The 288,358-nt window shown below is 45.1% G+C and overlaps 3 protein-coding genes and 1 pseudogene across 13 annotated transcripts; 3 read left to right on the forward strand and 1 right to left on the reverse strand.

Moving 5' to 3' along the window:
- Positions 1-658: 658 nt before the first annotated feature.
- KIF12 (kinesin family member 12) lies at positions 659-15,736 on the forward strand. 2 transcript variants are annotated; one of them, XM_055269931.2, is made up of 19 exons: positions 8,182-8,207; positions 8,289-8,354; positions 8,445-8,523; positions 9,025-9,152; positions 9,264-9,339; positions 9,718-9,852; positions 10,019-10,154; positions 10,983-11,074; positions 11,254-11,410; positions 12,115-12,233; positions 12,320-12,424; positions 12,992-13,094; positions 13,176-13,266; positions 13,475-13,561; positions 13,951-14,041; positions 14,115-14,219; positions 14,807-14,907; positions 14,999-15,117; positions 15,451-15,736. In XM_055269931.2, the coding sequence occupies exons 1-19, from the start codon at positions 8,182-8,184 to the stop codon at positions 15,588-15,590; spliced, it is 1,956 nt and encodes a 651-aa protein (XP_055125906.1). In that variant the 3' UTR covers positions 15,591-15,736. The 2 variants fall into 2 exon arrangements, with proteins under 2 accessions (XP_055125907.1, XP_055125906.1); XM_055269932.2 differs by lacking the exons at positions 8,182-8,207; positions 9,025-9,152 and adding an exon at positions 659-771.
- A 12,452-nt stretch (positions 15,737-28,188) lies between these two features.
- Positions 28,189-45,292, forward strand: AMBP (alpha-1-microglobulin/bikunin precursor). The gene is made up of 10 exons (XM_055271373.2): positions 28,189-28,580; positions 29,962-30,104; positions 31,663-31,739; positions 32,562-32,678; positions 33,678-33,779; positions 35,693-35,739; positions 42,676-42,757; positions 43,833-44,000; positions 44,326-44,499; positions 45,152-45,292. Exons 1-10 carry the CDS (start codon positions 28,464-28,466, stop codon positions 45,178-45,180), a joined length of 1,056 nt encoding a protein of 351 aa, XP_055127348.1. The 5' UTR covers positions 28,189-28,463; the 3' UTR covers positions 45,181-45,292.
- A 3,343-nt stretch (positions 45,293-48,635) lies between these two features.
- On the reverse strand, positions 48,636-231,027 carry ZNF618 (zinc finger protein 618). 10 transcript variants are annotated; one of them, XM_055271363.2, is made up of 17 exons: positions 230,907-231,027; positions 136,331-136,374; positions 116,798-117,057; positions 106,964-107,059; positions 103,338-103,415; positions 102,751-102,789; positions 97,470-97,559; positions 96,537-96,572; positions 96,362-96,439; positions 89,113-89,172; positions 88,501-88,590; positions 76,364-76,603; positions 72,628-72,711; positions 70,088-70,132; positions 68,965-69,042; positions 57,392-57,493; positions 51,956-56,734 (listed from the first exon to the last, which is right to left on the reverse strand). In XM_055271363.2, the coding sequence occupies exons 1-17, from the start codon at positions 230,937-230,939 to the stop codon at positions 55,218-55,220; spliced, it is 2,970 nt and encodes a 989-aa protein (XP_055127338.1). In that variant the 5' UTR covers positions 230,940-231,027; the 3' UTR covers positions 51,956-55,217. The 10 variants fall into 10 exon arrangements, with proteins under 10 accessions (XP_055127339.1, XP_055127341.1, XP_055127340.1 ...); XM_055271368.2 differs by lacking the exon at positions 76,364-76,603 and having other exon boundaries at positions 72,628-72,708; XM_055271367.2 differs by lacking the exon at positions 76,364-76,603.
- A 3,928-nt stretch (positions 231,028-234,955) lies between these two features.
- Positions 234,956-256,381, forward strand: LOC129478466 (programmed cell death protein 2-like; annotated as a pseudogene).
- Positions 256,382-288,358: the final 31,977 nt, after the last annotated feature.

The raw sequence follows: 288,358 nt of genomic DNA on the forward strand, positions 1-288,358 counted from the left end.
CGGTGCTGCAACGGAGGGGAGCCCGGGAGACTGTGGGGACTCAGAGGTGGGCTCTGACCTGTCCTGGTGGGTAGGGGGTGGCAGGGAAGGCGTTCTAGGGACAGCTTGCAGGGCGAGTCCACCCAGTGGAAGACAGCACTCCTGAAAGAGAGAGAACCACCCGCACAAGCAGAGGATGGAAGCAAAGCTTTGGGGACTGGAGCTCGGGAGGCAGGGGTGCAGGGTGGTGGAGACCACAGCTGGAGGGATGAGCAGGAGCTGGAGCCCAAATGGCCTCGAGTCCCAAGCTGGGAGCTCAGACACTCTTCAGGGGCCCGAGAGAGCCAGGACAGGGTTTTTCCAGGAAAGGATGGCTGGGCTAACTGGAGGAGAGTGGATTGAAGAAGATGGACCCGGGGGGCAGGGGGTTGGTGGGAGGGCCCCCTGATTACTCGTGTTGCTTTCTTCACTCTCTCGGAGAGTGCATCTTGAGGGCCTGCTCGTCTCTCACCACGCATCAGCTGGTCAGCCCCCCCTGGGGCTGGGCACTGGCTCAGGAGCGAGCTGCAAAGCGCAGGCCCGCACTCCACAAAGCTTCCTTTGTGATGAACCTGGGCCGCGGGGGCGTGGTGCTCTGCTGCCCTCTAGCGAGGGCTGGGGATGCGCCCTGCGGGGCCCAGCCGGCTGCTAAGGTCCCCGCAGGCCTTCCATCTGTCCTGTCCTCAATCGCGTCAGGGGAAGCGGAGACTCACTGCTCCTGAGGAAGGGGTGCAGTCTGCAGACAAAAACAGGGTGAAGAGGAGAGGGGGTACACAGAGGAACTCAGCCCTAGCTGTGGGAACAGGGAGCACCGTGGTCAATGGGGGTGCCGCTGGCTGGGAGCCCTGCTTAGTAGCTTTAGTTTCCTGGTATGAGTAAGCCCAGACTCCGAAGTATGGAAGCGTGGTAATAGTGATGATGGTGGTGGTCACGGTAGAGATTTTGATGATGGTGGTGACGGTGGTTGCAGTGACTAAATGACTATGGCACCTGCTGGTTACGTAGGTATTGGTGGTGATGGTTGAGTTTTGGTGATGGTGGTGATGGGGTTATGGTGATAGTGGTGGTAACGATGAGGATGATGGAAGTAGAAATAGTGGTGGTGGTGATGAAGGAGGTGGCTAAACAGCTACTGTGAACAGTCTCATGTATGTCTCTTTTCTTTTCTTTTTTCTTTTTTTAGACTGGATCTCACTCTGTTGCCTAGGCTGGAAAGCAGTGCTACCATCTCGGCTCATGGCAGCCTCAACATCTGGGCTCAAGTGGTCCTCCCACTTCAGCCTCCTCACCCGGCTAATTTTTGTAATTTATATAGAGATGGGGTTTCACCATGTTGCCCAGGCTGGTCTTGAACTCCTGGCTCAAGCGATCCTCCTGCCTCAGCCTCCCAAAGTGGGGGGATTACAGGTGAGAAGCACCATGGCCAGTCTCATATATGTCTTTTGTTGGATATTTGAACTCATTTCTCTTAGGCAGAGACCTAAGTGGAATTGCTAGATCATGGGATAGGGATATGTTTAGCTTTAGTAGATATTGCAAAATTGTTTTCTGAAAATGGTTCACAAACAGTACTGCCTGTCTTTTTAATTGTATTCATTCTGGTATGTGTGTAATTGTATCTCACTATGGTTTTCATTTAATTTCCCTGGTGACTAATTATGTTGGGCAATTTTCATATGTTTATTAAATATTTGGATATCGTATTTTGCAAAATGCCAGTTCAAATCTTTTGGTCAGCTTTAAGTTGAGTTGTTAGTCTTTTTCTTACTGGCTTGTAGAAGCTCTGTATATATTCTGGATAGAAGTCCTTTGTCAGATATATGTATTTCAAATAACTTTTCCCAGTCTGTGGTTTGCTTTTTTACCTCTTAAATGCAATCTTCTGGTGAACAGTTTTTCATTTCAATGTGGTCCAATACATCAATAGTTTTTATGGTTAATGCTTTTTTGTGACTTGTTTAGGAAACTTTTGTCTACTCTCAATGTCAGGAAGATATTATCTAGATTTTCTTCTACATTTAGATCCATCATTAATTTTAAATTAATATTGTGAATGATGTAAAGTATGAAATCAAGGATTTTTTTTCTTTCCCTAAATGGATATCCAATTAATCCAGTCCAATTTATTGAAAAGAACAATATTCTCACAACTGAGGGCAGCGCTTCCTTTGTCATAAATCAGGTGATGCATATGGATGGATGTGTTGCTGGAGGCTGTTCTGTTCCATTTGCCGGTCTTTGCACCAATACCACACTGTCTTGATTACTGTAGCTTTACATTAAGTCTTGGTATCTGGTAGTATAAGTCCTCCAACTTTGCTCTTCTGCATTATTATCTTGGCTGTTGTAGTCTTCTGCATTTTCATATAAATTTTAGAAACAGCTTGTCAATTTTCATTTTTAAAAGTCCCTGCTGGGATATTGATTGGGACTGCATTGAATCTACATATGTCAGTTGCAGAAAAGTAACATCTTCACAATACTCTATCTTCTAATTCATAAACATAGTAATTATCTCCTTTTACTCAGGTCTTCCTAAGTAACAGCAATGTTTTGCTATTTTCAACATTTTATTTCAATGCCTTTTATTAAATTTATTTCGAAGACATGGTGTTTTTTGATGCTGCTCTAAATGTTAAAATTTTAATTTCCAATTGTGTATTTTATATGTAATTAGCAAGTAATATATAATATATGCATATTGACATTGTATCAGAGACTTTGGAGATTCTTAAGAATTTTCTATATACATATACATCTGTGTATGTATGTATACTGTGAAAAATGACAGTCTTATTAACTTAATTCTTTCTTTCTAGTTTCTACATACATTGCTGCCTTACTATACTAGGATGATGGTAAGAGAAGAGGAAGTTATTTTTATTATTAAATATGATGTTACCTGTAAGCTTTTTTTGGTAAAGAACCTTTATTCAATTAAGAAATTTCCATTGTATTTCTAGTTTGTTGAAAGCTTTTATTTTTATCATGAGCAAGTGTTAAATTTTACCAAATGTCTTTTCTGTATTTATTGAGATGACCATATGATTTTCTCCTTTATTCTATCAATGTGTTGAATTACACTGATTGACTTCCAAATGTTCAAGCAACTTTTGAGTTACTGGACTAAATCCACATGTATTAAGCATTTTCTGTATTGCTGAATTTGATTGGCCAGTAATTATTTGGAATCTCCTGGGTTCATGCCATTCTCCTGCCGCAGCCTCCCGAGTACCTGGGACTACAGGTGCCCACCACCATGCCCAGCTAATTTTTTGTATGCCTAGTAGAGATGGGGTTTCACCATGTTAGACAGGATGGTCTCGATCTCCTGACCTCATGATCCGCCCGCCTTGGCCTCCCAAAATGCTGTGATTACAGGCATGAGCCACCGCACCCGGCCTCTCTCTTTCTTTCCTTCTTTCTTTCTCTTTCTCTCTTTCTTACTTTCTCTTTCTTTCTTTCTTTCTTTCTTTCTTTCTTTCTTTCTTTCTTTCTTTCTTTCTTTCTTTCTTTCTTCTTTCTTTCTTTCTTTCTTTCTTCTTTCTTTTCTTTCTCTCTCTCTCTCTCTCTGTCTCTCTTTCTTTCTTTCTGAGATGGGGTCTTACTCTGTTGCTCAGGCTAGAGTGCAGTGGCACAATCATGGCTCACTGCAGCCTTGACCTGGGCTCAGGCGATCCTCCCACCTCAGCCTCCCAAGTAGCTGGGACTACAGGCCTGTGCTACCACACTCAGCTAATTTTTGTATTTTTTGTAGAGATAGCTTTTTTCCATGTTGCCCAGGCTGGTCTTGAACTCCTGGGCTCAAGCAATCCACCTGTCTCAGCCTCCCAAAATGCTAGGATTACAGGTGTGAGCTACTGCACCTGACATCTTTGTGACTTTATATCTCATTTTTTGTCTTCTTTTGAATCAATCAAGTAGTTTTAATTCATTTTTCTCTATTAGCTTCTTAGTTTTAACTCTTGTTTTTATAGTAGTTACCTTAAAGATGTCACTATACATCCCTGAACTACTACAATCTACCTTAAGTTAGTACTTTTATCGCTTCCCAAACAATTGAAGAACCAATGCTACAATTCTGTGGTTTAACTCCATTCACTCCACTTATCCTTTATTAGTGTAATGTCTGTTTGCTTCTATATATATTATAATGGTAGCAAAAAGTTAGTGTTACTTTCTTTTAAACAGTCAAAATGATTCTTTTTTTTGAGATGAAGTCTCGCTCTGTCACCCGGACTGGAGTACAGTGGCATGATTTCGGCCCACAGCAAACTCCACCACCTGGGTTCAAGCAATTCTCCTGCCTCAGCCTCCCGAGTAGCTGGGATTACAGCGCCCACCACCATGCCCGGCTAATTTTTGTATTTTTAGTAGAGACAGGGTTTCACCATGTTGGCCAGACTGATCTTGAACTCCTGACCCCAGGTGATCCACCCGCCTCAGCCTCCCAAAGTGCTGCGATTACAGGCGTGAGCCACCGTGCCTGGCCTCAAAATGATTTTATATACATCCTATATTTATTCTTTCTGGTGCTCTTTATTTTTTCCTTGAGTTCTATCTCATTCAACATATAAAAAGTTTCCTTTATATATATTTCTTTTAGTGATGATCAACTGGAGGTGAATTTCTCAGCTTCTGTTTGTTCAAAAATGTCTATTTTACCTACATTTGTGAAGGTTACTTTTGCTAGGCATATAATTCCAGGTTGAGTTTTGTTTTTTCATCTCAGCATTTTAAAGATGCACTGTCTATTGTCTGTTGGCGTCCATAGTTTCTATTCAAAAGTAGTTGTCAGTCTTCTTATTGCTACTTTGAAGGCTATGGTTTTTTCTCTAGGGCTGCTTTTATGGTTTCTTCTTTGTCTTTGGTTTTCAGCAGCTTAAAATGTGCTAGATATTTCTTTATATTTAACCTTTAAAGTGGGCTACAAGGTTGCACATAATCAGGCTCCTATTAACTTTATAATCTTTTTTTTTTTTTTTTTTTTTGAGATGGAGTCTTGCTTTGTCACCCAGGCTGGCTGGAGTGCAGTGGTGCCATCTTGGCTCACTGCAACCTCTGCCTCCCTGGTTCAAGTGATTCTTCTGACTCAGCCTCCCAAGTAGCTGGGATTACAGGTGCTCACCACTACGCCCAGCAAACTTTTGTACTTTTAGTAAAGATGGGGTTTCACCATGTTGGCCAGGCTGGTCTCAAATTCTTGACCTCAGGTGATTTGCCCGCCTTGGCCTCCCAAAGTGTTGGGATTATAGGTGTGAGCCACCACACCCAGCCACCTTTATGATCTTTTGTCTCCCACTCTTCCCTTGCTAACTGTGTTCCAACCACCCTGGCCTTCTTTCATTCCTTGAACACACACTGGTCATACTCCACCTCAGGACCTTTGCATTGGATATTTCTTCTGCCTAGGATAATCTTCCCCCAAATATTTGCATGACTAACACACATTCCTCCTTGAAATCTTTCCTCAAAAGTCACCTTCTCAATGAGATACTCCATGACTATACTATATAAACGACAACCTGTTCGCCATCGCCAACACTGACTGATACTATTTCCATAGCACTTTTCAGCTTTTAACATGCTATGTAAGTTATTTATATGCTTATTTTTATTATCTGCCTTTCCCATCTCACTAGAGGGTAAGCGCCACAAGGGCAAGAATTTTTATCTGTTTTGTTCACTAATGTATGCATCTCAAATGCCTAGAAACCTGCCTGACACCTAGAGGAGGCTTCATAAAAACTTGCTCATGACTGTTCAATTTAAGTGTAGCAGATGTTTGCACTCGCTGTTAGAGAACAGAACTAGGACTTTGCTCCTGCATTTGTGATTCAAAGGACATCAAATCATGTACACATTCTGACCCAGGTTGGGAAGCCTGGTACACAAGCCCCCACTGACCAGCATGCAACATATCCCGTTTCTGCACTTTTATCAAAATCCCTTCAAGGCTGGGCATGGTGGCTCGTGCCTGTAATCCTAGCACTTTGGGAGGTTGAGGTGGGTGGATCACCTGAGGTCAAGAGTTTGAGACCAGCCTGGCCAACATGGTGAAACCCCATCTTTACTAAAAGTACAAAAGTTAGCTGGGCATAGTGGTGAGCACCTGTAATCCCAGCTACTTGGGAGGCTGAGGCAGGAGAATCACTTGAACCCAGAAGGTGGAGGTTGCAGTGAGCCAGGGTTGCAACATTGCATTCCAGCCTGGGTGATGAGAGAGAAACTGCATCTCAAAAAAAAAAAATCCCTTCAGCGTGGCTTATCTCAGTCCAGCCTGAGGAGGGACAGCAATCTGACTAAACCAATGCACACTAAGATGCTAGTGACTGATAGTCTTTAACACTTTCAACGGCCTTTAAAGGAGTACCTTGTTCATTTATTGGATTTACTCCTGACAAAAGCAACTTGCCATAGCAAGCAGCATCAGGATGTACAGCTCATAGTTCTGGGTTTAAACTCTCAGTTCTGCCATTTGTTGCTTTCTCCTTAGATAACCTCCCCTGCCTTTCGCTGTTTTGTTAATTTTTTTTTCCTCTGAAAAACAGGGATAGTAATTTTTGTCTTATCCACCTCAAGGGCTCAAAAAATAGATTAAGGAACTTTGGAGATGAAAGGGAACTTAGAGATCATCCAGGAATTTTTATTTTTGTTTTTAGGTAATTCTTTACAACTTTCACTTTCAATGACACTGTCTCATTGAAATCTCAGAACAACCATTTCAAACAGGAGAGGTCATTAATCTGTTTTTACAGGAAGGAAACAAGTTAAGAGAGGCCAAGACTGTGGCAAGTTAGCGGCAGAGCAGGGGAGCAGTGGTTCTCACTTCTACAGAACTTTCCTGTGGCCCCTGCTAGAGGGTCCTATAACCAAAAGGTCAACCGCCTCTTTCTTATACATCTCCATTGTCTGGGGAGCTCACTGCCATCCAAGACAGCCCATTCTCCAGCAGGGTGGCTTTGATAGTTGGCTGTCATCTGTGATGGTATAGAATGTGTTACATTGAGAAAAAGTGATTTTTAGGGCTTTCACCCTAATGTGTGTTTGGGGGCCAGAGAGTTTGCAGAAATATTCAGAGAACATACAAAGACAGCCAGAATGACAATAATAATAACAATGTCAATCTGATGGTGTCACATCCCTGTTTGTAATGGCTTCCTGGTTCCCTGAAGAGTGAGTCTAGACTCCTTGATGTGCCCGCCATAAGCTAGGTCCAGCCTCAAACTAACTCTCCATGCCACACTCATCTCCCCACCCCACCCTAGCCATCCTGACTCCTGTTTGCTTTGCCTGGAACACCCTCACCTCCTCCCCACCCCCACTGGCTCCTACAGGCCTCCGTACTCCCCCTAAAGGTCCTGCACACTGCTGGGTTGTACTTATCCATCTCCCCAGCCACACTGTGAGCTGGGAAGCATCACGGGCTGCATGGGGTTCCTCTGCCCTGGTGCCCAGCATGGAGACTGGCACAGAATAAGTGATTGCCCCATCCCTGCACATTCACAGACATCTCTGCTGTTCTCATAAGCCAGACTAGGACAGGGTTAAACAATCATGCTGGCCTAGGATTAACTTTGGCATTAGAGAGGCAGGTGCCCCAGTGTTTTACCAGATGCTTGGAAACCTGTTCTCAGGTCAGCTCAGAGACTCAATCCAGCCAGGTCGTCCTTAGAGCTGACTGAGACCTGTGACGCTTCTTGGGCCCTGAGCTGAGCTGCTGGGGGTGGGAGTGGGGGGTATGTGGAGAGGGTGGGAAAAGCTTGGTCCTGTGCAGGCTAGCTCTGTGGCCTTGGTTGAGTCCTTCCTATCTGCTTAGGTATCCCCATCTGGTCACAAAGGAGGCCGGTCTGGGAGGTCCTACGGGTCCCTCTTGTGAGGACTGGCCAAGAGCAAGGGATCCTCAGACTCCAGAACCCCCTAGCTAGGGGTCCCCTAGCTTGGGAGAGACTTTCTCCACTGCAGGGGTGAGGAAGGTAAATCTTTAACGAGCTAGCCCTGGGCAGCTGGAGTCTTTCCGGATGGATGGCTGCCTGGGATGGGGGATGGGGTGGGAATGCAAGATGTGTGTAGACAGTCCCAGTGCTGTGGAGAAGGGAGGGTATTGGGAGGGGGTAAATAAAGGAGACGTGGGCGGAGCTAACTCCGTGTGCAGAGCAGGACATGGAGGAACGCGGGTCACCCGACGGGTAAGCAGATCTTCAGAGAGGTTCGAGGAGTCCTGAACAGCCGCTAGGTGCAGGTATGATAACTCGCATTGCTGCCCACAGGGATCTCGCGCGGAGCCTGGAGCAAGGGCCAGAGGGGCCGGAAACGCCCATCCAGGTGGTACTCAGGTGGGTATAAGTTGGCTAGGAGGCACCTGGGCGAGGCAGGGATCGATGAAGACATCAGGATGTACCATCTGCCCTTCTGTCGGACCCCAGGGTACGTCCCATGAGCGCGGCCGAGCTGCGTCGAGGGCAGCAGAGCGTGCTACACTGCTCAGGGACCCGGACTCTGCAGGTGAGGAACCCATCTCTCTGTCTCCCCAATAAAAAATCCCAGGGACGCCAGGTCCCTTCCCCCAGGCAACTTTGCCCTAGGCCCCGCCCTCCCCCGGAGTGGTCCTCTCCCAGGTGCCCCACCCTCCCCAGAGTGCCCCTCCCTTCCAGGATGCCCAGCCCTCCGCCAGGGTGCGCCGCGCCAACCCCTCCGAGTGCCCCGCCCCTTATGAGTGCCCGCCCACCCAAGGTGCCCGCCCCCCCGAATGCCCCGCCCCTCCAGGGTGTCCCACCCTCCCCAGAATGCCCCGAACCTACTGAGTGTCCTCCCCAACCCCCAACCCAGGGTGCCCGCCCACCGAGTGCCTCACCGAGCGCCCTACCCTCCTCCAGGGTGCCCCGCCCTCCTCCAGGGTGCCCCGCCCTCCTCCACGGTGCCCCGCCCTCCTCCAGAGTGCCCCGCCCCTGCAGGGTGCCCCGCCCTCCTCCAGAGTGCCCCGCTCCTCCGCCCCACCCGCGCCAGGTGAGCCCTCCAGGTGGGGGTCCCGAAGTGGCGTTCCGTTTCGGTGCGGTGCTAGACGCGGCGCGCACGCAGGAGGACGTGTTCCGGGCGTGCGGCGTGCGGCGCCTGGGGGAGCTGGCGCTGCGCGGGTGAGTGAAGCTTTGCCTGCGCTCCGCGCCCGGCCTGACGGGGCCCCGAAGCACCCCCAGCCCCTACCCCGGGTAGCCGCTCGACTCCAGCCACGCCCTTGCCGCCCGCAGCTTCTCCTGCACTGTCTTCACCTTTGGCCAGACGGGCTCCGGGAAGACCTACACCCTGACTGGACCCCCTCCCCAGGTGGGCGAGCGCCAGCGGAGCCCCCGCGGGGCGGGGCTGGGCTGGGTGGGCTGGAAGCCCTGGGGAGCCGCAGGCGGCGCAGACTCCCAGAGGGAAGGGGCTGGGACGATGCAGCCTGACCCATTTGTTTGCAGACGAGGACGCTTAGGACCAAAGAGAAGGGACTTGCCCAATTTGGAGCATTTAGGCTTCAACTTTGGCCCCTTCCTAGTTCTCAGTTTTCTCATCTGTAAAATGGAAGTGACAGTGCCGACTGTGAATTAAATGAGCCATTGTTTGGGAACTTGGCACGTTTCCCGGCGCACGATATCATACATGCGCTACAGAGGGTAGTTATTACTGTGGAGATGACAATGGCTCAGCTGGTTTTGCCCCCAGGGGGAGGGGGTGCCCGTACCCCCGAGCCTGGCTGGCATCATGCAGAGGACCTTCGCCTGGCTGTTAGACCGCGTGCAGCACCTGGGTGCCCCTGTCACCCTTCGCGCCTCTTATCTGGAGATCTACAATGAGCAGGTGAGGGAATGCGAGGAATGGAAAGACAGCCCATGAGGAAACGGAGCGCTTCTTTCCAGGGAGCCTGGATCAAAGGGCAGAAGGGGCGGTGGGGACTGTTGTCAGTAAGATCTGGGGGTGGGTGGACTCAGATCCCCTTCCCTCACCCTCCTCCCTCTCCTCCCAGGTTCGGGACTTGCTGAGCCTGGGGTCTCCCCGGCCCCTCCCTGTTCGCTGGAACAAGACTCAGGGCTTCTATGTGGAGCAGCTGCGGGTGGTGGAATTTGGGAGTCTGGAGGCCCTGATGGAACTTTTGCAAACGGGTGTGTGCTGACAGCGGGGAGTTTTGTGGGTAGGTGTGCCCATTCCTCAATTGTTCATTGAGTGTGGACTTGGGGCCTAGACTGCAGCTGCAGCTTCAGAAATGACTCCTGGGGGAGGTGGGGAAGGACCAGTAAACTACAATTCAAAGGCGCGGCCCAAGGGTACCCCCTCCCCCCACTGCCAACAAGGCCTGCTAATTCTGCCTTCCAAACTCCTTTCACACCCTCTCCTCTCTAGCCCAGGGCCTCGGCCTCAGCCAGGTCTCATTCTTGCTCCCTGGTGGTCTCTGCACCTCAAGGCTCTCCCCTGCCCATCCATTCTCCTCTATGCTGCAAACCCCATCTCTCTTTGCCTCCAGACCCTCCACCCTTCCAGGGCCCTGAGGATCAAGGTCATACCTCTTAGCCTAGCCTAAAGGCCCTTTCAGCCTCATTCTTTTTTTAAAATCAAGTATTTATTGGGCACCCCTCCTTTGGCAGGCACTGGAGACGCTGACTGTGGATTCTGGCCCCAGCACTGTGCCACACCTCTCAGCTGATCTCGCTGCCTCAGTTTCTCCCCCCCCTTTCACGAAGCAGTGGGAGAGATGTTTATAAAATGCAAATCTGACTGTCATTCTTCTGCCCAGTTTTCTGTATCCTCCATCCACCCATCTCTGCTAGAGCAGGACCCAACATCCCATCGTTCCCTGAACAACACCCACTTTGTTGCCTCCCTGCCTTTGCATGAGGCTGGCCCCTCCACCAGGATTCCTTTCCTCCTTTTTCTTCATTGATGATGACCTGTTCTTCCTACCAGGTCCAGCTCCTGAAGTTTTTCCCTTCCAGGTCTCAGCCGTCGAAGGAGCTCAGCCCACACCCTGAACCAGGCCTCCAGCCGAAGCCATGCCCTGCTCACCCTTTACATCAGCCGTCAAACTGTGAGTGCTCCAGCCTGGGAAGGTGCTTACCCAGGGCCACCCAGCAAGGGTCTATGTCTGGACATATAAACCAACTTGGGTGTACATGGGGGGTAATAGTGGAAACCCTTGGTCCCATAACCTTGTGGTTTTGATGGGGACAGTCCCTCCCAAGTCCCCATGAAGCTCTGATCCCTCAGGCCCAGCAGATGCCTTCTGTGGACCCCAGGGAGCCCCCTGTTGGTGGGAAGCTGTGCTTTGTGGACCTGGCAGGCAGCGAGAAGGTAGCAGCCACGGGATCCCGTGGGGAGCTAATGCTTGAGGCTAACAGCATCAACCGAAGCCTGCTGGCCCTGGGTGAGACCTGGGGGCCACCGGTGTGATTTCCTGTCTCTCCTCTGTGCCTGGCTCACAGCTCTCCACAGCGGGGGATACCAGAGGAGTTGTAGTAAATAGAAGAGGGTTAAAGAGCTGCGATCCAGGAACCAGAGGCCCCATTCTGGCTCCAGCTCTGCTGTTGACTCCTCCCTCCGTAAAACACTGCTTATGAATCTATAAACTCTAAGGGTGTATAAAGTTCCATGCTAATTTGGGAAATAGAACCACTCAACTGCAGAAGATGAACCCTCAGAGACATTTGGCATGTCCCTTGTGCAGTTGGGAAGACTGAGGCCCAGTAAGGGGAAGGGACTTGAGCTTTCTCCCTGACCCCACCCTGGAGATCCTCAGGGGCTGGGCCCTCAGTATTCCTCTGTGGCATGCATGCAAGATGCCCGCGAAACTCCTTTGTGTACAATCCATTTGTTAGAGGTTTCCTGCTGAGTGCCTGAGTACCAGGCACTTTGCTGGGCATTGAGGGTCAGGGTATACAGGGCCTTTTCTGCCCTCGAAGAGTCCCAGTCTGGTGGTGGAGACCAATGTGACTGAGTCATGAGATCATGTGGAAAGATGGGTTTTTAGGGCAACACAGGCCTGGCTGGAGAGCCCAGCTCTGCAGCATCCCAGCCTGATGGCCCTGGGCAAGCGATGTAACCTTCCTAACTCTTCCTCTCCCTCCCCAGGTCACTGCATCTCCCTGCTGCTGGACCCACAGCGGAAGCAGAGCCACATCCCTTTCCGGGACAGCAAGCTCACCAAGTTGCTGGCAGACTCACTGGGAGGGCGCGGGGTCACCCTCATGGTACTTAAGCGGGGCCTGGCAGGGAAGGTTGGGTCTTGAGAAAGGGGCCCCCGGAGAGGAGCGCTCAGGGGGAGTGCACTCCCCAGGTGGCCTGCGTGTCCCCCTCAGCCCAGTGCCTTCCTGAGACTCTCAGCACCCTGCGATATGCAAGCCGAGCTCAGCGGGTCACCACCCGGCCGCAGGCCCGCAAGGTGAGTATAGGCAGGCACAAGCTGAGGGACAGGCGTGGAGATGCTGGGGGATCAGGCAGGAGTTGGAGCCTGAGTCCCTTGATTGAAGTCTTGGACTGGGTCAAAGTTGGGATTAGGGTTGGAATCCTGGAAATGGTGTCATGGTTGTATAGGGTGGGGTCAGGGTCCCAGCCAGGGTCATGCCAGGTTTAGGGCAGGTCTAGGATTGGAGTTTGAGTTGGGATATGATTCAGGGTCTAGCTCAGTTGGTATCATGGTTAAGTGGGAGTTGATTTGGGGCCTAATATGGGGCCTCATTTGGAATCATTATCTGGCCCAAGGTTTGGACAGAACTAAGTTTGGGATTGGACTCAGAGCTGAGTCCAGTTCAGAGTGGGGCCCTCCAGGACAGTGCAGTTAGGGCAAGGTGCCCCCTCCAGGCAGATACAGCCTTGTGCCAAGATGCAAGGCTGACGAATGAAGCATGGGCTGGATTTTAGGCCCCAGTTACTTCCCACACCCGGAAGTTCTTGTTCAGTGCATGACTTATACAACCATGAAGGTAGCTCTGGGCCTCTTTCCCTACAGTCTCCTGTGGCAAAGCAGCCCCAGCGTTTGGAGACAGAGATGCTGCAGCTCCAGGAGGAGAACCGTCGCCTGCAGTTCCAGCTGGATCAAATGGACTGCAAGGGTATGAGCTACCTGGAGGAAGAGTAGTATGGGGATAGGGTCTGGGGCTCCTGTGGATTCACCACCTCCTGCTTCCCTGCAGCCTCAGGGCTCAGTGGGGCCCGGGTGGCCTGGGCCCAGCGGAACCTCTATGGAATGCTACAGGAGTTCATGCTGGAGAATGAGAGGCTCAGGTAGGGCCCGGCCCACAGCCAGAGGGATGCTGCCCCCCACCCATCACTGCTAGGCTGCTTCTGCCAAGCTGCCTCCTCTCCCTGTCCCTGGCTCCCCTATGTCCCCACCTGCTTCCTGAGCTGGTGCTATGCTGCAATGAGGAGGAGCTGACTGATGCCCCACCCCAGGCCCATTTCCTACCCCTTCCTGGCTTGTGATCTCCCCTAGGAAAGAAAAGAGCCAGCTGCAGAATAGCCAAGACCTGGCCCGGAATGAGCAGCGCATCCTGGCCCAGCAGGTCCACGCACTAGAGAGGTAAGCAGAGCCACTAGCTTGGAGCCAGGCCTCCGGACAGAGGGCAGCTGGGAAAAGGGATGGCTTAATGAAATGCTTGAGGCTGGCCTCTGGATTCAGACCAACTAGGTTCAGTTTCCACCTCTGCCACCGACTAGCTGTGTCACCTGGGGCAAGTCATTTAACTTCTCACTGCCTGGGTTTCCTCTTCTGTAAAATGGGGGTCATCGTCGTGCCTACTTTATAGGCTTGTTTTAAAGATCAGAGAGAATGAGTTAACATGTAAAACCTTGAGAACAGGGCCCGGTACCTGGTACGGGATCCAGGAGTATTAGCTGGAAAGGGGATTTGAAAGCCAGCTTGGTGGTAGGGTTGGAGGCTGCAGGCACAGACCCTACTGTTCTTTCTAGGCGTCTGCTCTCTGCCTACTACCATCACCAGCGGGGCCCTGGCCTGACCCCTCCATGTCCCTGCTTGATGGCCCCAGCTCCCCCTTGCCACGTGAGTCTCACTGTCCAGCCTGGAGGGGTGACAAGTAGGGATATCATGGAGTCTCTGACACACCCTTTTGCAGGCACTGCCACCCCTCTACTCCTGCCCCTGCTGCCACATCTGCCCACTGTGTCGAGTGCCCCTGGCCCACTGGGCCTGCCTGCCAAGGGAGCACCACCTGCCCCAGGTAGGAAAGGCCATGGTGGGAGTGAGGGAAGGCTGGGAGAACTGGAGACCTTGATCTAGGAGTCATCGATCCAGAGCCCCAGGGATTCCAGGGCTGCAGGCTGGATCATGGGGAGTGAATGGCTGGCTTAGGGCTCCCTCTGCCCTGGTTTGAAATAGCTGTTTGCCTCACCCTCCCTCCTCCTCACCCTGCCCTGTCAGGGCCAGGAATTCATTCTGTCATTCACTTACTCATTCACTCACATATCTACTCACTTAAACGGATTTACTGAATCGTACATTCACTCACTCCTTCAGTAACTCCCCAAGCTCCTTGCTTTATACCAACTCTCTTCTGGGCTCTGAGGAGTCAGAAATAGACCAGACATGGCTCCTGCTCTCAGGAGGCTTCTAGTCTCAGGAGAGAACGGTAGAAGAACCACCTGCTGCACACAGAAGGCGACCAAGACCCCACCCCTTTATGCCATCCTGACATTCTTGGTACCTTGTGGGGTAGACATGGTGGGGTGTCATGGCTAGCACCAGGTAAGTAGGACACAGAGAGGCAGGACTGAGGTTACTCAGAGTGGACTCTGGTCTTTGCTATAGGTGTTGGACCCTGAGGCCTCAGGTGGCAGGCCCCCACCTGCCCGGCCCCCACCCTGGGCACCCCCATGCAGCCCTGGCTCTGCCAAGTGCCCAAGAGAGAGGTGGGTCCCTCCCTGGGGCACTGAGGTCAGAGGGGGGTGGTGTGGGGAACTCAAAGGCTCACCTCCCATCTCCCAACTCACCCTGGCCCAGGAGTCACAGTGACTGGACTCAGACCCGAGTCCTGGCCGAGATGTTGACGGAGGAGGAGGTGGTACCTTCTGCACCTCCTCTGCCCGTGAGGCCCCCGAAGACATCACCAGGGCTCAGAGGTGAAGAAGGGAGAGAGGGAGGGGACCCTAATGTTCTCTGTGATCTTGGGGTAGAACTCACCCTCTCCAGGCCTCAGTCTTATCTCTGAAATGGGGTGGGTGTTGAGAGGTGGCTTCTAAGATCTTTCTACTTCCCAAACTTGGAATTCTCTTTTTAGGAGCATCTGCATGCCCAGATTGTATGTTGGAGCCCATGGCGTATGGGGGTGGGGTGGGGGGAAGGGTGGAGGGTACCTACCCCCTGAGGCTTCTCCAGAGGGTGTTGGGACCCAGATGGACCTGGGTGAGGAAGGGCCCAGGAGAGGGCAGGCCTCGAGTCTCACTGTTCCTTAGGTGGGGCTGGGGTTCCAAAGCTGGCCCAGAGACTGGAGGCCCTCAGAGACCAGATTGGCAGCTCCCTGCGACGTGGCCGCAGCCAGCCACCCTGCAGTGAGGGCTCACGGAGCCCAGGCCAAGTCCTCCCTCCCCGTTGAAGGCCAAGTGGGAACCCAGGAGACTGCTGTGTGACCTCAGACTGGGCTCCGCACTCTTGGGCTTCAGTCTGCCCATCTGCTGAATGGAGACAGCAGCTGCTACTCCACCTGCAGCTGGGCTAGGGGCGGGGACTGGGGGTGCTATTTAGGGGAGCAAGGGGATTCAGGAGAAACCAGGCAGCAGGGGATGAAATACATGAATAAAGAGAGGCATCAGCTCCAAGTCTGGTTGGTTCTATCCTCTGGGGTTGTCAGTCATTTCCCTGTGGGGAATTAGAGAGAGGAAGGGCTAGGACTCTTGGCACAGATTTGTGTCCCCTTCCAGTCTGGAATATCCCAAGCTCCCATCTCCTTTCATGTATTTTTTTTTTTTTTTTTTTTTTTTTTTTTTGAGACGGAGTCCAGCTTTGTCACCAGGCTGGAGTGCAGTGACACGATCTCAGCTCACTGCAACCTCCGCCTCCCGGGTTCAAGCGATTCTCCTGCCTCAGCCGCCCGAGTAGCTGGGATTACAGGTACACGCCATCACACCCAGCTAATTTTTGTATTATTATTATTATTTTTAGTAGAGATGGGATTTCACTGTATTACCCAGGATGGTCTCGATCTCCTGACCTTGTGATCCACCTGCCTTGGCCTCCCAAAGTGCTGGGATTCCAGGCATGAGCCACCTCGCCCAGCCTCCTTTCACGTATTATACAAGTTTTGATTAAGCAACTGCTACATGCCATTGGGTAGGCGGGGGGGAATTGAATGGCAAGCATCTCCATGAAGGCGGCATGAGGGAAACTGATTTGGCCTGGAGCACACGGAGATGGGTGGTCAAGGGGCTTACTCTGTGTCACTATGGGTCCTGGTGCTGGTGGGGATCAGGAGGCCTGGCTTCTTGTGCCACAGATCTGCGCTGCGACTCTGGACAAGCCCTGTTCCCTCTTTGGACCACTCTGGTTTTCAGTCAGTTAAGTGGGGGACACGGCTTCCTTCCCATTGAGTTCTAGTGAGGGTCAAGGCTGTGAGCAATAGCTGATTCATGGCATAAGTGCCCAGTAAAATGCTGTATTAGTCTGTTCTCAGCACTGCTGTAAAGAGCTACCTGAGAGTGGGTCATTTATGAAGAAAAGCGGTTTGACTCACAGCTCTGCAGGCTATATAGGAAGCATGACTGGGAGGCCTCAGGAAACTTACAATCATGGCAGAAGGGCGAAGGGGAAGCAAGCACATCTTACCGTGGCGAAGCAGGAGAGAGAATGAAGGGGGAAGTGCTACACACTTTCAAACAACCAGATCTCGTGAAAACTCACTACCATAAGAATAGCAAGGGGGAAATCTGCCCCCATGATCCAGTCACCTCCCACCAGGTCCCTCCCCCAATATTAGAGATTATAATTCAACATGAGATTTGGGTGGGGACACAGAGCCAAACCATATCAGATACAGTGGGTCTGTGGTTATGGAGAAGTCCAGGTATGACATGAGGAATTACCGGAAGGAGAGAGAGGGCCCATTATAGAAAGAGCTATGAGGCTAATCTAACTCTTCACTTATAGTTAGGGAAACAGACCCACATGGTTCATTCATTTGTTCATTCATTCAACAAACAACTGATGGCTGGGCGCCTGTAATCCCAACACTTTGGGAGGCCAAGGTAGGAGGATTGCTTGAGCCCAGGAGTTTGGGACCAGGCTGGACAACATAGTAAGACCCTGTCTCTACAAAAAACAAAAAATTAGCTGGGCATGGCGGCACACACCTATAGTCCCAGCTACTCAGGGGGCTGAGGCAGATCACTTGAAAACAAGTGGCTGAGACTGCGGTGAGCCATGATCACACCACTGCACTCCAGCCTTGAAAAACAACAAAGCAAAAACACCACTGGCATCAACTGCAAATCAAGCTATAAGGTGACAGTTAAGACAAGGGCCAAGGTGGCTTTTCCAGGGAGCTCAGAGTCTGGTGGGGGACAGACAGGCATTTACAACCTCACATGGGCTGGGGGAAGCCCAAGGGACTGTGGAGGCGCAAAGGAAGGTCACCTGACCAGTGATCATTGAGGGGGTCAGGGAAGGTTTCCCAAGGAGGCCACGACTAAGGCTTATAGGAGGGTAGACAGCATTTGGTTCAAGGGAAGGTGGAGGGGCTGTGGACGCAATGGCTACAGACCCCTGAGGTTCCAAAGCTTGTCAGGGCCAGGAAGTGCAGGGCCTTCCAGGCCACAGCCAGAGTTTGGGCTTGTGCCAAGGGCAGAGGGGAGCCATGGAAGGGTCTTAAGGCATTACCAGCCTAGATTTGTATTTAGGTCACGCTGGCCACCTGTGGGAGGTGGCCTGACTGGCAAGGATGAGCTGGAGATGGGGGACTATAAAGAGACCGGCACAGAGGAGATGAGACACCTCAGTCAGTAGTACCTGAGCTGGGTGTCGGGCTGGGCATCCCCTCAGACCCACACCCTGGACTTAGGCAAGGTCCGGGCAGGCCAGCCTTAGCCACAGGCTTGGGGAGCCCTTGGGAGGCAGCAGGCTGAGGCCAGAGGGTCAGCCAGGGAGCAGCCGGGGTTGCTGGAGGGCGATCACAGCCATCATCTGGAACAGAACTCAGACTGGCCACTGTGCTTCTCAGACCTGGCCTGAGGAAGTCAGGATCCCTTTACCCCACCACACTCCCCGGTGCAGGACCAAGCAAGGAAAGACTCAGTGCTCTCCTACCCATCATTCTGGAAACTAGCTTTGGGAATGTGCCGCCTTTTCCCCAGCGGCGTGAGGACCCAAAGATGAGAGCAAGGTGTCTCAAGGCTGCTTGAGTGTGCTGTGTGACTTGGGGCAGGCTGCTGGGCCTCTCTGGGTCTCCCCCACCGCAGGCCCTTGGCCCCTGAGTGTATGCAGGGCTGGTCCCTGAAGCTGGGACTGGTGGGGTCCATTTGGGTTGGAGCCCCCATGGCCAGGAATTGTTAGACCACACTTGTGACTGGACATTAGAGGTTTTCAACAGTGGTGGCTTCCTGGAAGGCCAGAATCTGTGGAGGCAGAGCCCAGGGACAGAAGGTGACAGCCAGATATCACAGGCAGCCGGACCAGGCAGAGAAGGCTGTGGTTAAGCCACACACGGAGCTACCCAAGCTCAAACCAATGAGCGATCCTGGGCTAGTGACTCAACTGCTTTGAGCCCAAGTCACTTATACCCAGAATGAACACAGTAACAGTACCCCCTCACAAAACTGTCTTGCGAATGAAATTCCCTGACACGTGGAAAGAGTGGAGCATGTAGCTTTGCCAGTTGCAGACAGTTTCGCCAAAAGCAGCCTTTAGTCAACATGACAATTTGATGGAATTGACCATCAGGTTAAAAAAAATTCATTCAATATTTATTGATCAGAACTATTTAGAACAGAGCCTGGCACGTGGTTAGTGCTAAATACATGCTAGTTGTTGTTGCTATTATTATTACTCATGGATGCTTTCAGTGCAAACATTCTATGAGAACCTGCTTTCTATGGGCTAGCACTGAATAAAGCATAGAACTTTTACCCTCATGGAACACAGACAATAAACAAGAAAGAGGGCAAAATACGTGGCATGTCAGTTGGTGATAAATGCTGTGGGGTAAAATAGAGCAGGAGAGTAGAGCTCTGTCAGGGCAGGGGTGCAGTCCTAAGCAGGGAGTTCCGCTGGAGGTGATGTTTGTACAGAGACCTGAACAGGGAGGTTGAGCCTGATGAGTGCCCTAAAGCCTTTATTTTCTAATATTGGTAATTTCAGTGCCACGTTAGCTTGGGTGGATCTGCAGGTTCCTGCCTGGGCTCCTCCCCACTCCCCAGAACCCTTATCTCACTGCCTTGTGGGCCTGCTTGCTGGGAGGTCCTCAGCCACAGGCAGAGGAGGCCCTGGCACCAAGCGTGAGAGTGTGAGAGCTTTCCTTAATCGCCTTGGGAGGATGGAGGGGGACCACCCAGGGGGACCCTGGCCTCACTGGTTCATTCATGTTTGGACGATTCCCGCTGGAACCAGCCACGGTTTTCCAGTTTCCTGGTTCCAGTTCACACTCCAGCTCGGCAAAACCCTTTTCCAGAGAGAGTCGCAGGACTCAAGGAGACTGGCCTTCACTACCCTTGTCTCATAAGTCATGCATCCATCTCTCAGTCAGTGACATAGTTTGGCTGTGTCCCCACCCAAATCTCATCTTGAATTGTAGCTCCCATAATTCCTATGTATTGTGGGAGGGACCTGGTGGGAGGTAACTGAATCATGGGGCTGGGTTTTTCCCGTGTTGTTCTCATGATAGTGAGTAAGTCGCACAAGATCTGATGGTTTTATAAAGGGCAGTTTCCCTGCACATGCTCTCTTGCCTGTCACCACATAAGACGGGCCTTTGCTCCTCATTCACCTTTTGCCATGATTGTGAGACCTCCCCAGCCATGTGGAACTGTGAGTCCATTAAACCTCTTTTTCTTTATAAATCACTCAGTCCTGGGTATGTCTTTATTAGCAGCACGAGAACAGACTAATACAGTCAGCATCCTCCCTCTAGAACTGCCATAATTCTAGGATCCCTAAACCCTGGGGGAATTCTAAAGGATCCCAGTGATGTATCAAGACCCTTCAAATTCGTTTGGTACTTACCTAGAACTTGTGGACTCAGAAGGACACTTCTGGAGCCCTGCAATCTACGGGCCTTCTGCAGATTGCTGGAACTTGGGGGCAGTTCTCTAGACCCCGAAACATGGTAGTAGTTCTTATGAACTGTCAAAAGAAGGTCTCTGCTACTTTGGAACATTAAAATTGGGGGAAGCTCTTGGAAATCCTGAGACACTACAGGAATTTTCCCGGATTCCAAACCCCTAGAAGATCTTTCTGAAATTTTAAAACACCATAGACAAGTCGGGAGGGATTCTCTGGAATCTTTGGCTGGGCGGGTATGTAGTAAGGAAGGGACATTCACCAGAGTTCTGAAGGCCGCCCATGGGTTTCTAGAGTGCTGGCTGCCCAGATCCTTGGTTGAGTTTTCCAGATCCTTGGGGATCCCAACTCTCAGCCCCCTCTCATTGCACAATGAGGAGCATGGCAGAAAGCATTGCAGTTGGATGGCACAAGCTTCTAGAAGAGCACTCCTGTGGACACTTGTACTTGTGATGTCTTGTCTGGGGGGCCAACTCCCAGATAGACCCCAAAACTTGGAGTCATTCTGAGAGTGAAGACGCTTTTGCCAAGAACATCTTGCTGCTTCAGCCATACCAGCCTTCTCTCAGCATCCCAAATGGGCCTGCTTTCCCTCCCTCAAGGTCTTTCTCTTCTTTGCCTAATGACACATTTGCTCCAAATTCATATTCATTTCCGGCCCGTTTCTGATAGGATTCAGCCCCTTCATGGCATATTCTGTGTCCTCTTCAATGTCCTTTTTCCATTTCTATCTTCTTGTTTAGCTTCCAGCGACTCATCTTCCTTTATTTTAGGCAAACAAGCATGGCAGGGCAGGTTGGGCAAGCAGGCGTGGTCTTGTTATGAACCACAGACTGGAAGCTACTGGAACTTGTAGATGGATTAGTGCTGGGGTTGGAGACCAGGACTGGAATCTGGAGACCTGGGTTCAAAGCCTGCCTTGACACAGACTTCCTGTGTATGTCAGACAAATGCCTGGCTATCACTGGCATCTACTCGGGCTGGCAAAGAAGACCTTTGAGAGGACTTTTTTGAAAGTTGGGCAGACGTGTCTTTCTCAAGAACCCTCATCCAGTGTATGGCTCTCCTGATTATCACATGTTTACCAAGCCCCTACTTGGAGACCAGGCCGCCTCTGCTGGATACAAGTGACACCAGCCTGACCCTGGGCCACTACCCTCTTCTCAAGAAGCTTCCAACCAAGTGGGGGAAAGGACAAGCAAAGCAACAATCAGGAGGCAAGGGGATAAATAATAGCAATTAGCAAGTTTATCTGGTGCCAGGCACTGCTCCTAGCGCTTGCCATGTGTTAACTCGCTCATTTCTCACAACTCTGAGAAGTAGCTACTGTCAGTATTGTCATGTTGCAGTGAGGAAACCAAGGCAGGAAGGGGCTCAGAACTTGCCCAAGGTCACGCAGCCAGTAGGTGGCAGAAGCGGGATTTGAACTTGGCTGGCCTCAACCACCATGCCAGGTGCCACCCAGTGGGACCATGGAGGAAGGACAGGTAGAGGATCAGCTTCTGTCCAACTTAGGGACCCCTGAGGATAGTTGGGGTGCCTTCCTAGAGACATTGGTCTCCACCAAAGCCCGGCACAATCCAGCAAGGCCAGACCACGCAGAGGCACTTTGACAAAGCAGAGGAAGGGACTTTCTCAACCTCCCCGCCGGTGGTGGATCCTTCACCACCCCAACCCCAAAGGGATTCTTTAAAAACTACTCGGTGCCTGAGCTGGAATCTAGACAATTAGAAGTGCAGCCCTGCAGCCCAGCCTTTCTCCATGGGGCAGGGCCCTGGGTGGAGCAGGACATCTCCGTGGTCTCCAGGCTACAGAACTTTGGGCAAACCCGCTCCCTTTCTCACCATCTGCCCAACATACCAGCTGTGGGAGGCTGGGCAAACGAGTGAATATCTTTGAACCCCAGTTTCCTCCTCTGTAAAGTGGGGATAAAATTGGTTTACCCTATGAGGAGTTAATACATGCTCACAGGGGATGATGTGACAACTAGAAGTGAATTCGTATAAACTGTTCAGAACAGAGCCTGGCACATCGTTAGTGCTAAATAAATGCTAGTTGTTATTGCTGTTATTATTACTAATGGATGCTTTCAGCACAAACATTCTATCATTACTTGTGGGGGAGGAATTGTGTCAACTTCTGGACTCTCATTATTACAGACTCATGAACTTGTTGACATCCAGCTCGGCTGGCTCCTTCCTCCAGGGAGACCCTCCTAACGCAGATTCTTCCAGGGAAAGAAGTGGAAAGAAGGACTCTGTCGCCCAAGGGCAAGAGCCAGGTAAGGGTTCTCACTGCCCTTCCAAGGCAACTGATTCAGAGAAATCCATTTGTCTTCACTGAAGAAAGGCCGGTGGGAATTTCCAGAGAGCTCAGCTTGCCTCGTGGTTTCAGGAAAGAGCAATTTAGTCCTTGCAGAGATGCTGGGTTGCATCAACTCGGTCAGCCAGGAGTTGGGGCAGGTCCCTGGAGGTCCTGCTTCAATGGACAATAAGATTGGCCTGCAACAAGCAGGAATATGCCTGCGTCCCCTTCCTGGACACAGACAAGGCCTTTGGAAGTTTATTCTTTGGTAACCCTTTCCTCAGGGGTGCAAAAGGAGCTAGATCCTGGGCCACAAGCTCTGTCCCCAGGGCGCTCTGATCTCAAAGACACTCTGAGCTCCAAAGATTATAAGGGCAGGAGTGCTTCTCCAGGCTAAGCCACCCACTCCTGCAATCAGGAACCTGGATTGATAACATCTAAGGGCACCCCGACCCAGGGCCAACGTTTATTATTGACAAAGCTCTCTCCAAGGAGCAAGGACATGACATGCTTCTCATCGTTTAATTCTCATACACCCATATGAGCTCATATTAACCCCATTTAACAGAAGAGAAAGAAAGATGAAATCACTTAGCTAAGATCAAACAGGCAGGAAAGGGTTGCAGTCATGACTGGAACCCAGGTCTGTCTGGATATAAAGTTCAGCAGCTTAATCGTCACAGCATGCCAGACAATGCCTTGGGGGTACTCCAGGCCATAATACACAGACAAACTCAAATTTGATGACTCAAGGACAAGCCACCACAGAGCAAGGGGTCTTTGCTTTATAAATTTTGCCATTGAGAGCCCAGTCATTCCTTCCTTTGCTCGTTCATTGAACATAAGGTTAAGGGGTTTTGGATGTGGTGAGTCCAATTCCCCAGTCTCCCTCAGCTGTCTTCTGCGTGGGTGGTCCTTCTTGGGATCTGAACTAAATCTCTCCCATGGTTCTGAGTAAGTTAGTCAGCACTGTTGGCTGAGCACCTATTATGCACCCAGCACAGTGCTGGGCCTGAGCCACTCCACTCCAAAGGGATTCTTAATAGAGGATTTAGAACGACATGCTCTTGTAGTGCTCTGCGTAGACTTGGCAGACAGTAAGAACTTAGTAAAGTTATAGTAGCCTTCGTGGTCTGCAGCAACTGCACCCAATTCTGGTTCCCCAGCAAAATAATTTTTTTTTTAAGGGCCCCAACCAAGCATCAAGCTCTCTAGCAGGGTAGGGATGGGCAAGGTAGAGGCTAAATGTTTTACACTCACCAGGGGATTTTAAGTAGGCTTGGGGCAATGAAGCCTGGGCGCAAACCCGCGTTGTACCTCTTTGAGCCTTTGCTCCTGGCCTCTGTCTCCATCTGTACAGAACAATCTGTGAGCAAACCCTGGTGGTTCTTTCTGGAAGTTCTCTGCTGCCCCCTGGTGGACAAGGGAAGTTCACACCTTAGTGCAGTTCCAGCAATGTATGGAGTCCTTAGCTGGAGCACGTGCGGTACGAAGTGCCTATGATGACAGGGGTCCTATGAATCTACACACTTGGGGTGCATTTTCACAAGTGACCCTCATTCAGTTATTATGTCAGCTCTGAAGCCTTGGAGGGAAGTGACTGCCCCATTGTCCCCCAGCAAGCCACAAGGACTCAGACTCAAGTCTCTGGGTGGACTTGCTCTTTGGGACGGAGGTGTAGGGATGAGTAACAATGCCTAGAAGTCACAGGGCAGTGAGAACACTCCTCCACATCACCAGTCATGGAGTTATGGGTGCTGTGCACCTCCAGCTACGCCATGGGGACCCTAAGTGGACAGGCTGAGGCACCAGGCCGTGGAAATTGAGCAAGGTCAGACATTGGAGGCAAGGCCTCCTGTCACGGAGAAAGTCATCTTATCGTTCCACCATTGGCAGAGGAGGACTCAAACCTTGACCACACCCTCTGGTCTGAGTCCCAGTCAATGTCCCTGATGTCCCTGCGGGTCCAGTCACTGGGTCCTAGTGCCCTGGCCCGGCCCCTTCCTTCTTCCTGTAAAATCTCCGAAGGAGTTGCTTTCCTGGGTCTCCAGCTTACGTTACCTCCTGATTGATCTCTCCTGATTACTAATCTGGTTGGCCTTGACTTCTGAAAACCCACCAGCGCCCCCTGTGCACTCCCAAGCAACACCCCTTGGCCCAGCAACATGATCCCACCTACTGGACCTCAGCCACCTCCCCAGCCTCACTCTCACCACTCCCTTCTGTCCCCAAGCTCCAGACCTGTGGATTTATTTGTATTTTTTGGATAAAAATTAAAATAATTTTCTATTTTCTTCCTCAAAGCCTTTGCAATTGCTGTTCCCTGTGCCTGGAACCCACTCCCCTCCCCCATGCACCCACCTCCCTGCACTGTTGTCTGGCTCACTCCTACTCTTGGAGTCCGACTCCCCTGTCCTGGCCTCTGCTTCCCCGATCACTGCAGCAACCATCCTGTCTTATCGTCTTCTCACCTCGTCTGTTTCCCAACCCCAGGCCTCGAGGGAGCTCTGGGAGGCCTGTCATATGCCCATCCTGTCCTCAGCACCAAGCATGGAGTGCGTATTTGGCAAAAGAACAAGTAGACACAAGAATAAATGATGAGGGGAGAGCCTGGGTGCCACAGTCAGGCCTATCTGGCCCCAACTCGGCCACACACTGGGTGACCTTGACCAAGTCCCATCCCCTCCCTGAGCCCCAGTATGTGCATCTGAAAATCGAGGCCTCTATTCTGTATTGCACTGGGCACCCCTGAGGCTCTGAGGTCTCCTGTGAGGGGCAAGACCCTCCCCCACAACCAAATGGTTTCAGAACCTAGCAATTCCCATGGACTCTTAGACCCCTGGGCCCCCTAGGAGGGCAGGGACCCCAGAGCCTCCATCCTCCCACCCCCGCAGCCAGAAGGGGAAGAGGGGGCAGCAGCTCTCTGACCACTGTTGGTCTTGCAACCTTGTGTCCCAAGGTTAATTTTTAAAAAGCAGTCAAAAGTCCAAGTGGCCCTTGGCAGCCTTTACTCTCCCTGTTTGCTCTGGTTAATAATCTCAGGAGCACAAACATTCCTGGAGGCAGGAGAAGAGATCAATATCCTGGACTTATCCTCTGGGCCTCTCCCCACCCCCAGGAGAGGCTGTGCGACTGAATGAACAGCCCTGTCCAAGAGAGGCTAAGACTGGGGCTTCTCCACCCCTGCGCGTCTCAGGCTTCCCATCTGGACCATGGGGTTGATAACCGTAGTCATGCAGACCCAACACAAAGGTCAGCGAGCCATCTTGGTGCACTGTAAGTAGGCTTAGTAGGATGATTTTATTCCTATTAATGGTTCATTGTTATTTATTTATTCTTGTACCAGGCCTGCCTCCTCCAAAGGTAGACACCCTGAACCACCACACAGGTAAGACAGTGGACAGTTTACAGAACACCTCCCCACACATCGTCTCTCTTGGCCTCTTGACAGACAGAACAAGAACTGTTTTCTTCCATTCACAGATAAGGAAAGTGATCTTTAGCAAGGGAAAGACACCTCCAATATCATGCAGAACAAGGAGAAGTTGGGGGCTACCACCTCCTCACTACCATCATTAACTAAAACATCAAAGACTGAGAAGCTTTGTGAACACAACGAACACGAAGATAACTGTCCCAGAAAGCTAAACCAAGACAGTAACTGTGCTTAAACTTACATCATGGCTTTGAGCTTCCTAGCAGCCAAAGCAAGAAGGGAATCTAATCACTGGCCAAGGTTAGGGTGACGGAGCAAAGGAAACACATTTATGAATAGAAGCACACTTTTGTTCTGGATACCAGTGAAAGAGGGATGTACTGACTGAATCTTACAGAAGGGACATGATACACCATTTGTTTCTGTACTGACTACACGGGGGAATCCTTTGATTCTCACATAAGCAGCGGTCTTATTTTTGGGATTGCCTGCCCGAAGGGGTCATTCCCAGCTCTAGAAGAGAGGTGGCTGAGAGTCTGGAATGTTCCATGCCAAAAGCAGGGAGGAAGTAAGGACAGTAGCTTTGACCACTGGAGAAGGGAAATTCATAGAGAGGCCTGTGGTATTGCTGGCAAGAGTGTGAGCTCACAGACAACTGACCTGGGTTTTAAAAAGTTCTCATTTAAAATTTTAAATTTGGGCTGGGTGCAGTGGCTCACGCCTGTAATCCCAGCACTTTGGGAGGCTGAGGTGAGAGGATCGCCTGAGGTCAGGAGTTAGAGACCAGCCTGGCCAATGTGGTGAAACGCTGTCTCCACTAAAAATACAAAAATTAGCCAGGCGTGGTGGTGGGCACTTGTAATCTCAGCTACTCGGGAGGCTGAGGCACAAGAATCACTTGAGCCCAGAAGGTGGAGGTTGCAGTGAGCCGAGATCGCACCACTGCACTCCAGCCTGGGCGACAAGAGTGAAAATCCGTCTCAAAATAATAAATAAATAAAACCTTAAGTTTAATAACTACTGTATTAGTTTCCTAGGGCTGCTAGGAAATGTGTTTTCTCTCAGCACTGGAGGTCAGACACCTGAGACCAAGTTTTCAGTAGAGCCATGTTCCTTTTGAAGGCTCTGGGGAAAAGTCCTTCCTTGCCTTTTGCTAGCTTTTGGTGGCTGCCATCAATCCTTGGTGATCTTTGAATTGTCGCTGCGTCCCTCCCATCTCTGCCTCTGGCTTCACGCCACATCTTCCCCATGCTTCTCTCTGTGTCCCTGTATCCCTGTGTCTAAGTTTCCCTCGCCATTCTTTTATAAAGATACTGGTCATTGGATTTAGAACACCTGTCATCCAGTTAAACCTCATCTATCTAATCACACCTGCAAATCAGGTTCATTCTGCGGTTTGGGATGCACATGGATTCTGGAGGGGGCACTGTTCAACCCACCACAAACACTCAGCTCTTACTCTATGCTGTGTACTGTCCTAGCGCATCGCAAGTGCTCACTCAACAATGCTAGGAGCTAGGAACTATTATTATCCTCATTTACAGATGAGGAAACCAAGGCACTGAGAGGTAAAGTGACTTGCCCAAGGTCACACAGCAGTGAGTGCCACTGTAGGCTGCCTGGCTCCCACGTCCGTGGTCTCTACCACGCCTTTCCCAGCTACTCCACTCCCGGCTGAGGGATACTGGGCAAGTCGCTGCACTTCTTGGAGACTCAACTCCTCTGCCTGTAAAGGGGACAAATAGTGCCTACTTCATAAGCTTGTTGTGGGGATTCACCGGACACCTGTGGCACGTGTAAAGTGCCTGGAACACAGCCAGCACATAGCAGGTGCTCAGTGAATAGAAGCTCGTGACATTCATCATTGTTAATGTCTCTATTATTTGCAAAGGCTGGGGCAAGCCTGGGGGCTGGAGAAGGAACTCGGGAGACAGGATACCTGGGTTCTGATCTTGGCTCTGCCCATAGACTTCCCTGAGGTCTCTGGCAAGCCACTTCCTCTCCTTGGGCCTCAGTTTTTTCCTGTGAGAAATGGGCCCAATCAGGCTTGACCTGCTGGCTCACCGGCTGTGAGGTCCAGATGGCATGACTCAGCAGAAAGGCCAGGTCGCTCCCCATCCTCGCATGCCCCCAGTGGCAGGTGGGGAAACTGTCGGGGACTTTTGGGAGGCGGAGCCCAACCCTGGTGCCCCAGAGCCCTATTGTGCTTGGCCAATGCCTCTTCTGAAGCAGCCACCCCGGCCTCTTGGTACTGCTGACCCCAGCCAGGCTACAGGGATCGATCAGAGCTGGCCTTAGGGCTGTAATTGGCCCCAGCTGAGCAGGGCAAACACTGAGGTCAATTACAAGCCACAGGCCCCTTCCCCAGCCTCAGTTCACAGCTACCCTGTTGCAGGGAGGCAGTGGCCCTTCTGTTGCTAGACTGAGCCTGTGGGATACACCAAGGCCGAGGAGCCCAGAGCCATGAGGAGCCTCGGGGCCCTGCTCTTGCTGCTGAGCACCTGCCTGGCAGTGAGCGCTGGCCCTGTGCCGACGCCGCCCGCTGACATCCAAGTGCAGGAAAACTTCAATATCTCTCGGGTAGGGCTGCCGCTCTCTGTGGTGGGGTGGATGTGGTGATGGGGAGTCCAGGCAGATGGGGCCTGCTGGGCAAGTGCTGCCTGTCTCAGGGTCTCAGGCTTCCACTCAGATCATCTGGGATTATGGGATCCTTTGAAGGTACAACTCTATCCCCTGCCATTCCGTGGGCCTCTTGGCTGACATGCTATGAGTCAAACGTCCTCACCTTCTGCACTGTCCTCGTGGGCTCCAAGGGGAACCCTTGTGTTAATGGGAACCCGCTCCGGAGAAGGCTTTGTCCTGCCTGCCGCTGCCCTGCAGCCCCCGGGCAGGCACCTAACTTTGCCCAGACCTCCCAGCCCTTCCTTCTCTAATGACTCCCCTCTCTCTGTGGCATCTTTCCCTTAGTTCTTCTTGTGTCCCCTGCCCACATCCCGGCCTGACTGTGGACAGACACCTGGGGTGGCACAGGGTGGTCATGTGGCCAGCAGCTTTCGGGTTGGGCATGTGGGGCAAGAGGTGAAGCAGGACAGAGATTGGGGTTGGGGGACATTCAGAGGCTTGAGCACAAGGAGAGACCTGAACTGGGGCAGGACACTCTCCTGTGAGTGTGGAGTGCCAGAGCTGCCTTCCAGCCCCCACTCTGCCCTAAATCCCGGGGTGGCTTTAAGCAGACCCTTGCCAACCTGGGGCTGTCTCCATGTCTGTATGAAGGGTCTCAGAACCTTCTAGCTGTGGTGTCATGTGGGTTTTGTTTACTTTTAGGGACAAGGAAAGGTTGTGGCAGAGGGACAATGAGGAGCAGGTCCCTGTGGCAGTCTGGGACACAAAGGGTTTGGGGCACATTGGCCTGTTCCGCAGGAGCCTGAGGGCTCCTTCAGATGTCCCACGCACTTTCAGGAGGAAGAGGAAGCAGGCCCATCCTGAATGACCCCATCACTTTCATTATACTTTTGAAATACTTCCTAACATGGGGCTGTGGGCTGCCTTGAGAGGTGGGGAACACCCCATCATTGGAGGAGTAAAAGACAGGACTCCAGGTCTTGGGGAGCAGTGGTTGATGGAGCTATGGACAGATCCCACATCTCGAGAGAGTTAGCCCTTCTGCAGGGCAGGTTGGGACCCCAGCTGCACACCTGCTTCCTGGGCTCGCTGTGATGCCTGAAACGCCACTGTTAGGGAACTGTCCTCCCTTGAAGATGTGTGGCCTCTGATTAGTCGTAAGACATTATCCCTTAAAAGGATAAGTCATTTCAAGGAGGAGAAGGAGGAGGAGGAGGAGGAGGAAGAGGAGGAAGAGGAGGAGGAAGAGGTGGTGGTGGAAGGCTGGCAGCAGATGTCAGCCAGGTATGCTTTGAGGTCTGAGACTGATGCAGACCCCCAGAGCTCACCTGCCTCCTAGATCTATGGGAAGTGGTACAACCTGGCCATCGGTTCCACCTGCCCCTGGCTGAAGAAGATCATGGACAGGATGACAGTGAGCACGCTGGTGCTCAGAGAGGGCGCTACAGAGGCGGAGATCAGCATGACGAGCACTCGCTGGCGGTGAGCATTGTGGTGGGGCCGGAAAGCTGAGAGAGACCCAGAGACCTACAACCTTCCCAGCCCTGTCCATCCTGGGAAGTTGCAGATCTCTGCTTCCAGCCAGGACCTTCCCGCTGAACCCCAGATCCCTCTACTCTCCTCCACCAGGACGGCCCCTTTCAGGTGTCCTGTTCCTCGAGGGCAGTGTCCCAGCACTGTGCCTGTTCTGCAAACTGCTCCTCCCCCTTGGGCATTCCTTAGCCCAGTGTGGGCACTTCAGCCTCCCAAGGGACCCAACCTGGGAACCGGGCTCCTTTCTCCCCTGTCACCCATCATCAAGTCCTGCCCATTCTCCTCCTAAATCCCCCCAACCTGTTCACTTCTCCCCTTTCCACTGCCACCACCCTGGTCCAAGCCACCTCCCTTTCTTTCCTGGTTGTCTGCCACAACCTCTCTACTTTTTCCCCACCTCTGATCTCCACCCTTCCACCCCATCCACTCTTCACCCAGTAACCAGAAAGACCTTTTGAAAAGTCACATCTGCTTGAGACCCTTCCATGACTCCCCAATGCCCTGGGAGTAAGATTCAAACTCTTGATGTGGCTTTCCAGGACCCTCCCAGTGCCCAGAACTCCCTGCCACACACTCTGCCATGTACTCTGAGTCCTACTCATGTGGACCTTCTTTCGGTTCTGGAACTCTCATGCCTCCAGGTCCTTGCACCTGATGTTCCTTTTACTGGGAGCACCTCTCCTCACTTCCCTGGGCTAATTAGTTCCTGTGGATTCTTCAGAACTCAGGTTTCATGTCACCTCCTCCAGAAAGCCCTCCCAGACACCCAGGTTCAGGTTACATGCCCTTCTTTGTGCCCGAAGAGGACCTCACACTTACCCCCATGTGGTACTTCTCACATTGATTGCATCTGCCTCTCGCCTGCCTGCCTGCCTGACCCACGCAATTGCAAGCTCCAGGAACCCCAGGGGATGGGGTCTGTCTTGCTCTCTCATGTATCCCTGCCATGTAGCACAGGGCTTGCCACATAGGTGCTGCCCAATAAATATCCATTGGATAAATAGTGCTCATTGTAACAATAATAGCTGATTCATATATAGTGCTTCCTCCAAGTTCTTTACATATGTGTCAGTTGATCCTCACACTAACCATGTGAGGTAGAAACCATCATGATCCCCATTTTATAAATGAGAAAACTGGGGCAAGAGAGACCCAGAACAATACATGGATGAGTGCAGGAATTCATCACTCCAGCTCCTCCTGCCTCAGTATAATGTGTAGCTTTGATTAAGGAAGGCGGCTTTAGTGCTGGATTTGCCAGGAGGATGGCATGGATTTGTCTCTTCTTCTGTGTCCCTCCATCATATGGAAAATGGGGGTCTCTCAGGGCTAGTGTGAGGATTAAACAAGACATTTGGAAATGTTCATTTCCGAATTAAAAAGCAAACAAAAACACACAAACAAACTCCCCAAAACCAAGGCATTTGGAAAGAGCCCTGCAGGAGGGTTGAGTCAGGACCAAGATCTCTACCAAGAGTGACCTTCCTTTTGATTTGTTCATTTCTAGGAAAGGTGTCTGTGAGGAGACGTCTGGAGCTTATGAGAAAACAGATACTGATGGAAAGTTTCTCTATCGTAAATCCAGTAAGTGGAGTGGAAAGAGACACGCGCATTCTCTCCTTTGCTTAAAAATACCTTGATGTCCTCAGCTCCCTCTGCCTCTGTAACCTTTCCTCCCATTTAGCTGAGATGTCATCTAGCCTTCCCCCAAACAACTCCTCCTCTTCCTTCTCCTTCTCCTCCTCTCCTCCTCCCCTTCCCTCTCTCCTTCCCTGGCCCCCCCTGGTGCCCATGCCCAGAGTAGGGTGATGGTGCTGATTTCACCAGTCTTCATGTCTTCTTAGGCACCTGCTATCAGCTGATAAAAATTTACTAAGCATCTACCATGTACAGTGTACATGATGCTAAGTGAGAGAGGGATTTGGAAATGAGTTTATTTGTTAGTTCAGAAAATGTTTGTTGAATATGCTCCATGTGCCAAACAATTGTGTTAGGGCTGAATATGTGAATGTTTGGCTAGATAGATGGATGAATGAACAAATGATTGGTAACTGAATATATCTAAGGATAAATGAGTCAATCAGTCAGTTACCTGATGATAAATTGATGGAGTGATAGTGGAAAGAAGAAAGGAAGGAACGAAGGAAGGAAGGGAGATGGATTGATGTATGGAGAGGATAGATGGATTGAGTGATGGTGGATGAATTAATGTGACTACATGGAGGAGATAGATGGGTGGATAGGGAGAGACTGAATATGGATGAATTGATAAATGGAGATATGGAAGGCATGCGTGGATAGACGGATGGATGAGGAGATGTTGTGTGAGTAAACAGGTGACGGACCTCCAGCTAGAAGAGTCTACTGACCACTGATCCCTTTGGTCTGCCTGCACCTCCCATGCAGAATGGAACATAACCATGGAGTCCTATGTGGTCCACACCAACTATGATGAGTATGCCATTTTCCTGACCAAGAAATTCAGCCGCCATCATGGACCCACCATTACTGCCAAGCTCTATGGTAAAGGCTCATTACTAGATGTGCCCATTGGAGTTGAGGGGGGGAGGACATTGACTTATGGACAGTGGAGTGGGTAAGGGCAGGGAGTTTTGCTTTTTCCTTCTGACAAAACTCCAATTTGGAGACAGATACAATCACTGAGTCTCCCTGGAGGCGGTGAAATTCTCTTTTTTTGATCTCTAAAATTCCAGGCCCAGAGAATTACAGAGCCTCCAGGCCCTTAAAAGAACCAGTGGGGGCTGGGTGCTGTGGCTCACACATGTAATCCCAACGCTTTGAGAGGACAAGGCAAGAGGATTGCTTGAGGCCAGGAGTTTGAGACCACCTTGGGCAATATACTGAGACTGCATCTCTACGAAAAATTAAAGAATTAGCTGGGCATAGTGCATGTGCCTGCAGTCCCAGCTACTCAGGAGGCTTAGGCAGGAAGGTCACTTGAGCCCAGGAATTTGAGGCTGCAATGAACCATGATTGTGCCACTGCATTTCAGCCTGGGCAACAGAGCAAGACCCTGTCTCAAAAAAAGAAAAAAAAAGGGCGGGGGGATCAAGACCATCCTGGCTAACATGGTGAAACCCCGTCTCTACTGAAAATACAAAACATTAGCCAGGCATGGTGGCATGGTGCCTGTAGTCCCAGCTACTCGGGAGGCTGAGGCAGGAGAATGGCGTGAACCCAGGAGGCGGAGCTTGCAGTGAGCTGAGATCACGCCACTGCACTCCAGCCTAGGCGACAGAGCGAGATTCCGTCTCAAAAAAAAAAAAAAAAAAAAAAAGGGAGGAGTCCTTTGTGGGGACTCAGGAGACCTGGGGTGGGAACTTGGGAGGGACCCCTCTTCCTCTTGGGAGCCTGTCTTTCCTTCAGTGTATCAAATAGATTAAACTGCATCAATAGTTTTCAAATTTTCCCTAAGTGAAAATCACTGGGCAAAATCATTTCAGGCCCTTCCACTCAAAGCACCTGGTGGTTCTAGGCGTCTCCTCTGCTTCCTCCTTACAGGGCGGGCGCCGCAGCTGAGGGAGACCCTCCTGCAGGACTTCAGAGTGGTTGCCCAGGGTGTCGGCATCCCTGAGGACTCCATCTTCATCATGGCTGACCGAGGTATATAGCACCCCTCCACCTCAAATTCCTGTCCCCTCTTCATCCCTTGTGGGTGCCAGAGACCATCCCAGCCCCCTGGGTCCTTACTACAATCCTCTGAGATAAAGAGGGGCCACAGCCTCCCCTCCATAGTGAATCAGGAAGCCAATGGATTAGCTCCAAGTCTCAGAGCTTATTCCTAGCAGAGCTTAGACTAGAACCCATTCAGTGCTGATCTACTGCCATGTGTCTCAGGGAGGTTGTAGCCAGAATCCACAGATACCTCTTAGGAGGCGAAAGAGTTTTGGGATTAAGAGCATGGGCTCAGGAATCAGAGTGTTACGGAATCTTTGGGGCATTGCTTTTCTGGCTGGAAACCTCTGTGGCCAGTGGTGCCTTTGCCTGAGTTTTGCTTGGGCCTGCTGGGCTTGTTCCACCCACTTGGCCTGGTAGACTGTGCTTGGCTCATGCTACTGGCCTGGATCCCACACCTCCAAGGGAGACGGCAACTCAGGCATGAAGCGGCAAGGGATGTTTGAGTGAGCGTGGGGTCCAGCCACTGCAGTCAAACATGCTGGCTACTGCCATGGGGTGGGCAGCTCCAGGTGCTGGCATGGTGCCAGCACTCTGTAAGGGTGTGGCTGGACCAGGTGCACCACAAGCAGATTTCCCAGCTGGCACCAGGGAATGGAGTGGTGCCTGGAAGCTCGGAGATGCCAGGAACTGCTGGGCCCCAAAGAGGGAGTTCCAGTCCTGGCTTGTGGAGCTCCCAGGTCTGGGCTCCCCAGAGGGCTGTAGCTTTTCCCTCCTTTTCACCTGCAATGTGGTGAGCAAAGGGCATGTTTCAGCCCTGTTTGTGTTACCGTTAGCCTTGCCATTTGGTGGGTCCCAAGTTCTTGTCCTGTGACCAGAAATAATGAGGTAAACAGACAAATGTAGGGTGAGTGAGATGAAGGGGAGGTTTACTGAGCAATAGAACAGTTTGGAGGGGACCTGCAGTGGGCAGCTCCTTTCTGCAGCCAGGTGTTCTGATAAGTGTTCAGCTCCTAGCAGAGAGGAGACCCTGGAATGGGAAGCTCTGCCTCAGGGGCCCTTTCTGCCCAACTGTATTGCTCCTCTGTTGGCAGGTGACTCAGCCCAGCCCCATTGTGAGGGCCCCCAGGGTGGCAGGCTCCAGGGGTCTCCCAGAGGTGGGCTCCGGGGACTGTCAGCCTCCTCCCCACGATCTCTCCGCAGTGACGGTGGGTGAGAATGGCAAGGTGGGGCCAGAGTCTGGAGCAACAGAGGCTCTGGGCCTGGGAGTGGGGTCTACCTGGCTGCATGAGGATGGGGGTGGCACAGTTGCCTGCCCCAGGAATGGGAGCCACAGGGGTCCCAGCTCCACCACTGCCACTTCTGCAGTCACTCCTAACCACCAATGCTCGTGCCTCCCCACTGCAGCCAGTGTGATGGCAGCGGCCACTCCGGATGGCCCACTGCTGCCATCAAGAGCACCTGGATTCAAACTTAGCTGTGTGGCCTCTGGCTAGTCAACCTCTCAGAGCCTCATTTCCCTCATATGTCAACTGGGCATAATAACACCTTCCTTAGAAGTTGCTGTAAAAGGCAATGCAATAAAACCATTAAGTACAATAGCACTGTGCTCATAAATGCTCAGTCAGTGTTAGCTATTGCTATTCTTTCCATGATGCTGATAAAATGATGCTAGTGGGGTGGGGTGGAGTGGACAGATGGTAATGATGGTGCAGCCACCAGTCTGTTGCTTTTCCAGTGAATGGCCATGAGCAAGCCACACAGGCAGGACTATTCATGAAGTGGACTAAGGTACGACAAGTTCCCAGCACGATGCTCACCAAAGAAACAAATCTGGGTCTAGGATGGCCCCTGAGCCTGGTCCTCTTATTCACTCCTCTCTCCTGTTCTGTGACCTATAGGTGAATGCGTCCCTGGGGAGCAGGAACCAGAGCCCATCTTAATCCCGGTGAGTGCCTCATCCCCCGACCCCATCCCACCCCATCCCACCCCATTCTGCCCCAGGCACGCTGCACACTTGATCCTGCTGCAGGGGGAGGCAGAGTCATGGGGAGGGGGTGAGAGAAGGCAGCGATGGCCATGAGTGTTGAAGTCAGACACACTGGGGCTCCATCTTGATTCTGCCACCTGGACTAGTTGCCAATCCATCTGGACCTCACTTTTCTCATCTTCAAAACAGGATAATTACACTTACCTTCCAGGCTTGTGGTAGAATTTAATGACATATAGAGAAGTTCTTAGCACAGTGCCTAAAAGCATCTAAAAGAAGTAAAACACTCAGTAATGAAATAACAATCCTCAATAATGAAATAATGATGCTCAGCATGAAAAGAAATCAATTGATTTCCCTAAAAATCAGCAAACCTGAGAACAAGCAGCTTCTCAAACCTTCTCTTTTCCTATGTTGCCTTCTGATTTTGGGGGCTTTCTTATGCTTCCCTTTTATTTTCTTGCATTTTGCCATATCGATTACGCTTTCTTCATTCTCTTTTCTCTAATTATTTGGAAAATTATATATCCTATTCTACTGATGTATGTATGTACATGGGTAGATATCTGTGTGTGTATATACATGTGTGTATAAATATATATGATTTTTATTTAGAAAAATATTCTTGAAAATCGCAAAACTATAAACCCCACCACAAAAAGACAAAATATCCCTGTTCCTGTGTAGAATTAACAGTTAACACATTAGATATTTGCTCCTATATTTTAAAAGAAAATGACCATTGATCTTAGAAAACTAATAAATCGTCATTAAGAAGAATTAAAGGAATGCAGAAAAGTATAAAGATAAGTTTTTTTTTTTTTTTTAAATCTCACCACCTGAAAACTATCGGCAGTCACACAGTTTCTGGTCTCTTGCCACACATATGGACAAAAGGACTTATAGAAAAAAGGACAAATGGATGATCAAAGTTAGATATACTGTTATTAAGTGGGATTATATTACAAGTGCTATTTCTAATTTTTAAAAGCACTAATTGTGGTTTCACATGAATTTTTTTTTTTTTTTAATTGAGACGGAGTCCCACTCTGTCACCCAGGCTGGAGTGCAGTCGCGTGATCTTGGCTCACTTCAACCTCCGCCTCCCAGGTTCAAGTGATTCTCTTGCCTCAGCCTCCTGAGTAGCTGGGATTACAGGTGCCCACTACCACGCTTGGCTAATTTTTGTATTTTTTTTTTCAGTAGAGACAGAGTTTTGCCATGTTGGCCAGGCTGGTCTTGAACTCCTGACCTCAGGAGATCCATCCACTTTGGTCTCCCGAAGTGCTGGGATTACAGGCGTGAGCCACTGTGCCTGGCCTTTTGGATTTTTTTTTTTTTTTTTTTTTTTTAAGAAACTGAAGTGGACTGCTTGATCTTCAAATGAATATTTATTCACAAGAGGATTTATGTCCTAAAGATTCTTCTAAAGTCAAGGTTGTGAAAAGACATTTAAGAGGCTGCCATCACTGTATCTTTTTAAAGAGTGCATTTATTGTCTCTGTGACTTGAAAGACAGACAGGAGCACTCTCTTTGAGAGTGAAACTCTGTGGCAACTCTTCTTTCTTTTGTCTTTTACGTTGTCTAGATCGATACCATTCCCATCTTCTCTGTCTCCATAATCCCATCTTTTAGGAGTAGTTCTATATTTTAGTGGATTCTGTTCTTACCTGTAGTGAATATAACCACAGCATCTCTGTTTCTGAGTTATTTATTTCTATTATTCTCTTAATTAGTGCCATTTCTTTGCCAGGTGGTGTTTTTGAGGAGGGTTCATGGGTGTTTCAGTCCATGAATTCTCCCATGTTTGAGAAGGTCAGTCAGTTTCCTTCATATTTGATGCTATTTTGCTTGGGTGCGACAGTCTCGGGTTGTGTGTTCCTTCCCTTAGAACTTTGTATATGTTACTCCATTGTTCTCAAGTGCTGGTTATTGCTATGAAAAAGCCCGAGACTCATGTGATATCTCTTCTCTTTGTAGGCAACTGGGAAAACTTTATCATTAAAATCAACATCTTAACAAAACCTGTCTTGATGTTGAAAATTCTACATAAAAATTTATTGGCAGTTGGGTGCAGTGGCTCATTCCTGTAATCTCAGCACTTTGGGAAGCTGAGGCAGGAGGATCACTTGAGACCAGGAGTTTGAGACCAGTCTGGGCAACATAGCTAGATTCCATCTCTACAAAAAGTGTGTTTGTTGGTTTGTTTGTTTTTTAAATTAGCCAGCTCAGTGGGGTGGGTGGCACTTGTAGTCCCAGCAACTCAGGAGTCTGAGGAGGAAGTATTGCTTGAGCCCAGGAGTTCTAGGTTACAGTGAGCTATGATGGTGCCACTGTACTCTAGCCTGGGCAACAGTGAGACCTTGTCTCTATTTAAAATATACATCCTGAGCCAGGCGTGGTGGCTCACGCCTGTAATCCCAGCGCTTTGGGAGATGAGGCGGGCAGATCACGAGGTCAGGAGATTGATACCATCCTGGCCAACATGGTGAAACCCCATCTCTACCAAAAATGCAAAAATTAGCCGGGTGTGGTCGTGCAGGCCTGTAGTCCCAGCTACTTGGAAGGCTGAGGCAGTAGAATCGCTTGAATCCGGGAGGCAGAGGTTGCAGTGAGCCGTGATCGCGCCACTGCACTCCAGCCTGTGTGACAGGGCAAGACTCTGTCTCAAAATAATAATAATAATAATAGTAATAATAATACCACATCCTGGAATTCAATGTTCTCTTTTCATATACAGATTACATTTCTTCTGCGTTTGAGGGAAATCTCTGCTGATATCATTGAGTTTATCTTCCTTCCTTTCGTTGGGTTTTGCTACCTCGGGAACACTTGTTCTCTCATCTGGGAGCATCTTTGCCTTCCACATCTATTAGTTTCTCCCCAGTTGCTTTCATCTCTTTGTCGTTTCCATCTGCATTCACTGGGATCATCACTAGTCTCTCTCCTGTGACATTCATTGCATTTTTAGCAGTCATTCCTTTGTGCAGACCATCATTTCATTCTGTTCTTTGCTATTTCTATTTCTAATTTATTTGCTGGTTCTGAATTGTGTTGTTTTGGTTCTCAATTTGTTTCTGTAGGCTTGGATTTTCTCTTTTCATCTCATTCTGTTGTTTTTGCTCATGCGTATAAGCCCAGCACTCTGGGGGGCCGAGGCAGGAAGACTGCTTGAGGCCAGGAGTTCAAGACCAGCCTGGGCAACATAGCAAGACCCCATCTCTACACACACACACACACACACACACACACACACAGGCGCGCAAATAAATGCATGTTCTAATTAAGTAATTCTATAGCTTGAAGGCACTGAGGAATTTCCTTCTGTTCCTTGAGTTCTGTTTTCTTCTGGTATCACAGGTTGGGTTCCCCAGGACCAACACCTGTAGGGCAGAAGGCATGAAGGCAGGATAGGGCAGAGGAAGCAGTCCAGCTGCGATGCAGTTACAATGCCTCAGCCAACACTATAGGGACCTCTGACATTTCAGAGATGTCCCAAGATGCTGCAAAGGGGCTGAGCCCTAATACCCCTGTGTTGATCAGTTGGGAGGTGGGCATGATCTTGGGTGAGATGGCTCCTTTAGCTGCCACAGTCCCCAAAAGGGGCTGACCCCTGGGGGCTGTCTGACAGTAGGACTGCCGGTGACTGAGAAAGTACATCCATTGCTGAGGGAAATCCAGGTAGTTTATGAAGGTGTCCACCACAGCCAGGCTCTTTCTCTTATTCAGGTTATTTATTTATTCACTTCTGTGGTGGGTTTGGGTAGTTTCTGTACCATTTCTCTTCATCTTGCTTCTTCTTTATCCAGACTTGCATCTTGCTTTATCCAGACTTTCTGTTTGTTCTGGTACAATGGGAGGTGTCATTTACTCCTTGGCCCTCTTCCCATCAAATTTGAGCCCAATCCCACCTCCCCCTAGCCCCATCCTACTTTAGTGTAAGATCTGGGTGTTTTATGTTCATCAACTTTTGTAAAGTCCAAGGGAATGGTGGGGGTGGGGGTGGGGTAATGAGCTGCCCCGAGGTGCACATGTGGGTCTGAATACCGTCTGTGTGTTTCCTGGGGCTGCCGTAACAGAGAACCACAAACTGGGAATTTAAACAACACAGATTTGCTGTCTCACAGTTCTGGAGGCCGGAAGTCCAAGATCAAGTTGATGGTAGGGTTGGTTCCTTCTGCGGGCTTCGAGAAAGAATCTGTGCCGTGCCTCTCCCATGGCCTCTGGTGGTTTGCTGGCAGTCTCTGGTGTTCCTTGCCTTGTTAAAAGCATCATCCCAATTCCTGTCTTTATCTTCACAGGGAGTTCTCTATGTGTGCGAGTCGCCCGTTTATAAAGACACCACTCATATTGGATTAGGGTCCACCCTAATAACTTCATCTTAATTAATTGCATCTGAACAATCTGATTTCCAAATAAGGTCACATTCTGAGGTTCTGGGGGGTTAGGACCCCAGTATATGAATTTTGGGGGTCACAGTTCAATCCATAACATCCTTCCTCTGCTTCTGTTTAGAAGGACTGCTGAATGTTCTGGATGGGGCTCATTATCCCTAGGTGGGCTGGTGTGATATAATCCATCCCACGGCCACGTGTCCTGGAGCACTCAATTGTATAGCCCTGGAACTTTTACTACCATTCCTCCCATTCCGTGAACTCCATTTTTGCTTTTTACTCCTTTCTCTCCAAAAGGCATGTTCATTACTCCTCTGACAGGAAGGGAAGGGGATGGGGTGCCCCTCAGTTTTCTCCTTCTGGATTTAGAAGTATTAGGAAGAATTATAAATCTGATGACATACCAGGCCTGGAGGTTGGAGGGCACAGCTAAGCCATTCTATTCAGTTCCAAAATGTCTTGTGTTTTTTTCCTTGGTTTCCAGTTTTAAAGTTTTTGGCTTTAAGTTGGGATCCTTTCCTTGTTTGAGTGACACTGATGACAATTTGGGGGCTGGGGCTATGCTTTTAAACTCATTTTTTTTTTTTTGCTAAATATTAGGTATTGGGGCGAGAACTCTAGAGGAGAGTTTCAATCTGCTCTTTTAATCCAGATGTCAACTAAATCTGTATTTCTTTATCAATGTCAAGAATAAAACCAAAGCTAATGACTCCCCTTGCAAGAGAGTGAAATACAGCACACTTCGATTTCCCCTGTTTCTCACCATGTTCATCCTTTCAGATTTTTCCCCAAACCTGTTTTTGTGGATATGATCTGAAATTGTTTATATTTTCTACCTTTATTTTTTTTAAAAGAATTGTTTCTAAATATTTCCAGCAAATCACATAACCATGTTAGCAATTATTTATTGTAAAACCCTATATTTTATTGGCTTTATACCTTATCATTATTTCTTTGACATTACATCTTTAATTTCTGGCATTGAGATTCCTTTCTTAATTGGTGGGACTATTTCTACAAGTAATTTTTTCAGGAAAGATACATGGGTGGCAAATGTCTGAATCCTTGCAAGGCTGAGAATGTCTTTCTGTGGTTATATCATATGGCCAGTGGCTTGGATGAGTGAAAGATCCCTGGGTTACAAGCTTTTCCCTCTTAAAACCCTCAGATATTGCTCTGGGGCGTCTGTCGCTAAATGCTGTCATTTACTCTGAGGGCCACCAGGCTCTTTATTCTTTGCCCCTAGGAATGTCCAAGAAGGAGCTCTTCACTAATTTTGCCTGATTCCCTTTTTCCCTATAATTGGGCAACTCGAATCTTTCTTTAACTCAAAAAGTTTGCTTCTATTATTTCTATATTGATTTTCTCTCCTGGAAATCATATTATGTGGATTTATTTCCTGTAGCATGGAAACTGCACTTTATCATCTCTACGGTGTGGTTAAATTCAACGTCACCTTAATGTTCAGCAATTTTCAACTTTCACATATTCATTTCCATCACTGTTGGCTCCTGTTATATGGATGTATGTCATCTTTTTTTTGTTGTTTTTTGGATGCAGGTCATCTTGAATTTCAGGGAAGGTTTAAGTGTTCTTCCGTTTCTTACTGCCATCGACCTGAATTCCAGAAGATCCAGAATATCTCCCATTTAGTAAGGGTATTTCTTCAGCCCAACCCAATTCTGGCAGCTGCAGTATTTAACTTGTCCCACGATTTTTCTCCATTTCTCTATCCTCATCAAGGAAAGCCTATATGCCACCAGCTTAAGACTGGTCTGGAAGACAGTGAAAGTCCCTGACAGTTTTCACAGTGTTTTGTTGCCCCTGAAAAGGAGATGGGAAATTTTGAGATTACTACAGCTACTTTCTCAAGTTCCAGGTCTCACCTGTGGGCAGGGCTGCTCATCTCTTCTATAATTGCCCTGGGATCCTGCCTCAGGGATTCTATACCCAGAGGCCCTCTTGACAGCTTTGGCAGCCTGCCCTGCTCTGCAGTCCCCACCACCACAACAAGGAGTTAGGATCAGTTTCAGGGTCCCTTCTTTCTCTCTGGATTTTTTTTTTTTTTTTTCTGCAAGCAGCTAATGATGATCTGGTCAGCCCTTCCTGTAAACCAGTTGCACCTGTGCTCTGTTGTGCAACAATGCTTTCACATCTTCAGTGTGAGGGTGTTGCTCTCCCCTGATTTCCAACTCTGGGAGGTACCCTTTTTTCATTACTATATTCCTTTAGGCACTTCAGCTGGAAGTTGGATATGGGGCTATTGTCATACCTCATGGTTTTGAATTTCATTTCAGATCAGAAATCTGTCCTCTGATGCCTGTTCAGGAATTCAGGTTGATACTTTTGGGAAAACAGCCCTATAACCAGTCTAAGAGCTGTGTTCCTACATACACCCTGATTCCCAAAGCAAGTTGTTCATCTATATATTCCAGGGGTGCAGGAAAGCAATAGTGGCAAGGAGTCTGCAACTGCTTCTTCTCTTTCTCTCCCCTGCAGAGAGTCCGGAGGGCTGTGCTACCCCAAGAAGAGGAAGGATCAGGGGGTGGGCAACTGGTAACTGAAGTCACCAAGAAAGAAGGTAATGAACACCTGCCTTTTCACCCCCTCTGCAATACTCCAGAAAGGAAGGGCCCACAGTTGGCTCACCCTGGCTGCCCTTAACACTATGAAATCTCTTTATCTGTTAGAGACTCAAGGGCTGGACTGAGAAAAGGCAAATCAAGTACTCTGCACTCTATAGGGGGTTGTGGGGACAGAGACGAGCATGAGGCATCGTCCTGGGCTTGAGAACTGTCAACTCCATGATGAGAAGCTGGTTCTTGCCCTGTCTGTATGACTGTGTGGCCTCCTAGCCTTCGTTTCCTCATCCATATTATGGGATAATAGCCTGTGGGGCTGAACATCAGGGCTCTTGTAGGAGGAAGTCAGGGAGGGACATGTGAATGCTTTGTGTAGTTGACAGTGTCCATGACATAACAACTTCCTCTCCAACTCGATCAGCAAACACTGAACCCTGCTCTGCCCCAGGCCCTGTGCTGGGCACTAGGGTCACATAGACCACTTGCGTCATTTTGGAACTTCTGGTCTAGTGGGGGAGGCATCCAAGGGAGAAGGTGATGGGCCCAAAAGGAAGGGTCAGCTAAAGGGCAGGGGGAGCTGAGAGGTTGGAGGGGTGAGGGGATCAGGAGGACTTCATGGATAAAGAGGAATTCACACTGTGTCCAGGCATCCAGGTAAAGTTTTATGGAGGTGGCATTCCAGGGAGCAAGGAACAATGGGAGCAAAGGCAGGGTGGGTGGGACTTGGTGAAAAGGGCAGGCTGGCCAGTGCGGGTGCTGGTGGATACGTCAACTACTATTACCGAGTTCTGGGGCAGACAAGACTAATACATGGGGACAGTGGGCCTGTGGTTCACTGGGAACTCCCCATGACATGGAGTGGAATGGGCATTGGTTTTGGAGATAGGGTTTTGAATCTTAGCTCTATGTGACCCCGGCCAAGTTACTTTACCTCTCTGAGTCAGTTTGCTTATCTAAAAAGAATTGATAATCCTTTTAGTGAAAATTAAATGAGATGGCGCATATCAAGTGCCCAGCCTGATAATGGGTACACAGTCAACACTTGGTCAGTGCTGCTGGTCTGCCCCTCCCTAGATTCCTGCCAGCTGGGCTACTCAGCCGGTCCCTGCATGGGAATGACCAGCAGGTATTTCTATAATGGCACATCCATGGCCTGTGAGACTTTCCAGTATGGTGGCTGCATGGGCAACGGTAACAACTTCATCACAGAAAAGGAGTGTCTGCAGACCTGCCGAACTGTGGGTGAGTGCGGGCCCCCACCCCTGTGCACTCTGCACCCTCAAGACCCTGTCCCTCCAGTAAACCACCTGAGAATTGAAAAGGTAGCTAACAGAGGACATTCCAATGGTAGAACTCCAGGCGGTTTCCTGAAATCTTAGGAATTCCACCTTTGGATGTGGAGGACCTCGGGCAAATCATTTTCTTTCTGTGGGCCCCAGTTTCCCCATCTGTCAAAGAGGGATGAGGTGTTCTAGATGAGCAGGGCCCTCTGGCTCAGCAGTCTCATGTATGACCGATCAGCAGTCACAAGGGTTTCTCAGGTTCCATGCCTCTCTCCACTCCACAGCGGCCTGCAATCTCCCCATAGTCCGGGGCCCCTGCCGAGCCTTCATCCAGCTCTGGGCATTTGATGCTGTCAAGGGGAAGTGCGTCCTCTTCAGCTACGGTGGCTGCCAGGGCAACGGGAACAAGTTCTACTCAGAGAAGGAGTGCAGAGAGTACTGCGGTGTCCCTGGTGATGGTAGGCAGCCCTGTAGGGTGCCAGGCTGGGCCGAGGGGCTGTTGGAGTTGAGGTGGGCGAGCCCTGGGAAGAGTAGGTGTCTGGAGAGCTGAGTTCTGGACTCTGTACCTGGTAAGAAGCCCATCTACTCTCTGAAATGGGGCTGAGCCTGGGGCATTACCCCAGCTGGAATTGGGTCTTGGGGAGTTCTAGCCAGGCACCGGCAGAGGGTATGCAGGGCTGACTGAGGAGTGGGGCAGAGCTGGGTTCTAATTCTGCGCCTGCAACATTGAGCAAGTGCCAATCTGAGTGTCAGTATTCTCTTGTAAAATGGGACAAAGCACCTGCCTCCCAGCCTTCCCAGTACCGGACACGGAGTTAGTACTCAGCTAACAGCAATTGCTACTAATAATAACAACGATACAATGGTAACAGTAATAGCATTCCAGGGAACAGCAACCATTGAAGATATCTGTGCCTTGATTTTCCCACTGGAAAATGGCACCTGCGGTAAACCAGAAGAGGAAAAAAAAATCTGATCATTTCGTGGAATACCATTTGGAGATAAATCATTCAGCAAGCAGAGGTTCCTGGCCCCAGGTGACAGGTGCCTTCCCTTCCCTGAGTGTCCCTGCCCACAGACCCCCCTCCCTGAGTCTCTCTGTGTCCACAGGGGATGAGGAGCTGCTGCGCTTCAACTGACAACTGGCCGGTCTGCAAGTCAGAGGATGGCCAGTGTCTGTCCCGGGGTCCTGTGGCAGGCAGCACCAAGAAACCTGGGTCCAAATAAAAACTAAATTGTAAACTCCTGAAATTCTGTGTCCTCACTGTTCATTGTCATCACAAGTGTAACAGGGTGGCGGAGGGGAGAAAAAGCCAGGGTGGGGCCATACACAACCCCAGCTTTCCCCAGAAGTGAAAACTGCGTTGGAAACATAATAGAACTATCTTCAGTACATGACATTGGCTATGCAAATTATGAAACAAATCAAAGTTCTATTTACAATAGTGTAAAATGGGATTATTTTGTTTTGTTTTAACAAGGCTAGGAAAGGAGGAAGAAGCTCTGGAGACTTGTCTCTGGGAGAGGTTTGATGGGTCATCAGTGACCCAGGCTCAGAAGAAATAATTGTGCCCTGCTATGCCCACGGAGCTCAGGGCAGACCGCCCACAAAGGCCTGAAATAATTCCCCTGTCCTTTGCTGTACCAAACAAACACCTCCCCAGAGTTTTACTTCAGCTGCAACCACATCCCCAGAACCAGCTGCCCGGAGCTGGAAAGCCTCAGCTGTTTCTCTGCATGGCCCTGGGGAGCCCATCCTCTGGGACCTTCCCCTGGGCCTTTGTCTTGGAAGCAAAGTGCTCACTGGCCTTCACATTGTGCCCAGTGCAACTGCTGGGCCCTGGCCCAGAGCCAGAAGCCCTTGGTCTGAGCTGGCTTCTCCTCACCCTTGGGAAAGGGAGTAGGTGGGCTGTCTAGAGCAGCTCAGGACAAACTTGGCCCAAAAACACAACTCCAGGAGACTCCAGTGTAGACACACGGGCTTTACAAACATCTGATTTATAAATATCTCTTGCTAACTGCATCCACCCAGAGCCCCGATGGCTGCCGTGGCTGTGGAGGGATTGGAGGCCCCAGCTTTGTGTGTTCTGAAGTCGAGAGCTGACCCTGGCAGAAGAAACCCAGACAGGGCCCTACCTCCTCCTCTTTGTGGGTGACCAGCATCCTAAGGGCCGGTGGCTAGTTCAGTCCTGGGTTTGCCCCTTGTGCCCTTAGCTCATTGGCTTGAGGGACCGGGCAGGAAGGAAGGAGGGATTCCATACTTCTGGTTGAGGGGATGAACCTGGAGACAAGGATTTGGGGACTGAAAGCTTTGCAGTCCCCTGGGTCAGACACATCAAGACCCTCCCTTTGTCTCCCCCAACATCCAGTGTGGGGCTTACAGGTTCCAACAGAGAAGACTGCCCTGAGGGACAGCATCTGTGGTCAAGGCCTGGACTTTCTGGGCAGAAGCAGGTGGGGTCAGGTGCAGGGAGACAGGCAATTGTCCAGGAGAAGTGAGAGGCCCTCCGGCCTGGGACTAACAAAGGTCCTCCCATCCTGTGTCCACGTCCTGTTCCTTCCACACGTGCTTCCCATACCAGGGCCAGCCAGCCATGGCAGTTTGAAGGGGCCATGTTGAAGAGTGATATTTTGAAGTGACTTGAACTGAAAGATAAAATGTTTAAAATGGAGGGTATGAGCTGCAGGTGTACAGGCCAGCTTCAGCTGGTGGTTGGACACGTTGCTCACGAGGTATTTTTTTTTATTTTTTTGAGACAAGGTCTCGCTCTGTCACTCAGGCTGCAGTGCAGTGCCATGATCTTGGCTCACTGAATCCTTGACTTCCTGGGCTCAAGCGATCCTCCCACGTCAGCCTCCTGAGTAGCTGGGACTATAGGCGCATGCCACCATGCCTGGCTAATTTTTGTATTTTTGTTGTTGAGACGGGGTTTCACCATGTTGCCCGGACTGGTCTCGAACTCCTGAGCTTAAGCGATCCTCCCACCTTGGCTTGACGAAGTCTTGGGATTACAGACATGAGCCGCCACGCCTGGCCGAGGTATTTTTTCACAACTCTGAATTCGTCACTTGAAAACTGAGTTTCCACATAAAAATCTGGGTTTCTCAGTTCTCTTAAAAATAATTGGCATCCTGATGCCAACGATGAGCTGGGGCTTAGCAGAGATGCCCCCCGGAAGGGCCTCACCTTGTGTAACCAGCTCTGCTCGCCGACCTGCCTGGTCTGGGGGCATTTGACTCTGTGACACTTGCTACAACTTTTCACTAAAAATAAATTTAAAAATCCATGTACCCTAGCTTTTAACCCCCAGGGGTGGGATGGGGGAGCAGCACCTTGTGACCCTGAGTCTGAGGAATTCACAATGCTCATCTCAGAAGGCGCCAGGAATCTTTCTCCGCACAGTGGACACCCTTACCTTGAAGGTTCACTCCATTCTTAAATAGTCTCACCTCAAATTTCTCTTTCAAAGGTGCTGGGCACACTCACTTCCATTACAAAATAAATGTAGCTGCAGCTGCTTAATAAAGAAACATCTTTTCCCCCCCTTTTTAAAGCATTTTTTTTTTCAATCCAGAGGCTGCTTCCTCAGCTGTGAGGGCTCCCGGGCCATGCCCTGGCCTTATTTGACTGCAATGTTCAAGAGTATGGAGGAGGATTCCTTCGGCCACAGCAGGACTCCTGACGTTTCATTGTAGGCTACATAGAAACTCCTCTATTAAACTTCAATCGTCGGCTCAGAACATCCACACAGTTCACTTAGCATGAAACTCCTAAGGCAGGATGGTTTTGAGGGCAGTGCTGGTGCTCCAATAGCCCCTTCGTGCTGTTACACGTGCGGTTTGATGGAATTTTTCCAGGTGATCAAGCAACACATCCTCTACTTTGAAGCAGAGTTGCCCACACCTGGTAAAGATGGTGTCAAGCCAGGGCCTGGGGTGTCTGTCACTCACTCACCTGGATGGCAGGATGGCGGTTTCACCTCTTAAGGGGCTGTTCTAACAGTGGGCCCACTAGGAGGAGTGGTCACCCCTCCTGCTCAGGCCCCAACTTGCCTGCTGGTCTCTTCTCCCTTGACTGGCCTTTGGTATGCTTCTATTCCAGAAGAGCATTGGTGTCTGCACATCTGAACGGCATCAGGCTTGGTGAGCCCACCAGGGCTGGCCTCTAGTAGCTCATGGTGGAGGGCACTGATTCCTAATTTGCTCAGAGTCCCTCATGCCATCAGGAATTTGGCAAAAGCCATGGACACTCTTCCCCAGCATATGGACGATACATACAACAGTTATAACATCACATACACCATTTAGGGGGCCAAAGCCGCTAGGTAAAGGGGCACAGGAGCCTCGCGGATGACGGCAGGGCAGGGCCAACCTGCACATATGCCTGAGGCCTGAGGCATTAGACCTGGAGGATGGAGACTAAATCCATCCCTTCCTCCATGGGACAATGCTCCACAAGCCCAGGAGGGTCACATCTTCCTCGACCATGTCCCTCCCTCATTTATCAAACACTGGCTGAGCCAGGCCTGGTGCAAAACATGAGCTGTGAGCTCACAGGTAAGTCACTGATACCAGCATCACCACAGGTAAGTCAACGATGCTAGCATCACACAGTGTCCCGCTGGGATGGATGTGTGCTGTCACCCCAGGTGCCCTGTCTCTGGCCCATCTCCACTCACCTGGGCCCTGCAGGTGCTCTGCTCCTAACTGGACAGTATGGCCCAACCTCAAACCCAAGAAAAAAAACACCACACGCTGCATCTTTCTAAAGGTTGTTTTATTGTAAAACCATAAATACAACACTGACATGAAATCATTTAAGCAACTGATCCTCTCTAACCGTTAAAAGGTATCTTTTTGCCTTGGCATCAACCAACTGGGAAATAGTGCTGCAAGAATTCAGGGGGCAGGGGAGGTACTGAATCCTGGGCTGGGGCTTTTGGCGACTTAAAGAACCGAGTGGAACCTTCCTCTTCTCCCTGGGAATGTTCCACTTTTGGACAAGAACAGACAGGTAAAAACAGCAACGTTAAACAGCTCAGTTTTAAATTTTATTACTTTGTAAAAATCTTGTTTTCTGTTCCTTTCCTCCATTTGACATCAGTAAATGTTTTGAACATCATGAAACTGATTTGGCTGTAAATGGAGAAACGGCACCAAAACAAAGTGAAACAAAAACCCAAAGGACAAACAGAAAACCCTAAATAAACCCTCAAGTTTGGTCTCGGGGGTTTACATATCACAACAAGAACCGTCAACTCAACCCCCCATGCAATGTGACTCCCTGGAGAGCTGTTGGATCCACACCGATACAGGAGACCGCACACAACGTCTTTTGTTAATTAACACAGCAAGTGTGACACTAGGTAACTTTTTTTTTTTTTTTAAATACAGTACATGGTACACAGGGTCCCCAAGATGGCCCTGCATAAACCCCTCGTGAAGACTTGAGCCAAGCACCGGCTGTTTATAAAAATATTGTGTTGCTACAAAAGTATAAATTAATGCTACCGGTATTAAGAAATATTAAACACATAAAACTTATAAGGATTAAGAAAAATATTCATTAATACCTGTAGAAAACTCTGGCCTAAAAAAGATATTTTTTTTGTGTTTGTTTTTTTGTAAATTTTTTTTTTTTTTTTTTTTTTAAGATGACTTGAGTTTCTTGCACTCGAAGAGAGAGACACAGTCAGATGTGTCTATGGTATTGCCTAGAACGTCTTAACTACTGAGAAAGGATGCGGGCGTGCACGCACGTGGTTACTGAGTAGGGGGTGGGGAGGAGGGCACCAAGGCTTTCTCAAGATTTACCTGATGTGAACGAATCACTGGCGTGAAGTTGTGGGAAAAGAAAAACGTAGGATCAGAAAACAACTGAAAATAATTTACGCTTCTTAAAAAATATCTCTGCTTCGGGTGGTTGTACAAAATGATTTCCTGATGCTTGGGATCTGAATGGCCCTGGACGAGCTGCCCGGGCCAGCCCCACCATGCGGCCCTCGCTCTCTCATGGCTGGCGAGGCCCAGCCCCCGGTCAGTCCACGAGCTCGTTTCACCGCGTGGGATGCCACCCACCCTGGCTGGGCGGGAGGGAAGGTCCTAGGCGGAGACCAGCTGGCACCTGGGTTGTGGGAGGAGCCCCTCCTTCCGGCTGGTCTCAGACCTCCTCATCTGTGCCAACCTGGAATTCAGGAAGTGCCACAGGAATCCCAGGCCCCTGAGGTTGCGGACAAGGCTGGGCTGTGCCCCTTTAAGGAATTTTGGTTTGAAGAGTCAAGGTGCCCCATGGAACGAACGGTTGGGCAGGGCCCTCGTGGGCCGTGATGCTAACGCCCAAATGCAAACCTAGCAAATCCTTCTCTGTACAAGAATTGACTCTTTAAAGCAACACCCGTGGTGGGCGGGGTGGGGGGAGGGGCGGGGCATGAATATGTCAAACAGTGACCGACAATCTTCACCCTCATTAAAGTGGGAGTGGGCGCCTCTTCCACAGAAACCACCGGGCTCCTTTGGTGAAAGCCAGGGCTCCCCCGACCACAATCCTCAAACCCAAATGAGAGAGGAAGAAAAACAACTACTACAACAAACTCCCCCAGAAAACCCTGAAAAGGCAAAACCAGGAGGGGAACGTTAAGAGGGAAAACACTGTATCATTGGTTCACCAAAACTGGCCTAGCAAACATTAGCCACAGTGAAAGGGAGGGGCTGCCTCCTTCCCAGTTCTTCCACTGGCCCAGCTGGACACGGGGGCCGGAGCAGGGCTGGCGGGGACAGGAGCTCCCACCTACTGTCTCCAGGGGATGGCTGGACCTTCCTTAGTCTCTTGTTCTGTCTAAATCATCGGCCTTGTTAGGAGCCCTCCTTAAGATGCATCCCAGAGATAGAGGCATTGCCGCTGCTGCCAAGGCGAAGGCAAAGCTATGAACTTGGGGCAGCTCACCGAGACACCTCCTCTTCCAGCATATCCATCATGATGACAAGATGAGGGGAGTGTCCCCAATGGAGCCATCTTACAGCCTGCTCCAGCCACATCCCATCTTCATTTCAAACCTTCCCGATGACCCTGTGGCCTCCGGAGAGCATGTGCTATTCCTAACGTCTCTCCAGAAGCCCCCTCTTCAAGAAGTCCAGCTCAAGTCCAGGGGAAGCAGGTAGCCTTGTTCAAAAACAGGGGACTCCTAAAGGCAGAGGTTCAGCTTCAGTGGAAACACGCCTTGTAGATTTTTTCTCTGGTGTTTCTTTAAAAGTGCAGGAGATAAAGGTCAAACTGAAAGAGATGTCTCATCCCAGCCTACACACCTGGTGGCTTCCTTGAATCCTGGAGACTCACAGCTTCTCATCTGTGTCACTGCACTGCCCTCCTGTCCTTGCCAGGAAACCCCGGTACCCTTTTTCCAGCCAAAAGCCAATCCCCAGATGTCAAGTGTGAAGCTGCCAAGCAGGATGATGGCAAAGCTTCATCGCTGGTGATGCGGCAGGTGGCCTCTGTGCGGCGAACACCCAGAGACGCAGTGCAGGCAGTTTTGCTCAGGTGGCATGCGTTTTGTTTCCTGGTTACTAAATGCCATTAGAGGGAGGCCTGGCTGGCTGAGCCAGGCATCGGGAAGTGGAGAACTGTGCCAGAACAAGGGCATCCACCTACGGTCCGGATGGTACCACTGCTCTTGGTGGACCTGAGATTCCTCAGGCTACTCCACTCTGAGGGACCACCCTCAACGCTGCGGTTCTTGGCTTGGGCTTTGTTGCTGAAGCAAACTGACCTCAGATAAGGGAGAAAAACTTGCCAGGTGGAGGTGTGTTTTCTTCACCTCCCCTCTTGGGTCCATGTATGTCAAAACAAAGGTCATTTCTGTCCTGGGGACCACATGGCTCAAGGCGAGTTGTCTCCACATCAGCAGGCCACCACCTTAGGCTGTGAGAATATGGTAGAAACGGCCCAAATTCCTGGTCCCAGATCCCCCAAAGGCTTGTGATGGAAAGACCTACAGTGGCCCCAGAACGGGGAGGCAGATGGCAAAATCCTTCCAGATGTGAAGGTCAGGCTGGACACCAGATGAACTGAAAGAGCCTGTCTCAATCCTTTGGCTGAACTAGAATTTGGTGAGGTGGATATTGTTGGAGATAAAGGGGCCAGTAGCTGGACTTGTGAGATCTTTGGGTTTTATTAAGCTGTTAGTTGCAGCAGGATTTGCACTCTGAGAACAGCCTGAGAAGAGGGCACCTTGGTACAGCCTTTCCTGTTGGTGACACCAGTTTCCAGAGGGAACCAGAGGTTGCAAGAAATGATCATCTGCTATCTTGTTATCTGACTGGACAAGGCAGCCCCAGAGGACAGCTTTCTGAGTACCTAGTGGCATTCACATCAAACCTGCAGAAGCCAGCCAACCCCTAAGTATTGAATTGAGGTGGAAAAGAAGGGAAAGGGAGGTAACCTATGATCAAATCTCTTCCTGGAGGACACACATCCCATGCTTCAAAGAGGAGAATGCTGAGTGCTCTAAATGCACATCTGGGCTTAGTCCGATGGCTTTCCAAGAAAGTGAAATGCCTATTTTCTAATCAACTGGCCCAATAATGGGGCATCACCAGCACAACTTTGCTCCAAGTAGAGGGAGGATGGGCTCCCAGACTCTGCTCTCACCTACCACACAAAGTAGGCAGCTCCTATCCTTGTGTGGGTCAAAGTGCCGGTCACTGTCCCTTCCCCAGCAGTCAAGCAATGCTAGAGGGACCTTTTGCTGTAGGCATCTGTCAATCATCAGTGATGCTGAGGCCACCTTCCAGAATGCCTCCAAAGGCCCAACTGAGAAGTATGCTGATGTTTCTTTCCATATTCCCTAGGAAGTGACATGAGGCTCCTGTCTGGATTTCTCCCCGTTGCTGCTCCAGTGTGGATGGCGGCTCTTCTCTGATAAGTGGGCTCGGTCCCCCAGTTGGAAATGTTGTGGAGGAAATACCTAGAACTTCTCCAGGAGAGGAAATGGCATGGTAGTTCCTGAGACCACGGTTTGCTGGAGCAAATGTGGAAATGGCCCACTTTGATCCATTTCAGTGTGTCCAAGACTCGAGGGGAGAGCTGGGTGAGTTCTCATGAGGCAAAGTGTGCACGCGTGGCTCCCAAACACTATGTTCCAGGTCCATGATCCTAAGCCTTCATGAGGTTTGCAATCAACTTTACTCCCTGCTCCCGTCACGGACCCAGGGGGAGAGGGCTGTGGTACAGTGCTTTTTGTAGTCGAGGTATCTCACAGTTGAGTAATGCTTTATTACTGGGAAGGGGTGGAGTTGACTTAGCCAACCCCAGGATGACAGAAGGTGCCTTTGCGAACAGCCCCCCGTCATGATGGCCATTCTCAGCCTGAAGCCTTAGTGTAACCACCCCATCCCATGGCTAAGGGTGGCCAGGGGAGTGAGACCACCAGCACTTTATTCACTGAGAGGTGTGGCGGGGGTGGAGCACTGATTTGTGACAGAACCACCTCTTGTGAAGGGAATGGGGTGTCACCCTTGGCATCTGAACTGTGTGTGTAGAACCTAATTTGCTCACAGCTGGGGGAACAGGAGAGAAAAGCCTGAAGACATCTTTCACAGCATCGAGTCAAACATGGCCGAACACCATCCCACCCTCGGAACATCAACTGCTGGGGCCACAACGCACCATGCTCACTGCCGTCCTGGAAGTCGGACGTGTGAGTGAGGACCCCGAGGGCTGTGGCAGCAGAGCTCCTGGAAGCCTCAGGGTCCTGGGAAGTGAGGAGAGGCTGTGGCAGGTCTGAGGTGTGGTGGATGTGACTATGGGCTGACTTCAGAGTCGCTGTGGACTGCCAGGGTTGGGGAGGGGGTGAGTAGTGTGACAGACACTGGGTACCACGCACAGCGGACCAGGAGGGCAGCTCTGGCGCTTACGTTCAGAACTCCCAAACCACTGCTTTCCCTACAGCCACCAAACCCTGCAGCTGTGGAACCCGTGACTCCTCCCCAACCCCTGGTCTCCAGATAGCACAGCCAAGAACCTGATCTTGGCCATTCGAATATGTGAAAACTGAACTGTACAGGGAAGGCCAAGAAAGACCGTAGGATACTGAGTATACCACTGAGATGAGCTAGTTTACAGTGTGACTTGAGGAACAAAGGGGCAAGTAAAAAAACAAAACTCCAAAACATAAGTTATAGACATTCAGTGCCTCCTAGCAGAGTCTAAATCAAATCTGAAGAAACAAAATGAACCCCCAAACAAAGTAAAATTGCTAAAATGTTCGGGAGAGAAATTATTAGGGAGTGGAGACAGTATCTGTACTTCTCTGAAAAATGTCTTTTTCTCCTCTCTTATATTAAAAAGCAAAATGTCAGCTTTATACTCTTTAAGTCTCCTTTCCTGATTTGGGGAGATAGATAGGTGTGTTTCTAAGGCGGCTGCCCCAGGACACCCAAGGGGTATCTCAAAGGCAGCAGCTCAATGCCCTGAAGGTGAACGAGAAACAAAGTCCAGTGCAGAAACCGTCCATCTGATGCAGTGTGGAGAGTCCACAGCAGAGCAGCCGAGGGTGTGTGGGGGCGGGCGCACAATGGGATCAGGAGGGTGAGAGGGCTGGAAGAGGGTCAAGGCGGGAAAAGGAGGACCGGGGTGAAGGACAGAGAGCGTCAAGTCACTTCAGATCTCAGCTGCCTGAACATTTCACAACATCAGCTTTCTGCCAATCTGCACACCTGAAACCGGAGTCTTCTAAAGCCCCCTTACTGAGAAAAGGAGGTAAAACATCTCCCTCTTTCCCAATCGCTCAGCTTTCCTGACACGCCCAGTTCAATGCACACCCGTCCAAGCACAGGCGTGTGTACACGCACCAGCACGCACCAGGGTCGTGTGTGTGTGTGTGTGTGTGTGTGTGTGTGCGTGTGTGTGCGAAGTTTCTCTGGCCATGGAGATGAGCACAGAGACCCCCCACACCCCCACAACCACAACCACAGCACGTGTTCAGACACGTGCACACACGTGTGGCTGTGTACACACACGCACACACACACATATTAAAAAAAAAGCACTTAAGTTTCCAGGGGGCATTTATAATGAGGTCCACAGTGTTTAGAACTTAAATTCCTTTTCTTTGTTTGTGACAGTGTTGTGTGGTTTTTTTCTAACGTTATCTTCTCTTTTTCTTTTCCCCGAAGCCAAGTCTTAAAGCATGTTGGATTTCAGAAACATGAGTTTATTCATATCTTCTGGACTGAGCAGCCGCCTCCGTTTGATTAGAAGCGCTTGTTCACACATATTTACACACCCGCTTCTGGCGCCCACGGCCGGAACCGCCAGGAGCCAGAAGGCGAGCTTGGCGAGTTTTGTGTGCTTTTGGGTAACGCACGACCAGTACTGGAAGAGATCAGGGGTAGCCTGGAAGAGGGGCTCCTGCAGGTAATCGTACACTTCATTTTTGCCCAGCCGATCATCTTCCTGAGCTGTGGGGTTCTCGCCAGCGGCAGAGCGGGGCTTCTTGGCAGCGGGCTCGAAGTCGGCCTCCTCGGCCCAGGACTCCTTCACCTCGTTGATGAGCTCGCAGACCTTGCCAATGATCTCCTCGTGCTGGTAGGGTGGCACAGGCCGCAGCTTCTGCTGCGGGTCCAGGATCATGGCCACCTTGTGGGCCGGGTGCACCTTGAAGTTCTCCTTGAGCGCCTCCAGGAAGAGGTGGCAGAGCTTGCTGACGGTGCCTGCGTCGTTGGCCTTGGCCGTGAACAGCTTCTCCAGCCTGACGTAGGTGGGCAGCACCAGCTGCAGGGTGGGCTGGCTCTCGTTGCTCAGCTCGATGACTGCCTGCTTCACCGGCGTCAGGATGGCCGCCAGGTTGCTGAGTAGGTGCTTGTTGAGGCTCTGGATGAGGTTCATCTTCTTGGCCCGGCTGTAGAACTCGCAGATCTGCTCGTAGCGCTCATGCACCAGCAACAGTGAGTCCGTCACCGAGTTCCAGCAGGGCGGTGGCGACGTCTCCTCCAGCGACCCGAAGGTCTCCTTGGCCAGGCCCGTGGAGCCCGCCAGGTCCTCGCACACGTTGAGCAGCTCGATTACCTCGTGCATGCTGCGGGCCTGCAGCGTCCGCTTGCTCAGCACGCTCTGCACCACTGAGTTCAAGGCACAGGCTGAGCAGCGAAGGCACATGCCGGCCTTGGAGAAGGCGGACGTGCTCACCCGGCAATCCGTCACATACACTGTCCTGATCTCCGACATCACGAACTCCGACAGCACGTTCTGCACCCAGTGGTGCACAAGGTCGCCGCTGTCGCGAATGTCCGCACCCTTCACACCAAGCACATAGCTCTTGATGTGGTTGCCCTCGGCCTGGTAGGCTGTGAGGATGTAGCAAGAGTCAGGGCCGACACTCTGGGAGTGGCAGGTGACACCGATGCCTAGGCAGGCATTGCTGCCCAAGGCACAGGTCACTTTCACCTTCACCTGGTTGTACATGCGTGGCAGGTGCTTCAGTGCCAGCGTGTTGAAGTTGCCCAGGATTTCAGTGACTGAGAAGGCCCCATAGCGGGCACCACTGTCTACTAAGGTCTGGGCCAACTTCAGGAACTCCTTCCCACTGACCACGCTCAGTGCACCCAGGTCGGTGCACATGACCCTCAACAGCCGCTCTGCAATGTTCTGCCGCTCCTTTTCAGGGATCATGCTGTTGGGTGTTAAACCACTGGTAGTGGCTGGCAGAGGACACAAAGAGAGATGGGATTAATTCTGGCATTCAAGGCTGCTTGCAGTGGCAGTAGCCTAATACTCTTAACATCTAGTATTGGGAATGGCAAATATATTTCCTCTTGCACACACATGGGTGGTGCTGGCTGCCTTTAATATGTGACGGTCTCACAGGGATAAAGTTCTATGATTGATTAGTAAGGCCTGCCATGGGCATGGGAATAGAATGTAGTGGTATGTATGCAACATAATTGTGGTCTATGTCATTCCCCAAGATCTTTGAAGCCAACTAGTCTAATTTCTTCCTCAATATAGGAATCTCCTCTAATATGGGAATCTTCAGGAAATAAGATACATGGGATCATCAAGTCAGGAAACAGCAACCAGCAGAAATTGTGGAGAGGTGGGTTCTAGTTCTGATTCTGCCACAAATTGGTGCTTTCTGACCACAAAAAAAGTCACCTCCTCTCCCTGGGCCTCCTTCTGCCCATCCCCTGAGTTAAGAACTCCTGCAAACAAGGTCTTAGGTGTAAAAGTGCTTTGCAAACTATCATGGGTCATCTTACAACATCACAGGAAGCACAAATGGTGGGAATGGGGGGGCAGAGAGGAACAACTAGAGCATAAGGGGACCCTCAGGTCCAGCCCTGCTTGGGGGGACCTACTGTTATTGGCGCTATTCCTCTGGGCCTGAGGTTTCCACTTCTCTTCTACAACAGCAGGTGGCGATCGGGACTGGTTGGAGGCGATGTTGTTTTCATTGTCAGCTGTGGGCACAAAGGGGACAGTGTGTTACCTAGAAGGGTAACAGCCCTGTTGAGGAACAAGATGAGAACTAGAGTGTGGTAGGTAACAGCAGAATGTGGCCACTGGGACTCAGGCCTGGGTTAAAATCCTGGCTCCTCCTTAGACAACTATCTATGCTTGCAAAGCCTCATTTTCATCATTTGGAAAAACTAAGGTAATCATATGGACATTACACTATTGCTGGTAGGACTAACGAGCTAATCCAGGAAGAGCTGAGCACAGTGTGTGGTATGGAGCAAACTCTCCGGAAATGGGAAGCACTGGATCCCAAGCCTGGCTGGGAACCCCACACCTACTCCCTGCACACAACCACAGAGTTCTAGCTGATATGGAGGGAAGGGAGTACCAGTCACACCCCCCAAGTGGCCAAAAACTCCTCATACTCTCACACTTCCGCAAAGTTTGCATTTTTTAAGTATATTTACTAGAAATTTTATGAAATGAACAAAACAAAACCAAAGCCATGTGTGACACAAAGTACCAAATTATCAAACCCCTCACTGTAAGACATGGAAACTGAAGCTTGGATATAAGAAAAGATTTGCCCAAGATCACAGAGAAAACAGTAGAGGGGCTGGACATAATCCCAGGTTCCCAGTTCCTGGATGTGTCCTCTACATACTTCTCTGGTTTTTTGTTAAGTGCACATATGCAGTTGTATCCAGTTATAAGTAATTGGTATATGCCTATTCTCCTGGATGCATGGTTACTCCTTGACATGTTTATGGGATCATTTCTGAATAGGAAATTGTCCAAGTCACATTCTTGTCACTACCCATGGCCACATCCACTTCTATCATATACGATACACCACAGCTTGCTTAACCACACTCCCGAGTCCTAGGTTTCTGGCTCTGCTGTTTTCAGTATTACTGTTCTGCTATGAACCTGGCTGCCTAATTGTGATCCTGTGATGTAATAATCCGGCAACATAGATAAAGGATTCCAAGTGAGATTTACTCCAGGAATATAGTTGATTAAACATACACAAATAAATGTAATACACCATGCTAATGGAGAAAAGGACAAAAATCACATGGTCATCTCAATAGATACAGAAAAAGCATTTGACAAAATCTAACACCTTTTTCATGATAAAAACACTCAATAAACTAGGAATCGAAGGGAAGTTTTCCAACCTAATAAAGAGCATCTACCAAAACCCCCACAGCTAACATCATGCTTAATGATGAAACACTGAAAGCTTTCTCCCTAAGATCAGGAACAAGGTAAGAACGTTCACTCTCACTCTCATTTCTTCTATTCAACATGTAGAGTCATGTTGGACATATATTCTGAGAAGTGTGTTGTTAGGAGATTTTGTCATTGTGCAAACATCATAAAGTGTACTTACACAAACCTAGATGGTATATCCTATTATACACCTAGGCTATATGGTATAGCCTACTGCTTCTATGCTACAAACCTGTACAGTGTGTTACTGTACTGAATACTTCAGGCAACTGTACCACAATGGTAAATATTTGTGTATCTGAACATAAAAAAGGTATAGTAAAGATAGGATATTATAGTTTTATGGGACCACTGTCATATATGCAGTCCATCATGTACATCATGTAGTGCATGACTGTATTAGAAGTTCTAGCTAGAACAATTAGGTAAAAAAAGAAAAACATCCAGATTGGAATGGAAGAAGTAAAATGATCTCTAACTGCAGATGACATGATTGTGTATATAGAAAATCTTATGGACTCCACATACATACAAAACAATTAGAACTAATAAACAAATTCAGCGAGGGTGCAGGACACAAGATCAATATATAAAACGAAATGGCATTTTTCCCTACTAGTGATAAACATTCCAAAAGTTGAGTTGAGAAAACAATTCCATTTACAATAGCTTTGAAAACAATTACTTATGATGAAATTTTAAAAAGTATAAGAATTGAACACTGAAAACTAAAAACACTGTTGAAAGAACTCAAATAAGACCTAAGTAAATGAAAAGATATTCCATGTTCATGGACTGGAAGACTTACTGTTAAAAATTAAGTCTTTCAGTCCATGAACATGGAATGTCCCCACTCATCTAGATTAAACACAGTCCTTATCAAAATCCATATTGTTGTTGTTTTTCTGCAAAAACTGACAAGCTGATCCCAAAATTCATCTGGAAATGCAAGAGATACAGAATAGCCAAAACAATTTAGAAAAAGGACAAAGTTGGAGGAATATACTTCCTGATTTCCAAATTACTACAAAGCTATAGTAATTAAGACAGTATAATACTGGCAAAGGACGGACATATAGATCAATGGAATACAACTGGAAATAATAGAAATAAACACCTAATAGTCTTTTCAACAAATGGTGCTGGGACAACTAGATACCCACATGTAAAAGAATGAAATTGGACTCCTGCCTCACACACATATAAAAATAAACTCAAAATGGAATACAGACCTAAATGTAAGAGCTAAAAGTATAAAATTCTTAGAGTTTTATAAGGAAACACATGAACTGATTAGGTCTTTGTGACCTTGGGTTAGGCAGTGGTTTCTTGACACCACTGCCTGGATATGACACCAAAAGCACAGAAAAAAATAGATGAATGGACTTCAAAATTAAAAACTTTTATACTTCAAAGGACATCACAAAAGTAAAAAGACAACCCACAGAATGGGAAAGATATTTGCAAATAATCTATCTATAGGGATCTTGTATCTAGAGTATATAAAGAACTCTCACAACTCAATAATAAAAGGATCCAAAAAAAAACCAATTAAAAATAGGCAAAGGCTGTTCACTGATGATACGATCATACACCTAGAAAACCCTAAAGACTCGTCCAAAAAGCTCCTAGAACTGATTAATGAATTCAGTAAAGTTTCAGGACACAAAATCAATGTACACAAATCAGTAGCACTGCTATACATCAACAGTGACCACGCTGAGAACTAAATCAAGAATTCAACCCCTTTTATAAAAGCTGCCAAAAAACCATCCCCCCAAAAAACCAAAAAAAAAACAAAAAACAAAACAAAACAAAAAAAAACCACACCAAACAAAAAAAAACAACTTAGGAATACGCTTAATCAAGGAGGTGAAAGACCTCTACAGGGAAAACTACAAAACACTGCTGAAAGAAATCATAGATGACACAAACAAATGGAAACACATCCTGTGCTCATGGATGGGTAGAATCAATATTGTGAAAATGACCATACTGCCAACAGCATCTACAAATTCAATGAGATTCCCATCAAAACAACATCATTATTCTTCACAGAACTAGAAAAAACAATCCTAAAATTTATATGGTACCAAAAAAGAGCTTGCATAGCCAAAGCAAAGCTAAGAAAAAAGAACGAATCTGGGGGCAACACATTACCGGACTTCAAACTATACTACAAGGCTATATTCACCAAAACAGCATAGTACTGGCATAAAAATAGGCACATAGACCAATAGAACAGAATAGAGAATCCAGAAATAAAGCCAAACACAGCCAACTGATCTTCAACAAAGCAAACAAAAACATAAAGTGGGGAAAGGACACCCTATTCAACAAATGGTGCTGGGATAATTGGCTAGCCACATGTAGAAGAATAAAACTGGATCCTCATCTCTCACCTTACACAAAAAAATCAACTCAAGATGGATCAAACACTTAAATCGAAGACCTGAAACCATAAAAATTCTAGAAGATAACATCAGAAAAACACTTCTAGACATTGGCTTAGGCAAAGAACTCATGACCAAGAACACAAAAGCAAATGCACCAAAAACAAAGAGATAGATGGGACTTAAACATAAAAGCTTCTGCACAGCAAAAGAAATAATCAGCAGAGTAAACAGATAACCCATAGAGTGGGATAAAATCTTTGCAAACTATGCATCTGACGAAAGACTAATATCCAGAATCTATGAAGAACTCAAACAAATCAGCAAGAACAAAATAAACAATCCCATCAAAAAGTGGCCTAAGGACATGAATAGACAATTCACAAAAGAAGATATACAATGACCAATAAACATATGAAAAAATGCTCAGCATCACTAATGATCAGGGAAATGCAAATCAAAGCCACAGTGAGATACCACCTTACTCCTGCAAGAATGGCCATAATTTAAAAATCAAAAAATAATGGATGTTGGCATGGATGTGGTGGAAAGGGAATACTTTTACACTGCCGGTGGAAATGTAAACTAGCACAACCACTATGGAAAACAGTGTGGAGGTTCCTTAAAGACCTAAAAGTAGATCTATCACTTGATCCAGCAATCCCATTACTGGGTATATCTTTCTTTGGAGAAATGTCTATTCAGATCCTTTGCCAATGTGGTCAATAGGCACATGAACAGATGCTCAACATTATTAGCTGTCAGAAAAATGTAAATCAAAACCACAATGAAATGCCATTTCACATGCACTAGGATGGCTATTATCAAGAAGGAAGATGATAAAAGGTGTAGACAGGGATATGGAGAAATTAAAATCCTCATACACTGTTGGTAGAAATGTAAAAATCGTGGAGCCACTTTAGGAAACCATCTGGCAATTCCTCACAGGATTAAACAGAATTACCTTACAGCTCAGTATCTCCACTTCCAGGTATATACCCAAGAGAACATGTGTCTACACATATACATGACTTGTACATGAATGTTCATAGCAGCATTATTCATAATAGCCCCGAACTGGAGATCTAAATGACCATCAGTTGGTGAATGGATAAACAAATTGTGATATATCTGGACAATGAAATACAACTCAGCAAAATAAAGGAATTACTGGTAACACAGAACATGGACAAACCTCAAAAGTATGTTAAGTGAAAGAAGTTAGACAAAAGAGGCTAAATACCGTAGAACTCTACATACAATAAAATCCACTAAAGGCAAAACTACAATGAAAGAAAGCAGGTGTTAGCTGCCAGTGGCGAGGGTAGGAGAAAGGGAATGACTGCAAAGGAGCATGAAGGAACTTTCTGGGTTGATGGTAATATTATTTTTATATTTTAGAGACAGGGTCTTGCTCTGTCGCCCAGGCTGGAGTGCAGTGGCACCATCATAGCTCACTGCAGCCTCAACCTCCCGGGCTCAAGTGATCCTCCCACCTGAGCCTCCTAAGTAGCTGGGACTACAGGGGCATGCTACCATGCATGGCTAATTTTTAAATTTTTTGTAGAAACAGAGTATTGCTATGGTGACCAAGGCTGGTCTCAAACTCCTGGCCTCAAACAATCCTCCTGCCTCAGCTTCCCAAAGTGTTGGGATTATAGGTGTGAACCACTGTACCTGCTCTAAATTTTTTTAATTTTAATTTTATTTTTTTAGACACAAGGTCATGCTGTGTTGTCCCTGTCCAGGGACTGGTCTCAAATTCCTGGCCTCAAGCAATCCTCCCTCCTTAGCTTCCCAGCTTCCCAAAGTGTTGGGATCACAGGCATGAGCCACCATGCCCAGCCACTGTTATGTATTTTTATTGTGATGGTAGTTAAACAACAGCATACATTTGTCCAAACCAATCAAACTGTACTCTTCAAATTGGTAAATTTTATTTGTCTAGTAAATTATATCTCTGTAAATCCGATTGTAAAATAAACTGTAAAGAAACCTATTAAGTTGGTAACAGCGATTAGCTTTGAATAGTGAAATTATGGTTGATTCTTTATTTTCTAACCTCTCTGCATTTTCCCAATGCAGAGAATGCATTTATTTTCATAGACAGACTTTACACTCACAAAGGCAAAACACAATTTCCAATGAAAACAAGTAGCCTTGGTATTTCTAGGAATCCAACTTACAAGGGATGTGAAGGACCTCTACAAGGAGAACTACAAACCACTACTCAACGAAATAAAAGAGGACAAAAACAAATGGAAGAACATTCCATGCTCATGGATAGGAAGAATCAATATCATGAAAATGGCCATACTGCCCAAAGTAATTTACAGATCCAACGCCATCCCCATCAAGCTACCGATGACTTTCTTCACAGAATTGGAAAAAACTACTTTAAAGTTTACATAGAACCAAAAAAGAGCCCACATTGCCAAGTCAATCCTAAGCCAAAAGAACAAAGCTGGAGGCATCACACTACCTGACTTCAAACTATACTACAAGGCTACAGTAACCGAAACAGCATGGTACTGGTAACAAAACAGAGATATAGACCAATGGAACAGAACAGAGCCCTCAGAAATAATATTACACATCTACAACCATATGATCTTTGACAAACCTGACAAAAACAAGAAATGGGGAAAGGATTCCCTATTTAATAAATGGTGCTGGGACAACTGGCTAGCCGTATGTAGAAAGCTGAAACTGGATCCCTTCCTTACACCTTATACAAAAATTAATTCAAGATGGATTAAAGACTTACATGTTAGACCTAAAACCATAAAAACCCTAGAAGAAAACCTAGGCAATACCATTCAGGACATAGGCATGGGCAAGGACTTCATGTCTAGAGCACCAAAAGCAATGGCAACAAAAGCCAAAATTGACAAATGGGATCTAATTAAACTAAAGGGCTTCTGCACAGCAAAAGAAGCTACCACCAGAGTGAACAGGCAACCTACAGAATGGGAGAAAATTTTTGCAATCTACTCATCTGACGAAGGGCTAATATCTAGAATCTACAAAGAACTCAAACAAACTTACAAGAAAAAAAAACCCCATCAAAAAAGGGGTGAAGGATATGAACAGACACTTCTCAAAAGAAGACATTTATGCAACCAACAGACACATGAAAAAATGCTCATCATCACTGGCCATCAGAGAAATGCAAATCAAAACCACAATGAGATTAAAAAGTCAGGAAACAACAGGTGCTGGAGAGGATGTGGAGAAATAGGAACACTTTTACACTGTTGGTGAGACTGTAAACTAGTTCAACCATTGTGGAAAACAGTGTGGCAATTCCTCAAGGATCTAGAACTAGAAATACCATTTGACCCAGCCATCCCATTACTGGGTATATACCCAAAGGATTATAAATCATGCTGCCATAAAGACACATGTACACGTATGTTTATTGCGGCACTATTCACAATAGCAAAGACTTGGAATCAACCCAAATGTCCATCAATGATAGACTGGATTAAGAACATGTGGCAAATATACACCATGGAATACTATGCAGCCATAAAAAAGGATGAGTTCATGTCCTTTGTAGGGACATGGATGAAGCTGGAAACCATCATTCTCAGCAAACTATCGCAAGGACAAAAAACCAAACACCGCATCTTCTCACTCATAGTTGGGAATTGAACAATGAGAACACTTGGACACAGGAAGGGGAACATCACACACCGGGGCCTGTCGTGGGGTGGGGGGAGGGTAGCATTAGGAGATATACCTAATGTAAATGATGAGTTAATGGGTGCAGCACGCCAACACGGCACATGTATACATATGTAACAAACCTGTACGTTGTGCACATGTACCCTAGAACTTAAAGTACAATTTAAAAAAAAAAGAAAACAAGTAGCCTTTCTTACTGACTTTCTCCACTACAGAACAGAGATGTGAAAACCCTGGATTTGAACCCAGTTCTGCGATGGTGTGACACTGAATTAGCTACTTCAACTCTCTGGGTCTCGGTTTTCTCTCTTCCATCCAAAGTGCTAGGGCAGGATAAGATGCAGGAATGATTCTTATTCTCTGCCCTTCCATAGGACTTAGAATTGAGATTCTTCAACTTGTATTAAATAACAATGTATAATATTGGTTGATTTAAGTCTTTTTCGTCTCCATATGCCACAGGTACCACTCCCAATACAAATGAGTTAAAAGCTCTGTGAAAGGCTTGATTTATAGCTTGAGATGAAAATAAGGTTTCCTCAGTGTGGCTATCCTGTGTGTCCTCCCCCTCCCCCACATGTACATTTGTAAAGGGCTGGATGCAAAGCTGGAATAAAGGTTGCTTCCCAGAGAGAGACCACTGCAGGCAGGAGAAAGCAGGTATTTCTGACAGGCATGGAAAAAGAGGCATCTGCTGTTGTCGGGTCTTAGAATGTGCCATGGCCCTTGATACTCCACATCCGTCATCTCTGGAACCCTCAACCCAGCCCTGCTGAGAATACCAATAAACCCACTTCACAGACAGAAAAACTGAAGTCCAGGGAGGTGAAGTGGCTCAAAGGGGTCAGAAACCAGGTGTGGTGCTAGGCACGGTGGCTCAGGCCTGTAATCCCAGCACTTTGGGGGGCTGAGGTGGGCGGATCACTTGAGGCCAGGAGTTCAAGGCCAGCCTGGCCAACGTGGTGAAACCCTGTCTCTACTAAAAGTACAAAACTTAGCTGGGCGTGGTGGTGTATGCCTGTAATCCCAGCTACTAGGGAGGCTGAGGCACAAGAATCGCTTGAGCCCAGAAGGCAGAAGTTGCAGGTATACAGCTGAGATCGTGCCACTGCACTCCAGCCTGGGCGACAGAGCAAGACTCTGTTTAAAAGGAAGAAACAAAAACAAAAACAAAAACAAACAAGAAAGAAAGAAAGAAACCAGGTGTGGTCACCTCCAAAATCCTAAACCCATGAGCTGCCAGCTTGCTTGCTGTCTGGAAAGTCTCCCAGTCTCTCTTAGCTGTGGTCCTCCTGGCTGTACTTTAATGAGGAGGCTGAAAGAGATGGCCTCTGAGAGGGCTTCCATCTCTGCTAACCTTCCATCAGGGTCTACCTGAGGCTGCACAGGGTGGATGTTGAGAACATGGGCTCTGGAGTTCACCGCGAGAGCTGGAATCCTATCCATAGCCTGCCACTGTGCCTGCATAGCCTTGGACAAGTTACTTAACCAATTTGTGCCTCTGTTTCGTTAGCTATGAAGGTGGAGCTGTTATGGGCACTTAACTCTGAGGGTTGTTCTGAGAATTAAATGAGTGAATATATGTAAAAGTCTTAGAACAAGGCCTGGCGCCACGTAAAAGCTCAAATGCTATTAGATGCTTTTTTTTAGGAGCTGTGCAACTTTGGGCCAGTGATTACGTTCTCTGAGCCTCGGTTTCATCATCTGCATAATAGGGATGAAAATGTCAACTACCTAATCAGGAAGATCTGATGAAATAACCTGTGTAAAGCTCTCAGTACCACAAGCGACGCACAGAAAGCACTCACAAAATTTTAGCTATCTGTGGTATTATTACTGCCAAAGCATGCTTCTCCAACGTCACCAAGGCACGCCAGGTTTTCCTACAGCACAGAAAGGAAGTTTATTAGCGGGAATTACCCTGTGCCATTCAGCAGCCCCATAATGAGATTGGTGTTATTCAAGGCTGATCCTCCTTATCGGCGGTGCTGTGAACTGCGCAGCTCATGATGCTTAATTTCTCTCTATGGAGCCAAGCCTTTAATCCCGATTCAGTGTGGCTGGGATTCAGCCTGGCTTTGTGCTGGATTGCCAGCCAGGCATTCTCTGGCTGCGCTGAACCAGAACAAAGCAGCCCACGGCTCCACTCCGAAAACAAGTCAAGATGCTTGGGAGAGGTGGGGCCACCTCAAGGCTCAGTCCTGATTTGCATTTTAATGGCCTCCAGGGATGGGAAAGCACTGGCACCCAGGCTCTTCCCTAATCACAGCTCAGCTTCCAGAAGCTGGCAGAGCGCGGGCAGAGTGCCGAGGATTCAGAGGAGGAGTGCGGAAGGCTGTGCTGTGGGAGTCTCAGGACCAAGCGATATGTTCAGGCAGTGGTTCCCAAGCAGCTTGCCAACTGCTGTCCCTAGCCCGGGGATCCTGCTTCCCCATGGGGTCTAAACACCTTGAGCTGGCATTCAAGGCCTTCCCTGGTGAGGCACGGCTGACAGCAAAGGAAAGCAGGGGGTGGGAAGCGTGGCGTGGGGAAGGCTGCTGGAGACGGGGATTTTCAGGCCCTTGCTTTAGAGATGGAGACACAGCTTCCTGCAGGAGGTCACACAGTACCCAGACACACCAGTTAGAACAGGTCTCCGAGGCAAGTGCCTTGGCTGCCACTCCAGAGCTCTGTCCTGATTTTAAGTTCATTAGAAATAAATAATAGGCTCCCCAAAAAGATCATCTGATTTCATGCCTAATATACAGCAGATAACCAGTTAATATATGCTGGATGAATGAATGAATGATAGAGACTACACTAATAGAACAGCACTCAACCTAAAAGAGATTCTAGTCCTGTAATACTCTATGCTACTCAGCCCAGACCTAGGAGATGATATGAAAGATTTGTACAGTAACAATAACAGGTGAAATAATAGCAGCTACCAATTACTGAGCACCATTATGTCAGGTACTTCTCAATCATTATTTCTAATGCCTCTAGAGAATTCCTCTAGGAAAAGGGGTGGAGGGACAGCTAGCTGGCTCCCCAGACTCACGTTTCCCTTTGCAGAGTGTCCAGCTGTCCCGGGACAGTAGCTCTGGACATGCTTCCGCCCATGGATTCAGGCTGGTCATGTGACTAATTCTCCACACTGGAATTTGAGCATTTACGGGTGTCACTTGCGGTCTGAAATGGTAAAGAAGTGTGCCTGCCCCACAGCCTCTCTCCCCCTCCACAAAGAGAGAGGATGCTGAAGATCTAGAGGAGGATGGAGACAATAGAAAAAAGAGCCTTGATCCCTGAATCACCATGTGGAAGCCACCCAACTAGGTCATGCGCATTGGGCTATAATGTGGGTGAGAAGTAAATGGTCTGTATGTTTAACCACTGAGAATTTGGAATTATTTACTTATTCCAGCACATACTGTCTCCCTGAGACTTGTGTTATGCCGTGGTGAAATGTAATAAAAAGGCTGCCTAGAGAGCAGATAACTGCACCTGTAGCTCCAGAGCAGTGGTTCTCAAAGGGCAGTCCCTGAACCAGTAGCGTCAGCACTGTCTTAAGACTTACCAGAAATGCAAATCCTAGTCCCCACCTCTGCAGACCTACTGAATCAGAAACGCACAATGGAGCCTAGAAATCTGTGCTCAAGCAAGCCCTCCTGGTGATTCTGATGTGTCCTCAGGTTTGGGCGCAACTGCATTTTGGGACATAGGGTGTTAGTGAATGAGACTCTGCTCTGAGGCGGGCCTTAGCCCAGCTCGCCTTGGGCTGCATGGCTCTCCATCCCCACCTTCTGCCTCTGCTCACCTTGATCTCAAACCATGTTCCATTTTCACCTGCACATTTTGCCTCCAGGCTAGCTCCTACTTGGCCTTTAGGCCCAACCAAGAGGCCACCACCTCCAGGAAGTCTTTTCAACTCTGTCCCACCTCTCCGTGTTCCCACAGAGCCTGTGCTGCCTCCCCACTGTCCCCGCCTGCAGAGCACAGACCAGCCTGTGTTAATAACTGACTGACTGGGGCTTCCTGCAAGCAGGTTCCATGTCCTGTGACCGTTTTCCAGGAAAGAGCGGCCTTCCCCAGGGGCCTCAGGTCAGGCCCTAACCATCTCTTCAATTTGCAGGAACTGAGGAAGGAGAAGGGGAGAGAAGCCGTATCCTGCTTACCTGCATGGGACTGCATGTGCTCCAACAGGTTGTTGTAGAACTGGAACTGGATCCCACAGGCGCCGCAGGTGTAGGGTTCTGGAGGGAGAAATGAGGCAGCCACGTGAGGGGTGGAACCAACGCAGACACCTTCTGCTGGGCTGCAGGCAGCTTTGCAAGTGGGAACCCAAACACACACTGGGTCTCTGTGCTCAGGGCTCCGGGCCCAGCCTGCCTGCCTCCCCTGTCACTAGACCCATGAGGGAGAAGCTGGGGGAAGGAACGATGGAGAGGGGAAGCCATGCAGAGAGAGACCATTAGCTCAATTGAGCAGCTATTTCTTGAGTGCTTACTGCGTGCCAGCCACCGTTCGGCGCACTTGAGATGGGGGTAGGGAGGACAACATCAACATCAACAGACCAACGGCCCTCTTGGGGCAGAGACTGAGTCTCATGGTATTACAGCCCAGCTCTCTCTGTGGAACCACATGAGGTCACTATTTGCCAAGTGAACAAATGAATGAACGTATGAATGAACAAAAACCAAGGTAACCGACATAAGGGAAACAAGAAGGAAAAGGGTAAGAAGTGGAAAATCCACAGAGAAGCAGGAGGAAGTGGGGATCTGATGGGGAAAGGGAGGAGGAGAGGGAGGGAGGAGTGAGGGAGGGCACGCATAGGAACAGGCACAAGGGGCGCAGGGGCCTGGATCACTCAGCTCTCTGCTCTTAGCACTCACGTCAGTGCCTGGCAGAGAAGAGGGAGAAGGAGAGAAGGAAGAGGAAAAAGAAAGAGGGGTGGGAAGAAGAGAAAGGAAAAGAAGAAAAAGGAGGGCTGCGATAGGGCTCGGAAGAGGTGTCCTGAGGCTGCCTGATGACCGTGAATGGGAAGGCCTGAGCTCCTGCCAGGGCTGGGGCAGCAGAGCCAAGGCTGCTGCTGGTCAGGGCTCTGCCCCACCCCGTCCAAACTGCTCCACCCACCCAGGGCTGGACCTCCGCCTGCCTCCACCAGCTGCCGGGTCTGCCCAGGAGGGCGGCCCAAGGCCCATCTCACACAGTCTGGAGGCTGCAGGAGCACGTGGCTGGCTGAGTTCCTTCCCTGCCCTGCCTTGCCCTCTCCAGCCCCCCAATGGGACCATCACTTACTCTGTAGGAGAGGGAAAGGGTTGGAAATCAGGGGACTTGCAGTTTCTGCAAAAGAGAAACAGTTTAGCCATCTCTTCTAGTTCTGCTGTTCTGTGCTGATAGTCATAATTTTTACTCTTAATAACCAGTGAGCCAGATGGGGCTTTCAGAGGAGCGGGGAGCATGTGAGAGGGAGGCTCACAATCTGGCGTGGGGTTGCGGGGAGGCTTGACACAGAGGCCATGCCTTTCAGAGGATCAAGGTTTACTGTGGGTGCTGGGGCCACCAGGCAGGCAAGACAAGTCACTGCCATCCCTCCAGGACACCCTTCACTCTGAAAGAGTGAGGACACATGAGTACTGGTGAGAAGACATCCTTGCATGGCAGCTCACTTCGGGACAGGGAGCTGGCAGCTACTTCTAGGTTCTGGCACCAGGGTGGGGATGTTTGGTACCAAACACCAGAGCAGCCACCGAGAGCGGCTGTGCTTTGGAGGGCTCCTGCTGGCTGGCATCTCTCCCTCACTTCCTGGCACTGCCAGAGGTTGGCAAGCCTCAAACGCAGCAGGCAGCACAGCAGGGCCAGATGGACTAGATGGGGAATCCTGGCTCCACCACTTATAATCTGGGGGACCTAGGGCAGCAATCCACCTCTCCTGAGCCTCAGTTTCCCACTCCAAAAAGTGGGGATAACAATAACATTGACCCCCATGGGGCTGTGGAAAGGAGGAAGACAGATAAGACATATAAAGCTCTGAACACATGCCAGGCACACAGTAAGCGCTCAATTAATGGCGGCTGCCAACAGCAGCAGCAGCAGCAGCAGCAGCAGCAGCAGCAGCAGTGCTTGCACTATCGTTCCCAATTGTGAATATTAGCTCTGGGGGCGGGGGATGCACAGGGCGTGCAGCATGGCTTGGCTGGGAGCACAGGGCACACCCGGAGACCTCGGTTCCAGCCCGGCGCTGCTACTTATTCCTGTGTGGCCTTGGGCAAGTCATTCCATCCCTTACAGGCCCACCTCTTGGAAAGGTTGTGTGGATTACATTGTTCAAAACCTCATTCCCTTCCGCAGAGCAGTCATCAAATCACTTGGTTTACTTAAAAAATTAAAATGACCAACTATCACCACCAAAAAAACCCTAACACCTGAGTATGTAATCTGTGCCAGGCACTCACTGAATGTTCACAACCACCACGGGGCTATGTGTGTTCATCAAGCCACTTTACAGTAGAGGAGCGATTCAGAGACTAGCCTAAGTCACCAGCTAGCAAGTGGTGGAGCTGGGGTTCACATGTGAGTAAGAACCCGAAGTGCAGCTCCTGTTACTAGGCAGATACCTCCACACTCAAGTCTGGGCTCCTGGCTGTCTCAGAGGGTCCCTGACGGTTGTGATGTGTTCGTCACCTGTCCACACCCAGGCAGTGCCCAGCTCAGTGCCTGGCACCGGATGACACCTAATATGTAGTGAATTAAACTTCAACTATGCAAGAAAGTGAGTGGGTGCCTTCCCCTAATGTAACCACAATGTGAGAATTCCTCTCCCCTCCTGCCCTGCCTCTCAGGGTACAGACCAGCTTGCTGTGTCCTGCTCGGACAGAGGCTGCTGGTGACCAGCCAGGGCCCCCCCAGGCTGACCCCAGGTCTGGTGGGAGAGGCCCCTTGTCTGCTGCTCTGGACATTCTAGGGCTCTGCCATGGTCCTGCAAGAAGCAGCCATCAGGGGGCGCCAGAGACCACTCAGAGCCTCAGTTTAAACCCACTTGAGCAGGTAGGGGTTTGAAAGGAATCTTCGTTCCAATGGCTCCAGGGCCAAAATGAGACCAGAACTTGGGGCCTCTGGCTCTCACAGCTCTCTCTCTCTCTCTCTCTCTCTTTCTCTCTCTTTGAGACACAGTCTCGCTCTGTCACCCAGGCTGGAGTGCAGTGGTGCAATCTTGGCTCACTCCAACCTCTGCCTCCTGGGTTCAAGTGATTCTCCTGCCTCAGCCTCCTGAGTAACTGGGATTAAAGCTACTGTATTTTTAGTAGAGATGGGGTTTCACCATGTTGGCCAGGTTGGTCTCGAACTCCTGACCTCAAGTGACCCACCCACCTCGGCCTCCCAAAGTGCTGGGATTACAGGTGTGAGCCACAGCGCCTGGCCTCTTAGATCTCTCTCTACTGCACTTCCTTTGCTTCTCCTGTAAAGAAAGTGGCTGAGACTTCTACCCTAAAAACATAGCAGTGGCTCTCTCAGGCCCAACCATCTGGGGTCAGCTGAGTTGATGCCGCAGGCTACGGGGAGGGGTGCTGCTCTCTCCATGGCGGAGACAGAGAGGAGGCATTGTCCATTGATGCCCAAGGCTCAGAGAATGTCCCTGGAAGAAAAGGCCCCTCCTGCCTCTGTGGTCTCCCTCTAATTCCCTGCTCCCAGCCTCCTCCCAACAAGATCCATCATCTTGTTGGATGGATGATGGCACCACAAAGACTCCAGCCCACAGGATGCTGCCGCGGCTGCCAGTGGGCAACGGGCGAAGCTGGCAGCTGCTGCACAGGATGGCTGTCAAGGGGCACACTCACCGCTTGAGTTCTGCGAACTGCTGTTCGTCTCTTCAAAGTGGTTTTGTGCTTTGCCTTCTACTCTCCGACTGAAAGCGCTTTCTGCTGGGTGGGGGACAGGAGAGAGAAAGAAAACAATGGTGATTGGTCAGCACTAGGTCTCAAGGGAGGGGTAGGCTGGGTGAAGGCCAAGGACTTTGCTGGGCCAACCAGCTCTCGTGAGGGCTCTGGGACCTCAAGCCAGACCTCCTCAGGCCCCTCTGAGTGGCCTAGTCCCTTGGCAGGGCCCCAAGAGACCCTCCTGGCAGTGCCCAGGAGGCCCAGGCACAGGGGCAGGGGGAGTGACATGCCCAAAAACACACAGATGAAATCCAGCTGGAGGGCAGATGGCAAATGGGCCTGAGTCTCCCATCTTTGGCTCCTGGAGAGCCACAGTGGTGACACCAAGTCATTGGATCTACCGCCCACCACTCCCTGTCAGATTCTGCTGCCATAGGACCCACCAAAACGCATAGATGATGACAGCATGTTTTCTGGTGATTCCAGCTCCATCAGCTAGGTGGTCCCTGGTGACAGGGAGGGCATCCTGGAACAGATGGCGTGACAGGGAGAGTGGGGGCAGCCCCACACCCCCAGAGGCCAAACCCAGGCAAAGTCTGGTCAGTGTTCCCCCAGCAGAAGGGATGGGTTCCCCCTGAGTGACAACTGGGGTGTCTCTGCTTACAGGCTGCCATCTACCTGAGTGGCCTGCCCTCTCCCAAGTGCTCTCTGGAAACCCTGCAATGCAGAGATAGGGTCCAACCAGGTGGAAAACCATGAATGTATCCCCCACCCCCACCTGCAGAAGGTATTGAAACAGATGATCTGAGTTGGAAGACAGCCCAGCTTTTCCAATGTGCTCTGGGCATGAGGGGGATGCCAGACGATCCAAGAGATAAGGACCTCAGGGAACAAGTCAATTTGGGATGTGCAGCTGACCCAGTCCATTTCTTAAGGAGAAACAACTTGCCCAAAGATATCAAAGGCTCTGAGAAGTCTGTCTGGAAACAGACCCATTTAAGTTTACTTAACCTAGCCTTCCCCAAACATAAGAGGGGTTCTCACAGAACCCCATTTTTAAAACATTAGATTCTGAAATATCTCACAAAATTGGTGATCTTGAGAATACACTTTGGGAAATGCCATTCTCACCTGGTCCACCCTGCTCTGGAAGAGCAAGTGCTTAGTTTGTGGGCACCAGGGTTGCGAATGGTCATGGGAACGATGGGAAAGGAAGCCAGAGGCAATGCCTGCAGGCCCTGCCCAATTCCCACCTCCCCCCGACCCCTGTCATCCCACTGTAACAACATCTCCTGACACAGGCTCCTTCATGCAGAGGCTGCAGCTAACATTACAAGGACGACCCTCCCTTCAAAATGTGTCTGTGAAATGCCTGGGCTGAGAGTCCCAGGGAGCATCTAGAAATTGGCACAGAAGGCCCCTCTGTTCTCAGTCTAGGGAAAGGGGTGGGGAGGCCTCTCATTCGCTGAGCACCTCCTATGTACCAGGCACTGGACCAGATAGTTTACATCCTCGGTCCCTCTAATTCTCCCAAGAGCCCTGTGAGGGCTGCACTGTCATTCCCATTTCACAGGTGAAAAAACAGAGGAAAGAGTGAGATTCTGGGGTTGGATGTGCTCCTAACCCTCCAAGATGGGAGAATCAGACTTCACTTTGAGGGCAGGTGCTTCCTTTTGAAAAAGGCCTGGGGTAGAGAAGCGACTGCCTACTCCATCTTCATCCTTGTGTACGTTGGGTGACTGGTACTCATCTATGGAGGACTTCTGACCAGCATGCTGGTAGAACTTACCACAATTGAGGCTGCAAACTCTTACACTGCTCAGCTGATAATGCACATTTTGAATAGCTTGCCTTGCCATAAGTACCTCTGGCCGAAAAATCAATGTGCAGTACCAGAGGTGAAATCCCACACAGAGACATGCCCATACACACACGAAGGGCCACTTATTCCAGGACGAGGAGGTGACTGACAGTTTCTTCCTCAACCACATACTATCTTACCTCCCATCCAGGCTCCTGCTCCCAATCGGATGCCCTCTGACCTGCCCAGCTGGTGAATCCAGAGGTGAGCCCCACCCACAAGTCTTCTGAGGCACATGAAGGCAGCCTGAGGCCTGTCCCATAGCTTGCTGAATGCCTACTCAGAGACACTGAAGATGGAGACCGGCCACGTACCGCACCCTGTGGGCCACCCTCTGCAGAAACCACAGGCATAAAAACTCCCAGCCACAAAGTGCAAGAGAGAAAGCAAGATTTGAAAGCCATGATTCCATTATTTAGTGGAGCCAATATCTATCACCAATGAGACCGTGATGACCAATCTGCTTCTAACTAATTTATGCTATTGTTGAAAAACACAACGGCTACTGGCTTTTCTCAACACGGTACCTGAAAAACCATGACCTTCAAAGGCTGATTGACTACTCTCCTTTTGGGAGATCTAAGCACAATAAACATATCTTCAAAGAATCACACCCTCGCCCAAAATTAGCCTCCTGAACTGAGGAGTAAAGGAAAGCATGGCATAATCACTCGGCTGGGTTGTCAGTCACTGAATGAACCAAGTGGTTCCTTTACCTGAGTTCTCACCTGGATCATCTATTTATTTAAGAAATGGCTTTGTTCTCCTGAGGACAACTGAAGGACCCATGGTCCCAGAGGCATCACATCATCACTCTGCCCTACAACCCACAAGTCCCAGCAGGTGGCCCAGGGCTGGTTCCATCCAAGGGTGAATCTAAGAATTCCTGACTGCTGGTCCTCGGCACACAGTGTGTCTGGCCAGGGTTTTCTGGAGGAAATAACTTCTTGGAACTTTTTATTGTCTGTTTACCCCTCTGGAGCCAGAGTCCTTTGCAGTGTGAACTGAGGAAATGGTGGCATCCACTGATTTCCTGCTGGGCCTGTATCTCATGGAGGAGTTTCACAGGTAGTGCTACAGAGGGGGGAGGGCAAGAGACCAGAGATCTAGGTCAACCATCCGGCTTTTCCTGCTTTGTTCAGAGCAGATCCTTGTTGAAATGACTTTTTTTTTAAATTAAGTTTTCTGAAAGGTGGGAGATGCAAAGTCATGCCAACAGGGTCCAGGCAGGCAACAGAAACAGATGAACTGGGTTGGATGTAAGACAGACAACAGTGTGATCACAATGAGAAATGACACCTGCCACATGGCCATTGTGTTGGGGAGGCAGTAGGGAGTGGTGGGGATGTGGAAAAGTGGAGAGCACACACTCTACTCAAGGAGGCAGCCAATCGTTGCCCTGTAGGAAAGTGGGTCCAGGACCGCCAGATCTGACTTTTCAATGTCAGGTAGAAATCAAAAGTTTTACATAAAATTTGATGTTCAGAAGCTGGCAATTAACTAAAAAAATTTTTAAACCTTGTGAAGAATGTCAAAACAGGCCCCTTAGGAACATGATTTGGGAAAAAATACTCTACTACTTAAAAAAAAAAGTTTGCAAACCTCCTTGTACAATCCTCTGATTTAAGGTGAGAAGACTTGGCTCAGAAACGTTAGGTGGCTTGTCATGGTCACAGAGCCAGCCAGAGGCAGAGCTGGGACTCAGATTTGTCCCAGATCACTACGGGACTGCCATTCTTGCTCTTGCAAGGCAACAACAACCCCAGGCACAGCTGTGGCAGGTGGTAAGAAGGGCAGTGGGGCAGAAAGTGTGGGGGTCACATAGGCCGTTGGTACCTGCGGTTGCCTTGCTTGCTGGAGATCCCGAATTTGGAGTGCGGAACGTCTGGGTTTGGGTGGCTGGAGGGGTGCGGTGTAAGAGGGTGGCGCATCGGACCACGGAGGCCGGAGCTTTTTTCCCCGACTGGTTCGTCTGGGTCTTCGCTGCCACGAAGCGTGGAGACGGGGAGACCTCTGGATGTGAACACTCAGAGCCCGTGTCTGGATCATCCGGTGGCTCCCACCCGGGGGCAGTACCTGAGAGGGTCACGCTCTCAGTCCCCGAGGGCCCTCCCAGCCGGCAGAGTGAGTGGCCTCTTGGGCCACCAGCCCCACATTCCAGGGTTGGGACTGTCTCTGTCCAACCTCTTCTTGTGCCAAGAGAACAAGGATTCTCACTTAACTCGGAGCCAGAGAAAGTCCAGGAGTCTGGAACCTTCTGTCAGCTCACGCTTAGTTATCTGGAGGCCACCAACCAGCCCACTGTGTAGGTCACCCATAACCCTTGACCAGCCCAGTCTCTGGACTGACTGGCTCTTAGGGCATCTGAATTAGTTAACCCAGGCCCAAGTGCATCTTCTAGAATGTTGGTTTCTAAGCTCCTTTTCCTTTAAAGGAAGGCTGGCTTGGAAGTTACAATAGGAAGCAGACAGGCAGGGACATGCCGGGGCTGGGGGGAGGCAGAGGGGCCTGATAGTCCCTCCAAGGTTTTAGGGCAAGGGGCTCTGTGGCGCCTTGTGGGCACTGATTGGGAACAGTTGCTCTCAGGGGACACCTGACGCTTTAATTGAAATAAGTGTAGCAGTTCCTGGATGCTGTCTGGGGAACCCTGCATCACCATTACCCAGGCCCCCTGTCTCCCTCACCTGAAAATTCCGTAGAAGCTGGAGTCACTGAGAACCGGGGGCTGACTCTCAAGTGGTTTCCACCTCTGGTGGTCTTGGGAGAGCATCAGTCGGCCTCCTTCACCCTCCCCTGAACCCTTAGCAGTGGTGGCCAACCCCTGAACCTGGCCACACTTCCACCATAAAAACGAAAGAGGAGGGGGCAGTGGTCTTCTCATTCAGAGATCATGCAAAATCCGCAACTCTCCCTGAGGGCAGGAAGGGGGCTAGGCAGCAAGAGGAAGCGAGGGCCCTTTGGTACTGACCAGAGGCTCATAGAACCCCCAAGAATTAGTAACACCAGAGGGTACTGTCTTGACTCAGTGCCTGGCCACAGTCCTGACCTGCCTAGCGAAGGACCTGGCTGTTGCTCCCTGGCCCAGGCAGGTGGAGGCAGGCCCCATTATCTCCCTGCTCCTAAGACAGCGTCCGTCCTGGGCACTGTTTGCAGAGCCCAAATGAAAGGGCCCCCTGGCCCGCCACCTCTGCTCATTCCTGGCACAGATGGCGAAGCTCAGGCCCAAAGAAGCAGGATGCAGGGCCTTGTCCAAGGTCACAGAGGAACTGAGTGGCAAAAAGAAAAAGCTACTCTACGGTCCTTCATTTACCACGCTGGTGCATGGGGTGAGCTGTGAGGACTGGGGCTGCCCGTTCTCCCCCGCGGAGGGTCACCCACTCCTCGCCTACAGTGGTGGCCAGATACCGGGAGCAGGGAGTTCTTTAGTCATGCCCCACTTAAACAAGCCCTCATCGGCCCACTCCGGCCCCAGAAACAAATCCCAAGGCCTCAGTCTGCGGAAAACACTTGTGTCCCTTGCGACCTGAGCTGCCACTCTTGGGACTCTCCCTTCCTAAATCAGGAACTGAGAGGTCTGGGTAGCAAAGGACACTTGTATATCTTCTCTCCTGTTCTCTCTCTCTCTTTCTGAGCCAAGAGACTGAGAGGCCCCTGGGTCCCACCAGGGTATTGCTTGTCTCATAATTTCCAATTTTTTTTTAAGCCACAGAATGAACCGACACATTCAATGTTGCAATAGGCACCCGGAGTCCATTTCTAATATCTCTGCTGGCTTCCTGTGTGAGGCAGAGTTTGGGGACCACAGCTGGCGATTCACTGTAATGGAACCAGCCTTGAGTCTGGGGTGAGGCAAATCCACCTCTGAAGCCCAGCTCTGTAACCCTCGGCCTCCGCAATCCTGGAGACTATACCTCCCCTCTCTCGGCCTTTGTTTTCCCCCCTCGACTCCACCAACACTGGGATGACCCTCTCTGCATAACAAGCCTCACGGGCACTTTGTGGGAATCCAAGAAAGTCTCAGAAGCATCCTGAATGATAAACTGCTCTTCAAATGTAAGCAGCTATTACTGGTATTTTTCAGAGATTAAAAAAAACCCAAGGCCCAAAGGCTTATTCTGGCCACAGACATAATAAGTTTGTTGACGGCAACACACAAAGTTAGTGCTGAGATGAGACAGGGCTCAAGTCTGCCGGCTGTGCAAGGATGCCTTTGGCAAAAGGCCGTGCACTCCTCTGCTCTCCATGGCAGTGACCCACACAGGATCAGAGTTTCTGAGCAACAGCCTGATCAAGCTGCTTTCCCTCTGAGGCCTCAGGCTCCATCCTCGCAGAATGACTCTAGGAGCCCCTTTGGATTGTCCCGTTACAGAGTCTACAATTCCTGCTGTAAAGATCCTGGCATTCTGAGGGAGACAGCCCCCTCTTTCCCTGTGGCAGGGAGCTCCGGAATATGCATAAAGCACATGGTATCATAGGCCTGAGGGCATCACCTGTGTGATCTGACCACCCCGCTTGGGACTTGCTCCCCTCTCCAGCTTCCTCACAGGCCATTGAGCTCCTTGCCTTCTCATATCCTACAATATCCTTTCTCTTTCAAGCTCATAGCCTTTGTGCATGCTATTCCCTCTGCCTCGAACATTCTTCCCTCAAACTTTTGACTGTTGGTCCTGCATACTATACTTAAAGATCTCTTCCTTAGGGAGTCTGACTCCCCCAAAACTCCCCACCTGGGACCATTTATTTGTCAGTCCCCTCTTGTCTTCCCTTCCAAGGACTGATCACTGTGTCAGTAATGACACACAGTATAAACTTTGAACAATGGCTCTCTCCCCATTAGCGTGTATGCTCCAAGAGAGCAGGAACTCTGCCAGCCTTGCCCGCCATGCGCAGAGTGTCTGGCACGTTCCCTGAAACACAGTGCTCAAGAGACATTGTGGAATCCGTGTATCAATGCATGAGCGGCCAGAAAATTTAAGGTCAGGACTGCTGAAGAAGAGCACGTCAAAGATGGGATCCCAATGAGGGCACATAATGGTACCGTGAAGCTATCTGACATGTTATCCTCCCAGTGGTCCCAAGGGTATAAGGCAGATGGGGCTACTAAGGCTCAGAGAGGTATGGCTATCAATTCTGGGTCACAGGGTGGGTTGGGATGGGCCAGGATCAATGTCCCAGGCTCCTGACTCATTCTACTTAACAGTGTGCTCCCTCTGTTGACCTCACAGGGAACGCTGTCATGCTGGAATTCCTACCTGAGCTCTTCCTGAGAAAGCATGAAAGAGTCTCAGACAGACTGGCTGACTTCCCCTGTAGGAAACACACATGAAATATCTACAGACAAGAGATATCTAAAAAATAACAGAGCACTGTGGTCTGCTTTCCAGAAAGCTGAAAATTTAACCGGACCAAAAAAATTTAGAGAATGCAAGGATTCAAGAAAAGCAACCACACAATCAAGGGAGTGGAGAGGCCAGGGGGTTTCCCCGAAACTTCCACAAGGTAGAGGAGGATGAAACTGCATTGGAGGCAAATGGAATCATGTGCTCAAAGGCTGGAGGTGGAGATGAATGGGAGATGGGATGCAAGAGGAGTTAACCTGGGAACCCCTCCTCATGGATCTTCATCTTAGAAAGAGAACTGAAGACCTCACACTTCTGGCCATGATGGAGTAACTGGTACAAGACTAGCCTCCTGCCATATTCAACTATAAAGTTGGACAAAGGCGGTACAGAACTGTGACTCAGCAGAGAAGACATGATGTGAGCCCTATGGTCACTCTAGCTCTCTGCCTGGGGAGCCCCTCTGGACCAGGGCAGAGAGAGGTGGAGCCCAAACATCTCAGTGAACGAAGGAGACAGTGATCTGAGTTCAGGGCTTTTGAAGTGGCTAGAATTTTCACGGCAAATTAACAAAGAAGAGAGAATTGTGCAACAAAAAAGAACTCCAGAAATGTGCAGATGGGCCCCCTTGAAATCTGGCTGAATACCAAACTGTATTTGTGCAGAGTGAGTCTTTGCAAAGCCTAGCAAAAAATAGCTAATGGTGGATGGGGGTGGGGGTGCTGTGAAGTGAGTGAAGATTCAAAAGTCACACAAGAGTAGGAGATATTTTGGAGTACCCCCTGGCCAGAGGCAAGACCTTGCTCAATACTTCAGGCATTCAGCTAAGAAACGGCCAGAAAGGCCATGCCTTAGAAGAGCTGTTCTAACCCCAGAATAAAAACTATTCTAGACCTGCCCTAACACAGCTTAAAAAACAACTTTTGAAGTATTGAGTTGATTTGTAATTAACTACCTGCCAGAACAAAACTCTTTTCAAAGGAAGACAAAATCAAGTCAACAACACAGCATTCCCAGGATGCAGCATGGAAGAAACAATTATTTTCCAGGCAACATAGGAAAATGTGACCAGTAATCAAGAGAAAAACCAGTTAACAGAAACATACAGAAATGACAGGGAAGATGAAAAATAATGAAGAGAAATAAAAATTATAAAAATAAACCAAATGAAACTTAGATGAAAAATATGACAGCTGAAATAAAAAGTTCACTTAATGGATTTTTCTAATAAAGCAGATTAGACACCACAGAAGAGAAGATCAGTGAACTTGAAGATGGGGCAATAGAATCTATTCAAACTGAAGCACAGAGGGAAAACAAGGCTAAAAAAATGAACAGAGCTTCAGTTGATCTGTAAACATTATTGATTATCAAACATCTATGTAATTAAGTCTCAACAAGAGAGAAAAGAGAGATTAGGAAAGAAAAATATTTGGAAATACTGGCTGAGAATTTTCCAAATTTGATGAAAAATGTACACTCATGATCCAAGAAGCTCAATGAATCTCAAACAGGATAAACACAAATAATGAAATTGCCAAAAACTAGTAACCCAAGAAATACTTAAAAGCATCCAGAGAAAAAAGATACACTAAATATAGATGAATAACAATCAGAATGATCTCTGACTTTTCATCAGAAACAACTTAAGCTAGAAGACAAAGGAATGACATTTTTAAATGTAAAAAAAATTTATCAGCCTAAAATTCTATATCCAGAAAAAAAATCCTTCAAAAAAAAGATGTGAAATAAAAACATCTTCAGTTGAGAGAATCTTTCACCAATAGATCTACAATATAAGACATGTTAAAGGAAGTTCTTCAAGAATTAAAGAAAATGATAATGGATGGAATTCAGATGTACACAAAGGAAAGAAAAGCAAAGAAAATGGAAAATATGTAAGTAAATATAAAAGGCATTTTCTAATTTCTCAGTTACTTTAACAAATTACTGTTTAAAGCTAAGAGTAATTGTTGGGTTTGTAACACATGTAGGCATAAATGTATGATAAAAATAGCACAAAGAACAGGAGGGCAGTAAATGGGAAGTACACCATTGGAAGGCTTTTATATTATATGTAATGTGCTATGATATAAATTCACGGTGGACTGTAACATATTAAACATGTATATTATAAATCATAGAGAAACCACTAAAGAAAGTTATGGCTAGAAAGCTAAGAGGCATTTTTAAAAAATACTTGATTAATACTAAAGAAGGCACGAAAACAAAAAAATGAACAAGAACAAATGGGACAAACAGAAAAAATACAAGATAGTAAACTTAAATCTAACCATATTAATATAGTATATTAAATGTAAATGAATTAAACATTTCAATTAAAAGGCAGGGATTACCAGACTGGATAAAGAAAGGCATAAGAACCAACTACATACACATACTTCAAATACAAAGATAAAGGTAGATTAAAATAAAATGATGAAAAGAGATATACTATGCAAATACTAATCCTAAGAAAGCTGTCATGGCTTACAGTAACAGACAAAGGAAATTTCGGGACAACAGGCATTACCAGAGATATAGAATGGCATTGCACGACTTTATAAAGGGTCAATTCATCAAGGCATAATGATGCTAACTGTGTGTACCTAATAACAAAGGTTCAAATTACATAAATCGAAGACTGACAAACCTAAAAGGGGAAATAGACAAATCCACCATTAGAGTTGAGGATTTTGATGCTTCTCTCTCAGAACTTGGTAAAACAAACTAATTAAAAAAAAAAGTGGGAAAGAGTATAGAACAACATTATCAACCAACTTAGCCTAATTGACAATACGAGATGCTTTTTTTTTTTTTTTTGTCAAGTGGACATGAAACACGCAGCAGAAGAGACCATAAGATAGGTCATAAAACTTATCCTCAATAAATTTTGAAGACTGGAAAATACAGAATATGTTCTCTGACCACAATGGAATTAATTAGAAGTCAATAACAACAAAAAATCTGGATAATTCCCAAATATTTGGAAATGGAATATATTTCTAAATAATCCTTCCTACAAAGAAAATTTCAGGCTCGAAAGCTTAACTGTTGAATTCTATAGAATACTTACGTAAAATAATACCAACTCTATATAAACTCTTCAGAAAATTGAAGAGGAGGGAGTACTCTTCCCAATTCTATGAGGCCAGCATTACTTTGATACCCAATGAGACAAGAACATTACAAGAAAAGAAAATTGTACTGCTGGTTGGAATGTAAAATGGCACAACTGCTTTGGAAAACAATTTGGCTGTTGTTAAAAGTTAAACAACCATCTACCATATGATCCAGCCATTCCATTCTTAGGTATCTACCCAAGAGAAATAAAAGCATTTGTCCTTACAAAGGCTTGTACACAAATGTTCATAACTGCTTTATTTGTATTAGCTCCAGAACTCTAGCCAGAAATACTCTAAATATCCACCCATAAGCGAACAAAGTAATTGTGGCATGTATATCTGGAAATAGAATACTACTCATCATCAATTAAAAAGGAATGAACTACTGATACATGTAAGCATAGATGAAACTCAAAATAATTATGCAGAGTGAAAGAAGCCAGACCTCTCCCTTCAAAAATACATACTTACATACTGTGAGATTCCATATATGTAAAATTCTAGGAAATGCAAACCAATTTACAGTAATAGGAAGCAGATTAGTGTTTGCCTTGGGATGGGGAAGTGGTAAGCAAATTACAAAAAGGCATGAGAAAACCGCTGGGGGTGATGGGTATGTTAATTAGATTGTGGTGACCGTTTCATGGGTGCATGCATAGGTCAAAACTTACCAAACTGTACACTTTAAATAACAGGCACTTTATTGTATGACAATATACTTCAATCAATATATTTTTAAAAGCTTCACCAGAAATATTCATTTTCTTAATTATGACCTTCATTAACATACCACTGATTAAATATGGGGCATTCTGCCAATCCTAGGACTGTAGTTCCCCGCCCTTGAGGAGACAGTTTTGGGAGTGATATCAAAGTAAAATCCTGAGGAATTTTAGATAGAAGTGAGAGGAAAACATGTTCTTAAAAACAAATTACTCTATCAACTAACCTTGGATCTTTAAGTAATTTAGATGCCTATGCAAGAACTTGATTGTGGGGTTATTCCACAATGTATACATATGAAATAATCAAGTTATACAACTTAAATATATCCTATTAAGAAAAAACAGAAGCTTCAAAGAAGGAAGTCATTTTATCTGGCAAAGAATAATCATCCCCAGGTTGTAACTTTCTTCAGTTCACTTTACAGTTTGACTTTCTGATATTCTTAATGTGTATTAATAAAGTATAGGAATGGTGAATTTTTTTTAAGTCTGTAATTCACCAGTACTAACAAAGGAGAATATAAGAATCCATAGAATCACCTCAAAAGATGGAGGAAAAAAACATGCAACATCAATTTATAAGAAAAACTTTTAATAAATTATAAATAAGAGGTAACTTATTCAACTGATAAAGGGCATCTATAAAAACCTATTTTAGCTAACACAATGCTTAACAATGAAAAACTGAACTCCATGATTGGGAACATGGCAAAAATATTCACTAATGTCTTCTATTCAACATTGTACTGGAGGGACCTAACCAGAATAGTGAGGAAGAAAAAAAATAAAAAGAATACAGATTGGAAGGAAAGAAATAAAGCTGTCTTTATTTGTGGATGACATCAATATGCAAAAGGAAATCCTAAGAAATCTACAAAAAAATCTATTAGAACTAATAAGTAAATTTAGCAAATTTGCAATATACAAATTCAATACACAAAGATTGATTTTTTTATATGCAATAGCAAAAGACAATTGGAAAATTAAATTTAAAAGTCACAGTAGTGTCACAAACCATAAAATACTTGGAGATACAGAATGAAATATGTGCAAGATGTCTCTGAAAAGTACAAACTGCTGCTGAGAGAAACTAAATAAGCCCTAAATACTTGGAGAAATATACCATGTTCATGGATTGGGAGACCCAATTTATTGTAATGATGATTCTCCCCAAATCGATCTATAGATTCAATAGAATCCCAAACAAACTCCAAGTTGCATTTTTTTGGTAGGAATTAGAGAAGACTCTAACATGAATATGGAAGAATAAAGTTCCTAGAATAGCTAAATAGTCTTAAAAAATAACAACACCGAAAAACTAAGAGTAGCTGATTTGAGACTTACTAGAAAGCTTTAAGTAAAATCATGTGGAATAGGCATAAACAAACAGGCCAACAGAAGAGAAAAATACTTACACTTATACATTCAAATAACTTTCCACAAAAGTACCAGTGCAATGCAATAGGAAAAGATAATCTTTTCAACACACGGTGTTGTAATAACCAGGTATCTGTACGGAATAAAATGAATCTCAACTCATACCTCACATCATTTGAAAAGTTAACTTGAAATATACCACAGACATAAATGAAAAAGCTAAAATTATAAGGCTTCTAAAAGATAATAAAAGAGGATATCTTTACCATTTTGAGGTAGGCAAGGATATCCTTGAGGTAGAACCCAGAAAGCACTAACTATAGAAAAAAATGATAAACTGGACTTCATCAAAAGGAAAGACATCTGTTCATCAAATGACGCTGTATGAAAATCAACTGACACGCCAGAGACTAGGAGAAAAATCCACAGTACATATATCTGACAAAGAACCCAGGCCTACTGGAATACATAAAGAACTCCTACAACTTAATAATAAAAAAGACAAATAGCCCAACCAAATAAATGGGCAGAAGACCTAAACAGACAATTTCCAAAGTAAAATATGTAAGTCGCCAATAAGTAAATATAAAGATGTTCAACGTCATTAGTCATCAGGAAAATACAAATTAACACCACAGTGAGATTCCACTATCCCCTCACTAGAATAGCTGGAATTAAACAGACCAATGCCATCGAATGTTGCCAAGAACATGGAGCAAGTGGAACTCACAGGCACGGCTGGCAGGAGTGAAAGATGCTATGGTCATTTTGGAAAATGGTTTGTCACTTACTAAAAAGTTAAACATACTATTCCCCATGACCCAGTAATTCTACTCCTTGGTATTTATCCAAAGAAATGAACACATATGCCCACAAAATCCTCATATAAGCATTTTCATAGCAGCTTTATTTATAATAGCCTAAAGCTGGAAACAACCCAAATTAACAGGTAAATGGCTAACAAATGGTATTTTCATACAATAGAATATTGCTCAGAAGTAAAAAAGAATGAACTGATACATATAAGAATATGATAACATATGAATCTTAAAAACATTCTGCTGAGCAAAAGAAGTCAGACATAAAAGAATATAGATTCTATGACACTAATTCTAAGAAATTCTTCCACAGTCAGCCTATGTCCTTATGGACACTCACCAGACCCAGAGTCTCAAGTCCCAGCCCTGGATACCACCTGATGAAGCCCTCAAGTACAGCCCCTGCCTCCACAAGGAGTCCATTGGCACACAAATCTCTAGAACCAGACAGAGGCCACTGCAGGAGCTATCTCTTGGACAGCCTTGGATAAATAATTCTCTCTTGAATCTAGGCTAAATCTCTCATGCTGTATTTTAAACACAGATGATTCCTGAGTCCCCAGACTTCAGTAGGTAACAGAGAGATTAATTCAACAAGCAGATACAGAAAGAAAGAAAGAGAGTTCATAACAGAAAGCAAAGAAAGTGAGGAACAGAGAAAGAAAAGTAGACAGCCTTTCAGGAGAGATGCACCAGGCTGTCAGGGAAAAACTTAGGGTGGAAGAGACACACCCCTTTCTGCTTTACCATCTGACATGGGATGTAGGATAGCTTCATGGTTGAGTATGGGCCTGGAGCCTGCCTCCCGGAATTCAAAGCCAAGCTCCCTATCTTACTAACTCCATGGCCTTACTCAACTTGTCCCAGGAGGCACTGAAGATAGTGCTGAACCCAAGGTTATAGTCTGGCCTTGTAGCTAACACCTCACTGAAAGTGCATTCTAGGTAGCATCCAGCCTGGGCACCAGGGAGCAGGGCAGTTGCTGCTTCACTGGATAACACAGACATGGCTGCCCTGTACCTGCTTATGGAAAGCTGGATTCCCAGAAAGGTGCAGGCCATGGTGTTCAAGCCTGACCACAGCCCTGCTGCCTGGGCATCAGCACCACAAGTGGGTCAACTGGACCGTCGGTGCCTACCCAGTGGAATCCTGCATTCTCTCTCTCCACACAAGATCTGGCTCTGTGGTGGGTACTGAATGACCCATATAGCCCAGGCTGGGAAGTGAAATGGATTCTTCTAGTGGGGCCATAGCAGGTACCTCATGTCAGAGATGTCTATAATCCAGATCCTGGGCTGAAAAGACCTTAAACAGCTTTCACAGATGGGAAACGAGCCCAGAGAAGGAGAGCAACAGGCACAAGGTCACAAAGCAGTGAGGGGCAAGCAAGGATGAGAATCTCAGCCCAGTGCTCGACCTCAGGACTGGAGTTCTTGCCCACGGGAAGACCCCTCAGCCCCTGCCACTCTGCCCAGAGGGGAGGAATTCCTGGGGAAGCTACCTACACCACTCTCCAGGCTCTGAATACTTCTCCCTCCCTATCCAATACCCTTGGTATCCCAACAGCAGGGCTCCAGGAGGGACCTGGGCCTTCCCAGACTATAAGGGGCTTTAGCCCCCAGTGACCTTCGGTAAACCCTCCCTCTCTGTTTGGACCAAAGTCTTGCCATCCACAGAATGGGGAGAGGGATCCCCACAGCTCTGCTGTGAGAAACAAAACCAGTAACACTTCCAAAAACACTGCTAAACATCCAGCCCTACTGCCCTGAGACTGCATAAGCCCCGCCCCTGTCAGACTTTGGTTTCTGCACCTGTACATGAAAGAGAGGGAGGCTGACGGGCCCCCTAGCTCATATACTCGGGCATCTGAGGATGGAGACCCCTCTTAATATCCAGAAAAGGAGCTGGGAAATCAGTAAGGTAGGCTCACGGGCACCAGGAGGATGGAAGGTGAGGATGTCCCTGTGGGAAGGGCCCTTAGAGCCCTTTCCTTTCGTGGTCAGAGTGGGAGATGGTGGTCCAGGGTCAGGATGGGACCTGCCCCAGGTCACAAGCAGGCCTGGGACTCAGCTAGGATTAACAGCCAGGGCTTGACTCCCAGCTCAGGGTTCCTGCCACCTCCTTAGCTTCCCACCATCAAGGGCCAAGAGGGAGCTTTCCTGTCCAGTTAACCATGCCCCTAGCCTGAGCTCCTTCCTACATCTGTTCAGACTGAAGCTGCATCACGGGGAACTGGCTTTGGGGGTGGAGATTCATAAACCTTGTGATGTAGCGGTAACCTAGAAGAGGGCCACGGCAGGACTTGGACAAGTGATGTCCACCCTCCTCACCCCAATCACGTGGGCACAGGACTCTGAGTCCACTAAGGGAGGGCTCGGACTCTGCTCTGGCTTAAGAGGGGGACTTCTCAGCTATGCCGGCCACTGTAGACAGGTGGCCCTGGGTCAGACTTAACACCTGAAGACTGACCCAGAACTGAGCTCACTTGCTTTCACCATTTCCTGGCCAAATTCTAGAGGCCTGGCCAAGGGCTGGCCCACCCTGTGCCTGGTCCCCCAACCCCCATCCCCACCGGGAGGAGGTACTCACTGATGGGGGCGTGTAAGGCCACATGCTCCTGGTAGGGAGTGTAGTACTTGTACTGTTTGCCGCAGAATTCACAGGTGTAATTGCCAGTTTCTGTCCAGGAAGGAAACGAAGGTGTAAGAATGGGCAACTGGCCCCCACCAAGAAGCATCAGCGTGCGCCCACCCCCCAAAAAACTCCTCCCCATTCTGGGACCATCAACTAGAATCAATTCTGACTCTGGAGTTAGAAGACCCCTATTCAAATCCCAGCTCAGACATTTCGAGCTGGGTAACCTTGGGCAAGTCTCTTAACCTCTCTGTGCCTCAGTTTTCCTATCTATAAAACGGAGGTCGTAATAGGACCACCTTGTAGGATTGCTGTGAGGATTAAATTTAGATGGCAAGTGCTTAGAACAGTACCTGGCACATCGCTCCACCCCAGCCCCGGTGCTCAAGAAATGTGCTGACCTCCAACACCAACCTCTTCAGCAGCCCCTTTGCAAGCCCTGCCCTCTGCAGTGGCCACACCCGGGGTCCCCTCAACTCCAGGACTTTCCCTGCCCCCAAGCACCCCCCACCCACTAGCAGCAGGGGTCACTTCTTCCTCTCAAGTCCCACCCGACTTTATCTTTACCTCTCTTTTGGCACTGCCTAACTTCTTTCTTCTTAAAAATGTCTGATGTAATATTGTTCACTGGGGGAAAATTATAAAATACTGATAAATATAAATACAAAATAAAAACTAAAGAGAAATTTCAATCATCTGTAACCCCCAAACAAAGAGCAGCATCTACCCCCTTGGGGGAGGGTGCCCTGGTCCCCACTTTTCATTCTGTCTCATCTGGGGTGTGCTTCTCTCACTGATACCACCTGTCTGGCTCCTGTGAGCCCTGAATTAGCCAGTCCTGGTCGATATCCTCTTTGTAATCTGGTGTATTCAATCGACATTACTTTGTGGACATCTTGCCCAATCAATAAATATTGATCTCTACTGCATCTACTGGCTGCATGGTTCCCACTGGACTTTGGAATTTGCTGAGCCAGTCCCCTACACCAAGGGACACTGAGATTGTTTCAAAATTTTTTCCCTATTAAAAAAAATGTTGTGACTCATGTTTTTATAGAAATTTTTGCACATTTACCCATTAATTTTACACATTATCACAAAATAAAGGCTATTCCATGTAATTTTTGCACATTATTTCCTGGGGAAAAATTCAAGAGAGGGAAAGGGTATGTATTTTTAAGGCCTTTGATAACCATAGCACCATCATCCCAACCAGAAAGGTATGAAAATGACTGTTTATGCACACTACAGCCAGCATTAAGTATTATCATCTTCTTAAATTCTGCCTATCTGATGAGAAGAACTGTATTACACTGATTTTACTTTCCACTTCTTTGATTTCTAAGGAAATTGATTATTTTTCCTGTTTAATTAACTATTGTTTTTCTTTTGTGACTTTCCTTTTGTGTTTACAGCCAGCATTTCTACAGGCATATTGATGTTTATGAAATTGCTAAACTCTTTGTAGATTAAGGATATCAACATTTTGTTATACGTGTTAAAATTAATTTTTTCTTAATTGGTTTATTAGTCTGTTTATGGTTTTTCTCTCTCGCTATAGAATTTTTAGTAGTTAAATAATTTTTGTAACTGATTCATAAACATTGGAAATGGTAAGTTACTTGCTCTTTGTAGGATTCACAGTTATTAGATCGACTGTATTAATTATTTAAATTCTATACAACCTTGTGTGTCTACCTGCTCTGTCAAAGACTAAATATTGTGATCAATCTTTCCACTTCACTATATTTCTAAATTTATTTTGTATATTTGGAAACAATGTTGTTTGATACCTAAAGGCTCATGGGATCAAAATCTTCACTGTGAACTGTATTTAGTAACATAAAACTATTTTCCAACACAGTGCTTCTCAAAGTGCGGTCCCTGGACCAGCAACATCAGTATCACCTGGGAACCTGTTAGAAATGCAAATTCTTAGGACTCACCTAAGACATACTGAAAAAAAAAAAAATTCTAGGTGTTGTGTCCTGCAATCCATGTTTTAACAAGCCCTCCAGAAAATTCTGATGTGTGGGAAAGTTTAAGAACTCATGCTGTAACATTTAATTATTCCGTTTTATTAGTTTGTCTGGCATAAATCATTTGATAATTAATTTGTCAGATCCTGATTTCTATTTGTTTATATGTACCTAAAGACATGTCCCTATATTTTCTCATACCGTCATTCATTAAACAGGTACTGTGCCAAGTGCTGGCACAAAATGCTAAGCAAAAACAGGCAAAGTTCTTGCCTTCAAGGAGTTTACAGTCTAACAAAAGGAGATCAAAAAATCAAAGAGTCACTCAGACAAATTTAAAACTCCATCCACAGTAAGTGCTCTCAAGGAGACATATGCAGTGCTATAAAAACCCATGATAGGGAATTTAATCTAGTTCTGGAAGTCGGAAAGAAAAGCTCAAGTGCAGAGTAAAGATAAGGAATTAACCTTGTCTCTAATGTCTCTAATAAACCATTAATAACTGGATTATTTTACATCAACCTGACAAGCTTTGCCTTCTAATAAAGGAGATTATGCCATTTGCTTTTATTGCTATAATTGATTTGGTTTTACAAGTCTTCTTCATGCTCCACCCTTTCTGATTGCTGCCTTAATTCCCATTTGTTTGATATACGAACTCTTTATTTTTCCATTATTCTCTGATATTCCATTATTTTCCAATTTTCTCTATTGTTTTAGACAATTAGACAGTATATAAGATATATTTCTCTAATTGTTAATAGTCAAGTGGGAAATGACATTTTTCTGTCTATCACCATTCAGAAAGGTAGTTTAACCCCGTGTTTCTCAAACTTTAGCATGTCAAAGAATCATCTGGAAAGACTGTTACAACATAGCTTGCTGGAGAAATTCTCATCCTGTAGGTCTCGAGTAGGGCCTAAGAATATACATTTCTAATAAGCTCCCAGGAATGCTGATCTGCTGGTCTGGAGCCACACTATGAATAGGAAGGCTTAACCTACTTTACTGTAGCCCTCCCCAATTCCTCCTTCCTTTTAAAAAAATAAAACCTTGGCTGGGTGCGGTGGCTCACGCCTGTAATCCCAGCACTTTGGGAGGCCGAGGCGGGCGGATCACAAGGTCAGGAGATGGAGACCATCCTGGCTAACACGGTGAAACCCCGTCTCTACTAAAAATATAAAAAAATTAGCCAGGTGTGGTGGTGGGCGCCTGCAGTCCAAGCTACTTGGGAGGCTGAGGCAGGAGAATGGTGTGAACCCAGGAGGCGGAGCTTGCAGTGAACTGAGATTGCGCCACAGCACTCCAGCCTGGGTGACAGAGCAAGACGCTGTCTCAAAAAAAAAAATAAAAAATAAAAAAAAATTAAACCCTCATTTTTAATATTTTAGAATAATCTGCCTTCTGCAATTTTATAATCAGATTTGGAACATCTTAAACTAACTTCTAGTTTATCTTGTTTTACTACTCACAGTTCCTCTTATACTATGAATTTCTCACAATTGAGTCTTTACATGTATTCTACAACTTAGTTCACCAGAGTGTATCTTCAAATAATTTTGTGAAGATGGGTACATACGAAAAATAAGTATGTTTTTAAGCCCTTGCTTTTCTCTTTACACGCAAACCACAATTTGTCTAGATGTAAAATTCTTAGATTACAACTTTTTCCCTTCAAAACTTATCCATTATCTTCTAAGATGTAGTATTGAAGAGAAGTCTGAGGCAAGTCCACCTTGAATTCACGTATAGGTAACTTGCTTTTTTATGCCTGAACGCTTATATAGTTTTTTTTTTTCCTATAGTTTTAAAAAGTCACTGAGATCTATGGAGGTACAGGTCTCTTTATACCAAATCTATCTGACACATGATGAGCCTATTAAATCTGCATATGCAGGTCTTCCTTTAGCTGAGCAAATTTTTCTTCTATTAGATCTTAGGAGCACTGTTTCTGGCCACTGGTACTATAACATCAATTATCTGAAACCAGCTTCCTGTTCTCCCCATTTATCATATTTTCCTCTCATTATCTTTCATCTGTTCAAGTTCATCCTTCACATCACTAATTCCAATTTTGCAGATAAACTCGGCTCTTTACTACACAGAATGTAGGTTTTAATTCTATTCTTAGGTTTTCTGCTTCCCTGAAATCCTTCCTCGTCTCACTCTTCTCTCCTTGCCTTCTTATTCGGTTGCTTTTTCACCAAACAACTTCCGGCTCCCTTTTCACAGGCGTCATGCTATGGACTGAACTGTGTCCCCATCCTCAAATTCATACGTTGAAACTCTAACTCCTAACGTGATGGCATGTGGAGATGGGGCCTTTGGGAGGTAAGCAGGGTTACAAGAGGTCATAAGGGTAGGGTCCCCACCATGGGATTAGTGCCCTTAATAGAAGAGAGGCCAGAAAGCTTGCTCTCTCTTTCACCATCATGTCCAGACATATGGTGACCATCTGCAAGCCAGGAGGAGAGCCCTCAACAGAAACCCGCCATGCTGGCACCTTGATCTCGGGCTTTCCAGCTTCCAGAACTGTAAGAGATAAATTGTTCAGACCACCCAGTCTGTAATATTTTGTTGTGGCAGCCTAAGTGGATGTGTAAGGTCATATTTTCTTATATGAGATGGAGGTTGTCAAACAGAATGGTCTTCTAGATTTTGTGTTAGATCATTTTCAGAGGTGTGCTCTTCTCTGAGTCTCTTAAATTCTCTTTTTCTTGTTATGTGGAATTTACATAGTTCTCTCACTTTTTTTTTTTTAACTATTCAAGTGACTCTTCCTTATTTGGGCATAAAAATCAAGTAACCCATACATGACTCCAGACTTACTCTGTTTCAACAGACCACGCAAATGAGTTTTCCTTGATTCTCCCTCTGCCCATTATCATGGAAGTAATTCTTGGAAATGCAGATGAAGAGCGACTTAACCCACAAGGCTTCTTGGACCAACTCTCTCTTTTCTAGCAGGATTCTCCGCTCTGTCATTGCCTGGGCTTCTTCCAACCTAAGTACCTAATTCTCTAATGTGCTCAGCTGATGCTGATGTGAAAGGTGTACTTCCCAGCACTCACTCCTGCCAGGGTGTTTCTTCTTCCTCTGACTACAGAGCTTTACTTGGGCAATCAGTCCCTTCAGAACACACGTGCCTCTACTGGCTAATCGTTTTTCGCGTTCTGTGGCATTGGCCTGCTTATACGTAGCAGGAGCCGAAGAAGCAACATTTTTGTCTCACAAGGCAGCTCCTGAGTGGCAGCAAGGGATGGTCTGACATCACACCAGCAATCTCAGCTCCATTCAGTCCAGCTGGGAGCACGCTGGCAGCCAGACCCAGTCTGATATTCTCAATGCAATTCTACACTCCTAATAATTTGATTAATTCCTCCCAGGTCCTTGCGTTGGCTGTCTGTCAGACTTAGTTACAGATACAGAGAACACGCTTCATCTTGTTCTGCATCTTCCTGGGTAATTAAAGGTACCACTTATTTAATGCTTTGCATGCATGTGTAAGGACTATGCTAATTCTTTTACAAATATGATCTCATCTAAGCCCCATGACAATCCTGAAAGGTGAGTTTTATTGTCATCAGCCCATTTAGAGGTAGAGAAACTATGGATTAGACAGATTAGAAAACTGGTAGGACATCATGCAGCTATTAAGTGTTGAGCTGGGAGTTCTATTTGGGTTGGCTCTAAAACTCTTGCCCTTGACTCTTTCTCAGTAACAGGTCTCACTTACTACACCTGGGATATGAGCCAGGTGCTCGGCGAGACATTTTATGTGCGTGTGCTCCAAGAGCACTGGAAAATTCAGAGATGTGCTTCTCCCCGACTTATGGGATACTCACAAGGGGTAAGGAGCTAGTAAGCTGGTGACAACAGCATTTAACCCTAACCCTGTCTGATTTCAAACCCCATCTTCCTAAGGATAATGACACGGTTGGAAGAGCAGCAGTACACTGGGACCACTGCCAGATCCTAGATAGATACTCAACTGGGAGGTCACAGATCCTCTGTTCCTGTCCTATACCTGCCTATGAATGTCTGTCTCTCCCACCAGACTACGAATTCTTTTGAATTCTTTTTTGAGACGGAGTCTTGCTCTGTCACCAGGCTGGAGAGCAGTGGTGCAATCTCGGCTCACTGCAAGCTCTACCTCCTGGGTTCAAGCGATTCTCCTGCCTCGGCCTCCCGAATAGCTGGGACTACAGGCACATGCCACCATGCCCGGCTAATTTTTTGTATTTTAGTAGAGATGGGGTTTCATCATGTTGGCCAGGATGGTCTCGATCTCCTGACCTTGTGCTCCACCCGCCTCGGCCTCCCAAAGTGCTAGGATTACAGGCGAGAGCCACCGTGCCCGGCCATATTCTTCATCTTTAAGATGATTTTTATGCTCCTGTTTATCAAGTGTTTACTATGCATGTGACAAGCACTGTGCTAACCACTTTATAGACATTATCTCATCTTCAGTTTCCTGAATGCTTTCAGAAGAGTTAAGAAGAAAGCAAAGAATCATCCCATGACCACAGACAAGGGATGAGGAAGAAAAAGCATTTGGGGGAGGGAGAGGGGACCCACCCAACCGCTTCCAAGAGCTGGGATCGAACTCTGCTCTGACGAATGTTATCCAACTTAGTGTTTCAGCTCCGATTTTCCTTCACTCAGATATCCTCATCTGCTTGTTCTGTTTTTGTGTACATTTTTACAAGCTGTCTTAGATCCTTATTGGGAGGAAGCAGAGACCATAAAGGTCTCTTCTTGCTGGGTAGTAAGTGAGGTACAGAAAACAGAGAGATAAACAGCAGGTATGGCAATTCCTGAACAGCTGGAAAGGACAAGTCTCACTCACTTGTGGTCCCCCGGCACCTGCCCTAGGCTGGCCACCCAGACCCTCCCAATCTATCTTCCTCCCAGCAGCAAAATGGGGCTTCCTAAAATGCAAATTGGATCAAGTCCCTTCTCCACTTAGTAAAAACCCTCTGGCTCATTCGCCTGGGGATGCTGCCTGCTGGCATTCAAGGCTCTGTAAGACCTGAAGCCATCATCGATTTTTGGGACCAGCAGGGCTCTCCTGCCTTCGCATGGGATGCTGGGGCTCATCCCCTACCCTCGTCCCCATCTGAAAGCTTCCAGCATTCCCTCAGGCCTCCCACAGCTCCCTGCAAGCTGTGTTGGAACTATCTGTTCAATGATCTGCTGTCCCCACCCCCAAGCCCCATCTGATTTACCGAAGGGCAGGACCACATGTGTCCTGCTCCCTGCTGTGTGCTCACAACACTCAATACAAGTTTATCGAAAACAGGCCAGACATGTGTGTGGTTCCTGCCCTCAAGGGGTGTCCTGGGACAGAGACAGAGAGTCTGCCTATGGCTGCCCTGGACAGCTCATTCGCCGATAGGCCCCTTCAGCTGACTACGACGTGTTATTTTCCGAGCACCTACTATGTACCAGGCACTGTGCTAACAAGTAGTTCACATCCAGGATCTCATTTAATCCCCCAACAAACCTGTGGGGAAATGTCATCCTCACTCCACAGGTGGGGAGGCTGAGGTTCAGGATGGCTAACAGACCATGAGGACACCAAGCCTGTAAGCAGTAGCGCCAGGACTCAGCCCCAGCCTGGCTGCCTTCACCATCCTGACCTTGACCCTGTGCTGCCCTGCTGCTCCTCAAGAGCTCCACTCCTCACACTGACTGGCCCAACTGACAGGCTGGGCACCATTGCTGCAGTTAAGTGATGCCACCCACTGCTACCCCTGCCCTAGCAGTGAGACTGAGCCCTGCCTCCCTTGGCCAGCCCCCACCCAGCCCTTGGCCCCAGAGGGAATCCCGCATACTTGGCCCGATTTTCTGGAATGGCTCCGGGGGCTCCTCCTTCACCTCGTCAGTGGCCACGACACCTTGGTCGAAGGGGTCTGTGGGAGAACATATGGCCCTTAGCGCCCTGGTCCCCCAGGTCTCAGGAGCCCAGCCGGGGACAGAGGAGGTGATGAGCAGACACCAAGGACTTACCTGCCCGGTTCTCAGGGGCCCCTTCCACACTAAACACTGCGCCCGGGCGGGAGGTGGCAGCCGCAGAAGGAAAGAAACAAACAGAAGCCCTGTTAGTCCCTGCCCAGAGCTGCCTCTGCCGCCGCTCCCAGCCCCTATCCCCGTGGATTTGCCTCGGGGGGGCTGCCCTGGCCACTGTGGAAGCCCCCCAAAACCAGGACAACAGGAGGATACATCCCAACCAGGACACGGCCTGGGCCTCAATCCCTCGTCCTCACTAGGATGGGCACCCACCCATGGTGTAGGCAGACAGTTTGCCTGGATCTGTTTCTGATTGCCATCATGGGTTCAAGGGGCCAGGGCAGGAGAAAAGAGGAAGAGATTGGGAGGAGAGAGAAAGAGGAGGTGAGAAAAGGGATGGGCCAGTGGTAACAGGTGGTGGGCCTGGTTGTCACAGCTCAAGATGGGCTGAAGGTGTGGGGCTAGACGGGGAACCCCTAAGGCCCTTCCAAGGTCTAAGACCCTCTTTCTAGGATTTTTAAGACTCAAATATGTGTTGGCTAAATGTATTGTTCTAATTTCTAATTGTATAATCTAAGATGCTAAAAGGCCATCATTCGTTTTTTAAAACCGGTTTAATTTCATCAGAACATGCAAATGCTCAATATGAAACTACAAAATGACTCGATACGAAATTCCAATATTCTACTGATTTTGACCTATAAAAATGGCAATTTCACTTGGGTTAACCTAAATAGAAGTGTATGTGGAGTATGATGGTGACGTTCCCGCCCCCAGAATCCTCCAGGGCTGGTCATTCCCCTCATGGTTCCAGCTACTGCCTGGCCTTTTTCTGGGTAAGAGGGAGGAGGGAGGTGGGGAGGGCTGGGGGCTGGTGTCTCCAAGGAAGGGCGCCTCTTGGCATGACTACAGGGAGTGAGGGGCCTGACTCACCATCCACTGCGTGCAGGTCTCGGTGCTCTTGGAAACAGCTGTAGTATTTGTACTTCTTCCCGCAGATGTCACATGTGTACCTGAAATTGTCTGCATGGGATGAAAACACACACCTGGTTACCAGGGCTTCAGTCTTATGGGGTGGGGTTTTTCTAGCCAGATCATCTCAGAAACCAAAGATGAAACTAGCCCAGTCTGGCTCCAGCTGAATGACCCCATGGAGAATCAGTTCCTGAGCCAGTCTGTACCTTGGCACTGCCCAAGTCTTCTGGACCACGGAAGGGCACGGCACCACCTACTCCCTGGAATGCCCAGCTTCTCCTCCCTGATGTGCAGGAGGGTGAAGCTCCTGCCTCAGTGCTAGTCCCACCCTCCACCCCAAGCCAGCCTTGTATTGCTTCCTGGGTCCACAGCATGTAGGCTAGGGTGTCAGGGTCCTCTGTGGAGATCCAGACCACACAAGGTGACTGGGAGCCCAGACGTGACTCCAAAACCAACCCCCAAACCTGCCCTAGGTGAGCTGAGTTCCTCAGGGCCTGGCTCCTAAACGGTCTGGCACACCCTTCGCAGATGCTCTGTGAGAATAACAGTCACTGCAGTGCCCATGCCCAGATGCTACAACAAGCAGGGCAGCAGGCCAGGCTCTTCCCCTCCTTTTCCTCCATTCTTGCAGCAGAGGGAGGAAGCAGTCTCTCATTTTACATGAGGAAACTGAGGATCAGAAGGGATGTGCCCCAAGGGCACAGCCGGGAAGGCCTGTGATGAGCAGCCTTGGGGACAGCACCCAGGGCTCCTTGCCTCTTGATGCTCACGCCCTACATCACCCCTTCTCTATGAGTCTGGACTAGACCTGGTAACTGACTTCTAATGAACAGAATGCAGTAAAAGTGACAGAATATCACTTCTGAGGGTAGCTTACAAAAGACTGGGACTTCTGTCTCAAGCATACCTTCTCTCTCCAGCTCACACCTGCTGGCTGCTGGGTTGTGAGCTGCCCCATGAGAGACGCAGGTGACCAGGAGCTGAGGGCAGCCTCTGGTGAACAGCCAGTGAGGCCCTCAGTCTAAGATCTTGGGAAGGACAGAACCCTAGAGCAGGGTTGTTAATCCCGCTAACAACCACATGAGTGAATTTAAAAGCAGTTCTTTCCCCAGTTGAGCCTTGAGATGAGACCACAGCCCTGGCCAAGTCCTTGCCTGTGGCCAGGGAAAGACCCAGTGCCAGAGGACCCAGCAAAGCCATATCCAAATTCTTGACCCTAGAAACTGAGGGATAATCAATGCTTGTTGTTTCCAATCATTAAGTTTTAGGGACATCTGTTACACAGCAATCAGTAACTAACATGAGTTCAGAGTTTGGATGATCCCCTGGGTCTACCCAACATCTGAGACTGGACACAGGACATTACCCCCTCCACAATGGCACACTCTAACGTTTGCACTGGCATGAACCTCATGTGTGTGTTCCTTGGGCTGATGCGGGGAGGGCCTACCAATCCCATCACCCCAGGCACAGGGAGGCTTGGTGATATGCTCAAAGCTGCCCGGTGTGGGGAGGGGAAGGGAGAGCTAGGATCCAAACATTCACTAACTCCAAGCTAAGGCTGAGTCAGGGCATGTGGCCCTTCTCTGTCTGAATAAGCTGCAAATCAGTACTGGGCTGGGGTACCTCTCTCCTGGTCCCCCTCCTGTCCCTCAGAACCCAAATACAGGATCTGATGCAATCCTCTACCACAAGGTTACGCTGCCAGGTAATTCTGTGGGAAGGTTTCTGGCCCCACCTTCTGAACTTAGGGACACAAATGGCAATAGCCATCTCTCCCTCCCACCACCACCTTCACCTCTTTGTATTCTCTGAAAATGCCTTAGCAGGTGCCAGAGCCCCGGACAAAAACTGGTCCCTGAGCAAGGAGCCACAGGTTCCTTGGAGACATTCTGAGGATGCTGGATACCAGAATCATCCAAGAAAGAGGTGGCAGGGTGTGGGGCAGGAGAGGCTGGTCCTGCTTCCTTGTTTTCTCCCCTAATTTGGGGAGCTGGGAAAGAGATGTAGATGAGCTGATTCCTGGGGCCTCTCCCAGGATGGTGGTTCTAGGATTCTGTGCCTGGCCCAGGCTTTAATCCTTTCATGTGGCCAGCAATCAACTTAGACAACTTCCCTGTCAGGTCCCATCCAGACCATGGTCCCCAGTGTCTCTTTTGCAACCCTGTCTTCTGTGCAGGACACCTGCCCAGGAACAGAGACAGAGAAGTCAAGGCCACCTAGGGTCTGGTTCCAGACTGGGCTCTGCCTTGACATTCCTCTCCTAAGCTGACCAGCGCTATCTGCCATCTGCCACCACCTGCCCACTTGCTTGCCTCTACCCAGCCTCCCTGGCCAGCTGGGCCTGACCCCTCACTTCAGGGCCACATCTGTTACCTCCAATAAAACGTGAGCCCCCAGGTTGCTGCTGCTGAGAATACCCCCACCCTGCTCCAACACCACGACATCTCTTTGACGTGGATGGGGACCCTGTTCCCAGGTCTTCCTCAGTCAGGAAATGATTAGGCCAAGAGGGTTATCCACAAAAAGGAGAGCAGAATCATTTTTTTGTCAGTGAAAGCACGTTTTCAGAACCGCTGCATTTTCAGACACGAGAGCTCGGTGTCTCTCGGAATGCCACTGTGAATCCATTCAGGGAGGCAGGCTCTGGATTCATGCTGCCTAATCAAACCCAACTCTACCAGTTATAAGTGCGGCAGACCTGAGACATGCTGCCTAACCTCTGCACCTCGGTTTCCTCATCTGTAAAATGGGAATGAGAGGTTCTTCATTTCCTAGAGTTATAATAAAGAATAAAGGAACACAAGGAATATCCAATAAATACTTGCCAAATGTAACTTAACACTGTCACAAATATCAATGTGACAGTAGCATGAGGGGCTAATCTTTTATTCCTTAGTGGACAGATGGGTGAGTGAATATGTCTTTCTGCTTCTATGTATGACTGTACTATTTTCCTAATAAATAAATGAAAAGTCCTAGAACTGTTAATAGAATGTGGGAGACCTCATTTCTAGGCCCGCCTCCACTACTCACAACCTGTATGACTCCCTCTCTCTGGGACTTAAGTGTCCTCATCTGCAAAATGGGTGGGCTGGACTCAGTCTTCTCAGTTGGGCCCTTTTGGCTCCATGACTCCATGGCCAGGCTCCTATAAAGTGGAGGCCAGGCATTCTAAGCAGGTGCTACCAGTCTGGGTCAGGGCAGGGCTGCAGGACTGAGAATAAAACAGCATGCAATGGCCGCGGGGAGGAAACTCCACAGGGAGGAAGGGAAAAGTGACGGAAGGACTAAAAATACCCCTGCTACAGAGCCGTCAGCAACCAGCAAGCCCGCGGACAACGGAAGCCAGACGGAACACAACAGATCATTGAGGGGCTGCTGGAGAGGCCAGGGGCCCAGAATAGCTGAGGAAGAAAAGATAAATAGGGAAGTTCTTTAAATGTGTGGCTGACCGCAGTCAGTCCACGGGAGCCGGAAAAGAATGGAGCTATTGAAGGAGATGGGAGCCAAGGACCAGGCTGGGGCTGGCGCTGGGGCTGGGGCAGGGGCAGGGGCAGGGGCAGGACAGGCGGGGCTGGAGGGGGAGGGCCTGGCTCCCACCTCCTCCCAGCTGGGGTCCTGTGGCAGGTGTCTAGCCGACCTGGGCCTCAGATTCCTCTTTGGAACATGCCAGCCTCTCCTTTGGCATAAGAATCCAAACGGAGTGGATGGGAAAGTGCCTTAGAAGAAATGCTACTGGGACCCAGGCCAGTTAAAATCCTTTTTCAGCCATCGGCACCTCTTCAAACTGCTCTGGTTTGGGGTTTTGTTGGGCAGGGGGTGGTAATGTTTATTTATTATGTTAAAAATCTTTTTTTATGATGGTGTGGTGTAACAAACCCATAGAACGGGGATTGGCACGCAACAGTTTGTGAGCCAAATCCTGCCCACCATCTGTTTTGGTAAGGAATTCATTTACATATTATCTATGTTCCTGGCACGTTCCCACTACAAGGGCAGGGCTGAATACTTGCGACGGAGACGTCTGGGCTATAAAGTCTAAAATACTCACCATCTGGCCCTCTACAGAAAAATGTTGCTAACCCCTGGTGTAGAACAGTGTACAAATCCTAAGTGCACAGCTTGTTCAATTTCCACAAACTGAAACCACCCATGTAACCAGCACCCAGCTCAAGAAACAGAACCCTGAAGCCCCTTCCCCAGGGGAACTGCTCTTCTGACTTCTACCAGCAATAATTAGTTTTAGCTGCTTTTGCCCTTTCTCTCTGCAGAATCTTAGAGGATGAACTCTGTTTACGCCTGGCCTCTTTTGCTCACCACTGTTTGTGAGTCATCCATGTTGCTGTGTGTAGCTGTAAATTGTTCATTCTCACTACTTTACAGTAGTCTTTTGTGGCACTAGACTTACTTATCCATTCAATGAGCTCTGGGCATTTGGGGGCTTCTAGTTTGTTAGGAATAGTGTGCTAAGAACATTCTAGTTTGCATCTTTCAGCAGATATGCACACGTTTCTGTTGGCGACATACCTACACGTGGAACTGTGATTTCTGAAGCTTCATATTGTTGGGTGGGGAGATTCCATCCTAGTCTACACCAGCTTGGCTGCTCACTTACCAGGCGCTTGGGGTCTAGAACTGGAGGGATGGCCATCAGGGCCTGTGAGCAGCAGCGCTGTCGCAGATGTCAAGGCCCTGTGCTGCCCCAGGTGCTGGGATATGGCACCCCAGGGCAAATCACCAATAAGCAATTAGTGCCCCTGGCTGTGGGGGCTCAGGAGAAAACTCTCCAAAGCAGCATTTCCCAAAAGTCAACTACGGAGCCCCAGAGTCATGAGTCAGAGTCAAAAGAACACAAGGACCTGCATATCCAGGGCACCCATGGGAGACGCACGGCTGTGTCTGTCAATGAAGGGCTGGCAATGTCCACAAGAAAGAAACCTGCTCACCTTAGTGAAACTCAAGGTCTCCCAAAGTTACTTGGCCGGAGAAATCGTCATGGACAGAACACCCGCTAACCTTCCCAGAATGAGCCTGCCATGGAGCGCGCTTTGGGAAGGGCTGCTCTGAGGTACCACATTGCGGTTTTGTAAGGATGGTCTGGCCCCAAAGCTTGGACCCCAGCACTGTGTCTCTCAGGCCACCTGGAGCAGTTCTGGGGGAGGGAATGAGCAGCTCCTCTTCGTCCCACCCCAAGCCCTCGCCCCTCAGCAGCCCACGAGGAGGAAAAAGTACTCACTGCTTTGGGAGGCTCCCTCCCCTGAGGTGGCTTCGGTGTCTGCAGAGAGAGAGAGAGGGATGGGGGTGAGGCTATCGGGCCAATGACAGGGCCAGTGCCAAGTGCAAGAGAGAACATGGAAACCACAGGGGAAAAGCTCATAGTCCTGCCCCGGGCCCCTGATGCCAGCCTCTCCTCCCTGTCTGCCAGGCTCTGGGAGGAACAGACGCCAAACCTCCTGTCCCCAACAACCAAGCTTGTCATGAGGAACACACACACTGACCCCAGCAAGTGCCCTGTGGGGGCCACTGACACCGAGCAGTGATGAGATGTCCTGGGAGGTGTGAGGCCCGTGGGGAGCAGGGGGTGCCCTGGGGCGCAGGTCTGGTGTGTCCTGCGGAGTCCCCCTCCCACATCCGAGCTGTCCCGCATCAGGAGGCCTCCCTTCTCCTGCCTGGCACCCTGTCCTACTGATGAAAATGGGAGGAGAATGGGAAAGGCTGGAGTTGTCAGGGCCTCTGGGGTCACCCACGAGGGGCCCAAGTGGGAAACAGACAGACAGTGGGAGGTGCAGCCCCTGGGCTCTGCCCCAGGGACACTCCTCTCACCTCGGTGTGCCCGCACGTGGGTCTGGAAGCAGTTGTAATACTTGTACTTCTTGCCACAGATTCCGCATTCATAAGACCCTGGAAAACAGAAGAGGAAAGGACTGGTCACCCAACCTCTGTGACCACAAGGTCCCAGGACCCACAGGCGATGCCTACAAGTGTGGCTAACTCTCTGTCCCAGGGGCAGAGATGGTCCCTGGCAAGGAGGCAGCACCGAGCTAGAAGTCAAGAAGCCTGGGTCTAGATCCAGGTTTGCCTCCCACTCTCTGGGTGACCTTGGGCAAGGCACCCCCCCATCTCTGGGCCTCAGTTTCCAAATCTGTAAGATGGAGAAGGTAACTGCTTCAGCTAATTCTCAGCCCTACACCTTGAGGGGAAAAAGGAGATGAATGTAAAAGTGCTCTGAAAGGAAGAAATTGCATCCACATAAGGAAATCACTACTTCGATGCATTACAGTAATTTCTAGTGACCCCTTTTCCTTGCCGGAATGGGACAGAGATTAAGACAGACTGAATCAGACACACCTGGGTCCCTGTCCCTGTTCTGTCACTTACCAGCAGCATGACCTTGGTGATTTCCTTAGATACACGAAGCCTCAGTCTGCTGATCTGCAGAATGGGACCACATACACCTACCTCGTAGGGGTGGCCCTATACTCCCTGTAGGAAATGCCCAGCCCTACTCTAGATAGGCTCAGCAAGGAGAGGACCCCCCTACACCTGCTGAGGAGTTGTCTTGTTCCCTCAGACACACAGAGACCGACATGGTGTAAAGGCCTGGCCCCCCCAGCCCCTTGCTAGGCCCTTCTCCCAGGAGCAGGGAGACTGAATTGGCCAATCTCCTAGTGAGCACTGCAGAGAGGTTAAAAGATGAGCCTGCCCATGTAGAGGCCAGAGCAAAGGCCCATGGTAGGAAGCCAAGAAGAGCCCCTCAGATCCAGCCTGTCAGGGACCCCAGGGGCAGAGACCCTGCCTGCTCCCCATCTAAATCAGCCCTCATGAAAGCCTGAGGCCACCTGGGCCCAGGCCTTGCTCTTCCTAACAGAACAGCCAGGGAGCATGGACAAATGCAGACGCCCCGGCCCACTCCAGGCTTAGCGATCTAGAGTGGCTGGGGTGGAGACCTGCCTATTCCAAGGTCCCCAGGGAATTCTGGTACCCAGCATCTGGGGATGGGAGAGGCAGACCTAGGATAAGAGTCTTAACTCTGCCATTCACTGGCTGGGCCTCAATTTCCTCCTGGGAAAAATCCGGATGATTCAAGTGTGTTGGTGTGAAGACTGAGTTTGCATGAAGAGTGTTCCCAGCACAAGACCAGACCCTCCGTGAGGTGAAGACCATTAACTCCTACTCCCTTAGTCTTGCCTGGAAGCAGAGGCCCGTTTCCTGGGTGTGTACCTGAGGCATGCAGTGAAGCTGGAAGAGCACTGGATGTGGAGTCTGAAGCCTAGTTCAGCTCTGCTATCCCTTAGCTCAGGCGGATCCAACCTTTTGGTTTCCCTGGGTCACACTGGAAGAATTGTCTTGGGCCACACATAAAATACACTAACACTAACAATGGCTAATGAGCTAAAAAAAAAAAAAAAAAAAAAAAAAATCACAAAAAGACTTACAATGTTTTAAGAACATTTATGACTTTGTGTTGGGCCGCATTCAAAGCCATCCTGGGCCACATGCGGTCACGGGCCGTCGGCTGGACAAGTTTGCCTTATCTGTTTGATCTCAGACACATCCTTTTTTTGATCTCGGACACATCCTTTCACTTGTCTGAGCCTCTGTTTCCCCACCTGCAAAACCGGACTCTGATTCCTACAATTCATGACTGAGGTCCGTATCAACGAGGTTCATCATGTGAGTCGGCTGGCACACCACAGGTACTGAGGAACAGGAGCCAGTGCCACTGGTACTACTGTGGGTCACTCCAAGGGCCGCTGTCATCCTAACACCAGTGTGGGATTTAGTAGTCTGTTATTTAGTGGTTTGTATGTGTATTACCCTTGTCACACAGGGAAAAATACAATCACGTGGAGGGCGAAGATCAGATTGCATATTTCTTTGTATTTAGCCCTGTGATTGGCACACAGCGAGGGCTCCATAAATCCATGGTGTCTTGCTGCTGTACTCATCTGTCACTGAGTAATAATGCCTCCAACTCTCTTCCTGCTGCCTCCACCCACTCTTCAGCAGTTTCTGCCAATTCCCCTTCAACCAGTGAAGAACTTACGAGTGCCTGCAATGTGCCGGGCACTGTGGCCCCAGCAATGAGCAAGGTGCGCTCCCTGTCTTCTGTCTAATAGGAAGCAGACAGGCCAGCTGGCACAGGGACAACGCAGGATGATGGCGTTAGGGCAGCAAGTGCAGCGCCTGGGGGCACAGAGGCAGGACCCTGGCCCAACTGCAGTGGGCGGCCCAAGTCAGTGTAGTAGATACTGTTTACAGCCAAGCCAAGGCCCGCCTGGCAGGCAGTATGGAGTTCACCCCAAGCTGTGGGAGAGCTAAGGGCACATGCAGCCTTGCCTGCAGGTGTCACCCCCCACAGAGGGAGTCATGGGGGGCATGATGGCTCCTCAGCCTCTCCTCAGCTGGCTCCTGACCCCCAATGCAGAGTGAGGCAGCCTGCCTGGCACACGGAGTCTCTGGACTGAGCACTGTGTGCTGGCAGGAGGGACCCTGAGCCTGCCCCTCATGCAGCCTAAAACCCAGGGCCCCGCCTGCCCCTCGCTCAGCCTAAAACCCAGGGCCCCGCCTGCCCCTCGCTCAGCCTAAAACCCAGGGCCCCCGCCTGCACCTCGCTCAGCCTGACTCTGGGCTTCAGGTTCCCCTATGTGATGGGGCCAGAGAGGTGAGAGGTGGGGCATGGGGAGAGTTCACCAGAGTGGCAGCCCTCAGTGCAGCGATGCCAGCAAACCTGGGTGCAAACCCTGGCTCACCACATCCCAGCAGAGGGAGCCCTGGACAAGTCATGGAACCACCCACACCTCAGGTTTCCTCTCTGTAACACTGTCTACCCCTCAGGGGGACGGGTTGTGAGGGATAACGTGGTGGCTCCTTAGCACAAGGCCTGATCCACAGCAGGCACACGATATAGGTCAGCTGCTGTTACTAGCAGCATTCTCCAAAGTTTATTCTTTGGAACCCAACTCCCTGAATGCACCCCAGCAAAAAGAGGACCACGGCCAAGTGTGCATGAGGGAGACCTCGTGGCGTGGCCTGCCCTGGGGAGGCCACTGCACAGGAGCAGCCACAGGCCCTGCGAAGTCCTGCAGGGAGAGAGGTCAGCTACTGTTTAACCCAGGGTCTCCCAAACACATTTGGCTTGGAACCCTTTTGTCCCCTTGGCCTGTTTCAGAGTTGTGGCCCATAGGAAGTGCCGCCAAAATGCTCTGGACATTCTAGGAGTCCAGATTTCCACGTGCTCTATCGTTCCTCCAGTAGTCCAGTACTTCCACGGTCCCAGTCAGATTTGCTCACATGTAGCCAGGACAGGGGATGGAGAAGGTGGCCCCTCTTGACCCTGAGATGCTAGCAGGGTCTGCTTACTCAGGTCTGTAGCTGACAGCTGTGTCCAGCTGTGCCCCCACCCATACTGGCCCCGGATCAGGCACTACCCCTTGGCCATCACGTACCAGATGCATATCTCAATGCTTGGTCAAAAATCCAGGTCCCTGAATACCGGCTTCGCACAGATCCACCGTGGGGGCTGCCTTCAGGCGCTTTTCCATCTGAATTACGTAAGAAATCAGAAAGAGCCCTTAAAGTTGGAGAATGCCTGGAAGGTTAGGGAAGGGGCGAAGTTGGCTGCACTTTGAGAAGCGTGGACAAGATCACACTGCCTATCTCTTCATTAAAAACCTTGTGCTGGCCAAGGGGCATCCACATGTTCCCAAGGGAGGCTGGCACACGGCAGAATACAGCAGCCATGGGCCAACAGCTCCCTGAATTGTTTTGTGTTTTCTCTATATTCTGATTCATCATATGATTAGAACACACAATTTCTACCCAAAAACCCTCCAGCAAAATCACCCTCCAAGGAGATGTGCCCCACAGGTGCAGTGTCCATGCATCCCCCTGGCCTGTGGCCACCACAGACCCAGACTGATGCAGTGGCGCAAGGAGGGCCTTCTTGGGGACTCAGCTCAGACAGTCCTCAGCCCCGATGCCTGACTCCCTGCCCAGCACGCTCCCTCTTCTGTTCATCCCAGCCACATTTTTCCCTCTATGAACCATGGCTATCACCATCACCACCTGTCTGGGCTCACTTCATCTGCAATGTTTCCATGCAGGCTGACCTCTGCCCCATGGCATGGGTGAGGAAGCAGAGGCTAGGGCAGCTGTGTGCAGCATTTCACCCAGTTCATGCAGCCAGATAGTGGGCTCCGGGTCCTGGCTCTGGGGCTTCTCACACCAGCTCAGTTCATCCTCACAATTCCAGCAGGTAAAGGTGATCATTATCCCCATTTTTCAGATGAGGAAAGAGAGGACCAGAGGGGCAACGCATAGCACCAGAGGTTGGTCAGATCTGATTTGCTCCCAAGCCACACAACTAGCCTCTTGGAAAGCACCAGGAAGAAATGGTCCCTGTGGGCTGTGGCGCGGTGAATCTCAGCATTTTGGGAGGCCAAGGCAGGCAGATCACTTGAGTTCATGAGTTCAAGACTAGCCTGGGCAACACAACAAGACCCCCATCTCTACAGAAAACACAAAAATTAGCTGGGCATGGTGGAGCACACCTGTAGTCCCAGCTACTTGGGAGGCTGAGGTGAGAGGAACACTTGAGCCCTGGAGGTCGAGGCTGTAGTGAGCTGTGATCATGCCACTGCACTCCAGCCTGGGCAACAGAGTAAGACCCTGTCTCTAAAAAAGAAAGAAAGAAGAAAAAAGAAGAACAAGAAAAAAGAAGAAGAAACAAGAAAGAAGAAAGAAGAGGAAGAAGAAGAAAAAAAGAGAGAGAGAGAACCTTTACCAGGTCTCATTTCCGTCCACCATCTTCCCAGAAGTCCTCATGAGGCTGGCGACTCAACATCCATTGCAAGGATGAGCATCAGCTCTGCTAGTGGCTGGCAAGGAACTGGACTCAAAGTAGGCCTTGGGGATCCAGAGCCATGCTACTGCCACCACCCCAGGTCACCTGCTGGATGCCAAGCAAGCTGTGTGTTCCTTTCAGTCATGGCACTTTCCTTAAATGCTACAAGGCAGCAGAGCCCCCCACTATGTCTGGTGCTGCCACAGGACTCCCCAGAGTCCCCTGTTGAGAGCCCTGGGACTGCTGCCAGGGATGGCTGGCAGGGCTTGCCAGCACACAGGAGGCAGGAGCAGACTTTTCCTCTCCCCATTCCTGCTATCTCAAGTGATGCAACAGTCGCCATCCCAACAAATCCGAGTTCACAGGTCCAATTGAGCACTTTCCCTAAACACCCAGCTTAGCTCCCTCTCAGAGCATCAGATAGACCAGGCGAGGACAGGAAGTCTAGTTCCTGAGGTCACAGAGGGGGACACTAGGAAGATGCCTAGGAGAGGATGCAGGCTTCTGAGAAAGAACGTGGGGTAGCAACCCTTTGCACCCAGCCAGGTCTAGAGAAGCTCAGACACCTTTTACGATACACAAAATGTGACAAGATAGAAATCCAAAGCCGGTGAATGAGAGAAGAAAAACACAAGGGTAGGGACAGAAGGCTGGTTCCTTACAATGGACAGTCCCATATTTAGCTCGGAGCGTCTCAGGAGGCACTGTTCAGAGAACAAATGCTTAGGAGTGTGCCCAGCCCTCTCTGTTCAAACATGCAACAGGAGCTGGGTCCAGGGCTTGCCGAAGGACAGGGGATCTGAACAGGGAAGTCACGGACAAGTGGGTTTCCTGAGGCTCTGGGGCTTGGCCTCAAACCAAATGTCCTCTGGAGCAGGGTCTTCTGAGTGAAGCACAAATCTCCTGGGGGTGTGTGGTGGCTGCCCAAGGGGTAAGTAGGTCCATGCAGCCTTAAGAGAATCATCAGCTTCTAAATGTGTTCTTTCCTAAAATCAATGTGCCAGAGAAACTGGCAGGTGGGAGGCCCCACTCACTGGTTCTTCCCACTCTCACCTTCACCCTTGTGCCACGTTACAAACAAAAGACAATCCTTTCACCCACCCCTAATCCTACCATGGTGCCTTCCCCAAGAGATGAAAACCTTGGGGCTCCAAGCAAAGAGGTGACCCTACAATACCGGTGTCGGGCTCAGAAAGTGAGTGGATCTAATGACCAGGAACAACTCCTTTTTCGCATTGGGTGATTTCCAACTCTCTGCTCTCAACAAAATTAGAGGAGGATCTAATGGAGTTGTCAGCGAAGAGACCATTAAAAATATCGTCTGATGATAGACCCCCGTGTGATTTCTGGCATACAAGTTGGAAGGAATTCAAAGAATTGAGTGACACTGCTAAAACAAAACTCTATCCACTGCCAGCTACTTATTTATGTGACTGAGCTTTCTAAGCACTTAGACCTACAAAAACCAAAAGACAGGAATTAAATTAATGCCGAATCTTGTCTCCTTCTAGCAATAAGAAATATTAATTCACAGATACATGAGCCAATTGAGAAAGAAATGAAGCCCTATCCATTTCATTAAGAGATGCATTCTCAGTAATTTTTTACTTTTACATTTACTATTTACCTAAATTTATTTTTGATGAATTGTATGCTAATAACAACTCAATCTGGAAAAAAAATGTTGCAGAATGTAGAGCTTTATGATCCCAGGAAATTTTTTTTTTTTTTTTTAGAAATTTCAATTTCAATTTATGTACATCTTGTTATGGCGATGAGTGTGAAACAGTGATCAATAAAAGACTTTCAAGCATAAAAAATATATTTTACATTAAGATAAAACCCTGTGGGGGCAGTGGACTGGAAATATGAGCTCAAGGAGAAAAAGAAAAGATGTAAAATTTCTGACTGTTAAAGATAGGCTTGTTCATATGTTTTTGAAGTGATGATGGCGGATATCAAATAGTGGTAGTGTTTGGATTCCCTTGGATACATTTTGAAAATTGGTTCACAGTTTTATTTCCGAAATGCCACCTTTTTTTTTTTTTCTACACAATATCCTGGAAATTATATCCTTTGCAATGATTTAAACTTTGGATAAAAATGTTAGATGTCAACTCAAATGTGAAAAAGAATATACAGTTTTCAAAATTCTTTTAGGAGGTATTGAGCAAAAACAAATGTTTGAAAACCTTGGCCTTTTAGGTTCCTGTCACTCTAGAGGTAACCCCAGAGGTATCAATGTCCTGAGGTTTCAGCTAACAGTAGTGGTACTGGTTTTACGTTTTTTGTCCCCTGTTAAAAACACTTCCATACCTATTACGTCACTCTGCCCCCAACAATTCTACTGGAAAGAGGGGCAGACTTTTATTCTACCTACTGACCATTCAAGACACGGTGGCTTAGAGAAGTTAAGGGGCTTACCCAAGGCCCCACAGTAGGGTAAACCCTGGGCTCCTGACTTACAGCCCAGGGGCCCTTTCTAACAGGGACCCTCTAACCCTTCCGACCACAAGAGGAAGCGTCAGTAGCAGAGACAGGATGCGCCTGGGAGGGTGGCCAGAACTCCTCCTTTCCGAGTGGCTGCAGCAAAGAGCTGAGTGTTGGTTCTGGCAGGCTCTTGTGTGAGGCCCTGCCAACAACCTATTGAAACAGGAAACTAACTATCAGCTGGCACGATGAAGCAGGACCTGGCACCTACGCTGCCTGGGTCTGTCACAGGCTGAAACCCACGTGGCTGTGTCTGAATGACTGTCAAGCTCTTCTGTTGCTCCTTCCAGTGCCATAGCCTGGCTGCTGCCTCCTGGCTGGAGCTCCTTCCTCCTCTTTTCCTGGCTCTCTGGGCTGCCCTATGTGTGTGAGAACACCTCTGTACCTCGGTCCTGAAAGCTTGCTGCCTGGAAACATCCTTGCAGAATCCAGTCTCCCATCTATCTCATCCTTGACTCCCCCTCCTGCACTTTGTCCAGTGACCCTCCCTGATCACCTATGTCAGGACAGGGAACTCACTCCCTCACAGGCTTATGTCCAGGTACCAAACAGTTCCCATGGTCACACGAAGTCCTTCCTTTTACTGAGCTGAAATCCCCTCCTGGAGACTTCTCAGTATTGGCTAGGACACCCTGGAATGTGTCTGCTCCATGCGCACCTTGCAAAATGCTGTAAGTTGTGAATATTTAGATTACATCATCCCCCCCTTCAGGTCTCCACTAACGGGGAATAACCCAGTTGGTCCCTGTCCCTCATGTGAAGAGGAGTCAAGTCTGGGCCACTCATTCCCTCCACAATCTCCTGTACTGCTACTGAGGAAACTCAGTTAAGCCTCGGGTCTCCGGGCCCCTACTGCTCTCCCTGGATTCCCTCATTAGTAACCACCTCAGGATTAAGGACCAGTGATTTCACAGCACAGGAAAGAGTACCCACTGCTTGACAGTACACCTGGACCACCATAATGGGATGCGGACATCCTTATCGCTTAGAGCCAGGAAATAGTCTAAGGGCTGGATGCTCTGATTGTTGTAAACCCAACTTGCCTTATCTTCATCAAAAAGAATGGCAAGTAGGTTTCCACTTCTAATTTTTCAATTCTAGCTGACTGGCAGAGACCTCTTGGCATACTGTGTTGAGAAGGATTCTGAGGTGCATCATTGGACAATGTACAGTAATCAATTCGCAGTGTCTGCCATGAACATGGGACTGCCATGAACCCAGAGTGAGGCTGGGTGAGCGAAGTATTCAGGAGGCCCTTGGCACTGCAGGAGCAATGGTAGTGCCTTGTGTTTACTCATCCTCCTAGAGGAGCCCCTGAAACCTCAAGTGTGGTCTGCCCTTCCTTCTTGGGGCTGCCATACAGAGCTGTTCATGCAGGCTGTCAGGTGGGTGAGGCGTCTGTTAACTTCCTTTCTTTCATTTCTGCTTTTATCCAACAAAGTTATGAAGTTTAGTATCTATCATCTCTGCTCTTCTTGCTATAAAAGGAAGCTCCTGGTCTTGCCCCCAAACCCTGCACCACCTCCAACGGCAGTGAATTTCTTTCTTGGAGTGAGAGACACCCTTCTCAGCACAGGGAATTCTCTGGGCAGCAGGGAAGCAGCAGCAACCACTGCAAACTTGGCAGTCAGCCTCCTGGGCACTGATGCCCCTCCTGACTCCAGCAGGAGAAGCTGCCAAATGCCATCTGCGTGTCCATGACCCAGGCTCCCCCATGGGAAGTGCCTTGGATAATGTTTGTGTCACTGGAAACACTGTTTGTCTGATGGCTATTAAAGGGTCAGTGTGGACTCGGGGAGGCTCCCTCATGGCGCAGCACTGGGTGACTGAACAGGAACACTATTCTACTCAGCAACAGAGCCCATCTCTGAGCCCGGAGCAAGGCTGGGTGAGCGAAGTACTCAGGAGGCCCTTGGCACCACAGCACCCAGCACTCCCTGCCAAGTGCCCCAGGAACACGTTAACTCCCCCATGCCCGGTGACCAGGACAACGAATGCACACTGCAGCAGGAGCTCACTTAAAAGCAAGCTCTAACCAGCATCCCACCCCAGCCAGGTCCCTGGGAGAGCTTTCCCTCCTTGATACACTTTCAGAAGCAGGTGGGAGGTAGGTGTTGTGAGGTGGAGTAGGCCCTTCATAACACGAAAGAAAATGTCACCAACTTGCTGGGTGACCCTGGGCAACTCTCATCCTTTCCTCAGGCTTGTCTGCCCCTCTATAAAATAAGGAGGTCAGGGGTACCAAACTGACAGCATGCATAGCTCCACTGCCCACCTCTACATCCAGGGCAGACATCAACAACCAATCATGCCACCCTTTAGAATCCTCAACAGAGAACTCCTTATAGCCAGTAGCAACTGCCTGGACTTAACCCACAAGTTAAAATCTACTTGCCATCTTGAGATGAGAGGAGTTCAAAAGGTTCAACTCTAACACTGGTTTTGTTTTTAAATGCCTTTCTTTCCTGGTGATGAGGCCAAGCCAGCTTCCTCTGAGCCTGACCCTTGGAAGAAAACCCCCATCCCTAGGCAGAAGAGCCTGCCTTCCAGCATGCAAGATGAGCCGCTGTGACAGCAGGGAGCACTCTGGCCCTGCTTCTGTAGGGCTCCACCACGGCAGCTCCACACGTCCCTTGTCACTGGGGCTTCTAAATCTTTTTCACAAGAGTCTGCCCAAAGCAGATTACAAGATCCTCAAAGTCCCCGAATTGGAGGGAAGCAGTACTAGAAGGAACACCAAGGTCCAGACAGGTTTCCCAGTCCAGTTCTCAGGGGAGAAAACTGAAGCCCACTTGGAACCCGTGTCTTCTAACACCTTACTCTGCGCCGACTTTCTTCCCCATCCCATCGTTTCAATATATCACAATGGCTTACTTCTTAGATTGGAAAAATCAGAAACAATGACTATTCCTCCCTCTTGAAGAGGCATTTTATACTATTAATATTAGTACTACTGAGAATACTAGCTACTTGTTTACTAAGCACAATGTGCAGCACTTCACATACATTATCTCATTGAATATTCAGATAGCCTGATGATTTCGTAATTATAAGAACTGAGACAGACAGGGTCCGAGATAGCACACCTATTAAGTCATGGAGCCTGGATTCACTCCCAGTCCAAGGATCTCAGCTCATTCTCCTCAAGCAACACTGTTTCCTTCCACTGCTGCCTTGGATGGCCACACCCATGAGGTGGCCGGGACGGGGACCATGCCTCATTTAACACAGGAGGACACTAAGGCACAGCGAGGCCAAGGACCCTGCTGCTGAGCAGCAGCTGAGCTGGAAATCAGCATCGGTGGCTGGCATGAGGCTCACAGGTCCTGGGGCTCTCACTGTGCAGGCAGCTGGCCTAAGGAAGATTCCCAGCATTTCCCTGGCCTAGCTGCCCAAGGCTTTCCCCACTGAATCCAGACCTCTGGCTCTATCCCAGGATTCAGATTCAACCATCCTTCCCTGGGCATCTCCTGGTGAAGGGCAGAAACAGCTACTGGATCTAACGAGTCTTAACACACACAGATACCAAAGAGAGCAAGGGCAGGTCTCCATTAACTAACAAATCCACCAGTGATTAACACAGTCCCTGGCCTCAGGGAGTGAATATGGATGGGGGAACGTCAGCGCAGGCCCCTGAAAAGACTCACTCTCTCATTCCACACTGGCCTAAGTCACTCCTGCGCCCCCCGCCCCCAAACATTCCTGGTTCACCCCATTCCATCACATGGGAGGACGGCATTTCCCAGCCTCTTTGAGGTTGGGTAGGGCCGTGTGACTAGTTCTGACCAATGACTGTGAGCAGAATTAACCTCTCTCTCTGGCTGCAGCAGTTAATTGCCAGCGTAAGTCTCTCCACAGAGTGCTTTCCCTCTGTCACTTGGCTGGCAGCATTCTACATGACAGCTTTTAGTCTGGGACCAGAGGGGAGCAGAGCTCCCTCTTGACCCACAATGGACATGTACTGTGAACAAGAAATAAACTGCTGTGGTTTTGAGCTACTAAGATACCTTGTACCTTTCAGGATCTTTTGTTACTGCAGCATAACCTGGCCTCACCTTGACAGTTGCAGCACCAGTGTCAACATCACCACTCCCAGAAACCAATACTTTGTTTGGTATTACGGAGTGGAAGCAGGGAACATGGAGACATAAATCAGGCAGGTCCTGGAACCCCAATCTCTAGGGGTTTCCACTTTCATGGAAGAGACAGGAACAGACAGGGCCCCTCTAATCTAAAAAGAAAGTAGAAAGTGCACCAACTGAGGAGCAGGGTAGAAACAGCCCACTCTCACCAGAAGAGATCAAGGAAGTCTTCTGGGAGGAGGTGGCACTGGAGTTGGCCTTGAAGGATAGGTTGGATTTGGGCAAGTGGAAATGGGGGAAGGCATTCCTGGGAGAGGCAACAGCATACACAAAGTACGGGAAGAGCAGACTACACTGGAATGAAAGGTCTGGGAAGACCAGAAGCAAGAAATGGGGCTAGAAGGTTCAGGTTATGGAGGCTCTTAATGCTCTGGCCTCAACTCTAGAGACAGTAGGGAGTCCCAGGGTTATAAGCAGGGGAGCAACATGGTCGGTGTTCTGTTTTGGCCAAGGCCTCTTGGCAGCCAGGGCAGAGGGCAGGCAAGCTGCAAAAGCATGGCCGTTATCAGGATGCTGCCATGACCCAGGTGGGGCTGAGATGGCCACAACCAGCAGGGAACAGCTGGGAAAGGGAGTTTAAGGATGATTCTCAACAACTGGGAAGAAAAGGCACCAGGACTTGAGTCTAAACTTGCAGAAACGAGGCTGTGGTGCCGCATCCAGGATGTGCACCAGGAAGATGGAGGTGCTTGGAAGTCAGTAGGAAGTGAGCCAGAGCTGGACCAGGAAGGCAGCAGAGGCCGGGACAGCAGCAGCACTTCTAAGAACACACTGAGCCTTGGAAACATGGAGGAGGGTGTGGAGGAAAGCAGAAATCTGGAGCCAGACCAGGCAAGGCCTCCACGCCAGGAATGAGGACTTTATTTCACAGACCAGGGGTTGCAAACTTGTGCCCATAGGGACTCTGACCCACAGACATGTTTTGTTTGGCGGATTTCAAAAGGTCAATTGGTTGCCAACATTTAAAGCCAAAAGAATTCCCATCAAAATCTTCATTTCTGGCATGTGTATTGTCCAGAGATGTGGCAACGCTGAGCCGTATCCCCACCCAGCAACCGTCAGCGCAGCAGCTGAGCAGCAGCCGCCCTCCACACACGCGGTGTGCGTTCTCTAACTGGACACGGTCCCCACCACCTGTCCTGTTGGCTCATCTCTATTTATGCTAAATAAACATATTTGTTGGGCCTCGTGGGCATTTGAGTCTGTGAACCTGGCAGCAGTGCAGGGGGCCCCTGAGGGGTATCCCCGGCGAATGCTGGAGAACAGAGGGAGAGAAATTGTTGCTAAGATGTGAGTTTCCACAGAGCTCCTCTGGGCCTGGCCCAGGCCAGAAGAGGCAGGGGAAGCACCATCTGTCACTGATCCAATCCTGATGGGGTATCTGCTCTGAGCAGCTCCGGCACTGGGATCTCCCTCCCTCCAGGAGGGAGAAAAGCAGAGAGGCATTTAGGACACCGAGCAGTAAGGGCTGTGCGAGACCCCCCAGGGGTATGGGAGCCCTAAGACAGACAAAGGGATTCACTGGGCCCCCAGAAGGTTCCAGGCATTTGACTTATACAAGGTATTGACGGACGGATAGGGTCCTGCTGCCCAGCAGAAAAAGAAGAGTTCTCCAGCCGGAAACTGCACAAGCAAAGGCAAGTCTAAGAAGCTGAGATCTCTCCCTGAATGCAGAGGGAAGCCAGCAAAGGTTCTCTCAGCCAGGAAGGGGGCAGAGGCGCCAGGCCCCTTTTCCCCAGGACTCTGACTCCGACTCCATGTTCCCACCCTGGTCTCCACCCTGACCACAGACGCTGGGCACTCACCAAGGGTCTGCTGGTTGCGGACGCCGCCGATCACCACGCAGATCTCGGCAGGCACGTCGCTGGTCCCATCCTTGCTGACCGCCTTCTTCTCCTCCTTGGCCTCGCCCTGCCAGATCACCTCCTGGATGTAGTCATCGGGCAGCTCCGTCTTCACCTTCACCTCCGTCATCGTTCCTTGTTCGGCACTCAGTGAGGCCTCGGCTGGCACTGGCTCTGGGCCCTCCACCTTGGTGCTCTTCTGGCTGCGCTTCAAGCGCTCCCTGGGAAAGAAGAAATTCCGTTCAAGGCCGGGCACGGTGGCTCACGCTTGTAATCCCAGCACTTTGGGAGGCCTAGGCGGGCGGATCACGAGGTCAGGAGATCGAGACCATGGTGAAACCCCGTCTCTACTAAAAATACAAAAAATTAGCCGGGCGTGGTGGCGGGCGCCTGTAGTCCCAGCTACTCGGAGAGGCTGAGGCAGGAGAGTGGCGTGAACCCGGGAGGCAGAGCTTGCAGTGAGCCGAGATTCCGTCACTCCAGCCTGGGTGACAGAGCGAGACTCCGTCTCCAAAAAAAAAAAAAAAAAAAAAGAAATTCCGTTCAATACCTTCTTCCTCCAGAAGAAGTTGGAGCAAGAAAGACTCCAACTCCACCCATTTTACAGTTGGGGAAGCTGAGGTCTCAAGAGGTCTAGATGTGCCCAGTTGCCTCACTTGCCACTTACTTGTTTGCACTTATCATAATTGGAGTTACAAGTGACCTAAAAGGGCACCTCCAGCTGGCTGAAATCAGTTCTTCTTAGACCTCAGTGTGCATACAGATCAGCTGGGGATCTTGAAAAATATGCAGATTCTGGCTCAGCTGTTCCGGGGTAGGGCCTGAGATTCTGCATTTCTTTTCCTTTTTACAGATGGGTCTCACTATGCTGCACAGGCACAACAAAACTCCTGGGCTCAAGCAACCCTCCCACCTCGGCCTCCTGAGTGGTTGGGACTCCAGGCACCATGCCACCACGCCTCACTCAGAGATTCTGCATTTCTAACAAGCTCTCAGGTGGGGCCAGGGCTGCTGGGCCTCAAACTACGCTTTGGGCGGTAAGGGTTTCAGTGCCTTGACGTACGCAGTATCCAGTGTTGTTCCCTTCGTTCCTAGGCAAGAAGGCTGGGGATCTTGTCCAGGCTCTTCCCTGCTCCTGTTTTACAAATGGGAAACTCCAATTCAAAAAGACTCACTGGGTTGAGATGTCATGGAGCCAACACTGTGGCATGGAGGGGGCTCTTCAAACATCGGAAAACATCATCGAGGTAATGATGTCAGTTCTGAAGAGGGCAGGGCGTGGGTCACTGAATGTCCTTCGTGAGGGGGACATTAAGGACTAAAGCAGAGCTGTGACTTGCTCAGGCCAGACATAAAATCGGGGACAGGCCAAGGCAGGAAGCCAGGTGCCTGCCATCCACTCCTGAAGCATCCTCCTTTCAACACAGCTGTCCATGTTATCATCCTAAGGGCCCCACATCCTTCTGACAAGGGAAGCATCCCCATGACTGCTGCCTGTGAGGTGGGGAAGCTGAGGCGTGCACATACTGGGAAATGGAGTCATGTTCCAGGCCCAGAGACACTACCCTGGCCACGCCAGCCTCTCCACTGTGCCAGAGGAGAGCGTGGTCTGTGAATTTCAAGGCCTAGACTCAAGACAGGGGATGCCAGCATTTCAACTGCAGCACAGCAGGGGCACTGGGCTGGGACTCAGGGACCCAGGCTCCAGTACTCGATCTACAATGGGCTTGCTGTGTGGCCTTGGGTAAGATTTTTCTCTTCTTTGGGTTTCGGCAGCCCTGTTTATCACAGGAGCATGGGTTTAATCACATCTGCTGTCCTTCCCAGCTTCAGCTTTCATCCAAGGTGGAGAAAGGTTGGGAAACTGAGCAAAGACAGAGAGGGAAGCCCCCAGCTAATGAGGAGAGGACACAGGAAGACCACGGGGAGGTGCTATGGACTGAACTGTGTGCCTCCAATTCAGATGGTGAAGCCCTAACCCCCTGTGTGACTGGATCTGAAGAAAGGGTCTTTGGGAGGTTAAATGTGGTTAAATGAGGTCACATCGGAGGGGCCTTCATGAGGGGATTGGTGGCTTTGTAAGAAGGGAAAGAGATTGCTCTCTCCCCCACGTGAGGACACAGTGAGAGGGTGACCCTCTACAGCCAGGAGGCAGCCCTCACCAGAACTTAACTGTGCTGACAACCTCCAGCCTCCAGAACTGTGAGAAAATACATTTCTGTTGTTTAATTAAGCCTATGGCATTAGGCATGGCATCCCACAGCATTCTGTTAAAAGCAGCCCAAGATGACTCATACAGGAGGCCAGGACTCAGATGGATGGAACACGAGTGCAAAGGCATGCTGGGAAAACCAGTCAGGAGCAAGGGCTATCGCGCTAACCACTTCCTCGCTGTGGGCCTCAAGCCAGCCACCTAACCTCTGAGCCTTGGTTTCCCTGTCTGCAAAATGGAGTTAACGGGGTTGTCATGCAGATTTTACTCAATGAACACATGGAAAGTACTCAGCACAGCGCCTGGCCTGGAACTGCTCTCAAGACACGGTCACCATGACCACTGTTAATAATGACACACTGTTAGAGCTTCTTTGGCACCCAGTGGCGCCTCCTTCTCATGTGTCTGTCTCATCAGGGCCACCAGACATACTGTCTGAGCTTTTGCCCTTCTCCACGGTAAGAAAGTGTAAAACTGCATGATTCAATTGCCTCAGAATTCATTTCCTTAATTTACTTAAGAAACACTTAAACAGAGCCTCCTATGTGCCCGGCACTGTTCTAACATACTAATTCCTTTCATCCTTAGCAATGACTCTAGGAAGGAAATCTTGGTATTAGCTCCACTTTACAGGCTAGGAACTGTGGCACTGAGAGGTGAAATAACGTACCCAAAGTCATGTGGGTGGTACAAGGTGCGACGGGGACCTGATGCAGGCAGCCTGGACTGGGAGACAAACTTGCAGAGGGAAGCCTCTTCACCCACAGCCGAGGCTGCCCACATCACCCACCTTTGACCTTCAGCATCCAGAACAGAGCCAAAACCAAGGTGCTCCTGCGTGAGCAGGAGGGCAGGAGGTTCCCTGGCTTTCCCGGCTGCTGCTACCTTTGTGGGGGATAATATCATGAGCAAGAGTCCCCCTGGCCCCCCAGAGGGGAGCACGGCCCCGCCTAGCTGCAGGACACCACAGGGCAAAGAAGTCTCAAGTTCTGTGAGGCCTAAGACATAACAAGAACTGGCAGGTCCAGCAAGTCACAAGAGGACAGCTGTGGCTTTAGAGAGGGGGGTGATTCCTGCTGCTGGCCAACAAGAAAAGGGGATCCCCTGGAGGTGGTAAGCTCCCCATCAGGAGAAGCACTGGAGCAGACTGGCTGATGGCCTGGCGGGAGTGAAATGGGCCAAGCACCAGACTTGGAAGTTGGATCATCCTAGGGTCAAATCTCAAAACTGCCAGTTGCAGGTTCCTACATAAGTGACTTGACTCCTCCAAGCCTCAGTCTTCACATCCATACACTGGGGACAAACACAGTACCTACCCCACAGTGAGCGCTGTGATGCAAAACAAGGTAATGTCTATATAGGACCTAGAACAGTAGCTACCAGTGGAGATGTTTAACTGTCTTTTTTATGGTGGGCAGGGGAGGGGCATGTGCAGAGATGCAAGTTTATGTGGCATAGGCATTTGGCATATGGGCTGTGGAGTTAGACCAACAAGGGTTTGAATGCCAGCTCTACCACTGTTCAGTAATGGGATACAGGCGGTGAGGGAGTGAGGACTTTGCCTAGTGCTGCAGAGGTGGTCATGCTGATGAAGCTGATAGTGAATGATGTGTATTCACATTCAAGCTGGGGGATAAAGAAAGCAGCTGACATTCCCATTTCCTAGCTAAGACCTCATGGGTGCTAATGGTCAGGGCCCTGAGGCTCAGTGGGCAAAGAGATGGAAGGAGAGGAAACAGATGGGGCCTTCCGCCCCGAACTCCCTTACCCCGGCTTTCTTCACAGCCAGTGTTCTGAAGCTCAGCCTGAGGCCTCGAGAGCACCTGACCATGCCATCTGAAAAGATTCAGTGTCCTTTCCTGCTCTCAAGTCCTCACCACCATCATGGCATTCTGGTAGGGGAAGGGAGGAGCTGTAGGAGTCAGGCAGGCTGGGTGGAACTCTCATCTGCCCACCCCCACACCCTGCAGCCCTGGGCAAGAGACTCCCTTCTCTGAGTCTCTGTTTCCTTGTCTGTTAAAGAAGGACCATGACTCTTGCCAGCTGTGGGGGTGGGCACAGAGTGGATTTCCATGAATGGCAGCTGCCATGATGATGACGACATTGGTTCATGATGACATCCTCACCTCTGGGAAGCCTTCCTGGCTTGCTTGAGGCAGAGTCAGACTCCCTCTCTGAACGCCACGTCTTCCTTGCACAGGTGACTCTGACAGCCATCCTCCCATTGTGTCCTAATGAACTCATCTTGGCTCGCTCGTCCCCTTCCCGAAATTCCAGTCTAGCTTCTAGTTCATTGCCTTGTTTTATTTCCTTTGCAGCCCTGTTACCTGAAAATGCTTTGTACACTGGCTCACCAAACTGCACTTGTCCTAAGAGTAGGTGGGGCCCTCGGGAGTGTTGTGCACCTCTTATACCCCGCATCCAGTAGGCCTATATTAGGTGCTCCATAAATACGGTATTTGCTGAATGACCAAAAGGATACCTGCCTTCTAGTAAGCAGGCACTGGGACATATGCCTCCTAAGACTCCCTGGGGCCCACTGGAACAGCAGAGTATATCCTTGAGATGGGTTTCTAGAATGGATGGTCACCCATTTGCAACAGGGCCAGGCATGAAGGCATCACAGGAGAGGCCCTCTCCAAAGGCACAGGACGTGTAGCAGAGTCAAAACTAGAACTCGCATCTCCAGACTCCCCATCCTTTGTTCTTTCCACTGAACCACCAGAGTCTCAGGTCACCTGGAGTGCCCTTAACACCTGGAGCTGAGAGTCAGGCACAGGGGAATGTCTTTCTCCCATGAAAAGGCAGCCTCTCCCTAGTTCTTGTACCCACATCTCCCACCCCAAACAAATCAGAGGTCACACTGGCAAATACAGCTGCAGCTGCGTGACCAGCCAGATTCCTGACTGAGTTCGCAGAAGATGGGGACCAGTGAGCCGCCCTCTATCGCCCACGGGCACAACAGCACATAACCATCCCCTCCCTTAAACGTGATGCCCCTGAGTCCTTGCTGTGACAAAGGCATGGGCAACTTCCTTCTCTTCCCCGCCGACTTCTAGGCTTTAGATTTACAAGCCCAAATGTTGCTTTTCTTAAATGCTTTGCATTTAATTAGGTGTCCTAATAACAATGGAATCACAGAAGTACTTATATCACTTTGAGTTAGTGGCGCAGCTCCAACTTCTCTAAAATTTTTTTTTCCATATATCATTTTTTAAAATAGAGCTCATTATTTTAATTATATCCATTTAAATGTACAGTAGAGCCCTTGGATATTCTCAGCACGAATCATTAGGTATATTAGTGAAAAAGCACTTGGAATCTATCTACATGCTGACACTCCATAATCTATTCTATTTGTGTCGCTGTAAAATAGATTTATATATAGATAACTACAAAATAGTTGCTCAAGATATGCTATGAATTTTATATTTAACCCGAGTCACACTTCAACATAAAATCCAAAGTCAAGCATTAAAAGGATATTTTTCAGTAAGTACCTGCTATCCGTGGTCACCGGTTACTAACTGTGCAAGCTGACCAGGAGAGAAGCCAGACCAAGTGGATCCCTGCCCAAGAAGTTCCCTAAGACAGCTGGCCTTTCTCTAAGGTAATGATTCTCAAAGTATGTTCCTTGAAGGTCTAGGGGTTCCATAGCAATGGCTCTTAGATGCACCCATGAGGCTGGAATGGGGATGGTAGTGTTGAGCAAGGCTCTAAGACTCCCCATCTTCAGTACACACAGCTTTGCTTTTTGCCTGATGTATACAGATTTATGCCTCTTTCTCTCTGTGGTGGGGTGAGCAGTAGCCCCCTAAAAGATATGTCAATGTCCTAATCTCCTGATTCTGTGAATATGACCTTATTTGGAAAAAGGGTCTTTGCAGATGTAATTAAGTGAAGGATCTTGAGATTAGGCTCATCCTTGGATTATCTGAGTGGCCCCTAAATGCAGTAAGTGTCTTTATAAGACAAAGGGAGATTTAAGACAGACAGAAGAGAAGTTACAGAGGAGAGGAGGCAATGCGCACCCAGAGAGGTAGAGCTGGAATGATGTGGCCACAGTCGAGGAATGCTGATGGCCACCAGAAGCAGGCAGTGACAAAGATCAGATTTCCCCTGGGGCTTTCAGAGGGAATCTGACTCTTCCAACACCTTCATTTCAGACTTCTGACCCCAAGGAGTGTATAAACTTCTGTTGTAGTGAAGCAATAGGAGCGAAAGCAGCCATAGGCAACCAATACATGGTGCAACATGAAATTTGAAGAAACAGCTCCAAAGCAGTGAAGTTTGTAAATTACTATCTTCCACTACCTTTGGTTTTCTTCTGCTTTATTCCTACTTGATCCTGCTACTGTGTCTGGCCAGGCCAATGTGACTGCAGACTCTGCCCAGGGAGGTTTCAGAAACAAACAAGTCTCTCGCTGTCTCTCTCTCTGGGTCTCACCTGGCAGTTCTTCAAAGAGCTCATGCCCACCTCATCATGCTTGGCATTGACAAGAGCCCCATGGCCAGATGGGGAAACCAAGGCAAGAACGGGGCCTGGGTCTGTTTTATTCACATCTGTATCCCCAGCCCTAGCACAATGCCTGGCCCACAGAAAGAACTCAGTGCACATAGGTGAAGGAAAGGCATGGCCAAGGTCACACAATTTTTAGTGATGAGATTAGTCTGAAAACTTTTTGGCTCCTGTTCTGGTACTGTTGCCACTAAAGCTTGCAGCCTAAGACAACGCAACCAAGTAACTTACCAGTGGATCTGAGGCCCAAAGAGATGCCATTTCAGGCATGTTGGAGGACAGTCCACGCTGATGCTAGGTGCCTGGGAGTATGGCGGCTTTGTTTCTGGGCACAATTTCCACATCATTCTGCCGATAATGCTGACGCTTAAAAGTTCTACCAAGTCATAGTAGATGTGAGCAGTGCTCAGCACCCGGGCCTTCAGTCCTATTTCTGCTGTTGATTCCCTGGGCTGGCTGCCCACCCCAAGACTCAGTTTCCCAATGTGCACATGAGTGAGCAGGGATCAGAGACATCTAAGGCCCTTACACAGGCCAGACCTTTACCCAGCAAGACGTGTGTGTCTCCTTACACAGAGGGGGAGCAAGGCGTACATCTACGTCCCAAGACTCAGCCTGAGGACCCCTGCTCTTCCTCCAAAGGGTGCCATTTATTCTCATACCTCACCCACCTTTAACAATGTTAAGGGTGGAGAAAAAAGCCTCTAATCACAGTGTGTAAATAATGATTTGGTTAACTCCCCCTAGAATAAAACTCCACTCCTCAGGAATGAAGGTGAACTGCTCTCCAGCTGAGCTTAAATACACTCTCCATGAATGCATGCATGCATGGGATGTTAAATGCATTAAGACACATCCAGACAGGACTCTGCCCACTGACCAAGTCCTCCAACTGTACCCACTTCCCACCCACTGACTATATGAGTGCAAGTGATTCTTATCTATTTGCTGATATCGGCAGGCCGGCTCCTTGGTAATCCCTGCTAAGTCCAATGGGCTGTTGCCTCCACTACTCCACCATAGCTTCTCTTTTCAAGGTCTCCAGTGGCTGCCACTCTAATCAATCCAGTGGCCCCTTCTAGTCCCCATCGGACTCTGCCTCTAGCAGCAGCCTCTAACACGACCCCCCTCTCCTCCATCCAGCTGGTTGCTCACTTTGCTCTGTGCTCCCCTGGTGGACCTCCGGCCTTCTGGACATTCTTATCTCTTGTGCTGAATCCTCTTCATCACTCCAGCTCTTACAACTTGATATGCCCCAAGGATCAGTTCTAGAACCTATTGTATTTTTATCCACACTCATTTCCTAAGTGATCTCATGGAGATTTATACTTTTATTTCTTATTTATCTTTTTTAATTTTAATTTTTTAAAGAGACAGAGCCTATGTTGCCCAGGCTGGTCTTGAACTCCTGGGCTCAAGAGGTCCTCCCACCTCAGCCTTCTGAGTAGCTGGGACTATACAGCTAGACTCTTAGTTTTAAATATTAACTACATGGTGTTGAATCCCAAATTGTCTCTCCAGCTTGGACTGGCCCCCCACTGAACTCTAGACCTGCATAAATCCCCAGCTGCTTGACACCTCCATCTGGATCCCTAACAGGCACCTCGTATTTAACAGGTCCAAAACCCTGCTGCTACATCTCTTCTCCCAAGACAGGAAAACAATTCTGCCTCCTAGCCCAGCACTCTTCCGGCTAAAACCTGCAATCTAAGACAACACAATCAAATAACCACCATCATCTCCACTTCAGCTAATAGTAATTCCATCCTTCCAGCTCCTGCTGTCCAGACTCTAGAACTATCCTTGACTCTTCCTGCTGTGTCACTCCCGACTATGAATACACCAGCAAATCCAGCCAGATCCACCTTCAAAGTATGTCCGGAATCCGACCATTCCTTACCATGCCACGACCGCCACTTTCTCCTGTCTTGTAAACATCTCATAGCCAATCTCCCTTCCCCCTATACACTGCCCTGGAATCCACATTGGACAGAGCAGCCAAGGTCATGTCACTCCTTGGCTGAAACTCATTTGTGGTTCCCCAGTATTTACCCACTCAGTGTACTCTGTTACCTCTCTGTCCACTTTACTGTCTGTTTCCTCAACTAGAACGTGAGCTAGAGGACAAGATTTTGTCTTCTTGGTTCATGATACTCAGAGCAGTGGCTGGCACATGGGTGATGGTCAGCAAGAGGCTGTTTACCAAGTGAACCAAGGACCAAGCCCAGGAAAGGTCAATGTCAGCATGGCACTGGAGGCATCTGTAGCCTCTGATCCAGGCAAGACTTTTCTGTGATCAATCCATCAACATCACTGTAACTGTCGATGGTTTTCCTGCTTCACTGAATATTCAGAACTGAAGAATGACTCATTCATCTGGCCTTTATTATAACATAGGTTAGGGATGTTTCACAGAAGCCAATTTTCTGAATAAGTGAAGCTTATTTCTTGAGTGTCAAAGTTATATCTTTATCCTTTCTGATGAACTGATGAAAATTTTCTAAAATGTAACACACTCTTCCCACTTTCTGAAATGCCAAGATACAGCAGCCTGGTAATACCCTGACATTCTCTCTTGAGGGTGCAGGGTCGCCATCTGACCACCAATCAGCATACACTCAGGCCCTAAGGCGACAGGGTGGCTGCCTCCACTAACGGTTCAGGAGCCTTCATTCTCCCACCAGCCGTTCTGGAAACACTCCTCTCTGCTTCTAACAGGCTCCTGCTCCCAACTCCAAATCTGCCCCCTAATTAATTCCATGTGGTTCTGGAAGATTTCCAGAGGCCAGGGCTCTACCCACTGCTTTTTGTATCCTTGTGCCTGGTCCTCTGGCAGGTGTCAGCTAAGGTGTGCTCAATGACACAAACAGAAAACGACCAGACAAAACACACCAGCATGCAAGGTGGAGGTGATGCTGGTGAGGACAGTCCTGATGCAAATGGCACAAGTAACATGGAGAGTGATGCCAGGGGCCGCTGTGGTGTACTGAGTGCTTATGGCATGCTGGGGCGGTGCTCCGGGCCCACACCTATGCCATCTCATCCTTCTGTGCAATGCCTGACACAAGATCTTTCGGTTTCTAGACAAGAAAACCAAGGACTGGAGAAACACAGTGACTTCTTCACAGTCTCCCTGCTTCCTAGTGACAGAATCAAAATTCCACCAGGTCTGTCTGACTCCAAAGTCTACGCTTTTAACCATTTGCATAATTTTTGTTTTCTCTTCTCAAGAGAAAACAATAAAAACACCTGTTGAATGAATGAACACATACATGACTAACTGCCAGAAGTCCCAAGACACAGGGAATATACTCCCTTGTTTTTTGCTGTTTCCTGAGCACACAGACAGAACTGGGCATATTTTAGATGCTAGAAGTCACACCGACATGAAATAAAGGAAAGGAATGAAGGGTCCCACCTCTTCCACAGAGAAAAGCGCCTGGGCTGTGCGCTTGCCGCCTGCCTCTCTCTCTCCCTGATGTGTTTTCAAATGCTGCTGTGCTCAAACATGTCCTTCAGATATAAAGAGTCTCCAGCTTTTAGTGACAAGGAGAGAAGCCATCATGGGAAAAAGGTCAAAGCTTCATCACTAGCCTGGGAGAGCTGAGAGAGAGAACATGGAGCAGAACCACAGTGTCCGCAAATGCCAGGAGAGAGGCCCATGCCTGGTACTTACCATTCCGCCTAAGTTTCAAAGCCTCACACCATCACCTGTTCCTTAATAACCCTCAAAATGATCTGTACTTCCACTTCTGTCATGTATCACTGATATATTTTAATAAATAGTCAAGTAGAAAAGATTAGATTAATAGATTAAAACTATTAACCTATTAAACAACTCTTAACAGTCTAGAAATTCAAAGTAACCTACAATGCATAAATACATCATTAGTTGGAGATAATTCTTAGGCACTTAATTTTCTTCACTGTACGGTGTCAGTCAGCCACAACGTTGGGTAATATTGGAGTTCACAAAGACAGTATATGATTTAAATATTAACAGTAAATTCCCTGGTCAATTTAAACCGAGACTGGGGGAAAGCAAGAGTCTTGGGCAATCTTGTCAAGTCACAAACTCCAAAATTTAGCAGGGTGGGGTTCAACAGTTAAAGCTGGGAACTTCTCTCGAGGGTGCTGTGGCATGTGGAAGGTTGCCCAGGATTTTAAGAAGAAGCAGTGTTAACGGCATTTTAAACAGACACGCTACCTTCGTTTTCCAGTGGGTCTGGCAATGGTGCAATTCTGACACATTAGCAATGTGCACTGTTCTCTGAGGGGCCACCTCTCTATCCCAGATAGAATATCCCCAACAGACAGGTAGGGAGTGGAGGCCAATGAGGGGCCCATGCACACTGTCCTGCAGAGACCCACCACCCTGCAAAGACCATCCTGCACACATGAGGTCCCATGCAGACCCCAGAAGGCAGGGAGCTCAACCACTAAAGAGCGAGGCCATCCCTAAGCCCCCACACTGGACGTCTAAACAAAGGATAAACACATTCCCTCTGTTCACCATCACTTCATGCCAAGGCTATGACTTAGCAACTACTCCTTTCTCTCATGCTCTGAGGTCCAACTCCTCTGGCCGTCTTCTCCTAGGAATGAAGGGATAAGGAAGCACCCCAGCAGGACTGCGACCCCTCCACCTTCCTGCCCATGTCGCCAGCTGATGCCCAGTGCTGCCCAGCTACTGACATAGCTTTGCTATCCCTCCCTGGTGCTGTCCCCATCCTGGCATTACAACTGCCCTCCTCGCCTCCACCCTGCAGTCTCTAGGACTAGGGGGGTGACGACCAACCAGCTCTTGCCCCAACACCGCAGGGTAAGAACTCAGCCCTGGTTTGCTCACTGCCTGGAGGCACGCTGCCCTTGGACACACACACAGGACTCTTTTAACTACATGATCCAGTCCTTACAAGGTGCTTGGGGATGGATGACAAAGCAGATGCAGGGATCGTTGCTAGGAGCCCTACCCTGTCCACACCTTCCCTTCCTCATGTGCAAATCACGGTTGTTATACTTACCACTAAGGATACTCTGGAAGACTAAAGGATGGATGGATGTAAGGTGCCGTACACCTAATAGGAACTCAATGCATATTAGTTCTTTTCTCCCGCCCCTACTAAGTACACCAGACAAAATGTGAAAAGTTAGGTTAACTATGAAAAAGATGAGCTCACAGGCCGTCAGTGGAGTACTCATACATGGAAGTAGAGGAGGAATTTTTAGCCCCTATGAAAACAAAAGCAATGGGGGACAAGGCCACCCTCCATGCAGCAGTGAGGAGGAGAGATGGGAGACCCACACTGCAGCCAAGTCCACTGCAGGACAGCCAGGCAGGAGTGATCAAGAAGGTGGGTTTGAGGTGTCCCAACACTGTAAACCACCACACTCCACATGGAGTCTGGAGAGTGCTCAAGCCAAGGGGGAGCACGTTCTCTTTTGTCAGCAGAGCCAGACAGATGGTGAGGTTGTGGAAATTTCCTGGGGTGCCTTCTCAGATCAAGGGCCTCTGTTATTAAAGGCCTCAAGAAGCAACTAGGTCAGGTCTTCCTACTTCGCATTCTCAATATTGTGCTTCAGGACAAGGCAAGATTCTGAACACTGAACTAACAGCCACAGGTTCACAAGAAGAACTTTGCTCAAGGAGCACACGTGCGGGGCATGTGCTGAGTGGGAGGACTGAGTTCCCTAGAGACCCCCACCAATTCCCTTTGCTGGACCACCCCAAGTTCAAGTGCCCTTTGGCACAAACACCTCATGGATTTTGATGGATGTGAATTGTGGTTTGCATTTCTGTGGCTGTCTCCAGAGGGCAAACCTAAGACTGTATACGAATTTTCAAGAATCTGTCTTATTTACAGAGCCTAGGTTGAATGGTAACTAATTAAGCAGAGTGAACTCTGCCCACCAAAAAAGCAACCGGCCCCTTTGGAATAAGTACATGAGCCCCCATTCAACCTGCAATTTAGGATTTTTTTGTGGACAAACTTTGCCCGAATTTTGGCAGGGTGAGAATATTTCTGGAAATACATTTCTAGAAATGAAATCTGAACTCCAGTAACAGGGACATAAATCTAGAGTCAAGACGAAGATACCTCCCAAAACATACCCCGTTCTCAAATAATTCACTCTGCTAATACCACACTGTTCATTGACTAGCACCGGGCTGGCTACAGGTTGAATACTCCTCATCTGAAACACTCAGGGCCAGAAGTATCTGGATTTTTTATTTTTTTCAGTTTTTGGAATATTTCCATTACATTTGCCAGTTCAACATCCCTAACCCAAAACCCAGAAATCTGAAATGCTCCAATACGCATTTCCTTTGAGCATCATGTTGGTGCTCAAAAAGTTTTGGATTTTGGAGGATTTTGGATTTCTGGATTAGGAATACTCAATCTGTATTGCTGTGAAATTTTATGCAAAGGAAATTGCATTGTTTAGGGCTACTTTTATTTTGCTGCTGAAAACCAAAATGGTAAACAAAAAGAAGATATAAATAATTATGCAGCCACACACATGTGGTTATCAGATAAAATGGTCCACCCGTGAAAAATCTTGGCTTAATTAAAGAACAAGACTTGGCTACATTGAAAGCCATTTTACCATCTGGGTGACTCCAGACAAGTCTATTCCTCAATTCCCTCTGAACAAGAGGGATGCCAATCACTATCTGAAAGGGCTGCTGGGAAGATCAAATAAGATACAAGACACATATTTGGATCATGGTAGGCCTTCAACAAATAAGAGCTCCATCATCGTCATCCCTCCCTCCAGCCCTCTCTCCAATGTCCAGGCTCTACAAGGAATCAATTGCCACCCTACGTTATCTCCTCCTAGGAACCAGAATCCACCACGGTAGTAATAAAAATAAATGTTTACTGAACACCTGCTTTGAACTAGGCATTTTGCTAAGGGTATATATATTATTACACCTAATCTTCATTGACGACACTATGAAGGAGGTACTAATATAATCCCCAGTTTACAGATGAGGAAGTCAAAATGCAGGAAGGCTAGGTAATGAGCCCAAGGTCACACAACCAGGCAATGGGCAGTGCCAGAATCTGAATCCAGACAGTCTGGGCTCTTCCATTCTGCACTAGGCTGCTTGACCCTTAGCAGGGCTGGAGAGATGGTGAGGAAGACGCTTGACAGACCAGGCAGAGGGTTCGGGGGGCATGGAGAATGGGGACCACAGGAGTACAGCTGCTCCACTCTGGGGCCATCCAAGAACCACACAGGAGGCTGTACATTTTTGGATGCAGGCTACACATAATCCTTTGCTGAACTAAAGTCCTCAAGCCTGAAAAAAAAAAAACAGCCCTTCAGAAACTCAGCTCTAAGCCTACTGTGTAAGGTCCTGTCTGTCCTGAACCCTTGGCAACACCTATCATCACATCTTATCCTCCTGGCAGCCAGATGATCCTTTTAAAACCAAATCATATTATGCCACTTCTCTGTTCAAACTCCCCAGTGGCTCCTGATCTCACGCAGAGGAATGGCCAAAGTCCTGATAAAGGTCTCCAAGGGCCTCTGTGGCCACACCGGCCTCCTTGCTGCTACTGCAGCTCCAGGGCCTTTGCACCAGTTGTTCTCTCTGCCTGGAATGCACTTCTCCCAAATGACTGGTTCAGCCCCCACAACTCTTTCAGATCTTCTTCATGACTCACCTTCCCTGAATGCTCAAATCAGAGGGCAACATTGTCTCCAGTTCTCCCAATCTCTTCTGCTTTTCCCCCCACAGCACTTGTTACTATCTAACAAGCATATATTTTATGTATTTATTATAGCTGCTCTACTCCCACTACAACACCAGCTCTACAAGGGCAGGGATTTCTGTCTGTTTCATTCACTGCTGTGCCTCCAGCACCCAGGTCAGTGCCAAGCACTTAGTAGGAACTCAGTAAATATTTGTGGAACGAATGGATGAGATTTGATCTTTTCTTATTCTCCTCCCCTCCTCTCCTTGTCTACAAGATCCTGTTCACTTGTTGGGCAACCTATAACAAAATAACGAGCCCTTTAACCTCTTCTATCCCAGATTTCCTTATCTCTAAAATGAAAGGGCTGGACTAGATTTTCTACAGTCCTTCCAGCTCTGAAAATCCTCAGCTGACAAAAGAAAAAAAAAAAATATATATATATATATATTTATATATAATTCTTTATTACGCCAAGTCTGTAACTGCATTTACTTGATTACAAAAACTGCATTTCCTTCAGAATTTTCCAAAGTTAAGGCCCCACAGTCCCCCTGACCCTTAGAATAAGTGGGGTTTGGCTGGAGTTGTGCTACATGATTTGTAACCTGCACACCAGATCGACATTAACCTCAAGTGCTGGGATCACTGGTCTTGTAAAATCGACCCAGTTTGGGTTACAGGGAAGTAAACCAAACCACATTGGGTTGTTTCTTAAGATCAGAAACACCACCTCTCCTTGTCCCCCTCAATTTAACACTAATTCCGTAGCAGCCCATGCTGTTGATTTTGGGGTTTAGCCAGAGGCCCTCTGGAGAAATAACATTATGTGTTCCAGGCCAAGAGGAAGGCGCTGGGATGAAAGCGGACCCTGGCGTAGCAGCAGAGTGTGCCATAGCATAGCTGGGGGTGGAGGCCCACGTTAGAGGGCTGGGGGTCCTTCAAGGTCATTCCGCTCAGAGCCATCTAACCTAATTCTGACTTTGGGGAACCTCAGGACCTTCATTTCTCCATCTGAAGCAGGGATTAAATGAGCTCTAATGCTGTACAAAGTGTCTACCCATCTAAATCCCACCTGACCATGGTCAAATCATCAGTGATGTCAGCAAGGCCACCACACCGACAATGTTCTCTCTTTTTTTTTTTTTTTTTTTTTTTGAGACAGAGTCTTACTTTGTTGCCCAGGCTGGAGTGCAGTGGCATGATCTTGGCTCACTGCAACCCTGCAACCTCCACCTCCTGGGTTCAAGTGATTCTCCTGCCTCAGCCTCCTGAGTAGCTGGGATTACAGGTGGGTGCCACCATGCCAGGCTAATTTTTGTATTTTTAAAGTTGAGACAGGGTTTCGCCATGTTGACCAGGCTGGTCTCAAACTCCTGACCTCAAGTGATCCGCCTGCCTCGGCCTCCCAAAGTGCTGGGGTTACAGGGGTGAGCCACCGCACCGGGCCCGACAATGTTCTCTTGACGTTTAACATATAATTCACTTCTCAGACTGAACATCGAGTCACTATATAAGTAATAGTGTGTTGGTCTTTCAAAGGATTAGTTTTCATCACAGAATCTATAAACTTGCCTGTGAGCTCCTCCAGAGTCCCACCTTCTTGACAGGCCCCCAGCCTACAGCACAGTCCCTGGCCCCAAACAGGCTCCTGTAACACGTGTTAACTAATCCCTTCCCACCAAGAAGCAGGAGGGCATGGTGAGTAAGTGCATCACAGAAGTCAGACTCAGGTAGACTTCCTGGCTCTACTGCCTACCTCCACCTAGGCGGCCTTGGGCCGGTAAACCTCTCTGTGCCTCAGCTTCCTCATCTGTAAAGTGGGAATAATAAGAGTATCTCTCTCATGAGGTTGTTATAAAGATTACATTAAATTAATAAATGAAGGCTGGGCGCGGTGGCTCACATCTGTAATCCCAGCACTTTGGGAGGACAAGATGGGTGCATCGCTAGTACTCAGGAGTTTGAGACCAGCCTGGGCAACACAGTGAAACCCCAGCTCTACAAAAAAATGCAAAAATTAGCCAGGGGTAGTGCTGCATGCCTGTAGTCCCAGCTACTTGGGAGGCTGAGATGGAAGGATTGCTTGAGCCCAAGAGGTAGAGGATGCAGTGAGCAGAGATTGCACCACTGCACTCCAGCCTGAACAACAGAATCAGACCCTGTCTCCAAGAAAAGAAAAATTAATAAATTAATACACATAAATCACTTAGCTCAGAGCCTGACAAAGAAATGTTGACTAAATGGTAGTCATTACTATTAGAAAGTCTGTTTTTACACCTTAAGCCACACAAAACCCCAGGTTTGGGCTCAGTCACTGAGTATGTGTGATGGAGAGCCTAGGCTAGCAGTGAGAACAAATCAATGTCTCACATGCCACCCTACCCCTCCTCTGACTGGGCAGGCATCTCCAATCAATCTCAGCATTCTTCCACCACTTACAGCCTTAGGGGGATAATACTCAATTCAGAGCTTCAGGTATCCACCATGGGAAAATCCGCCTGTTCTTCTCTGGCTGCAATTACCAGGCAGAGATGCTTGTGTAGGAGAGATTCATGCATTAGAGAGTGAGGGCAGACCACATTCCCACAGGACTGACAAGGGGTGGGTGGTGCTTTGTCTCTTCATTCACGCAGTACTTTGAACAGTGCCTGCCATGCAGGAGACACTCGAATGTCTGGCTGGGTGAATAAATTAGCACCTAACCCATCTGAGTTCATAGCACACAGCACTGGGCCTACCAGAGCAGGTGCTTAGTGAAAGTGGAAGGAAAGTGGGAGAGGCTGTCTAGACCCTCACTTGGGCACAGCACTGAGGAGTGGAGGAAGCACCAGCTTTGGCAGGTTCAAGGCCCAACAAAGCCACCAACTCATTATACGCCCCTAAGCAGGGCCCTTCCTCCCAAAGGCCTCGATCTTCCCATTGCACAATGACAGGGTTGTCTAGACAAACTCAACGCCCCTTCCAGTCCTGATTTCCTGATCCAAGAAACACTTCCAGGCACCGGTCTGACGACTGCTACTGCCCCGCAGGCCACAGCCTCACACATTGTTCTTACACAAATTCCACTCCTAGGGACCCAGGAGAGAAACACAAAATGCTGGGCAGCTGCTGGCTACATGGGTCACCCCCAATGACCACAGGCCCAAGTGCACCGTCTCTGAGCTCTACCTGCTCCTCTCCACACTCCCTGTCTCCACGTCACTCACACATCTTCTTCCATCTCATCTAGTGTGCCCATCCCATAAACACGTACTGAGAGCCTGCTAGGGGCCAGGCCCACATCAGTGAACAAGACAGACATGTTCTCTGCCTATGGAGCTGGCATTCTCAGAAAGACAGAAAAAAAGGAACACAGGGAAGGGAATGAAATAATGAATAATGAAAAGGAAATAATGAATAATGAATAGGAAATAATTAAAGAGCATAAACAGGCTATGAAGGCCACACACCACATACTGGGGTACAGGTACCTTGATACAGGGGGGTCAGGGAAAGCTTCCCCGAGGGTAGAACTGACTCTAGATCTGAAAGATGAAAGGGCATTCACCATGGGAAGATCAGAGAAAGAACATTCCAGACACAGGGAACAGCAGTTGCAGAGGCTCTCAGGTAGGTGTCAGTTTAGACTAGGGGTTGACAAACTATGGCCATTTATGGGCATATTTATGTATCGCCATGGCTACTTCAGCATGATACTGGCAGAGTTGAGAAACTGCCACAAAGATCATACAGCCTGCAAAGCATAAAATATTTGCTACACAATACAGGTCTCTGGGTTACAGAAACCTCCAGCCTGGTATAATGGCCTTTATTCTACTAGCCTCCAATCCACCCAACAAATGGCTGCCAGGGTGGTATTCCTGAAACACCAAGCCTAACACCTTACTCTCCTGCTCAGAGAATGTCAATATCTTTCCATGGTTTCTCAAAGTACGTTCCAAGGAATACTTGCTCAATGCAATGAATGTCAAAAAAAGGGGTCCCATGGTTAAGAAGTTTGAGAAACATGATTCTCTCTCTCTCTCTCTCTCTCTCTCTGGCTCTCTCTTCTCAAGCACACACATTAGCATATTAAAAGATCTGGAAAGTCCCACAGCAAATAAACCTTTTTAATTTTGTTTAACCCACTGTCCTCTGAACTCACTGGGCCACAGAAAGAACGCTTTTTTTCCTCACACAAAAAAATCCATTAACATTTTAAAGAACTAGTGTTCCATAGGCTAACAGGCAAATTCTTCTGCTTGGCATTCACAATCTGACCCTCAGCTCTAACAGGTAACCCTAGGATCAATTCTAGATTTTATGTATGTGTTCTGGGGAGCCATCTCTCTTGTCTGTCCCTTACCTTCTTTCTGCCTCCAAAGCCCCAAATAAAGGTCACGTGGCCATTCCAGCCTTGCTGTACCCAACATAACAGCAGCAACAGCAGTGGCAGCATGGGTGCTAACATTACCAGGTACCTACCTGTGACACCTGTCATGATGTCCACAGCTTGGGCCTGTCTGATATCTCTCCCTTCTTTGGTAAAAACAGTCCAGTTCTCCATTGGGGACCACCCCTCTCCCCTCTCCTGCCATCCTTGAGGGTGAGGACAGGCCACCCCCTCTCCACCCTGGCTAATCAGAGTATCCCATCCCCTGCTTTGGCATGACTGGTTCAGAGAGAGGAGCACATGACACTAGCACATAGGCCAATGGATTCTGGACAAGGATGGGACTGGCTGCCCCAGGAGTTCACCATGCAGCAGCCCAGATGGAATTCCAGCCCATGTCTTTCTGCCTAGTCTTATGCTTCACTCCTAAGTTCTCAACTTGAGTGGCCAATGGCCGGTTCAGGAATGAACCATCCTTGGCTTCTGGTCACAGGTACCCACATGAAAAATGCTTTCCATGACCTCACATTCTCTGGGGAAGTCTGGATACTTCTTGCCAAGGAAGGCTGGCCTGGACCATCCATCCTTTCAGGGGGAAGGTGAGGACCAGAGAGTAGTAACTGTTAGTCATGAAGGCCTGAGTCGATGGGTGGACAAGCTGGGGGCAGGAGAGGGAGTGTACCTGCTCGCAGTGCTTTTCCTTCCGGCTGCACTGGCTCCGTCAGCCTGCAAAAGAAACCCAAAACACCTACATCAGCCACGGCAGAAGATGTAGATTCGACCTGCTGCTACCCCGTCAAGCTCCCACTGAATACCAGCCTTCAGACTGTGGGGTGAGCTGGCCACAAGCCCCTGTCCCGCTCCTCCAGGCTGGACAAACTTGTGCCCAGTGGTAAGAGGGAGTCAGAACACCTCCCCGCAACCCCATCTGCTTGGCCCTTTAAATCCCACTGAGCACCCACTGCCAACACAAACTCAGCAACTGCACTGCCCTGGGGACTCAGTGAAAAGTAAGTAACCAGCTAAATCTGAGATTGAATTGTACCATTTTTATTTTCAGCTGGGATTTCCAATAAAACAGTAGCTGTAGATTTATTCCTACCAACCAGAGGGAAAAAATCCTATTATGTTAAAATATTCTTTCTCCCAACCCTATGAGCAGAAGGCAAGAGAGTGCCAGTTCTTAATCTCTTTTATTTGGGTGTGGGGGGAGGGGGACATAAAGCTGATCAAATGAAATTTTCAGAAATCATACAATTCTGGCTCAGATGCAGAGACTGGGGCCTTGGGCGCAGAGGGAGCTGCCTGAAGTCTCATGAAAACAAACTCCAGGGGTCCTGACTCCTAGACCAGTGCTCAGGGAGACCTCAATGCAGAGGCTGACAGAGGTTGCAGACCTGGGAACAATGCCTAGATCCTCCACCACTGCCAGCTGAAGATACATTCCCAAGCTTTGTCAAAACACTTCTAATAAGAATCATAGGATAATACAGGTCTGAAATTCAGGTGCATATGTGTTTCCAAGTTCAGAATTTTTCCAACTTTAGAAAGGTAATGTACCGCCCTGTGTCTTATATTTTGAAACAACCCTGGCAGAGCCCCTGCTAATCAAGCACATTGATATTTCTATCGTAAAACATACGCATAGGTAACCCTACATAGGATAAATGCCAACAAGACAACAATCAGGACTGTCACTAGCCTTTTCTCCCTTCAGGTCAAGTTCTGCTGCCTCATCAGTTATAAAAACTTTTTTGAGTTTTTTTGAATTTCAGGATTGCGGATGAAGGACTGAGGACCTGAAATAAAACACCAGCAGCCACCTTTTGATAAGTGCTTACGAGAAGTTGCAAACTGGCAAAATCAGATGACGGACTTTGATTCAAACAAATTGGCAATATATAAAAATAAAAGAATTGCACTGAAAAAAGGCCAGACCTCCACCTTCTCTTATTAAACTGGATAACCCCATGATACCCAGTCCTACATGGTGACAGGCAGCTAGAGCTGACATACTTGGTTCTCCACAGCCTCCATCCCCCCCTTGCCCTATAATCACCCAGCCCCTGTCTGGTCCCAGCGGGCATCCACACTTGCTCCCCATGGAGAACTTCCCATTAGGCGCTAGGATGTGGACATTAACGCCTTCTCTCATTTAATCCTCACCACAGCTCCTCCCCCCTCCACCCCATAATATCCCCACTTTACAGGCAAGAACACAGGTCAAAGAATTTATTTATCGAAAGTCCCACAGCTATAAGCTCAGGTCTGAGTCACTCCAAAGTCCAATATCCTAAGTTCTGGAGCATTTTACTTCCCACCGACATTCAGGAGAGCCAATTGGGAAATGGGGTGACATCAAACAGCTCCTATTTCCCACATAAGGCAAAGGGAAAGGTTAAGGACGAATAGGGAGGGAGAAATGTGAGGTTGGGGAGGAAGAAATTAATGAGCTCCCCACATATTATTTCAACAGAAGAAACAAGAAAGCAGAAAACGGTTTGCATATCATTTCACTGGGAGCAAAAGAACAGATCAATTGCAGCCTCTTTCCGACATCTTGCATTCCTCAAAACTTGTACGCGAAGCAAACAGGCTTAAGTTGTTTGAATGTTTGTATCATAAGCAACAGAAGTGGTACGGGTGGAAATTCTGCCCCAGAGATCTTAAAAAAATGGTGAACTCCCAAATGGATCTCTCGCCTTTCAGACTTAATTCTGTGTGTGTATTTTTAGCTTGTCACACACACTTTTAAAGTTGTCATTTTTGTCCTTTTCCTTCACGATTTCACACAGAGTTGACCAGCTCAAGTGCAGCAAACACGTGACAGAGCGTGGGATAAGAGTCTCTGTTTTCAGCATGCCTAATAACCTCCACCTTTGTTTCTCTTTTATTGAGTGAATGGTACTTAAGCTTCATGTTACTGGTAGCTGCACGCATTTCTGTTTTCCACCCATTTTTATAAAACAAAGAGAAAGTGCTAAAAATATTCAAAGAGTTGTCAAATACTTTTGCAGAGACTCAGGTGGTGCTGCTGGGAAACTGGGGCAACTAGAGGAGAGTTCTACCTGCGCAGGGTGTGGGATGTTCAGATGGTGGCAGATGAGAGTTGCTTCATTGGGATATGGATGGACAATGGATTCAGTGGGAGATGTCCAAGACACATGTGTCAGTATCACAGCACATGGCAATCATAGCATGTGGGCCTGGCCGAGTCCAGCTACACCATGACAACAGAGCCAAAGCCCACTGTGTTGGGAGCACCAACTCCCAGGGTGGAGTTCCATACACGCCAGGCCGGTGTGGTCTGTCCTTACAAATACATCACAGCCATTCCTTCCAAGTGGATTAAGCTGAACCTCTGATGTTGCCATGTGCCGAGGCCAAAATGTTCTAACACCAGCAATTTCATATGATTCAACTTAAACGACAAACTCATCTGTACTGTGTGTAATCTGACCTGAGTCTCAATTTGAACTGAAGCTTAAGAGAACAGAGTTTAGAGTTAGATCGTCTGAGTTCAAGTCCTGGTTTTGCCGTTTTCTAGCTCTGTGATCTTCAGCAAGTCACATGTACTCCCAAGGCCTTGATTTCTTCATCTGCAAAATGGCAAGATACTCATCACAGGACCTACCACACGGGACTGGCTTGAGACTCCAGATAGCTTAAATAAGGTAAAACATGTAATAGCATGTAAAAGTACTTAGTGAGTGCTTGGCTATAATAATGAAAATAATCACTGACAACCCTATAGTTACAGAGGCCACTATTTATTGTGTCTAGGAAACTGAGGCACAGAAAAACAGAATGGTATGTATAAGATGAACAAGTCGCAGAGCCAGCCTGGGATAGATCATGGGTCTTCTGCCTCAAGGTCTTCCCCAAATCCCAAGCTGCAAGTTGGCATCTCATGAGTGGCCACCAGACCACCACAGCCCGAAGGCCTTCTCCAATGGTGCAGTCAGAATGACAGTAATGTCACTAAAGTACTAAGCACAGCCCTGGTATATGTAGTCATTACTCAGGTAACGGAAACTCCCACTGCAGCTGCTGTTGTTCCACCATCTTCTGCCACTGGACTGGCTGCTCCTTAAGGATGTAGCTTGTTTCCCTGGATCTGAGTCTCATTTTGAACCTTAGACAAGCTCGTTCCTTTCTCTGGACCTGAGATTCTCCACAGGTAAAAAATGGGGTCGGGGGAAGGAGGTTAAATCAGGTCGTCTCCCCCACTCCATGTTGAGCTGACCCAACCTTAAAACCAGACTCCTCTATGGCAAATAAAATAAGGAGGACCCCAGGGAGATCCTCCTTCTTACTCTCGTGAAGCTGGGGTGAAGGTGTATCCAAGCCCTGCAGCCCCACATAAGGGTGCCCGTCCCCCCTTCCCAGCCCCACCCACTCCTTATTCACCAGTTTCCCCTCAGGACCTGGGCAAGGCTATTTTTGGTTTCATTCAACCCTCCTCTTCCCTCCCAAATGAATATGAAGTTGTTCTTTTCCATTCTCTTGTTAAGGGTTTTCTTGGAAAGAAAATATTATTCCAAACCCAGAAATTTTATTTCTAAATTTGTGCAAATGTAAGTTGTAAGACATTAGCTGCATTTCACATTTTGTGCAAATGGCAGAAACAGGCAATTCGTGTGCTCCGGGATGGGGGCTGGCCAACGATTTCGATAAAATAAACCCTTTTTTAATTTAAATGCTAATGCACTGAATTAAAATTTAATAACTGAGGAAATTGAAAAGCCGAGCAGGAATATTGGAAATAAATCCAAGCAGAAACAGCTGAAATTAAAAATTCTAGAGAGTGGGAGGATAGCAGCTAAGCTGTCTTATATGATTACATTTTTTTTTTTTTTCAGAATGAAGCAAAAAAAAAAAAAATCCTATCTCTCGCTGGCTCTAGGGCAGTAAATCCACAGTGCTGTGATTTATTGCTCAATTTTCCTGAGGGAAAAAGGCTTTCTTTCATGCTGAAATATTTCATAAATTTCAAGCCAGCATAAATTCTTAATTTAAAAGTTATGGAGGTCACATTTAGTGCACTGGTACGGTTCCAAAATCTTAAAGGAATAGCAGCAACCAAAAAAAAAAAAAAAAAAAAAGGCAAAAAGGAGGGGTAGAATTTGCTCTTTTCTTTTTTTCATTTTGGTTTTAATTCTCACAAGTTGAAATTTCATTATTAAAGATTCCTACTGGATGGACAGAACCCAAGCACGTGGGGAACCGGTGTGTGTTTGGAAAAACCTGCTGCAAAAGATGAAGAGATAAAGATTTAATTCAATTATAAAATGGCATTTTTTTTAAAGCCACTTGAGGAATTTCTGGTAAAAATTTCCTCCCTTCATTGCCCGGGAAGGGGTGAGGGTGGGGGAGGGTGGCCAATGTAATTGCTTCTCTTAGATCTCCAATCTTTTGTGCACACTGATATATTCATTTGTTATACAGCTGTTCAGCGGCGGAAAGAATGCTGGGGCGCCCATAATTCTAAGCAAATCAATCAAAAATTAATGATTTGTCATGCCTGCACAATGGAGGAAAAACAGCTCCTTAGGTCCTGGCTGCCTGATCTCGAAGAATGAAATGCCTTTCTTCGATAAGAGAGCCGATCCTGAGGCTCGGGGAGGCTGAGGTGCTGCCACAAACGTGGGGGCCTCACAGTCCCCCTAGCTCTGTGAGGGCAGAGGGGGGCCGCCATCTTGGAGGGGGCATTTCCAAGATGGCGCCTCAGCTAGCCAAGTTCAGGATGGACCTGGCGCAGCACATTTTCACAGTGCTATAATTAGGATTTTGCCTTTTCCTCCCCCACTGTAACTCAAAAATTACTTGGTCTCTAGAGAATTGAATGGCTCCCTCCTCCCCCAGCTAGATTTAATTTGTCCCTGTTCATTGTTTTCCCAACACTGCTGACACGCAGACATCAACCAACTCTACGGGACTGGGACTGGGGCTGCAGTTCCTGAAGCGTCTGTCACCCCCCAAGGTGTGTGCTGCTCCTCCTCCAAAGGCCACATCCCACACATGACCATGTCACCAGCACCCAGCTCAGGGCCTGGCACAGGGCAAATACTCAGCAAATATAGTTGAATCTGTTAATGATGATTGTTTCTCAAAAAAAAAATACTGACAATGAGGTTGCTTAGATGAATGGTGCATTGGCAATCATGCTTGAATGAAATATATCAATTGACCTCAAATAATTAATCATTCCTTTATTCACTCAGCAGATAGTTCTTGAAAACCTGCTATGTGGCAAGTACTCTGCTAGGCTCTGGGTGGGTGACCTCAAATCCACTAGGGGACAATTTTGAATGCCCAGTGGTATTTTTCAGGCTTCTCTGCACCCTTATGGAAGGGAAGCATGAACATGAACCCAGAGAGAAATGGGAGTTTCTCTGCATGCTCAAATGCCCTTTGAAGTCTTGTAGCTTACTAATTCTTACCAATACATTTGAATGTTACATTCAAACTACCAAATACATATGACACCATAATACATATTTCATATATTTTTATATGTTAGTAAAAACATCAACATTGTTTTAAACGACCAGCTGGTACAATTAACCTTGCATGAGGATAGGTGGCCTCGGCAGTGGGTGCAACCAAGTGCATTTTACCTGGAGGCCTGCAGGGGGCACTGTGCTTGCAAGAAGCACCCACCAACCCAGGACCTGCCCAGAGGATAATTCTATGTCCCCTAATATTTAGAGGACAGTTGGTCTGAAACGACTCCAGCTTTATTTATATATGTATTTCCTTTCCAAAAGCCAGTGAATCCCCAAAACTTAACATGTAACTTTCTGTCTCCCCCACCGAGGCACAAGACTCAAATTAGGAGAATTCACTCATTCATCCAACAAACATTTACTAAGCTCCTTCTACAAGCCAGACATCATTTTAGGCAGTTGGTATATATCCATACCCTTGTGGCAATTACATTCAAGTGGGGGGAGACGCTAACATTAGGCGTAATAAATAAGTAAAACATATAGCATGCTTGAAAATAATCAGTTCTATGGTGTGCGAGGGAGGCGGGGGAGTCATGAACAGGGAAGGATAGGGTGGTCAGGAATGCTGGGGACAAGGGAGGAGCCACAGGCTGCAATTTTAAGTAGGGTGGTTGGGTAGGCATCACTGGACGAACACTGTAAGAAGGTGAGAGAGTTGGCCATGTGGTGTCTGGGGCAAAGTGGATGCCAGTGCAAATGACCCCAGGACAGGAGCATGCCTGGTGTGCTTGGCAAACAGCAAGAATGCCAGGATACCTGAGGCAGGCTACATGAGGACAAGAGGAGGAGAGATCATGGGAGGTCAGCTCATGCAGAGCCTAGCAGGCCACCAAAGAGCCTTGGCTTCTACTCTGGAGAGCCATTAGAAGGTTTTTGGCAAAGTGACATACTTTGACTTACATTTTAGAAAGATCACTCTGGCTGCTGTGTTGAAGGGAGACCATGAGGCCAGGCGGGAAACAGAAGGCTGGCGGGGCTACGCAGCGGTCCAGGGAAAAGACGACGGTGGCAGGGAGTGAAGAGGGTGAGGAAAGGTTGAGTTCTGAATATACTGGTTGGTGCTGGTAAATTAGATGCGGGGTAGGAGATAAGGAAAGAGTCAAGGAAGATTCCAAAACTCATGGGCCTTAGCACCAAGGAAAATGGAGTTGTATCTCTCCCACACACGAGAATACTAACCATCAGCACAGTACTTTACAGATAATTATGCTGAATGAGATCCTCCCAGTAACCACGCAGGGAAAACACTGCGGTTTAACTATCCCTCTGTGACCAAGAATTAACCAAGCACCTGGAGGGGCTAAGTGACTTATCCAAGGTCATACCACCGCCAATGGCTTGGCCAAGGTTCACACATCTTCTCATCCCAAGTCCACAGCCATTTCCTCTATATACTTGGCCCTTCCCCTATGGAACCAATGGATAAAACTTAGCCCCAAACCATATGGATGAACTGTTTTTCTGTCTAGCTACAGAGCTCCAACTCAGGCACAGGCAGCTCCAGCATTTATTCACCAGGTGTCCCTAAAAAACGCCATTTAAAAGTGCCAGGGCCAATGCTGAAAAAGTTACAAAGAGCTTTGCAAGTTACAAAGAGGATTCTGTTCCCGGGAAACCAAATATATGATAAATTCTCTAATTAGACCTTGCCTCTTAGATCATATTCAGTGGTATGTGTCTAACACATTGTACTTGGTTTTTAATTTTGTGTTTTCTTTCCCAACTGAACATGGTAACTCAAAGCCACTGACTGCCCTAGGTTCCAAGCTTGAGGAGTGGCAAGAGGCTGCCAGAGAAGACCCTGGCCTGAAAGAACTGGAACTCACAAGTTCGTGCCATTTTTCCATAAATATTTATGAAGTTCCCATTAGATGTGTGATTCTGGGCAAGGCCTTGGCCGGTGGAGGATACTAAGATGAATCAGACCTGGTTCTTTACTCATTCACCCAAATACCACTATGTATTATGATGTAAATGCCTACTATGGGCTGGGAACTAAAATAGTTACTGGGGACACAACAGCAACAAGAACAGTGAAGGGGACAGGCACTGATGACTTAATGGCTTCACTCAATCAATTTATAATTGCCACCTGAGATACGTGTTCTGAAGGGAAAGGTCTGGGTTCCATCAGCATCTTTGACAAGAGGATCCAACAGACTTCAGGGTCAGGAAGAGCTTCTATGAGGAGGGATGCTGGAATAGGGAGCACAAAGCTCACACTCAACAGGCGGAATAAAACTCTAGATGCAGGTGAAGCTAACACAGGCTGGATGGCAGGGAGCGACATGCACCTCGTGCAGGGCAGTGAGGAAAAGGGCACCACCTTGCCCAGCTGGGAAACCCAGGCCCCTGAACCTCGCTGGGTTGCAGCCTTCTCTGAAGGCTTCACCAATGAAGGAAGGGCCCAACCCACCCAACATGCACAGGCTCACACAAGGAGTTCCTGACTAGACCCCCAGGCTGGAGCCCACGCCTCCCTCTGGACTTGGTAGCTTCCAGCTCTGAAAGGGAAGGAACAATGGTTTGATCTTTCCCCCTTTCATTTGCTGCAGAGTGGCCACAATGCTCCATGGAACAGAAATGTGAAGACCGTCCCCAAACCAGGTCTAGGCATCTTCTCCGCAGGAGGCCCCAGAGACATCGCGATTGACTGGCCAAGTTTCCAACTACAAGGAAAAGCCAGGGAAAATGACCACTTTCTTTATGCCTCTCAGTTATGATGCCTTTTATGTCTTTCCCAAGCCCTGGCTCTCTGAGGTCCAGTGTTAAAACATAAATCATGCATGCCTGGAATGGAACCAGTGTGGGTCTTGTCTGCTTCTTGTGAGTTTCCAGGTACAGGTGGATTCTTCTCCTCTCTCTGATAGGCAGCCATGCAGATTGGATCCAGACCCTGATACAATCTTCTTCATCATCATCGTTGTCTTTGACATCACTGTCAACAGTCAGGAATGAGTAAGTCCTGTAAGTCAGGCTAAGGGAGCTGGAAGCTTATGGACAGATTTGGAAGGCATATGCACCCCAAAAGCAACTGCGAGCTGCAGTACGCAGACCGCAGGCGGTAGCCAGCACAGAGTCCACTGTCCCCTTCCAGGGAAGAGATGATGGTGGTTTGGGGAAGGTGGTGGAGGAGAGAAAGCTGCAGGACTGAGAGCTACTGGGAGCAGCACAGATCAGCTGAGATAACGTGAGGAAAACACCCAGCAAGACGCCGGCACATATTAGTTGCTCTGTGAACACAGATTTTTGTTGTTGTTGTTGTTGTTTAAATAAACTGCAGCAGCTGTTAAGAAACCCCTGCCAGTCTTAGATATGTGCAGAGAGCCTCATTTCCTTCATGCACAGACCTGGGCCCCTGGGAGGGATGGAAGAATACAAGAATTCACCTCCAAACCTGAGGCCTGAGTCATGACGTTTAAAGGAGAAGGGGGCCGGGCGTGGTGGCTCATGCCTGTAATCCCAGCACTTTGGGGGGCCCGAGGGGGGGTGGATTACCTGAGGTCAGGAGTTCCAGACCAGCCTGGCCAACATGGCGAAATGCTGTCTCTAATAAAAATACAAAAAATTAGCCAGGCATGGTGGTGGACTCCTGTAATCCCAGCTACTCAGGATGCTGAGGCAAGAGAATTGCTTGAACCCGGGAGGCGGAGGTTGCAGTGAGCCGAGATTGCACCATTGCACTCCAGCCTGGGCAACAAGAGCAAAACTTCGTCAAAAAAATAAATAAATAAAGGAAAAGGGGGAAATCTGCGGAGAGGTGGAGGCAGCAGCCTCCCCTGCAGGGCTATGTGGGACTCACCACCCAAGGCACAGTTTAGTTCCCATCCCAGGGTACCAGGTGCCACCATGGCCGGAGCCCTCAGTCTGCACATGAATCCAACAGGTACTACAACAGTTTCTGGTTGATTAATGTGTGTTCATTCTATTCCCCCAGCTGGGCAGGATCAGAAAGTGTTCTAAATGTTGTTTCAAAAAGAGTGAGGTTTTTCCTAGATCAGGCCCAGTGAGGTGTTGTTTTTATTTTTTAAACACTTTTTTTTTTTTTTTTTTTGAGACGGAGTTTCACTCTTGTTGCCCAGGCTGGAGTGCAATAGCACGATCTCGGCTCACCGCAACCTCCACTTTCCAGGTTCAAGCAATTCCTGCCTCAGCCTCCTGAGTAGCTGGGATTACAGACATGCGCCACGACGCCCAGCTAATTTTGCATTTTTAGTAGAGACGAGGTTTCACCATGTTGGTCAGGCTGGTCTCGAACTCCCGACCTCAGGTGATCCGCCTGCCTCGGCCTCCCAAAGTGCTGGGATTTACAGGCGTGAGCCACCGCGCCCGGCCTAAAACACTTTTTATATTGAAGAAATTTCACATTTACAAAAGAGTTTCTCAGGGATAGCAGGGAGCTCCCATATATCTTTCACATGCCATCAGGGGCTTCAGGCAGGGCAGTAACATGGTCAGAATTCTGTCCTCCAACGGGCTGCTGGCTAGGGCGATGACACACACCAAGACCAGTTAGGGGGCAGATGTCAAAGTCCAGGGAGGGTTTGCTGAGGTCTGAGCTAAGGCAAGGCGAAGCCTGGTCTCCCTCCCAGGGACCAGCAATCAAAATGCCCACAGGCTCCAGCAGTACACCAGGAAGAAAGAAGCCAGCAGCAACAACAGGGTAATGTTTACGGGAATCAGCCTGGCACAAACGTGTGAGTGGGACGCCGGATGCATCATGATCTCTCAGTGCCTCCGTTCCTTCATCTGTAAAATAGGGAGATCCCACTGCCCACCTCACAGGAGCCATTGTGAGGATTAAATGAGCTAGTCGTGCTTGGAACAGGGTCTTTCCATCTATGTAGTGCCAGTTAGTATCATCAATTCAGCATAAAGGGCTTCAAATGAAGATAATCCTAGCAATCTAGAAGTGGCCAGCATTCACTGGGCACCTCCCGTGTGCCAGCCCTGGTTCAGGGTACAGCATGCATCATCTCATTTAATGTTCTCAACTACCATAAGAGGTGGGGATGTCACCAGTCCCCATGTGCAGGGGAGGACTTAGAGGCATGCTGGGTCCAGGGACCGGTTGGGAAAGACTCAGCCAGGACTCCAACCCAGATACTCCAAGTCCAAATCCACATTTTCAAATCCTATGCCATCCTGCCTCCAAGGCTGGTGGGGTGACCTTGGAGAGAGTGACCTGCCCCCTTGTCTTTCAGCGTGGACACGCTCCTCTGGGTGCATAAATGCTGCTCTGCTTGTTTTCTTTTTTAAAAAAGAAATGCATCTCAGTTCTTTCCAGTCACAGTTAATCTCACAATTTACAAAAGAGTGAGTCATGTGACTGAATTCCACAAAAATTCTCTCTCCAGGTTTATGATTTTACAGAAAACTCTAGGGAAAACCGCCTGGAGCGAGTTAAAACCAGATCAGCCATAAACCATGTCCTGGTACAGACTCACCAAGCTGAGACTCAGATTACTCATTAAATATGTGATAAATATTCACTTCAGATCAGCAGGAAGTGGGGGTTGGGGGTAAAAAAAAAAAAAAAAAAGGAAACTTTTTTTGCTTCATGGAGAGAAAAACCTATTATAAATACAAAGGGTTGCAAACTCCAAATTAGGTGAACCTAGAATTCAGGGACAAGGTTTTAAGTCACCCCGTTAGGTATTTCTATGTATGGCAGTAGGGGAAGAGGCTGTCCTCAAATCTCTTCTAGTGAACCGAAGGCTTCAGCCTCCTTTGATATGGCCAGGGTAATGCTGGCATGTCTGGCATATCTGGATGGCCTCACTAGGGAGGAGGAACTTTACACTCTAGGAGACCCCTGTTAGCACCAGGCCCTCCTCTAACTTGCTCGAGAGGCAGTCTCTGGCCCTCAGACTACCCATCTGTTCAATGAAGTTGCTGGACTGACGGCCTCTCAGAAACATTCCAACTCTGACATCTGGAGTCAGTCAGGCCTGAGTTCAAATTCTGCCTGGGCCACTTAGTAGCTCGACACATCCTGTCTCTCAGCCTTAGTTTCCTCTCATGTAAAATAGAGATGAAAATCTCCCCATCCCATGGCTGTTGGGTGGATGAAGTGATAGAAAGTCTGTAATATTCTCAGCCAGTGCTAACAACACTACATCAGCCACAGATCTGGATGATGGCATTAAGATTACATTGATGGTGGTAAGTAAAATTAATATATTTTTTAAAAAGCCAAACATATTCTCATCACTCCGGCTGGCAGGATTTATTTGGCACAGTAGTTCCCAGCATAGTATCTCCAGGCAGATGGGTTGGGTTCGAGCCCTGGCTCCACCACTTACACACTATGTGTCACTGGGTAAGTCATTTAACCTCTGTGACTCAGTTTCCTCATCTGTCAAATGGAGATAATAACAGTACTGACCTCACAAGGTGACTGAGGACCAAATCAGTTCATAATACATAAAGCTCTCATAACAGTGTCTGACACTTATTAAGTAGTATAAAGTACTACCTATATAAATCATTACTTTTTATAAAATGATTTATTAGTAGTAAACTTTAGCTATAATTATTACCACTTATTAAAATTTGGGCAAGTCTCTTTTTCCTCTGGGCCTCTGTTCTCTAGCTATAAACTAGAGAATTTTGAGGACCCTTTTAATTCTGAAACTTGCTAATGCTGTCTCACTGCCTAGATGACAGTCTACTCTAACCACCTCTAGGAAGCCTTCCCTGACCACAGGACAACTTCCTAGAGCACCAAGAAGGTGCCTAAGCACACCTAAGAACATCGCCACTCTGCAGCCTTGCTCCCCACCAAACTGTAGGTTCCGTGAGGGTGGCTTGCTGTTTTCAGCTTCTCTGTGGCTCCATAGTACCTAGGGCTACGGATGTGTTACGTCAAGATGGGGCTTCATAAAAGTCAGTCAACTGGTTTAAAACATAAAGGAATTGTAGTTCCAACAGTCAGAGAGCCAGGGTGGTGAAAGGGGTCCAAGCAATCATTTCATCTAGTTTAAGAATGGCCTGTTCTAATCACTTAGTAGTGGCTGCCTGGGACCATGTGTTGAGAAAGATTCTGAGGTCACAGCAGAGCTCGGTTAGAAAGAGTGCTGAGATTGATTACTAATGTCTGCAGTGAGTATGGTAAAGTTGGGGATGGAAGCATGCTTGCCCCCTCTAATCTAGTCCAGTGCTCTTCTTTTTTTTTTTTTTTTTTGAGACAGAGTTTCACTCTTGTTGCCCAGGCTGGCGTGCAGTGGCATAATTTTGGCTCACTGCAACCTCTGCCTCCCAGGTTCAAGTGATTCTCCTGCCTCAGCTTCCTGAGTAGCTGGGATTACAGGCGTGAGCCACCACTCCCAGCTATCCTTTCGTATTTAGTAGAGATGGGGTTTCACCATGTTGGTCAGGTTGGTCTCGAACTACTGACCTCAGGTGATCCACCCGCTTCGGCATCCCAAAGTGCTGGGATGCTCCTCTTTTACAGACAGAAAAACTGAGGCCTCCTGATCCCCAAAGCACCCTTCTTCTGGTCACCACATTTTCATTTGCAAACCTATTCCCATATACAAGAAAGAAGCTGAGGGCTTTAAAAATATGTAGTAAAAAGAGACATCAAAGATGAAAGAAGACCAGAGACAAAAGAAATATACATAGAAAAAAATATGTGTAAAGTGCAGGGCTTACTTTTGCTGTGAAAGAGAAATAATTACAGAAGGGCAAAGTAGATGTTCTAAGTAAGATTTTTCTTTTTTTTTTTTAAGAGAGAAAAGTCTGGAACACATGCTCAAAGTAGAAATCTTACAAATTCCTATTGCAAAATAACTCCTGGTCAGCCAACCACAATCTCTATAAATATATCACAAGATCAACAGCCCAGGAAAATAGGGGGAGGGGGAGAACAACTGCATGAATTTTTTTCAAAATCAAAATAGTAGATGCAAAATAGTTCCTCTCACAGCTGGAAAGGAAGGAATCACTCATATTCCTACAAAATGAGAGGCCCACGAAGAAATGAAAGATTGTAATTCTGCACATCCCAATGGGTGCCTGCTGAGAAATCGAGACAACCAGACTATTTTGAAATTATTCTACAATTCTGTTTTCTTTGCAGTGGGTGGGGGGTGGGGGTGGAAATCTGGTACCTTGAATTCATCAGGGCACTCATGAGCTTACAGTGACTTCCACGGGGTAAGTCAGGGTGGCAACAGCCAGTCAAACACTCTAAGGGGTCTGATTTGGGAATAGCCTTCAGGGTCTAGGATAGACCAAAAAAAAAAAAAAAAAAAAAGGTGAAGTCACTCTAGGCCCTTTCAATGGAGGCAATTTAATATAAGGATTTGAGAATACAGGTGATGAGTGAATAGAGAAGGCAAACAGGAGACAGATAGAAAACTAGGGATATCAGCATATGAGGGAGCTGCTGCTACCACCCATAGCCCCGGAGAGATAAAAGGGATGAAAGGGTGTTATCAGAAACTGGGGCTGTCCAGCAAGAAGTAAAATTATGGAAAGGGCTGCTCACTGGGAGTGGACCATAGAGGGAAGGACTGGAGCTAAACAGAAACCACCACCAGAGGCAGAGAATGGGTGAGAAGTACCCCAGGCTTCTCCCTCCCTTTTCACATTCGAGTCTTCCTGCTGAGCATCCTACTGGTTAAACTTTTGAAGGCCAGAGAGCAACAGCACCTAGGAAATGCAATTCCTTGCAATACAGAGCACGGCAGGGAAAAGGAAGGCATGGAACTGAGGTCAAACCAACAGATCAGTTCAGGTAGGAAACTCCAGAAGTGCAGGATCCACCTGAAGACACTGCCCTGCAGAGCCAACCAAAGAGTCCACCTGAGTCCAGCCCCCCATTTGGACTCCAGCCTCCTCATCAGCAAGAACTGTCTTGTCTTGAACTGCACCATCCTCTGCACTATCCAGTGGAATCACAGCTTGGACTTTAAAGAACTCTGGATGTCTGGGAAATGGATGCCTGGCCACACAGCCCGGTCCCCCAACATGTAGGTTGCTTGAGTATCCTTCTAGCATATTATAACTCCAGTGTTGCTGAGAAAAGTACGGAAAACTCATCATGTGGAAGGGTAATGCTGTCCTCAACCCCCTGCCCAGAAGACCCAAGCACCCAGTGGACACTCTAGAAGCATCCCTTGACCAGACCCATAGGGATGATGATCAGAGGCTCTGGGGACCAAAGTATGACACCAGCTGGGCTAGGGGAAACCCACTCCTAGAGCCCCAGAACTTTCCACATTCAAGGACACTCGAGAGGCACGCAGGACATTTTTGCTGTTTGCTGACAGTATCATAAAAGGCAAATGCATTCCTACCCCACACAGACTCACCCCCTAGAACCTCTTTGTCCTAGTTGTTGCTAAAGGCTTCATTTAACTACATTCTGCAAAGAAAAAAAGAGCCCTTCCCCTTCCTTTTGGGTTCCATTCCCACCTCCTCCAGGCCACGGGGGGGGCAATCTCCCTCCCCTGTTTTCTTAAAGCACTTATTGCCTGGACCATTCAAAAGATATTGATCAACCGGCTGCTATACTCAGTCATCTTTTTATGACCTGTCTTCACAGCTGGACCATCCATCTTTCCCAGGCAGGGGCTGTGCCTCTGGATTCCCCAGTGCCCACCAGACAGCACAGCACAGAGAGTGTGTCTACACAGCATCCTTAAAGGAGAAGATGACTCAGGTTCCCGGAAGCCTGAGTCTGGAGTGAGGCAGGAATAACATATTCTATCAATCCCCCACATACATTTGTTTAGTGATTTTTTATATCCATTACTTCATTTAATTCTTCAAAAGGTAGGAGTCATGATTTCCGTTACAGAGAGGAAGAAGCAGAGGTTAACTGACTGAAGTGACAAGAACAGAATCAAACTCTCTATATATAACTTTACATAAAGTTTACACAAACAAACACCACATGCACATACACAGTATCCCTAAAAGCACTTGGCCTGGATGGCTCAAAATTGAATGATACTTTCCTCTTTCCTGCTTCGCTTTCCATTATTACCACTTCTGAGGAAAAATTCATTATACTTTCAAATACTCATGCTGTACATCTATAGAGGCAGGTATTAGGATGAGGTGATTTCCTAGGGTTCCATGCTACTCCTGATTGAAGAAGACTGTGACTCTACGAAGACCTGCCTTTACCATCTCTCCTGAGGACAGGCCTGGGTACACACCCCTTCAGTGGGAAGTTCAACACTCAGGGCATCCAAGCTCCACCTGGGAGCTGAACAGGATGACCTCAGAGTATCTTCACGTACTGAGATTTTCTCTTTCTAAGAGGCTCTTGGGGAAAGTCATCTTTAAGCCTATTGCCTTTTTAATACAGTAGACCCTGGGAGCAGAGTTTTTATATTGCATGTAGTTGCCACAATAGATATATGACTGCTAGTAGGTATTAAGATACTATTATGTGCCAGCAACTCTAAAAGGCTCATTAAATGTGTCTGATCTCATCCAACATCCTCATTAACTAGAGATTATTCATCTACTTTCCAACAGGGGAAACTGATGCCCTGAGACGTGCCTTGCTGTTTTAGGGAATGGAATTCAATTGAGAATGTTTGTAGGTGAGCAGTCCAACCGCATGGCAAGTCTGGAATGTGAATGTGGGTAAGGTGTCCTTAGTCAACCATTTTGTCCTCACCACTTAGTGTGTGGTAGGACATACTACTGTCACTTTCCTGAGACATCTCAGAGTTCCTAAAACTACCATGATTTTATAGATTAAAAAAATAAGGTTCAGAGAGGTGAAGACATTTATCCAAAATCACACAGCTAGTTAGCAGCAGGGCCTGGATCTGAACCCAAGCTTATCTGGCCCCAAGGCCCATCACTCAACCATCATGCCATCCCTAACTCCCCCAAAAGGGGAATGCAATGAGAGGACTACAAGGAGTCAGACTGCACCCCCAAACAAGGAAATACATTCAGAGTCACAGAGTTAGTCCTGAGGCGGTGTGCTTCCCATGAGAGGCTGTCCTCAGGGGGTGGACAGACACCCAGTGGGGAAAAAAAATCAATCATTTTGAGCAAAAGGACAGATCAGCTACTCAGTGTGCAGGGAAGGGGTGGTAAAAGGTGGTATTCCTTGCCAGGATATTCCAATTCTGGGTCCTTCTGGAAGATCCCAGCCCTTCCTAAATGCTTCTTCAAACCAGCCTTAATTATCCAGCTTTTCTCGTCCATATTTAAGGGCCACCATCCTTTAGTGAAATGCTGTGGACCAAATATTTCATTTCCTTTATTCCCCTCTTCCTGGCTTCACAAGTGTAGTAAAAAGTTAATGAATCTATAAATTGCTCACTGGCTTAAAAAAAGAAAAAACAGTTAATGGAAATTTTAATGAAACGCCCCGTCCACATAACTGATGGCAAACCCAGGGCCGGAATACCTGGCACCAAATGGCCCATATGGAGTGCCACGAAAGCCTCAAGGCAGTCACTGAAAGAAAGCGGGGCTCCAAGCTCATCAATGTCTGAATGATGACCAAGTCCCCATCCCAGGCTTTGCGGGGGCAACTTGAGTCCCATCTGCCCAAAGGGAAACGGTGTCAGCACATTCAATCATCAAACTGGGAAACCCAGTTTCTAAGAAAAGGAAAACGGCACAGAACCACACTTGTTCTCCTTAGCCATGAGGTCAAGGTTTGGGACACGACTCCAAGATGGGAAAAGTCATGATAACTGAAAAGCCACTATGTACTCAAGAGGCCCCTCAACATACAACTGCCTGAGTTCTCATCCTCTGGAAATACTAGAGTTAATGGGAGAGGAGTATATATATATATTGGAAAAAGTGCTCCAAGCCGTCCTGGTAAAAGCTCCCTATTCACAAATATTGTTTGGATGCCTATTCTATGTCAAACACTGAACTAGAACCTTTGCCTATTTCTGATATGTCCCCTAAAACACAGCAAGGTAAATATAAATACCCTCCCTTTAATCTGATGAGGAAAGGGAGGCACAGAGAGGTTAAGTGACCACCCCAAAGCCACACAGCTAGTCCAGCCCCATCACAGCAAGTTGTTATTCATGAAAAACCACCTAGGTTTTTTCAAAAGCCCTCCAACAGGCCTTCTAGCCTCCATTCAAGCCCCCTCCCATTCAACAACTTCCACTTGTAGCTTGTTGGTCTTTTGTAAGACACAAGTCTGATCCTGTCCCCTCCCCCTCCCTCCTTTCCCCTCCCCCTCCTCCTCCTCAGAGACATAGTCCCTGCTCTTCTCCAGCTTCAGCTCCCATCAAGGCCACCCTCACAGTAGATGCTCCGGCCACACCAGGGCTCCTGGACCTGCTTCCACGCTCACTGCCTGGCCAACTCTCCCCCCCATCTTTTAAGCCTCATCCTAGACATCCCTTCCACCAGGGAACCTCTCAAATGTCCCCACCCTGCCCTACTCCACTTCCCATCTCACCCTGCCACCTGAGGCCGGGTTAGAGCCCCTCTGATGTCTACTCTTCCCAGCGGTCCCACCATTCAATGATTTGAATGCCTCTTTCCCCAGGCCGAGGGCAGCCTGGAGGCAGAGACCAAGGCTTATTCACAGAGTGCAGGCCTTGCCCAAAAAACAGATCCGGAAAATGCTGAGTATAGGCAGGTGGTGCAAGACGTCTCCCTGTGGCAGCCTAGTCACATGATCCTGGCTGGGCTCAAACCCCGGGACCAGGTCCAGCTTGCCCGGCTTTCAATCTCCCCAAGACAGACTCACATGGATCATCAACCCATGGTTACTGGGGATGATGGAGCACTAGCAAGAGCCAGAAGAAATGCTACTTCTTCCAACACCAGCAACCCGACCACATCTAATAGGGTGAAAGTGGTTGAGACAGGGAGAGATAATGAGAGACACAGCCAGCAGAGCCAGGAACCCAGAGAAGGACAGAGGTGGGGGTGTCAACTAGCACATGCTCAGAAGAGGGGGACAGATATGGTGGTCCTTATGGCATTGGGCAAGCTATGGAGATGCCAGCCTGCCAGCAACCAGGGCTCTCAAAGAAACACACACGGAAGAAAAATACCTGGAAACTGTAACCGCTGCTTTTAGTTTCTGGAGATTTTGAAGCCTCTTTCTCTTTGTTTTTCCCCTAAACCAGTTACAATTAGCATTGAGGGATATAATTACGTTGTTAGTCTAATTGCCTGTTTGAAGCAGGATCTACGGGGGTTTAATGGAAGATTTGAGGGGGGCAGATAAAATAAAAAGTCAGGATAATCACAGAAGAGATGAGGTAGAGACAAGACCTGAACTGCACCAGAGGCCAGGGAATTGCCTCCCGTGCCAACTCCCTCGCCTGGCTGGGCAGGGAACGGTGCTACCAGGCGGCGCGACTTCGCTGGAAATTGATTTTGGAGATGCTGACCTAATTAATCAGGAAACGATCCTAGAAAGGCCCTCAGATTTGGAGCCTTCGCACTATTATTGGCAGTGACACACTTACACATCGGCGGGCAGGATTTTCCCAGGCGGAGCCAGTGTGGTAGCGGCTGACACAGGTGGACCACGTAGGGCCAGAGACCTGCCCTTCAGTCTGGGAGGGGAGAGAGGAGCAGGGAGCATACAACCCCTTGGGACAGAAATCAGAAGGAGGCAGCTCTGAGCTCAGGATGAAGAGGAACATTCTCCTCCAGGGAAAGAGTCTGACTGAGGTAGTGAGCACCTTGACAACAGAGGCATTTAAGTTGGATGAGCCCGTGGTGGGGATGCAGAGGAACCAGCCGTGAGGAAGAACCATATGCCTCCGAGGGACTGTAAAAACAACTCCTGTCCGGGACCACAGAGAGGACAGGGGTCTGGAGGGATGGTGGGGGACAAAGGAACTCTTCACATCAGAGGACCATCTCTGCCACTGACCCCTTGAATTACAGGACTTGCACTGTCAACACCCAGTCCTTGATGTGGGACTGCAATGGACACATCACCACAGGGAGACGTCTTGCATTATATCTCTAATTATATCTTTTCAAATGCATGCAGCAATTTGTAATAGCCAGCAGCCACCTCCATGTGGGAGATGTGAAGCTCCAATGCAGAAGTCAGACGCAAGGTGATGTCATGGGAAATTACAGCCACCCCACGGTGCACCAGCCTCACTCTTCCGTCACCCATTTCATCTAATTACAAAATCTGGACTGACGACCGGGAAGGCACGCATTCAAGCTTCATCTCTACCACTTACAGGCTGAGTAAATAGGCAGAGATCAACTGCCCACCGTCCTTGAGTTCCCCCTTTTGGGAAGAAGTGGGAGAACAGATGATCTCATAGCAAACTCCCAGTTTCAAAATGTAGCAAAGCAGGAACCTTCCCCACCAAGCTGGTAAGTGCAGAAATAATGCCATCAACAGATCTGACCCTGGGTACACATCTCATCCGTGGGGTGAGGGGCACTGCTTTCTTCCTGTTATTACTAGCACTGCCTTCTGTAGCCACCACCACAACATCAGGGACTCCCACTGCTTCAACATCAGGGACTCCCACTGCTTCCCCAGCATGGCTGGCTCCTCACACAATGGCTGGCACATTTTGGGCCCTCAAAAATATATGGATGGACGAGTGGCACAAAACAGGCACTTAACTGGCAACTACCAGGCGCATCTGGTTAAATAACACATGGCCTTTTAATCCACTAACTTTTGATTAAAAACATCTCAGTTTGAGAGGGCCTCCAGAATCTTTCTGGAGCCTTCTAACTCCCATGGCTACAGGCTTCCTGTGATGCAACAACTGCAAAGCTGTGAGGCCCAAAGCCTTGCCCGTTCTCTTGAAGGCCCTGATACATTCCACAGAAAAGTGTGAGGATCTGGATTTCCATAGAAGACTCAGGGGCACGAGGTGGGAAATGTCATCTCTGCTTTCCCGCCCTATTCCGCCTTCTGACTAGCAAGTGCCTAGAAACTTAGAACTGTCATATTCCAGGTCTCAGGGCTGCCTGGGAGGAATCAGTTCTGCTCGGTTTTCTGCGTTTTACCCATCCAGGGTTGACAATGGCGATGGAGTATGCTTGAGGCCCTCAGTACAAAGAGAGTGAAAATTCCACCGCTCCATTTATGAGGTCGCACTGCATGTATGACCCAGAGCAGAAAGACTCATTGAAATCCAATAAAGATGAGGGCGGGGGAGGCTGCTCTGTTCCTGGAGAGGCCAACAGCATCTCCTTCCATGCAATCTACCCAGCTCTGCCATTGACTGAGGAAAAAACAAGCTGCCATTCTGATACTCTTTGTCAAGAATGGCAACATGGCGACCAAAGGGATGGCCTGGACCTCCCCTCTCCCTCCCATTCTTCTAGACCTGCAACTTAAAAGGACTTCAAAGTCTGAGGCAGCTGTGGTTTTTTTGCAGGGAGAAGGGGGGAAGAAAGAGAATAAAAATTGTATTTCCAATAAAACATAACAAAAGAGCTGCAGCACTTGTTTTTCTAGTTGAGACTCTTATTGGCTGCTTTCACATTCTAAAAGGCTGGGGGAAACCTCGAACCGGCTCGGAAGCCTCCACACCAAGGCTGGTCTGGCCTCAGGGAAATACAGACAGCCTCATCCCATGGGGTCTCCCGAAGGCCTGACTCTGAGCTTGTATAACACAGGCCAGAACTCTCAATTCGGCTCAGTTCAGTTCAACAGTCATTAAGAATCAGAGGCACATGGCTGTAAGAGCTGGAAGGTTCCAGTAGGGGTCTGTGTGTCAGGCCCTGTGCAGGACTTTGGGGACTTCAGTGATAAGATGGACACCTCACGGAACATGTTAGCAGGAGGCCCTGGCTGGTGTCACGTGTCACGAGTGCATTATAATTATTCCCACCATCACATGTGCTCAGCAGTGTACTAAACACTCTATACACACATGACCTCTTCGTGGTAATGCTGTGGAGTAAGTATTCTTAACTCGACTGTCCAGAGGAGGAAACTGAGAATTACTGAGATTAAATATCTTGCTCAGGTGAAGGAGCCCAGGTTCAAATCCAGCTCTGATTCCAAAATCCCCTGGACGATCCCAGCCAACCAGTGTAGAAGGATTTACTAAAGAGCCCCAGGACAGATTCTTTGTCGAGAGCACCAAATTGCTTCATTCTGCAAAGCTTCCCTGAGCCCCTCCTCTGCAGCAGGCTCCACAAGCTCATGACTTCTGTCAATGGTGGTGCTGGATAACAACAGGCCTCCACTCAGAAGAGGATAGGGGAGATGCTGTCTGTGTCGTCCCCAAAACAGAACACAGATTTAAGAACCAAAGACAGTCAGGAGGAGGCAGGCTTTCCCAGAACCACCTCAAATGGAATGGGCTGCAGGGAACATGTGGGTAAACCCAACTGGAAACAAGCAAACACCTGTCAGGAATTCTGTAGCAGAGATGGCATGCAGGAAGGGTCCTGGGATTAACCAGCCACTAGGCTCCCTTGCAGCTCTGCAAGGACAGATGAGTCCAAGAGCGTGAGATCCCCAACTTGTCTGCTGCCATTTCCAGCACATAAACACACACACTCTCGTCTGCATCCTGCGAGGGGTACTTTCACAGCCCCTCTCAGCGAGGAGGCAAAAGACGCACGCAGATACTCACTCTTTAGCAGTGATGCTGATTAACATCGCAGCTTGCCCCCCACCTTGCACTGGTAATTACACACTGGGTCAGGGCCGAGTCCCTTCCTCTAGGTGCAGTGTCTGCCATCAGGGGGATGAAGGTGGGATGTCTTGAAGGAGTGAAGGGCTGCCTGCCTCTGTGAACTCATAAGAAGTCCCAGGACTCCCCATTTCCTTGGAAAATAGTTTCTAGACTTGTCACCAATAAATTGCCTGAATCTTTTTTTTTTTTTTTTGAAGACTTCCCCCACTTCACTAATTGCATTCACTGCCTTTTTCTCCATAAATTTAATTAACTTGCTATGTGACCTCGGGCTAGGCAAGCCACCGCCCCTCTTTAAACTCAGTTTCCCTCTCCGTAAAATGAGAATGGGGCTGTAATTTCTTGGAGCCCCGAAAGCTTTAACACCCCAGGTTTCCATGAGGGGGCTAAGCCTGTGGCCTTGATATTCCTGGCTGCTTTGGCCCAGGGGGCTCCGTAGAGCTCCAAGACCATCCTGCTCTGAACAGCTCTTGGCCCTGACAGTGGTGCTGGCTCTCAAGGCCTTGCATTATTCTAGAAGAAAAGGCAGGACAGCCTAACTTGGCGAGGTCCTCTTTGTCCCCGATGGAGCCTCAAAGCTCAAATTTGCCTCCAGCATTTCAGCAAAGCCGCCAGTCCCTGGGAGTAGCAGAGACTCCAGATCAGGGACTGGATCAAGTGCATAAGCGTGAGGCTGAAATTGTAATAATAATAACTGACATTTATATCACGCCTTTCATCCCCAAATCCCAAATTAATTAACTTTTTACGAGACATTTTTAAACTAGTGCCATTTAATAAAATTCTATTAGGAGAAGTCTTTTTTTCTCCCCCCAGCCCTATATTTTTATTAACAGCCACCAAAAATATAATTTACAGGCAACCAAAAGCCAGTCAAGAGAGGGACAGGGAGAGGCTGACTCTGCCAACAACAAAGCAGGAGACCCAGGACTGGCCACAGGGGCTGACACCCTGGCCCCACTGTTAGGGGTCTGGATCCTCTGGAGGTCCCATGGGCCCGGATTACTCTACAAGACTGAATCTCAGCCCTGCATCATTCATCCCATATTTATTGATCATCTATTTTTTTGTAGCCACTATACAAGCTGCTGTGGACAAAAGGAGTGAACAAAGCAGTCATGGCCCCTGTACTCTTGACATGCACCACCTAATGCAGTAGAGAAACGTAAAGCCAAGATCTCACCAATAACTAGATAACTATCGTGTACATGCAGAGAAGGAACACACTCCTCTCCTTCCCCCATGACAGCATCCCACAGGGCAACAATCTAGTCTGGAGTTGGAAGCAAGGACGTAAGGAAAGGCCTTCCTGAAAAACTGATATTTAACTTGAAAATATGGTTTGGCTTAAACCAAGCAAAGAGAGGAGATGAGAGAAGCGGGCATGATCCACGCAATGGGAACAGCATGTGTGAGGGCTCAGAGGCTGGAAGGTGTTGGGCACGTGGGAGGAAGGAACAGAAGGCCAGCCTGGAAGGACAGAGTGAGGTAGGGGGAGGAGGGATGGGGCTGGAAAGGGAACCGGGCTGGTAGATTCACCCTGAGGGGAATGGAGAGCTGACCACAACACAATCAAATGAGTCATTCTCATTAACAGGTTCACGGGTGGCCTGCACACTGCTTTATATCTGCAGAATGTCACTTTTTTATGTGCATCTGTTACAGCCACACTGTCCAACATGGTTGCCACTAGCCCCTGTGGCTACTGAGCTTTTGAAATGTGGCTAATCCAAATTGAGATGGGCTGTCACGAGGAAAACACACACTGATTTCAAAGACTTTGTAAAAAATTAAAAATGTATAATACCTTCATAAGAATTTTTATTATAATTACATGTTGAATTGATAACATTTTGGATACAATGGGCTCAATAAAATATGCTATGAAAATTAATTTCACCTGTGTCTTTTTCCTTTTTTAACACGGATATCAGAAAATTTCAAGTTACACATGCGGCTTGTATGACATTTCTATTAGATAGTTCTGTGTTATGTATTTAAGAATTTTAAGTATGGCCGGGCACGGTGGCTCATGCCTGTAATCCCAGCACATTGAGAGGACAAGGTGAGCAGATCACTAGAGGCCAGGAGTTCAAGACCAGCCTGGCCAACATGGCAAAATCCCGTCTCAATGAAAAATACAAAAAACTTAGCTGGGTGTGGTATACACAACTGTAATCCCAGCTAGTCGGGAGGCTGAGGCACAAGAATCGCTTGACCTGGGAGGCGGAGTTTGCAGTGAGCCAAGACCATGCCATTGCACTCCAGCCTGGGTGACAGAGCAAGACTCTGTCTCAAAAAAAAAATAGAAAGAATTTTAAACAAAAGATTTATTTTCATCTACTCTAGGGGGAAGACAAGCATTCACTGACTAGTGAAGCAGAAAAGCCCACATCAAGGGCTCGTTTAGGCCCAAGAGTGTATGTATCTGGCCCTCTCCCCGATCTTCAATAAAGCAGAAAAAGAAGGTAGAAAGAGGAGAAATTCCACATTGGATCAAACTGTGCAGGGTGAGGTGTGAGCAGGGGCAAAGGGAGCCTAACAGTTCTAAGAGGCAATCCAGCCTCAACTATCACCCATCACATTCCCCATCCAGATTTAGTAAGGAAGGAAAAGGCATTAAATCGAGGAAACCTGAAAACCTAAGCCTCACTTGACTCTTACTCTCTGAATCACAGCAAAGCAAGGTCAGGAGAAGAGCAAAGTTCTCCAAAGTCACCTGCACTCTGTTTCAACACCAAGTCCAAGCCCTCCACTAACCTGACCACCGGCGCAGAGGAGGCTACACGGGGTACCGCCGAAGCCAGGGCAGGGGACCTCAGTCCCCCTTGTCCCCTCTGCTTCTCTCTAGTCCCTAAACCGGTTTCATAAACCAATGGCCTGGAGTGGGACTTTTGGGTTTTATAAGACCTTTTTTTTTTCAATTAGTTGTCATGATTTGAAATTTTAGGAGGTTTTATATAAAACTTCAGATTTACAGCTTTTCTTAAAAAAAAAAAAAAAAATCAGAAGATCTGGCCACACTGGGCCTGTGTTCTGCCATGGCAACAATCAGTTGTAGCTGAGTGGCAACTGCTCCCCTGAGATGGGATACAGGAGCTCCCCAGCCCCACGGCACGTGGGTCTGCACCCTGCCCAGACACTCCCTAGCAGAACTCAGGATATAGAGCTGCCAAGTGCATCACACGTGGTTCCAGGCTTCTGTACACGCAGCCACTGCTGCTCAGCACTCTCCCTTCTCTTCCCTCTCTCCCCCTTGAGCCTCTCCTCACCCAACAATCTTCTCCCAGCTGCAAGCTTTCCTGACCCTCTGGCTCACTTAAGCTAGGAGCAGAGTTCGCACTTACCACAGGCTATCACAATGATCCATTCCCATGCTTGCTCTGAGCCACTGGAGGGCAAGGATGGCATCCTGCTTGTCTTACCAGTGCCAGACAGAAAAAAGATGCTCAAAAACATTTGCTCTGTAAACCACGCCAGTAGGAGTGAAGACGCGTTGGAAATCACACCCCCACCCTATCTCCTTCCCAGTGGAGTTTCTTCTCCTCCTGGTGATGTTTCTAGATGCACCTGGGACAATCCTCAACTTGATGAAACCAACCCAGAACACTCTTCTAAATAAATTACACTTTTATCAGTTACCTTAGAGGCTAAAAAAGTCATCAGAAGTTGAAAATTACATGGAGTTTGGGGATGACTCTGAACCATGTAACCACCTAAACAGCTCTTTCTGTTGAGCAAACAAGCATTTCTTGATTGCCCTTTTTGAACTTGCCAGAGCCTGGTCTTGTTGCTATTAAAATGGAATTTCACAATGGTTCTAAACCAGTTTTTCTCGTTTTCCTGAAAGAACTGACTGTCATTCAACCACAAATAAAATATTTTATAAAACAGCAAATGCAAGGGAGACCTGCCCAGTGAAGTGAGATACAATCGTTTCTCCACGTAGGAAAAATGAAGCACTGATTCATCTCCTGCTCCAAAATCACTTCTTGAGCACCTACTGCATGCAGTGCCTGGGGAAACACATGTGAGCTTACAGCCCAGTAGAGTGGCTATGGATACAGAGAAGACTGAAGGGCATGCCAGATATAGATCAAGTTCAAAGACATCTACCTTTTCATTTACCATATCAAAACAGACTCAGGTAGGCCGCTCTTTCTCTATGGCAAAGTAAAAGCTTCTTTCAACTCCTGCATCCTAGCTTCAACAAAGTCACACTCACCAGAAGGACCAAACACCACGGAAAAAAAGAAGAGAGGGAAGGGGAAGGAAGATTTGAGATTCAGGAGTGAGAAATTATATCCCATGAAACCACTCCTCTGTGTGAAATTTAAAAGAAAAAAAAAAGGAGAACTATTACCTAAAAACCTATCATGCTCCATCATTTTCAGTGGGGAGATTGAGGCTCAGAGAAGGTCTTATCTTGTCCACCTTCAAAGTCCTGCTCAAAAGCCCACTTCTTCCTCCATCTCTGATACCCACAAGGAATTACAGAACAAACAAGTTCCCGTATTGACCACTTCCTCCATGCCAGACGTTGTCCTAAATGTTTTGTCCGTTGTGTCCTATTTCATCTCCCAACAGCACTATGTGGTAGGAGCTGTTCACCTGCCTTTTCCAGAGGAGGAAAGTGAGTCTGGAGAGGGTTGACCAGCTACCCAGCTGCACCTGGCATCCTGAGCAATCTGGCTGCCAGCGTCTCATGGTCTCTCTATCCTGAAGACCCAATATTCACTCAGCTCTGATGGCAGAGAAGAGAACAGTACAAAAGGCTGAAATTTTCATTACAAAAGGTCCAAGTGCTAAAGAAGAATAAAACAAGACACCTAGACACATCCTGATAAAAGCTTCCCAACTCCAAAAACAAAGAGGAAATCCTAAATGCTTTCATAGAAGAAAAAAATCCCATAGAGAAGTAAGACTCAATCTAGTATTAGACTTCTCATCTGCAAGATCAAGAGTCAGAAGACAAGACTGCAGCAGCTACAAGATCCTGAGAAAGGGGACTCTGGACCTAGAATTCAAATGCAAACCAACTCATCACTCAAATGTGAGGAAAAAAATAATGGCCTCTTCAGATATGCGAAGACATTCAGGCAACCCGGGCACATTTTCTGAAAAACATTAAGGGAAATAAATCCAAGAAAGAAGACATCAGACAGAATTTTTAAAGAAAGAGAAAGCAACCCAACAAAACAGATTAAGTCTAAACAGTAACTAGAAATAAGAGCTGTGAATCTCAAGGAAGCTCTTACATAACCCCCAAAAACAATGCAGAAAAAAAAGTTTTAAGTTGGAAATAAAATTCCACGTCATATTTACTAAAAACAAGCTAAGGAAGGAGAATGAGGAAAATGTAAATGCCCTTAGAGGTCAAATATTTGTGGTGGGGGAGGATTCCTTGGGGAAAATTAGAGATTTATTCTTGCCCAAGATTAAATATGTTTGTTAAAAATTTAAACGTAAGAAATGAGAAATACAATTATGACTTCCAAATCAATAAGTGCAATGAATTGGGGAAGGGACAAGCAGAAAGGAGAGGAAGAAAAAGAAGATAAATAAAGAAAAGAGGGGAATAAAGAAAACTTTGGCAGTCCAATGATAGGCTAGGAAAAAAAAATCATGGAAAACCAAAACCAAAATTAGGTGGCAGAAAGAAACTGACACTTAAACGAGAAATCACAATAAATATGAAGGATATATAAATTCTCCTGTTAAAAGGCAGAATATCACAAACTGGGGGGCACAGGTAGGCCAGGAGCTAAAACAAAAAGAGTCAGAAAGGCTAAAATAAAGGGGATTACAGGGATGCCAGATGTTACCAATGAGAAAAGCTGGATGAAGGGTGGGAACTCTCTGCATTGTACTTGCAACTACTTGTGAGTCTTAAATTATTTTAAAACAAAAAGTTTTTTTTTACAAAAATAATGAACAAAACTACACCAAGCATATGTCAATAAAAGGCAGAAGTGGTAACAAACTCCAAGGCAAACAAAATAATTACCAAGAACCCTCCAAAAATTTTAACTGATATAAAATTAAACTAACAAAAAGATATACAGTCATGAACTTTTACGTATCCATAAAATACAGAAAACAAAAACTTGAAAATAAAAGGAGAAACTGGAAGAAAAAAATCAGTTACAATAGGAGACTTAAGCATACTTTCCAGAAATGGACAGAACATGAGGATAAAAAACACACAGTAATAAGGGACTTGAAAAACACAATTAACCAGTTTGATGTATTTTTATATGTACTTATAAAACAATACACATCTTTTCAAAAATCCATGGAACAATTACAAACTGATCATGTGACAGGCCACAAAAAAAACCTCAGTAACTTTTTTAAAATAAGGAATTATACAGGCCATATTCCCTGACCACAAAGCAATAAAACTAAACAAAAGCCACCAAAAGTTTAACCACTTGGAAATGTAACCTAAAGGTTATTTGGAGGAGAATTTTTTTTTTTTGAGAAATTAAAACAAAGTGCAGACTATTTAAAAATGAACAATGAGAGCACTATATAGCAAAACCCATGGGATATTTCCAAAGCAGTCACTCAAAAAAGAAATGAACTAAGAAGAATAAAATCAAAATAAGCCAAAAGAAAACAGAAAATGAATAAAAATAAACAGAAGATAAAGAAATAGAAAACAAAACACTTGATATTAAACATAAGAGCATGTTCTTGGAAATTACTGATAAAATGGCTAACCCCACCCCCTACCATGTGTCTGGCTAAGAAACTAAAAAACAAATTTGAAATATTAAAAAATGTAAAAGTGGCTAAGACTACAGAATCAGAGGGAGGGAAGGAGGGAGAGGGAAGAAGAAAAGAAGGAAGACTTTATATTAATATATCTTCAATTATACATGAAACAGACCATTTTCTAAATAACAAAAATTACCCAAAATTGACTCAAGAGGAAATAGAAAACAAATAGGCCAATAATTAGAGGAAGAAATTTGAATTCTTAAAATATTGGGAATATTTAAATAATTTTACTGGTAAATTCTGTCAAATTTTCAATAAGCAAATTATATCTATGTTTTCTAAATCATGAGGGGTGAGGAGGAGACCATTCCAATTCTTGTTACAAAGCCAACATAATTCTCACATTAAAACTGGGAAAGATAATTTAAAAGAGAAAAGTACGGGTAAATCTTACATAAATACAGATCCAAAATTCCTATATAAATGTTAGCAAATAAAACATGGCACTAAATTACAAAAGCAATACAACTCCAAAAGACATCATCCTAAGTCTTCTAAGATAGTATGAGGCAAAAACAACAACAAACAAAAACATTGATCAATATAATAAGGAATTTCTTTACATCTCCATAAGGGGGTATCTCTCAAAAACCTCCCTCAAATATTTAACAATATAATACCAGAACTACTCTAATTAAAGTCAGGAATAACCAAGAATGCCCAATATCACTACCATATTATTTATTCTGGTGATGCTAGCCAAGTTGAAGACAAGAAACAAGAAGCATAAATATTAGGAGGGAACAAACCAACATGCCATTAATGGCAGATACAATTGCCTGAATAAAACATCCAAGAGAATCAACTGAAAAACTATTAAAACAAAAGGGAATTTGGCAAAGTAACCAGATACAGGATAAATATTTGCAAGTCAACAGCTTTCCTACATATCAACAATAATCAATCAGAAAATATAATGGGATGGGACGGATGTGGTGGCTCACACCTGTAATCCCAGCACTTCGGGAGACTGAGGTGGTTGAATCACTTGAGGTCAGGAGTTCAAGACCAGCCTGGCCAACATGAGGAAACCTCGTCTCTACTAAAAATACAAAACATTAGCCAGGCATGGTGGTACATGCCTGTAATTCCAGTTACTCGGGAGGCTGAGGCAGAAGAATAGCTTGAACCCAGAAGGCAGAGGTTGCAGTAAGCCAAGATTGCGCCACTGCACTCTAGCCTGGACGACACAGCTAGACTCCGTCTAAAAAAAAAAAAAAAAAGAAAGAAAGAAAATATAATAGGAGGAAGAATCGCATCCTACAAATAACACAAGCTATAAAACACTAATAAGCAAACCTATTAAGAAATATGCATGGGTTGGGTGTGGTGGCTCTTGCCTATAATCCCAACGCTTTGACGGGGCCAAGGAGGGAGGATCGCTTGAAGCCAGGAGTTCAAGACAAGACCAGACAACATAGTAAGACCTTGTCCTTACAAAACTTTTTTTTTTTTTTTTTTTAATTAGCCAGATGTGGTGATGTGTGCCTATAGTCCCAGCTACTTGGGAGGCTGAGGCAGGAGAATCACTGGAGACCAGGAGTTTGATTGAGGCTGCAGTGAGCTATGATCATGGCACTGCACTCCAGCCTGGGCAACAGAGCAAGACCCTGTCACAAAAAAAAAAAAAGTGGGGGGGGCATGAAGCTTTCCTAAAAACATCAAAGACCTAAAGAGACACATTCCTGCATGGGAAGATATAATATCATAAATATGTCAGTTCTCTCAAAATTAATCTATAAATTCAATGTGATTCCAGTCAAAATCCCGATTGGACTTCTGAGAGACCTTATGGAGCTGATACAAAGCTCATGTAGAAGAACAACTTTTTAGAGCTCCCAGTACAAATCTGAAACACTTTTTAAAAGACTAACATATGCCATCACGCTAGGAAGGCATAGTAATAAAAACAACAAAAAAAGGCACATAATTAGGTAAAACTGATCAATTTAAAAGACTAAAAAGCCCAATGGCAGATCCATGTATATATGAGAATTTAGAAAACTGTGATTGTGTCATTTCAAATCAGTGGGAAAAGGAATAGACTATTCAATAAGTAATACTGTCTCCTGATACGATGCACTGAGAAAGCCACAACATCACTTCTGGGCATTACTGCACAAAGTGCTCAACCTGAATATAATAATATTGTAAGGAAACATCAGAGAGACCCAAATTGAGGGACAGTGTACAAAATAACTGGCCTGTACTCATAAGACATGTCAAGGTCAGGAAAGACAAAGACTGAGGAACTCTCCTAAATTGGAAGAGACGAAAGAGACAGGAAAACAATTTCACTCAGAATCCAGGGTTTTCTTTTCCTATAAAAAACATAGGTATATATAGTGAAATACGAATAAGGTCTGTAGATTTGCTAAGAGTATTCTGTCAGTGTTAATTTCCTGATAATGACTGTGGTTATACATGTAAATGTCCTTGTTTGTAGGAAACATTTCTGAAGTATTCAGGGGTAAAGGAGTATTATGCCTTCATTTCTGTCTCAAATGGTTTAGAAAAAGAATTTTATAACAAGAATGGGGTGGGGGAAAGAGGAAGAGAGAGAGAGAGAGATACGAAAAAGTAAATGTGGCAACAGTTAACATTTGGGGAATGTGGGTGAAGGGAAGGTGGGTATTCTTATTCTTACAACTTCCTGAAATTATGTCGAAGTAAGTTTTTCAAAAGGAAAACGTAAATTCCAAGGTCTCTTGGGATAGTTATGGTTTCATCCATATATAGCATTATTATAAAACAGATCTGAGAATGATAAACACCAAATTAGATTAGATTGTTGTTACCTCTGGCGAGCGAGGGGAATGAGGTTGGGGAAGGAGGTTTCAACTCCCTCCACCAAGTTTTATAAAGAAAATCAGATACGGTAAAAAACAGAGTTTATCAACAAATAGACAAGAGTGAGACACTTGGAAAAAACACACAAAAAGAAATCCCAGATGGATTAAATAGCTAAACAAGAAAAAAATGCTAAAAAATAATAAATAGAGCAGATTTTTAAAAATAATGTTGGAATGAAGAGGTATTTCAAAGCATCTTCAAAAAACAGAAACTAAAACAATGATCAAGAAAATAATACCAGGTTCTGGTATTATTGCCGGCTTCTATTCCAAGCACTTTACATGTTATCTCAGCTGATTCTTATAACCCAGTGATGGTACTATTCTTACTCCAGTACACAGACGAGCTTCAGAGGGGACCTTTGGTCACAAGCCCAAGGCACCTTCCAGTCTCCAAATTCTGCACCAATTCCCAGCCTATGCTGCTTATGGCAGAAGGTCCCCACTCCTGTGCAACTCCTGAACAACAAACTGAAGCAAATAATCTGGGAGCAGTCATATTCTAGAAAATTCTAGAAGATTCCCACTCATTCTTTCAACAAATATGTACTACTCGCTAAATAAATTACCTGTTTTTACTGCCACGATAGTGGGCACTTTACTTATTTTATTTAATCCTTATACCACCATCAGGGAGTAGCTTTTTTGTTCCCAGTTTTGAACTGAGGTAACAGGCTCAGATTCTGGGAGTGAGTTGCCCATGGTAACATAACTGGTCAGGCAGCACTGGGTTTTGGACCCAGGTCTGTCTGCCTCTGGAGCCTGGTCTCTGACCACGAAGCTGCACTGCCTCTGGCTTCCCCTGGAGAAGGACAAGGAATCCCAGTCTGTGGCACAGGACACGGAGGCTCGAGCCTATAATCCCAGTGACTTGGGAAGCAGGAGGATCACATGAGCCCAGGATTTCGAGGATGCAGTGAGCTACGACTGCACCCCTGCACTCCAGCCTGGGTGACAGAGTGAGACCCTATCTCAATAGAGAAAAAAAGAATCCCAGCCTGTGATCTCAGATGACCCACGCTCCCCACTGGGATAAGCGCATTATCACACTAAAGATGCTGGGAGGAACGGGCCTGATCTCCTGCCCTGGGCCTCAAATCCACCTTAGGAGCAAGTAAGCAGGCATGTGATCCACTCAAAACTTTTGCTGAGCAGGTCCTGAGTACACAGCACAGGGCAGGGTGCAGGGAGAGACTTCACCCACCCTCAAAGAGCTTGCAGTCCAGACAGTATCCATCATCACACCTAAAGATGGAGCCAATTAAGACTCATTGGGCCTGAAGGAGAAGAGTGGAGGTAAGGAGGCTTCACAGAGTCCCCAAGAAGACTGTTTATTCAGAGGTCAGCCAGCAGGAGGGACAAATTCAAAGTTTCCAACTCCAGCCCTGGGCAGTGCTCATTCTCTGGAGTGACACGACCGGCAACAAGGACACACTCTGGGCACAGCACATGGTGTTTCCAGGGCCAGGTGGGGTGCAGGTGGTGCTTCCATCACTGCAAATAGCTCTCGTCCCAATGTGCCTTTATGGAAGTTCAGAGGGCATCAGCTGTGCCCTCTCTAGGACCAGCCCCCGGGCTGGCAGCTGTGGCTTTACCTACTGCAATGACACTTTTCACCTTGGCGAGATGCTCCTCTTAGTGAACCCGCTGCAGTTAGCTATGATGTAAAGTGGGAGGCAATGTCCATCTGCTCCTACAGGGGCACTACCCAGAGAGGTCATCAGGAGGGGGCCACTCTAAATGGCATGGTGAGCCTCTCCTTCCTAGGGCCTGGGCCATAAACCAGCTTCCTGCCAGGTTAGGGGACCTTCGTCGGCAGCCCCATGCCAGCCCAGGGGCTTCAGCCAGGCCACTGAGGTCCCTCTCACCCCTGATCAGCCTTGTGGTCCTGCATTAAATCAGGCCCTGGGTCTAATGCCCCTTGGGCTTGCACCTGGGAACAGCTGGGCTTGTGAGGGACCCTGGGCATGACCTAACTGTGCTGAGCGCCACACCCCTCCTCATCCTGCCACGGCTCCTTCACGGAGCTGCTGTAGCAAATGAGCTTAGAAAGCATAAAGGTTGTACAAATAGGATACTCTGGCAGTCCCCAGGCTCTCCATGCTCGGGCCACAGCCAGGCACATCCTCACACCTAAGGCCTTCCCTGACTCCACACGTCTGCCTCGAGTCACGCAGAGTTCCGGAATTAATTTAATCCAGTTTGTATCATTATCTGTTTCTTCACAATGTGCCTAAAGACCAATGCTTAACTAACAGGCCAGAATGCTCATAACCAACAGGGTACATTTCTCTCAAAGTGCCCTTGGGAGGCTGTATTCTCACTCCAACAATCCCATTTTGGGGAACACATTTGCAAATCTCTCTCTGGAAATGAATCTTCCCCATGTAAGGACAGACGTGCTTTGGTGAAAAGAGCGACCAGTCCGTGGTGCTTTCCATAAACTGAACACGGGCTTCAGCGCGTTCCACGTGTTTTGTCCATTTACTCCTCACAATCCACAGAGGAGGTTGGTGTAATTGTCATCTGCACTCTGCAGATGAGGAAGAGTCACCTGCCCAAGATCAACCAGTGGGTGGCAGACCTGAGGCTGGGCCTGGGGCGCCCCAGAGGGTGAGTATCCCCCTCACCACTCCTTGCCATCTCTACAGCATGGACCCTCTAACTTCCTTCCAAACAGCCTGAAGTCTAAGCCCATCAAGCCCAGCACACCCTCCACCAGACAACCCCTCCCACCAGCCTAGTGGCATCATCTAGATACCGTGTGCCCGTGAGTTGAGTCCCTGGCTCACTGACTTTCCTGCCGCCATTACTTCCGTCTTCAATTTTGGCTATACCAACAACTCATTTGATTCTGGCCAATCAGTTCTTGGATCTCCTTTCTTTCAGTCCCCTTTCTCTCCCCTATCCCCAGCCCACCAGCTCAATCCCTGCTCCCAAGTAACACCCTAGACCTTGTCGTTAGCAATGACACCACCACGCCATGATCTCAATTTCAAGCATCCTGTCTCCTGACTCCCAGACCCTTCCACCAATCCTGGCCCCCACAGGAGCTGCAACCCACCACCCGGTCACCCTTGCCCTGCCATGCGCCGCCCCCACTGCTATCCCTCCCCAGCCAAACCAAGCCCATCACAATGATTGCCCCTTTGCCTAATCTTTCCATCTTTAGATCTCTCCCCTTTTATTCTCTGGCAAAACCCCAAGTCAACTCTTTGCCTACCCCACACTGGAAGCACACACACAACCATGTGGATTGTCTGACTTTAAATGTGTGACCACAAACCTCCAGTGGGCCCTTAGTACAGCCCAACAATTTCCCTCCTCAATTCATGATCCTAGATGGGCATTCGAGACTTTCGCCTTTCTCCTCAAACCTCAAACAACCTGCTCTCTACTAACAGCTACTTTCCCTGAGAAAATAAAAGCAATCAGGAGAAAACTCATCTCCCCGCCACCAGATCTAACGCACTCTAAAGTCCCTCTTCCTGCGTGCGTGCCCCAGTGGAAGTGTACTTCTTTCTCTTGGCTTGGACCCGAGGTCACTGAGCTGGCAATTTCCCTGCTCTCCTGCAACATCAGTTTTCCCTTCCGGACCAGAGGCTTTCCACAGCATAGCAACAAGCTGTAATATCAGCACTAGGGAACATGCCCCTAACTCTGTTCCTCTTCAGAGCAAACTCAAAATGCACCTACGCTGACTGGCTCTACCTCAGTTCCCATTCTGTTGATTCCATTCCTCTGTAATTAGCCAGCTCTGCCCCGACAGGACTCCACTGAAGTCATCTCCCCAAAGTCACCAGTGCCCAGTGTTGCCAAACCCAGTGGACATTCCTCAGATCTCATCTTAGCTGACATGCTTGATCTCTCCTTTCTTCCTGCTTTGAAGACCCCTCTGGCATCTTCCCACCTCACTGGTTGTTCCTTTGTCCATTGGCTGGTTCCTCCTCCTCTCCCCGAGTCTGAGGTGTGTTCCCTAGGTGAGCTGTCAAGTCTCATATTAAATGCCATCTATATGCAGATGATCCAGCAATTTAATATTCAGCCCTGACCACTGCTCGCCTGCGCTCCAGACTTACAAACAATAGCTTACATAACATCAGCACTGGGGCACCTCAGAGGCATCTTAAAATTTCACCTAATGGCTCCCATTCCCCACCTCCACCCCACCCCCCCGTACCTGGTCCTCAGAGTCTCACCCCATCTAGCAATGGTGCTCCCAATCACCCAGCGCTCAGGCCAATACCTAGAATGGGATTAGCCTCAATTCCTTCACGCTCCACATTCAAGGAAGCCAGGAAGTCCTGCTGGTCTGACATTGACATTCATCCAATATGGCCTCTCCTCACTCTTTCTCCACCACTTCTCTACTGTCCTCTCCTCCAAACCAGCAACACATTTCACCTGAGCTCCCTCTAAGTTTCCCAACCAGTCTTTTCATTTCCATTCTTTCCCTCACAGAAGCCAGGGGATCCTCTTAAAATGTAAATTGGATCCTGTCAACACCCCTGCTCGAAACCTTATAAAATCCTCCAACCCCTTCCCAGTGGCCTCCATGACCCTCCATGACCTGGCTACCCTTGCCTAACCAGCTGCACCCCCTCGTCTCCATCTAGCCACTGTGGCCTTTCTACTGCTCATTCCAACCTTTACACTCACTGTTCTCTCATCTAGAATGCTGTTCCCCATCAATTAAAAGGTTTGCTTCCTCATTTCATGCACGCCTCTGTTTATCAGAGAGGTCTTTCCTGACTCCCAAACTCAAATAGCCCTCCACTCCATTACCTGCCACTCTCTATCCCAAATCCATTTCCTTTTTCTTTGCAGCACTTAACAGTATCTGAATTCCATTCATCATTTAGTTGTCGGGGCAGGAGTCTTATCTTATTCACTGCTATATTCCCAATGCCCACAACAGGCCCCAGCCCACAGTAGACGATCTATAAATACATGTTGAATAAATGAATTCACAAATGAATGAATCAATCACTACACTATACAGCCTCCCCTCAACCCAAGGAGTAGAGAACAGCATTGTCCAACAGGAATAAAATATGAGCCACATATGCAATGTTAAATCTTCTAGGACACATTTAAAAAAGTAAAAAGAAACAGTGAAATTAATTTTAGTATTTTTTTTAAACCAATGTATCAAAATGTTATTTCAAACTATCAATACTGAAATAATTATTAGTGATGTTTTACAATTTTTCATACTAAGTCTTCGGAATGTGGTATGTATTTTATACTTACAGCACATCTCGATTTGGACTAGCCAAGTTTCAAGGGCTCAACAGCCCCATGTGGCTTGTGGCTACTATACCAGCACAAATCTAAAACGTGAACCTGATCTGGTCCTTCCCACACCTAAACCTTCCCCTGACACTTCATCACTCCCAAGATGAAATTCCAACCCAGCCAAGCATTAAACCTGCCCATCTGGAGTCTCAAGCCTCGTCTCTCAACACGCCCCTGGTATCCAACACAACTTCAAATCTCTGTGCCCTCCACTCCCTGCCTTTGAGCCTGGGGCACATGCTGTCCCTTCTGCCTCAAAGGCTCCTGTCCTATTCATCTGAAGACCTCCTACTCAATCTTCCACACTCCTGCCCCATGCTCCTAAACTGCCATCTCCTCGACATGAGTATGCTCCTTCAGGGCAGGGACCACCTCATGCCTCTGTGCTGAGTACACAGCAGGTGTTCCATGATTATCACTGAATTAGTGACGGAAGGTGGCTCCTTAGCAATCAGGCCATCATTCACTCCCCACTTCTGCCCACTCCAGCTCTCAGCACCTCTCTGCCCTTACTCACCACACCATCCAGAAAAACAGTGAATGGTGTATTCCTGGGTCCAGTCTTTCCTATTTCTTCTATATCTAATTATTCTCCCTGAATTCTATCTTAAGAAAGTAAAACTCCTAGTAAATTTCATTATTTCCCCCAGTATTCTAATGGAGGGGGAGTAATTATCACCCAATTTAATGTAAAAATATTGTCAGGTGCTTATTGGCCTTTACTTCCTTTGCCTGCCCCCAAATAAGGCTAAAATCCAGAAAAGAGAAATAGTTTTATGTGAAAAACTGATCCTGTTGGATCATCACAGTCCTGAGCCCAGAAAAGTGACAGTTCAATACCAACACCAGAGGCACCAACAGCTACCACTGTTGCCTCCAGCAGCAATGCCACTGTTTCAAAAGAAAGATCACTGCTGAGCAAGGAAGGCAGGGAATCAGAGCCTCCTTCGCTTCTGGGCACCTTCTTGTCAAACTTTAAAGGACAGAAATGTGAGTACGTTACTGCACTCACTAACTCATTCAACAAACATTAATGAGCACTTCATCTTCATGGGGCACCAGGCCACATGCTGGGAAACAGCCTTAAAAATAGAAATTACACCTCTGAGTTTGTTTGCCTAAAATGGCAATAATTTCTTAACCACTCAAGGACAAGCCCGCTTTTTTTTGAACAAGTTTAAAAAGATATAGGAGCCCCCTGAACGTATGAAGTTTCCCATCATGAAGCTCGATGCATATCTACAACTAAACATTTTTAAGGGAATTCAAGCAGTAGAACTGGGACTATGATTTAAACTAACTAGTTTTAAATGTATAAACCCAAAATGAAAGTTTTATGAGCAAACAAAACATGTGCAACGCTTTTCCTGCCCCTAAATGACTTAAATGACATCTTATCTAAGAAAATGAGCAAAAGGTAACCTTGACATATGTTTCGGTTTCCCCAAAAAACTTGAGGGAAATTCCAGAAGGAAGGCAATTTCCCCACGTTTTGGTTTCAGAACCTACAGACAATGTGTAACACTAGGTCTCCTTTGCAAACAAGGAGGAATGAATGAGGGCCACTGGTTTATCACACCCTAGGACCACTCCACTCCTCCCAGAACACATGAAAGCCCTACAGGCCAAGCCTGTTATCAGAGGAAATGCTTTTAAAAACACACTCATCATGGGGGGAAAAGCCAAGATAAACAAGCTCTGAGTTACTGGTTATTCATACAATGTCATGTGATGACTGCTATTTCCACTCTTCTTATTAGAAAGCCATTTTGTTATTTAAGGCAACAATACAGACAAAGCTGGCATTGGGAAGTACTGCCATGAAACACCAACTCATTCCAAAACAATTTCCTTGTCTCTGGTAACACGTGAACTAAAGGTTATGTTATTGTCACTAACGCACAGACTACTGGAAGAGCTTTGGCCTTATCCCCACTATAAAGCTGGGAAAACTGAGGCCCAGAAAGCACATTTCAGACCTGAATCCAGGAATCTCAGCCTAGCTTGGTCCACCCAACATTTATCCCTGACAAGAGGCAGGGATACTAACCAAACCACAGACTGGCGATCTGTCTGGCCAGGCCAGGCAGGGCCAAGAGGGAAGGGGGAAGGCAGCAGGCATTATTACATGCCCCAGCCCTTACTGTATCCCTGTCTCCCAGCTAATTTAAGGGTGCCACAGCATCCAGCACAGTTTTGAAATAGGAGAACATCAAAACCTACCAGGTGAGGACTTTCAATTTCAGTCCTGATATGTACAGAGCTTGGAAGTCATCATTCCCATCCTTACAACAAGAAAAAAGCTGCAAAAACTGAAAATCAACAAGTTTTCTTAGATATATCAGTGAATTGAGGCCACAGAGCAAACCACCCTGAAATCTGGAGAGACAGTCAACTGCAGAGAAATACAGTTTACCAGGAGCTGCAGTGGCTGGGGCTGGTAACTGGTAGGAACATTTAAACAGTAACTGACGGCCGGGCGCGGTGGCTCACGCTTGTAATCCCAGCACTTTGGGAGGCCGAGGCGGGTGGATCACAAGGTCAGGAGATCGAGACCATGGTGAAACCCCGTCTCTACTAAAAAATACAAAAAATTAGCCGGGCGTGGTGGCGGGCGCCTGTAGTCCCAGCTACTCGGAGAGGCTGAGGCAGGAGAATGGCGTGAACCCGGCAGGCGGAGCTTGCAGTGAGCCGAGATTGCGCCACTGCACTCCACCCCGGGCGACAGAGCGAGACTCCGTCTCAAAAAAAAAAAAATAATAAACAGTAACTGACTTAGCTGCTAGAAGCTGAGTATGCACTAGCTTGAGAGTTAAAATCTCCTGGGGCCCAGTCTTAGGGGAGTCATCACATTTTCATAGATTTTAACTCCAGGAGCTTCAACAGGTTCTCATGGTGGAGATTAGAGAATAATCCCATGGTCCTTCAGTGAGGTGAATGTGGAGTTGGGGGTGGAAAATAACCATTTAAAATATACCAGGGGAAAAGTAATCATTCTGAAATAGCATAGAGTGTGCTGTTCTCCAGAGCAAAGGCCTGCCCTTGAAAGAATCTACCTTACCACAGACTTATCTGACCTAAGGGAAGGACAACTGGACAACTCCAGCCTGTCGAGCTTTCCTATCTCACATAAAGAGAGAAGAAAAGGCTATGAAATGTTTCTGAAGATCACAGCCCAGGGATGCAGGCCCACTTAAAATATAATAATAATTGAGATTGAATCATGACAGTATAGACTACTTCCTCTCCCTAATACTTAACCACATCAAAAAGACTCCAAAATAGTAAGAGTGGATTACAAATGAGACAGCTGCAAGACATAGATTCTATTTAAGAAGGAGTTTCTAGGGAAATCCAAAGACAACAGGAAAAGGGAGAGAAAACAAAAAAACAAAGAAAAAGAGGAAATTGAAGCTTCTGGCATCTCCAGCTACAGCGAACATTAAACACAGAACAATTCCTAGCCACATAAACATAAAACTTCACACTAATATCCTCATGATCTCAGTTTCTATTAACAGATACATCAGGTCTGGCTTTCAACAAAAAAATTACATTGTATTCTAAAAGGCAAGGAAAGAAACACAACCTGAAGAGAGACAGCAGACATCAGAACTGGCTTAGATATGACACAGACTTTGCAACTGTCAGATAAGCAATTGTAAATAACTACAATTAATATGTTTAGGGTTCTAATGGAAAAATTAGACAACATCCAAAAACAGATGGTTAACATAAGCAAAGAGACGGAAACTATAGGAAAGAATGAAACAAAAACACAAGAAATCAGATACACAGCAACAGAAATGGAGAATGCCTTTAATGAGATCATCAGTAGCTGGATACAGCTAATAAAAAAAAAAAAAAGAAAAGAAAAAATAGGCTGGGTGCGGTGGCTCACGACTGTAATCCCAGCACTTTGGGAGGCTGAGGTGGGTGAATCACAAGGTCAGCAGTTCGAGACCAGCCTGGCCAACATGGTGAAACCCCATCTCTACTAAAAATACAAAAAATTAGCTGGGTGTGGTGGTGTGCGCCTGTAATCCCAGCTACTCGGGAGGCTGAGGCAAGAGAATCACTTGAACCCGGGAGGCGGAGGATGCAGTGAGCCGAGATCGCAGCACTGCACTCCAGCCGGTAACAGAACGAGACTCAGTCTCAAAAAGAAAAAAAAAAAAAATCACTGCATTGGAAGAGTTCAATAGGATCTATCCAAACTGAAGTACAAAGAGATTTTCAAAAAGAGATGATGCAAACTTCTGGTTTCCATCCCAACATGTAAAGAGCTTGGAGGCTGTCACTCCATGCCTCGTAACAAGAAAAAAACCTTAACAAACTGAAACTAAACAACTTTTTAGATCCATCAGAGAACTGAGGTCACAGAGCAAACCACTGACCCTAAAAGTGGAGAGACAGCAAATAAATTGCAACTTACAACAAGCTGATGAACTCGCTTGAAAGACAAAAACTTCTATGAGCTTCACCAGCTTCTCAGAGTTAAGATGGAAGAAAAATCTCCTCACGGTAGGGTAGGGACAAAGTAACATTTTGAAATACCTGCAGAACATACTGTTCTATTCAACAAAAGCCTGCCCTCAAGGGAAACTATTTACTAGGGTCTAACCAAAGTGGGTTTTACCAGGGTCTGATTGATATGGGGGAAGGGAAATGTCCTTATCCAGCCCCCTCTAGTTTTCAACACAAGGGAAAGGAAAATATGCAACTCCAGACTCCTCTAGCCTTCCTGTCTCACCTAAGGGGTTAAAGAAAAATTTCAGAAGCACATGTAAAGGTCATAACACAGCGGCACAGCCCCACTAAAGGACTGAGAACCAATGAGAGGATTCTAGAACACTACCCCTCCCCAGTCCTTAGCACCACATCAACAGGACTCCTGTATGATAATGGAATCACAGCTGAAAGAACTACAAGGATTGGTCACTATTTAAGGAATCTCTAAAGAAACCCAAAGACAACAGGTGAGGCAAAAACAAGGACCAGAGAGGAAATTTTAGCCTCTGACACCTACAGTACAATAAATTGTAAACACAGCCTAATTCCTACCCTGATAAACATAAAACCTCACACTAAAGGCCTATTTACCTCAGTTTCTTTTACCTACTACATCGTGCGAGGCTTTAAACCTCACACTAAAATGCTGATTACCTCTGTACCTACTACTAGATACAACATGTCCAGCTTTCAACAAAAAATTATAAGGCACGTTAAAAGGCAAAAGGACTATAAATCATGCTGCTATAAAGACACATGCACACGTATGTTTATTGCGGCACTATTCACAATAGCAAAGAGTTGGAACCAACCCAAATGTCCAACAACGATAGACTGGATTAAGAAAATGTGGCACATATACACCATGGAATACTATGCAGCCATAAAAAATGATGCGTTCGTGTCCTTTGTAGGGACATGGATGAAACTGGAAAACATCATTCTCAGTAAACTATCACAAGGACAAAAAACCAAACACCGCATGTTCTCACTCATAGGTGGGAATTGAACAATGAGAACTCATGGACACAGGAAGGGGAACATCACACTCCGGGGACTGTTGTGGGGTGGGGGGAGGGGGGAGGGACAGCATTAGGAGATATACCTAATGCTAAATGACAAGTTAATGGGTGCAGGAAATCAACATGGCACATGGATACATATGTAACAAACCTGCACATTGTGCACATGTACCCTAAAACCTAAAGTATAATAATAAAAAAAAAAAAGAATATTTTAATTAAAAAAAAAAAAACAAAAAAAAACAAAAAACTGAACAGCTACAACAGGCATCAGAACCAGACTCAGACATGACATAGACTTGGGAATTTGTTTACTTTTTATTTATTTTTAAGACAGGGTCTCATTCTGTTGCCCAGGCTGGAGTGCAGTGGCGCGATCTCAGCTCATTGTAACATCTGCCTCCCGGGCTCAAGTGATCCTCCCATCTCAGCCTCCTGAGTAGCTGGGACTATAGGCACATGCCACCATACTCAGCTAATTTTTGTAACTTCTGTAAAGACAGGGTTTCACCATGTTGCACAGGCTGGTCTCAAACTCTTGAGCTCAAGCGATCCACCCATCTCGGCCTTCCAAAGTGTGCTGGGATTACAGGCATGAGCTACAGTGCAGATTTGGAAATTTAAAATAACAGTTAAAAAATACACAAAGTGCTGTAATGGAAAAGGCGGACAACATGCAAGAACTGCTGATGATATAAGCAGAGAGATGGAAACTAAGAGAGAATCAAAAGAAATTGCTAAAAACAGAAATTTCATAAATACAAAAAACAGAAAAAAGAGTGTAAAAAATAGAGCCAAATATCCAAAAACTGTGAGATAACTACAAAAGGTATAGCATACATGTAATGGTAATACCAGAAAGAAAAGAAAGAAAAAACAGAAGAAATATTTGAAGTAGCAATGGCTGAGAATTTTCCAAAATTAATAAGACACAAAACCACAGATCCAGGAAGCTCAGAGAGCACCAAGCAGAACAAAAACCAAAAAAACTGTATCTCAGCATATCATACTCAAATCGCAGAAAATAAAAGACAAAAAGAAAATACTGAAATATTTTTGCAAAAGGTATCCAAAAAACCTTACTTATAAAGAAGTACGAGGATAAGAATTACATTGTATTTCTCTTCAGAAACCATGCAAGCAAGAAGATAGTCAAGTGAAATACTGAAAGTCCAAAAAGAAAAAAAAACAAAACACCAACCTAGAAATCTGATCCAGTGAAATTATCCTACCGACATGAAGGAGAAATAACAAAAAACAAAATTTGAGGGAATTTGTTGCCAGAAGATCTGCCTTGCAGGAAATATTTTAAAAAGTTCTTCAGAGAGAAGGTAAGTAATTTGGGTCAGAAACTCAAACATACAGAAAGAGAAGGACAGTGTTAAAGAAGGAATAAATAAGAGTAAAATAAAATCTTTTATTTTTCTCATTCTTACCTAACAGATAACAGTTTGTTCAAAATAGTAACACCAACAGGATACTGGATGATTATACCATGTGGATAAATGAAATGAATGACGGCAATGTTATAAGGGAAGGGAGGGAAGAATTGAGACTACTCTGTTATAAGATACCTGGCACTAACCATGAAGCGTCAAAGTGTTACTTGAAAGTGGACTCAGATTAACCGTACATATATACTGCACACTCTCAGGAAAATCGCTATTTTAAAAAAATAATTGATATGTTGAAAAGGAAGAAAATAGAATCATATAAAATGCTCCAGACAAGGGAGAAAAAGAATGGAAGACAAAAGAAGAAACAAAGAATAAGGGCAACAAATAGAAAACAATTATAAATGTGGTAATATTAATATACCATATCAATCACTTTAAATGTGAATGGTCTAAACGCCAATAAAAAGACAGAGATTATCAAAAAAGATTGAAAAAAAAAAGACCCAACTAACTATATGCTGTCTATAAGAAACTCACTTTAAATATAAAAATGCAGATATATTTGGATTAAAAGTAAAGGTTTGGAGAAAGATATACCATACTAAGACTAATTAAAAAAAAACCTAGAGTAGCTATATTAATTTCAGACAAAGCAGAAGTCAGAGCAAGGAAAATTATCAGGGATAAAGAGGGGCATTACATAATGATAAAGGGGTCAATTCTCCAAGAAGACATAAGAATCTTTAATGTGTATGTACCTAACACAGAAACAAAATATGTGAAGCAGAAACAGACAGAACTGCAAGGAGAAATAGACAAATCCACCATCAATATCCTCTAGCAACAACTGACAGATCCAGCAAGCAGAAAATCAGTATCTAGTTAAATTAAACATCATCAATCAACTGGATCTGAATGACATTATTATAGGGTACTGCATCCAACAACACCACAATACTCATTCTTCTCAAGGACACACAGAACATTCACCAAGATAGTCACATTTTAGGCCCAAAAGAGCACCCTAACGAGATTAAAAGAACAGAAACCACACAAAATCTGCTCTAAGATCACAATGGAATTAAACGAGAAATCAATAAGAGAAAGACTGCTGGAAAATTCCAAAATATTTGGAGACTAAATAACACACTTCTAAATAACACACAGGTCAATACAGAAATCTCAAGAGAAATTTAAAACTATTATGAACTAAGCGAAAATGAAAATACAATTATCAAAATTTATGGGAAGCAGCAAGTGCAGTAATTAGAGGAAATTTTATAGCACTGAATGCATATATTAGTAAAAAGAAAGATATAAAATCAATAATCTGAGCACCTACCTTAGAAAACAGAGAAAGAAGAACAATATAAACCAAAGGCAAGCAGAAGAAATCATAAAAATTAGAGAAGAAATCAATAAAATTTAAAACAGGAAATGAATAGAGAAAATTAATGAAACTAATGGCTCATTATTTGAAAAGATCAATAAAATTGATAAGCCTCTAGCTAGCCTAACCAAGACAAAAAAAAAAAAAAAAAAAAAAAAAAGAAGAAGACACAAATTACTAACATCAGAAATCGAAGAGAGGTCATCATTACTGATCTCATGGACATTACGAGGATGATCAAAGGAATGTTATATACAACTCCTTGCCCAAAATTTGGTAATTTAGATAAAATGGACCAATTCCTTGAAAGACACAGGCTACCAAAACTCACATAAGGAGAAACATATCATCTAAAAATGTCTGTATCTATTAATATAAAGGAAACTGAATCCATAATTAATAACCTTTCAAAAAAGAAAGCCCTAAGTCCAAGTGGTGAATTGTACCAAACCCTTAAGGACAAAATGATACTAATTCTTACAATCTCTTCCATGAAGTAGAAGCAGAGAGAACACTTCCTAACTCATTCTATGACACTAACATTACTCTAATGCAAGTTTTGCATCCCTAATCCAAACATCTTAAATCCAAAGTGCTCCAAAACCTGAAACTTTTTGATCGCCAAGATGATACTCACAGGAAATGTTCACTGAAGCATTTCAAATTTTGGATTTTTGGATTAAGGGTGCCCAATCAGTAAATATAATGCAAATATTCCAAAATCTGAAAAGAAGTCTGAAATCTAAAATACTTCAGGTCCCAGGCATTTCAGATAAGGGATACTCAATCTGTACCAAAACCAGATAAAGACATTACAAAAAAGGAAAACTACAGACCAATGTCTCTTCTGAACAAAGGTGGAAAAATGATCAACAAAATAGGGCAAAATTGAACCCAAAAATGTTTAAAAAAGTGTATGCCCTGAACAAATGGGATTTATTCTTAGAGTTCAAGACTGGTTTACCACTTGAAAATCAACAGTGTAACCCATCACATCAACAGGCTAAAAAAGAAAAGTCACAGGATCATATCATAGATGTGCATTTAACAAGATTTGACACTCATTCATAATAAATACTCTTGGCAAGCTAGGAAAAGAGGGTAACTTCCTCAACTTGATCAAGAACATCTACAAAACACCTACAGCTAACATCATACTTAATGGAGAGAAACTAAATGTCTTCCCCCTAAGATCAAGAACAAGGCAAAGATGTCCTCTCTCATAATTCCTACTCAATGTCATACTGGAAGTCATAGCTAATGCAGTAAGACAAGAAAAGGAAATAAAAGGTATACAGATTGTAAAAACAAAACAAAAAAAACTATCTTTATTCACAGATAATATGATTGTCCATACAGAAAATCCCAAATAATCCATTTTAAAAACTGGAACTAATAAGTGATTATAGGAAGCTTGCAGGATACTAGTCAATTGCTTTCACATATCCCAGCAACGAAGAACTGGGATCTGAAATTAAAAACACAATGCCATTTTTATTAGTGCCAAAAAAACAAAAACATGTAGGTATAAACACTTAACAAAACATGTACAGGATACCCAAGGAAAACTACAAAACTCTGATGAAAAAAATCCAAAAAGATCTAAATAAATAAAGAGATATTCCATGTTCATCGAGGGAAGACTCCGTATTGTTAAGATTTCGATTCTTTCCAACTTTATCTAAAGATTCGATACAATCCCAATCACAAGTCCAGAAGTTGTTCTGTGCATATGAACAAACTGATTCTAAAGCATATACGCTCAAAGGCAAAAGACCCAGAAGAGCCAATACAATTCCAAAGAACAACCATAAAGTTGGAGGATTGACACTACCCAACTTCAAGACTTACTATAAAGGCACACTAAACAAGACAGTGTAGTGCTGGTGAAAGAATAAACAAGTAGATCAGAATAAACAGAACAGACAGAATAAACAGAATAGAAAATAAGCAGAATAGAAAGCCCAAAAAATACCCAAACAAATATAGTCAACTGATATTTGACAAAGGCACAAAGGTAATTCAAAGGGGTAAGGATGGTCTTTTCAACAAATGTTACTGGAACTGGGCATCCGCGTGCAAAAAAAAAAACAAACCAAAACAAAACCCTCTCCAGCCTGCCTTGTCTGCCAGTGTACATAACTTATGACACCAACCACAACCACTTTCTTTGGATAGGAGGTATTGGCTCTCTGGGCAGCCACCGACTTATCTTTCCTCTGCCCCACCCAGCCCTCCATTTCATACCTAACCACTCCAGAGTGAGATCAAAACTCTCAGAGCCCATGACGACTTTCACTATCAGTTTCAGGCCTTTCCTGAGTCCCATTTCTGTTCCAATTTCTTCTCTTCGTTTTATCTGCATAAATTGTCCCTTGGAGAAATTGTGTCTATTTTTTGTTCCCTGGTTTATCCCCAGCATCACGCACAGAGCAGGAGTTCAATAAATACTTCTTGAATGAACAAGCTTTTAAGTTATGTACATGTCATATGTGTTTTGAGTACATACATCAAAGTATGGATACATCACAAATCAACATCCAAAGTGATTATCTCTGCATGGGAAAGTTACGTGTGATTTTGATTTTTTTATTCCTTTTTGCCCATTGGAACTTCCTAACTGTTCAACAGCGAACATGTATTGCTTTGGATAATAAAAATAATAGGAAAAAAAAACCCTCCCTACAATATAAGAAAGGCCAGGTTTATACAAAGGAAGCATCCGGAGTGATGATTCACTTTATAGAAGGCATCTTTTGCTTTGTAGAAAGCTTTGTCATAAAAATATTTTATGTAAGGAGTAGTCAAAAAAAGGATTTGATTTGTGGGACACTTCAGGATGATGAAGTTCAGAAAGTCCCATTTCCCCTGAGGAGAACAGAAGCTGTTCCTTCTTCCTTCTTTCCAGATCATGTTCTATTTCCCACTCTTCTCAAGGAAGACCACAGCACATTCCCAGCTGGTCAGTTCCAAGCTCAGTGACTCCTAACTCTGTCTGCCTCTGGGGTTTCTCCTTCAGATGTGGGTGTTTCGAGACTCTGGAACACCAGACTGGATTCTCTGCTGGGCCATAACCATGAAGAAGCCTTTCAAGGAACTGGCTACAGAGAGAACACCCTGAGCCTAACATGTGGATGGCTAAATCAACTCTGAATCTCTGACCTCATGAAAACCCTTCCACTCAGTGAAACCAGACATCATACAGGCAGTCCCCAACAAATGCTACCCTTGGACAGGCTTGCCTGTGTGCTTTGCACTCATTCTCTCTAAAGTCCAGAGCAGAATCTAGGTGCGTAACACTGGCCTGATTTTACAGATGGGGAAACAGACCAGAAAGGCGAGATTTGCCTATGAACATCCAGGTATTAGGTGGGAGACACAGGACCCAGGATTCCAGCTTTGGTCTAATGGATGCCAAAGCTGCATGATAAATGAATACATACGCTCAAGTAGCTTTTTAAAATAGCAAAAGTATTGAACATCTGATCTGTGTTAGGTTCTAAGAGACACATGCTGAGCCGGAGTCACCAATAGGTCAGCCACTGTCCCTAACTTGATGGAGTGTGCATGCTAGCAAGGGAAACACACCACACAACTGACTTCCACTTGTGAAATGGGCTACCCAGGTAGCACTGTCACCCTCAGCTAGGTAGGAGACAAATGTATGGCTTAGCAAAACTACAACTAGCCACATGGCAAACTGCACAAATCTCCAATGCTAAATCCTATTGATACTATCGCAAACTGTCATTGATGTGGCTCTTCCCATGTGCTAGGTACTGTGCTTGCCACTTCATATCCATTCTTCCATTTAATCCTTACCACCACCTTATGATGTAAGCTCATTAAAAATTGTGACTCTCAGCCTCACACAGTGGCTCACGCCTGTAATCTTAACACTTTGGAAGGCCAAGGCAGGCAGATCAGCTGAGGTCAGGAGTTCGAGACCAATCTGGCCAACATGGTGAAACCCTGTCTCTACTAAAAATACAAAAATTAGCCAGGCATGGTGGCGGGTGCCTGTAATCCCAGCTACTTGGGAGGCCGAGGCAGGAGAATTGCTTAAACCTGGAAGGTGGAGGTTCCAATGAACCAAGATCATACCACTGAACTTCCAGTCTGGGCAACAGTGAGACTATCTAAAAAAAATTGTGACTTTGAAAATAAGTAAAAAATCAAGATCTACTTCCGTGTTACTGTACCTTCTCCCAAGCACTACAGCACACTACATGAACTGCACCCCGCAGGCTCCTCCCCACCATAAATCACCATTAAGGGGTCTCCTAGCCCCTAAAGGGCTCCAACGCCAATAGCTTCACTTGAAACAAAAGTGTCAGAGATCAAGCACGTGACTTCTGCATCGCCATGGCAACTGGCTGAATGAGGCCTGTCAGGAACTTGGAAGTACAAAGGCCCAAGGGAGAATGAACTTGGGATGCCTGGGATCTCTTCCAACAGTGATTCCCCACTCTGGACTCAGGAGCTATAGAGGCCCTGACATTCGGCCCAGGGCCCTTGTGCTCCCCAGGTTCAAAGGTCTAACCAGGTGTCAGGCCCCTGTGTAGCCCAGGCTGGACCAGACCCTGGCTGCAGCCTTCAGCATCCCCACCCACGAGGATGGCATAAGAAGGGGAGCCTGGGGTGACGCGAAGGCTGTGCATCAGCTCTGCAGTCGACTGTGATACTTTTACAATGTTCATGACTTCCAGACTCCTTAGACTATGAAGAGCCAGTCACTTCCCTTTTTTGGACCTCAGTTTCTCCATCTGCAAACTAGAGGCAACCCTCCTTGCCTGGCCCACTTCCCAGGACCACTGTGTAGAATCAGCAAGAACATAGGAGTCTGTCTGCTCTGCAAATCCAAACCATGGAATCGAGGCGGCATGGGGACAGTTCCACCTCCTCACGGAGAGGGCTGGCCCCGCCGTTGGAGGATACCAGCAGCAGCCAGCCCAGCGGCCTGCCAGGCCTCTCCTGACTATGAAAAGGCTACCACTCGCCAAGTTCACTCCTGGCATAACAGCCTGCCAGCACGGATGGCAAGCCCGCCAGCCAGTTTTCCTCCTCAGGGATGCACACACACATACAATTCAACTCATAAATAAAAATCTGATTATCACAGGCTTTCTCAAAGCCAATGTGGCTGAGTTTTAATCTTTTATAAAGAAAAATTCATTAAATATTCTAGCGAGGCCTGCACATCTCGGGAGACTGCAAGAGGCTCTCGGCAGCCCCCAGCTACAGACACACCAGTGGGGGTCCCAGGACCTCTGCCATCAGCCACCAGAGCATCTCTCCCTGCCACGGCTGCTGTTCAACCAAGTCATTAGCCACGAGCAGGTCCAGGCTCTGCCAGCCCTGTCTCACTTGCCTGCCAGCCTGCTCCCCTTGGCTGCTCACACTCTTGGCTCTTTCTGCTCTACGAGATCGGGGATGCCCTGGGATCCTTTTCAGACTGGATAAAACTGAAAATAAGCTGAAAGGGACAAAACGTGAGGAGACGAGGGAAAGCTCCTCCCCTCCTAAACTGCTAATTCAGACTAAGTAGGGGAGGCTAGTGAGGATATGAATTATGGCCTCTGGAAGGTGACCACTGAGTCTTCCTTTCCAGTTTTCACTCGTTCGGGCACACCAAATTTATTTACTGTGACTCCACAACGTGCCAGACACCATGGGCACTAAGAATACAACAATAAGTGACACAGACAAAAACCTTTGCTCTGTGCCATGAGGCACAGAGGCTGATTCCAGCGCCGGCGTGCAAGATGAGCCTGGTACATCCTGAAGACTCAGAAAGTAAGAAATGCTCAAAGAATGACAGGGACTTGTTCAAAGGACAGAGGAGCTTGCGTGAAAGGGCTACCACTGGCCAAATCTGGAATGATTTGAGCATCAGAAAAAAATAATGATAGTAATTGATTATAACCCATAAAATAGACATCCAGCAGTCTAAATTGATCTAAATAAGCAGGTAAATAAATAAACGGAGGAGAAAGGAGAGAGATCTTTCTACAGTACAATTCCAATTAATAAATACAGAAGAAATGATGGAAATAGGAAATCACTATTTGGCAAACACCACAGTTATCACTGTTGTAGGCAAGAAGCAACAAAAGATGCTAAAATTAGTGGATAGAAAAGCATGATGAAAAATGAGATATTTGCGTAGTCTCAAAATATCTCCACACAAAACACTTATTAACACAAAGAATAAAAAAGTAACTTTACAGAGAAGGAACCTGGCAGACACCACCTTAACTAAGTGTTCAACGCTAACATCACCAGTAGTAAGTCATCAATACCCTATGTCCCCAATGTCATGCAGTGAGAAGAAAACAGCATCACTTCTGGGGTATTCTTGCCGGAAATGCATACCCTCAGTCATCCTACAAATGTCTCACAAATCCGGGAGGAGCATTCTATAAAACAACTGGTGGGGACTCTTTAAGGGAGTCAAGGGCACAGAATTCAAAGAATGACCAAGGATCTGCCCCTGACTGGTGAAGACTAAAGAGGTAAGACAACTAAATGCAATGTGGGATCCCAGATCAGCTCCTAGGCCAGAAAAAAGACCATTAATGGGACCATTGGTGAAATGTGAATAGGTCTACAGATTAGTTAACAGTATTATATTAATCCAGTTTCTTGTATAAATATTAATTTCATAGTATAATCTGAGCATTATACTGTGGGCATAGAAGTTAACATTTGAGGAAGCTAGGTGAAGGTGTATGGAAACTCTTAGTATTTTGGGAGGTTTTTATGAGTCTGAAACTCTTTCAAAATGAAAGTTTTTTTTTTTATTATAATTTAGGTTTTAGGGTACATGTGCACAATGTGCAGGTTTGTTACATATGTATCCATGTGCCATGTTGATTTCCTGTACCCATTAACTTGTCATTTAGCATTAGGTATATCTCCTAATGCTATCCCTCCCCCCTCCCCCAACCCCACAACAGTCCCCGGAGTGTGATGTTCCCCTTCCTGTGTCCATGAGTTCTCATTGTTCAATTCCCACCTATGAGTGAGAACATGCGGTGTTTGGTTTTTTGTCTTTGCGATTGAGAATGATGTTTTCCAGTTTCATCCATGTCCCTACAAAGGACACAAACTCATCATTTTTTATGGCTGCATAGTATTCCATGGTGTATATGTGCCACATTTTCTTAATCCAGTCTATCTGGATTAAGAAAGTTTTTTTAAAAATATATTAAGCCCTTCCCTCACAAAGCTTACATTCTTGGGAAAGAGAGGTGGGAAGATAGAGAGGAAGTATATACAAATTGTTTTAAACAGTAAAATAACCATTAGATGTTACCAGTACCATGAAGAAAAATGAAGCCAAAAAGGAGGATGGAATGGGGAGATGGTATAATTTTAAACAGTACTTAAGAGAAGGCTTACCAGACACGGTGGCTCATGCCTATAACCCCAGCACTTTAAGAGGCCGGGACAGGTGGATTGCTTGAGCCTAGGAGTTCAAGACCAGCCTGGCCAACGTGGCAAAATCCCACCTCTTCAAAGGATAACAAAAAAAAAAAAAAAAAATGACGAGTGTGGTGGCACACGCCTGTAGTCCCTCCCCACATGGGAGGCTGAGGTAGGAGGATCAGTTGAGCCCAGCAGGTAGTGAGTACAGTGAGTGGAGATTTAGCCACTGCACTGCAGCCTGGGTGACAAAGCCAGACCCCTATCTCACAAAAAAAAAAAAAAAAAAAAAAAAAAAAAAAAAAAAAAATGGATAGAAAGAAGGCTTGCTAAGCAAAGAAGGCTACATCCAGAGAGAAGAGCCAAGAAAATAACTAGGAAAGAGCATTCTGGGCAAGGAAACAGCAAGTGCAAAAGCCCTGAGGTTGCAATGTCTGGTGTGACAGAGAAAAAACAAAGACTGAACTGTGGCAATATCTCAGCTCCATTCCTGCCTTGGTGGGAGCTGGCCACCCCATTCCACCCTCTCCATGCCCCTGTTCCTTCTGAACAAGATGCCAGATTAGGCGCCCAAAGGCACGGCAGAGTAGCATCTTAGGAAAGATTCAGTCCTCAAGCCAGTACATAAAGTTTAAATCTCACTTGAACAATCTCTTAAGAAGGTACCATTGCTGGAGACTGTCTTCCCAGCTTTCCAGAAGCCCAATATCCAGTTTGTCCTCCAGAATTGGCACAGAGCAATGTTTTTCTGATTGAGCACCAGACGAAGATGTGTTAAGGGACCATGTTGGGTGAAGGATAGACACCTTGCAACACGAGAATCACAGTTAGGTGGGTGACATGTTCTCATTCTGAGAGGGACCAAAAGCTCATCAGTTCTCATCTCCTAGGCACGCTCACACCAGGGTAACTGCCACCTGCATGATTCTTACTCTCCACAGTTAAGTGCCACGATACTCATTGATCAATCATGTCTCTGCTTCAAAACCTTCAGTGCCCTTCCCTTTCCACGGGACAGCTCCCAGCCTAGACTGGTACACTTACCTCTACAACTGAAAAACAGTGGGCATTTCCTAACTGCAAGAGAAGCTTATGAGGGGTCAAACTGAAATCAGTTTTAGGCTTTTCTTCTGTAAGTTTTTGGCTGAGACCTGTAACCTTATCATCAGGACCACAAAGGCACAAACAGCAAACGAACTCTAGCAGAAAGACATGGAATCCACCGGTCCAGGCTACGTCATCAGCTTGTTTCGTTTTCTGGGCCTGAGCTCATGGCTGTGATTTTTTATTGCAGCCATATAACACGGTCATATTTTCTGCTAGTAAAATTGTCCCTGGGTCATACAATGGAATCAAATTGATCAATATTTCACAGAGCTGTTGCAAAAAAAGCTTTGTGGTGTTCCTGCCCTTCTCTCCAACACTGCAGTACACACACACACACACACACACACACACACACACACACACGGACGCACGCGCATGTCTCAGAATGGCCCACCTTTGTCAGCACAAAGAGATAATACTATCTCCTTATATAGCTGCTGCCATAAAGATAAGTGTGATAAATACTATAATTATCATTATTCATTCACTCAACGAATATTTAATAAGCATCTACTATGTCTAGCCCTTGCTGGGAACAGAGGACATAGTAATGAATAAAGCAAACACAGGCTGTGCCCTCAAGGGATTATTCATTTCCTTGGTTAGCAAAATTCTCTACCTGGTTTACAGGGTCCTCCACAAGAATAGCTAGTATCTGTCTGTCTGTCCATCTGTCCAACCATCTACCTCTCTCTATCCCTCCCTCCCCCAGAGACCCCCCCCCACACACCTTTTATGTCCCACCACTCCCCAAATACTCCCTGCTCAAGTAGACCACCTAATATTTTCAGCTTCCCTCAAAAGATATTTTTAAGCATCTTGAAATGCCATTTCCATACAAAGCCTTGGCTAATTAGAATCTTTCTACCTTTTCCTTAGAGCCTGGGATGGCTTCATCTTTCCCCTTTACCAATCTCAGCATTAACTACCCACAAGCCTGCACACCTCCTCCAGCTGGTGTCCCTGACCCTCCTCAAGCTACCAGTCTCCCCCCAGTTCCTCCCTTCACCTTGGCATCCACAGAGCTCAAAGGGAACCAACGGCCTGACTTCTCAGGGGCTCATCTAGTCCTTCATCTCATCTTTGACAGTAGCAGATGTCAACGGCAAGAACCACTTCCACTATTTCAGAATCTTCTGCTGAGGTCCACCATTCGACAGGCAGGGCAGAAGCTTTGAGTGACACCTGGCCGATGGCTAGAAAGCAACCTCAGATGCACTCAGTGATGCCGACTATAGCAGGCAGCAAGCCACATGGAGGCCGAACTCCAGCGCCTTGCACAAAGCCTGATGCGTAGTTGGTGCTCAATAATGGTCGGTTGCTGTTAAAACTGTTCATCTTTGAAAGTTTTGCTAAGTAAGGTAGCAAATTTACTTTGTAAATTTGTAAAGTAAGGTAGAAGATTTTCCCTCTACAGTTAAAAGGAGAGAAAATGAGCAATTTTATGCTAACTGTGCCCTTAAAATATTAGAGAAAACTGTTCTTAGACAGGGGTGCAAATTTCAACGGATCAGGGGCCATGGAGGTAAGTTTCACGAGCCAGTCAGGTTGGAGGCCAGTGCTGGGAAGATGAGGGGGCCAGTCTAGCTCGCTCCTACTGACTGTTACATCCAAGTTGTCAAAACAGGTGGGACATCAGAATTTTTAAAGATGAGCAACTATTGTGGCCAGACGGTGTGTGATCTCTAGTTCAACCTCCCTTTAAACACTCCTCCCTTCCCCTACCCAGCCCTCTCTTATCTTGTTACACCCGTGTGGAACAGAAAAGGTGTTTTTATAATTAGCATAGTGTTTATATTCCAGTGGGAGCATTCAAAAGGCTTAAAAATAGAATGATTCCTTACACACCTTAGAGCTCTTCCCCTGAAGATCTTGTTTACACTAGCATTTTCCCTAGCAAATCTTTTGAAAAGGTCAACTGCAGTTTACAAAATTATAAACCGGCAACTCCGAATGATTGGGATTTTGTTGCATACACTGAGGCAACTTCAAAGTCCCACCCAATGGGTTCTTCTGCTTCAGTGCTTAGTGCCTCTGAGATTAACGGCTCTACAGATAAGCGCACGTGAGGAGAGCCCCAAGGTGCCTATATCCTGCGTCTTGAAGGCCTGGCTGCCAGAGGGAACCAAAAGAGGCTCTCGGAATTTGGCAGGCCTCTGGGATCCTGGAACAAACATGGACTTTGGTTTAAGGAAACCCGACTTAGAAGACTTAGACACTACCTTGCTAAGGGCCAATTTATCCCATTTACAGAAAGGCTGTTCTCATCACAGAAAGAACTGGGGGAGCAACCGCCTTAAAAAGCAGCTCTCTCCTAGGGTAATAACTCAGTGTTTATGTCTCCTTATCTTAGCCAGCAGGATGTTAAATAAAAAGTGTGCTTAGAGGGGGAAAGGGTGGTCCAGGTTGGGGGAGGCTGAATAAACAAAATTCATCTATTTTCTTTGCTGCAGGACTTTTCAGAGCCTTTAAAGACCCAATGGCCACTGTGAATTTCTAAGACACGGTGTGTTCCATTCACAGGTTTATCTAGCCCTCAATTCACCTCCACCTTCCTCTCCCATGTCCCCATGGAGCATACAGCCTGGGCCACATTTCAGAAGTAAGGGCAACAAGCCTCATCTTCTAAGATTAGGAGAGAAAGGGACTTGCCTAAGATCCACAGCTCATTAAGTCTACCCTCAAACCCAAGACAACAGTCTTTCCACAGCACCCACACTCCCTCCCTCAAGACCACTGCTGCCTGCCCTACTGGTTTAGCCAAACAAGATCTGACCAAAGATAGACACTGACTGCAGTGTTCAAGAACCAAGGAGTGATATCTGCCAAGTTCCCAAGCCTGGCATAAACTGCTGAAAAGTATGAAGCAACAGCCAGGCCCAGAGCTGCAGGATCTTGGCTCTAAGAGGCCTGCCTTAGTGGTCAGCCAGCAATTGCGTTCATACTTCCAAGGGTAGGGCTGTCACCCCCTCCTGCAGGTTCCTCACAACTGGATACTGGCTAAAGAACATTGCTAGTGTCTTCTTTCCCATGACTCCAGTGCTGCACGTTGCAGGGTTTGGCAGGGGGATGTAGCTTTATGTTAAATCTATCTGCAGAAGAAGGCGGTCAACGGCACAGACTTTGAGGGACAGCAGTCCTGAATTCCAATCTCAACTCTACCACTTACTAGTTAACACTGAGATCGCTTCAACCCTGTGAGCCTCAGTATCCTCATCTGTAAAAGGGGGGAATACCACCTCCCCGTGTGTGGGCAGGTGGGCACTGAGTGAGATTCTAGGGGCAGCTTCCCTTCACTCAGCACAGGCGTTAGGGAAAGCAGCTCTTACATGTGGCAGTGGTTCCTGGTGAAATCCACTCTGCTCACTCTCCCGTTTCCAGAGTTTGAACCTCCCTTATAGATCACTTGCCCTGACAGCTGCCCCTGGAAACTGTCCAGATGAACTTGCTGTGAAGGAAGATCAGAGACCAAGCAGAATGTCTGGAGTAACAGCCACCTCTGACCTTGGAGAGTTTTCTTGAAGGCCCAAGGTTCCCTGGTACAAAACAGCCCAGGCCAGAAGAGATCAGAAAATCCTCATAACTGTTGCTAAAGGGATGTTAAAGCGCTGGTCCATCACTTAACTGTACAGATGGGGAAAATGAGGCCAAGGGGGATGGGATCTGTCTCAGCACCCACAAAGGTCAGTGACAGCACCAGACAGGGCCTCTGACATCCTCCCATCCCTTCTTTGGCACATCCCACGACAGGCGAGGAAGACGAGGGGAGGAACTCTAGGAAGGTGATGTGGCATCCCCAACCCTCATCACGTTCCACTGATTTTTTAATAGACTTTAACAATTTACTGACACCGGCGGAGCTTATAACATAGTTTAATTGAATTAATTAGGCAGTCCCGACTTACTCCTGAGTTCCCCCTTTGGCTCCGGGGAGGCTGTGCCTGCTGCCTGTTTAACCCCTTGCATCCTAGAAAGACTGTCACTCACTCACATTTAAAATGATTCACCACATTCTCCAACAGTTTCTTTCCTAAACTGGCTCTTACCCTGGCCCCACCCATATCCCAGCGCTAAGCACACGTCTGCTGCCAGCATCTGCCAGGCCTGAGTTGCTGAAATCCCATCCTAATCCCATCCTAATCAAACTTAAATGCAGGAGATACCTTTGTGTAGATGAATGTTGCCTTCTCCTGTATGTTCTCAGGGGACAGGGCCAGCAAGAGTGGGGTCAGTGCCCCAGCATGGGAGCCACTCACTGGTCTGGCCTGGGAAGTGGCCACTCCTCACCATTCCTCCAATCTCCTTAGCCTCAACTTCCCTTGAAGCAGAGGCTGGTTCCTGCCACGTGTGGTCGGTGGCAGTATCAGCACCAGCTGGGAGCTTATTAGAACTGAAGACTCTCAGGCCCCGCCCACACCTGCTGAATCAGAATCTCTGGGGGTGGGGCCCAGCAATCTGTGTTTCAGGCCCTCCTTCAGGTTGTAGGACAAGCTAACACTAAAGAAGTGGTCTGGGTGATCACCAAGACTCCTTCTAGATTAAAAAATCTAAGAAACTATCTAAAACATGAAAATGAATTCACTTACAAGATATTCTTTACAGCAATATTTACAATAGGGAAAAACTGTAAATAGCAAAACATCCCCCAAAACAGGCCACTGTCTGGCTGTCAAGGGTACAGCCACCTCATGCAATACCTGCAGTCAAAACCCTCAAGGCTTACAATAACACTGGGAAACAGGAATCTTATAATGTTGAGCTTTTTAAAAAATATCAGGAGAGAACTTGTATCCATCCCACCTATCAGTAAAAAAAAAAAAAAAAAAACAATACCGGGCGGGCACTGTGGCTCACGCCTATAATCCCAGCACGTTGGGAGGCAAAGGTGGGCGGATCACCTGAGATCAGGAGCTCGAGACCATCCTGGATAACACGGGAAAACCCTGCCTCTACTAAAAAATACAAAAATCAGCTGGGCATCATAGCAGGTGCCTGTAATCCCAGCTACTCAGGAGGCTAAGACAGGAGAATCGTTTGAACCTGGGAGGCGGAGGTTGCAGTGAGCCGAGATTGCACCATTGCACTCCAGCCTGGGTGACTAGAGTGAAACTGTCTCAAAAAAACAAAACAAAAACAACACTTGGAAAAAAGCTCAAAATGTCAAAAGTGTCAACATCTGAGTAGGGATCTCTAGGTGATTTTCTTTCTTCCTCATACTTTTCTGTGTTTTCTAACTTTTTCTATAAAGAGCACTTGCTATTTGCTATAACGAAGAAAAACAAACTTGGTTTAATTGTTTTAAGACAGAGCTTAGAAAGCAGAAAGTTTCAGGCCAGGCGCGGTGGCTCACTCCTGTGATCCCAGCACTTTGGAAGGCCAAGGCAGGCAGATCACGTGAGGTCAGGAAGTCAAGACCAGCCTGGCCAACATGGTGAACCCCCATCTCTACTAAAAATACAAAAAAATTAGCCAGGCGTGGTGGCGGGCACCTGTAATCCCAGCTACTCAGGAGGCTGAGGCAGGATAATCACTTGAACCTGGGAGGCGGAGGCTGCAGTGAGCTGAGATCGTGCCATTGCACTCCAGCCTAGTCAACAGAGCGAGACTCCATCTCAAAAAAACAACAAAAAAGAAAAAGCAGAAAGTTCCATGCTAACTTGAAATTCATTCAGATTTGGGCTAGGCCGGGCTCTGAGCTTCTTGTCAGCTGGGACAGGAGGACGGGCCCTGAGCACAGGTGTGAAGGAGGGACAGGAGAGAGAGGATGGAGAAAAAGGGCTTTCAGATGAACCACTTTAGGAAAGTGATTTTGTCCTTGGTGGATAACTGGATGAATTACTGAAGTAAAAATGTAATGGGGGGAGAAGAAACAACCTGAAGAGCCAGATCCAAGCGAAAGGAAAATAAATGCATGCCCATGAAGACGCCCTTCACAGCAGCCTCGCACACCTGAACACACCCGGCTGGCAGGAACACGCTCATTATTAGGCCAATAATAAGTCACTGTTTCCAGGAACTTCTAAGCCCCGGAAGCTGATGCTGGGCTGCAGGTCCACCCCAGCTGGCTCGAGCTAAGTGGACTCGGCAGGAATCAATAATTACAGAGTGAAGAGCAGGAACCAGGTGAACAAACACAGACCTGGAATTAGAAGCTGGCTGGTCAGGAGGCTCCCCTACTTAGAGGCCAGAATGGAGACTCATCCTGCACCCTACTTTCTGTGGTCTGGGAGGCCATGGCACAAACGGCCTCGGCAGGAGAGACAGCATGAGCAAAGTGGGGAGGTGGAAAATCAAGGTGTATCTAGGAGAGGCATTTAGTATAGCAAGGATAAGGGGCAGCCAGGCGGAGAGTGGTGAATTCATAAAAATAGGCTAGGCTGGCCGGGCACGGTGGCTCATGCCTGTAATCCCAGCACTTTGGGAGGCCAAGGCGGGCAGATCATGAGGTCAGGAGTTCGAGACCAGCCTGACCAACATGGTGAAACCCCATCTCTATTAAAAATACAAAAATTAGCTGGGCATAGTAGCACACGCCTATAATCCCAGCTACTTGGGAGGCTGAGGCAGGAGAATCACTTGAACCTGGGAGGCGGAGGTTGCAGTGAGCTGAGATCACACCACTGCACTCCAGCCTGGGTGACAGAGCGAGACTCTGTCTCAAAAAAAAAAAAAAAAAAAAAAAACAACAAAAAAGGCTAGGCTGTGAGTATCGGGGAGCAGGATACAGCATGGGAGCATCCGCATGCAAGCACCAGGGGCTAGGAGGCGCTGGACCGGGGGGAAAGGAATGAACATTTCCACCCTGTGGAGCCACCACTCATCCCTAAGCAAGCCCAGGCCCTGAGACGGTGGCACCTTCAAGCTTGGGCTAGCAAGTCCCAGGGAGGAAAGCAAGTCACCACCCTCATTCCCCTCTCCCCCAACCTAGTGGGCATCACATGACACCCCAAGGTTTCTGGACAGCTGCCCACTGAGCCCTGAGATGCCCAAGTTTCCCTAAACAAATCTCAGGAAAAGTCCATCTGCAGCCTCGTAGTGCATACGGAGTGATGCCATGGTCTGAAGCCACCTGATTTTTCCCCTTCCTTATCCACACCTGTGGTCAAAGTCCCAGTCATGATACTCCACCCAGACCCAGGGGGACAGGGACACACAAGGCCTCTAGCCCCCAACCACCAAGCAAGAGCCACAAGTCCCAGAATGACCTGAGCTGCAGGTATCAGGCCGGGACATGCCTCGATCTTCCATTAGCATCACTGCATACAACTGCAACAGGTAACAGGACCATCACCTCCAACCAGTTCCTTTCCCAAATGACGCACCTCAAGCTCAGAGAGAGAGTGTGTCCTTGCTCAGGTCCCACAGCAGCCGAAGGGCAGAGCTGCGCCTCGAACCCCCGACTCCTGGCTCCTATCCCGGCTCAGCAATGACTTGGCCACTAAGGGATTCACCAGCTTCAGGGTATAAATGGCGACTGACCCAGGAATTTACTGAAGCCCCATAGGAGACCAAAAAGGAGGACTAAAACAGAGTCATGAAATCGCAGTCCCTAGAAGGGGCCCACGCAGAGGCAGGAAAGATGATCATTTAGCAAGAATGGCACTTAAGAGACTGAAGGGCAAGACCTGTCTCTTGGAGGGTGAGGGTGGCTGGGGTATGAATGGCCTTGACATTCCATCCTTATTACGGTATCTCGTGATTCTGTGATCCTCACTCCCCAGTGAGGGAGAAACAGAGCCTGAGAAGGGAAGGGGCAAGAGATAACTCTGCACAGCGGTCTTCAAACTGGGTTCCTCCAGCTGCCTCAGGGGCCAGCCAGAGAGGGGCCAAGCAGATAGGAACCTGCTCCCTCGGGGCTGACTTCCCCATCCGACGCAGCACCCAGGGCAGGAGAAACTTTTAGAGACCCACAAAAATGCTTTCATTCCTTTTAAAATCAGAACTTAAAAGATGAACTTTCAGGTCAAAAAAATGTATAACATAGAATATCAATATATTCACCTCTACACCAATACAGTCATAAAAAATAATTTTTAATATTTTCATATGGAGGAAGGAGCCCATGAAGTGCCTAAGGTCCACAAATGTCATAGTATGGTCCTCCCTCCTGCCTTTTTTTAAACTGCTTTTATCTACGTATTTAACATCCTGAGCACCTGTGTGAGATTGCATTTATGAAAGGGTTCTTTCGCTAAAAAGGCTTTTGAAATCTCGTAGTGGGTAAAGATAATGTTTTTCTCTACAAGCGTTAGGGTCTTAACGAACAAGCGAAATGTGCTATTACATCAGTCACTGAGCTTTCCCAAGCCAAAGGCTCGAGACATGAAGATTCTTTTGACTGCCTGAGCCTCCCAGTTCTCAGGACCCATCCTGCTGAGGCTCTGGGTGTCACTGTTTCGTGAAAATGCAGGCACACTGTGCGTCATCCTTGCTTTTAACATTCCTCCCAATTTAAGTCTTGAGACCCGCAAAGCACTAGATGGAAAATAATCATGCCAACCTCTTGAGAAAGGGATCCCACACTGCAGACTCAAGCTCCCACAGTGACACCCCCATGATTCTGAAGGGGGCAGCTCTCATGAGAAGGAGGAGAATCCTCAAATCGGGATAAATCAAACAACCCCATCGGAAGGAAAGAGAGTCCTTGAAAGAAAACCCCAGCTCATTTGAGGACAGTCATCTAACTGTGGCTCTCAACCTTCCGTGTGGAAGCATCGCCTGGGCAGTTGGTTAGACATTCAACTGTACCTCCCTGCGATGCAGAAACACCAGTCTACAGGTGGCCCCAGGTGCCTCTCATGCCGGGGGTCCTGGACAACCCTCTGGAAAGCGCTTGCCTAGACATCATGAAAGAGGTGGTGTGGAGGCGTCCTCAGCCTGCTGGGCCTGGGTTTCTTGGTTCTGAATATTGCATAAGGGTTCAGCAAAAGGGAACGAGAGTCAGGAAGCCTCATCGCCTGGGAAAGTCCCTGCCCGGGGTGGCAAGAGAACAGTGAACGGCCAGCAAGTGGGAGGGCAGAATGCCACTGTCAAGCCAGGCGAGGAAGCCACTCACCAGGGCAGGGGCCAAGCAGACCTGTGAACATCATCAACAATTGGAGCTGCAAGGGCCAGAGTGGTTGAGCTTGCTCTAGAGGCCAAAGGGGATACAGTGGACAGTTTTGTTTCTGCCTCCTCAGCATCCCATCTTGCAGTACAGAACTATATCATCCCTTCAGGTCCCCACAACCTAAGTGGTGTCAATGGGCCATCCCCAGCCCCCAACTCCAGCAAGAGAATCAAATAACCCAGGGCCATCCAATAATAACAACACACCATCCTCACACTGTGATTGGCTTAGGGATGAGCCTATGGCCCTCACTGGGCCAATGAGAGCCTTCCTTGGGACTTCCGTTAAAGCCCTTGGAGAAGAGATGCTCTCTTTCCTCCAGCACTACTCCACTGGGGGTGAAAAATAAGCATGCTGCTGCTACAGCCATTTCTGCCACCACTTGGAGAGGGCCTGCCTGAAGAAGTCAACACAAGGAAACAAGAGCTGAGAGATGGAAAACAGCACATTTCCGATGGCATCATCTGCATATGTGGGCCAGCCATGCCTAAAATTGGCTAACCCCTGGACTTTTCAGTAGGTATGCCAATACACATCCCCTTTTGGATTAAGCAAGTTTGAGATGAGTTTTTGTCACTTTAAACCTAAGGGCTCCTGACTATAATGGATGGTCTGTTGTATAAACTGGCAGGTTTGGTTTAAAGGCAGAAAGAATCCTCACTTTGCTAGGAATTAGCTGCTTAACCTTGAGCAAACCACACCACCTCTCTCAGTTTCCATTTCATCTCAAACTCTCTAGTTTGTGGTGCAGAATTAAATTACATCACAATGACTCTACAGAGCACTTGGAACATTATGTGGCATTTGTAGGTTCGGTAGATGTCAGGAAAGAAAGCAACAGTCTAAAGGAAGCCTCCTCCCTAGCCACCCCCACTTGCTAAGGAAATAACAGTCCTACATGATGGCAGTGACTAAAACGACCCTACAGCCCGACTATAGCATGGAAGAGTGAAATGCCCATCAGACACCCCAAGCCAAAGGAGGAACAGCCAGGAGAAGCCCTTTCTTCAGAGCCATAACCTCTGGCATCTTCCCAGCACTTTATGGAGCTCAAAGCAGTTTCATATCCATCATCCCCACAACCTCTGCTAAGAGAATGAGACTCTCAGAAATATAAAACAGCACAGCCTTGACATGGGCCAGTTTGGTAATATCTTTGAAATGCACAGTGTCTATGACCCCACAATGCCTCTTCTGGTATGTTATCTTCCAAAAGTGCTCTCATCAATGCAAAATAATATTGATATAAGAAGCCCTGGTGGCTTCTAGTCATGACGGAGTAAGAGGGGCCAGATTCACCACCTACCTTAAACAACTAAGAAACTGATCGAAATATATCAAACAATGATTTTTAGACACTGGATAACAGGCAACACAGGGCAAAATGCCCTAAGAGAGGGACGCAAACAAGGTGGGTCCTACAATTGTCCCAGCTTGCTGCCTGGAGAATGATCAAACTGCAGGGCAGGGAAGGGAAAACCAAGCAGAGCTCAGAGGTCTCCTGAAGTTGAGGAGGTAAGAGTTTAGAATTTGGGAAGAGCAAGGAAGGTGAAATGTGCAAGGGAGGGAATCAGAGAAGAGAACGCTGCAGAGAATGAGCTGCAATTCTTCAATGGCTTCACCCAAGTGCTGATCAGCGCATGTGTATAAGGAAAGCACCTGAGGCTGGAGAAAGAACTATCAGAAAGAACCAAGCCAGAACCATTCTCAGAGCTCATCCAAGGCTACAAACAGTTCACACTCCCAAAAGCCAAAGTGGAGAAATTTCACAATATACAGGGCATCAGGTTGAGGACTCACAAAAATATGGCCTTAATAGTGGTGGAAAATTAGCCTGTAGACCAGGGGTTGGAACACCTTTTCTATAAAGGATCACAAAATAAATATTTTAGGTTTCATGGATTGTTGTGGAATGAAAGCAGCCATGGACAGTACACAAAAATGAGCACAGCTGTGTTCCAATAAAATTTTATTTACAAAAACAGATGGCAAGACTGATTTGCCTCATGTTTGGCCTGTAGTTTGCCAAACGCTACTCTATTCTGAAGGTTGCTCTGGTCTTGCCGAACAAGGCTGAAGAGCAAGCCTCAAAGATCAAACGGGCACTTTGGGAGGCAAAGGCAGATCATTTGAGTCAGGAGTTCAAGACCAGCCTGGCTAACGTGGTGAAACCCCGTCTCTACGAAAAATGCAAAAATTAGCCAGGTGTGATGGCATGTGCCTCTAGTAGGAGGCTGAGGCACAAGAATCGCTTGAGCCAGGAGGCAGAGGTTATGGTAAGCCAAGACCATGCCACTGTACTCCAGCCTGGGTGACAGAGCGAGGCAGTCTTGGGAAAGAAAAAAAAAAGAACAAACAGTTTCCAAATAATTAATGACTGTGATAGGCAGAATAACAGAATAATGCCCTCCCCGCACCCGACAAAGACATGTGCGTCCTAATCCCCAGAACTGTGAATGTGTTAGGCTATAAGCAGATGCAATTAAGCTTGCTAATCGGATGACTTTGAGATACACAGATTATGCTGGATGGTTGGAGTGGGCTCAAGGCAAGGGTCCTTCTAAGTGGAAGAGGGAGGGAGAAGAGAGAGAGCCAGAGAGATGGGCAACGTGAGAAGAACTCTGCCCAATGTTGTTAGCTTTGAAGATGAAGAAGCCACGAGCCAAAGAGTGTAGGTAGCCTCTAAAGGTTGGAAAGGGAAACAGATTCTCTCCTAGGGCTTCTAGAAGCTCGGCCGACACCTTGATTTTAATCCAGTGAGGCCCATTTCAGATTTCTGATCTCCAGAATTACAAGATAATAAATTTGTGTTGTTTTAGGCAACTAAGTGTGTGATAATTTGATAGAGCAGTCAAAGGAAACAAACACAGCTAAGACTTCACCAATAACAGAGCAAAGCACAGCACAAAAATACTTAAAGAAACCTCAAAACGGCGAGCACCAAAACGATCAGCAATGTAAAATTCAGAATCAAAATTCAGAATCAAAAATTGCTAGGCATGAAAGAAGCAGAAAAATTAATAGGAAGAGATATAAAAATGACCTATAGTAGACTTTATGGATATTGAAACAGCCATCATAAATATACTCTATATGTTCAGGAAGGTAGAGAAAAACATAAGCATGTTATAGCGACACAGGAGATATATAAAGACCCAAATTAAACTTTCAGAGGTGAAAAATACAATGCCTGGGATTAAAAAAATACACTGGGTAGTATTAAGAATAGATTAGATACTGAAGAAGAAAAGACTGATGAACTTGAAGACAGAGCAATTAACTATTAACACTGAAACACAGAAAAATAAAAGATGGAAAAAATAGGGCACCAATGAGCTATGGGACAGATTCAAAAGGCTTAATATACATGCAATTGGAGTCCTTGGAAAAAAAAAAAGAAGGGGTGAAGAAGGGGAGGAGAGAAAGGTATTTGAAGAAATAATGGCCGAAAGTTTTCTAGTTTGGTGTGAACCCAGAAGCTCGATAAATCCCAAGTAGAGGAAACAATCACATCATTAATCAAACTGCTTAAAATGACAGATAAGGAGAAAATCCTAAAAGTAGTAAGAAAAAAATGTTGAAGACATTACACACGGAGGAACAAAGAATAACAGCCAACTTTCCATCAGAAACAAGCCAGGAAACAGTGAAGCAACATCTTCTTTTTTTTTTTTTTTTTTTTTTTGAGATGGAGTCTCGCTCTGTCACCCAGGCTGGATTGCAGTGGCGCGATCTCGGCTCACTGCAAGCTCCGCCTCCCAGGTTCACGCCATTCTCCTGCCTCAGCCTCTCCGAGTAGCTGGGACTACAGGCGTCCGCCACCACGCCCGGCTAATTTTTTGTATTTTTAGTAGAGACGGGTTTCACCGTGGTCTCGATCTCCTGACCTTGTGATCCGCCCGCCTCGGCCTCCCAAAGTGCTGGGATTACAAGCGTGAGCCACCGCGCCCGGCAGAAGCAACATCTTTAAAGTACTGAAAGAAACAAACAAACAAACAAAAACCCTGTCAACCTAGAATTCTATAGCTAGCGAAAATATCTTTCAAAAACAAAAGCAAAATAAAGAAGTACAAAACCAAAAGGAATTCATCAGCAGCAGACCTACATTAGAAGCACTGGTTCTCTGGTTATAACAGCCAGAAAACTGGGAATACCAAAATATCCACCAGAAGACTAGTTACATAAACTATGATAGATCCTTACAATGAAATACTGAGTGTTGATTAAAAAAAAAAAACAGAGGCAGATTTATTGGGGCTAACACAGAATGACCTTGCAAACACCCTATTAAGTGAGAAAAGCTAAGCTGTAAAACAGTATGAATATCTCACAGTTGTACCTGTAAATGTATAAGAAAAAGACCTAGGGTGATACACTCCACTGTCACCAGGACTTACATACTGGAAACAGGGCTTAGGAGGATGGAAAGTAATGTCAAGGGGTCCTTTCCATTCTTATTCTTCATTCCACTTATTTCTGTGTCATCTGTATTGTTTTCAAAGCACATGTGTTCACTCATGCATTTCAAGTTAAAAATTAAAAAACCAAAAGAGGTCTTTAGATGGGATTCAAGGCAAGCCCAACAGGCAATCAAATTCTTTATTGGCAAAGTGATTTTATGACTTACTCAGTTCAGGTCAGGAGTTCAAGACCAGCCTGCACTCCTTTTGCTTCCTTCAAATATCCTCTATTTCATTCTATCCTAAATTCCACACCTGGGTACACATCATAAAAAAGGCCTCCCAGGGGTCCATGTGGAAACATGTACAAGGATGTTCATTGCAGTTTTATTTGGGGTGAGGGGGGACAGTTAAGGCAAATGAGAAGTACACAAGCTAAGGAGTTCATCACCAGCAACCCTACACCACAAGCAGCACTGGTTCTCCAGTTATGATAGCCAGAAAACTAGGAACACCAAAATACCCATCTGAAGCGGACTGGTTATATAAACTACGGTAGTTCCTTACAATGGGATACTGGATGTTGATTAAAATGCTCGGAAGTGAATAGGTAAAATGTGGTGGCTGCACTGAGCAGCTGGAAGTAATGTGGACAGATCTCAAAAACAGAGCAGAGGCACAAAAGTGAGAAACAGAATGAGATTCAAACACTGTATTATTTATGTAAATTTTTAAAGCATGCACACAAAACAACAGTGCATGTCTCTAAAAACACATAAACAAAAAGATGCATGTTAAAGACATTAGAATAAGTGGCTTGGAGGTAGGGGACGAGAGAGAAGGTGGAGAAAACGGGGATAAAAACTAAATAAAGCTAGAAAGGACCCTACGTGAGCAAAGATAGCCACACACCCTAAACTGAGCAAAATCAACTTGTGGCACATGATTTTTTAAAGGGAGGGAAAGAAAACAGGTAGCATCTGAGTTCTTACTATGTGCTGTGTTTACATGTATTAATTCGTTTAATCTTCATAACTAACTCCACATGGGGTTCTCTGAACCAGCCCCTGACCCTGCAATTTACAAAGAGGAAACAGAGAGGTTTAGCAAACTGCTCAGAGCCACACACGGAGGAAGGAGCAGAGGCAAGACTTGAATCCAGGCTGGCGAACTCTGGTGTCTGCACTCTTCACCCTCACATAGGCAGCTTCTGACTGTTCTTACCCTACTTAGTTGAGAAAATGGAAGCACTGCCATTTCTTCTCAGAATCACAGAAAGTTAGAGAGTCTGTATTACACTGCATTGGACCCCTTTATGCAGATGCAAAAACAGGCCCAAAAAGGCATGAAGAGGCACCTCAAGGCCACAGATGCTCAGCTCAATGTCCCCCCCACCGCGACACACTTAGTACCACAGCTTCAAGACCAGTTAGACACGCAGAGGAAAAACAAAACAAAACAGAAATAGTCTGGAGAACAGGAGTTTGGAATAAAAGACTCGGAGGATTAGGGACCAAGGAGGCAGCAGGAGAGAGAACAAAACTTGCTTGCAGGTTTGGGACCCAGCCACCAGGCCACTTAAGAAGCTCTAAGCCTTAGTTCAGCCACTAAGCAGTGGTGTTTATGAGCTACGAGACCCCCTGATAACCCTGTCCCCTGGCTGGAGCTTCCACTTAGCTAGAATGGGGACTCCGGCCAGGGAACAAGGTCTTTTGCTGTGCCCGGGTTTGGCATGTCCCGGAAAAGCCCATGAGGCCCTGGCACGGGCGCTGATGTATCAGCTAATGTCTCATTCAAGTTGTCAGCATTTTGTTAGAGCCAATTCAGTGGGTAATTAAGAAAAAAGTTGAGACCAGATGGGGAAGCAGATGCTAGCTCAGCCGCAAGAGCAGTTCCCTGCAAGTGTCTGGCAAAGCACCGGGCTGGCCAAGTCCACACAGAGAAGGGCAAGAGCAACAGCTGCCTAGACAGGAGACGGGGCAAGGAGATGCCCGTTTTAAAGTTGGAGACGCTGAGGCCCAACGAGGCAGGAGAACTTGAGGAAAAGGAGAGATTCTGCCCTGAGGAGAACTGGAGACAAAGTTTAGACCCTCAAGTGCAACAAAGGCTCTCTCGCAGTAGCGGGAGAGGACAGTGCTAGGAGACAGGAGCTCGGGTTTGCGGGAGAGTCAGTGCTAGGAGACAGGAGCTCGGGTTCGCGGGAGAGGACAGTGCTAGGAGACAGGAGCTCGGGTTCCGGCCTCAGCTCTGCCAGGTTCTCTTGGGTTGCTGCCTCACCTCAGAGAAGTCACTTTTCCTCTTCCTCTCTGTGCCTGTTCACTCATCTGTAAGATGAAGGAAAGAATCCCTGTACAGCTCACCTAAAGTAGTGATGAGGTTAACTACTGTGCAAAAAACTGTTAGGGTTAATCACATTTAAAAGTGGCAGTTTGTCGGCCAAGCATGGTGGCTCACGCCTGTAATCCCAGCACTTTGGGAGGCCGAGGTGGGCAGATCACTTGAGGTCAGGAGTTCGAGAGCAGCCTGGCCAACGTGGTAAAACCCCATCTCTACTAAAAATACAAAAATTAGCCAGGTGTGCTGGTGCACGCCTGTAGTCCCAGCTACTCAGCAAGCTGAGGCACGAGAATCACTTGAATCTGGAGGCAGAGGTTGCAGTGAGCCGAGATCACACCACTGCACTCCAATCTGGGCAACAGAGCAAGACTCGGTCTCAAGAAATGAAATAAAAAAATAAAAATAGAAATGGCAGTTTGTCAAAAAATTAAATGCAGAATTACCATATGATCCAGCAATTCCAATTCTAGGTATATACCAAAAATAACTGAATGCAGAGTCTCAAAGAGCTGTTTGTCCACCCATGTTCATAGCAACATCATTCATCACAGCCAAAAGGTGGAAGCAACTGATATGTCCATCGATAGACAAATGGATAAACAAAATGTGGTATGTACATATGTGAGAGTATTATTCAACCCTTAACAAAGATGGAACCTGCCATGTGCTACAACACAGATGCACCTTGAGGACATTATGCTGAGTGAAACGAGCCAGCCACAAAAACACAAATGCTGTGTGAGTCCACTTCTATGAGGTACCTAGAGTCATCTCAGTCAGCGGTCCCCAACCTTTCGGTACCAGGGACCAGTTTCTTAGAAGACAGTTTTTCCATGGACAGAGGTGGGGGGAGCGATGGTTTCAGGATGAAACTGTCCCACCTCAGATCACCAGGCATTAGATTCTCCTAAGGAGCGCAACCAAGATCCCTTGTGTGCACAATTCACAATAGGGTTCGCGCTCCTATGAGAATCTAACGGTGTTGCTGATCTGACAGGAGGTGGAGCTCAGGTAATGCTGGCTTACCTCCTGCTACACAGCCCAGTTCCCAACAGGCCACGGACCTGTACTGGTCTGCAGCCTGGAGGTTGGAGACCCCTGATCTAAGTCACACAGACAAAGTGGAATGGAGGCTACCTGGGGGCAGGGGAAATGGGGAGTGGCTGTTTAATGGGCACAGAGTTTCAGTCTGGAATAATGAAAAGAGTTCTGGAGATTGGTAGCCCAACAATGTGAATGTACTTCATATTACTGAACTGTACTTTAAAATGGTTAAGATGGTAAATTTAATATGTGTACTTTACCAAAAAAAACTAGGGAAAAAAGGTCTTAAAATCTGGAAAAGGAGTCATGCACAAGCCACCACTGAGGAATTTCCGCTAGATGTTACAGATGCGAGGACAAATCACAGGACATCATGAGGGACCATCTCACGCCACCCTCCTTGAGACTCTGAGGCAGGCTGGTAAGAGGAAAACCAAGGTGACAGGACCTACAGGGAATGCCAGGAGAAGCTAAGCTACTTCTAGCTAGGGCTTTCAAACCCACCCTGCAATCCTACCAGGAAAGAATCTGAGCATAAACCACTGGGCACTTCCCAGGGCAGCTTCACCAAGCCAAAGGAAAGAACCACATATTGAGGTAACTACAGTCTCAGCCTCACCTCATTAACCTCGGGCTGCTGCATCGCTGATCTGTCTATAAATATGTAACATCTAGCCCTCCTCTTTCCACTAAAGGTTTGAGGAAGCAGTCCCAGCTATTCCAGAGGCTGAGGCAGAAGGATCGCTTGAGGCCAGGAGTTTGAGACCAGCCTGGGCAACATAGCAAGACCCTGTCTCTACAAAAAATTTAAAAATTGGCCGGGCGCGGTGGCTCACGCTTGTAATCCCAGCACTTTGGGAGGCCGAGGCGGGCGGATCATGAGGTCAGGAGATCGAGACCACGGTGAAACCCCGTCTCTACTAAAAATACAAAAAAAAATTAGCCGGGCGTAGTGGCGGGCGCCTGTAGTCCCAGCTACTCGGAGAGGCTGAGGCAGGAGAATGGCGTGAACCCGGGAGGCGGAGCTTGCAGTGAGCCGAGATTGCACCACTGCACTCCAGCCTGGGCGACACAGCGAGACTCCGTCTCAAAAAAAAAAAAAAAAAAAAAAAAAAAAATTTAAAAATTAGCTGGGCGTGGTGGTGCACACCTGTAGTCGCAGCTACTCAGGAGACTGAGCCAGGAGGATTGCTTGTGCCCAGGAATTCAAGGCTGCAGGGAGATATGATCCAGGCTGGGTGACAAGGCAAGACCCTATCTCTTAAAAAATAAAAATAAAAATCTGAGGAAGCAGCTACTGACATCATTTAGGATATATACCAGGCCAAGCCAAACACGCCAAACACGAGACTTCCCTTATTTTGAATGAATAAATGAGGCAAATGGGGAGGGCGAAGGAAACAAAATGGGGTGACAAAAATTGGAGTTAAGCAGCATGCTCAAGATTCAGAGAAGAAACATAGAGAGCACAGTGTTACTCTGGGAAACAGAAAGACATCTCAGACACACTCCTTTGTGTGCTCAGTACAAGAACAGAGTGAAACAGAAAGAGAAGCTCCAGGAATGAAAAGTGCAAGGAATCAAATAACACCATTAAGCCAGTATCAGGCCAGGCACAGTGGCTCACGCTTGTAATGCCAGCACTTTGGGAGGCCGAGGCGAGTGGATTACCTGAGGTCAGGAGTTCAAGACCAGCCTGACCAACATGGAAAAACTCTGTCTTTACTAAAAATACAAAAATTAGCCGGGCATGGTGGTGGCCACCTGTAATCCCAGCTACTCGGGAGGCTAATCAGGAGAACTGCTTGAACCTGGGAGGCAGAGGTTGCAGTGAGCCAAGATTGCGCCACCACACTCCAGCCAGCCTGGGCAACAGGGCAAGACTCTGTCTCAAAAACAAACAAACAAAAAAACAAAACATAATCCAGTATCCAAAGCAGTAAAGGGCAGAACTGTCAGTGCAGAAAACTGAGTAAGTGATGCAAAGGAAAAGCTGGGGAAACGTATATAAAACTAAAAAAAATTTAAAGAGATTAAAATAACCAAAAGTAAAGATAATTACAGAAGGCAAACAATAGGGGTATATGGATATATAGAGATAACTGCCATTTTAAAAAGATGAGACCAATGGGACATACGGAACAAAACATTTCCTATTACTAAGAAAGAAATCTGTAGACTGAAAGTACATGCCATGTTCCCAGCAAACTAATTGAAAGACATTAAAACATAGAGCCTGGAATAAGCCTCGAATTTCAAGAGTGAAAAAAGAATGATACAGGCATTCAGGAAGGCTGGGGATGGGAAGAGAATTAAGCACAAAAGCAAAATATCGTGTATCCTCGAAATTATCTTCTAAAATATTAATAATGTAAGACTACAGAACATCTCTTGAGTACTGAGGGATAAAATGCATAACCCAAAAATGTTGTATTTATCCAAACTGCCATTCACATATGAAGGAATCAAAAACATCTTCTTAGTTGTACTAGTACATAGGGGGAAAAACTGTAATTAGATGAAACAAAACACATCAGTTGTGATAATAAATATAAACAGGGGTGAGTTCCATATTAAAAAACACAGATCTCAAGACTCTGAGTTTTTAAGTATAAAAAAGCATGATATCCAAAAGAAATACATAGTAACTATTTTTTAAGTACATAGAACAAGCAAAAGTAAAATAAATATGTAAATCTATACAAGGTAAATTCCAACAATAGAAAGCAGGAAGTGCTTTCATAAAAATCACTAGAATTAAAGGCAAAAGCAGGAAATGAACTATAAAAATTAGAAAATCCAGAACTGAAAGTAGAAAGCATAAAACAGGTCAAGCAGGGCCTATTTTTACAGATTAAGGGTACAACCCATAATAAAATGTAGCAGGCAGGTATATTTCTGTTAAATGACCTAGTAATAAAATACATAAAGTAAAATATATAAAGCAAATGGCAAAATCAAAAGAAATAATATTAGAAGACATTAACAGGCTCTCAATTTCTTGAAATAATTAGAAAAACTTAATAATATATCTAAGGCCCTATGGGGAATCTGAAAAATACAATTAATAAAGTCAATGATATATAAAAGTGGCTTATGCAATATGTGAATACAAGCAACAGATAAACCCTAAAAACAGAAATTACTTCTTTTGCAAGCAGACGAAACATTTCCACAAATTAATATTTAAAAGGAATCCAAAAATTTCAATAAATTACAAAAAGCAAAAACTATTATTGGCAATGTTTCTCATAACAGAATAAACTAAAAATGAATAAAAATAAACACATTGAAAAAGGAGTAACATAGAAATTTAAATTATACTTTTAAATAATCTTTAGGCTACAGAGAACATCAAAACTACAATTGTAGAATATTTAGGGGAGAAAATAATAACGACACTTCACAATAAGTGACTTTGGTCACTTACAGATGTGACCAAAGATGTACTCAGAGGAAAATTCATTGATTAACCCAGCACTTTTATTACTAAACACAAAAATAAAGAGCCAAGCTTTCACTCAAGAATTTTTAAAAATCTAAAGACAGCAGAACGGTGGGCTTACTTAACGTAAAAGTATAATAACTTGGAAGTAGTTAGAATTGACAAGTAACTTTAAAAATTTAAGGGAGAAAGAATAAAACAATAGAAATCAACAAAATACTCCCTGAATACTAGTCATTCAACCAAGGAATAAAGAAAAAAATAATACAACTACAAAAAAAATCAGTTTAGGAAACAGAACCATAGACAGGACATTCTTAAAATAACATTATATTCTGTTCTATGCAAATACAGTTCAAATTCTTGATGAAATGAATACATTTCTCAGAAAATATAAATGGTCAAAACGGGCATGAAAAGAGCAAAAGCCAAAATGTTATTGAAGAAAGGATTACAGTAGAAAATAATTATCTCCAAAAACCTGACAAGACAGAGTTTAATGGCAAGTTATTTTAAACTCTGAAAAGATAATTCCTGTGCAATATAAATCATTCCAAGCAGGGACCACAAATAAACATCTGGCATGCACACTTAAACCCTCATTTCCTACACTCTTACAAAACACTAAATTGTTTACACATGACAAGGCCTCAGAATCCTTCTCAACACAGCAATCTCAGCGACCACTACCAATAAGTACATAATCTTAAATGTATTTATCCTCCATGTTTCAGATCGCTGAAAAGCTTTCTAATTTATAACCCCTATACTAGCATAACCCCCCTTTAAAAATGACAAAAACAGCACACTAAAAATAAAACTGCAGGGCAATCTCACTAATGGATATAGACACAAAACATTGCAAATTGGACCCAGGATGCATTAAAAGAATAAAAACACCATGAACAAAATGGGTTCCTTCCAGGATAGTTTAATATTAGAAAATCTACTAATATAATTCATCACATCAGCACATCAAAGGAAGAAAACCATATGGCCATCTGGGTACATAATAAAAAGGCATTTGTTAAAAATTCATCATCCTTTTACCCCCTCTTATTACTAAATAGCTTCATAGTGGGGGAGGGGAATGATTCACACTCCATTGCAAAAGAAAAACTCAAATACAGAAAATTGAAAATCACTCCTCTATCGTATCACTCACCTCCATCTTCACAAATTTTAAAAATAAAAAACTCTTAGCAACTCAGAAGGATGCTTATTTAGTGATAAAAAATACATTTCTGAAACCAAAATAAAATATCATACTTGATTACAAAACGCTAGAATCCTTCTCACTAAAAAAAGAAATAAGATAATACAAGAATACTTGTTATCCCTGTTATTATTCAAATTGTTCCAGGAGGTCTAGTCAATGCATAATATAAGAGAAAAAAGTACAATATTGTAAAAGATGAAGGGAAATGAATATTATTTGCATATGATATTATCGCCTACCTAGAAACCACAAGAAACTGTTGGAACTAAGAAGGTAATACAATAAGTTATCCACTAACATAACAATCACATAAAAATCAATAGTTTTTCTATGTACCCACATTAATTACGCGAAATATTCAATGAGGGCAATGATCTCAGTCACAACTGCAGTCAGAAATATCAAATATCTAGGAATAAACTTAAAAATAAGTGCTCAAAACTTATTTGGAAAACTCTAAAACTTGAGTCATATAAAGGAGCATGAATGAATAAAAAAACAGACCATGTTACTGGGTGGAAAAAACATAATATTGTCCTATCCAAGCCATTTTATAAATTCAATACATTTACAATTACAAATACAAAGCTAAGTTCAAACGTCACTTCCCTCAAGAAGTTGCCTTGGATTCCCTTTACCAAGATTCATCTTTCCCTCCACCACCCTTGGCAATCAGTCTGAGAGCACTAAACTTTCTACAGCACATTCCAGAAGGCTGTGAACAAAATTCATATTGATTCAGCACCTTGGCACCTATTAAGGGTCACTGCCCATAGTTGGCACAAATATGTAATGGTCAGTCAGGTGGATGAATAAATTGAAAAGGTGTTTAAGATTTTGAAAGACAAAGAATCATCCTCCAAATACAAACTATCAGCATAAATGCAGAAAAACTGGTTATTAGAGAATTCTGGCTAATAAAATGTGAGATTTAAAAATAATTTACTGAAAAATTACTATTTGTATAAAAAAATGCAAGGATAGATATGAAATTGACAAAATCATCTTGGAGCACTGTGGAATTATGACTCTTTTTTGCATACATACTCTATGTTTTCCTCATTAAACACAAACTCCTTTCATAATAATAAGTCAGTAAAGCCTTTTTAAAGAATATACTACATTTATTTTCCAAATGAACAAAGCTTCCCAAAGCCTAGTATCAATAAATGCCAGAAAAGGGGCAGGTGGAAATATGGAAATGTGTTAAACTAATATGTACCCTTGACCCAATAATCTCTTGTTCAGACTGTATCAAAAGGAAATGGCTTTAAAATATCAAAATATTTTTATATATAGAAGATGTTCATTACAGTATAATTTTATAAGTGAAAAATCAGAATCAACCTAAATGTTCAACAATAGAGTATGAGTTAAATTATTTTCCATTCTCGTCTGTGAATATTATGTAGTCTTGAAAAATGGCTTTGTCATTAGGAAGACAAAGCAGCTTAACAGAGAAGATGGGGAAGGAAAAGGCAGGAACAAAACTCTAAGACTTTATGACTTAAATAATAAAAATATGCTTACAAAATAACCAGAGGGAAAGGTGTCCAAATTTTAATGGTAAATGTAAGAGAGTTGACATTTATTTAGGATGATCTTTTTATTTTCTGATTTCTCTACAATATCACTAGATTGTTTAAAAATTAACTTGGGGCCGGGCGCGGTGGCTCACGCTTGTAATCCCAGCACTTTGGGAGGCCGAGGCGGGCGGATCACGAGGTCAGGAGATCGAGACCACGGTGAAACCCCGTCTCTACTAAAAATACAAAAAATTAGCCGGGCGTGGTGGCGGGCGCCTGTAGTCCCAGCTACTCGGAGAGGCTGAGGCAGGAGAATGGCGTGAACCCGGGAGGTGGAGCTTGCAGTGAGCCGAGATTGCGCCACTGCACTCCAGCCTGGGCGACAGAGCGAGACTCCGTCTCAAAAAAAAAAAAAAAAAAAAAAAAAATTAACTTATTAAAGCAAATATTAGCATGCAACTAACTGCAGCCAGGGAAACATTTCAGATAAGCCACAATTATCATATTCTATCTGATTCAATAATGTACTTATATAGTCCCTAGGGAAAGATACCGGCACGCCCATAGCATGTTTTGAACGGAACTCCATAGGCTTTGGGGTTGGACAGACTCAGGCTCCAATCTCTGCTCTGCTACTTCCTACAGCAAGTTTCTTAACCTCACTCAACCTCTGTTTCCTTATCTATAATGGCACTGATGCCAGTCTGGCTAACAAGGCGAGTCTGCCCAGTGAAGGCGTCCACCAGAAAGCGGCCCAACTTAGTGAGCACAGCAGGCAGTGCAGTAATTTATCTGCTATTTTGTAAGTCTCCTCTTAAGACATGATTCTAATATTAACGTTTACTTTAAAGTGATCAAATTAAAACAGTGTGATACCTGTACATCTGTACATCAAGAGAACACAACAGAGTCCAGAAACAGTCCTAAGTATATGGAAGTTTAACGTAAGATAAAGACAGCATTTCAAATCAGGCAGGAAAAGATGGATCATTCAATTATTGGTGTTATAGCAAGGAGCTCACCATTTGGGAAAAAAATAGAGCCTGATCCCTATGTCCCTCCTTTAAACCAAATATATTCCAAATAGATAAACCATTTACGTATAACAAAACCTATATAAAAAATAGAAGAAATTTATAATTTCTGTAAATGCTTTTCTGCTTCTTTCCAGTTATTTCATATTATTTATAAACCCAATTCTACTGTGACCACTTATGCATATATCACATGGTATAAAGACGTAAGTATTTCTTGTATGTTCCTACAAGATAAACTGTTGATGTGTTAGGTTGTGGAAGTGTTTAACTTTTTTCTTTGACCATCTGAACCATTTTGAAATGTACAATCCAGCAGTGTTAAGTATACAGGCAGCCCTCTGTCTTCATGGGTTCCACATCCACGGATTCAACCAACCTTGGATTAAAATGAACTGCTGCATCTGTACAGAACATGTACAGGCTTTTTCCTTGTCATATTCCCTAAATATAGAGTACTTACACAGCATTTACATTGTATTAGGTACTCTACATAATCTAGAGATAATCTGAAATATAGAGGAGGATGTTCGTAGTTCTATGCAAATACACCATTTGATGGCAGGGACTTGGGCATCCATGGATTTTTATATGGGCGGGCGGGGCGTGGAACCAATCCCCCACGGATACTAAGGGACAACAATGTTCACACTGTTGTGCAACAGATCTCTACAACTTTTTCATTTTACAAAACTGAAACTCTCACCCATTTAACAACTGCCCACTGTCCTTGCACCAGCTGCTGGCAACTACCATTTCACTTTCTGTTTCTGCATTTGACTTCAATTTCTCTTATGAGTGGGATCACACAGCATGTGTCTTTTTGTGACTGCCTTATTTCACCAAGCAGAATGTCCTCAAGTTTCATCCATGTTGAAGAATGACAGGATTTCCTCCGTTTTTAAGGCTGAATAATATTCTATCATATATTGTTGATTGTTAGGTTATGTAAATGTTTAACTGGTTTCTCTTACCATCTTAACCATTTTTAAATGTACAATCCAGTAGTGTTAATAATAGAATATTTTTCAGCCTTAAAAATGAAGGCTGAATATATCATATTTTGTTTATCCATTCATCTGCAGATGGACATTTCGGTTGCTTCCACCTTTGGGTATTGCAAATAATGCTGCAATAAACATGGGTGGAAAACATCTCTTTGAGACTTTGCTTTGAATTTTTAGATATATACCCAGAAATGGAATTGCTGGATCATATGGTAATTCTATGTTTAATATTCTAAAGAAACACCCTATTGTTTTCCATAGCAGCTGCACCAACAGCACACAAGAGTTCCAATTTCTCCACATTCTCACCAACGCTTTTTTTTTTTTTTTTTAAATAACAGCCATACTAATGGGTATGAGGTGATATCTCACTGTGGTTTTGAACTGATGAATGATGTTGGGCATCTCTTCATATGTTTACTGGCCATCTGTATATTTCTTCGGAGAAATGTCTATTCAACTTCTTTGCCCATTTTTTAATGGAGTTATTTTTTGTTGTTGATTTATAGGATTTTTTTATATATTCTGGATATTAACCCCTTACCAAATACATATGATTTGCAAATATTTTCTGCCATTCTGTAGGTTGCCTTTTCACTATAAATTCTTAATATGGAAAAGTCTTTTTAAATGTGGCACACATATACACAAAGAATCCAAAATACACAAATATAAATATTTTTAAAAAGTAAACATTGCATTTAACCACCGCTTCCACTAAATAACATTAACTAAGTTTTAAAAAGTCTAGGGAAAAAATGGAATCTAAATAACAAAGTCAATATCTCCAAAATCCAAAGAGCTTTTCTTTAAAAATGTAAAGGAAAAGATAAACACCGCAAGAGAAAAATGAGCAAAAAGGTTGAACAGGCAATTCATAAAAGAAATGCAAGTATAACATATCAACCAAAATATAATGCAAGTAAAACATACCAACCAAAATATAAAAACACACCAACAGATATTCAGCCTCATTAGTTTGCCCATCAGGCCATCAAAGATTTAAAATATAAGCACAAGGTAACGGCCAGGATGTGTAAAATGGGCATTCACAATCTCCTAATAGAAATGTAAATGGGTACCACCTGGCTGGGAGACACTTGGCAAGTTCTGTCTACATGTAGAATAAAAATCCACTGTGGTCCTGCAGTCAGCTTTCCAAACAGTGATGTTAAGGAGATAATCATACAAGTGAGAAGCTATATGAAAAAGATGTTTCTCACAGAGTAGGTTATAACAATGACAAATTAGAAATAACCAAAATCTAATCACACACTGAATTTTGAGCCATACATACAGTGGAAACACAATGTAGTCAGTAAAATAATAATGAAGACCTATCTACATTTGCTGATGATGAAAAATATATCTATGAATTTAAAAAGAAAAAGACATCAGGCCTCAGAACAGCATGGAATATAATCCCATTTGTGTAAAATCATATGTATTTAAATATGTAGAGATGGCTTGAATAATGCTCATCAAAATATGAAGAGTGGTTATCTCAGCACTTCAGGTGATTTTTTAAAAAGAATAATCTTCATTTTTTTTTTGTACTGCTTGAATGTTTTTGTAATGAACATGTTATTTTTATAGTCAGGGAAGAAAAAACTATTTTCACTTGGAAAAAAAATAGCAGTGGAGAACTAACTCTTAGTAGACATTTCACACTCAGAAACCAAAAGAGAGCCTGTATCCTATGCAGAGACAGTGTAGTCAGGAAGTCCTGAGTTCAAGTCCTGGCCCTCTCACTAGTTAGCTGAATGACCCTGGGCATGTTATTCAGCCTGTGTCTTGGTTTCCTCCCAGGAAAATAAAGATGATAATTCTAAGTCATGGAGTTGTTTTGAAGATCAAGGGACTAACATTCACTAGGTTCTCAATCAACATTAGTCTCATTCTCCCTTCGAGCTCATTATTGAAAGCACATAGCTCAGCCTGGCACACAGGTCCTCAAAATGTGTTAGGTGATTGAATGGGACAGACAGAAGAACAGACAGTCACATAGAAGGACAGACGTCTGAAGGGTGGAAAGATGGAATGGGTGAGTGGGTAGAGAGAGAGATGCATGAAGAGGTAGACAGCTGGTCAGACAGATTGATGGGCACACTGATGGTATGGTGGCCCTTGTTTTCCAAAGATGGCCACATCAAGATATATCCCATCCTACATGCTCAATGTGAAGCTGACACGCCTCCATAGATAGATGGAGTTGATGTCCTGCCCTCTGAATGGCGCACACCTTTGTAACTGCCTCAATCAATACAATGTGGTGAAGGGATGCTGCATGACTTTGGAGGCTAAGTCATAACAGGTGAGGCTGCAGCTGCTTAGTGCTATCTATCTTGGCACATGCATCTTTGCAGCCTCAAGATGCCACGTAAGAAGTCTAGCCATATATGAAGCCTCTATGCTGGAAAGACCACACATGGAGAGGGAGGGAGAGAAAGAGAGAGAGAGAAAAAAGACAGAGATGGTAGCGGGGAAACAGGCCCAAGGAGCTCAGCTGTTCAAGTCTTCAGAATCCTGGCACCAAATATGAGCATGGAGAACGCTTTAAGATAACTCTGCCTCAGCCACCATATGACCACAACCACAGAAAGACCCTGAGCCAGAACTGACCAACTGAGCCACTGCCAAATTCCTAGCCCACAGAAACCACGAGACAATAAATGATCATTGTTGCGTTAAGCCACTGAATTTTGGGGTGATTTGTTGCACAGCAATAACTATCTAATACAGACAGTGAGGTGAGTGTGTGTGGGTGGGAAGATGAACTGGCACTGACTGGAGGATTTCTGCATGTGGAACCCTGGCAATCAGCACTATCTTGCACTTAAATCAGACCTTACCTTGTACATCTCTCTTGTCCGTTCCAAAGGGCTCCTGCTTACCTGGCTATTCCAAGCCTCTCTTACCTCAGCTGTTTATATTTCCAATCACCCTCTGATTCTCTGATTAACTGCCCTCCTGCCCAAACTAACAGCACATGCTTTCTGAGACAACCTAGTCCAAGCCCTTATTGTACAGTAAGGAAAACTGAGGTCCAAAGAGAGCAAAGAATGTACCCAAGACTGGAGAGCGCCCAGGGCTATTTCTCCTACAACAGCCTGTGGGCTCCAGGTATCCCTGGGGTTGAATCCTGACTCCACCTCTCACAGCCTGTTACTGTCCCATTAGGGCAGCAAGCGACACTGCAGGCCCTGACTGGGACATGCCAGAGCTCTTGGCTCCAAGCATACCTTACATCTGTCTGGGCATAAATTTGCATTCTGAATCCGGGAGGCCATGATTCCAAGTATGTCAAATGTAATTAATTACAGCAAACCTTCTGCAACTGTTTTCAAACGTGGTATTAAAGGCTTTGTGAGCATGGAACACACAACCCGCTGGTCTGCTGAGGGCACATGGGGAGCTGGGGGCTGAAAGCCAGGGAGTCCCAGACCCAGGCCCCACAAAATGGGGAGAGCAGCTTCCCCAGACGCCATGGCTCAGAACAATCCGCCACAGACAAATGGGTAGCCGTGTCTCAAGTCCCAGCCCATCCACCGACTCCACATCCTGGGCAAGTTACTGTGCCTTCCTCAGCTGTACAACGGGAACGGTAAGATTCGACACCTCAAGGGGCTGTTGCTGAGTTTAGAATATGGTGGCCACCTAAATTTGAATCCAGCTGCCACTTACCAGCTGTGTAGCCTTGGGCAATTCCTTTCACCTCTGAATTTCCACTCTCATATTTAAAAAAAAAAAAAATCCCTACTTTACAAGGTGACTGTTTTAAATGAGATAATAGATATTGAATGCTTAGTCCAAGCCCTGTCATATAATAAGCACTCAGCAAATGTGCAATGATTATATTTCAAGGCAGATAAATTTCACTGTGCAAAAATAATGTGAGATAAATAAGAATGCTAAACTTCAGTCCTTGAAAAGTTCCTAATTAAAAAAAATAAAATTTTATAAAGCTGAATTTCCAACACATGGCTCAAACTCCTTTCAAAACATGAAGAGCAGGAGTACTGAATCGGAAAACTACAGACTGCTGCTACCCGCCTGGGCCGCTCACCCACCTCCAGGTCTCTGATCCAGGCTGGAAGTCAAGGGAGATGACCCCCCACCCTGCCAGCTCTGCCCATTATAAACGGATGCCCTCTGGGTCTTCTAGCAGCCTTCCTTCCCAAATCATTACAGGAAGCAGACACGACTTAGCAAAAGAACGGCTTCCAGTCCCCGCAGGACCCAAAATCCACAGCCCCCAATGTGACCTGGGTCTCTATGCCCAAACAAGCCCAGGACTGCAACCTGATCCAAAAATACCCCAGTTCAAACTCAAAAACGAATTTGGAATCTTTTGGTAGGCAGAGAAATTGTCAGGGATTATCTTTTAGATTTGTTTTTGCTCATCTTGTTGGATTTGCTTTCTTTCAAAGTGTTCAACTAACGTTTAGGGGAGGGATAAGCAAAGTGGGAAACAATATAATTTTTTCCCTGAATTACTGATCTCTCTTTCTTTCTCTTTCTCTGTCTTATAAACTCCCATTACCTCCTCCATTTCAACTACCTACTTACACTAATGCCTACACCACTACATCATCATCCCATGCCAGGTTCTGAGTCCTACAGTCTGTCTAGGTATCTGATGACGGTGTTGTGTGACCCTGAGCAAGCCACTTGCCCTCTCTGGGGTTCCACTCCCTCTACTATAAAAGGAGCAGGTTGGCTTAGATCAGCACTGTCTAATAGAAATACAATATGAGTCATGGAGGGAATTTTAAATTTCCCTAGTAGCCACATTGTTTAAAAAAAAAAAAGTAGAAAGTAAAAAGAAACCAGTGAAATTAGTATTAATAATATATCTTATTTAATCTAATATGTAAAGTATCATTTCAACCTGTAGTATTTTCAAATTATTACTTTTATAGTCTTTTTTTTCTACTAAGTCTTTGAAATCTTGTACGGATTGACTACCCACATTTCAACTACTCCTAGCTACGTGCAGCTAGTGGATACCAATACGTACTGGATGGCACAGGCTTAGATGCCATCTGTGACCCCTATAGCTCTAGACCCCTCTGATAAAACAAAGGCAGGCCTCACAACAAATTCCAACTAAGGCTAGTAGCACCCCAGGGAAGTTTCTCTTCCCTGAGGCCTCATTTCAGACTAGTTTCAGTTTTATTTCAGATCAGTTTCACTTTCTGCTTTTCCAGCATACATTATAAGAAACACCCACATAAACACAATTAAATTTTTATAGTTATTTTTCCCAGTTGACGAAATTAAGGAAAAAAAATTCCCCAACATCCAAAAATGTCTTCGTCTATTCTTTTTGGGTATTCTAAGTTCCCCAACTACATCTTCTTGGCTTGCAAAAACTCTGAGTCCAACATAAAGCAAAACACAAATTCTCTGCAAACTTTCACCTGACAAAAATTCTCACCCTTAGTCCCCCAATTTTCCACAAAAATGTTGGGACAGGCAGGAATTTGTATGGCACAGGCTCAAAGCTGAGAGGTAAGAATGGCTAGCTCCTCAGATATGCTGTCTTGGACAATAACACATCCAGTAAGCAAGCCAAAAGCACTTCTGACTTTGAGTGCTACCAGCAAACTGCAAGCTGGGGACTTGCCAAGAGATACTCATGCCTCCTCCGCTTTGCAGGAGCCATTTCCACCGCTGGGGGATACACCAGGTTTCATTCCTCCCTGGGTCCTCACCCAGGAACAGGGCTGACCCCTGGTAATCAAAGATCGACCCCTGACAAAGGGCTCACTTCACTAGAAAGCAATGTTTTTCCCTGTTTTCTATAGCAGACTGGGGGACCAAGCATCACCTGACTCCATTTATTCTCTTTAGCTTATATAGAAAGCCTCATTCTGCTTTGTCAGCCAAAATATTTATATCATTTTTTTGGCGACTCAATACCATCCTCACCTCAGCCTCCCTCCTTTCCTTTTTAAGAAAAGAAAGGAGTTGCCGCCAACATGTTTCTCCCGTTCTTTGCTGTTCATGAAGCACTTTCTAGTCCATTAACTCATACGATGCTTTCAAAAAGCCTGGAAGGGTTTAAGGATGGCCTGTCCTCCCACTTAACAGATGAACAAGTAGAGGCTGTGTCGGGGTCCCAGACCCCAAGGCCTTCCAGGGCTAGGCAGGCCACACACATGATTGAAACAGGATGAGGCTGGGGACAAATGCAAACAGGAAAGAATCTGTGAAAGGCCCACAAACTCCAAACTTTCTGAACCCTGGGCTGGCAAAAAGATAAAGTAACATACAAGAGAAGGGACCCACTCACCTTGTGGCCCTTAGTCTGTGACTCGGTTTACACAACTTCCCCAGCATAGCACTAATAATTGGTACTAGTTAGAAAAAGTAACGTATATTTAAAAAGTAACACGTATGTCAGAGTTTACAAAGCATTTTCAAACATGTTATCTTATGTCATTCCTGTGAAGAATCATTACCAGCCCATCTCTCAGATGCAGAAATTCAGATACAGAAGGACTAAAGAACTTGTCTGCGGACTTAAAAGTGTGTAAGCAGCAAACCTGTCCCAAACCCAGGTCATCATCCAGGAACCCCAGGGCCTGCTTTGCCCCACGTCACTTACACTGCTGAGAGACACCATCCAATCCAGCTGCCTAGCCACAGGCATCTCCCCTTTGAAACCTGATCACTCCAGGATCAGGCAGAGAAGCAGGTCATCCAGCCCTGCTTTGATGACAACCCCAAGAGTATCTAATTATAACAGGGAAGGGAGGAGTCAGGATTCTCTCGCTATTTCTCAAAACCAAATTAATTTTAATTCCTTTTGATACAGTGTATACGCATAGGGCAGGAAAAACACTGGTTGAGGAGTTAAGAAATCTGAGGCTTTTAGTCCCACTTCCGCTTGTTCACTGAGGTCTTGGGTAAGTCAACTCCACCTTCTTCCCAAGGCCTCAGTTTCTGTGTGTGTGTGTGTGTGTGTGTGTGTGTGTGTGTGTGTCTCGAAAAGGAAGGACAAACTGGCTTCATGTCTCATCTAAGCCCAACTGATGGGTAGCATTGTATAATACTAAGGACGCTAAGGCCACTGGCCAGACTCAATGGAAAGGACTGCCATGATCAATTACTGATGTCTACCACAGGCTGGAGGATGGGGAATGGCAGCATGTATGTTTCTTATTTACCATCCTTGGACTAGATGATGCACAAATAACATGCTGCAAGTGAAAAGAACTTTGCCCTTTACAAAACTTTTTTCTTACATCTCTCACAACTTTCACAAGAACCCTGTGCATCATCATCATCATCAATTTATTATCATCTCACCTTTACAGATAAGGAAAATATGGTGCAGGGAAATGAAGTACTTTGGCAAACACCACAAAATGATTAACTGGTGGAGCAGAGAGGGGAGCTGTGCCTTGGCTCTCTGACTATGCTCTGCTCATTCCACCCTTGGAAATGTCAAACTGGTGCTCTGCTGTTGTCGGGCCAGCTCATGCATGTGGCTGTACTGAAGAGACCCCCCCATTTACAGAACTCCACCTCCCTCCCACAGGCTACTTGCCCCTCTTAGAGAAGGCACAGGAAAATTACAAAACTTACACACAGACATGGCAGGAAAGTAGGGCTAAGTCAGAGTTCCAGATGTTTCTTCCCAAGGTGAAGTCCTGCCTTCACTGTACAGGGTGGGGGGGGGGCAAGCCCAGAGAAAAGTGAGGTAAACAGAGCATGGAGCCCCCACAGTTCATAGTCCTCCCCACCAGGAGGACAACAACACTCAATCCCAAGATGCTTTCAAGTGACAGATGCACCATCGATTTTATAACAGCTTTTGGAGAAGAAATAAGAGGGAGAAAAAGTTCACTAGAAGAACGAATCTACTGTAAGACACATCCTCATTTCAGAAATATGGAAATGTGGGAATGTGAACATTGAGGACAGATGTCTAACTTAACTTAGGATTCTATGCTTGCTTGCTGAACTTGGCCGTAAAGTGTTAAAAGTGACAGCAAAGAAACAGAAGGTTCTTTTTTCTCCCATAAATTTTCCCTGAATCTTTGACATGTGCAAACCAAAATTCAACCAAAGATAGGGTCACATCACACACTTACCTGCTTCAAGTTGAAGGGGCCCATGTGCCCGGATATTCTGCAAACAAGCCCCTGGTGTTCAGTTCCAGGACACCTGGCTAAGAAGACCAGGCATAAATACAGGGCACTGGTGTGCCCCATTCACCATACCTGCAAATCAGGCATCTGGTGGCCCCCCATCCACTTTAAAGAAATACTTTATACAAAAGGAGTGAGGAGGGCAGGGGTGAAAGTCATCAGACGAACTTTTTAAAAATCCCCCAAGACATGTAAAGGAGCATTTCCCCATCTAAGCATCCCTGTTGGACTTATTATTCCAGGGGAGCCATGGCTTCAGAGCCAGCTATAAGAAAATGTGTCTCGGGTCCCCTAATAAAACACTGGCTTTGACCAAATGGCCAAGCCCAAATTGGTCATCCACTCTTCACTAGACCCAAAGCCCACTGATCTGGGCTATTTCCAAAAATCAAATGAAGTCATCAAATATTTAAGGAGCTGCTGCTCTGCGCCAGACCCTAAAATGAATAACCAGTGATCTCTACCCTCACGGATGTTACAAGTTGGCTGGAGAAGCAGAAATGCAAACAACCAACTCTGACCTGTGGGTCCACAGTGTTTGGGAGGTACCATGCGGGCAGAGGGAGAGGAAGTCTACCTAGGGTAATTTGTTGGGGGGCTCTACAGAAGAAGAAGTGCAGCTGATCTCGAGGAGAGTCTGGTTTCTCATGGAGCAGATATGAATGAGGGAAAGGGCACCAGAGGGAGGGGTCCCAGCACGAGCAGAAGCTCAAAGATATACAGGTCCACCCGCGATTGAGATGTATCCCTTTTAAAGCCTTGCCACAGGCTCAGAAACAAATCCAGAGACATTCCAAGGAGCTAGAGCACCCCCGGAATGGAAGCATCCAGAATGCTTTAACAAGAAAGTCTCATGGATGGCAGGCAGTTTTAAAGCAACAGCCAAGAGTGTACATTTTCACTTGTCGCCTAACTTTGCCTGCTAAAGAGAAGCCACCAGGTTTCCAGGACTACCCCAAGTGTTGTCAGTGGGACTTAATCTCCCCAAATGGAGAATCCCTGGCCACTGGGTTGAGTCAACTCACATACGTCGATCACCTTCTCAGGCCCTCAGACCGGCTGAGAGTCTCCACATGTGACACCTTATTTAATCCTAAAACAACCCTGCAAGGCTGGGATCATTAACCCTCTTTTCCCAGATGTAGAAGCTGTGGTTCCAAAACCAGAGTGACTTTCCTGAAGCCACACAAAGCTAACCACACCATGAGGTTGGATTTCAAACTCTGGTCTGGCAGATCTCAAACCGAGCTTTCCATTTTGCCAATTGGGGTGGATTCAGAAAATCTCTATGCATCTGACGTAAGGCCTGGCCTGGGGGGATTTCCTGCTGATGCCATGTTTTCTGCTCAGAAATAGATTTCATTGCCAGGCCATCTTTTCCCTCTGATCTCCTTCCTCTCCTCAGACCCCAGCCCTGGTCCTGGCCACCTGCTGGCTTTTTGCAACTTCATCCTTCTCTCTGGCAACACTTTATTTAAAATGCACTTCAAAAAACAATGGCCTCCGGGACTCACACTCCTTAACTTCAACAGCTCACAGGCTGCAACACATCATCCCAGAGTTACTAGCCATCATTTGTCATTTTTAACTACAGCACAGTGGCCTAACCCTGGCAGAAGACTGCTTTGGGACAAATGAAAGGGAAATGTGGGCTACTCTAGCCAGGAGAGCTATATGGATGGAACTCATCATCACTACAGGCTGAAATGCCTCAGAGCATGTGAGATTCAGATACGAAGTCTCACCAACAAAACCAAGAGGTCTGAAAGGTGTTGCTACCCTTCTGGGGCCAGCCAGTGATGACGACAACTGGGCCAATCCTGAGCTGTCCAATATGGCAGCCACCAGCCACATGTGGCTGCTGAATGGGTGAAATGTGGCTGGTCAGAATAGAGATGTACTGTAGGAGTAAAATACATTAGATTTCAAAGACCCAATAGCACCCCCACAAAAGAACGTAACTTGTCACATTAATAATTTTCATATGGACGGCTTGATGAAAGGATAGTATTGTGGATATACTGAGTTAAATATGTTAAAATCAATGGCACCTGTTTCTTTTACTTTCCTTAATACACTATGAGAAAATTAAAAATTACATATGTGGCTCGCATCGGGGGCTTGAATTATATTTCTATTAGCGCTGATCTGACACATTTAAAAGATGAGGAGACTAAGAAATTCTGGGATTTTTAAGGAAGTGCACACACACAAAAATACAGACTGTGTTTCAGTCTGATTAAATTAAATATAGCACAAACACAAACTCTCTAACTCCAGAAAAATTTCTCTGGCAATTTAAACTAAAAGTGGGGAACAAAAGACCAGGACTCCACACACTTTAGATATCCTCTCCAGCAAGAAGACCTTGCAAAGACGCTGCCTTCAAACTTGCATCTGCCTTTCCATATGTCCTTCCAGACTCATCCAAGGCCAACAAGCTGGGGTATGTGCCTGGGCCGCCCATGTGGCTGAGCTTTCTTCATAGGTGGCCCTTGAAGTGGGCTCAACTAGGGCTCAAAATATGTGGCACAGGACACCTAACCCACAGGGTTCACCTAAAAGTTAGAACTGAGATAATACATGCAAAAATAAAGTATAAGCAATAAAGTGCAGTATACCTGCAGCACATCATGGCGGCTCAGCTAATCCAGTACCTTTCAAACTCTTTTGACCGTGACCCACAGGAGGAAATCTAGTTCAAATCACACACATACATCCACAAATATAAATACAAGTTTCATGAGAGGATACTCACCTGTACCCTGTGGTATGCCTCTGCTATTTTTTGTTCCCCTATATTCTAGTCTATTCTTGTTTTTAAAAAATTCTGATTGTGATTCACTAAATTGACTTCACAACCCACTAACGGCCCATGATTCAAGGTCTTGCCTGGGAATGGTAATTAAGAGGTACACTCTCCACTCTGATTTACATTGCTGTTTGGCCACTGCACCCCTCTCTCTAGAATATGGGAGTCGGGATATGGCCTCAGAATCCTTCTCAACACAGTGATCCAGACAGCCATAACCAATTCCTTGGAGTTACATTCAGAAACGAAACCTATTTATTATTATCCTTGATCTGATCCCAAGTGTTCATTTTATAAATGCAAAAATTGAGGCTCCGAAGGAAAAAGTGATTTGTCCAAGGTCACACAGCAAGACCTTGTGGGGGCTAGGGCTCCCAAAAAGAGCCACTTCATTTTACATCACCAGAAAGAAGGTACAACTGAGCCGAAACATCACAAGAACATGGAATAAATTCAAAATTTCCTCATGACCATGAAAAGTCGGCTTATATACATCCAGTCAAATATGGCAAGGAAGTTCTTATCACCCACCAAGGAGAAGACGTAAGGATTCTGAGGTCAGAGGAAGCAGCATGCCAAGAGCTGAGTCAAAAGTGAGAAAAATATTGTATCTGACACTGGAAGAGTTTTAAAACCCAGTTTCTCGAGTGAAACAAGCCATTGGCTGTTTATTTTCTAGGATGAGGGAGAGGTCAGCCTTATACCGACCAGCCATCTTTGTTGCTTTCATTCTGCAAAAGCAAGAACCCTTGTTTAAGTTCACCTCTGTGCAGGGCTGGAAGTATAAGCAAACCTCTTTTCCTAGCTTGCTCCAAAGTCAAGCTATAAAGCAGGCCCTTGAAATTTCAAACCTTATTAGAAAAAATTAAAAAAAAAAAAACCTCCTTAGGCAGAAAAGCAAAACATTAAGTAATAAGTCTCCACTGTGAAACTGAATATAAATGATCTTTCGCCAAAATAATTCAGCCCATCATCAAATTACCACCCCTCAAGTCCAATTTGCCAGATATTTTGCCCAATAATCTACGAGAATGTGGTGAACAGACAGGAGCTAATAAAAATTAGCTCACATATCCATTTCTGGTCACACGTCCACCTAAAATAGGAGGTGAGAGAGCCAAGGCCAAGGTCAGATCTCAATCCAGAGAGAGACACCAATAGAAACAAAAGAAAACTGGCCCCGCCCCCAATAGAACCATCATGCACCTCTACTTCCTTTACAACAAACATGATCAGAATAACCAATTAAGAAAAAAAAAAAAAAAAAAAACCAGAAAAAAAAAACAGGTCTACAAAACCAGAAATGATTTTCAACTTCTAGCCATAGACAACAGAACAAAATTTCAGCAGAATGGAATAAAGGAATCTGAATTGTGTGTCAGGAGATCCAGGCCACACAAAGGGACGTGCTGCAATATTTTTATTCCTTGCACCAGAAATAACCCGTTATCTACAACCCTGACTTTTTCTCAGATGCCCCTACCCCCCTCCACCCCTCCCCAGCCCATCTCTCCTTCGTCACTGCTAAACTCAGGCCTTCTGCCTCATGAGGCCTCCAAAACCCCTTGGAAATTATAAATTCCTTGACCCTCCTAGTCATCGGCCTAAATAATTCAACAGAAAAAAATTTTTTTAATTATGCTACTTAAAAAAAAAAAAGCTCATTCCAAATATGTCAGAATGTGACCAGTCAGCCCTGAAGGATTTCGTTACTAAAAAAATAAAATCTCCCAAATGCAATGGCGATGATGGGAAATGTCAAACCTCTGCCATTGTCAAATATATTTCACAGAGATAATATATTTGACTTATTCCACTTAAACATCCAAATTTCCACAAAACAGGGTTGGGAATCTATGGACTGGGGCCACCAGTTTTTCCAAGACCAGCTAGTGGCTGGCAAAAGGAGCAAAGGGTTTCCTTTCTTGCCCCAGGTGACCCACCATCAATTTCCAATCCAAGGTCCCTCCAAGATCCCGCCCTGCAAGTCCTAACAATATGCTCTTTTTGGACAGCAAAATTGTAACTTTTTTGGGGTAGGCTCAAAATCCCCAGCAAGTTCAATCAGATACTAATTTATCACAAAATCCTTCATCTTTGGGTGGGTACTTTATTTTCATCTGTCAAATTTCAATTCAGTCAATATTTATTTGCCTTCTTAAATTTTTTTTCTTTTTTGCTTCACCTTCATGTGATTCATTTTAAGGCCAAAACCTCCACATGAAATATTGTTTGCATACATGCTTTCATATTCCAAAGGCAAACCTTGGGTTTGGCTTTTGTTTGTATTTTGATTATTTTTCCTTTATTTTGTTGCTGCTAAAACCAGCTGAGTTGGTGTTTTATCACATTTCTTCAGCAAAGTAAGTGTTCTACCAAGGAAGATGGATAAGAATCAGAATTTTCATCTCCTTTTTGCCCATCCCTCTTTTATCTTTTTCTTGTTAAGTCAGTAAAATTTGTACATTTTTTTTTTGGTCACAAACCCCCCAAAATGATCAAGGCTAATGGATTTTTCCCCCTTTGAAAGTAATCAGGTTTTTGAAAAATAACAAATATTGATAAACTACCAACCCCACATCACAATCAAAGAGGCCTGAAACCAATCTAAATTTTTTTTAAGTAATAAATTTTTCAAATTGGAAGAGTGAACAAGACAGAAAAGGGAAAATTTTCTTCCTTACCAAGGATTCCTCAATCCTTGTCTTCATCAATTGATTCAGTTGCATGTCATAAAAAATGAGCTTCTGTGAATCCACTGTTAGTTTTTTCATAATAATGTTAATTATGCATATCTTATTTTAATGGCGGTCTCTCCTACAAATCTGTGGGCTACTCAATTTGTATAATGTATGAATTTACATTTTTTCCACTTAATGTTGCTCAAAAAAGGTCCCTGACATTTTCTGGATAAAACAACAACAAAAAAGAAATGCCTAGACCTTTCAGGAAACAAAATCAGAAAACAGTCTTAATTCTTCCATCAAAACAAAAAAAAAAAACCACACACAAAACCCAACAAATACAGAAAAAAAGAAAGGATTTCACTGTAACTTTTCCAGTTTCTGTTTTCTTTAGAATCTTAGGATTTAAATGCAGTAAAATGTAAATGCAAAATTAAAAAAAAAAAAAACTACAATTTTTGGGTGTGTCCAAAGCCAACATTTTAGGTTCTATTTTCTCTTTTAAATCCTTCGTTCGTGGAAACAGGAAAACTTTAAATACTGCCAAATAGAGAAATTAGTCTTTTTTTGCCCGCTGAGCTAAACAAGTTCCAAATTACAATGAAGTACAATTTCTAATTGCTTCATAAAGCCAATTCTCTCAGTTTTCCCTAAACTCAACAATTTCCCTCCTTTCTTTATTCTAATTAGTTTTTTTCTCAAACTAAAATGAGTTGAGTACCCAAACTGACTTTGCTTTTAGGAGGTTTTTTGCTTTCTCCCCTCCAAGAACTGAATTCATTCAAATTCCAGCTTAATTTTCATTTACATATTATCTGGATTTGGCTTCAGAAATAAAAATTGTCTCCATGCTTCTGGAAAGATTAAAGTGAAAATTTTCACCCGAAAGAAGAAAAAAAAAGAATCTCTTACCCCTCCACTGCCTGGTAGTGCAAACTTTTGAAAAAATAAGAAATAAAAAATATTTCTTTTCAATTTTAATTTCTTTTTTTATTTACAAAATAGTATCCTCTAGGTGGCGTCGTTTTAATGGGAAAAAACTACCGTTTGAAGAAAAATTAGAAAAAAAAAAATTGAGAAAGGAAAATATGGCCTAAAAAAAAAAAGATTGTTGCAAAAATGGGGGACCTGGGGGGAAAGACCTCCCGGGGGGTCATCGGGGACCCCGAGCGCAGAGAGGGTCAGGGGAAAATTGCAAATTTGGGGGGGAGGGGGCAGAGCTGGAAGGGGTTGCATTTTTGCAAAATGTGAATTGTCCAAACTGAAATGGCTGCTCTGTTCTCTCGCCGCTTTGTTTTCTGGGCTCTGGTCCGAGCCCGGGGCCGGAGGGGGCGCTGGGTGGGGGCCCCAAAAGACCCCCTCGTCACCCCCACCCTCCTCGCACCCCGCAGCGCCCGGGGGGGTGCTCTCCGGGCCCCGACCCTCCCGATTGCACCCACAAAAAGCCCGCAAACGTGCCCAGGCACTTTGCATTTTGCAAATCTTGCAATGAAGTGGCGCAGCGCCCCGGGCCCCGGCCCCCCGGGGTCCCCCGCGCGGTGCATGCCCCCGGCCCCCCGTCGTACCTGCGGAGCCGCCGCGCCGCCCGGCTGGTTCATGGGTCCGTGCGGGAGGAGGCGGCCCCGGCGCGTCCTGCTCCTCCCGGGCCGGGCTGCTGGTGCGCGCACAATGCCGCCGCCGCCGCCGCCGCCGCCGCCGCCGCTCCCTCCTCCGCCCGCCCCGCTCAGGCCGGGGGGGCGGGGGCGCTGGGGGCGCGCGGGGGGGGCGCCGGCCCTCGCCCCCACCCCCGGCCCGCACCGGCCACGCCGCGGCAGCCGCTGCCGCCGAGCCGCCCCTCGCGGGGCCGCCGCCGCCGCCCCCCGCCGCCCTGCCCGCCCCCGGGCCGGCCTCGCCGTGCGGCCCGCGAGCTCGGGGCCTCGGCCTCGGCCTCCGCGCTGCCGGCCTCCGCGCGGCACACAAAGCCGGCCGGTCCAGGGGCGCGCCCGCCCTCCCGTCCGCCAGCCCCCGTGCCGCGGCGCACCCGCCCCCCAAACTTTCCCGCGCCGCGCCCTGCCCTCCCCACGCCCCCCGCGCCCGCTCCCCGGCTCCCTTCTGCCCTCCCCCAGTCCCCCAGCCCCTCGGAAATGTCATTTTCACGCTGGAAAAAAAGTTCAGGGAGCCGGCTGTCAGCGGAACGCAAGAGGTTAATGGGAACTCTGTACCCCGCTGTACCCCTCCCCAAAAAAAACCAGATTGATTTTTGAAATAAAAGTTTTCAAGAGCTGGCTTGCTGGAAGACTGGAAGGCTTATCGGGAATATTCTATGGCCCTGCCACTCCTCCCAAAAAAACTAATGTAATAAAATGAAAGTTTGAAGGACTGGCCCCATGTCCGACAAGAGGGGTTAAGGGGACTCTAGCCCCCCAGCCAGACTGAGTTTTAAAATAAATATTTGAGGAGCCCCTTTTATGTGAAATGCCAGTGAAGTGGCTGTTTCTGCCTATCCTTGCCAAATTAAAATATATATATGTATTTCTAAATAAAAGTTTGAAAAACTGGTCCTACAGTAAGACAAGAGGGGTTAAAGGTTAAGGGGTATTAGCGCCCCCCCATATCCCCCAATTAGGTTGATTTAGAGAAGGAAAATTTGAGAAACTTGCATGTGAAATAAAACGTGAACCAGGATATTTCTTTTCAACATCCCAAAATAGCCAGTTGTTTTGTTGTTGTTGTTGTTGTTTATAACTTGAGCAACTGCCTCCTTGTGACTTGGGAAAGTTTAAAAGGGATTTTTTTTTCTATTCTCTTCCCTATTCTTCTAAAAAATCAGATTTTTTAAAAATTGAAAGTACGAAGGACCTGCCCTATTATAGAGACAAGGAGGTAATTACTGGATCCATCCTACATCTCCCACAACTGGTTGATTTTTGGAATAAAAATGTTAAGAATTGCTCTTCTATGAGATGCAAGGTGAACAGAAATCCTTCTTTGCCCCTCCCCAAAAGAAAACTACAAGGGTACTTTTCAAAAATAAAAGCATTGGAAATTAAGAGTAAACAGGTATCTTCTCTCTGCCCCCACCTTCAAAAATCAAATGTTCTTTTTTGTAATGTTTAAAGAACTGGAGCAATATGAGACAGGAAGGGTTACAGAAATGTTTTCCCTACAACCCTCAAAAAAGTTATTTTTAAAATTTTAGGAAACGGAAGCACTGTGTAGAAGACACCTCCTTTCCCTAATAAGTTAAACTGGGAATTTAGCCCTATATGGGAGACATGAAATTAAGAAACACAACTCTTGCCCCCCTTAAAAAACACTCATACACAAGACATTAAAAGGAGCCTTCTGGCCGGGAGTGGTGGCTCATGCAAATAAAACTTTTGGGACGCCGAGGCAGGCAGATCATGAGGTCAGGAATTGGAGACAGCCTGGCCAACATAGTGAAACCCCTTCTCCACTAAATATACAAAAATTAGCCAGGTGTGGTGGCACACGCCAGTCAGTAGTCCCAGGTACTCAAGAGGCTGAAGCAGGAGAATTGCTTGAACCTGGGAGGCAGAGGTTGCAGTGAGCCAAGACCACACCATTGCACTCCAGCCTGGGTGACAGAGTGGGACTCCGTCACACAAAAAAAGAAGAGTCTTCTAAGCACTTCCGCCCAGACCCCTAAAAGTTGGAGATTTAAAAATTGAAAGTGGCCATTTTTCTCCCCACCAACCTGGCAAGTATGTCCCTGCCAGAGGTTTGGCAGCCTCTGCCCAGGCTGGTGTGCAGCAGGCACCGAGGGGAGTAGGGGCAGCTTGCGGAGCATGGCAGAGTTGGGTCCTGTGAGCCCTGAGCATATGTGCTGGCCGGGCAGCCCCTAGTCCACCTGCCCCTCATCCACCAGGTGGTTGGGGCCTTGTTACCTGGAGAGACGCTCCAGGTTTGATGTCTGTCTGGCTCGATCCTTGTGTGAAGGTTTCTGGGCACCTGCCTCAAGGCAGGGTCCCCTCCTCTGCCTAGTGGAGCCAAGCCTGATCTTAGGCCTTAGAGTAGAAACTAGATCCAAAATGACATGGGGTCTCAGTCACCACAGCTGAGAGCTGTATGGTACCAAGGAAAAACTCCTGTCCTGGGAGTCGGGAAAACTTGATACGATAAATATTCATTTGAGCGCTTACTATGTGCCAGGCGCCTTGTATCTAGTAGGACAGACACACACCATGAAGAGGAGAACTATTTGCAGCAGCTCTTCTCAAATGCAAGTGATCCTTGGAATCAGCAGGAGAGCCTGTTCAGATTGCTGAGCCCACCCCAGAGTTTCGAATTCATTTGGTCTAGGTTAGGGACCAAGAGTTTGCATTTCTAATGCGTTTCCAGGTGATGCTGATGTTGCTGGTCTAAGGGCCAGCTTCTTTTTTTTTTTTTTTTTTTTTTTTTTGAGACGGAGTCTCGCTCTGTCACCCTGGAGTGCAGTGGCGCGATCTCGGCTCACTGCAAGCTCCGCCTCCTGGGTTCACGCCATTCTCTTGCCTCAGCCTCTCCGAGTAGCTGGGACTACAGGCGCCCGCCACCGCGCCCGGCTAATTTTTTGTATTTTTAGTAGAGACGGGGTTTCACCGTGGTCTCGATCTCCTGACCTCGTGATCCGCCCGCCTCGGCCTCCCAAAGTGCTGGGATTACAAGCGTGAGCCACCGCGCCCGGCCAAGGGCCAGCTTCTTAAAACCTTTGCGGTACAGTGCCAACAGTGAGGTGCTCAGTGCAGCTCAAGGAAGGGTCCCACCCAGCCCGGGCGGGGGTCAGCGAAGATTCCAGGAGGGTCTTAATTAGATGGCAGATTCTCTCTAGAGCAGGGATTCTTAAATGGGGGCTTTGCATTGGTTTGGGGAACCAAGAACTACTCCTTAACCAAATGTATGTCTGTATGTGCATTTTGGGGGAGAAAATCTGTGGCTTTCACTCAAGAGCATCAGTGACCACCAACCTGGAATAATCCACAGCCTGTCTTCAGGCACCTCTGGCCCATGAAAGCAAATCGTCCTTCTCAAACTTCTATTTCTGGAATCATTGCAAGCCCTTTCTGTTTCTCCACCACCCATGGGTCCCAGGAGCTGGGCCTTCTATCAGCACATCTCGGCCATAGAGGCTTCTCCTCCCCAGGGGTCTCGGCCTTGGAGAGTGCGTCCTTTCTTTATTCTGTACCAGATGGGCCATGAAGGGTATCCTCAGGGGACAATGGCTGAGCTTGAAGTCTTCCTGACAAAATCCAGTTTATAAATGAACCCACATATTTCCCAAACCACCGCAGAAACTATGCAATCACCCAGAGCCGTGGTTTGTCTCCATTCAGGAATTAACTGAGGGTACACTCACCTTGTGGAACTTTTGGAGTGTCCTGAGGGCCTGCCCAAGAAAGTGGCTAGGTACTGCATAAGGTGGCTGTGGTCCCATCAGGTGCACTGTGGTCATATCTGAGCCCCCTCACTTTCAAGAGCAATGACACTGTGACCAGCATGGGGAAGCCACGAGAAGGAGAGGACCCCCACAAACACCAGGCGAGCTCTGGGCAGAGCTTCAAGGGGGAGGGTGTGTGGGTGGAGGAGCCAACATATTTTGTGATCGCCCAGGGGACAAGACCAGACCTGCTCTATGATGGAGCAGGCTCTGTCATACAGCATTGGAAAAATGACTATTGGTCAGGGGTGTGGAAGAACAGATGCTCACATTGGTGGAAGCGTGGTCCAGGAGGGACCCCCACAGGCTCTACCATCTTCTGAGGGTCTATGGTTCAACTCGGCGTGCGTGAGTTTATCAAATTCTGGAAACTTTTAACTCCTTCCATGCCTAGCCCACTGCCTCCAGAACTAGCATTACTACATCATTTTAAGAGCCCAGCCCCTGGCATCAGTTCCCAGGTTCACTGGCTCTGGTCCTCCTCACCTGCAGTGTGGTCTCTAGCAGATGGCTCAACTTCTTGCCCCCACTTCTTCATCTTTAAAATGATAGGCCAGGCTCGGTGACTCACGCCTATAACCCCAGCACTTTGGGAGGCCAGGGCGGGCGGATCGTACGTTCCGGAGATCAATACCATCCTGGCTAACACGGTGAAACCCCGTCTCTACTAAAAATACAAAAATTAGCCAGGTGTGGTGGCATGCGCCTGTAGTCCCAGCTACTCAGGAGGCTGAGGCAAGAGAATCACTTGAACCCGGGAGGCGGAGGTTGCAGTGAGCCAAGATCAAGCCACTGCACTCCAGCCTGGGCGACAGAGCGAGACTCTGTCTCAAAATAAAATAAAATAAAAAGAAATAAAATAAAGTAAAATAAATAAAATGATGCTAACAGTTTTATCTACCTCATGGGGTGCTCTGAGGATTAAATGATGTAACGCGTAAAGTCCTCAGAAAGTGTCTGGTATAGCGAGATCAGGAGATCGAGACCATCCTGGCTAACATGGTGAAACCCCGTCTCTATTAAAAATACAAAAAATTAGCTGGGCATGGTGGCGGGCACCTGTAGTCCCAGCTACTCGGGAGGCTGAGGCAGGAGAATGGCATGAACCTGGGAGGCGGAGCTTGCAGTGAGCCGAGATCGCGCCACTGCACTCCAGCCTGGGCGACGGAGTGAGACTCCATCTCAAAAAAAAAAAAAGAAAGTGTCTCGTGTAGAGAAAGCACACACGTCGGCAGGTGGAATCTCCCCTGCCCCTCACTACCCGGGTGATCCTGGCCTCAGGGCTTCATCGCTGAGCTTTAGTGTCTGTCTTTGAAAAATGGGGATTCTAAAACCTACCAGTCTTATCAACACTCTTTCAGTTGTAACCAATAGAAAAGAAATCACGCTAAACAAACAGGAAAAAAAAGGAAAATTAGAAGGTGGATCACGGTATCCAAGGGCAGGAAATGAAACAAAGCCTCGGGGGGATTCGGAGCCAGGAACTAGAAAAGTTTCAGGACCTGGGCTTTCTCTCTCCATCACCCTGGGCCACAGGTCTCTTGACATCTCAGTCCTAACTTCTCCCTCCTTCCCACTCTCTCTCCGGGTTGGGGGTCGTCTCTGCTTCCCTGGGCACGAAGTCAAAATGGTCAGCATACCATCCTCTCAGTGCAGCACGTACTGACTGGAGTCTCTGTGCTCAATCCAAATTCAGGAGAGAGAACGGAGTGAGTCAAGCTTGGCTCAGGTGCCACCAGGAGCTGATCCTCTGCGGCCAAAGATGTCAGGGTCCCAAAACACACAGAGCCTCTTGAGACCCAGCCTTGAGAGAAGGGACGTGGGGGGCTGAGCAGAACCCTCCAATGTTGCTCATAGAGGACCGTGAGCGTTCGCTGAGACTGGGGAGGTGATGTGGAGACACCAAAGCTGCATTTCTTTGTGCTAGAGTTTGGCAACATTTGAAAAACCCAGGAGGTTACGATGCTGAAGCTTTTTCTAGTAGGTGTTGGGCAGATGTCAAACTTGTGTCACAAGCAGGTGGTGGGAGCTGCCTCAGAAGAAGCCTTTGGGTCCCAAACAGAACATGGGGGCTTGGCTAAGATCTGGTGGGTAGGTCTTGGTGGAGAAGTTGCCTTTATAGAGAAACAGTCGGCTCAAAAGGGCATGGAAAAGAATGAAGGCTAAGACTTCACAAAATGGTGTTTTCTTCCTCAAGCTGAGTTATTTTTCCTTAAGCCTAAAACACAAGGGAAATGCTCTCTTGTGACAGCCCAGCCAGAGTGACTTGGGCTTTCAAGTCTCTACACAAAGGGGGAAAAAAATCACACAATCCGGTCTTAGAAAATTCCTTAGCAAACAAGTTGGCAGCATTTTCTCTTTTGATTGACTATTTCTCCAAAGTAGGCAGAGAAATGACAGTCACCCCCATTTTAAGGCTCAAGTGTCTTGATCTGGTGCAAAATTCCAACTTTTGCTCTGGAATTTTCTTCTTTTCTTCCATTCTTCTACCTCCCCATCCCCGCACAGGGAGAAGTTGGGAAGGAGCTGGGATCAACCAGCAGCAATGTACTTCCTCAAGGAGGGACCTTGCAGGTCATGGGGAAGTCTCCAGAGAAGCAGGTACCTTAGGCCTTGGCAGTCCCCCAGGGAGGTGAGTCAGGAGGGAAAACGGAGAGAAAGAAGATCCAGGACAAGATACTGGCAAATAGAAAGAAAGAGATCAAACTGATTGCCCAGATACGAAATCAGCATTGAGGCAAAAATCTATGTACCCCATCCCAGGAGTCAACAATAAATGCTTCTTATATTTCATAAACCTGTTCCATGGAGCCTGCCAGCCCTTGAAGCCTAGAGAAAGCCTGGCATCCTAGTGAAGATCTCATCTAGTCTCTGCACTTAGACCTGTGCAGATTGTAACGTTAGCCACTATAAAAGCCTCAGTTTTTCTCATCTGTAAAATTGGGCGAAATAAGGTACCTAACACCACACGGTTATTTAAAGCCTTAATTCATGTTATGCACCCAATGCATGGCAATTATGATTACCATTTCCAGCCCATATCAACTTCAACATGTGTAAGGAAACTCAGGCTCTGGGATGGGATGAGGGTGGAGTCACCTCACTTGAGCAGGGCTAGACAGCCGAGAAGGGAGCAAAGTCAGCTTTGAAGGCAGCTTCCCCAAATCAAGTTGGCAGTGCCCCCCACTATGGCAATAGGCCTGATTTTAATTCAGCTAGATCTCAGCAAGGATATGGACCCAGGCCATGAGAAAAAAAGAAAAGGAATAAAGATGGCAAGAGCTTGTCCACCTCGTTTCCTCCTTCACCATCTGGTGCTCCTAAAGGAGGCTTTAATAATCCATCCTTTCTGTTGAGAAACACACTTGTGAATGCAATTACAATGTGTCATAGTACAGGGCTCAGGCTCTGTCTGGACTCAGACCCAACTTGGTTCCAATCCCAGCTCAGTCCCTTTCCAGCCATGTGATCCTGAGCACATCACACCACTGTCTCTGAGCCCCAGTTTCCTTAACTGTTAAATGGGGATAACGACACAGACGTGCATGTTTTACATGAGGGTTAGAAAAAACAATGAATGCCAGCACACAGTAGGTATCCTAGATAGTCGAGATGGTGATATTAATGATGATGTTGATATCAACGGCTTCCATCTGCAAAACTATCCAGTGGGCAGGACATGTTGGAATGACAGCTCAGCCATGAAGCCATCCAGCTATGTCCCTCAGTTATCTCCATTAGCAGATGAGGGGAGTGAGGCATAGAAAAGTAAAATGGAATGTTTCTTTCACCAGTAATTGGACAAACTGCCAGGATGTGACTCTTGATGGGATGCACCAACAACCAACAGTGCTTACACAGAATTCCTGCCAAAAATGCATAACCCAAATCTAATCATGAGGAAACATCAGACAAATCCAGATCAAGGGACATTCTACAGAACAACTGGCCTGTATTCTGCAAAAATGTCAATGTTATGAAAGACAAAGAAAGACCAAGGAACTGTTTCAAATTAAAGGAGACTAAAGAGATAAGTATGACAACTAAATGCAAAAAGTGATCTTGAACCATTTTTTTTTTTTTTTTGCTCCTGGATCAGAGTGGGAAAAAAATTACTATAAAGGACATTTTGGGGACAATTGGTGAAATTTGAATATAGTTGTATATTAGAGAATAGTATGTATTCATGTTAAATTTCTGGATTGATCATCATTTTCTGGTTGTGTAAAATCATCTTCTCACTCTTAGAAAGTACACACTTTTGATGGAAAGGCACATGATTATCTGCAACTCTCAAAAAATATATACACATATGTATATGTCTATATGCATACATATATTATAAGATAAAGCAATTATATGTGACTGAATATGAATTGGCAAATTTGAACAAAGGGTATGCAAAAGGTGTTTGTCCTATTCTTACAACTGTTCTATAATTTTGAAATTATTTCAAAATAACAAGTTAACAAAAGTGAAATATCTGATATGTTTGAAAAAGCTAGAAGCCTACACTGAAATTATTTTCATCAGAATGGAGTCTTTTCATTGTATAGTCAATGGAAAAAAATTTGATTCATTGATCAGTGGCTTGTCAACATGAAAATTTGCTGATTATCTTTCTTCGTAACATGAATATGTTCTTTCGTAGCTGTTATTCCCCTGAGGTCCAATTTTCCTAGGCAAATTTTATGATCTCAATTTTGTCATGCAGATGTAGGGTCTTCCACCAATGTTTAGTCAATATTTACTGGACGCAGTGTTAGTCTTTGTGTTTTATTTTCTCTTGCTTATTTCTACCAGGTAAAAGTTATTTTAAGTTTTGCAATTTCCAGTGTTCCCAGTAAGCTGTAATTCTTTAAACAGGTTTTTCCCCCCCTAAAATTAATTTTGTTGCGTAGAGTTTAGAGGGATTCTCTAACCCTGGCTAGGCATCTGAATTTCCTGGGAGCTTTTGAAAAGTACAAGTTTTCCGGCTTCTCTTCAATCTCAAGTTTCTGATCCCGGCGGAATCTGGGTATTTGAATTTTTAAAAGCTCCCTGCCTCTCAGGTTCTGTGGTAGTCACTGGCCCATCATTGGTGTGGTTACCTCCTTGCCTTGTATTATTGGTTCTTAAACTCTTTGGGCCTTGCTATTCTATTTTAACATTCCACTCTCCCAACTTAACTGTGAGGTCATTGAAGAAAGGGACTGAGCAAATGATTTCTTTATGGCCAGTACAGCTCACTACAATTATTAGGTAAGGCAGCAAAACAATATTAGTTGATTGATTGTTGGCACAACCAAAACTTTGAATAGCAACATCAAGAGAAGGAACTTTAAAAAAAATTGTGAGGCCGGGCACGGTGGCTCACACCTGTAATCCCAGCACTTTGGGAGGTTGAGGCGGGCAGATCACCTGAGGTCAGGAGTTCGAGACCCACCTGGCCAATGTGGTAAAACCCCGTCTCTACTAAAAATACAAAAAAGTAGCTGGGTGTGGTGGCAGGTGCCTGTCATCCCAGCTACTAGGGAGGCTGAGGCAGGAGAATCCGGGAGGCAGAGGTTGCAGTGAGCCAAGATTGTGCCACTGCACTCCAGCCTGGGCAACAAGAGCGGAACTCTGTCTCAAAATAAAAAAAAAAAAAATTGTGCAAGAATATATATAACATAAAATTTACCATTTTAAACATTGTAAGTGTACAGTTCAGTGATATGAAGTGCATTCACATTGTTGTGTAACCATCACTATTCATCTTCATAATTTTTCATCATCCCAAATGGAAACACTACACCTATTAAACACTAACTTCCCATTCCTCCTACCTGCCCCTGGCAACTACTGTACTACTTTCTATCACTCTATGAATTTGACTATTCTAAGCACTCTCATATAAGGGGAACCACACAATGTTTGTCCTTTTGTATCTGGCTCATTTCACTAGCACAATGAATCTTAAAGATTCATTCATGTTGTAGTGTGTATCAGAATTTCATTCCTTTTTAAGGCTGAATAATATTTCATTGCATGGCTATACCACATGTCGTTTATCCATTCATCCATTGATGGACACTTGGGTTGCTTCTACCTTTTACCTATTGTGAATAATGTTGCTATGAATATTCATGTATAAGTATCTGTTCAGTTCTCTGCTTTCAATTCTTTTGGGTAGATACTCAGAAGTTGAGTTGTTGGATCTTATGGTCATTCTATTTCTTACTTTTTGAGGAATCACCATAACATTTTCTACAGTGGCTAAAGACTGTTTTTAAAAGCTGCTTTAATAGAGGTAGAATGATGATTGATCCTTTCTGAATTTCATGCTAACTCTGTTGAGAAACAAAATCCATACATCTATCTTTAGCAACCTTAAAGAGTCATAAGAAGTTACCCTACCCTCTTTGTTTTGTGGGAAATTGATTGCATTAAAGGCACCAATTCTGCATACCTCCTCAAGTCTAGCCCTTTTTGTCATGTGACTTTGCAGTTCTCACTAAAAAGATAGACTCTATTTCCCATTCCTTGAATCCCAGTTTGGCTATGTGACTTTGGACAGTGGGATGTTAGCAAATTTCACATAAGAAGAGACTTTCAAAGTGCTTGTGCAGGTCAAGCACAGTGGCTCACACTTGTAATCTCAACACTTTGAGAGACCGAGGCAAGAGGATTGCTTGAGGCCAAGAGTTCAACACCAGCCTGGGCAACAGGGTGAGACCCTGTCTCTACAAAAAATTTAAAAATTAGCCAGGCATAGGGGTGCACACCTGTGGTCCCAGCTACTCAGGAGGCTGAGGTGGAAAGATGACTTTAGCCCAAGAGCTTGAGGCTGCAGTGAGCTGTGATCACACCAGTGCACTCCAGCCTGGGCGACAGCATGAGACTCCATCTCAAAAAAATAACTAAATAAAAATAAAAGAACCCGGGGGGGTGGAGCTTGCAGTGAGCCGAGACTGCGCCACTGCACTCCAGCCTGGGTGACAGAGCGAGACTCCGTCTCAAAAATAAATAAATAAATAAATAAATAAAAAATAAAAGTGCTTGTGCAACTGAATTTACACTTGCTTTTGCCCTTATGCCTTCACTGTGAGAATACAGTTGTCCCTCGTATCCATGGGTTCCACATTTGTAGATTCAACCAACCATGGATTGAAAATATAGTTAGGCCTATGATGGTTGCATCTGTACTGGGCATGTACAGATTTTTTTCTTGTCATTATTCCCTAAACAATACAGAATAACAACTATTTACATAGCATTACATTGTGTTAGGTATTGTAAGTAATCTGGAAACGATTTAAAATTTACAGGCGGATGTGCATAGGTTATAGGCAAATATGATAACATTTTATATAAGGGCCTTGAGCATCTGTAGATTTTGTTTTCTGTGGAGTTCCTGGAACCAATTCTTCATAAATACCCAGGGACAACTGTATACCCAAGCTAGTCTGCTGGAAGAATAGGAGAGAAAAATGAAATGGAGTTTAGTTATTCTAGCTGATCACCACATGTGTGACCCCCCGACCAACAGCCAGCTACCCCAGAGAGTGAGAGAGCTCAAAGCAGACTAGAGGAACTATCCAGATTAAATCTCCAACCTGCAGACTCAAGAGCTAAGTAAATGCTTATTGTTTTTTGTAACTGAGTTTTGGAGGTGGTTTGTTACACAGCATTATTGTGGCAATAGATAACTGATAAATCTACCCTCCTCCTCTGCCAATATGCTGCATTTTCTGCACCTGTCGAAGGGTGATGAGACAACTAATTTTACTGACGTCCTATTGCTGGCATGATAAGTAAATGCCAGAATTGGCCAGGTCTAGCATCTGGGCAGTTATAATCTAAAGGTGGATTTCTCTCTTCCTCCTTGAAGGTTACCCTGTTTTTTAGTTTATTGGGAAACAGGGCTATAGAGGGCATCTGTTCTCCATCCTCCCCGTTCTGGTGACAGTGTCTCAATTTTTCTTAGAGAAAAAAGCCTTCTCTCTTGATCAGTCTATGTGTTCTGGGTGGACTTGCTCTACCCCTGAGTGCCATCAGCAAATGACCCAGGCCTGGCTAATCATGTATGCCATCCCCTTGGCAAGATGGTCATATGACAGGCCAAGCCGATGAGATCCAGATTTAAGAGTTTGAATGGAAAGTTTTCTTTTCCTTTGAGATGACTGTGAGGATATAGTTTAAATTTAGAGGAACCAAAGGGTGCCATGTGGAAAGAGCTTGCCTGAATTCAGCTGACACAGAGGAAAGCAGAGCCCAGCTATGGGAAGACACAGTCCCAGTGACATGGTTAGAACTCCTAGATCCAGCCAGACCTGAAGCTGTAGTTCTTTGAACTTTTTAGTTATGTGTGTCAATCCATATTCTTTTTGCTTGTTTTGTTTTGTTTTGTTTCTGTTAAAATAATTTAAGGAAAGACTCTGTTGTTTGTAACTGAAAAATATTTGTCTTGCATTCCTCCTCAGTCATCTTCCTGACTGCATGTTCCTTCTCATAATGGGCCTCTCCACAGTGCTCTTAGCCCCACTGTTGTGAAGAACCACTGTGCTTATCCCTGCTGGATAACATTTGGGATTCCCAAGCTAAGTCCACCTGATAAAGTGACACTACTTCCCCACAGCCTGTGGGAACAGAGAGAATATTGGCAGGTCTAGGCTAACCGGGCATCCTAGTTTGCCCTGGCCAGTTCTGGTTTATGCCTGTTGTCTCAGCGTATTTACTAATAGCACCCCTTTCACTATCCATAGTGTCGTTGCTTGAGTAATCATTTATATAGTCAACCTTAGCAGGTCATACTTCCTTTTATCGTGTCATCCTTTTATTGTCCACATAAAACTGACTGGCAGAGAACAAAGATCGCTGGGACAACCTCAGCCATCCCACGTGCTCCTACAATGTAACCTCATCTTTCTTCCTCAAGGAAGACTATGGAAGTCTAGGAAAAGACAATGTTGCTTCCACTTTTTTCATTAGATTGCTCAGACTTGGATCCCTGAGCTGTTCTGTAAGAAGTCCAACTTCCCTGAGGCTGCCATGTTGTGAGGAAGCTAAGCCATGTTGAGAGGACATGTGTAGCCACTCTGGTGGGCATCTGTGGCAGAAGGACTCTAAGATGCCCCCCTCCCCTTACCCTCATCTCCTGGTATTCACCCTTGCATAATCCTCTCCTCTTGGTGAGGGTGAGACCATAACTTGCTTCTAATCAGTGGAACACTGTTAAGGTGAGGGGATGTCCCTTTTGTGACTATGTTACACGAGATTATACCTCCCATCTGCCTAGTGGACTCTGTCTTGCCACTTTTGATGAAACAAGTGGCCGTGCATGGGAGTTCCACATGTCAAGGAACTGAGGACAGCCTCTGCCCAGCAGGCAACCAGGAACATTAACCCTCAGTCCAGCAACCCAAAAGGAATTGAATCCTGCCAACAACTATGTAAGTGAGCTTAGAAGCATATCCTTCTCCTGTTGAGCCTGCAATGAAATACTAGCCCTTGATTGCAACCTCATGAGCAGAGTCCTCCCCATCCAAATTGTGGGATAATAAATGTGTATTGTTCTAAACCATCGTGTGTGATAATTTGCTACTAATTAGAGAACTAATTCACAGTCTTAGTCTTTGAGTCCTCCCTGCTCAGGCACTCAGTGAGTGAAGAGATTCCAGATCATTCTAGTCCTCAGCTTTTGACTCACCTCCCAGCCATTAAGTCCCCTGGTCCCAAACATTGTGGAGCAGAGACGAGTCAGCTCCTCCACACCCTGTCCAAATTCCTGGCCAAGAATTCAGAATCATAATAAAATGGTTATTATTTAAAGCCACTATATTTTGGGGTAGTTTTTAAGACAGCTATAAAGAATGAACCAGAGAATCTCTTTTTTTTTGTTTTGTGTGAGACGGAGTTTCACTCTTGTTGCCCAGGCAGGAGTGCAATGGTTCAGTCTCCACTCACTGCAACCTCTGCCTCCCAGGTTCAAGTGATTCTCCTGCCTCAGTCTCCCAAATAGCTGGAATTACAGGCGCCCGCCACCAGGCCCAGGTAATTTTTTTTTTTTTTTTTTTTTTGTATTTTTAGTACAGACAGGGTTTCACCATGTTGGCCAGGCTGGTCTTGAACTCCTAACCTCAGATGATCTGCTTACCTCAGCCTCCCAAAGTGCCATCTCAATTTAAAACTGTACATTAAATATGACCTTTTCATGATCCATGACATAAGTGACCCCCCAGTAGCTAACATCACAGCTAGGTCTTCAGGTCCTTCGTGTTCCTTAAGAGCGTCCAGGCAGTTTCCATGGACGTTTTGTCAACTCTTGTGCCAAGGGTGTAGTCTTGCCCCTGGTTGCCCACCAACAGTAAATTTCTTAGCAATTTAGAGCTGCTATTAAAGATTTCATGTGATTGCTTATAAGGATTTAATTGAGTTCTAGACAATGGCTACTCCTCTTTCCATTATCTGGGTACATGGGGATGGTTACATTCTTCCAGTTTTACTCAATTCAAATCTCTCTACCTTCTACCTGTTCCCAAAAGGCTCTGGTTAAGGACCTATGTCTATTGGGGAGAAGGAGGGGAGGGATGGAGAAAAGCGTGGTCAGAGAACGCAGCAGGAGGATGGAGGTTAAGCTCTTGCTCAGATCGCACAATCTCATTTTTCTCTCTGGGACAGCAGAGACTCTTACTCAGGAGAAAGGACCTCTCTGCACACACATGTACACACACACACACTCCTTGTGCCTTCCTTACCATAGCAGGACAATGAGATTTTGACTTGCATCTGTTACTTTTAAAAATAATGGAGTCTGGTGCAGTGGCTGATGCCTGTAATCCCAATATTTTGGGAGGCCAAGGCGAGTGGATCACCTGAGGTCAGGAGTTGGAGACCAGTCTGGCCAACATGGTGAAACCCTGTCTCTACCAAAAATACAAAAATTAGCTGGGTGTGGTGGCCTGTGCCTGTAATCCCGGCTACTTGGGAGGCTGAGGCAGGAGAATCACATGAACCCGGGAAGTGGAGGTTGCAGTGAGCCGAGATCACTGCCCTCCAGCCTTGGCAACAGAGCAAGACTCTGTCTCAAAATAATAATAATAATAATATAATAATAATAATAATGCAATACAGTCATGGCATTGGAGATTCTTCAAAGAAAGAAATATTTTTAGCTGAGTTTTTTCAAGTAGTTAAGGATTACCTCTCTAAGCATCAAAACTTTTATTTCAATAATTTGGGATGGACATCTTTCTGAAATGTAGTGTACCCTTCCCTGCCTCTTAAAGAATGGATAACATTATTCCCCCTGCCTTTCCTGAAATCTCACATTGAGCACTGCCCCCAAACATATTAAGATGAATTAACTAAGCCCAGGATATTGATACAATAGCATGAGTTTTCAAAAGGAAAACATGGTCTTTCCCCAGATTTTTGAGAGCTATTGAGTATGCATTCAGTTCTTCAGAAGTCAATGTTTGACTACATGAAATGGGAAACAGCCCCTCCATGATGCAAATATATCCTTCCTACCAAAAGACAAACGCAATCCAGACATCCCCCAGGCTTGATCAGCCTGTGGGTAGAAATGAGGTCACACTTTATTTATTTATTTAACAAATACTTACCTAGGGCTTGCACTGAGCCATTCCTACTGCATTAAGATCAACTGATGTTTGACCAAGATGCCAAGAACACAATGGGGAAAGGACAGTCTCTTCAACAAATGGTGTCGGGAAAATGGATATCCACATACCTAAGGACATGAGACCCTTATCTCACACCATATGCAAAAATCAACTCAAAATAGATTAAACATTTAAAAGTAGACCTGAAACTGTAAGACTACTAGAAGAAAACGAGAGACATTCCATGACATTGGTCTGGATAATAATTTTTTGGTGATATGAAACCAAAAGCATAGGCAACAAAAGCAAAAATAGACAAATGGGATGACATCAAACTAAAAAGTTCCTGCACAGCAAAGGAAACAATCATCAGAATGATGATAACCTAAAAAAATAGGAGAAAATATTTACAAACCAAACATCCAATGAGGGGTTAATACCCCAGATATGTAAGGAACTCAAGTAACTCAATAGCTATAAAATAAATAACCCTATTAAAAAATGAGCAAAGGGGCTGGGCACAGTGCCTCACACCTGTAATCCCAGCACTTTGGGAGGCTGAGGCGGGCAGATCACAAGGTCAGGAGATCGAGACCATCCTGGCCAACACAGTGAAAACCCGTCTCTACTAAAAATACAAAAAATTAGCCAGGTGTGGTGGCATGCGCCTATAGTCCCAGCTACTTGGCAGGCTGAGACAGAAGAATCACTTGAACCTGGGAGGCGGAGGTTGCAATGAGCCGAGATCATGCCACCGCACTCCAGCCTGGGTGCCAGAGCAAGACTCTGTCTCAAAAGAAAAAAAGAGAAAAAAATAAAGAGCAAAGGACCTAGACATTTCTCAAAAGAAGACCTACAAATGGGCAACAGGTCCATGAAAAAATACTTGACATTGCTAATCATCAGGGAAATGCAGCTTAAAACCAGAATGAGATATCACCTCACACTTATTAGAATGGCTACTATAAAAACAAAAATGAAAGATAAGTGTTGGTGAGAATGTGGAGAAAAATCAACCCTGGTACACTGTTGGTGGGGATGTAAATTAGTACAGCCATTATGGAAAACAGTATGGAGATTTCTCAAAAAATTAATAATAGAACTATCATATGATCTAGCAATCCCATAACTGGATATAGATCCAAAAGAATTTAAATTAGTATGTCAAAGAGGTATCTGCCCTTCCATGTTCACTGCTGCATTATCCATAATAACCAGGATATGGAATCAACATAACTGTCCATCAACAAATCAATGGATAAAGAAAATGTGGTAAGAAAATCACCAAGAGAGTAGATTTTAAGTATTCTCACCATAAAAAAAAGCATGTGAGATGATGCATTTGTTAAATAGATCAATTTAGCCACTCCACATCATTTCAAAACATCATGCTGTATACCATCAATATGTATACATGTGTTATTAAAAATAAATTGAAAAAAATTTTTAAATCTAATCCTCCTAACAACCTTATGACATATCTATCTGTTTTACAAGGGAGGAAACAGAGACACAAAAAGGTAAAGTAGCTTGCTCAAGAACATGAAGCTCATAAATGAACCTGGGTTTTGGACCCAGGAGCCCAACTCTGGAGCCTGTACTTATATTTACTTTACTCTGCTGAATCTCACTGATGTGGATCACCTGCCTACACAGTGGAAGTGTTTGAGTCTCCTTAGTAAGGTTCCCTCCTTCTCTGTTTCTCACTGTTTCCAGAGTCCCTGGGAGGTGTTGCGCATGGGCTGTGTTCCCTTGGATTCTGCCCCGGAAGGGCAGGTCTGCCACTGCATATTCTAAGCCACTATCTATTATCACAACAATGCTATATAACAAACAACCCCAAAACTCAGTGGCTTCAAATAATGAGCAAGAATTTGGTTCACGAGTCCACAGATCTGTTGAAAGGTTCTTTCTGTCTTAGCAGGGCTTGCTTACATATCTGGGCTTAGCTGGTTCTTAGCTAATCTAGGTTGACTGGGACAAGTGGGGCCACTTGATTCTGGTCCACATGTCTCTCATCCTCCAGCAGGCTAGCACAGGCACCTGCACTTGGTAATGGCAGAGGAACAAAAGCAGACAAGCTCAATTGTGCAGACACTTTTCAAGTCTCTGTTTAAATCACATTTGCTAGCATCCCATTGGTAAAGACAAGTCCCATAGCTGACCCTGAGTCAGATTGGTAGAATATGCACAATTACACAGCATCAGGCATGAATACAGGAAGGGATACAGAACTGGGACCATCAATACATTCGATCTACCACACTCATCACCGATTTTCATTCTTCTAAAAAATATCAGAATAAAATTAAATTTCAAAATAAGAAATCATTTAGATAAAGCTGCCAAGATTCTATAAATTAAAACTGTACTCTGAGAGACGGTAATGAAGAAACCCAAATAAGGGGCAATATAAACCAATGGTTTCTTTATAAAAGGAAAACAGCAGCATTCTGCTATATCAGTAGGAAATGAAACTGAGAATTCAGAACTCAGCCTGCTGATGTGCCAGGGAGGCCCCACATTCCGGTGGCAAAGTGGCAGTCAGCAGGGTAGCCATTGTGTGGGCCTGGTGTCTGAGCAATAATGTTAGCACAGAAGTCACATCAGAGCAGGCCGCCAGCAAAACTGACTCAGTTAGCAACTTCTTATCATATCAATGTCTCATTTTGTTTCTCCGGCAAAAAGCTCAAATATTGGATTGCCTGATTCAAAATTGGCCCCTAGGCAACCTCAGTTTTTCCAGGAGAGTACAGTGAATATCTGTTTATTCCCATTCCTGGAAAGCAGGAACTGTCATTTTCTGGGCTCACACAGCCTGCACATATAGCCTGGTTATAATTCTTTCTCTGAGAAATGGGGGAGCCCTGTTAAGACAGCCAAGCTGGTCTCCAGACTTAGAGATCCATGGCCCATTGCTTCTAAAGCATGAATCACTGGAAATATCAACCTCTCTGAGATAGTAAAGGTCAAGACCTGTGGATAAATGTTGAAAAATCAGAAAAGCCTCAGTAGACAGTAAAATTTACCAAAACCAAAAACAAAACACCAAATAAAAAAAAATGAGCCAAAGATCCTGGAGTACTCTGCTTTTCATTACAGGGACACCAAGATGTTTATAATGGCAGCTCATTGCCTTAAAATACGACTTTGATGGAGGAACAGGGATTCAGGGTTCCCTGGGCCCTTTCCCAGAGTGTGTCAGAGTCGGGAGGAATCTTTTGAATCCTTTGAATCCGTTTTGAGCATTTGCCATATGCCGGGTGCTTCATAAACGATTGTCTCACTTAACTCCTAAAGAATCTCCTGTAAGGTAGAGCTGTATACATCCCCAATTTACACATAAGGAAACTGAGGCACGAAGCTTCAGTGAAGGAAGTTACCCAAGTCATACAGCGCATCAGTCTAACTCCAGAACTGGAAACTGAGGCACGAAGCTTCTGTGAAGGAAGTTGCCCAAGTCATACAGGGTATTAGTCTAACTCCAGAACTGGCCCTCTGAGACATGACTCTGTGAAGCTACTCGTTCAGGGGTGCCCTTCAGATACCACCAAGCCCAGTGGCCTTCAAGATTAGGGGGCCCATCCACAGGGGTTACAATTTCCCAGGTAGAGTTGCCACACACAGTTTTAAGATACTCCATTTCTAGATTCTCAGCTTCTATGTGTACGATTTCCTAAAACTTACCTGCCTTAGGCCAGGCGCGGTGGCTCATGCCTATAATCCCACACTTTGGGACGGGGAGGCAGGCAGATCACCTGAACTTAGGAGTTTGAGACCAGCCTGGCCAACATTGTGAAACCCTGTCTCTACTAAAAATACAAAAATTAGCCGGGTGTGATCTCACACCAGTTAGAATGGCAATTATTAAAAAGTCAGGAAACAACAGATGCTGGAGAGGCTGTGGAGAAATAAGAATGCTTTTACACTGTTGGTGGGAATGTAAATTAATTCAACCATTGTGGAAGACAGTGTGGTGATTCCTCAAGGATCTAGAACCAGAAATACCATTTGATCCAGCAATTCCATTACTGGGTATATACCCAAAGGATTATAAATAATTCCACTATAAAGACATATGCACACATATGTTTATGGCAGCACTATTTACAATAGCGAGGACTTGGAACCAACCCAAATACCCATCAATGATAGACTGGATAAAGAAAATGTGGCACATATACACCATGGAATACTACGCAGCCATAAAAACTGATGAGTTCATGTCCTTTGCGGGGACATGGATGAAGCTGGAAGCCATCATTCTCAGCAAAGTAACACAAGAACAGAAAACCAAACACCAAATGTTCTCACTCATAAGTGGGAGTTGAACAATGAGGGGAAACACATGGACACAGGGAGGGGAACATCACACACCAGGACCTGTCAGGGGGTGGGGGCATAGGGGAGGGGTAGCATTAGGACAAATACCTAATGCATGCGGGGCTTAAAACCTAGATGATGGGTTAATAGGTGCATCAAACCACCATAACACATGTATACTTATGTAACAAACCTGTACATTCTGCACATTTATCCCAGAACTTAAAGTGAAAAAAAAAAAAAGGAAAAAAAATAGTGGGGTGTGGTGCCACGTGCCTGTAATCCCAGCTACTCAGGAGGCTGAGGCAGGAGAATTGCTTGAACCCAGGAGGCAGAGGTTGCAGTGAACCAAGATCATGCCATTGCACTCCAGCCTGGGTGATACAGCAAGGCTCGGTCTCAAAAGACACATACACACACACACACACACACACACACAACAAAACAAACAAACAAACAAAAAAAACAAACAACAAAAAAAACTGATCTGCCTGAGAACTCCCATGTGAAAATGTGAACCTGGATTTCCTTTCTCACCTTCCCTTTCTCAGCTACCCTTCTCCCCTTTGATACAGTAAAGGTGTGTCTCTTATCCATCCCAAACCTTACCGCGAGACATTGCCTGGAGAGGAAAAAAACCTGAGTTGGGGGTAGGGGGAGAGAGAGCACCAAACAGAGGTCTGAGGGCAAATGTTGGAAAGTAAACGTTCTTTTAATCAAGACTCCCCAGACCCTTCCCCAGTCATCTCAGTGAGAGATGAATTCCCATTAATTTTACATTTTCTGTTTAACAATTATCTAAATTTTAATCAGTTGTATCCCAAAATTTATTGCGTTGATATCTCAATTCAGAAAAATGTTTAACCCTTAAAGCCTTATTATCCCAGGAAATAGAAAAATTCTGAAAATTTTGCCTACAAACATATTTTTGATTTAGATATTATGACATGATGATCCATATGAGACTTACCAGCAGAAAAAATATATGACATTCCTATAAAATTCTATGGGGAAAGTAGGATGGAAATAATGATTTAAAGGAGAAAGAGGAACATAAAATTTCTAACTGTGAAAGGAGAGTTTGTTCATCAATTTTTCAATGGATGATGGTGGGTATAAAATTACTGTGATATTTAAATTCCATTGGATATATTTAAAGGAATGATGTTAGCAGTTTAATTTTAAACATTAATATTTACAATACAGAGGATGTTACACCCTTTACAACTATTTAAAACCATGATGAAAAATTTAAAAAATATTTGATTATGTAGTTTTTCAGAATGTGTTTGGTGGCACATGAGCAAAAAACTGTGCAAAGGCCTCTGGTTTTGTCCAACTGCTTTTTTTTTTTGGATGGAGTCTCACTCTGTCACCCAGGCTGGAGTGCAGTGGCAAGATCTCAGCTCACTGCAACCTCCACCTCCCGGGTTCAAGCGATTCTCCTGCCTCAGCCCCCTGAGTATCTGGGACTACAGCTGTGTGTCTCCACACCCGGCTAATTTTTGTAGTTTTAGTAGAGATGGGGTTTCACCATGTTGACCAGACTGGTCTCGAACTCCTGAGCTCAGGTGATCTGCCTACCTCGGCCTCTCAGAGTGCTGGGATTATAGGCATGAGCCACCGCGCCTGGCCTAGCTGCTCTTTTTACTGATGAGCCATTTGAAAATCAGAGAGAAGAAAGGACGTACTCAAGGTCATATGGCAAAATAGTGCCTGAGCTAAGACCAAAGCTGGTCTCAGGATACCCTCATGGGCCCTCTTCTTTTTCTTTTTCTCTCTCTCTCTTTTTTTTTTTTTGCAAATGCAAGCTTGCTGTATCAGGCTGAGTCTAGCAGTTCCCAGCACTCAAACGGGATGAAAGGCATGCAAGTTCATCAAGTGTTTATTTACAGACCTGAGAGCGGGACTAGGGCAAAGCAACAGAGGCCGATCAAGCACCAGGGACTAGCAACAGTGCAAAGCCATTTCCACCCCGGGGCCAAAACAGGTAGAGGGAAAGAGCCCTTACCTGGACCTGATGAGACCTGTAGCTATAGGAGAAGGCCCCCAACAGGACCTGTGTCTTTAGGGGAGGCATCAGGGCACTGCCAAAACACGGCTAGCAGAAAAAGAGCTAGGGGAGCAAATCCACCGACCTCTCTCTCCTCCTATGCTGTTTTCCTGCCAGTACCTTCATTGGTCAAATCATCCAGAAGCCAAAGGGCAGGGGAGCTAATTGTTACAGTCCTAAGAGGTCACCTCTTTGGGCACAGAGTAAGGCAGAGAAGGGCAGAGAGTCTAGGGGGCAACCAGAGAATGTCCACCACACATTCCCTTTTGAACTTGACATTTGTACTTAAACAAAAAGAATAAGTTTCCCCGTCAAAAAAAATCACAGCAAAACAAAGAAATCTGCCCCCCAGAAGAATCAGAAAGCCCATATTTTTGAGGCAGGAGGAATTTCAGAGCAGTTTGGAAGGATTTTTATTTTTCATTTTGTAACTACGATACACAGATATCTACTTATTTTAATACTATAATATTTTGTCATCTCCTTTCATTGAAAACTGATCTTCATTTTTGCAAAAATTGCCTGATTAAATCCTCACTCATGAATGCTTCAATAGGCTGCTACAAACTACAACTAAAACCCAGGAGTTGACAGAAAGTCCCTGAGAAAAAGCAATGTTAATGGACACCTTAAACAGAATTATATTATCAAAGATAATATAAATTATTAATAGCCATATACTAAAGAGAGGTTAATCCAGCTAGAATTCTATTGAAAGAATGTATGCAATTGCCATAATAAAAAATGCTTTCACACTTAAATCACCTTTCTAGGCAACCTTTGTTCATGTTATAGAAAGAGCAGCACCCTCTAGGGGCAGGGAGTGCCAATGGTCTATTGCCCTTTGACTTGTGTTTTTCCTCATACCAGTAAGGCCATGATGGAGGTAGGGTGGAGGAGGGATGAGGAGTATTTTTATCCCCAGTCCTCTTCCAAAAGAAAGCGAGTGGGTGATGCACAAAGACCCTCAGCTGGGAAACGGAAGACCCAGGTTCCTATTCTGGCACAGTCGTTGATTCGTTTTACATTCTTGGTTAATGTCCTTCTGTCCAAACTCAAGTTTTCTCTTTGTAAATATTTATCTCCAGTATCTCTTATACTTCAATTGCTTCAGCTCTAAAACTAGAAAAAGCAAAAACAGAAACAAAAATGTTACAGAGTTGTCCCAGGTACTAGGTAATACTTGTGAAAAAAACCTTTGTAAATTGTCAGATGCTAAAGCAACATAAGGGAGGCCACACGGCATAGTAAGAACACATGACCAGGGTTAGTTAATCTGGGTATAAAATTATAGCCTGAGATTTCAAACTTCTGGCTATGGTATAGGAAGGAGACCAGCAAATATTTTCCCCAAAAAGTACCCATAAAGCTGGACAAAACTGATAAAACAACCCTTTCACTCCTCTTGAAATCAACTAAAGGCACACAATTCCAGAAGCATTTATGTTTGAAAAACTATTGAACTTTGGGTAAGAACAGTGGAAGTGTGGTGTCTTTACCTGGGGCTGATCCTAACTTCTACCTTCTTCCCAGCTTAGTTGGTTCTGAGATTCTGCCAGGATATGGCAGGTCCATGAGGACAGACAGCTACACTTATTCAATTTGGAGCAATAGGTACCCATATCCAGCAGCACTGGTGAAAGTGATTATCCTGGCATCAAGTGAGGAGGGAGAGCCAATGGCTCTTCTTGTCTGAGATTACAGTCACGGTTAAGGCAAGCATATTCCTGGCTGAGGGTGCACATATGAGCAGCAGAGACCAAAGAGAGTACAAACTATGTACACAATCCTGGCTGACCCCGAGGCTGGACACATGTGCACAGGAGACCCAGAAGGGCCTAGCTGAAATTAAAATGCTGGAGTCGACTTAACAATGGCCTAAACTTTGAACCTATTCCCTTACCCACACACAGATTTCAGCACAAGACAGAATCCTTACTTGCTTGAGGCACTTCAGCACAACCTCTGTCCTATCATTAGCTGACTAGTGGGCTACACAGACACAGGCATGAGCCTTAAGAAGTCGGTCTTAAAAAGGAAAACAAGAATTAAAAAAAAAATCTGGGCAGAGATATCAGCAGCTCCATATTACTGGGGAGATAGATTTAACTCAGGTAGGTTACTAAACAGTGAACAAATTTTAAAAAGAACAAACCTTCAGGGGGGGAAATACAGAATCCAGAGTTGCTACAATATATAACTAGAATCTTCAGTTTTCAAAAACACCACCAACAAAAATGAAATATGCAAAGAAAGAAAATATGACTCATGCTAAACAAAAAGGGGAAATGATAGAAACTCCCTCTGAGTGATTCTAGGCATTTGATTTATCAGACAGACATCAAAGCAGCTATTTAAATATGCACAAAGGGCTAAAAAAATCACATTTAAAAAATTAAAGTATAGAAACATTGAATCAACAAATAGACAATCTCAATAAACAGACAGGAATTATTGAAAAGAACCAAAGAGAAATTCTGGAATTGAAGACATAATAACTGAAATGAGAAATTCACCTAGAGGACTTTAACAGAAGATTCATGATGGCAAAAGAATGAATCAGTGACCTTGAAGATAAAAATTGAAGAAAAATGAATACAGCCTTAAAGACTTTTGGGAAAACATCAAGTATATCAACACACATACAATGGTAGTCCCAGAATGAGAGGAGAGAAGAAAAAGGAAGAAAAAATTTGAAGAACTGATGGTAGAGGGGCGGGTGGCCAGCATGGCTGGGGGCGGCCGGGCTGCCGGGCCCTGGACCTTGGCCTGCGCCCTGTGCAGCCGCTCACTCTCCTTCCTGCTGCAGGTGTACGCGCTGCTGCCTGGCCACGCCGACACACTTCAACCCCGGAATCTTCCTCTTCTGCTGCTGTGAGCCGCCATGCTGTGCTGGCCTGCGAGTTTTCACCAATCAGCTACCCAGGAAAAATGATTTTTACTCATATGGGCCCACCTTCTGAGAATCCTCCCCCAGAAACAAGACAATCAGTGTGTCTCTAACTTAAGTCTGGTGCTCATCTCTGCAGGGTTTGTGGCTGCTTAGGCCCCAAAACGTGCTCCAGATGCCACAAAGCGTATTACTGCACCAGGGAGCATAAGACCCTAGACCGGAGATTGGCACATAAGCAGGCTTGTACACAACCAGATCCTTTGGATCATATAATTCCAGACCACGACTTCCTTTTTCCAGAATTTGCAATTGTAGTAGAAACAGAAGATGAAGATTACACCTGAGGTTGTGGAAAAGGAAGATTACTCAGAGATTATAGGGAGCATGGGTGACACACTTGAAGAAGAACTGGATTGCATGGCAAAACATGAATCCAGGAAAGATAAAATTTTTCAGAAGTTCAAAACTCAGATAGCCCTTGAACCAGAACAGATTCTCAGATATGGCAGAGGTATTGCCCCCATCTGGATTTCTGGTGAAAATATTCCTCAAGAAAAGGATATTCCAGAGAATATCCTTTGTGATGCCAAGAGAATGTTTGAATACCAGGTATGCCTCAGCTCCTAAACTACCTGAAGGCTGACAGACTGGGCAAGAGCATTGACTGGGGCATCCTGGCTGTCTTCACCTGGGCTGAGAGCTGCAGCTTGGGTACTGGCTATACAGAATAATTTGTGTGGAAGCAGGATGTAACAGATACACTGTAAAGGCATCTTAGAGCCTTAAAAAACATTAATAATCTTTTATACCTTGCAATTCCATTTCTGGGACTTCATCCTAAGGAAGTACTTATACCAAAAATAGAGGTGCAGAGATGTTGAGACATTGCTTACACAGTGTCTACATATTAGTGAAACAAAAGTGTCCAGTAACAGGGAATTAAATACATTTTGGTACATCCACAGTGGAAGGCTACACAGTCTTAATTACACACACCTATATTGACAATCGAGATACCATTATGGGTGGTATTCATGGTATGACCCTATTCTTGTAAAAATATTTGTATATGTATATGTGCACAGAAATAAATCTGCAAAGATGATAAAAAAGAAATAATGGTAGAAAACTCCAACTTCGAGAAAAAAAAATTAAGATAGCACAGAGGCACAATAAACTTCAAGTAGGATAAATACAAAAAGATCCACATCTAAACATATCATAGTCAAAGTGTTCAAAGACAAAGAAAATCTTAAAAGCAGAAAGAGAAAAATGATTCACTATGTACAGGAAAGTACAATACTTTTAATTCCTGATTTTCATCTAAAATAATGAAGACCAAAAGGACATATTAAAAATACTGGGAAAAAATGCTGGGAACCGTGGCTCATACCTGTAATCCCAGCACTATGGGAGGCCAAAGCCAGCAGATCACAAGGTCAGGAGTTCGACACCAGCCTGACCAACATGGTGAAACCCCGTCTCCACTAAAAATACAAAAATTAGCTGGGCATGCTGGCTCATGCCTGTAATCCCAGCTACTCAGGAGGCTGAGGCAGGAGAATGACTTGAACCCAGGAGGCGGAGGTTGCAGTGAGCCAAGATCATGCCACTGCACTCCAGCCTGAGCAACAGAGCAAGACTCCGTCTCAACAAAACAAAACAAACAAACTGAGGAAAAAAACTATTAAAGTATTCATATTAAGCAAAGCTGTCCTTCATAAATGAAAGCTAAATAAAGCTATTCCTAGATAAATAATAAATAGGCTGAGAGAATTTGTGGCTAGAAGATCTGCTTTACAAGATACTATAAATAGTCCTTCAGGCCAAAAGGAATTGACACCAGGTTGTAATTTGAATCCACAGGAAGAAATGAAAACCACCAGAAATAGTAAATACATAAGTTAATTTAAGAGAGTCTTATATTAACCTGTAAATGCTATAAGAAAATACAGCACCATATGGCACTCACGCTATATATTTTTGTTTCATTCTCTTACCTTCTTAAAAAGATAAAAGATTTCATAAAAAATATTAACATTATTAGGTTTATAACCTGATAATATATGTGTGTGTGTATATATAATGTATATATGTGTATATACATATACATATATAAGTATGTATGTATGTGAATGTGTATATATATATATATATATATATGCACACACATACACATACATAACAGCACAAAGGAGGAAAAGAAGGAATGGGGCTATACAGAAGCAAAGTTTCTATATTTTACTAGAATGGAGTTAGTATTATGAAGTACATAGTAGTGAGTTAACATGCATATTTTAATCCTAGAGATACCAACAAGAAGATAACTAAGAAATATATAGGTGTTAAATGGTATATGAAAATATTTAATACAAAATGAGAAAGTAAAGAAAAAACAGGATAAAAAGATAGGAGATATATAGAAAAAAATATGAAATGGCAAATATAAATCCAACCTATCAACAATTACATTAAAAGTGAACGGTCTAATTATCCCAATCAAAAGGAAGAGATGATCAGATTCTATTTTTAAAAAAGCACGATTCAACTACATGCTCTGTATAAAAGACACACCTTAGATTCAAAGACACACATAAGTTAAAATATAGAGGATAGAAAACAGATATGCTGGCCGGGTGCTGTGGCTCATGCCTGTAATCCCACCTCTTTGGAAGGCTGAGTTGGGTGGATCACCTGAGTTCAGGAGTTTGAGACCTGCATGGCCAACATGGAGAAACCCCGTCTCTATAAAAATATAAAAAGTAGCCAGGCATGGTGGTGCATGTCTGTAATCCTAGCTACTTGGGAGGCTAAGGCAGGAGAATCGCTTGAATCCAGGAGACGGAGGTTGTAGTGAGCCGAGATCATGCCACTGTACTCCAGCCTGGGCAACAGAGTGAGACTCCATCTAAAAAAAGAAAAAGGAAGGAAAGGAGGAAGGAAGGAAGGAAAGAAGGAAGGAAGGAAGGAAGGAAGGAAGGAAGGAAGGAAGGAAGAAAGGAAAGAAAGAGAAAAGAAAAAATATATGCCCTGCAAGCAGTGACCAAAAGAGAGCTAGAGTGGCCATAATAACATCACAAAAATAGACTATGAGACAAGAAATAAGCTGGGCATCGTGGCATGTACCCATAGTCCTAGCTACTCATGAGGCTGAGGCAGGAGGATCACTCAGGCCCAGAAGTCTGAGGTTACAGTGAGCTATGACCATGCCACTGCACTCCAGCCTGGGCAACAGCAAGATCTTTGTCTAACAACAACAACAACAACAACAACACATAGTACTACAGACAAAGAGGGATATTTTATAATAATATAAGAGCAAATACACAAGGAAAATATAGCACTTATATGTGTACCTTATAACACAGGCCCCAAATGCATTAAATAAAAACTAAATAATTGAAAAGAAAAACACAATTCAATAACAATAACTGGAGAATACATACCGTGCAAGCTCCAGCCTACACACTTGGGAACCCTCACTGCATCCCCATCTTTTGATCACGCCATAAAACCCCAACTCAGTCTCCTTTGCTTGCTCTCTTAAGCAGTTTTTTTGGTGGGGGGGGGGAAGGTGGAGGGGGAGTGGGACCAGTGTGAGAACTTTTCCTGATCTCTCCAGAAAACTTCATTTGGTGAGTAATAAACCTTTTCCTACTCTCTTGGTGTATTATGGCATCATCAGAGTCAATCTCCAAACCAAAGTTTGGGTGGCAGGTCCATGCCACACCTGGATTTAATGGACTGAAATCAGAAATTTCAATCATTTGTGTCTAGAGACAGAAATATGGGATTAGGGATATCCTTAAAGTGGCCCTGGGTTTGAGGGTGTTCACAACAGTAGGATTTACACAGCATTATCAACCAACTTGAAGTATTTAATATCTAGAGAACACTCTGCCCAAGAACAGCAGAATTCACATTCTTTTTGAACACACATGAAACATTTTTCAAGACAAACCACAGAACGAGTCTCAATAAGGTTAAGAGGATTGAAATTATACAAAATATGTTCTCTATCATAATATAATTAAATTAGAAATCAACAATAGAGGAAAATTTGGGAAATTAAACATTTCTAAATAACAAATTGGTTAAAGAAATCACAAGGGCACTTAGAAAATATCTTTAACTTATTGAAAATGAAAGCATAATATACCAAAATTTATGAGATGCAGCTAAAAAACTGCTTAGAGAGAAATTTAATGCTTTAAATGCCTATAACAGGTATGAAATTGAAGGGAATAAGGAGTGCATTAATAAGACCTCACATTGTGATTATATCAATAACCTAAACTTTGATCCTACAAAACTAAGAAGAGTAAATAAAAACCAAACAAGCAGGAAAAAAGAAAATAACAAAGATCAGATAAAATATGACATTTTAAAAGATTGAAAATAGAGAAAATGAAACCAAAATTTGGTTCTTTGAAAAGATCAACAGAATTGACAAACTTTAGCTAGACTGACCAAGAACAAAAGAGAGAAGGCACAGATTACCAAAATCAAGAATGGAAGAGGAGCCATTATTAGAGTCTTAACATAAATAAAAAAGATTATAAAAGAATATTATGAACACTTTGTGTCAATCATAATATAACTAAATGAAAATTTTTCCCACAAAGATCAGACCCAGATGACTTCACTGGTGAATTTGATCACATATTAAAGAAATAATATCAATTTTTCATGAACTCTTAAAAATATAGAAGAGAACACTTTCTAGCTCATTCTATAATAACAATATTATCCTGAAACCAAAACCAGACAAAAATATCACAAGAAAACTGCAGACTACTATCTCTTATGAATGTAGATGCAAAACTCCTCAACAAAATACTAGCAAAGTGAATTCAGCAGCATATTCAAAGGATCATACATCATGACCATATGAGTTTTGTCACAAGAATGCAAGTTTGGTTCAGCATATGAAAATCAGTTAATGTAATACGTCATATTAATAAAATAAAAAGAAAAAACCCACATAATCATCTCAATAGACTCGGAAAGAAACACTGGACAAAATCCAACAACTAGTATTAATAAAATCCCAACAAATTAGAAAGAGAGTGGCATCTATAAAATAGCCACAGCTACCATCATTCTTAATGGTGAAAGACTGAATACTTTACTGTTAAGATCAAGAACAAGGGAAGGATATCTGCTTTCATCATTTCTATTCACCATTGTACAGGAAGTTTTCACCAATACAATAAAGCAAACAAACAAAACAAACAGTCACACAAATTGGAAAGGAAAAAGTAAAATTGCCTTTATTCAGAGATGACATGAACCCTTATCTACAAGATATCTCAAGGAATCCACAGAAAAACTACTAGCAGTGAAAATACAAGAAGAATAGACAAAAATGAATTGTATTTCCATGTTAATAACATGCAGCTCAATTAAATTATTCCATTCGCAATAAAATAACAATAAAAAACATTCCAGCCCAGTGCAGTGCTGTGCACCTGTAGTATCAGCTACTTGAAAGGCTGAGGTGCTAGGATGATTTGAGCCCAGGAGCTTGAGACCAGCCTGCACAGCATAGGGAGCCCTTGTCTCTATTTAAAACAAACAAACATTTCATTCACAATAAAATAAAATAAAGAATAAACTATATTACATTTAACAAATGAAGTGCTAGACATGTATACTAACAACTACAGAACATTGCTAGCAGAAATTAAAGAAGATCTAAATAAATTAAAAGACATCCTATGTTCATGGATTGAAAAACTCAGTATTGTCATCATGGCAATTCTCCCAAAATGGATCCATAAACTCATTCTCTTTCTGAGGAATTTGCTTAAATCCTTTGAATCTTCTTCCTCATCTACAAAATGAACACAATAATCTCTTTCTCACAAGGCCATTGTGAGGATTCATTGAGAAAAATATATGTCCAATGATTCGCATGATATCTGGCACAGAGTAAGTGCTGGTTAAATGAGAGGAGAAAGACAGGGATATCTAGATGTTACTTCCAATGGAAACATGAGCTATTTTAGAGAGTTGTCTGCACTTCTGTATTAATTTCTAATTTCACAGAGCTGATACTAATTTGTGCAACCCAGTTAAAGTTACACCAATTGGCTTAGAAATTTATATCTGAGACAAAGGAATTATTCAAGATCACCATTTTTGTGACATCCGTGAAAACTGAGTTCCATGATGCTAAATTCTTTTGCAGGAATATTCATTTGTTCAACAGCATCTATTTAGCACTTACTGTGTATCAGAAACTGGAAGTATAGCAGTGAAAAAGAAAATTTTCCATCATGGAGCTTACATTCTGAGAGGGAGATAAATGATAAACAGATAAATAAGCATAAAAACAAACATTGTGCCACATGTCAAGTGCTGTAAGGAAACAGAAAGCAGGGTGAAGACCCAAAGAGATGCGAGGTCCTGTTTTGGCCCAGGGTACCAAGTAGAATCCTCTCTGAGGGGATGACACTTCATTAGAGACCAGAGAGAAGTGAGGGAACCAACCATGTGATAATAACTATTTTGCCTTTTTAAGAAGTTATATTCTGTGATTACATAAATTTGGAAGATGTCAGATGACAAATCCCTTTCTGACTACTTTTCAGGGGTTATATTATGCTAATTTGCAAGCAGCATTTCCAAGAGGGAAATGTGGTTCACACAACTTCCCAAACTTTTCTGACCATGGTACCCTCTATCCCAGGGTGTTTTGCAGAAACACCATTCCACAGGGCAGGAAAACACTGAGCTGGCAACCTCAGAGAATGAGAAACATGCTGATCCTGGCCAGCTGGTGAGGCAGTTTTGTTAGGAGCAGGCACTGGCATTTTAATACCCCAGTGTGCTGCGCTCTGGATCCACAAGCCATAAAAGGGTGATGGCAGACTTCCAACCAGAGGCATCTTTTCCCTGAAGAGAAGGGAAGCTTGGCTCTGCCAGCTCTTCTTAGTAAGCCTCTTCAGGGTAGACCAGTGTGTGGTGGCTGAGATGGAATTAGCAAATGTAAAACATGCATTAGAAAACACCAGCGCACCTTCACCATCCACCAATGATGCAAAGACAATTGTGCCAGGGAAACTCATGTCAAGGCAAGAAAATGGGGAAATCTCTTTCCTCTTGGAGGCTAAATTTCTTTTTTAAAGGCCCAACTCTTCCTCAGAGGGAACATGTGCCTTGATGGAAGGCATTTGCCTGGAAAGAAGACTTGGGTCTTGATGGTCATGATGACAGGCTTACTTGGTGACCTTGAGCAAGTCACATCTCCTCTGGGCCTCAGTAGCCTCATCTGTCATATGGGAGTTCTCCAGTCTCACCATGACCCAAGTCTAAGGGCACGGCAAACAGTGGTGAGGTCCAGGTGATGTAGTTTGGATGTCCCCTCCAAATCTCTTGTTGAATTGTAATCCCCAGTGTCGGAGATGGGACCTGGTGGGAGGCGTTTGGGTAATGCAGGTGGATCCCTCATGGCTTGGTACTGTCCTCACAATAGTGAGTGTGTTCTTATGAGATTTGGTTATTTAAAAGTGTGTGGCACCTCTCTCCCACTCTCTGTCTCTCTTGCTCCCCTTCACCTTTCACTATGATTGTAAGTTTCTTGAGGCCTCACCAGAAGCCAAGCAGATGCCCCCACCATGCTTCCTTGAAACTTGCAGAACCATAAGTCAATTAAACCTCATTTCCTTATAAATGACCCAGCCTCAGATGTTTCTTTATGGCAACACAAGAACAGCCTAACACACAAGGCAAGGTCCTTCAGTCTCACTAGAGTTAACTCATCTAATACATATCATCATCACAAGAATAATAACAGCAACAACTAAAGCTCCAGTTATTGAGCCTGAGGCTACGCACTTTACATACATTATTTCATATAATAATCAAAATTGTTTCATAAGGTGTGCACTTATTAGTCTCAAGTTTACAGGCAAAGAAACAGGATCAGAAAGGTGAAGTCAGTTGCTGAAGGTGACACAGCTTCTAAGTGACTGAGCTGTCATTTGATCCCCAAATTCTGTGCTCTTGGAATACTCTGTCCAAATCCTGGGCTTGTCCTTCCTTGTGAGGGGACAATGCGGAAGGAGAGGGAGGAGGGAATCCAGCTCTTTCTCAGCTTAGGCCAATACCCTGCCACTCTGGACTTCTAGTCACTGACAGATGTTTGTCAGTTGCTGGTGGGTGCTGTTTAGGCAGAAAAGCAGGTATGTATTGGGCACAGATGTTCCTGAATGACCGCTTGTTTGAATGTGTGAATGGGGGAACAGCAGGCAAAATGAAATTTCATCTCAAATTTCCGAGGGTTAGCAACAGGTTTACTGCATCTGGCCAAATGCTAGAGCCTCAGATACAAACCAGGTGGGTTCTTGAGCTAGTGGAAGCAAAGTCTGATGACAGACACAGGCCTGTCAGTAGATAATAATGTGGGGTGCTATATCACTTGGCTGAACAAGGGGCTTGGTAAGGCAGAAGATGGGAGCCGTGAGCTGAGCACAGTCATATTTACCCTTCTTGGTAACACCACTGGACATAAAGGAGAATGGTGGTTGTTCATCCCAGAAATCAATAAAGCCAGAATTAGGAAGGTGACTGGGACATATGGAGCCCACACTCAGCAGGGACCGGTGTCTGATCCTCTGGCAGAGAGGACCAGAGCCACAGGCCCATGAGATGGAGCAACTGAACACACAGAACATTCCCTGACTGTCTTGGAGTCTAGGGCACCTGAGATAGCTTTCCTTCCAGCCCGAGGGGGATGCTTGTGGGCACCTGAGATAGCTTTCCTTCCAGCCCATGGTAGATGCTCGTGGGCTCTACCTCTCCAGACACCCAGGCAAGTTGGCAGTCTTCTCTCACTGTACATTTTTACCATTTATATGAGCCAACAACATCAGTCTCCAGGAGACTGAGCCAGTCCTTCTGAGCCCAATTCTCCTCTTCGCCTCTGTAAAAACCCAACAGAGCACACTCCTTTGAAATATTAAGGACTGTACTTAATTGGTGACAACCTAAGCAATATTTAAAATATATGTATTATTATAGAAGTCATTCATATCTAAGTGTTGAAAAAATACAGATCAGCAAAAAGAGCAAAAAGTAAAATCATCTTTAAGCTTACCATTAAAGCTGATGAGTGTTAGTACTTTAGTATAAAGCTTGACAAATACTTTCTATGCTTACGTATAATACAGATGTATGAATAAGAAGCTTTTAAAAACAATGAAATCAAAGTTTATGTGCTGCCTGAAATGATGCTTTTATGAATCAAATTGTATCATGAACTCTTCTCCGAGTAAAATATAACATTTTGGGACAGTATATTTCATATGATTATACCATAACCTTATTATATAGTATATATGCTATGTGATATATAAGAACATACTATACCTCTTCTTATATGAATATACCAAATCCATATTTTGACCATTTATGTCATTTTTTATTTTTTATCGATAGGTAATATTGTAAAAAGTGTCTTTAACATTCGTTGTTATAAACATTCCTGAATATTTTCTTAAATATGGAATTACTGCATTAAAGATTATGAACATTTTAAGAACTTGACTAAGTACTTCCAAGTTGTTACTCCACTCCCACCTCAAGTGACTGCTCTAATTGAAACCTTTCTTTCTCCATACTCTAGCCAATAGATGGCATGGTTTTTTCTACTTGTGACCAACATGATGGGTGAAAACTGATATCTTGCTTTTATGTTCATTCTCTCATTACAGCTGAGTTAAGCATCTTTTCTTATGCTTACTGGCTGCCTGTGTTTATTCATAAGTATGCTCCTGTCCACTTTTCTATTGGAATGTTCAAATTTTTCTCATAGTTTATTTTTTACTTTACTCATTATTTTTATACAACTATTTTATAATGGCTAAAAGAGCCCTTTCTATTTAGAGATTATGTAAATATTCCTCTATATTTTTGTCTAATTGCTCTAAATGTCTCACTGATGTTTATGTTTTTCATGTTACTGGGATTTACTTTGGTGTATGATGTGAGTTAGGCATCCAACTTTCTTTTTTTTAAAATGGTTAGCCAGTTGTACCATTATTTATTGAATAGTTGTTATTTTTCCTTTGATTTTGAGATGCTGTCCTTATAATATACTGAATTGCCATATGCCTTGGGTCTTTTGAGGACTTTCTATTCTGTTTTGTTAGTGTCTTCATTTATTCTTGTCTTAGAACTATATTATTTTCATATTGCAAACTTTTAGCACATATTAACATTTAGTAAAGCAGATCCAATACACCCCACCTTATTTTTTCCAGCTTTTTTCTATTTTTGCGTTTTTAAAATAGAATTTAATACCTATATAAATACCTTTAAAATAATTGTATCAAGTATAAAAATAGCAAGATTTTGATAGAGATAGTGTTAACATACAGATTAATTCGAGGAGAGTTCCAATATTGAATCCTTCCATTTAGGATAATAATGTATCTTCTTTTATGTCCCCCAGTTAAGTTCTGTTCTTCACAATGTTATGCATATTTTCATTAAGTTGAAATTATCCTTGCTATATAGAAAAGCTAGTTATAGATGTAGATCTACATATAGATATTCATATACACATACATTGTTGATATTTTTGCACTACAAATTCTTACTAAATGCTTTGAATATTTTTTCCTTTGATCTTCATGGCTTTCATAGGTCAATACATCAGCTACAAAGAATGACAATTGTAACTCTCCCTTTTAAATATATACCTCTCAGCAGGGCTGGCATTCTGAGCTATTTACCAGTATGTCTTACCAGTCTTTAAATTTTAAAATACTTTACTATTAGTTGGTAGTATACCAGTAACAGCTAGGTATAGCAAATCTGTTAATAATATGATAGGGTTTGGATTTGTGTCCCTACCCAAATCTCATGTTGAATTGTAATCTTCAATGTTGGAGGAGGGACTTGGTGGAAGGTGATTTGATCATGGGGGCAGATTTCCACCCTTGCTATTCTTGTAATAGAGAGTGAGTTCTCACGAGATCTGGTTGTTTAAAAGTGTGTAGCACCACCCCCTTCGCTCTCTCTTCTTCCTGCTCTGGCTGTGTAAGACGTGCCTCCTTCTTCCTTGGCCTTCTGCCATGATTGTAAGTTTCCTGAGGCCTCCCCCAACCATGCTTCCTGTACAGCCTGTGGAACTGTGAGCCAATTAAACCTCTTTTCTCTATAAACTACCCAGTCTAAGGTAGTTCTTTATTGTAATGTGAGAACGAACTAATACGTAATACATATTCTAATATAAATTTGTCATTCAAGCTAATGGCTATAGCACATGACAAGAACTGCTGATAAATGGGCCTTCCATCGTAGTGACATCAGAACAATTTTCTGCAGCATTCTTCACCAGTTTGGTCCATTTCATAGAAGGCAGTGTGGCTTCATAGGATATGCTTTAGAAAATGCAAGATATTTAGGGAAATGGTTCTCAACATGTAGGTTGATGACCACTGGGGATATCTTAGACCCTTTCAGGAGTCTGTGAGGACAAAACTATTTTTACAATAATACTAAGACTCATTTGCCTTTTTCACTCTCATTCTTTCATGAGTTTAAGTGGAGTTTTCCAGAGGCTGCAGAGATGTGTGATATCACAACAGATTTAACCCAGATCTGAGAATCCAGCTGACTTCTATTAAGCCACACATTAAAGAGATTTGCAAAACTACAAAACTTTTCTCACTGTTTTTTTGATTTGGCAGATATAATTATTTTCATTAAAATGTTATTTATGTTAACATCCAATAAGTTTATTGTTGTTATTTTTAACTGAATACATACAAAAATTTTAAAGTTACGTCTTTATTTCTAATATGGTAAGTATTGATACAACCCACATAAACAAAAGCTCTGTGGGTGTCCTAAGTAACTTTTAACACTGTAAAAGTATTCTGAGACCAAAAAGTTCAAGAAAGACTGCTTTAGGAGAATCCACAATTTATTATTATGCCCAAATCAGGTAATTGCTCCTGCTTTTAATAGTTCAGTTTTTACTTTGGTTTTATTGTTAGTGTGCTATCATTCTTTGTTTAAATAGTAATTGTGCAGTGTTTTGATGTTTATAAATTCAAGACTTTATAATAAAATATTAAAAATGAAACCCAGATTGAAGATACAGCAGAGTTTGGATAAGTTTCTTAATGTTCTTTTTAAATATTGTAAACATGAATCTTCTGACTGTGGAAGAACAAAGAAAAAATGATATTAATAATGAACAATGCTGGGAATAGCTTCTGATACTGTGCAGAAACCAGAACCTGGCACATCTTTTGATACTGGGTAAGAGATGGTGCAAAATAAAACAAATAATGTACATAAGTGGAATGAAAAACAACTGGATTATTTTAGTAAAAATAATACAAGTGGCTTTGTATCACTAGTGTGTGTTATTCAGATGATCAAAGACTGCTCAAAACTTTTATAATTAAAAGTTAAAAGTGTTATACTTCCACATTTCAAAGGAATGGCAATTATGTTCTGTTAAAATTCAAGGCTTAAATAAAGAAAAATTTATCTCATCAATGATAAAACTATAAAAACATAAATCAGTTTCATATAAAAACAAAAACTTCTAAAATAATTTATGAGAATATCAATAAAGCAAATGAAAAACATCTAGGAAATACGATCTGTATGTTTAAAAATAATTGAGCATTCTCAGACATAAAATATTTAATAGAACTTCAAAAAAAGAACAACATCAATATGGGCTTATCATGGCAATCTAAATTATGAACTTGCTTGTTGCAAAAATATTTATCTGCTAATATGAGAAAACAACTTTTTGGAAAATGTATAAATCAAGGAAGTAAAATTTCAATTATTGAGGAAGCTTCAACTGTTTCATTTAAAATAGTTTTAATAATTTACTTAAAATGTGAAATTGAAGACTTTGAAGATAATTTAATGGTTTTTGTTGATCTCACGAAGCAGGAAAAAAATCTGAAGTAATTCATCAAAATTTATTGTTGACACGAGAAAAATGGTTTCAATAAGAAACATTTCCACACAAACTTTATTAGATTTTTGTATAAGCAATGCCTGTGAAAAGCTAGGGAGAAAGTCTACAGTTTTAGCCAAAATTTTAGGAAAATTTCTAAATGTTTTAATTTGTTACTGTCCAATTCACTGAATTCAATTATCCCTGAATGATGCAGTAAATACATACAGCAAGTAAGTAATTATAAATGTTTTAATGAAGTTTTTATTTATAATCATGCATCGGGAAATATTTAATAACATATCTGAAGATTTGGGAATTGAAAGAAAGAAACTTAGAATACTTGGGCCATGATGGGCAGCCTATAATGCTATAATTTACAAAAGCACTTTGAAAATTATGTCAAGTTTATTGGTTTAACAAAATTAGAGTAATAGGAGCAAACATGTAGAAAAATCACCTATTTAAAAAAGATTTCAGTTGATGTCAATTTAGAAAATAAAATATCAATAATATCTTCAGTTTAATAAAAAGTTTTAATTATAGCAGGTTAATGCATTAAAAATTAAAAATGTTTGAACATAGAAAGCTAAAGGAAAAGGGAGACTTTATAGAAGTAAAAAACATAATATACCCTTTTAAATAAGTTAAAGAATCAATTCAAAGAGAAAATATTTGACAAGTTATCAGAAATGTATTTGTTGTTTAAAGGCAAAAGTAAAAGAATAATATGTTTTTGTTTTCTTTATTTTTCCTTGCTAAATTGTGTTTTTAAATTTGTAATTACAATTGCTTTGGCTCTCCAAATGGATCAGAAGTAAATTAAAATTGATAAATAATTTTTGTAATTAAAAACAATATCATAGCAAACAATTTTGTGGTTTATTTGGTAATAGAGATTCAAAAACATAACATTTGAGTATTTTAAAGGCTAGAAAAATTTTAGATTAATTGCTGTAAGTTCAGCAGAAGCTGAGAGATGAGTCAGCACTATGAATGACATTGTTGACCTTAAAAGATGTGTGATGTAATGAACATACACGTGTATGTATCTTTACAATAGAATAATTTCTATTCCTTTGGGTATATACCCAGGAATGGGATTACTGGGTCAAATGGTATTTCTGCCTCAAGGTCTTTGAGGAATCGCCACACTGTCTTCCACAATGGTTGAACTAATTTACACTCCCACCAACAGTGTAAAAGCATTCCTTTTTCTCCACAATGTCACCAGAATCTGTTACTTTTTGACTTTTAAATAATAGCCATCCTTTAAATTAAAGCTGATATAAATATTTGTGTATAGTCTTTGTGTGATGTATGGTTTCATTTCTATGGGTTGTGTCATAAGTGTATGTCTTAGTCCACTTTTGCTGCTACAACAGGATATGTGAGACTGGGTTATTCATAAACAATAGAAGTTTATTTGGTTCACAGTTCTGGAGACTGGGGAGTCCAAGAGCATGGTGCCAGCATCTGGTGAGGGCTTTCATGTTGTATCATCCCATGGCAGAAGGCGGAAGGGCAAGTGAGGGTGAGAGTGTGAGACAGAGAAGGTAATATTTCCCTTTATAACAACCCACTCTGGCAATGATGAATGCACTCCTGTGATAACTACATTAAGCTATTTATGAGGTCAGAGCACTCATGGCCTAATCATCTCTTACCCTCAAAATGGCAATTAAATTTCAACATGAGTTTTGGGGCAGCGTGGTGGCTCATGCCTGTAATCCCAGCACTTTGGGAGGCTGAGGCAGGTGGATCACTTCAGGTCAGGAGTTTGAGACCAGCCTGGTTAACATGGTGAAACCCCATCTGTACTAAAAATACAAAAGTTAGCCAGTCATGGTGACATGGACTTGTAATCCCAGCTACTCAGGAGGCTGAGGCACAAGAATCACTTGAACCTGGGAAGGTGGAGGTTGCAGTGAGCTGAGATTGCACCAGTGCACTCCAGCCTGAGTGACAGAGACTCTGTCTCAAAAATAAATAAATAAATAAATAAACATGAGTTTTGGAGGGGACATTCAAACCGTAGCAGCATATGTTTAACTTTATAAGAAACTGTCAAAATTTTTTTCGCAGTGGCTGTACATTTTACATTGTCACCAACAACACAGGCCTTTCAGTGGTTCCCTTCATTACTGATGTGAGTGGTTTAAATTTTGGCCATCAAGGTGAATGTATAATGGCATCTCATTATGCTTTTAGTATACATTTCCCAGGTGGCTGATGGTGTTTTCTTATTTTTATTTTATCAATCTTTTTTGTGAAATTATGTTTCAATTTGTGTCCATTTAAAAAATTAGGTTGTTTTCCTTTTTATAATTGAGTTTTGAGAGTTTGTTGTTTATTGTTTATTCTTGATACAACTTCCTTATCTGATATACATCTTGTTACCCACATTGGTTTTGAAATCAGACAGACTGATTCCTTCCCCTTTAGTCTTCTTTTTCAAAATTGTTTTAATTATTCTAGTTTCTTGGCCTTTTCATATAATTTTTAAAAAATCTTATCTATATCTACAGAAAAATCTTTTAGGGATTTTGATAGAAATTTCATTAAACCTTTATATTAATTTTGGGGGAATTTATATCTTTACCCTTTTGAGTCTCCTAAAATATATGCATGTTACGTCTCTCCACTTATTTGGATCTTTTTTGATTTCTTTCATCAGCATTTTTAGTTGTCAACATACATATATGTATATGTATATGTACTGTTAGCTTTATACCTAAGTATATTATTTGTTTTGAACAGTTGTAAGTGGTACTGCATCTTAAATTTTGGTGTCCATGTGTTATTGTGTTGAAGTACAATTGATTTTCAAACTGTATCATATCCTGTGATGTTGCTGAACTCACCAGTTTCAGGATTTTTTTTAGATTACTTAGTATTTTATACATAAACAATTATGACATTTATACATAAACAATTATGACATTTGCAACTAGGGACAGTTTTATTTCTTGCTTTATGCTCTGTATCCCTTCTATTTTGTTTTCTTGTCTTATTGCACTGGCTAGACCTTCTTACACTAAGTTGAATAAGAGCAATGAAGCAGATGTCATTGTTTTTTCCCAGTCTTAGGGAAAAATCATTCAGTCTTTCACCATTAAGTATAATGTTAGCAGCAGGTTTTTGTAAATGTGCTTTATCCAGCTGAGGAAGTTTCCTTTTATTTCTATTTTTCTGAAAGTTTTATCATAAATTAGTGTGGAATTTTGTCAAGTGATTTTTCTGCCTCACTCAAAAAATTATGTCATTTTTTTCTTTTACCTTTTAATATGGTAGATTATATTGACTGATTGTTAATTATTGAATCAGCTTTGCATCCCTGAAATAAATGCCACTTGGTCATAGTGTATAATCCTTTTAATTCATTGCTAAATTCTATGTTCTAATGTAGTATTTTAAGAAATTTTATGTCTATATCAATGAGGGATATTGGTCTGTAGTTTTCTTGTTTGTACTGGCTTTTTCTAGCTTTGGTAGAAGAGTAATACTACTTTCATAAAACACATTTGAAGACTTCCTAGAATCTCTGGAAGAGGTTGTGTTGCACTGGAGTTAATTCTTCTTTAAATGTTTGGTAGAATTTTTTTTTTTTTTTTTTTTTTTGAGACAGTCTCGCTCTGTTGCCCAGGCTGGAGTGCAGTGGCGCAATCTCGGCTCACTGCAAGCTCCGCCTCCCGGGTTCACGCCATTCTCCTGCCTCAGCCTCTCCGAGTAGCTGGGACTACAGGCGCCCGCCACCATGCCCGGCTAATTTTTTTGTATTTTTAGTAGAGACGGGGTTTCACCGTGGTCTCAATCTCCTGACCTCGTGATCTGCCCGCCTCGGCCTCCCAAAGTGCTGGGATTACAAGCGTGAGCCACCGCGCCCAGCCTTGGTAGAATTTTTGAGTGAAATTATTTGGTCTTGGGGATTTCTTTCAGGGGAGTTTTCGAATTAAAAATTTAATTTCTAATAAATTATAAGATATTCATATTATCTATTTAATATTGGGTGAGTTGTGGTAGTTAGCATTTTTCAAGAAATTGAATCAATTTCATCTAAGTTTTCAAACTTACACATATGTAATTGTTTGTAGTACTTCCCTATTGTCCTTTTGATGTTGCAGGATCTGTAGTGATTCCCCATTTTATTACTGATATGAATAAATGTGCCTTCTATTTTTACTTTATTAGTATTGCTAGAGGCTTGTCAAATTTATTGATATTTTGAAAGAATGAGTTGTTTCATTTATTTTCTCTATTGTTTTTTGTTTTAAAATTTCATCGATTTGTTTTTGTATGTATTATTTCCATTCTGCTCTTGTTTTGGGTTTATTTTTGCCTTTTTTGGGGGGAGGGGTGGGGGACAGAGTCTCGCTCTGTCACCCAGGCTGGAGTGCAGTGGTACGATCTCGGCTCACTGCAACCTCTGCCTCCCAGGTTCAAGTTATTCTCCTGCCTCAGCCTCCTGACTACCTGGGACTACGTGCATCACCACACCTAGTTAATTTTTGCGTTTTTAGTAGAGATGGGGTTTCACCATATTGGCCTGGCTGGTCTCAAACTCCTGACCTTGTGATCTGCCTGCCTCGGCCTCCCAAAGTGCTGGGATCACAGGCGTAAGCCACCCCTCTCAGCCTTGCTTTTTTTTATCTAGGCTCTTAAGGTGGGAGCTTAGATTATTGATTTGAGACTTTCCTTCTTTTCTTTTCTTTTTTATTTTTAGAGACAGTTCTTGCTGTCACCCAGGCTGGTCTTGAACTCCTGGGTGAAAGTGACTCTCTCATTCCAACCTCTTGAGTAGCTAGGACTATAGGCACGCGCCATTACACACAACTCTTCTCCTGTTTTCTAATGTATGCATTTAGGCTTACAAAGTTCCCTGTCCACATTTCTCTAGTTGTGTTCCAGAGATTTTGATATGTCATATTTTTAATTTCATTCTCATCAACATATTTTTTAACTCCGCTTGAGACTTCCTGTCTGACTCATGGATTATTTAGAAGTTGTTAAGTATTGTTTATTTTCCAAGTGTTTGGAGATTTTTCTGCTCTCTTTCTATAATTGAGTTCTAGTTTAATTTCATGTGGTTGGAGAACACTCTACCATTCCAATCCTTTAAAATCTGTTAATGTTTCTTTTATGACCCAAAATGTGGTCTCTCTTGGTATATGTTCTCTGGCACTTGAAAAGCATCTGTATTCATCTCTTGTTGAATGCAGTGTTCTATAAATGTTGATTATATCCTGTTGATTGGTGCTGGTGTTGAGTTCTTCTATGCTCTTGCTGATTTTCTATCTAGTTGTTCTATCAGTTGTTGAAAGAGATGTGTTGAAGTCTCCAACTATAATTGTGGATTTTTCCTTTAAATTCTGTCAGTTTTTGCTTCATATTTTGCAACTCTGTCTTTTGGCACATATACCTTAAGGATTGCTAAGTCTTCTTTAGGGTTTTAAAATTTTAAATTTAAAAAGTTTTAAATGTTTATATAATTTTTATTTCTCTAAGGTCCACTTTGTCTGATAATATAGCCATTCCTGGTCTCCTTTGATTAATGCTTGCATGATGTAGCTTTTTACATCCTTTTACTTTCAACCTATCTGTATCATTGTATTTGAAATAGGTTTATTGTAGTTGGGTTATGTCTTTTAACCTACTCTGCCAATATCCGTCTGTTAATTGGTGTATTTAGACCATTTACATTTAAGTACATTACATTACATTTGACGTCATTATTGATATTTTAGGGCTTGTCTCCCATTTTATTTTTTGTTTTCTGTTGTTCTCTCTGCTTTCATTTGTCTGTTTTCTACTTTCTACCTTCTGTGGGTTACTTGAACATTTTTTAGAATTCCATTTTGACTTATCTATAGTGTTATCTATACTGTATATCTCCACATAGCTTTTAGTGGATGTTCTAAGTATTAGTAGATAGCTCTATCTATACATATATAAACACACATATATATGTTTTATATATATATGATCTATAGATATGTAGGTAATACTAAAAAAATAAATTTTTATATGTGTATACATATATACACATATATGTATACATATATACACATATATGTATATAATAGAAATATATATAATAAAAATTTATATATATAATTTCATGTGGTGTGTCTATGTATTAAACTGTACATATACATATATACACATATATGTATATGTACAGTTTAATACATAGACACACCACATGAAATTATATATATTTTTATTATATATATTTCTATTACATATTACATTACATATAACATATTGTATATATTATATATTTTATATATTTATATGTTATATAATATATAACATATATGTGTATTATACACATATATGTGTATATGTATGTGTGTCTGTATAAATATATATATAAACCTTATCACACTATACTGGTGTTCTTATTTTACCAGTTCAAAACCTGCTTCCCTCTATGTCCCTTTACCTTCCCCTGTTTATAATGTCATTGTCTTACATGTTGCCTCTACATACATTTCAAAGGATATCAGACAGTATTCCAATTTTACTTCAACCTTCGAACAAAATTAGAATATTCAACAGAAGGAAAGTCTATTGTACTTATCCATATTTTTGCTTACTGTGTTCTTTATTCCTTCCTGGTATTCCAAGATTGTTTCCATTCTCTTTGTAGATCTTCCTTCAGGGATTCTTTTGAGGGTAGGTTTGCTGGCAACAAATTCTTTTAGTTTTTTCTTCATTTCAGAACGTCTTGATTTACTCTTCATTTCTGAAGGATGTAGGATTCTGAGTTGACATTTCTCTTCTTTGAGCACTTGAAAAATGTTGTATCACTTCCTCTGGTTTCCACAGCTTCTAATGAGAAATCCTCTGTCATTCGAATTGTTTTTTCCCCTAGGTAAGGTATCATTTCTCTGTCACAGCTTTCAAGACTTGTTGTTTTGTTTTCTTTTAATTTTCAGAAATTTGACTATGATGTCTCTTGGTATAAATTTTTGGGGATTGTCCTGCTTGTGGTTCAGTAAATCTTCTTGAATCTGTAAACTTATGTATTTTGTCAAACTTGAGAGTTTTTTTTAGCCATTTTAAAAAATACTTTTTTCTGCTCTGTCCCCTTTCCCTTCTCTTTCTGGGACTCTGATGACAAAACATTAGATCTTTTGTTAAAGTCCCACACACAGGTCCTTGAGATGTTGTTCATTTGCTTCTTTCAGTCTATTTTCTCCCTTTGTTCAGGTCAGATAAGTTCTATTGTTGCACCTTCTGGTTCACTGATTCTTTCCTCTGTCTTCTTTATCCTGCTCTTGAGCCCACCCATCGAGTCCTTTATTCTGGTTATTGTATTTCTTATTTTTAACATTCCCATTTGATTCTTCTTTATCTCTTATATTTCTTTGCTGAAACTTTCTGTTTTTTAATTTATTTTATACATGTTTGTAATTGCTCACTGAAGCATTATTATGATGGCTGCTTTGACATATTTGTCGGATAATTCTAGCAGCTCTGCCATCTCAGTGTAGGCATCTATTGATCACGATTTTTCATTCAGCTTGAGATCTTCCTGGATTTGGTATAATGAGTGATTTTTCAAACTAAAACCTGGACATTTTGGGTATTATATTATGAGACTCTGGATGTTACTTAAACTTTCCGTTTTACCTGGCTTACTCTGACTCTGCCTGGATATTGCCAGGTGGTGGCAGTAAGTCAAATTTCCCACTCAGCCTCTGTTGACACTCAAGGTAAAAATCTCCTCATTATTGTTGATCTGTTTGGGCATGCTGACTTTCCATCAGGCCTCCACTGACAACTTTCTATTTTGGAGGGTTAGGGGTGCCTTGTTACTCCTCCCCATGTGGCCTCCTTTCACACTATATGAAGTGGTACTTGGTATTGCTGAGTAGTGGTGAAAGTCCTCATTTTTCAGTCAGGTTCCTCTGACACCATCCTAGTATAAGAGGGCATCTCATTTACTACCAGGGATGGGTGGAAGTCCTGGCTCCCATATAGTCTCCTTTGATGCTGTGGAGGGTGCCTCTTTACAGCTTAGTAGAGAAAGTCACATCTCGGCACTCTCTGACACCACGCTGGTGGAAGGATTTGGAGTCTTACTACAGGTTGATGAAGATGGAAGTCTATGCTCTCCACTTGTCCTGCTCTAGACTGTGTTGAAGTGAATCCATAGAGAGAGAAGAAAGCTCCTTCATGGTTCTTATAAGGGCACTAATCCCATTCATGAAGGCTCCACCTTTATGACCCAATCACCCCCTAAAGGTTCACTTCCTAATACCATAACAGTTGGAGTTAGGATTTCAATATATGAGTTTTGGGAGGACATGAACATTCAGTCCACAACATTCTGCCCCTAGCTCCCCAAAATTCATGTCCTTCTTGTATGCAAAATGCATTCATTTCAATCTAACAACTCCAAAAGTCTTAACATTTTTTCAGCAGTAAGTCTAAATTCTCATCTAAATATCATCTAAGCTAGATATGAGTGAGATTCAAGGTATGATTCATCCTGAAATAAAATTCCCCAGCTGTGAAACTGTGAAAACAACGATATGCTTCCAAAATATGATGGTGGGACAGGCATATGATAAACATTCCCAATCTAAAAGGGAAAATTAGTACAGAAAAAATGGGTGACACGTCCCAAGCAAGCCCAAAACCTATCAAGGCAAACTCCATGAGATCTTAAACTTCAAGAATAGTCTTCTTTGGCTTGATAATTTGTCTTCCTCACCCACTGTGGTGGCAATGTCACCCCCACAGCTCAGCAGGGCATTGCCCATGTATGTCTCTCTGTGGTGGCCCCAGGTATGTCATGGCTCTGCTGTGTGGGGATCATGCCCCCTGAGCTGCTGGGCAGTCCTACCCGCATGGCTTCTGTTGGAGGCCATCTGCCCTGTTGATGATCCCTCAATTGCATTTGGGGTCCTTCTTCCCTTTTTTTGAAGGATATCCATATATATTCACAGCCTTCCTTCATTCCATCCCATTTTCTCCATTTCCTTTAGTTCCAGCTGGCAGTGTTTTTACTGGTGCAGTCCCGTTTCTATTTTTGGCATCTGTTGAGATGGCTGATAAGGTCTATGGTCTGCATCCACACTAATCTCCTTATTAAATGATTGGCTGGCCCATTTATTGATGTTCTCTTCCAAACATGGTTTCTCATTTTTTGCAATATGGATAGACTGAGAATTTTCCAAATCTTAAGTTCTGGATCTTTTCTGCTTAACAATTCTATCTTCAACTTATTTCTCTCTTCTTGCATTTTACTGTTAGCCGTCAGGAGGAACCACACCACTCCAACACTTTGCTTAGAAATTTTCTCAGCTAGGCTGGGCACGGTGGCTCATGCCTGTAATCCCAGCAATTTGGGAGGCTGAGGCAGGTGGATCACGAGGTCAGGAGATCAAGACCATCTTGGCTAACATGGTGAAACCCCGTCTCTACTAAAACTTAGCTGGGCGTGGTGGTGGGTGCATGTAGTCCCAGCTACTCAGGAGGCTGAGGCAGGAGAATGGCGTGAACCCGGAAGGTGGAGGTTGCAGTGAGCTGAGATCACACCACTGCACTCCAGCCTGGGTGACAGAGCGAGACTCCGTCTCAAAAAAAAAAAAAGAAAAAAGAAATTTTCTTAGCTAAATATCCAATGTCATCACTTACAAGTTCTACCTTACACAAAACACTAGATTTTAACAAGGATTACCTTTTCTCCATCGTTCAATAACATATTTCTTATTTCCATATGAGATCTCATCAGAATTTCCCACAACAATCATATTTATACCAATTCTATATGTGATTATTCATGTATTCTCTATGAACCACAGAAGATTTATCTATAGCTCTTCTCTATTCTGTTTGAGCCCTCAGCAGAATTGCCTTCAAAAGTCCCTTCATGGCAATGTCGGTTTTTTTAGGATGCACCTCAAAATGCTTCCAGCCTCTACCCATTTCCCAGTTCCAAATCCTTTCACATTTTTCACATTTTTAGATATTTAGTACAGCAGCATCCCAGTTTTCAGTACCAATATTGGTGTTAGAGTTCTTCAGAGAAATAGATACAATAAAATATATAAATAAATGTATTATAAGATATTGGTTTACATTATTACGCAGACTGAGAATTCTTATAATCTGCTCTCTTTAAGTTGCAGACCCAGGAAAACCAATGGTGTAGTTGAAAGTCTGAAAACCAGAGAGTGAGTGGTCTGGATTCCAGCCTGGCCTGAGCTCTGAAAACCATGGTGCCAAGGTCAGGAGAAAATTGATATTCCAGCTCATTCAGTCAGCCAGAGAGTAAACTTAACCTTCTTCCATCTTTTTCTTCTATTTAGGCCCTCAACAGATTGGATTATGCCCACCCATACTGGATAGGGCCCTCTGCTTTACTCAGTTCACCAAGTCAAATGCTAATCTCTTTTGCAAATACCCTCACAGACACACCCAGAAATAATGTTTAGTCAGCAACCTGGGTATCTCATAACCTAGTCAAGTTGACACACAAAATTAACCATCACACTTTTACTGGTGTTTTCATATTGCTATGTGATCTAGCACCCAGTGTGGGATATATGAGGCAAAAAGAAAACCAAGAGAACTTGCTGCCGTGTGGTTCTTTGAGTCTGAAGTCCCTTGTCAGTCTGGGACCTTTCAGAGTTCCTTTTATTTTAAAAACATGCATTACATCCAGAGTGTCTAGTTGTACTTAATGGGAGCAATAGGGAAATCTACATCTACTCCATCTTCCCAGAGGTGGAATTCCATACTATTGACTTTTGTATGTGGACTTTGTCTTCTGCAAATCTGCTACCCATTTATTAGATTTGAAGCATTTTATTAGATTATTTGTTATGTACCTAATTAAGTCATTTGTGAACAAAGTCAGTTTTACTTCTTCCTTTACAATCTGTATATGTTTATGTATTTTCTTGCCTGGTTGTCCTGGCTAGAATCTCCAGTACAATGTTGATTAGCAGTGGTGAGAGATATTATTGGTCTCTGATATTAATAGAAAATATTAATAGAAAATATTCCTCTTTCATCATTAAGCATAATATTAACTGTATATTTTATATAGATCCCTTTTGTCAGCTTCTATTTAGGGCTTCTGAGAGCTTTATCACAGATGAATGTTGAATTTTGTCAAAGGCTTTTCTGCATATATTGAGATTATCATATGATGTAATCATTTTCTTATCAGCTTAGCTAGAGGTTTATAGAGCTTATTGATCTTCTAAAAGAACTTTTTATTTCATTGATTTTCTCTATCATTTTTCTTTTTCTAATTAAGTTCCATTGTGATCTATATTATTTTCTTTCTATTGTATACTTTTTTTCATTCACTCTTCTTTCTAGTTTCTCAAGATGACAGGTTAGATAATGATTTGAGACCTTTCTTCTTTCCTAATAGGTGTTTAATGGCATAAATTTCTAAGTACGGCTTTAGCTGCATCCCACAAATTTTAATATGTTGTGTTTTTATTTCCATTCATTTCAAAATACTTTGTAATTTCCTTTTTTGTTTCTTTTGGGGTTATTTGGAAGTATATTATTTAGATTTCAAATATTTGGCAGTTTTCAAGATATATTTCTGTTATTGGTTCCTAATTTATTTACACTGTGGTCAAAGAATATGCTTTGTATGACTTGAATTCTTTCAAATTGAGATGTCTTTTATGGCCCATAATACGGTCTATTTTGGTAAATATTCTATGTACACTTAAAAAGAACGTATAGTCTGCTATTATTGGGTAGTATGTTTTCTAAACATCAAATAGGTCGTGTTGGTTGAGAATGCTCTTTGACTCTTCTACATTCTGATTTTTTTGTCTACTTGTTCTGTCTGTTGAGAAAGGAATGTTGAAATCCTCAACTTTGGTTGTTTTGTGTAACTATTGCAGTCATATTAATTTTTGCTTCATATGCTTTGAAGCTTTTTTAAAGGAACATAAGCCTTTAGGATTGTTGCATCCTGATGAATTGGCTCCTTTATTGTTATGAAATGATCCTCTTTATCTCTGGTTATATTCTTTGCTCTCTGCAAAGAATTGAGAATTTTCCAAATCTTTATGGTCTGGGTATTTCTGCTTAACAATTCCATCGTCAATCTATTTCTCTCTTCTTGCATTTTACCATTAGCAGTCAGGAGGAACCACACCACCTCAACACTTTGCTTAGAAATTTTCTCAGTTACATATCCAATGTCATCACTCACAAGTTCTACTTTTCACAGAACATTAGGTTTTAACAAGAATTACCTTTTCTCCATTGCCCGATAACCTATCCCTCAGTTCCATCTGAGACTTCATCAGTATCATCTAAAATCTATTTTGTCTGACTTTAAACATACATTCCAGCTTTCTTTTGATTAATATTAGCATGATTTATTGTTTTTGATACTTTAAAAGTATTTGTGTCTTTATATTTAGTGTGGGTGACTTTAAACAGCATATAGTTGACTCTTTTTAAAAAATACAATTTGATAATCTCTTACTTTTAATTGGGGAGTTTAGACAATTTACATTTAATGTTATTGATATGGTTAGGTTTAAATCTATTAGTTTTTTATATGTCTTTTTTTTGTTCTATCTGTTCTTTTTTTTACCTTTTCTGTCTACTTCTACCTTCATTTGGATTAACTACATTTTTAAACGATTCAATTTGATCTCTTTTATGGGATTATTGTTATATCTCCTACTTAAGTGATTACTTTAGGGCTTAGAGTATACATCTTTAGTTTATCATAGTCTGCCATCAAGTGATAACGTAACACTTCACTACTCTATATACTGTATACTTCCATTTTTCCATCCCCAAACTTTGGGCTAATTTTTATCATACATTTTATTTCTACATATGTTATAACCCCATTTCATTATTTTCTTCAAATAGCCAATTATCTTTTGAAGACATTTAAATAGTAAGGCATTTATTTATTTAATTTATTTACTCAGGTAGGTGCCTTTTCTGGGGATCTTTATTCCTTTTGTGGATTCACATTTTCATCTAACGTCATTTTCTCTTTGTTTTTAAGACTTCCTTTAGCATTTTTTGTACCATGATCTGCAGTTGAATTTGTTCAGCTTTGTGTGTCAGAAGAAGTATTTTGCCTTTGTTTCTGAAAGATATTGGCATTGGATATAAAATTTATGGAGTCCTTTTCTTTCAGTACTTTAAAGATTCTACTACAATTCTTCTAGCGTGGATTGTTTCTAACAAGAATTCCTATGCCATCCTCACCTTTGTTTCTCTGTACATAATATGTCTCTTTTCTAGATGCTTTAGAGAATTTCTCTGTATCACTATTTTTAACCAATTTTATGGTGATCTTGGTATAGTTCTTTTTCTTATCTTTTGTTATTGTTTCTTGTGTTTGGAGTTTGTTAACCCTTTTAGATCTGTGGGTTTATAGATTTCACTTAATTTGGAAAACTTTATACTATTATTTTTTCAAATGTATTTTCTATTCTCTGATACTTTCAAAGACTGCAGTTACACTTGGATTGATTCGCTTGAAGTCTTCTCACAGCTCACTGATGGTCTATTCATTATTTGCAATCTCTTTTCTCTTTGTATTTCATTTTGGATAGTTTCTATTCTGTCTTCAACTTCACTAATCTTTGCTTATACGATGTCAAATCTGCTGTTAACCCAAACCATTGTATATTTTATTTCACGTATTGTAATTTTCATGTTTAGAAAGTTGATTTGGATTTTTTTACATCTATCATGTCTTCACTTCCTCAACCTTCTTCTATTTTATTGAACATACAAAACACAGTTACAGTAGGGCTTTAATGTTCTTGTCTACTCAAGGGTACCACTTCTGGGTCAGTTTCAATTGATTGAGTTTTCTCATTATTGGCTGTATTTTTCTGCTTCTTTATAAGGCTGATTAATTTTTTTATCTGATGTCAGACTTGCCTGAAGACAGTAAATTTTTTATTAGATGTCAGACTTGCCTGAAGACAGTTGCTTCATATACACTATCCAGTTTTCTAGATGTTTATGATAAGAGATCCCTCTTATTTCAGTTAGTCCACTATGGTCAGTAGTGAAAGAGTGGATAAAGCAGTGTTTGTTAAGGCTCTAATGTTTTGTTGCTTTGTGTATTGTAATGTCATGTTATTTAGTGCCCAAAGTCAATGACTAATCATAAATGAGGATTTTATTTTTATCAAAATAATTTAGCCTCATTTTTCCATTAAAACTTTTGGCTTGAATCTAATTTTTATATTAATAATATCCTTGTATTCCTTTTTGCCAAACTAACAGTTACCTTATATGTTTTTGTCCATTTATTTTAAATGTTATCATTTTTTGTTCAAGTAGAGTTTGCTTTTAGACTCAGTATGGTAGTCTTTGTCTTTTTATAGAGATGTTTGATCTGTTTATATTTATTATGATCACTAACATCTTTCTTCTTAATTCTGTCATTTATTTGATGTTGCTTCTTATTTAATTTCCCAATTTTTGTTTATATTGTTCATGTATTCCACTTTCTTCTTTCTACTTTTTTAGAAGTTACTTTGGTTGACCCTATTTTTAAAATCAAAATCCTATTAATCTTTGACTCCCCTCTATGTTTGGCATTTGAAATTTTCATCAGGATGTGTCTAGATGTGACTTTTTAAAATTAATTTTACCTGCTTTTTGTGGGTGTTTTTTCCTTCAGACTGTTATTTCCACTTTCAGATTTACTGTGATGTTTTTGCTCACCTTATTTCATCTCACTATGCTTCTTTCTGAATTCTGGAAGATTTTCTTTCTTTGAACAGACAACTTAAATTATTTATTCAGTTTTCTTCAATGTTTAATATGCTCTCCACTGCCCCTACTGCATTTTAAAATTCTGTAATTATGCTTTTCATCTTAAAGTAAAATTGCCTTATCTCACATAATTATCTTTTCAGAAATGCAATATGTTCTTTAATCTCATAGAAAATATAAATTTGATATAAAATTTTTTTCCTTCTGTTTCTGGCAAAGGTCTGTTTCGGGGGGAAACTTTTTTTTTGGATTCTATATCTGATTTTGCTCCTTCTTTTGTACTGCTAAAATTTTCTCTGGTGACTGTTCTTTTACTTATTCTTTGGTGGCAGAGCTGGATTTGCAGATGAAGTCTATTAGAGAAAGTGCAAGTTCAGATATATTCAAATCAAACATAGAGAAAAAGAGAAGTCTTATGTTTCTGAAGGTTTGGTTGGCTATTCAGAGCATTCAATTTACCGTGTGGTGTAGGTCGCAGCCATTTGTCAGGGAAGCTCAGTTCTTTGTGGAATGTGTCTTTTCACCCTCTCTATGTGTAGGTGTGGGCAGACACAGTTCTCCAAGTAATTCTTAGATTTGAGATTAGCTCACCTATCATTGCCTTTTTTTTTTTTTTTTTTTTTTTTTGAGATAGGGTCTCATTCTGTTGCCCAGCCTGGAGCGCAGTCATGTAATCTTGGCTCACTGCAACTTCTGCCTCCTGGTGTCAAGCCATCCTCCCATCTCAGCCTCCCAAATAGCTGGGACTACAGGCACAAGTCACCATGCCCTGCTAATTTTTCTATTTTTTGTAGAGGAGGAGTTCCACCATGTTGCCCAGGCTGGTTCACTGCTTTTTGGCTCACCTCCAATGCCAGCACCTGATCTTAAGTGTCTGGATGAATTCCAAGTTCCAGATGCCAATGGGAATTTAAAAATGTCTTCTCCACCAAAGGGCCCTACAGAGCAGGGACATTCAGGGTTCAGTGAAGCATATTTTGCTCTTGTTGGTTGAGTTAGCTGGGGACACTACTCTTCTCTAACCAGTCTGACTACCCATCCCAACTTAGTGCACCATCTCTTAGTGCATCTCAGGGAAAAATGGGCAAGTGCTGCAGCCAAGTGCTCTGAGTGTACACCTGTAGCAATTCCTAAAATCGGTGGGCACGGTGGCTCATGCCTGTAATCCCAGCACTTTGGGAGGCCGAGGGTGGCGGATCACCTGAGGTCAGGAGCTTGAGACCAACCTGGCCATCATGGTGAAACCCTGTCTCTACCAAAAATACAAAAATTAGCCCAGGCGTGGTGGCGTGTGCCTATAGTCCCAGCTACTCAGGAGGCTGAGGCAGGAGAATCTCTCGAACCCGGGAGAGGGAGGTTGCAGTGAGCCAAGATCACGCAACTGCACTCCACCCTGTGTAACAGACCGAGACTCCACCTCAGAAAATAAAATAAAATAAAATAAAATAAAATAAAATAAAATAAAATAAAATGAAATTTTGATTTGTCCTCTCTTGATCACCCTGTGGACCTCCATAGCCATGATCTTCTCAAAGTTTTAGCGTTTTCAAGCTTGCTTCTTTTTCCTGCTTAACTGGGTCTTCCTTTGCCTTATTCATTTCTCCTCCCATCCATCCATCCATCTGATATTGATTGAGCCGTGATTATATGTCAAATACTATTCTGGATGCTAGTGATTCAGTGGCAGAAGAAGACACATATGGAGCTTGCATTCTAGAGGAGGGTTGCATTGCATGGTGTAAGGATTTTATCTCCCTCAGTCTGAGCTCATCTGTATCACATCACTTTAAAATATCTTTGTATTCCAGCACTGGAATCCTTTGTGAGTTTGAAGGGATTAGTAGGCAGAAATCATGACCACGAAGTGTAAGAACCACCCATTCCTCCAAAAAGAGAAAAAATAAACAGAAAGAAATAAGGGAAGGAAGGAAAGAAAAAAGAGATGAGGGGAGGGAAGGAAACTCAGAGTTCATCACAGGAGTTTCCAGGGCCTTGTCTCAAATAGCTCATGCTCACAATTAGATTAAGTCAGGAGTCCTGGATTTGAGTTGCAGCCCCATAAGCTACGATCCCTCCATTTCTCAGACTCTATTACAGTACAATGTCCTCTTCGTGCTTAGCATAAAATATAACTTCTTACATAAACATTAAGGAAAACTTTAAGAAAAATGCACCATTCACCACTATTGTTATAGTATTAACTACACAATTTTGTTTCACTTTTTTTACTAAACATATTATCATTTTCTTATTTTCATGATTTTCATTTTAGTACCAGCATAGCATTCCATTATGTTGACTCCCAAAATTGTTTAGCTGTCCCCCTGCCCTTTCTTTCAATATTTACAGGGTTCTGCTTTTACACGAACACAATTCATAAACAGCGTGATGAAGGTCTGCAAGGAGCTTTGCTCCTCAAATTCATTTCATAAGAATGAATTCCCAGAAAAAGGACAATTAGGTCGAAAAGTATTGATGTTTTGGGGCTCCTGTCAGGTATTTTAAGTTACTTTTCAAAAGGACCAGCAATATGGCAATTTTCCTGAAACCTCATCAGCATTAGTTTGCTTTTAAAAATCAGTTTCATACCAATTTGATAATTTGGTAGACAAAAATTGGAACATATTTTATGCCTATTGATTGTCCTTGTGTTTACTGTTTCTATTCCTTTTCAGTGAATTGTTTGGTCACGTCTTTTGCTCATTTATTTGTTTGGCCTTGGGGTGTTCTTAAGTTATTTAATGTAAGCTATTCTTTCAAGATGAAGTATTCTTAACTTGGGTCCCAGGAGAGGTGTAGGGTACTCAACAGTCCTACAAAAGCATATGTGTCGTTTATGTGTCTGTGTCTATGTATATGTCTGTCTGTGCCAATGTGAATGTATGTTGTGTGTATGCACATATATGTGTGTGTACGTTCCTGTATATATGTCTGTAGGTAAATGTGAAAGAGTTCTTAACTTTCTTTAGATTCTCAAAAAGTTCAAGTTAAAAAAATAGTTAAGGGCCGCCCATTCAATACAAATCTTTCCGCTATTGTATTATTTTTCTTTTGCTTTCTGTGTTTGTGTATGCATGCATTTAACATTTTAACATAGCTTAATTTGTCCATTTTTCTTTTTGTAATTTCTTCTATTTCCTCTATCCTGGGCCTACTATGATTTCTCAGATGAGTTAACACTATAGCATTTCACTTCCACTGGGTTGTCTATAATATGTTTTTCAATCAGTCCTTTCTAAATCTGAAGCTTATTTTTAGATGTAGACCTAAATTAATCTCCCTGCTTATCTACTGTTCAACTTCCCCAACTCCTTTATTACACGGTATTTCCTTTCCCTATCATTTTGTGACACCCTTTTTATATATGAAGCTCTCTTATGTCACCAAGTCTGTTTTTGGACTTTTGGTTTCATCTAGTTCTCATTTGGCTCTAGTACCATACCATTGCTGTACTGTTCTTTAGTGACTTACTTAAATATTTCTATTATCATTGCTTTTTTAAAGACTATCCTTTGCTATTTTAAAAATTTGTTTGTTTTTGTGCCTTAGAAACTCCTACCGGTTTTTGTTGTGTTGTTTTGTTGTTGTTGTTCTCCCTTGAGACAGGGTCTTGCTCTGTTACCCAGGCTGGACTGCAGTGGCATGATCACGGCTCATTGCAGCCTCAACCTCCCAGGCTCAGGCGATCCTCCCACCTCAGCCTCCCAAGTATATGGGACTCAGGTGCACGCCAACAAACTGGGTTAATTTTTGTATTTTTTGTAGAGACGAGGTCTCACTATATTGCCCAGTCTGGTCTCAAACTCCTGGGTTCAAGCAATCTGCCCGCCTCAGCCTCCCAAAGTGTTGGGATTACAGGCATGAGCCACCACCCCCGGCTTCTTTGTTATTTTGACTGTTTTTTCCAAATTATTTTTAAATGCACTTTTTCAAAATCTATAAGAAATCCTTTTGTATTGAATTATAAAATTATAATATTTAGACACATTGAGAAACATGTTTTTCCATTATTCAAGTTTTCTATTATGCTTTCCAGGAAAGTTTTGAATTTTTTGTATGTCATGTTATGTCTTAGTATTTCATTATATTTGATTGTGAATTGGATGTCATTTTTAATTTATTTCCTGTCTTTTTATTGCATTTATTTAGGAAAGTTATTGATTTTTAAAATATTTATCATGTACCCATGATATACAGCCAGTTTTGAAACTACTGAACCTTTATATTATTGCTAATATTAGTTTACATGAGAACATCAGATTTTTAAAGTCTATGATCATATCGTCTGCTTTGATCTTCTGAAGCTTTGTATCATCTGAAGCTTTCTTGCTACCTTTCTAATAATTATTCCTATGGTTTCTTTTTCGTGTCTTATTACATCAGCCAGAATTATCAATATAATATTAAATAATAATGGTAATACAGAGCTTTCTTGTTTTGTTCTCTTTTCTAATGGGAAAATCTCTAATGTTTTTCCATTAAAAAGGATGCTGGCTTGGTTTTAAATAGATCCTTATTATGTTAAGGAAGTGTCATTCTCTTCCTATTTTTAAAAATGTTTTGACATCTATTGAAATGCATTTTTTGGCATCCACTAGGATGATCATATGGTTCATATTATTTAATCTATTGATCTAATGTGTTATATTAATAGATACCCTTGTGCTGAACTTTCCTTGCCTTGCCATAGAAACCCTTTGTGGTCATGGTGTTTTAGTCTCTGAATGTGCTGCTGAACGCTATTTTCTGGGACTGTGTTCTTAAATGATATTGGATCCTGTTCCCTTTAAAAAAAATTCTGTGTCAGGGCTTAAAATCAGGACCGTATTTGCCTTGCAAAATGAATTAGCAGATTTTTTTTTCCACCATTCTTTTCCTATGTTAAAGAATAATTTATGTGACATGAAAATGTAGTGTTCTGTAAAATTTGGATAGATTTCTCCAGAGACTCTAGGGTGGGTAAAAAAAATGTGCTTTTTAGGGGTGGAGAAGGTTGTTCTGTAATAAATTTCTCACTCTTTCAGATTCTTCCTTGCTTGCTGAT

Source organism: Symphalangus syndactylus, chromosome 3, assembly GCF_028878055.3.
Source record: "Symphalangus syndactylus isolate Jambi chromosome 3, NHGRI_mSymSyn1-v2.1_pri, whole genome shotgun sequence".
NCBI lineage: Eukaryota > Metazoa > Chordata > Mammalia > Primates > Hylobatidae > Symphalangus > Symphalangus syndactylus.

Coding starts and splice junctions, on each gene's coding strand:
- KIF12 (XM_055269931.2), top strand. CDS start 8,182: ATGGAGGAACGCGGGTCACCCGACGG. Junction 8,524..9,024: donor CAGGGACCCGGACTCTGCAG/GTGAGGAACCCA, acceptor CACCCGCGCCAG/GTGAGCCCTCCAGGTGGGGG. Junction 9,853..10,018: donor TGGAGATCTACAATGAGCAG/GTGAGGGAATGC, acceptor CTCTCCTCCCAG/GTTCGGGACTTGCTGAGCCT.
- AMBP (XM_055271373.2), top strand. CDS start 28,464: ATGAGGAGCCTCGGGGCCCTGCTCTTGCTGCTGAGCACCTGCCTGGCA. Junction 30,105..31,662: donor ATGACGAGCACTCGCTGGCG/GTGAGCATTGTG, acceptor GTTCATTTCTAG/GAAAGGTGTCTGTGAGGAGA. Junction 33,780..35,692: donor CTTCATCATGGCTGACCGAG/GTATATAGCACC, acceptor TGTGACCTATAG/GTGAATGCGTCCCTGGGGAG.
- ZNF618 (XM_055271363.2), bottom strand. CDS start 230,939: ATGAACCAGCCGGGCGGCGCGGCGGCTCCGCAG. Junction 88,591..89,112: donor TAGGCAGTGCCAAAAGAGAG/GTAAAGATAAAG, acceptor CTTCCTGGACAG/AAACTGGCAATTACACCTGT. Junction 70,133..72,627: donor CAGTTCGCAGAACTCAAGCG/GTGAGTGTGCCC, acceptor TCTCTTTTGCAG/AAACTGCAAGTCCCCTGATT.